At 51.6% G+C, this 280,633-nt stretch overlaps 10 protein-coding genes across 17 annotated transcripts in view; 5 read left to right on the top strand and 5 right to left on the bottom strand.

Moving 5' to 3' along the window:
- Positions 1–2,532, bottom strand: part of LOC102461429 (transcobalamin-1-like) — a 3,268-nt gene extending 736 nt beyond the window's left edge. The window contains exons 1-3 of the mRNA XM_075928494.1: positions 2,371–2,532; positions 959–1,121; positions 390–508 (exon numbers count right to left, since the gene is read on the bottom strand). Of these exons, the coding sequence (XP_075784609.1) occupies positions 390–508; positions 959–1,121; positions 2,371–2,467 (379 nt within the window). The 5' untranslated portion in view covers positions 2,468–2,532. The remainder of the gene's footprint in view (positions 1–389; positions 509–958; positions 1,122–2,370) is intronic.
- Positions 2,533–16,653: 14,121 nt separating this feature from the next.
- LOC112546555 (transcobalamin-1-like) lies at positions 16,654–21,341 on the bottom strand. The gene is made up of 4 exons (XM_075928495.1): positions 21,188–21,341; positions 18,370–18,532; positions 17,152–17,270; positions 16,654–16,937 (listed from the first exon to the last, which is right to left on the bottom strand). Exons 1-4 carry the CDS (start codon positions 21,261–21,263, stop codon positions 16,876–16,878), a joined length of 420 nt encoding a protein of 139 aa, XP_075784610.1. The 5' UTR covers positions 21,264–21,341; the 3' UTR covers positions 16,654–16,875.
- Positions 21,342–36,481: 15,140 nt separating this feature from the next.
- Positions 36,482–40,597, bottom strand: LOC112546543 (transcobalamin-1-like). The gene is made up of 4 exons (XM_025187083.2): positions 40,479–40,597; positions 37,899–38,061; positions 36,991–37,109; positions 36,482–36,767 (listed from the first exon to the last, which is right to left on the bottom strand). Exons 1-4 carry the CDS (start codon positions 40,552–40,554, stop codon positions 36,706–36,708), a joined length of 420 nt encoding a protein of 139 aa, XP_025042868.2. The 5' UTR covers positions 40,555–40,597; the 3' UTR covers positions 36,482–36,705.
- A 20,431-nt stretch (positions 40,598–61,028) lies between these two features.
- LOC106732399 (membrane-spanning 4-domains subfamily A member 4A-like) lies at positions 61,029–81,547 on the top strand. 3 transcript variants are annotated; one of them, XM_075928484.1, is made up of 8 exons: positions 61,029–61,502; positions 76,967–77,090; positions 77,343–77,453; positions 78,275–78,331; positions 78,918–79,073; positions 79,539–79,661; positions 80,004–80,086; positions 81,101–81,547. In XM_075928484.1, exons 2-8 carry the CDS (start codon positions 77,031–77,033, stop codon positions 81,156–81,158), a joined length of 648 nt encoding a protein of 215 aa, XP_075784599.1. In that variant the 5' UTR covers positions 61,029–61,502; positions 76,967–77,030; the 3' UTR covers positions 81,159–81,547. The 3 variants fall into 3 exon arrangements, with proteins under 3 accessions (XP_075784599.1, XP_075784598.1, XP_075784600.1); XM_075928483.1 differs by having other exon boundaries at positions 76,931–77,090; XM_075928485.1 differs by having other exon boundaries at positions 61,030–61,502; positions 76,931–77,090; positions 80,004–80,125.
- A 3,712-nt stretch (positions 81,548–85,259) lies between these two features.
- On the top strand, positions 85,260–98,987 carry LOC102448028 (B-lymphocyte antigen CD20). Its single transcript, XM_025187012.2, has 7 exons — positions 85,260–85,420; positions 91,056–91,208; positions 91,688–91,807; positions 92,352–92,414; positions 96,717–96,938; positions 97,332–97,406; positions 97,532–98,987. The coding sequence occupies exons 2-7, from the start codon at positions 91,104–91,106 to the stop codon at positions 97,679–97,681; spliced, it is 735 nt and encodes a 244-aa protein (XP_025042797.1). The 5' UTR covers positions 85,260–85,420; positions 91,056–91,103; the 3' UTR covers positions 97,682–98,987.
- An 11,507-nt stretch (positions 98,988–110,494) lies between these two features.
- LOC102461017 (membrane-spanning 4-domains subfamily A member 15-like) lies at positions 110,495–117,586 on the top strand. 2 transcript variants are annotated; one of them, XM_075928482.1, is made up of 7 exons: positions 110,534–110,749; positions 112,103–112,222; positions 114,338–114,394; positions 114,513–114,584; positions 115,389–115,520; positions 116,763–116,873; positions 117,184–117,586. In XM_075928482.1, the coding sequence occupies exons 1-7, from the start codon at positions 110,660–110,662 to the stop codon at positions 117,298–117,300; spliced, it is 699 nt and encodes a 232-aa protein (XP_075784597.1). In that variant the 5' UTR covers positions 110,534–110,659; the 3' UTR covers positions 117,301–117,586. The 2 variants fall into 2 exon arrangements, with proteins under 2 accessions (XP_075784596.1, XP_075784597.1); XM_075928481.1 differs by lacking the exon at positions 114,513–114,584 and having other exon boundaries at positions 110,495–110,749.
- A 17,047-nt stretch (positions 117,587–134,633) lies between these two features.
- Positions 134,634–147,018, top strand: LOC102447777 (membrane-spanning 4-domains subfamily A member 15-like). Its single transcript, XM_075926058.1, has 6 exons — positions 134,634–134,935; positions 136,041–136,160; positions 140,505–140,561; positions 141,689–141,814; positions 142,576–142,692; positions 146,610–147,018. The coding sequence occupies exons 1-6, from the start codon at positions 134,666–134,668 to the stop codon at positions 146,736–146,738; spliced, it is 819 nt and encodes a 272-aa protein (XP_075782173.1). The 5' UTR covers positions 134,634–134,665; the 3' UTR covers positions 146,739–147,018.
- A 5,445-nt stretch (positions 147,019–152,463) lies between these two features.
- Positions 152,464–155,543, bottom strand: FEN1 (flap structure-specific endonuclease 1). 2 transcript variants are annotated; one of them, XM_075928479.1, is made up of 2 exons: positions 155,396–155,543; positions 152,464–154,617 (listed from the first exon to the last, which is right to left on the bottom strand). In XM_075928479.1, the coding sequence occupies exon 2, from the start codon at positions 154,614–154,616 to the stop codon at positions 153,468–153,470; it is 1,149 nt and encodes a 382-aa protein (XP_075784594.1). In that variant the 5' UTR covers position 154,617; positions 155,396–155,543; the 3' UTR covers positions 152,464–153,467. The 2 variants fall into 2 exon arrangements, with proteins under 2 accessions (XP_075784594.1, XP_006110364.3); XM_006110302.4 differs by lacking the exon at positions 155,396–155,543 and adding an exon at positions 154,744–154,882.
- Positions 155,544–155,617: 74 nt separating this feature from the next.
- TMEM258 (transmembrane protein 258) lies at positions 155,618–157,886 on the top strand. The gene is made up of 4 exons (XM_075928480.1): positions 155,618–155,758; positions 156,037–156,146; positions 156,796–156,946; positions 157,730–157,886. The coding sequence occupies exons 1-3, from the start codon at positions 155,756–155,758 to the stop codon at positions 156,920–156,922; spliced, it is 240 nt and encodes a 79-aa protein (XP_075784595.1). The 5' UTR covers positions 155,618–155,755; the 3' UTR covers positions 156,923–156,946; positions 157,730–157,886.
- Positions 157,887–163,199: 5,313 nt separating this feature from the next.
- Positions 163,200–265,901, bottom strand: MYRF (myelin regulatory factor). 4 transcript variants are annotated; one of them, XM_075928474.1, is made up of 27 exons: positions 265,548–265,901; positions 226,395–226,482; positions 224,174–224,509; positions 220,951–221,012; positions 205,463–205,754; positions 204,271–204,443; positions 203,792–203,915; positions 191,133–191,328; positions 190,550–190,626; positions 189,995–190,105; positions 189,285–189,375; positions 188,525–188,590; positions 186,886–187,086; positions 185,614–185,722; positions 184,639–184,748; positions 182,458–182,618; positions 182,081–182,153; positions 181,622–181,710; positions 179,429–179,497; positions 174,225–174,310; positions 173,200–173,361; positions 171,907–172,200; positions 170,345–170,432; positions 169,801–169,875; positions 169,385–169,487; positions 167,658–167,732; positions 163,200–167,172 (listed from the first exon to the last, which is right to left on the bottom strand). In XM_075928474.1, exons 1-27 carry the CDS (start codon positions 265,591–265,593, stop codon positions 167,086–167,088), a joined length of 3,444 nt encoding a protein of 1,147 aa, XP_075784589.1. In that variant the 5' UTR covers positions 265,594–265,901; the 3' UTR covers positions 163,200–167,085. The 4 variants fall into 4 exon arrangements, with proteins under 4 accessions (XP_075784589.1, XP_075784590.1, XP_075784591.1 ...); XM_075928475.1 differs by lacking the exon at positions 265,548–265,901 and adding an exon at positions 258,287–258,422; XM_075928476.1 differs by lacking the exon at positions 188,525–188,590 and having other exon boundaries at positions 265,548–265,900.
- Positions 265,902–280,633: the final 14,732 nt, after the last annotated feature.

The raw sequence follows: 280,633 nt of genomic DNA, 5'->3' as shown, positions 1-280,633 counted from the left end.
GGCGGGGGGAGGCTCTGGGAGGGAGTTTGGGTGCAGAAAGGGACTCCAGGCTGGTGCAGGGGGTTGGGATGTGGGGGGGTCCTGATAGTGCTCACCGTGGCTCCCAGGAAGTACCTGCCAGATGCTTGAGGGTCCTAGGTTCTGGGAGGCTCTATCCGTGTGCTGTTCACACACCTACCGGCACTACCGCCGCAGCTCCCACTGGTCACGGTTCCTGGCAGAGCCGGCTTGTTTGTGCCACCGACCGGACTCTTAACGGCCTGGTTGGTTGAGCCACCAGGGTCCCTTTTTGGCCAGTCGTTCCGGCTGAAAGCTGGACAACCCTGACAATTCCTCCCGCTCCCCTTCATGTTGCCCCTCCCCATACCCGCTCTCTCCCACCAGCCCACCTAGTTTCAGCGGGACTCTGTTGCTCAGGAGCTGCCAGTAGGTGCGCTGGGTGTCGTTGGCCTGCAGGCCCCGCACGGAGGTGATGTACGCGCCCCACACGCTCAATGTGTACGTGAAGCTAGAGAGAGACAGAGAGAGTCCTGCCGGAGGCCTGGTTCCCACCGCCTCACAGCCCCACCCCAACCCTCACACCACAAGGGGGTGCGACCGAGGACAGGGGGATACTGAATTCCCTCCTCCCCCCCACCATTCGGGGCAGCACTGAGAAGCAGCTGAGTTGGCCTCAACCTGCGCTCTGAACTTTTCACCCCACAGAAACGTAGCTCCACTAAGTGATGTGGAGGAGCCAGCCTGCACCCCTCCTCCTCAGCCCCAACACTTTCACCCACCCCAGCAAGCTGCAGACTGTGGGAGCCATGCAAGGCAGGAGCAGCAGGGGCATGTTCCCCCTGTCCTCTCAGGGACTCCGCCGCTTTTTCCATTTCTGTTGCCCTGGGAGCCCCATGCAACCCACTAGCCTGCTCTCTGCTGCTGCCACCAGCGCCCAGTTACCAAGTTGAGCAGGTACCTGAATTTTCGGGAGTCAAGAGTTTGGGCGATGTCCATCACGTTGAAGAAGAAGGAGCCCTGAGGCAGGGTGACATAGATGGAGTCATTGAAGGATTTGTACACGCTGTCAGAAACCGTGTAGGTGACACCGATGCGGGAGAAGATGGCAGGTGGGGGAGCACCTTCAGGAATGGAGAAAGAAAGAGAGAGAGATTATCTGCGTGGGTAGGAGAGTGTGTGAAAAGTAGCGGCGGCTTATACCTTGCAGGGCATGCCAGCACTGTTCCCTAAAAGCGGAGTGTGTGGGTTGGCACCCAGGAGAGATTCAGGTGCCACCCAGCTGATCAGCAGTGCGCCCACAGGACCCACAGCTGGCAGCATGAGAGAGTGCACATAACATTTATTACATATGTGGATGGGGGAAAAAAATAGAGTTTGAAGTTGAAACATTTCAAAGTGATCCAAGGGGAACATTTTAATGAATCCAAATCGCGGGGTTGGGGTTAGGTTTTGGATTTTCAGTTCATGAACATTTGAGGTGTTTTTTTTAATGTTTTTGGCCTCATTTGGGACAGGAAACCTTTTTGAAAAGTAGGAAGTTCTCACGGGATTTGGAAACCACCCCCCTGCTGCCCAAAACTTGCTACGTGTGCTTCTATCAACCATCATATTTTTTGATGGCCCCATCACCATCCTTAATACCCAAATGAGGCAGGGCAGTGCGATTATCTATATCGTACAGATGGAAAACTGAGCCACAGAGCACAGCTGATCACAGAATCCTTCCCCCTCTTCCCCCACAACTCTGCAATCGGGATGCTCAGAGCAGTGGGTCTAAAATTAGCCATGCAAACATTTAGGCTTGTAGGAGAGAATGGGTTCTGAGACCCCACCCTCTCGACTGACTCCTCCTGCACTCATCCCTCCTTGGCATTGTAGCTATGCCAATATGCTCTGTTTCTACCCAAGGTAGATGGGGTTCAACCTGACCCAGCCAGTATCTCCAGTGCTGGCAAAGCCATAGGCTGCAGGCCAGCTATGTCCAACCCTGTTTCCGAGTTGGGAGGGGCATCTCTTTAAATCACCATGAGCTGAGCTAGGGTGAGACTCAGCAGGGGTAAGGGTTCCTCCCATCCTTAAAGTGATGCTCTCATTGCAGGGTCTGTCCCATGCTCCTGAGTGAGGGTGGGGGAGAAGGGAACAGGCAGGGGGCAGTGGAATGAGGAGTCCAGACTCCTGAGTTCACCGTCCAGCTGGGTCACCCACTTCTTCATGCCTCAGTTTCCCCATGCATAGGAGGAGCTTGGCAGAGGAAGGATTATCAACACCCTGCAGAGGGCCTGTCCCTTTCTGGGTTCTCTCCCTTCCCGCTGCCACCCAGAAGACACACCGCCCAGAGGAGGGGTAGATGGCACAGCCTCGTTGACTCACCACAGCCACGGCACAGCCCCCCAGAAGCAAGGAACAGGAGAAGGAGCCAAGCTAGTGTGATCACCAAAGACTTCATCCTCCCTCTGTCTGCAGTCATTCCCTGGCTGTGCTGGGACCTGGCATTTATCTACTGGAAGGCGTCAGGGACACGAGGGTGCTCTGTCTTCCTCTGCTGGCTTGCCTCATCCTGCTACTTCCTTCTAGCAGTTATTGAGTAATGTCCAGCAGTATGGGCAAATCTGTTCTCCAGAGACTGGTGTGATGTTGCACCCCATATTCTTCACAGAAATATGATAGAAATGTGGCATCATCAAGACATGCCTGTGATGGGTTGGGTTGCAGAGATCCCCTTGAGTAGCTAGTGGTAGTTCATACTACTGAACCCTCCTACCTATCCTCTGGGACACACCACCACCCTGACCTGCAGAGCCAGAAGCTTCGGTCTCCCCCCTGCAAAGGCACAGAGTTGGGGTCACCGCCCACAGCAGTGTGACACAGGTACTGAAAACATCTCAGCTCTGGGAAGATTCAGTCCCAAGGACTGAACACAGCACCCAGGTGCACCCCCCCCCCTCCCAGCATGGGATCAAAACCCACAGATAAATCCATCTTACTCTGCATACAATTTTTATGCAGAGTATCAAGCTTAAAAGTTTGCTCCCTGTATCAACAAAAGAGAGTTATGCACAGCTGTTGGTTCCCCCCTGCCTGGTGGTAATTATTTACACTGGATTTGATAAAATCATGTTTGTTGTTAATAATAAGTAGGATTTAAGTAGTTGCAAGTGATACTAGACAGATCAAAGTAAGTTACTAAGTTAAATAAAATAATACATGCCAGCTAAGCCTAATGCACTAAGATGTTACAAATCATACTCTCATATCCTGGTTCTTATTTCAGGTGAAGTCCTACTCAAGCCAGAGCTAATCCTTCTGACCTGGGTCCAGCAGTTCTTCCCCACTTCTGTCATTGGAGTTCTTTTATTTCCAGGGTGTGGGGGAGGTTTTTTTGTTTTGTTTGTTTTTTTTGGTATCCTGTTATGGAAGGGAGTAGTCTGTGAAGCCAGCTGAGGACCCTCATTGCTTGCTTCCCATTCCTTATATAGAATTTCCCCAGGGTAGGAAGCCTTTGTTCAGTTCCCCCTGCTGCCCTGGAGAAAAGCACAATATTCAAGTTGGATTCCAGCACCAGATGGCATTGGCACATGTCTTTGTAGGACCAACCATAATTCAGGTTTACAGAAAGATAAGATTATTCACAGATCATTGTCTTGAGTACTGGGCCATTAAGTTCCTTTAGTATTTCTAATGGCATTTGCTAGCACACCTAGCTCAATTAACAGGTTTAGACTTCATATTTCTAACTTCACATACAGGAATGATACTTGCACACAAATAAAATATATGCAGTCAGAGGATTACAAGATCTCCATGATAGGTTACATGCTCCATTTTGCATAAAGCATGCTTTAGTTATACATATTCATATTCAAAACAATATTTCCATAAAATATGGGGGATAATGTCATAATACTTTATGTAAGATGGGTCATGCAAGGTGTCACTGGAAAGGTTATGGTTTACTGACTCTGTTTTTCCAATTTGTATGCATGTATTTCTGTATCTGAAGTTAGGATTATCATCTATGGGTATGTCTTCACTTGCTCCCTATTTTGAAATAGGGATGCAAATGTAGTCTACCGAAATTGCAAATGAAGCTGAGATTTAAATATTCCAGGCTTCATTTCCATAATCGTGTTCGGGCGCTATTTCGAGTTAGCGCTATTTCGAATTAAGGGTTGTACAAGTAATAAGGGTTATTTCGAGAGAAGGGTTTTCTCTCAAAATAACCATGTCTACAGAGAGTCTCTTAATTCGAAATAGCGCTAACTCGAATTAGTGCCAGAACGCGATTATGGAAATGAAGTGCAGATATTTAAATCCCGGCTTCATTTGCAATTTCAGTACACTATATTTGCATCCCTATTTTGAAATAGGGAGTATGTGTAGACATACCCGAAATAACAGTTACAACTATGTGGGTGCGTATTTGGGAAACAGTAGGCAATAAGTCCAAAAGAGCCATTTAAGGACAATAGAATGTTGGAGATACTAATCTTTCACCACCCTGAGGAGCTTCCTGGGATATTGCTTTGACGCTACAGGCCACCTGATGTTCTCACTAGGTACAGAGTACTACCTTAGACACTGAAGGTATTTTTCCTCTGGAAACAAAGGGTGTCCTCTTAACTCTCCAACCTGGGCTGTCTTTCACAATGCTTTGCCAGTGACAATCAGCAAACCCCTCCAGACACTGTGATCACACAGCACAGCCACATGTAGCTAGTTTTCAGGAATACTTCCAGAACCTCTCATGAACCACACACAGAAGATCCTTAGCCAAATATTTCCTGCACTGTACCTCAGGCATATACATACTGTTTTGCACTGCTCAAGACGATCAGTGCAAATTAATTAATTAGTTCACCTCTTCAACAATGAAAAGTGGCATGGCCCATACAGACTCTGGTTTGCCCCTGAGGCATAGCGGGTAGGCTTGGGGATCACAGAGGCAGTAAAGAGGACGGCTAATACAACCCCCAGAAGGGTGGGTACAGCCAGAGGGCAGTGTCCCAAAGAGGATGCTGCTATCTGGAAGTGACATGGGTCCAGAACAGGAGTGTGGAGCACAGATGGGGGAGACACTAGCCCAAGGAGAAGGCGCCTTGCTGATGATCAAGCTCATTCCCTGGAGCAGCCAGCAGGAGGCGCCACAGTGGTGAGTCCCACCCTATGAGCTGCTTGCTGTGGGTGGCCCTCCAACTGTGCTCCAGGCGCCAGGCAGGGTTGGTGGGTGGGCAGAGACAGATCCCAGCTCCGCTGATCAAGTATTTCCTTAGAACTTTCTTCTGGGCAGGTAGAGCCAGGGGATTTCCTATTGGGAAGTTGTACTGAGCACCTGCTAGCAGGGGGCCTAGGAAGCTTCTCTTCTTCCTGGCACCTCTGGGAAACCCAAGTCTCTCTAGATCTGCTGGGCGTGGAAGCTGCCCATGTGTCGGTTTATGGCCATGAAACGCCTTCCCTCTGCAACTTCCGTACGACTTAAATAGCCACTGTCCTGATTTACACAGTGCAGCTGTTGCAGTGCTGGTACCAGTATATGAGAGAAACAAGGCGGGTTAGGCAACATCTCTTAGAGCCCATATGGTGCAATAAAACCTCACCCACCTTGTGTCGTAGACTCCTAGGGCTGGCAAAGACCTCAGGCTGTCAGTGAGTCCAGCCCCCTGCCCAAAGCAGGACCAACCCCAATGAAATCATCCCAACCAGGGCTTTGTCAAGCCAGGACTTAAAAATCTTTAGGGATGGAAATTTCCACTATCTGCATCTGATGAAGTGGGTCTTTGCCCATGAAAGCTTATGCACCAACACTTCGGTTAGTCTATAAGGTGCCACAGGACTCCTTGCCACTTTCAAGCCCTGGGTATAACTATCATCTTTGAAAAATCATGGAAGACAGGAGAGATTCCAGAAGACTGGAAAAGGGAATTGTTTAACTTCTGTGCCAGGAAAGATATTGAAGCAAGTAATTAAGGTATTAATCTGCAAACACCTGTAAGATAATAAGATGTTAGGTTACATCCAGCATGGATTTGTAAAGAACAAATCATGTCAAACCAATCTGATAGCTTCCTTTGATAGGATAACGGGTCTTGTGGGAGAAGCATTGAACATGATATACCTAGACTAGTGGTCTCCAACCTTTTTAACCACAAGATCACTTTTTCAATTTAAGGGCAATTTAAGATCTACCTCAAACCCAAACAGCACTGCAGTACTTCCTTCCCACTCCTTCTTTGAGGCACTGACCCTGCTCCACCTCTTCTCTGAGGCCTCCCCCTGATCACTCCATCCCTCTCTCTTCCCCCTTTCTCACTCATTTTTACCAGGCTGGGGTAGAGGATTGGGGTGCAGGCTCTGGTCTTCGGTCAAGAGGTTTGGAGTGCGGAAGGGGCTCCAGGCTAGACCAGGGTGGGGGATCGGGGCCCAGGCGGGGTTCAGGGTGCAAGCTCTGGGAAGGAGTTTGGGTGCAGGAAGATGCACATCTGGGGCAGGAGGTTGAGTGCGGGAAGGGGCTCAGGGCTGAGACAGAGGTTCAGGGATCAGGCTCTGGCTGGGCACCATTCAAAAGAGATGGCTTCCAGGTGGTGGAGCAGTGGGATTAAGGCAGGCTTACTCCTTCCCTGGCCCTACTCCACTCCTGAAAGCAGCTGATCATGTGCTTCCCCTCATCTACAGGCACTGAACCCACTGCTTCTACTAGCTACAGTTCCCCGTTATTGAGCAATGGGAGCTGCAGGAGCGGTGTCTGCAGGCAAGGACAGCCTGTGGAAACCCCCTGCTCTGTCTTTCTCAGGGGCTGCAGGGACGTGCCAGCCATGTCCAGGAGCAGCAGTGACCATGGGGATAATTACTCAGCCACAACAGGTTAGATATTTTAGAACCCACTACTCAAAGAATTATGTTTAAGGATAAGAAAGAAATGAAAACGATGAAATGCACAGACCAGCCAAACACCAAAAATAACCCACTTGGCAAGCAGTAAAAGAAGTAACAACAACCCCTCACGTGTTTGTTGGGTCGGGAGACGAGTGAAGGACAGTGTGGATTTGTGAGAAGGACAGAGACACACGCCACGTGTGAGCGACAGATTTGCATTGCCAAGTTCCCTCCATCCCCTTCTCTCTGTGGAGACAGAGTACAGAAGTGGAGGGAGGAGGGACACCCTGACATCAGTGCCCCCCCTTCTCCCTCCTACATCCTGCACAGCCAGAAGGAAATTCCCAGGGGGCAGCTTCAAGGCAGAGGACAGGAGCAGCATGAGAGTGGGAGGAGGGGCAACTGAAGTGCCAACAACTGAGAGCTTCCTGGCCAAATCAGTCAGGATCACCTGTCAGAAGCCCCGAGATCTACTGGTAGATCCCAAACTACTAGTTGGTGACCACTGACCTAGACTTTAGTAAGGCATTTGGTACGGTCTCGCATGCTCTTCTTATCAATAAGCTAGGTAAATACAACTTACACGGGTCTACTATAAGGTGGATGCATAACTAGCTAGATAACCATTATCAGAGAGTAGTTATTAACAGTTCTCAATCCTGCTCGAAGGGCATAGCAAGTGGGGTTCCACAGGGGTCTCTTTTAGGCCCAGTTCTGTTCAATATCTTCATCAACAATTTAGATATTGGCATCAAGAGCACGCTTATTAAGTGTGCGGATGATACAAAGCTGAGAGGGGTTGCAACCGCTTTGGAGGATAGGGTCATAATTCAAAATGATCTGGACAAACTGGAGAAATGGTCTGAGGTAAATAGGATGAAGTTTAAAAAGGACAAATGCAAAGTGCTCAACTTAGGAAGGAACAATCAGTTTCACATGCAGAATGGGAAGCGGCTGTCGCAGAAAGGGATCTAGGGGTCATAGTGGACCACAAGCTAAATATGAGTCAACAGTATGATGCTGTTGCAAAAAAAAGCAAATATGATTCCAGGATGCATGTGTTGTGAGCAAGATACAAGAAGTCATTCTTCTACTCTACTATGCACTGATTAGGCCTCAATTGGAGAATTGTGTCCAGTTCTGGGAACCACATTTCAAGAAATATGTAGAGAAATTGGAGAAAGTCCAGGGAAGAGCAACAAGAATGATTAAAGTCTAGAGAACATGACCTATGAAGGAAGGCTGAAAGCATTGGGCTTGTTTAGTTTGGAAAGGAGGAGACTGAGAGGGGCTGAGAAGGGACATGTTAGCAGTTTTCAAGTATCTAAATGGGTGTCACAAGGAGGAGGAAGAAAAAATGTTCCCCTTGGCTTTTGAAGATAGGATAAGAAGCAATGGGCTTCAATTGCAGCAAGGGAGGTTTAGGTTGGACATTAGAAAAAATGTCCTACTTGCCAGGGTGCTTAAACACCGGAATAAATTGCCCAGGGAGGTTGTAGAATCTCCATCTCTGGAGAGATTTAAGAGCAGGTTAGATAAATGTCTGTCAAGGATGGTCTAGGTGGTACTGGGTCCTCCTAAGAGGGCAGGGGACTGGACTCGATGACTCTCGAGGTCCTTTCCTGTTCTGGTATTCTGTGATTCTATGATAACACAAGGAACTCCGGGGAAAGTGCTCTGAGCCAAGATCACATCCAGAGAAAGGGAAAATTTGGGAGCATAAGTGATAAGGGGCCGAAACCAGGGGAAGAGATAGCAGTGGTATAGAGAAGTTTCCTGCGGTAGATATGTAGCCCCTGTCTGAATGGGACAGCGTGTTCTTTATACTTAATACAAATATTTATGATATGAATTTCAGAACTCATAAGCTTGTTGTAAGATGGCTTCTGTAATATCCTTTAATTAATTTATGATTTAATTAATTTAATTAATTTATGATTTTCTGACTATGATCATGCCATATGCTTGCATCAGTTGCATCCTTATGGCCTGCATCTCTGTAATTTCATACTTGCTGATTCCAGTTGCACCCACAGCTGACACTTCAGGTAGAACAATGAAAGAGGCAGCAGTGCCGGGGGCCCATCAGCAAGAGACAATGAACGATGTAAGAACTTAACCTTCCCAGGAACAGGTAGGTCAGCTGGTGAAGAATGGCTGCAGCCATCCAACTGACCATGCCACCTGACACTGGAACCCATCTTAAATTCTGTCATTTTCCATGACAAGCTGGGAGGGGATCAAACTGGGGAACAAAGAATTCTCCTTGGTGCAAACCCTGTTTAAGGGTAGGGAATGAAGTAATCCTGGTGGGCTGTTCTCCCCAGCCACCCCACCGCAATAATGGCTGGAAACTAAAGACCGAGATGGGGGAAGAAATTAGGCCCAGGCTGGAAGGGTGTCTGGAATGTGAAGATTATTAGAACCACGTTTACAGTGAGATCTTGCATGTTACTAGTTCCTTTAGTGTATTAAGTTTAGCTTGAGTCTTTATTTTGCTCATAAGAATGGCCATACTGGGTCAGACCAAAGGTCCATCCAGCTCTGCAGACAGTGGCCAATGCCAGATGCCCCTCTCGTCAGTGGGAAAGAAGCTATTTGCATATATATTTGCATGTCTATGCAACCGCACTTAAGATGCGGCCCTCGGCATGTGCTGTGAGTATCGTTGTGGCCCCCGGGGCTTCCCAAGTTGAGTAGCCTGCTCTAGACAGTGCTTGGTCCTGCCAGGAGGGCAGGGGACTGGACTTGATTACCTCTCAAATTCCCTTCCGGGTGGAGTATTTTATGATTCCGTGATTCTATTATTTGTAGTGAAATAACACCCCCTTCAGTCTCCAGGAGAGGCAGTATAAATTCACCAGGTTTTGCCCTACTAAGATGTTTCCAAAGTTCAGCGATCTATTCCAATCTTGACAAACTGCAAAGAAGTGTTAAAATTATCTTGATTTTTCTACAAGTATTTCAGTTGTTCTACTAAAGAGTTACCCTAAAAGTAAGATTATATATTACAATTTTAAATCTAACCGGTGTGACTTGACACAAACCAAGAGACATGCTAGAGCGGAGGGAGTCGAACGTCTCTTTAATTGTCCTTTGTCACACAGGAATTAGATACAGTGCTCCTTTTCGCTGATTTCTAAGGGTTGTCTACACTTGGTCCCTAGCCCAAACTAGGGATGCAAATGTAGCATACCAAAGTTGCTAATGAAATGTGGGATTTAAATATCCTGCGCTTGATTAGCATATTCGCGTCCGGTCGCCATTTTAAGAAGCCAGTAGCCTGAATTAACTCGCCGCATGTAGACGCGGTATTTCAATAGAAAATCCTTCCCTCGAATTAACTGTTACTCCTCATTGCACGAGGAGTAACAATTAATCCAAGGGAAGGGTTTTCTATCCGAATACTGTGTCTACACGCCGTGAGTTAATTTGGGCTACCAGCTTTTTAAAATGGTGACTGGATGCGAATATGCTAATCAAGCGCGGGATATTTAAATCCCGCGCTTCATTAGCAACTTCGGCATGCTACATTTGCATCCCTAGTTCGGACTAGGGACCAAGTATAGACATACCCTAAGTTATTACCTGCAAAGATGCCTAGAGTTTTCAGGAGCTGAAGCAGTCCCTGAAATCACAATAAAAGTGGCGCCGAAACTCAAACGGCCTCCCTGTGCAGCAGTACGGCTCTGGGTGGGTGCAGCTAAAATGCAGAAGCAGATCTGTGCACGTTGGTTTGTGAAATTGCTTCAGTAATGCTCGCCTTGCTCAGATGGACACAGGAGGTGGATGCTTGAGCTGGTCTAAGGCGGGACGTTACAGGCTTATGGGGAGGCATTGGGAGCTTTGCTTTCTACTCCCGGCTCCCCACGTACTTGCTGTGCCACCTGAGGAAGGGGCTCTCCTATGGGTGTCTCCAAACAGACAGAGGAAAGTCCCTTCCCAGTGGGGAATGACCAGTGGGGAATGACCTACTGCCTTCCTGGGGGGTGTCTAGGGGCTTCACTATTAGTGCTCACAGGAGATAAGACACTGAGGTGGAAGGTACTATTACATGGCATATCCCCTCTAGTAGGTGATCCATGGAGTCCGGCATCTGCTTGAGCTCCTAGCTAGGTGATGGATTCCTCTAGCTCTTGTGGTAACAGTGCCTGGTCCTGGAGCTAGGTTCAAGCCCTGCCGTTGGACCGAGCAGAGCTAAGGATGCTACAGCAGAGATGGACCCATTCCCCTCTCGCTGGAGCAGAGGTGCTGGAACTATTTTTCTAGTGGGGGGATGCTGTGAGCCATTGTACCCAAACTGTAAATCTGCAATATAATTGAGAGAGTCTGTGTGTCTGTCTGTCCATCCGTCTGTGAGTTTGTTTGTCCAGGAACTCCTCCTAAATGGGTATGTGCCAAAGCCACCTCATTTGGTAGGCAGCTCCCTCTTATCCTTGCTGAAAGCGCGGCCAGCGTTTGGTTGCATCACGACAATGGGATGCACCTGGAATGGGATTGTTTCGCATCAAACAGGAAGGGAGGGGTGTGATAGCAGGGACAGTTACACTCATGAATGACCACAGGGGGGCAGCGAGTGCCCCAGCCCCAGAGAACAGCCACTGGCCGGCAGCATGGCCACCACTGCCTCTAGGAGCAGCTGCCCACCATGCCCCGCGGCCCCTGCTGCCCTGGGCCAGCCCTGGTGAGAAGTCAGCAGGTGCACCCCCCTACCCCACCCTGGGCTGGCTCTGGACCCCGGCAATGCCGGGTAAGTCTTCTAGTCCTTTATATAATGGAAACCACTTTGAGCGGTGGCAGCCCTAGTTCCAGCGCCCATGCTCTGGAGTCTCGTTACTCCTCGCCTCCACGAGTGGCAGGGCTAGAGGGTGGTGGGGGTGAGACCTGGTGCTCTGACGTGTCTCACTGATGGCGTAGGCCCCCTGCTGGCTGGTCCCAGCTGCTATCTTCATGGGCTCTGGCTGGTCGGGCTCCCACACTGCTGGGTGGATGGAGCAGGTGCAGGCTGAGTAGCCGTGGGTGATACTGACCCTTGGCTCTGTTTGCTCTGCTCCTCCCTGGCACCATCTACTACAGAAATGTCCTCTGCTCCAGGCCCTCTGCCATGGGGGGCGTGAGCCGCGCCAGCGCCTTCTCCCTCCCCATCGACTGATTCTACCCCAGGTGAGCGAGCATCCTCCAGGCAGTGCTAGGGGCTGACCTGCCCCAGCCTGCTTCAAGGAACAGAGTCTTTGCCCAGTGCCTGGACTTGTTCATCTTCCCACTGAGGGGGGCCTTGGCATTGGCGGGCTGCCCCACTGAGTATTGCTTATGGCCTAGGAGTCAGAAGTTCTGGGCTGTGCTGCTGAGTATGGGCTGGTTTACGAGGTCTGGGTGGGGGGGGGGCAGACTATTTCCTCTGTCCACGTCCTGCGCTGTACAGTGATCATGTTTGCACAAGGCATGCCTTGTGGTGCCGCAATATTACCATGGCAAAGTGCACGGAGCAGGATTTTAGAGGCGAAAGGGATGTGAGAGCAGGGAGAGGAAGGGAGGGGTGTGAGAGAAGGGACAATTACACAAGCTGATATCATGACTAAAACTAGGCTTCCCACAAAAGTCTGGGGCGTGGCCAAAGCAGTTCCTGAAAAACAAAGGGCAAGCTGACACCTTAGCTAGCTCTCAGCAAAGCGGATGGGCCCTTACCTGCTAGGTGGGCATCTTTTGCGGGGGGGCTTATTTTGATGTGGTTTCAAAATATCTTATTTCGAAGTTTGGCACGGTCTACACAGTGCCAAATAAGGTGCTATTCCAAAACATCCCTCAACCCTCATGTGATGAGGTTTACAGGGACGTCGGACTAGCGAGCCTGTTATATTTCGATATAACGGGCTTGCTCTTAAGATGCGAAAGTGCTCCACTGTGTAGACGTAGCCAAAGACGTGTTTGTGGGCAGTCCGGGTTGGAAGCTACAGTAGCGCGGAGGGCACCCCAGTTTCAGGGCAGGAGCTGGCACAGATACTCCTCAGGCTGGACTATCCCCTGATAGCTCAGTCTGTTACAGCAAGGCTGAGTGTCAAGTCAAAAGCTGGGCAGCTCTTGGATCTGAACTGCTCCTGAAAAAAGGATCTTCAGCCGCTTAGCAGGCTTGTGGCCACTCCACCATTGCCCCAAATCCCCATGATTCTTGGTGTCCAGCCAGTGGGGGCTGGGTATGCAGACGGGGGGTCAGTCTCCCTTCTGATGAGCATGGCCTGGTTTCAATCCTCAGCCCCCCTGAGCTCCTCTTTCCCCCCAGGGACGCCAGGTCTCTGCATTCACTCACTGCACTGCTGGGCAGTGCACAGACTCACTGCCGTGAGGGTCTCCCTGAGTCTGCATACAGCCTGTCCCCTGCAGGAGAGGACTCATAGGGGATGTCTCGGAGCAAGCCCTTGGGTGCAGGGAAGCCCCCAGGGAGGAAGGTGTTGTGGTATCTGATGGGGAACCCACAGCACCCCACGTCCTGGCTGCAGCCAAACCAGGGGGCACTGCCAGGGCTCTGCAGGGCTCCGTGCTGCAGATCCAGCTGGTGGGCTGGTGCAACACAAGTGCAGAAGCAGATCTGTGGATGCTGGCTGGGGAAATCGCTTGGGTAACTCCTGTTGCGTTCGAAGGAGGAGGTGGTGCATGGGCTAATCTAAGGCAGGAAGTTACAGACTTAGAGCTGGGACTAGTATTGCCAGCAGATCCAGAGATGTCATCATTCCCCTTTATTCGGCTTTGGCGAGGCCGCATCTGGAGTATTGTGTCCAGTTCTGGGCCCCCCACTACAAAAAGGATATGGACGCATTGGAGAGGGTCCAGCGGAGGGCAACCAAAATGATTAGGGGGCTGGAGCATATGACTTATGAGGAGAGGCTGAGGGACTTGGGTCTGTTTAGTCTGCAGAAGCGAAGAGTGAGGGGGGATTTGATAGCAGCCTTCAACTTCCTGAAGGGAGGTTCCAAAGAGGATGGAGAGAGGCTGTTCTCAGTAGTGACAGATGGCAGAACAAGGAGCAATGGTCTCAAGTTGTGGTGGGAGAGGTCCAGGTTGGATATTAGGAAAAACTATTTCACTAGGAGGGTGGTGAAGCACTGGAATGAGTTACCTAGGGAAGTAGTGGAGTCTCTATCCCTAGAGGTGTTTAAGTCTCGGCTTGACAAAGCCCTGGCCGGGTTGATTTAGTTGGGATTGGTCCTGCCTAGAGCAGGGGGCTGGACTTGATGACCTTCTGAGGTCTCTTCCAGTTCTATGATTCTATGATTCTAGTAGTACCCAGAGCTGGCCATGTACTCATAAGAACAGCTATACTGAGTAAGACCAAAGGTCCATCTAGCCCAGTGTGTCTTCCCACAGTGGCTGAGGGAGGTAACGCAAGAGGTAATCCTCACATGATCCCTCCCCTGTCATCCATTTCCAGAGAAACAGAGGCTAGAGATACCATTCCTACCAATACTGGTTAATAACCACTGATGGACCTAACAGCTATGAATCTGTCTAGCTCTTTTTTGAATCCTGTTCAAGTCCTAGCCTTCACCACATCCTCTGGCAAGGAGTTCCACAGATTGACTATGCAGTGAGTGAAGAAAAACTTCCTTATGTTTGTTTTAAACCTGCTGCCTATTAATTTCATTTGGTGACCCCTAGTTCTTATATTGTACAAATAAATAAATAACTTTTCCTTATTCATTTTTCCACACCACTCATGATTTTACAGACCTCTATCATATCCCCCCTTAGTCTCCTCTTTTCTAAGATGAAAAGTCCAAATTTTTCTAATCTCTTTTCATATGGGACCCGTGCCAAACCCCTCATCATTTTTGTTGCCCTTTTCTGAACCTTCTCCAATGCCAAAATATCTTTTTTGAGATGAGGAGACCACATCTGTTTGCAGTATTCAAGATGTGGGCGTATCATGGTTTTATATAGAGGTAATAAGATATTCTCTGCCTTATTCTCTATCCCTTTTTAAATGATTCCTAACATTCTGTTTTGCTTTTTTGATTGCAGCTGCACACTGAGTGGATGTTTGCAGAGAACTATCCACAATGACTCCAAGATCGCTCTCTTGAGTAGTTGTAGCTAAATTAGTCCCTGTCATATTGTATGTATAGTCAGGATTATTTTTTTCAATGTGCATTACTTTACATTTCTCAGCATTAAATTTCATTTCCCATTTTGTTGCCCAATCACTTAGTTTTTAAAGCTCTTCTGTGTCTGCTTTGGTCTTAACTATCTTGAGCAGTTTGGTGTCATCTGCAAATGTTGCCACCTCCCTGTTTACCCCTTTCTCTAGATGATTTATACATAAAGGCTCCGTCTACACTGGCATGATTTTCCGAAAATGCTTTTAATGGAAAAGTTTTCCGTTAAAAGCATTTTCGGAAAAGCACGTCTAGATTGGCAGGATGCTTTTCCGCAAAAGCACTTTTTGCGGAAAAGCGTCCGTGGCCAATCTAGACGCGGTTTTCCACAAAAAAGCCCCGATTGCCATTTTCGCGATCAGGGCTTTTTTGTGGAAAACAGTACTGTGCTGTCTACACTGGCCCTTTTGCGCAAAAGTCTTTCAGAAAAAGACTTTTGCCCAAACGGGAGCAGCATAGTATTTCCGGAAAAGTACTGACAATCTTACAGGAGATCATCAGTGCTTTTCCAGAAATTCAAGCGGCCTGTGTAGACAGCTGGCAAGTTTTTCCAGAAAAGCGGCTGATTTTCTGGAAAAACTGGCCAGTCTAGACACAGCCAAATTGAGTAGGATGGGTCCCAGGACAGGCCTTTGGGGGACCTCTCTCCACTTTGTAAACTAACCATTGATTCCTACCCTTTGTGGGTATACTCGCTTTGTAGGGATACTTTCCGGCTCGCTGTGTCTCCATGGGAAGGGAAGCACATGGCCTGACCTACAGCATGACAGCCTCCTTTAACCCTGGTCCATGATCCTGGGGCCTCTATCACCTCTGTTTTTTTTCTGCAGGGCTCACTGGATATCCTTTCTCTGCAGGCCCAGGGCAGTTTTCAGGGCCAGCTGAGATGCCTCCCACCTGAACCCAGAAGCAGAAGACGCCATTGGTTCTTGTTGCTGACCTGAGGGGATTCAAATGTGGGTTCCTTGGCACTAAAGGCTGGGCCCACTCCCCTGCTAGGGCTAAACGTCTGTGCCCAGGTTGGCAGCTGTAGGAAAGTCCTCCCCCTCCCATGCAGATCAGCCACTGGGGGAGCGGGGCTTGGACCCAGCCTGGCACAGGGTGGGGGAGGCACGGAGCCGAGGCAGCGCTGCAGCGGGGGGTGCAGGCAGAAGGAGTTGTTAGCTGGGCTCTTAGCACCATTAGCCTCTGTTCCCAGCAGCAGCGCTCCCTCAAGGACCTGCCGCTAACCGTGCTACAGCTAGGGCCAGAGCAATTCCAGGCCTGGGATGGTGACTCCATGGTGAGCCCAGTGCCCCACTGGCCAGCCCCATAGAGTGAAGGGGGGCTCCAGGTGAGCTATGGGGTGGGGGTGGGGTGGCATTGCTCCGGCGCTGACCAGCCATGCTGCTGTTTTTCAGATGCAGGGTGCAGGCCGGGGCCCCTTTACCTGCATTCCTAGTTTCTCTGCCTCCAATAACTCTCCAACCAGCTTCAAGTCAACCCTCCTCTGGCCAGCTCCTAGGTCAACTCCGGGCCCCGCATCGCCCCAGGCCAGGAGGGTGGGATCAGCCCTTCAGCTGTCACTAACCCCTCCATGATCCCTCCCCAGGAGTCCCCCTTAGCGGCCGCGGGGAGAAAGTCAGACTTGCCGGGGTCCATGCAAGGGCTTTATTTTAGGCCTGAGGGACAGACACAGGCAGCATTTGGGAAACAGCCACAGGGACGTGATAGAAGCCCCAGCCTTCCCCAGAGCTGGCCCCCCCAAGCAGGAGATTCCCGCTCATGGGAGCAAGGGGCTGCTGAACCCGGCATCCATGCAGGGGAAAGGCCGGGACAAGCGGCACTTTCCTGAGCAGGCCGGCCGGCGCGCCGGAGCTTAGTACTTGGACAACCTGACCTCCAGCCTCTCACCGCGGGAGACGGCGTAGCACCCAGCGCCTGGAACGAGAGGAGAGGGAAGGGAGGCAAATGGGTAAGTGACCCCTCAGCCCCGGCCACCCAGCGCCATGACAACCCCACCTTGGGTCAGTCTGTGTCCCAGTTCTCAACCCCTCGTTCCCTGACACCTCTCACCCCCCCTTTCTTTCCCACCTCCCCACCCCCACGACCCCTCCTCCATCACATGCGCCCTGTTCTCTGCCAGCCGTCCCACCTAGTTTCAGCGGGACGTTGTTGCTCAGGAGCTGCCAGTAGGTGCGCTGGGCGTTATTGGCCTGCAGGCCCTGCACGGAGGTGATGTATGCGCCCCACACGCTCAGTGTGTACGTGAAGCTAGAGGGAGACAGAGAGAGAGGCCCTGGTTACCACTGACTCAGCTTCCCCCCCACCCCATAAGGGTTGCCAGGCATCATTTTCAACGGGCATGCCTGCTGAGAAAGGGACCCTGGTGTCTCTGGTTGGCCCTGCTCACTGGGTCATTGAACGTTTGGTTGATGGCTCAGCTGGGGGCTGGGGCTAAGGCCTGGGACTTTGAACTCCCTCCAGCCTCCCAACCACCTGCCCCAGCCCAGAATCCCTCTTGCTTCCCTGCCCCACCCCAGAATCCACCGACCCGCGCCCGACCCCCTCCCACGCCGCTCTCCACAGCCTTCACCCCATCCTGGAGCCCCCTCTGCACCTCAAACACCTCATCTCTGGCCCCACTCCGGAGCCCACCCCCCCAGAAAGAGATCACATCCCCTCCCACAGCCCAACCCCCTGCTCCAGCCCGGAGTCCCCTTCTGTTCCCCAAACTCCTGTTCCCCAACCCCACCCCAGAGCCCACACCCCCTTCTTCACACCGAACCCCAACCTCTCACCTAGAGCCCCTTCCTGTACCTCAAACACCTCATCCTCTGCCCCACTCCAGAGCCCACCCCCCCCAGAACGAGACCACATCCCCTCCCACACGGCAACCCCCTGTCTGGTGAAAGTGAGTGAGGGTGGGGGAGTGTGAGGGATGGAGAGAGGGGGATGGAGCGAGCAGGGGCAGCACCTCAAGGACGGGGCAGGGCAGGAGTGTTTGGTTTTGTGCATTTAGAAAGTGGGCGACTCTGTCCCCACACCGCACGGACGTGCAGCCCAGGACTCAGTGAGACTGAACCCCCCAGGCCATTGGGGGGAGGGGACACTGAGAAGTAGCCGATCTGGGCCCTGCCCTCAGCTCCAATTTTGCCATCCCATGGAGACGTCGTCTAGCTGAGTGATGCAGAGGAACCAGCCTTGATTCTCCCTCTTCAGCCCCTGGTAGTTTAACCTGCTGTAGGAGCCATTCAGGGTGAGGGTAGCAAGGTCACTCCCCGCCCTCCTCCCGTGGGAGACCTCCATTTGTTTCCATGTGTCTAGGAGCCCCATACAGCCATCTAGCCTGCTCTCTGTGCTGGGCACATACTTGAATTTGCTGGGGTTTTTATCCCGAGCGGCCTCCATCACATTGAAGAAGAAGGAGTTCTTGGGCACGGTGACACGGATGGAGTCTCTGAAGGTTTGGCTCACGCCATCGACAGCCGTGTAGGTGACAGTGATATTGGCTGAGTGGCAAGGGGTCAGAACACCTGTGTGGAGAGAGAGAGACGGTGACAAGCTCCAATTATACCTTGGAAGGGGTGAGTCTCTGACTACAGGAACCCCAGTCCCTTTGGGGCTCAAGGAAGACCCAGAGATCCTACCAGGAATGTGGTGGGGGCCCAGCAGTGCAAGGGGAGAACAAGAGGCAGACGCAAACCCAGGCTAAGCGTGGAATATCGCCGAGCCTCATTTGCATATCTAATGAGCCGCCATTTTTGCAGAAGAGGCACTTGCGCCAGAAGGAGCTGTCTACACTGCCCCTTCTTGCGCAAGAAAAACCCTCTTGTGCAATGCCGCTATGCTGATTATTTTCAGGAATAACAGTGTTGTACAAGAGGGCTTTTCTTGCGCAAGAAGGGGCAGTGTAGACAGCTCCTTCTAGTGCAAGAGCCTCTTCCACAAAATGGCGGCTCATTAGATATGCAAATGAGGCTCAGTGATATTCCACACTTAGCCTCGTTTGCATATCTCTGGCACAAGATCACACCAGTGTAGACATAGCCCCAGAGAGGAACTGGGTGATGGCCCTTTGGTCAGGAGGTTACTGGCTTTGAACCCAGGACCTCTGGATCTGTGGCTTGCTACTGCTTGAGCTAAAGGCCAAGGAGCAGTGATTTGGGAGCTAGAGCAGATCCCTATATTGCTAGGTCATCCAGCCACTGGTTGTTTAGAAACAAGAGTAAACCTGGTTAGGAATTTTTCAACTGAATGTTTTTCACCGAAAAATGAACTAAGGAGGAAGCCGTGTTGGGTGGGAAGAAACTCTTGCCGTGAAAAATTTGTGGTTAAAAAGCGTCCAAACTGGAAAGTTTTTCTCTTTTGAGTAGAATTGAGAAATTTTAGTAAATTTACCCAGAAAGAAAAGAGGGGAGAGTGTGAAGTTGAAGCATTTTGAAGTGATCCAGAGGAAATAAGTTGATTAACTCATCCTGTGGGTTTTGTTTTCTGGGATTTTTCCCTTCCTGGTTCAGGCACATTTGAGATTCTTGCCATTTTAGCTTCAGGCAGGACAGGAACATTTTTTTAAAATATAGAAAATCCTCATGTAACGGGAAAAATATTCATCCCTGCCCCAAGCGTGCCAGATGTGCCTCCACCCCATCCCCATGCTGAATTTTAGATGGCTCCACCACTGTGCTTAACAAGACCCTAATGAGGCAGGGCAGTTTTGTTGTCTACGTTGCCCAGATGGGGAAACAGAGACACAAAGAGACACAGGGCAGATCTGCACAGCACATGGGGGTTGGGGTGGGGGCAAACATAGCAGAGTGGACATTCAGGCTTGGACTAGAGACCCAGCTCCCTACCCCCATCCTTCTCTGGCATTGTCGCTAGCCTGAGAGGCTCTGCCCAGGCTGTTTACACCTGGCTAAATGGGGTGTGACTACAGTCCCTATGCTGGACCACGTCTCTAGTGCCCCAGGCTGGCATGGTCCCGTGCTGCTGGTCACCTGTGTCCTGGCCCTGTAACAGCTGCATCCTTGATCCCCGCTCTCTCTTCCCCTCCCCCTTTTCCTGAGTGCCATGTGTGACATTTCCCAGCCTGGGGATGAGCGGTAGGAGAGGTAGGAAGTGAGAGGCTGCTGTGGCCTAGATGGCTGGGGAAACAAGGATATTGTAGTCCAACCACTGACGAGGTGCAGAGAAGGGAAACTCCTCCTGAATCCCCAGCTGGACCAGATGGACCAGTTTCCAGGGCGTCACTCTGTTTGGGTGACAGCCACACTCCGTCACTGTGGGCGGCAGGGCGGGCGGGTGTAGCTGGTGCGTATGATGGGGAAAGACGCTAGCAGTGTCGGTGCAGTGGGAGTCGCTCTGCTAAACATTCCAGTGTGGATGGGAGGTACAGGGGGGTGAGATGAGAGCTAGGTAGGATGTGTATCCATGTACATATCCATCCTGTCAGGCAGGCTTAACTCTGTTGCCCAAAGCCACAAGGTGTCCCGGACTATTGAACATTTCAGTACTTTGGGGAACTGCCGTGGCCTGGGCACACAAAGTCACGCAGTACGAGGGAGCAGGAAGGGGTATTTTTAAGAAAGGGAGGGTCCCCCCCTCCGGTTGTATCCCCATCCCAGCTAGGGAGCAAACCTCTGAAAAAGAGCACCACACAGTTTAATGCTGGACCAATGGCCTCCCTTTTAAGCCATCAGCTACTTTGCATTTATCCGTGTGCTGGGTGGGGGGGGGGGGTGCATGTAGATATTCTGCACGGTCCCAGAGAAACAGGCTGTGCAGTGGGGCTTCGCAGCTGGGGGTGGGATCTTTTAAAATCACCATGAGCTAACCTGGGATGGGACTCGATGGGGTTCTGACCTTCATCGCCTCCACCCCTCAGGGATGCTATCAGTACGGGTCTGTCTCATGCTACCGAGCTGCGGTGGGGAAAAGGAAGCGGGAGGGGAACTCTATCCCCTGGAGCAGGCTCTGGGAGGGAGAGTCCAGACTCCAGGGTTAACCCCTCCACTGAATCACCACTGCCCCGTGCCTCAGTTTCCCCATGCACTTGAGGAGTTTGGCAGAGGAAGGATTAACAACACCTGCAAAGGGTCCACCCCTCTCTGGGTTCTCGCCCTTCCCGCTGCCACCCAGAAGCTACACCACCCAGGAGAGGGGTACGTGGCACAGGCCATTTGACTCACCACAGCCACGGCACAGCCCCCCAGAGGCGAGGTACAAGAGCAAGAGCCCGGCTAGTGGGATCACCAAAGACTTCATCCTTCCTCTGTCTGCAGTTGCTCCCTGGCTGTGCTGGGAACTGCCCTGGGACCTGGTATTTATCAGCTGGAAGGAGGTGACGAGACCAGGTTGCTCTGCCCTCTTCTGCTGGCTTGCCTCACCCTGCTGCTTCCCGGTAGGAGACACTGAGTAATTCCCAGAAGTGGGACTGGATTCATGCGGGGGTGTTAGGCGTTGCAGCCCAGGGCTAAGGATGGCCATGCAAAAAAGTCTCCAGGCTGCCAAAATTACCGACCTTTTGTGAGGGCCCCTTAGCCCAGGGCCCTGGACTGCAGCTACCAAAGCCCTTGTGTTTTGGCCATCCCTGGTGGGACGGGGAGGTAGCAGGAGTGCAGCTCTGCATGCTGCTGTCCCCCTGCCCTGGTGGGAAGTACTGGGAACTCCATCCACACATGTCCCTCACCTGTCACTGCAGCTCCCATTGGTCAGGAATCATGGCCAATGGGAGCCATGTGGGGCGGTGCCTGCAGGCGAGCACAGGGCAGCACACAGCCCAGGGCCTGTCCCACCAAAGCGAGCTGCCCAGGTAAAGCATCCTGCCAATGTAGACGCTCTTTTTCCGGAAATATTTATAACAAAAACTGTTCCATTTTAAGCATTTCCGGAAAATCATGCCAGCGTAGACGTAGCCGCAGAGTTTGGGAAATAGCAACAGAGACATGACTACAAGACACAGTGGTGCCCAGGGGCCTGTTCCACTGAGGGGAATATCTCCTGGATGGGAAGGAGGGAGCATGGGGGCTGCTGAACCCTCAAATCTCTTCCAGGGGAAAGGCCGGGACACACTGCATCTTCCTGAGCAAGATGATCAGTGAAAATTAATTAATTAGTTCAACACTTCATCAATGGAAAGTGGATTATACCCCAGTGTGGGAAGTTGGAACACAGAAATTCCCTTGGGGTTGTCCCTGATCATACTGCTGATGCCCATCTTCCTGCTCCGTGGGGCTTCCCCACCACAGGGCTGGAAGCTCTGGTTTCCCCTAGGCATGGTACAGAATTGGGGTTACCGCCCTTGCAGAGCAACTCAGACACTGGGCCAGTTCAGCTCTGGGAGGACTCAGGTATAAGGACTCAGCACCCAGGAAATCAATTCCTACAAGGGACCAAATCCCACACAAGTCCATCTTACCCTGTGAAAAAGTTGAACACAGAGAAAGCTCAGCAGGATGTGTTTATCAATGAAAGAGAGATATGCACAGTGGTTGTTTCGTCTCCCAGGTAACAATTATTTACACTGGGCTGATAATAAACAAAAGTGTTGTTATTAAGTACAGACAGTAGCATTTAAGTGGTTGCAAGAGAAAAGAGACAGATCAAAGTCAGTTTCTAAGTTAAAATAACAAAAATTCATTAGCTAGTCCTAATCCACTAAGAAATGTGTTATATGCAAATCCTTACCCATACCATTTGTTCTAAACATCTCTTTCACAGACCCCTAGCGTGGGCCCAATCCTTTCTCCTCTTCAGTCTTAGATGTTTCCAGGTGGTATTTAAAAATGTAAAATAAAAAAGGGGGGGGGAGGGTCTCTTGTCCTCTGGCAACTGCCCCTATTCTTTGTATGCACTCCCTCATTATAACCCTTTTGCCCAATGCAGGAATTCTCAGTGCTCAGATCAAACTTCTCTCACCTTGAGTAGAAAAGTACCAGATCTGAAGTGGGTTTCAGCATTAGGTGGCCCGACCACATCTCTTTCTAGGACCAACCACAGTTTGGGCTTTCAGGAATTATAAAACCATTCACAAATTGCTGACTTGAATGCCAAGCCATTAAGTTTCCAGAGGACCAGTAATGGCCTTTGTTAGCACGTTTATATTATAAACAGATCCACACTTCATATTTCTAACTTCACGTAGAAGAACGATACCTGTTCAAATTAGGTTATACACATTCAGCAGATTGGAAGATTAAAATTGATTTCTTACATGGGGTATTTTGTCTAAAGCATCTTTGAGTTATCCATCCTCCTATACCATTCTTTGTAAAGCATAGGAGTGGGGGTGTGACACCCCGCCTTTGCAAAACCTAAGCTGATACCAAGGACATCAGGCAAACTGTTACAGATTAAAATAATTTTTGACTACAAAAGATAGATTTTAGGTAATTATATGTGAAAGGCAAAAAGTCAGAGTTAGTTACCAGATAGGGTTGCCAGATGGTTGAACCAAAAATACCAACCCCCCCCCCCCCCGCCAAAAAAAACCAACCTTGTGACAAGGGCCAAGGAGGTGCAGGGGCCGCAGGGGAAGTGGTCCAGGGAATTAGAAAATGGAAGAGGCCAGGCTGGAGGCTGTACATGGTGGAGACAGTCCTGCAGCGGGAGGGAAGGGCACAGGGTGAGGGGGAGCATGCCGGACAGCGACGCATGCTGCAGGGGAGCTTGGCGATCCGGACACTGTATGCCACCGGCAGCAGCTCTGGGTGTCCCCACAAAGCAACAAGGGAGCCACTTAGGTGCTTAGGAAAGGTGCTAGCGCTGGGTGTCTGCAAGGGTGTCCTGGAAAGGGGGGGAAATGGCGGTGCTGTTTGTAGCCGGATCCCAATGAGTTTTCTGGGACATTTGTTGCCTTTATTGGAACACCAGGACAGAACCCTTAAATACTCCCAAATTTCCTCTTTCTTAAATGTGGGACTGTCCCAGAAAAAAGGATCATATGGTCACCGTACCTATATGTCTGCAGTGGCCCATTGCAACTCAGAAAGCCACCTGGCCACTAGAGATCTGTGTTCAGGTGGTGTGTAAGCTCCCCTGTTGGAGCTCTTAGCTACAGCACAGCTTTAGTTTGAAATGTAAGTTCTGCAGAGGAGGGTTGCCCTGGGACAAGGAGTCAGTATTTTGTTTACAGACAGAGGCAGGGTGATTAAGATAAAGGGATGGTGATTAAATTAGGGATCTGGGAGTCTAGCCTGTAAAACAGGAATCCCTGGGAAGGAAGGAATGGGTATAACTATCATCTTTGAAAAATCATGGAAGACAGGAGAGATTTCAGAAGACTGGAAAAGGGCAATTGTAGTGCCTATCTATAAAAAGGAAAACAAGAACAACCCAGGAAACTACAGACCAGTCAGTTTAACTTCTGTGCCAGGAAAGATAATGAAGCAAGTAATTAAGGAATTAATCTGCTAACACCTGGAAGATAATAAGGTGTTAAGTTACAGCCAGCATGTCAAACCAATCTGGTAGCATTCTTTGATAAGATAACGAGTCTTGTGGGAGAAGCATTGAACTTGGTATACCTAGACTAGTGGTCTCCAACCATTTTAACCACAAGATCACTTTTTCAATTTCAGTGCAATGTAAGATCTACCTCAAACCCAAACAGCCCTGCAGTACTTACTTCCCACCCCTTCTCTGAGGCCTCCCCCTGCTTACTTCATCCCCTTCTCTCCCCCATTCTCACTCACTTTCACCAGGCTAGGGTAGGCGATTGGGGTGCAGGCTCTGGTCTTCGGTCAAGGGGTTTGGAGTGTGGGAGGGGCTCCGGGCTCCAGGGTGAGGGATGGGGGTCCAGGTGGGGTTCAGGGTGCAAGCTCTGGGAAGGAGTTTGAGTGCAGGGAGATGCACGTCTGGGGCAGGAGGTGGGTGCAGGAGGAGGTTCAGGGCTGGGACAGGGGTTCAGGAAGCAGGCTCTGTCTGGGCACCGTTTAACTGAGACAGCTTGCGGGTGGTGGAGCAGTGGGGTTAAGGCAGGCTTACTCCTACCCTGGCCCTGCCCCACTCCTGAAAGCAGCTGTCATGTGCTTCCCCTCATCTACAGGCACTGAGCCCATTGCTTCTACTAGCTACTTTTATTGACCAATGGGAGATGCAGGAGCAGTGTCTACTCGCAAGGACAGCATGTAGAGATCCCCTGCTGTGTCTTTCTCAGGGGCTGCAGGGACGTGCCAGCCATGTCCAGGAGCAGCAGTTACCATGGGGATAATTACTCAGCCACGGATGGTTCAGCATTTTAGAACTCACTGCTCAAAGAATTACATTTAAGCGTAAGAGAAAAATGAAAACGATGAAATGCACAGACCAGCCAAACACCAAAAATAACCCACTTGGCAAGCAGTAAAAGAAGTAACAACAACCCCCCACGTGTGTGTTGGGTTGGGAGACGAGTGAAGGACAGTGTGGGTCTGTGAGAAGGACAGAGACACACGCCGTGTGTGAGCGACAGATTTGCATGGCCAAGTTCCCTCCATCCCCTTCTCTCTGTGTGGAGACAGGGTACAGAAGTGGGGGGAGGAGGGACACCCTGACATCAGCACACACACACACACACCCTTCTCCCTCCTACACCCTGCACAGCCAGCAGAAAACTCCCAGGAGGGCAGCTCCAAGGCAGAGGGCAGGAGCAGCATGACAGTGGGGGCAGGGGCAACTGAAGTGCCAACAATGGAGAGCTTCCTGGCCAAACCAGTCAGGATCACCTGTCAGAGGCTCCAAGATCTACTGGTAAATCCCGATCTACGGGTTGGTGACCACTGGTCTAGACTTTGGTAAGGCATTTGGTACGGTCTCGCATGATCTTCTTATCAATAAACTAGGTAAATACAACTTAGATGCGGCTACTACAAGGTGGGTGCATAACTGGGGCATAAGAGTAAGATGAGTGATAACCGTTCTCAGAGTAGTTATTAGCAGTTCACAATCCTTCTGGAAGGGCATGACAAGTGGGGTTCTGCAGGGGTAGGTCAGCCGGTGAAAAATGGCTACAGCCATCCAACTGACCATGTCACCTGACACTGGAACCCATCTTGAATTCTGACATTTTCCATGACAAGCTGAGAGGGGGTTAAACTAGGGAACAAAGGATTCTGCCTTCTGCAAATCCTGTTTAAGGGTAGGGAATGAAGTAATCCTGGTGGGCTGTTCTCCCCAGCCACCCCACCACAATAATGGCTGGAAACTAAAGACCGAGATGGGGGAAGGAATTAGGCCCAGGCTGGAAGGGTGACTGGAGAGTGAAGATTATTAGAACCACATTTACAGTGAGATCTTGCATGTAACAAGTTTCTTTAGTGTATTAAGCTTAGCTTGAGTCTTTATTTTACTCATAAGAACATAAGAGCGGCCAGCCTGGGTCAGACCAAAGGTCCATCCAGCTCAGTATCCTGTCTGCCGACAATGGCCAATGCCAGATGACCCAGAGGGAGAGAACACAACAGGTAATCATCACGTGATCCCTCTCCTGTTACCCATTTCCAGAGAGAAGCTATGGACACCATTCCTACCCATCCTGGCTAATAGCCATTGATGGACCTAACCTCCATGAATCTAGCTCTTTTTTTAATCCTGTTAAAGTCCTAGCCTTCACCACATCCTCTGGCAAGGAGTTCCACAGGTTGACTATGCAGTGAGTGAAGAAAAACTTCCTTATGCTTGTTTTAAACCTGCTGCCTATTAATTTCATTTGGTGACCCCTAGTTCTTATATTGTGGGAATAAGTAAATAACTTTTCCTTATTCACTTTTTCCACACAAGTCATGATTTTACAGACCTCTATCATATCCCCCCTTAGTCTCCTCTTTTCTAAGATGAAAAGTCCAAATTTTTTTAATCTCTCTTCATATGGGACCCGTGCCAAACCCCTCATCATTTTTGTTGCCCTTTTCTGAACCTTCTCCAATGCCAAAATATCTTTTTTGAGATGAGGAGACCACATCTGTTTGCAGTATTTAAGATGTGGGCATACCATGGTTTTATATAGAGGTAATAAGATATTCTCTGTCTTATTCTCTATCCCTTTTTAAATGATTCCTAACATTCTGTTTGCTTTTTTGATTGCAGCTGCACACTGAGTGGATGTTTGCAGAGAACTATCCACAATGACTCCAAGATCGCTCTCTTGAGTAGTTGTAGTTAAATTAGTCCCTGTCATGGGTCCCTGTCATGGGTTTGTGAAGAACAAGTCATGCCAAACTAATCTGATAGCTTTCTTTGATAGGATAACGAGCCTTGTGGATAAGGGAGAAGCAGTGGATGTCATATACCTAGACTTTAGTAAGGCATTTGATACGGTCTTGCATGATATTCTTATTGATAAACTAGGCAAATTAACTTAGATAGGGCCACGATAAGGTGGGTGCATAATTGGCTGGATAACCATAGTCAGAGAGTTGTTGTTAATGGTGCTAAATCCTGCTGGAAAGGGATAACAAGTGGAGTTCCGCAAGGGTCTGTTTTGGGACCCGTACTGTTCAATATCTTCAACGACGTAGATATTGGGATAGAGAGTACACTTATTAAGTTTGCAGATGATACCAAACTGGGTGGGGTTGCAACTTCTTTGGAGGATAGGGACATAATTCAAAATGACCTTAGCAAGTTAGAGAAATGGTCAGAGGTAAACAGGATGAAGTTTAATAAAAAGAAATGCAAAGTGCTCCACTTAGGAAGGAACAATCAGTTCCATACATACAAGATGGGAAGCGACTGTCTAGGAAGGAGCATGGCGGAAAGGGATCTAGGGGTCATAGTGGACCACAAGTTGAATATGAGTCAACAGTGTGATGCTGTTGCAAAAAATGCAAATATGATTCTAGGTTGTATCAACAGGTGTGTTGTAAGCAAAACTTGTGAAGTCATTCTGCTGCTCTACTCTGCACTAGTTAGGCCTCAGCTGGAATACTGTGTCCAGTTCTGGGCGCCACATTTCAAGAAAGATGTGGAGAAATTGGAAAGGGTACAGAGAAGAGCGACAAGAATGATTAAAGGTCTAGAGAACATGACCTATGAAGCCAGGCTTCATGAACTGGGCTTGTTTAGTTTGGAAAAAAGAAGATTAAGGGGGGACATGATAGCGGTTTTCAAATATCTAAAAGGGTGTCACAAGGAGGAAGGAGAAAATTTGTTCCTCTTGTTTTCTGAGGACAGGACAAGGAGTAATGGGCTTAAAGTGCAGCAAGGGAGGTTTAGATTGGACATTAGGAAAAAATTCCTAACTGTCTGGGTGGTCAAATATTGGAATAAATTGCCAAGGGAGGTGGTGGAATCTCCCTCTCTGGAGATATTTAAGAACAGGTTAGATAGACATCTGTCAGGGATGGTGTAGACGGAGCTTGGTCCTGTCTTGAGGGCGGGGGGCTGGACTCGATGACCTCTCGAGGTCCCTTCCAGTCCTAGTATTCTATGATTATATGATTCTGTAGGCGTGTGTAGCACTTTTCATTAGGGTGTGAATCCAAAGAATTTTTTTTAACAGTACTCTTTGATCCCCATTAGCCACACCCCCTGACTCTCATTAGCCACGTCTCTGGAGGTAACACTCTCGGGGCAAGATGGACACATGAGCAGAAGTAAAAGGTGTCATGTGACACCTCCCCCCCCCCAGGGACTTTTCCCACCATCCTCCTACCAACAGGGATTAGTTTGGCCCCCACCGCCCCCCCATGTAACTATCCTGCAATTGCATTAACCCAACGTGTGTGACATTAACTCAGGGGCAGAGAGGCTGGGGGAAGTGTTCCCTCTAAGAGTTTCCTCCCATGAGCAGAATGAATTTGTGCTGTGCACCAGTACTGAGTTCATGGGGCTTGTTTGGATGTGCCACTGTGGAACCCAAGTTATTAATAAATATCTTATAAACCTCTACCTTTTCCCTCTGCTGCCCTGTCTCCTCCCCTTGCTCCATCAGCTCCCCTGGTGCCTGCAACCCCCCAACCCCGCACCCTCCTCTGCTGTCCTGACTCCTGCCTTTCTCACTGCCCTCAGCCCTCCTGAGACCTGCCCCCCTCCACCAACCCTTCTCTCCCCCCATTCCCCTCATGCTCCTGTGCCCTAACACATGCCCTGCTCCATCCCTGCCTTCCTCATGCCCACCCCTTCTTTCAAGCCTTCCCCCAGCACCTTCCCCTTCCCCTGTAGTCCCCAGTGCCCTTACCCTCACCTCTTCCAGCATCACCCTGTCCCCCCTCCCACTGACACCTCCCATCCTTCCCTGTTCCTCATTGTCTCCACTTGGCCCCCTGGCATTTGTCTCTCCTGCACCCTGCCGCTTGGTGCCTTCCCCTTTCTTCTGCACTGCCCCCTCCCCTCAGCACAAGCCCCTTCCCCCTTCCACTCCCCTACCTTGCTTCTGCCTTCCAGTTTGCAGGGCTGGAGTCTGCGATCGGGCCCCAGAAGTCCCCACAGCCCTGACCCCAGCTGCTTCTGGGGCTCCAGACCACATGCCGGGCCTGAAGCTGGGCTGCGAGGTGCAAAGCTGGGCCGGACAGTTTTAAAGTCCCGGGCCATCATGTCACGCCATGCCAGGGTGTCTCCCCTCTCACCTGTTACATGGTGTTTATACATGTCACGTATGCGTTTCCTCAGTCGCACCGTGCCGTGGGGTTCCTGTACATGGCCAGTGCACGGCGCCAGGAAATTTAAAGTGTGGGGCAGCGGCAACCTGTCACAAATCCCCCTCCTCCTCCAGCAGCCACCAGCTGGCCCTTAGGAGGGTGGCTGTGACAGTCTGTCTGTCTCAGTATCCCCCTGTGCTCACAAGGGGGTCCCTCGTGACCTCAGTCTACTTCCCGCACACGCCCAATACCCTGTGAGTACACTAGTCCATACGGTCACAAGTGTCCTGTATGCCGCCGGTTGCCCCCAGTTTAGGATTAGCCTGGACTTTCACTCTCCCGTGGGGGAGGGACAGAGGGACCCGGGCCCTCCCTCTCCACCGGGTCCCAGCCTAGGGCACTAATGGGTAAGGGCTTGGCCGCCCTCACCTGGCTGATGGGGTTGCCTCCCCGAAACTCGTCAGCCCGTGGGGCCCAATACATCCCTGCCTTGGGCTGCTTCCTGTCCTTCCCCTTGTCCCAGGTGTTCCCCCTTCCATCCGGGGGACATACTGGCTCTGTCCGTCATCCGTGTCTGTCTCCAAGCGGCTGATCTCCACCTTCAGGGTCCCTGGAAGGGGGATTGTTCTCTGGTCGTCCCTCCACTTTCCTGTCCAGCCGCCGGAGCCTTTTTGAATCTGGCGGTCGCCGGCCATGATGTCATGACACCACGTCATGGCAGCATCCTGGCGTCTGCCAGCGTCCCACCCTCTGGCTTGTGCCCCGCTTCCTCGTGCCAGAGCTGCATGCAGGCAGCCCAGCGGCGAGAATCATGGCCCTTCCATCTCTCCGGCAGTGCTCCACTCCTCCACCCAGCCAGTGGATGGGGACATGCCGCCCAAAGTACGGGCTTCGGCCAGCCTGTCAAAACGGCCCACAGAGAAATTCCCGGTATCCCACTGGGCCAGTCCGCCCCTGCATTAGGGTGTGCCTGGGCACACCCAGTACACCCCGTGCACACACCTATGTATGATTCTGTGATAACACAGGGAACTCCAAGCCAATTGCTCTGAGCCAAGATTACATCCAAAGATAGAGGAAATTTGGGGGCATAACTAATAAGCCATGGGAAGAGATAGCAGTGGTATAGAGAAGTTTCCTGTGGTAGATATGTGGCCCCATTCTGAATGGGATACAGTGTTCCTTATACTTAATACAAATGTTTATGATATGACTGTCAGAACTCATAAGCTTGTTGCAAGATAGCTCCTGTGATATCCCTGGAAATTAATTTCTCATTTACTGATGATGATTATGCCATATGCTTGCATCATGTATGTAGATGAAGTTAGGCATATTGGCCTGCATATCTGTAATTTCATACTTGCTGATTCCAGTTGCACCCACAGCTGACACTTCAGGTAGAACAATGAAAGAGGCAACAGTGCTGGGGGCCCATCCGCAAGAGACAATGAACGATGTAAGAACTTAACCTTCCCAGGAACAGGTAGGTCAGCCAGTGAAGAATGGCTACAGACACCCAATTGACCATGTCACCTGACACTGGAACCCATCTTGAATTCTGGCATGTTCCATGACAAGCTGGGAGAGAGTCAAACTAGGGAATTAAGGATTCTGCCTGGTGCAAATCCTGTTTAAGAGTGGGAAATGAAGTAATCCTGGTGGCCAGTTCTCCCCCGCCATCCCACCACAATAATGGCTGGAAACTAAAGACTGAGATGGGGGAAGGAATTAGACCCAGGCTAAAAGGTTGACTGGCATGTGAAGATTATTGAACAACATTTACAGTGAGATCTTATGCGTAACTAGTTTCTTTAGTGTATTAAGCTTAGCTTGCATCTTTATTTTGTTCATAAAAACATAAGAATGGCTATACAGGGTCAGACCAAAGGTCTATCCAGCTCAGTATCCTGTCTGCCAAAAGTGGCCAATACCAGATGCCCCAGAGGGAGGGAACACAACAGGTAATCCTCACATGATCCTTCCCCTGTCACCCACTTCCAGAGAAACAGAGGCTAGGGTCACCATTCCTACCCATCCTGGCTAATTGCCATTGCTGGACCTGCTCACATACTTTGTTCTGTTTGCTGCCTCTTATGACCACTTAAATACCACCTTTTCATACTTAATACAATAACTTGTGTTTGGTACTAAATCCAGTGTGAGTAATTGCTACCAGTGGGAGCAAAGAGCCTGGGTGAAATGGGGTCAACTCACTGCTGCAGCACCTCCTACTGGCCACCCAGGGAATTAGCTCTGTCTGTTGGCATACACTGGCTTCTTTCTCACCCATCGTCACTCTGCTCTGCCGTTGTGGACCTATGTCCCTCCCTGGATTGGGGCGTCCTCTTGCATGGGCTCCCTCTGGCCTCTTTTTAATCCTCTCCCTGCTGGAGTGGGCTACAGCACCGCTACACGGTGCATATCTCTCTTTTCATTGAGAAAGAGGGTGAATGTCAGGTGCTTACACTGGACAAGTATCTATGCAGTGTAAGACAGATTTATCTAGGGTTCAGCTCCCAAAGTGCCTGTGTGGTTGAGTGCTGGGAAAAGGCCTCATGTTGTGCTGCTTTCAGTCTGTGTCTGCAACCGTGGGCTATGACCTTGTCCCTGCGTCTCAGCGGACGCATGCTGGAGAGCTAACCACAGCAAGACAGGGTGAGGGGGTGCCCAGATGTAACCGGCTCAATGGTGCCTCAGCATATCAAGTGACAGTCCCAAGAGTGTCCCCAACCCATCACACTGAGCATCTCACAAGGTCCACACTATTTCTCCTCAGAGCCCCTTGGTGAGGTAGAGCAATACAGGTAGTCCCCAAGTTACGCGGATCCAACTTATATTGGATCCGCAGTTACGAACGGGGATTTTCTCGCCCCGGAGGACTCGAGCGGCGGGACGCCTGGTCCCGCCACCCGCCTCCTCCGGGGCGAGAAAAGCTGCTCCCCGTCTCCCTGGTCTGCTGCGGGAGCCAGCAGACCAGGGAGATGGGGAGCAAAGTGGCGCAGGACCCGGGGCCGGACCCGCGGCCGCTTCCAGATCAGCTGGAAGCGCCACGGGTCGGGCCGGGTCCTGTGCGGCTTTGCTCAGCGTCTCCCTGGTCTGCAGACCAGGGAGACGCTGAGCAAAGCCGCGCAGGACCCGGGCCGGACCGCGGTGCTGATCTGGAAGCGCTGCGGTCCGGCCCAGGTCCTCCGCCGCTTTGCTCCGCATCTCCCTGGTCTGCTGGGGGGGGACACAGCTAGTGCCCCCCCCCCCCCCCCAGCAGACCAGGGAGATGTGGAGCAAAGCCCCGGGGCCTGTGGTAGAGCAGGTGGGGTGCTGCCGGTTGGTCCCGCAGCACCGCTCCTTGGCGCTACTGGACCAACCCGGCAGCACCCCAGCTGCTCAGCCCCAGGAGTCCTGATTCAGCCTGCTGATCAGTTTCAGCAGTGGCTGAATCAGGACACCTGGGGCAGAGCAGCTGGGGTGCTGCTGGGTTGGTCCAGTAGCGCTGAGGAGCGGCTGGACCAACCCAGCAGCACCCGAGCTGCTCTACCCCAGGCGTCCCCAAGTTAGCCGCTGCTGAAACTGACCAGCGGCTGACTACAGGAAGCCCGAGGCAGAGTTGCTCTGCCCCAGGCTTCCTGGAATCAGCTGCTGATCAGTTTCAGCAGCAGCTGACTTGGGGACGCCTGGGGTTCTTAAGTTGAATCTGTATGTAAGTCAGAACTGGTGTCCAGATTCAGCGGCTGAATCTGGATGCCAGTTCCGACTTACATACAGATTCGACTTAAGAACAAACCTACAGTCCCTATCTTGTACGTAACCCGGGGACTGCCTGTACTGTTATCCCCTGTCATAATCAGGAGTGCTGACCAGCACCTGGTGACTAAGGGGTAAACTCTAGCCTCCTGTATCTAGCCAGGTGTCCGGTGGTCAGCCAATGACAATGCAGGTAGGAATTTTAAACTGGAAGAGAGGGGTTTTTTTCTCTCTCTTCTGGGTTTGAGAGGCAGAGCAGTTTCTTCCAAGACTGAGGGAGATGGGAAACATTCCTCTCTCCAAGAACAGATTTCTTACAATGTGTAAGTAGGGAAAAGTTTAGATAGTCCATCAGGATTTGTTGTTTTTTTTGTTTGGGGATTTGGAAGCAATGTCTGAGCTGTTAATTGTGTTTTTTTTTCTTTGTAACTAAGTTTTTGCTTTACTATGCTTGCAACTGTAGATTTTTTTTGATAATAAGAGTTTGTTTCTTTTTTATGAATTGGTATTAGTTGATCTTTGTGTCTTGGAAGGCTTATAAATGTGTATCTGCATGTCTGACTGAGGGGTCAGCCAGTGGCAGACTGGCAACCAAAATAGGCCTGGGAAATGGATTGAGAATGGCCCTCCATATGATGTCACCCCTGCATGCCCCTCCCCATTTCCCTGTGTCCATGGCCCGCTCTGGGTTTTTTTGCTGCCCCACACAAAAAAATTTCTGGCCAACCCTCCTTTTTTTGTCCAGGGAGGATGTGCATGCAAATGCAGCTTGCACAGCTTGCTGGGGGTGTGCACAAAAATTCAGCTGCTTCCTGGGGGGTGGGGTGCACACTCCAGGGGGAGCCCAACCCCCAGGGCATTTTCATCTCCTAGGAGAGCGCCAGGGACTCCTCACGTGAGGACAATGGGAGGGCAGGTTCATCCACAGCAAGCCAGTTAAAGACTTCCAAAGCATGCAGCTGTTCACATCACCTAGTGCTGGAGTCCCGGTCCCACTCCTCACTCTGCAAAGGGATTTTATTATTAGAAGCCTTATAATCAGACTCCAACCCCAGCACATAAGCTGTCTAACTTTTGATGTCCATAGGCAAGAATCAGTTTCAATATACAATGAGAGAGTTCAAAGGGATTAAGAGAACTTTTGTTTGAACTCCCCAGCTCAACTGTCCAGAACAAGACAGGCACCAGACAACAAAACCCCACTAGCCTAGGACCTATTCCATGAGTGCAACCCTGTGCTTTTTCTTTCAGGGATGGACCAAACAGCCTCTGAAACAGGGTGGATTGATTTAAATAGCTTTGTTTTAAATCTCTAATTTTAAACCGGCAAGCAGAAAACTTTGGTTTAAATGAGCAATTAATCATTTAAATTATACTTTTAAAATATTTTCCTAAAGGACGGTTGGGTCTTATTGATTTGCAACCTTTAAAACATGTTGACTTACAACTAAATATAACCTTTATGCCAAATTTGGTGCTTCTATTTACTAACCAGGAGAATACACTTAGTACAGTACCAATTAAATAAATGCCCAAATAATTGTGTAACTTACATGTAATCAGATTCTTAATTTTTATATTTTTATTCTATTACAAAATGGTGTGTAACACGAACATTTAAGAGTCAGGTTTTACCCCATTTATTATTTGCTAAGTGGTGGCTACTTTTTTTAAAACATATGATTTCCATCTACTTCTGTCTGGATGGAAATTCTATTTAAAATAAACAAAACCAGCATTTCACTTTTGTATGAAATAAAACTACCTTAAATGTGAAGGACACATAACAAAAAAGTATCCAAACACATTTTGCATCTAAAATTAATTTATTAAACATAGGAAATATCCATAGTGAATTTAACAGTTCGATTCTAGTCATCATGTTCTTCAAGATATTAGAATGCTCTCATAACCAGCTTTTTACTGAGAGAAGAGAAAAACAAGTTTTTCTGCTTCATCAACTATCGGTTTTGCACTGTGAATGAACTAATCATTGAATCGAACTAGCTGAATAAACCAAAGTGATAAAAACATTCTCTCTTTACCTGCAGAAGAAACTACTGCTGATGTAAACACTGGTTCTGGGTGCTTACACAGCAACTTATACTATTGAACTGGTAGAATTTCTTTAAAAGTTGAGAGGAGACATGTTTTTTTAATTTTTTAATTTAATTCATAAGTTATTTAAATAGGTTACGAGAAATTTAGGCCATAACACTTTTAAATTTAATTTTAAAGGTATATTATTTAAAATAAAGCCTATTTAAATGGGATCACAATTCCAATTTTAATAAAGCTCTCCTGCCCCAGACAGGAAGGGACTTGGGGACATGGGCACTGGGAACACCAGAGTTCCCCTTCCTCAGACAAAGGGAGAGGGCGAATCACCTGGGTCCCAGGCAGGCGTGAGGTTGTCAGGACACAGCACATAGGGGTTCAGACCTAGGCAGGTGTTGGGGGGGAAGGGTTCAGGGTCCGAGAGTAGAGGGAGGAGGAGGGATTGTTTAGAGAGCCAGAGAGGAGATGGGGATCCAGGTGGGCAGCAGGGTCGGGGAGGTGGGGGGAAGAAGAGGAGATGGGGTCCTAGCAGGGTTGCAGTGGGCCAGGAGATGAGGTGCGAGGTTGCTGGGCAAAGGCTGAGCTGGGAGAGAAGAAGAAAAAGGGGGAAGTAGTGGGTGGGGGTCACGGGACAATGGGCAGAGGCGGGGGGGGACAACTGGGCAAGGAGGGGTTCACAGGCAGGGAAACTGCAGGGGAGAGAACACAGGTGGGGCGGAACCCATGGGTGGGAGGCGGGTGAGTGCCGCACAGCCACGGCTCTGGAGGGGATGGTGACTCCATGGTGAGCCCAGTACCCCATTGGCCAGCCCGATAGAGTGAAGGGGGGCTCCAGGTGAGCTATGGGGTGGGGGTGGGGTGGGGTTCCTCTCGCGCTGACCAGCCATGCTGCTGTTTTTCAGATGTAGGGTGCAGGCCGGGGCCCCTTTACCTGCATTCCTAGTGTCTCTGCCTCCAATAACTCTCCAACCAGCTTCAAGTCAACCCTCCTCTGGCCAGCTCCTAGGTCAACTCCGAACTCCCTACCACCCCTGGTGGGATCAGCCCTTCAGTTGTCACTAACCCCTCCTTGATCCCTCCCCAGGAGCCCCCCTTAGCGGCCGCGGGGAGAAAGTCAGACTTGCCGGGGTCCATGCAAGGGCTTTATTTTAGGCCTGAGGGACAGACACAGGCAGCATTTGGGAAACAGCCACAGAGACGTGATACAAGCCCCAGCCTTCCCCAGGGCCCATCCCACCAAGCCGGAGATTCCTGCTCAGGGGAGCAAGGAGCCTGCTGAACCCGGCATCCATGCAGGGGAAAGGCCGGGACAAGCGGCACTTTCCTGAGCAGGCTGTTCAGTGCGCAGGAGCTCAGTACTTGGAGAACCTGACCTCCAGCCTCTCACCGTGGGAGACGGCGTAGCACCCAGCGCCTGGAACGAGAGGAGAGGGAAGGGAGGCAAATGGGTAAGTGACCCCTCAGCCCTGGTCACCCAGCGCCATGACAACCCCACCCTGCGTCAGTCTGTGTCCCAGTTCTCAACCCCTCATTCCCTGACACCTCTCACCTCCCCATTCCTTCCCACCTCCCCACCCCCTCGACCCCTCCCTCCATCACATGCCGCCTTCCCCCCCGCTCTCTGCCAGCCGTCCCACCTAGTTTCAGCGGGACGTTGTCGCTCAGGAGCTGCCAGTAGGTGCTCTGGGTTTTACTGGCCTGCAGGCCCCGCACAGAGGTGATGTACGCACCCCACACGCTCAGTGTGTACGTGAAGCTAGAGGGAGACAGAGAGAGGCCCTGGTTACCGCTGACTCAGCTTCCCTCCCGCCCCATGAGGGTTGCCAGGCATCATTTTCGATGGGCACGCCTGCTGAGAAAGGGACCCTGGTGGCTCTGGTTGGCCCTGCTCACCGGGCCATTGAACGTTTGGTTGGTGGCTCAGCTGGGGGCTGAAGCTAAGGCCCGGGACTCTGAACTCCCTCCAGCCTCCCAACCACCTGCTCCACCCCAGAATCCACCGACCTGCGCTCCACCCCCTCCCACGCCGCTCTCCACAGCCTTCACCCCATCCTGGAGCCCCCTCTGAACCTCAAACACCTCATTCCCAGCCCCACCCAAGAACCCACCACCCTGCGCCCGACCCCCTCCCACTCTCCACAGCCTTCACCCCATCCTGGAGCCCCCTCTGAACCTCAAACACCTCATCCCCTGCCCGACCCTGAAGCCCACCCATCTCCCCAGAAAGAGACCATATCCCCTCCCACACGGCAACCCTCTGTCTGGTGAAAGTGAGTGAGGGTGGGGGAGCCTGAGGGATGGAGGGAGGGGGATGGGGCGAGCAGGGGCAGCTCCTCAAGGACGGGGCAGGGCAGGAGTGTTTGGTTTTGTGCATTTAGAAAGTGGGCGACTCTGTCCCCACACCGCACGGACGTGCAGCCCAGGACTCAGTGAGACTCAGCACTTCCCCCTCCCCCTTCCATGGGACCCCTCCATTTGTTTCCATGTCTTTTGCTCTAGCAGCCCCATACAACCATCTAGCCTGCTCTCTGTGCTGGGCACATACTTGAACTGGCTGGGGTTTTTATCCCGAGCGGCCTCCATCACATTGAAGAAGAAGGAGTTCTGGGGCACGGTGACATGGATGGAGTCTTTGAAGGTTTCGCTCACGCCATCGACAACCGTGTAGGTGACAGTGATATTGGCTGAGTGGCAGGTGGGCAGAGCACCTGTGTGGAGAGAGAGATGGTGACAAGCACCAATTATACCTTGGAAGGGGTGAGTCTCTGACTGCAGGAACCACAGTCCCTTTGGGGCTCAAGGAAGACCCAGAGATCCCACCAGGAATGCGGTGGGGGCCCAGGAGTGCAAGGGGAGAGCAAGAGGAAGAAGCAAAGTCAGAAAGAAACCAGGTCATAACCCCTTGGTCAGGTGGTTACTGGCTTTGAACCTAGGACCTCTGGATCTGTGGCTCGCTACTGCCTGAGCTAAGGACCAAGGAGCAGCTAGAGCAGCCCCCTATATCACTAAGTCATCCAGCCACTGGATGTTTAGCCACAGGACTAAACATACAGCTGGTATGGAATTTTTCAAATGAACATTTTTCACCAAAACATGCTGAGTCAGGAGGAAGCAGTGTTGGGTGGGAAGAAACTCCTGCCGTGAAAAATATGTGGTTGAAAAGCGTCCACATTGGAAAGTTTTTCTCTTTTGAGTAGAATTGAGAAATTTTAGTAAATTTACGCAGAAAGAAAAGAGGGGAGAGTGTGAAGTTGAAGCATTTTGAAGTGATCCAGAGGAAATACGTTGATTAACTCATCCTGTGGGTTTTGTTTTCTGGGATTTTTCCCTTCCCGGTTCAAGCACATTTGAGATTTTTGCCATTTTAACTTCAGGCAGGACAGGATTATTTTTTTAAATATAGAAAATCCTCATGGAACAGGAAAAATATTCGTCCCTGTGCCAACTTTGTTAGATGTGCCTCCACCCCATCTCCATGCTGAACTTTAGATGGCCCCACCACTGTGCTTAACAAGACCCTAATGAGGCAGAGCAGTTTTGTTGTCCACATTGCACAGATGGAGAAACGGAGACACAAAGAGACACAGGGCAGATCTGCACAGCACATGGGGGTTGGGGTGGGGGCAAACATAGCAGTGTGGACGTTCAGGCTTGGACTAGAGACTCTGCCCTCTGCCCCCATCCCTCCTTGGCATTTTCGCTAGCCTGAGAGTCTCTGCCCAGGCTGTTTACACCTGGCTAAATGGGGTGTGACTACAGTCCCTATGCTGGACCACATCTCTAGTGCCGCAGGCTGGCATGGTCCCGTGCTGCTGGTCACCTGTGTCCTGGCCCCGTAACAGCTGCATCCTTGATCCCCGCTCTCTCTTCCCCTCCCCCTTTTCCTGAGTGCCATGTGTGACATTTCCCAGCCTGGGGATGAGCAGTAGGAAAGGTAGGAAGTGAGAGGCTGCCGTGGCCTAGATGGCTGGGGAAACAAGGCTATTGTAGTCCAACCACTGACAAGGCACAGAAAAGGGAAACTCCTCCTGAATCCCCAGCTGAACCAGACGGACCAGCTTCCAGGGCATCGCACTGTCTGGGTGACAGCCACACTGCACCGTTGTTTATGTAAAATAGATCCTGTCAAACTAATATGATATCTTTTTTATTGGATTACTAGTTTGGTTGTTAAAGTTAATAGGGTTGATGTAATATACTTAGACTTCTTTAAGGCATTTGGCTGGGTGGCCCATGACGTTTTGCTTTAAAAAAAAACTAGACATGTAAAATAACATGGCAAGCACTAAATGGATTAAAAGCTGGCTAAATGATAGGTCTCACAATTCAATTATACATGAAATATCTGTGAGCAGGTGTGTTTCTAGAGGAATCCCATAGAGACTGATTCTTGCGTCTGCTAGTTAACAGTTTTTATTCAAGAAAACACTGATAACATTTATAGCTGACACACATATCAGGAAGGGGTAAATGAGGACAACAGCTGGCTCATATAGAGCAATCTGGATCACTTGGTAAACAGGGCACGAGCAAATAATGTGGATTTAAGAGGGCTAAATGAATTGTACACATCTGGGAATAAAGGGCGGAGGCCATACTTAGAGGATGAGGGACAGCATTCTGTAAAGCAGCAACTCTGAAGACAATTGTGGGTAATCAACTGAACTTTGCTCCCCGTCTTTGGCTGTGGCTAAAAGAACAAGTGTAGAGAGGTAGAACAGGGGAATCTTGAGGAGTGGAGAGATGATTTTACCTCTGCATGCGGCTCTGGTGATTGGACTACTACGTCCAGTTCTGATGTCCACAGCTCACGAGGGACGTTGATGAACTGGAGAGGGTTCCGAGAAGAGAACCCTGCCTTAAGCAACAGACTCAAGGTGCTCATTCTATTTAGCTTTCTAAAAGGGGAACTCTATCCCCTGGATCAGGCTCTGGGAGGGAGAATCCAGACTCCTGGGTTAACCCCTGCGCTGAATCACCACTGCCCCGTGCCTCAATTTCCCCATGCACCTGAAGAGCTCGGCAGAGGGAGGATTATCAACGCCCTGCGGAGGGCTTACTCCACTGCCACCCAGAAGCCACACCACCCAGGGGAGGGGTACGTGGCACAGGCCACTTGACTCACCACAGCCACCACACAGCCCCCCAGGGGCAAGGTACAAGAGCAGGAGCCCGGCTAGTGGGATCACCAAAGACTTCATCCTCCCTCCGTCTGCAGTCGCTCCCTGGCTGTGCTGGGACCTGGCTTGGGACCTGGTATTTATCAGCTGGAAGGAGGCGGAGGCACCAGGTTGCTCTGCCCTCTTCTGTTGGCATGCCTCACTATGCTACTTCCCGGTAGCAAACATTGAGTAATGCCCAGCAGCGGGACTGGATTCATGCAGGGGTCTTAGGGGTTGCAGCCCAGGGCTAAAAAGTCTCCAGGCCACCAGAAGTACAGACCTTTTGTGGGGGCCCCTTAGCCCAGGGCCCTGGACTGCAGCCACCAAAGACCTTATATTTTGGCCACCTGCATGCTGCTGTCCCCCTGCCCTGGTGGGAAGTACTGGGAACTCCATCCACACATGTCCCTCACCTGTCACTGCAGCTCCCATTGGACAGGAATCATGGCCAATGGGAGCCGCATGGGGCGGTGCCTGCAGGTGAGCACAGGGCCTGTGCCACCAAAGCAAGTTACCCCGGTAATTGCCCTGCACCCCAACTACCTGCTCCAGCCCTGAGCCCCTCTCACATCCTAAATCTTCCCCAGACTCTGCATCCCCCACCTCCTGCCCTGAGCCTGCTCCCACACGCCCAACCCTTTGTCTGGAGGAAACTAGGAAGTGACTTTTGTTTTGGGATCTGACTCTTCCCAGGTGTAGGCCCAGCAGTCTGGGGACTCTTCCCTTTGCTTTTTGAAAAAAAAGGAGCCAGGCTGCCATGGAAGAGTTTGATCCATTCCAGGAGCTCTTAGGCTGCAGCTACAGCCTTGCACTAAGAATCTTTGGGACTGGAAATAGCAGGCTGCTTCTGATTGCCCTTTGGCTGTACCCGTGGCTAGAAGCTACTCTGCATCCAGCACACAGAAGGAGACTAGAATCATCCCCTCCAGCTGCAAGATCTTCAAGGGCGTCCACGCAAACAAATGTATGGTACTGTGAGTTCTAGGAGTGCATGCTCTAGAGTATGATAAATGGTGGTAGTGCAAAGGCCAGATAGATAAGTTTCCTATTAATTCTGTGTTTGTTAATGGTATTCACTGGTAATCTGTTAAATCCTGTTTCTTTGCATTGTTAAGTAAAGGTTTTTCATTGTAATGTAATCTATTAGATGTATATGATTTGTAGCTGTTGTTCTGGAGTTAGATACAGATTATTGCTGGAATAATTTTATTCCTGGAGGCTCCCAAGGCACACCATTAAGTGTACACAGGGCCAGCCAGGTGGAGGCACTGCCATTGTATGTTCTTTATGAGCAAGCGACTGCAGCAAGGGGGTAGATAGGGATTTTACCCAACTAAACATCACCACTGGGGTACTAAGGATCTCCTTTTATGTTAAAACCATCAGGTGCCCAGGAACACCTATGAGCGTGACCTGCTCCTGAGTAACCCAAGGAGGAAAAGGGGGGTTACTTCCCTTCCTGGGTTCCCAAGTCAGTGAGTGCAGGTGGACCTGGCTGTAGGTTGGTGTAGTAAGATGAAGGCTTAAAACATACGCTCATGTAGCACAGGCCTGGTCTGAGGCCAGCTAACAACAGATAAAACATGGGGAACATAAAGCAAAGCTAAGTTGTGCTCAAGAAGTAGGCCCCTGCTCACAAAACTTGGCTCCAACAGGAGTGAGTATGTAAAACACTAACTGGTAATAAGCCCAGGTGTAGAACAGTCATGGGTACTGGTCATAAGTGGAAAGCACTTGGTACCAGCATCTCCTTCAAAAGGACCTTGGTACCCACACTCCCCACAGATACAGACCCAGGTTCAGAAAAAGTCTAAACTGACAGCATGGTGGATAGAGATGTTCTAACCAGATCATGAGGTGCAGGGCGACGGGGGGTACCTCATTAGAGGCAGAGGGCAGTAACCTGGCAATGTCAGCAGTGTAAGTTGTTAGTCCTGGTATATGAAGTGGTGTCTTGGGGGTCAGGCTTTGGATGATCTAGGGGGCAGCAGAAATGTCCCACTGATGGATTCATTCCATTGTTCTGAGGTACGTACGCGTAGTGGTTCGGTAGAGTCTACTGACAACTACTCCTGTACTTTGCTTAACAATAAACCTGACCGGGCGCCTTCGATCCTTATCTGGTTTGTGGTCTTCCGGGGCTCTTTTGGGGTCTGCTGTGGAGACTAAATGCACAAGTCCATACGGCTCACATCATGGAGCACACACACAAGCTGCCTTCTGGTTATCATCATCATCCACGGAGCCAGAGACCTGTGAGGACACCTCGGCAGTAAATGCTGACCCTGCTTGACTAACAACAGTTGGGACTGAGGGGCATGAGCAGAGCTGTAGTGGGGTGTTCAGGGCTGGGATAGCAGGGGTGTGGGGTTGTAGTTGGTGGGTATCAGTAGAACAGTGGGAGGGAAGGGACCTGGGCTAGGATTCCAGAGTATTGAGTTTGGGATTGAGGGGGCTCAGCAGAGCAGTGGGGATGGGACCGTGAGCTGGGATCCCCAGAGCTGAGCATGGAAGGGATCCCAGGGGGTAGGGTCAGGTCTGATGAGCACGGGGTATAGAATAGTAAGGGATGGGCAGTTCTGTGGACCACAAATCCACTTATTTAAACTGAAGTCCGGACTGCTTAGCATCTCTGAATGGCAAGCCCTAGGAGTTTCAAATTAGCCACCCACAACTAATGGGTGCTTGAAAAATTAGCCCTCGATCACCTCGTGCCTCAGTTTCCCATCAATCCAACGGAGGTGAGCATCCCTTCCTCTCTTACCACAGGTGGTGTGGGAAGTTAGTTCTTCCATCTGTGCACAGCACTAGGAGAGCCTTATTTAGGAGGTCTTTGCCTGCCGGTGAGGGTTTTCATCCCCATGCACTGATATGTGTGTGTGGGAGGGGCGGGGAGGGGAATACAGGGAAACAGTGGGCTGCCATTTTTCAAAAAACTGTCTTATCACAGAGGGGTTGTGAGCAGATATAACGTCTCCTAGGAAAATGAGTGGGTGTGGGAGCGTGGCAAGTTACCACCTCTGGGAGCTGACAACAAAGGCTGGGGGTATTGACAGGCTGGCTAACTAGATCCCTCCTGGTCCAAGCTGGCCCTGTCAAAGCTGCAGAGGGTGGGAGCCGTGTTCCCTGTAAGCTGGGCGCTTGAGCAGCCACTCAGGAGAGATTCCAGTGCCGCCCAGCTGATTAGCAGAGCGCCTACAGTTGGGTTTTTTGTTTCCACTGGTGGTGCACATTCACACCTACCTCAGTGCACAGAAAAAAATAATTCCACACATGGACGGAAAAGATTAGAGGGAACACTGGGTGGGAGTGGACCTGTGAATGATGCTGGTAATGGTGGAATGGCAGACACCTGTGTGCTGCTTCCCCAGGTATAAAACCGGCCAGTGGGGGCAGCTGCTCCTCATGAGGGAGAATAGGATGGGTGCTCCTGTAGGCTGGGCTTTGCTCCTCTTAGTCACTGGTGTGTGGGCTCAAAATGCTTCATGCAAAATCTGGAGGGCTAGGAGCAAACTGAGCTGTTTGCTCAGCTTGTCCTCCAGCTGTGGGACTTCCAGCTCTATGCTCACGGAAGGGTTGCTGTGGGGCAGAGCCAGGTCCTGCTGATCCTCTGACCTTAGTACTCTATGTCTGGAAAAACCGAGCCTGGTGCTTTCTGCTAAAAAGATTCTGGGCACCTGCTCAGTGGCTTATCTGCTGGCAGGCTGCCTACGCAGCTTCACTTCTTTGCAACCTGCCTGGGAAACCCCAGCCCCTGTACAGATGCTGTGTGTGGCAGTAGGTCTGCCTGCCAGCCTGTGGCTGTGATGCTCCCAGTGCAGCTTCCTTGCGGTTCAAAGGCCGATCTCCTGTTTCATAACCCGGGGGCGGGCGCTGCAGATTTAAGGCAGCTGTTTAGCAGAATGGTCTCCTGCCCACTGGGGCTGAAAGTTAGAGAAAGAGCTGTTGTGGTATCTCAGCACCTGTCTGTAGCTCACAGGGTTGGGGTGTGCAGTGAAAAAAACAACTAACCCTTCATCCCCATCTTTGACATTTTGTCCCAAGCAGGATGGGCGGGAATGGTTCTTGGGTTCACAGACCTGCCTTGTCTAAGGACACAACACTATGGGTTGTTTTTTTTTTTTGTTTGTTTGTTTTTTGTGGTAGGCTTCCTAAGGCTTAGTCACCATGAGACAAATCTTCGCTGTTGTCTAATTACTGCTCCTATCTGTTTCTAAGCCCAGATTTTCAAAGGCACTTAGGCACTTAGCAAGGTTTTTGAAAGCGGCTAGAAGGCTGGGTGCTTTGTAAACCCCTTGCTGCATCCTTGGGTGCCTAAAACCTTTGCAACTGTGACCCTAAGGCACTGGCCTGACCTCAAACAGGACATCCATAGGAAAAGTAGAACCGAGTTCTATCAGGTTGATCAGCTGGATAAGGGAGCTAGCCCCATATCTGTGCTGCATGCTTGGCAGGTGAGGGGAACAGGTATATGGGAGCAAAACCCAGTTCTTGCAGACTCTAGAAAATAGTCCCCAGAGGCTAGGCAGGATATGATGGCTGACAGCATGTAAAGCAGCATAGAGGTCAGGTAGGCTGGAGAATGGGCATCAGATGAGAGGCGATCACTTAACTGCCAAGGGGTGGCAGTTCTGTCTCAGGCTGGGTGGTAGAGCAAAAGTTACTGTGCAATTTCACATTGTAACCAAAAACCTTTATGTTCTGAGTTTGAGAAAATGGAGGAATCGGAAAGTGTCCTAAAGATCAAGGTAAGTGTTTATGCCTCATGTTCTTAGGGGTTCGGCTTTATCCAGGCCAATTCCAGAACAAGCCTCGTAATTTTGTCACAAGTTTCATAACTGTTTTCCTTAAAGCCTCAGCTCCTGGTGTCAAGTGGATCTGTGACTCCTCCCCCTGCCCCCCTTAGAAAATAAAGGCTGGCATCTAGTCCTTGTACCCATGGAGAACATTTCAAAATGTGACCCCAGTGCACCTAAAGGTTTGAAAAGCAAAAGGCAAATAAAAACGTCCGATCTATTTTTATATAATCTCCTGAATGTAAAGCCAAGGTCATGGCTTTTTTTTGGTGAGTCTGATTCATGATATTTGAACACTTGGGGCTGGCAATCCAGTAAAAGTGACTTGCAGGTGTCACTTTCACTCCTGTGAAAGATCTGTTTCTAGCCTATTATTTGTAGTGAGGTAATGAACACCCCTTAATCCCCAGGCAGCTACAGTATAAATTCACAGGGCCTTACTCTAGTAGGGTGCTTCCAAAGTTAAATGATCTGTTCCAAGCTTGGAGAATTGCAAAAAAGTGATAGAAAGTCATCCACGCTTTTCTACAAGTATTTTGATTGGTTGTATTCAAGTGTTTGTAACAAAGCAAGGAGATATTAAAATGCAAAATCTCACCAATATCCCTTCAGTGACTTGACGTAAGTTGTGAGAACATGTTTGTATTGGAGATCACTGGGCTTAAAAAGAGAATTAAATAAATGTTAAAATAAAAGTGTTTGACACAGTGCTCCTAACAACTAACTTATAAGTTACCTACCAAAAAAACACCCACCTAGCATTTTCAGGTGCCTAGATAACTTCTGGAATCATAATTAAAGTTGCCCCCCTAACATAATCTGAAATGGCACTTCCCTATTTAGCATTAAAGGTTCCTCAGGACTCATTGGAGTTTGTCTGTTTCAGACAAACTCCAGTCATCTGAAGAAGTGGGTTGTGCCCAGGAAAGCTCATGATCCCATCGACATGTTTTGTTAGTCTATAAAGTGCTACCAGACCATCTGTTGTTTTTTAATTTTATCTTAGTACTGTACGATCTGCTCTGTGTAGCACTCTGTCCCCCTCTACTGGTGGCTTGGCCAGCTAGAGCTTCTGTTGGCTTTGGCTTTGGCTAAGAGAAAGTAGAAGTTCCTGTGTTGAGAGTAAGAGGCCATGGTTCAGTCCCTTCCCATGTGCAGGGGCATTAGGGTTACATTAAGGCACAGAAAAAATTAGGGGAGGTGGACTTAAACTCCAAACTTAAAGGCTTCTTCATCCTAGCAAACAGACTCTAGCAAGATCCCGTAGATGGAAGCTGAAGCTAGACCAATTCAGCTTAGAAAGAAGATGCGATTTAAAAAAAATAAAGCTATGAAAGTGACTAGCCATGGGGATACCTTGCCCAGGGCTCCGGTGGAGACTCATTCGGTGGAGTCTTGTCTTTAAATCGAGACTGGAAGCTTTTCCTAAGGATGGGTGCAATTAAAAAAAAAAAGATGGAGAAATGTTGCCGCAGAGGGCAGGACAAGAGGCAGCAGTTCAAATGAAATCTGTGTTGGGGTCGATGAAATCTCTGGCAAAAACTACCCAGCTGTAAGAACAGGAGGACAATGGAATAAGCTGCCCAAGGAGCTTGTAGAATCTCCTTCCCTGGATGTTTTCAAACAAAGGCTGGATAGCCAGCTGTCTTCAGGGGCTTAGACACCACAGATCCTAAAGCTTGGCAGGGGGATGCATGAGAGGACTGTGACAGACCGGGCCGTGTCTGGGCACAGCTGAGGGCGTCCGCTCAGGGCGAATTGCTCAAATCCGGGGCTCCTTACAGCCCCCAGACTGGTGACCTCTCCAAATAGGCCACAAACCAGTCTCACAGAGCACTTCAGCTGCCTGCCTGAAGCCTCACGAGCAAAACCCCTCCGACATCCCAGCAATATCCGTGCCCCAGATGGCCCCGGGCCTCATACACAGGTGGGGGGGTCCTAGCACCCAATCCCACCTACCCCGAACAAGTTCTGTCCGGTTCCAAGAAACCAGCCATAGATCCCTGGTCAATTTACCCTCTGGATCTTACCCGCAAATCACGCTGGGCCAATCCTTTAGAATCTAAAACTAAAGGTTTATTATCACAAGAAAGAAAAGCATGAGAGTCAGGTTGTTAAAGAATAGTACGTTACATGCACCGAATCTCCCAGTCCTCGATGCAGGCTCTAGCAGAGATGTTACAGCTGCTGGTTTAAAAGTCCTTGTTGCACATCCTAGCATCAGGATGGGTTCACAGGTCTTCCGGGCTCTTCGATCCCTGCACTGCTGCCTCTGGGATGAAGTGCTGAGCTGAGAACAAAATGGCATTGACCACATGGCCTCTTTATACCTCCTTCCTGGCCTCTTCTTGTATGCAGCAGGTCACCTGGTCAGAGGCCAATCTCTGTGTTTCCTGCTGGCTGCTCTCAGGTGACAGCCCCCATTCTTTAGGTGTGTCCTTGGCCCATCAAGTGCCATTGTCCCACAGGGCCTGGCTAATCAGCCTGTCCATAGCAATGCTTAACCACATTCAGAGAAATATTCAACTTCCACACAGATTACAGATTCCTACCTATACACACAGACATTATACACTCACATAAATAGCGTACCTAAGGTCAGCAAACAATAAGCTCCCATTCAATACCCCACATGGCTCCCTTTTATAGCAATTTCTGGGGCCAACACCCCCACCTAGGGGTGCAGCAGCGATCTGGCTGCTTCCCTCCAATTCGGTAATGTGACAAGGATCCTTGCGGGGGGATCCCCGCCCAGTTCTGTGGTTCTATGATCTGCGCTAATTCAAACCGTAACAAATTCAGGGTGGTCCCGTGGCCTGTGCTAAGCAGGCAGTCAGCCTAGCTAATCACAGTGGTCCCTTCTGGCCTTGAAGTCTATCCTAGGTGGTACTTGCTGGCAGTGACGGTAGGAGTTGATGTCTTTCTCCTACACTGTTACCGCGGCAGTGAATTGTATGTGGGGCTGCCCCAACAATCCCACATTTTGAGGGTCCCTATAGGGGCTGCTCCAACCATCCTATGGATAGGGTGGTTAAGGTTGCCAGGTGTCTGGTATTCACCCGGACAGTCCGGTATTTTTGCCTCCTATCTGGTAAAAAAATTTCAGAAAATACCGGACACCTGAGATGTCCGGTATTTTCTGATTTTTCTTTCCCCCCCAGCCAGGAGGCAATAATGCTGGGCACCTAGCAATGCTACAAACACTCAGTGCCCAGCTTGCCCCGCCCCCAGCACCCCCAGACTCCTGCCCCCAGACCCCATGTTTACCTGGTTCCACAAGACTGTTGGTAGAAAATGGCTGCTGGCAAAAAGACCAAGGGGAAGCACTGCCACCCCTGGGTCTTAGTGCTCAACCTCTCCCTGTTCCTATCCCTACACTCACTCTTAAAGGGGACGTGCTGTTTTATTTTTTTTTAACAACTTTGGTCTGTCCCCCCCTTTTTTTTCAACAGAATTTTTTCCTAGTGTTTCTTTTTTTGGGGGGGGTAATTTTGGGTTCAACCATCTGGCAACCCTAAGGGTGGTCCCCATCATGATAGCAGCCACATGGTCTGTAGTAGTCTGGGGCAATACGTGGGGGCCTGGTGCAGGGTAGCAGTGGGGACTGGGCCCCTCCTCACTCCTGACTGCAATGGGAATCCATGGGAAGTGGAGCGACACAGCCGCCTGCTCTGCCCAGCTATCTCCTAGCTGGGTCGCTCCGCTTCACTGTGGCAGCGGGAAACAGTGCTCCGGTCACAGCCTGCTCCCCCCCCCCCCCAAGCAAATGGGGCTCAGGAGCATAGCAGGCTGGGGAAGCAGAGGGATCTGGCTGGGAGATGGCAGAGAGGAGCAGGCTGCTGTGTTGCTCCATTTCCCAGGGCTCCTGCCACAGGGAGTGCATAAACCCACCCCCACTGTGCCAGCCCCCGCAAGTAATCCTGCAGCTTGCATCTCTTGGAGGAGGGGACTTCAGGGAAGGGTGCAATGGAGCCAAGAGGGGGCAGAGCAGGGACTGGGCTGCTGGGTGGGGGGGGGGAAGGGATGTACTGGAGCAGAGCAGAGGTGAGACAGGACCTAGAGTGGAGGGTGTTGCCCTGGGCCATAGGGACTGCCCTGCCTCCAGCCCCACTCCAGGCTGATTGTTCTAGGATTGGGGGGTGGGTGTGAGGGAGGATAATGGCGGCAGGTGGGGAGGGGGGAAGGGAAGGTAACCATGCAGTAGCAGAACTCCTCCGAGATAAGCCTAGTTAATCAACAGACACTTGCAGCAGCTTCCCCCAGCTGGGTCCTCTGGAGGGGGCATGGGCTGGGACTGCAACAGGTGGGGAGGCCGCTTGGAAGGACACAGGGAAATGGCGCTGCCTATGGGGAAACCAGCCGGGGAGCTGAGGAGGCTGCCTGAAGCTGGAGTATTGGCCGGGCCGGGCGGCATGTTGTGAGGGGCGGACGCAGGAAATGGACCTGTGATGAAGCTGGCTGTGAGGGGCCCTGGGGCAAGGGCACAACCCCAGTCCCTGACCCCTCAGTAGATAATTATCCACCTCGCGATCAACCCAGGGCTCAAGGTGGTGTGTGGCGGGGGGGGGGGGGGTACCAGCTTTGACAGGGACACAGTGTGTGGGGTCAGCTGGGAGAGCTGGGGGGTGATGGAGATGTGGGGGGGGGGAGCTCTCCAGGAATGGCTGGTGGTTGTGAGACTCACCACAGAAGGGCCAAAGGGTGGTGGAGTGTGTGTGTGTGGGGGGGGAATTTCCCTGGCATGGCCATCTTGGTATGTCTCTTTCCCTGGTGGCCCTCCCTGACATGTTCTCATCTCCTCCAGAGCCACAGAGGCCATCGACCCCACCCCACACAGCCACTTAGACCCATCCCCTGGAGCCAACCAGCCCCACAGGCAGCTGTATCACTTGGCCCCAGATGGGCTGGCCCCCTTGGTTCCTGAGGCACAGCAACCTTCCCTGGGCTGGAAGGAAGCTGGCAGGCCCCTTCCCATCTCAGTCGGGGACGCTGGGACTGGGGAGGGCAGCGCGTGCCGGGTGGTGTTGAAAGCTCTTTCTGTGGTAACCATCCGGCAGCCCCACAGGGGGTTAGGACACTTCCTGGCAGGCCTCCAAGGAGACAAGGGGTGTTGGCTCTGCCTGGCGGGGGCGGGGGAGCAGCAGGAGAAACGGGCGGAAAGCCCGTTGTTAGCACCCACAGTGGGAGCCCACCTCGGTGACAGGACGGAGCAACCTGGGTGAGTGTGGGGAGAGATGTGGGTGAGGGGTCCCTCGGGAGGGCGGTGGGTGGGGTCAGGGCAGCGTTCCCTGTAAGCTGGGCACTTGTGCAGCTGCTCAGAGTCAAATGCCACCCAGCAGATTCGCAGAGCGCCCTCAGCTGGGTGTTGTGTTTCGACCAGTGGTGCACATTCGCATGTAACTCAGTGCACATAACAAATTTATCCTGCACATGGAGAGAGAGAGTGCACACATGGATGGAAAAGATTAGAGGGAACTTTGTTCAGGGGTTTGGGGCTGGATCACTGCAGGAAGAGGTGACTGGCCTGTGGAGGGCGAAGGATCCTTTGGGACAGGACCCCTGCCCTTCATTCCCCCTGGTCAGAGGAGCGTCTCATCCTGCAAGCCCTAAATCTCTGCCTGTCTCATGGTTTCCTCTACTTCCAACTTGTCTCCTAGGTAGAGACTGGCCTGTTGCCCCTCCCTTGGGGCTTCCCCCCACAGGGACCAGGCCGATAATCTTTGGGGTGACACTCTCAGGAGGGGGTTGCACGGGCTGGGGTGGGGGGGAATGGCTCTGCTCATATCCTTCTCAGATTGACGCTCCCCCATTACTCCCTTCGCAGGCTCGTTTGCAGGCCTCCGCCGGGGTTTGATTTGTGTCACCACACCCAGGGGCCGCCATGCCGGAGCTGGAATCCCCACTGCACAGCTTCCTTGGGGTGCAGCCCAGAATCCTCGGGGTGAGGCCTGGCCCAGAGAGAGACGGGGCTGGGAGCTTCCTTCCTGCATCTCCCCTTGGGCCTCCCTCCTGTTCCCGCCTCCCACAGCTGTGGCAGTGCCCCCAGATGTGGCTCTGTGGGCAATGAAGGTCCCGCTCCTTTGCCACACCCAGAAATCAGGGAAGTGCTCTGGGTCTCAGGGCCCTGTGCTGGCCCCTAGAACTACTTGGGCTCACTTTGGATGGGGCTTGAGCCTCAGAGTGGGAGGGAAGCAAATGCCCATGTGGTTTATCAGCAAACAGCCCTTCCCCCGGCCCTGATGCCGGGCTCAGCAAGGCTGGCTTGCGCTCTGGGCCATGCCAAGGGTTGGTATCCGACGGGCATCGTTAGCGACCGCCGTACTCCCAGACCCCTTGCCAATGGCTGCAGCGTCTCTCGTTGCCAGGCGATGCTAGTGGTGCTGGGGCTGCTGCAGGTGGCCTTCGGAACGCTCTTCGTCATCGACAACTGCACCTACACAGATGGTGTCGGCATCCACTTCTTCCCAGGAGTCCTGGTAAGAGGAGTCGTCGTCTGGGCTCCCCCATGGGCCCACCCATGCCCACCTCTGCCAGTGCCCCCTCAACCCTGACCTGCAGCCCCCTGGCTATCCCAGCTCTGGGCTCCCCACCCCCTCTACACACCTGTGACAGTGCCCCTCAATCCTCACCTACAGCTTAGAGCTGAATAACTTTCCCTCCCCCAAAGCCTGACAGTTTCTCCTTGTGCTCTGACTCCCTACAGTTGTTCTTGGCTGGCATCACTGCCATCGCAGCTGACAAAGCACCTAGCATGGCCCTGGTGAGTCCTGGTCCTCTCTGTCTCTTTCCATCTCTCTCTCTCCCCTCCCCGCTTTCCTTGGGGACCACGTTACCCATAGTTCTGCTCTCTCGCAGGCGAAGGCCAGTCTGGTGATCCAGATCATCGCTGCAGCTGTTGTCGTGGTGATCTGTTTCCTCTACCTGAGGGACCTGTTCTCCTATCTCAATTTTGACTGTGATCTCCAGGATTGCCGTGTGCATGACCAGATCCTGGTGAGATGTCCCGTCCCTCTCCTCCCCTGATCCCATGTCCAGCCCTGCCTTGTTTCGGGAGACAATCAGCTGTCTTCTGGGGGAGGGGGAAGGTGTATGATGCTGGGGGATTCAGATGCCATCATCTTTTGTGCCTGGGCTTCCATTCCACCCCCTTGGCTGCTATAACTCTGAAGGCCAGAGTCTGACCTACGTAGCATGGGTCAGAGAATGTCTTGTCTTAGGTTCTTCTATCACCCCTTAACCACTTTAATGTCTGGATCTTGGGAGGCAGAGCTGTGCTCTACTCTCCAGCTTACAGACGGAAAAGGCTAACGCTCATCACACCTAGATACTTGTCACAACCTGGACCTACGTGTCTGTCTATACGTCATGCAGGACATGGATGGCAGTCATGGCTTGTTAGACCATCCTTTTTTCCCCCAATAATTGACCATTACCCCGTGACTTTTGCCTAGCTGAACCCAATGCCCTGTGGTCTAATGGCAGCGTCTATCTTAGAGATCCAGTCTCAGTTTAAGGATTCCAGGGTATGTCTACACTACACTCCTAATTCGAACTAGGAGGGTAATGTAGGCATACCGCACTTGCAAATGAAGCCCGGGATTTGAATTTCCCGGGCTTCATTTGCATGAAGCCGGCCGGCGCCATTTTTAAATGCCGGCAGTTCGAACCCCGTGCCGCACGGCTACACGCGGCACGGAGTAGCTAGTTTGGATTAGGCTTCCTAATCCGAACTAGCTGTACTCCTCGTGGAATGAGGAGTACAGCTAGTTCGGATTAGGAAGCCTAATCCGAACTAGCTACTCCGTGCCGCGTGTAGCCGCGCGGCACGGGGTTCGAACTGCCGGCATTTAAAAATGGCGGCACCCGGCTTATGCAAATGAAGCCCGGGAAATTCAAATCCCGGGCTTCATTTGCAAGTGCGGTATGTCTACATTACCCCGCTAGTTCGAACTAGCGGGGTAGTGTAGACATACCCTGAATGATTATTAATATTTAATATTCTCATGGTGTAGAATTCCAATGGTGTACATTTTCCATGGTCCCCAGCATCACTGACAAGGGGGCTGGAGATAAAGTCCTTAGAAGGTATCCCCCTTCCACTGTTTGTAGGGATATAAGCGGTGATGTAGTTGTCTTCCTAGCTCTAGTTTCTATGCTGATCTACAGGGAATTGTTTGTAATTTTCTGTCCTTGGTCTCTTCTCTAGATCTATTGCACAGGCATGCGGGGCATTGCACTCTTCACGGCAACTCTGGGGTTGTGCTTCACTGTTTCTCTGGCAGTGTTTGGATGCAAAGCTGTCTGTTATCCAGACTCTGAAGACAATGTGGTAATTAAACAGCCGCTGCATAGGAGGGAAGGGGAAGAGAAACAAAATGAGAAAACGGGATCTTTATTTTTTTTTTTAATCACTATAACTCCTGACACACAGCTCCAGTTCCAGCTTTGTCTTGTTGATGGCAGGCTGCACCCTGCTTGGTACTCTACAGCACAGACACCTAGTGGCCGAGTAGTACACTGCACATAATCGATATTGCACAGACAGTGGACAGAAGAGGGAGAGAGGCCTGGGGTGAAGTTCCCAGTTACAGTGCCTTTTTCTAAGCAGGCCAATCAGGACAGATGGGTGCTAGGAGACAGCAGGATGGTGGCCTTGGGGGCTGGGGTTTCATTACTGCTATATGTGTGGATTGTTCAGCATGCTTCATTTCCTGTCTCTTCCAGCCCATTGTTGCCATGAGCTCTTACGAGGCCCAAGCAGATCCTGAGTGAGAGGGACCCCTTTCCTGCCACCAGCTGGAGTGACCTCACCAGATAGCTCCGCCTGAGAAATGCTGCTTCATTTGTGAGCAATAACCCACAGCAAGGGGCAAGGCCAAGTACCCAGGCAGTGCAGGATTCTGGGGATAGAGAGGGGATCACCAAGCAGCACAGCCAGGCAGACTTGCTCCTAGAAGACATTGGCAGGTCCCCTACTAACTTTTGTCCCCATGACCATTGCCACTGGCTTCTCCATGCAGCAGGCAAATGGCCTGGATTCTCCCGTGATCAATAAGGCTACATCTACATTGAGTTTTCTCGGCAAAAAATATGCTAATGAGGTACTCATTTGCATGAGTCACGATCTCATTTGCATATTTTCCGCCAATCCATTTCCACGCTAGGGTTTTTCCACAAAAACGAGCAGTGTGGATGTTCTCTTTTTGTGCAAAAAAACCCATTTATACCAGGACTGAATTTGCCCTGTTTTTGTCACCATGTCACATGATGTTGCATTGCCCCCCATGGGGGACCTGTTAATATAGAGCAGTGTTTCCCAATTGTATTTGGCCATGGAACCCTTTTAAACTCAAAAGAATTTTGTGGAACCCCTAATAACAGCAACTGGTTTGACAGCTGAAGCTTCGACTTTGTTCGAAACGATGCTAGTATATTTGCATTCAGTCACCTACGTGATCTGAGTGGGTACGGGGATTTATGGTGGTATATAACAGGTGATCGCACCACTGACTGCATATGCAGCACTGAGTAGTGACATGATCATCTCTGGCTAAGCTGGCATTACACAGGGACACTTATCATAGTAAAAACAATTGAAAATGGTTTTCAATAAAATTCATAACTGCTTTGGAAAAAATATTAATCACAAAATGTTATTGTAATGGAATTTTCTCGTGGAACCCTTATGTTCACTTTGCAGAACTCCAGGGTTCCACGGAACACCATTTGAGAAACAATGCTGCAAAGCATCACCATCAAAAGTGGTAATAGGGGTACCTAGGTGAGTCGCATCAGGGATAGACACAGGCATCTACCTGCTACTTGGCCTGGGTTATTGCTGATCTGCACTATCTCTTGCTTTCATTTAAAAACAAATTAAACAGTTCAGGAAACTCCGGCATTCCTTCTGTTTCTGGTGTACCAGGAAAACGATCTTCCACAGCTGCAGTGCCTCCCCTCCCAACAGAAGCCACACGAGTAATTTCAGAACGGCTCTATACAATAGAGCTAAGCAAACATTGGCATTTCCTAGGATGCTGACATTTTTTATGCTTGTTTCCATCCAAATTGGGACAAAATACTAATTCTTCCCTGAAAAAAGTTCTGAAAACTCAGAAATTTCTAAATTTTTTGCCATTTGCTGTTGAAACACTTTGAGATGCTGTAGTTCCTCTGTGGGAGTTATAGTGTGGGTGCATGTTGCCTTCATTCTTTATGGTCTTCATTCTCTGGCTAGACTACATTTCCCATCATGCAACTTGGTTTGAGGGAAGACTACGTTGCATCATGGGAGATGTAGTACCCAGCTACCTGACGTACTCCCTTCACATGCAAAACCAAAACCAGTGGCTAAGAATATGCTACAGTGGTTACCTCATTCAGGGAACCCATGAATTTTGCTATTGATTTGGACCTCATGGTCCTCCTTAACAGGACATCAGTTCACTTTGATCTGCCCCCATCCTCTTGGAAACAGGACTAAAGTGAACTAACCAACTGGTGATGTCCAGAAATAGATGCAGTTTTTGTTGTTGCCATGAGCATGGCATGATTTTAACATGCCGAAATTGTACCCATGGCAACGGCACATGACAGAGGCTCAGTTTTGCACACGAAAGTCAGGAAGTGACAGAGTCTTAGAGGGCAACCTCTCCAGGCAGGCAGCGTCTCTTCATCCGAACCACAGAAGCCAGATTCTGAGAGAGGACTTTGGCTGCTACCATGACCTACTTCTCTAATAAGAAGAAGCTTCAGAATCTGACATCTTTCTGCGCACCCACAAAGCCGCCCTGAGCACGACAAGAATCGACACTGACCGACAGCAGTGATGGATGCCGCACCACAGACTGCAGAATGGTTCTGCACGCTATGGCTGAGCAAACACTGGCATTTCCAGCCCTTGGGAGAGCTGCAATTGGCGCAGCCACCAGGGTAACAGATCTCCTGGGGCTGCTGGGCTGATCAGGATCCATTTTCCAAACTCTATACAAAGGGAAGGGGCATGAGCAACCTTGGCCTAGATTTTACCCTGCCCCTTGTGGCGAAGGGATGAAAACAGCTTTTGATCATCACTTTCCTGTATCATTCTGATCCTCTGAGGTTTGGCTCCGCGTGGTACCCAGTGTACATTAGAGCAGCTCTCACACTCCTCAGCTTGTGCGTTGCTTCCCTGCCCCTAGGAAGCTAAGAATATCCCATAAGGCCATCTTTGCCACATGCCCATCTCTCCTCTGAACTGCCTCTGTTTCAGTGGCTGGTGCCAATCCTTCAGACAGCTCTCTACCATGCAGACACAGGGGAGCTGGCTATAAAAAGTCTTCCCTGTTTCAGGGAGGGGTGGGGGAAATCTGGCTACAGGACCATCTCCCCCAGGGGAAGGGCCCAATGCAGAGTCTGAAAATGCTCCAAAACTTCCCTCCTCAGAAAATCTTTTACAGGTGTGAAGGGATCAATACCCCAGCTGGCCCTGAAAGAGTTAAGGGGCATGAGAGGCCCAGAGATCCAGCTGGCTGCCCCCGCTGGTCTCATTAAAGCTGATGCCCAGTTGGCACAGAAACTGCAATGTGGGGTGATCATCAAGGAAGGAAGCCCCGATCCAAAGGAGGCTGCTGGGGCAGAGGGAAGGAACGCGGCAATCCCTCTCTGGGATGAGGGAGAGTGGGAGAGCCGAGGGAGAAGGCTGGGGGAGAGTAGGGTAGCTTTGGGTTCCTTTTCTGAGTAGAAAGGAGTCTGGCAGTGAGGCTGCCAGACACAGCCTGTGGGGGTCAGCCCTGATAATAGGACAGGCTCTGAACTTCCAGGGAGAGAACCCAGGGACCTAGACAAGGCCAAGCCTAGGGCGGGCAGATGCAGCTTTACATTTGTACTTCCAGGGAAGGGGGGGGGGGGGAGGGAGTTCCTAAGAAAAACATGAACTTCAAGAGGCTGGGGGAGGGGGTTAGCAAAGGGGTTACTGTAGGACGAACACCAGGGAGGCATCAGCGAGGCGCTTGATGGACCAATCCTTGAGGGGGCGTTACAGGGCGAAGCTTTTTTTTGACAGCTCCGGACGTTAGAGAATAAGGACTTTGAGAGGGCATGAGGCCCAAAGCAAACTTACGGAGCAGCAGCATTATTTGCTGGACTTCCTGTTACCTAAAAAGACGTGGAAGTAAGATGTGGCCCGATAGAATTGTGAGAAGAGATGGGCCTCAGTGGGGGTATGTCTACACTGCCACCCTAGTTCGAACTAGGGAGGCTAATGTAGGCATTCGAACTTGCAAATGAAGCCCGGGATTTAAATATCCTGGGCTTCATTTGCATGTTCCCAGGCGGGCACCATTTTTAAATGCCTGTAGTTCGAACTACCTGCCCGCAGCTACACGCGGCATGGACTAGATCGTTCAAATTAAAGCTCCTAATTCGAACTACTGTTATTCCTCCTGCAAGGGTGCTAGAAACAGAAGAGCTGCTACATCGCGCCCACCCACGAGGGGGTGTCCCGGCTAGAAGTCAAATGTTCTACACCAGCCTAAGTGATGTTTGTCCAACAATCAATCCACCCTACCCCCAGTGGAGTTTGGACCTTCTCGAGCCAAAGGAGCCTACTAGGGATTGCTCTGTGGTAGCTGATTTTACAGGGAAAGTAACCAGCTAGCAGAGTGATGAATGGTAGCATAAAACTCTAAGACAGAATTATGATAGAGGATAATAGAATCTTCCTGGGGATTTAGTGGCATTGAATAAGGAATTCGTGTCATGAAAATGTGATGGCATTTTTGATGGTGTAGGGATGGAATTGGCAAATAAAAAGGGTGTAAGTTAGAGGTACAAATCAGATCTCACAATCCAGGAAGAGCTGGCAATAAAAGCACTGTCAGTCGAGGGGATAATAGTTATAGACAGATGATTCTAGCAGTATCTATGTCATGCCAAGAGTCCTAGACTGCTGTTCTATTGGAGGTAACCAATCACCACTCTTATTCTACAGATAATTTGCATACTATAGTTTCATCCATACAGAAACGCAACCAGCACACACAATAACCACAAACATGTCCAGCTGCTCACGGTAGCACACCCCTATCAGTCATCACCCACACAAATCTGCACAAGTCTTCTAGCACAACACAACCTGCACGCATATCAACACAACCAACACTCACAGTACACTTGAGTGGCATAGATGTGGGTCACCATGAGGGGAAAATAAGTGGAATTGCTATCTATTTCACAATCTCCCACCAGGAAAAGTTGATAGGAGGGCTTGGTTAGAATCACACACTTAGCAGGAGCATAGAAAGTATGATCACGGGAAGCAAGGAGGAGAAGGGAAGGAGCATATCCCAAATATAGAGAGAAATGTTTGCACCCAGCGTGAAGTGTGAAAGTAGAAAGAATTATACTGTAAGAGAAAGATGAATTGTGCTATAATAATTGAATAAGTTGAAGGAATACTGTTTGTCTCTGAACAGGAAGAAGAAAAGTATGTTAATGTTGTTTGTAGGTATGCAGATCAGAGTGCTAGCCAGGTGGGCCTGAGTTAATAGGAAAAGGAACATTAGGTATGAGGCAGAAAGCAATTGAGATAACCAGGGAGATATGGACAGGAGATTGCAGTGTGCTTGATGTGGAAATGAAGATACTTGACTAGCCTCACACTAATCATGTGAAGTTTTGCCCCTCTTTTAATCCTGTTAACTTGGCTTTCTTTTGACTATTAATCAAGGGCTACGTCTACACTGGCCCCTCTTCCGGAAGGGGCATGTAAATTTCACTAGTCGTCGTAGGGAAATCCGCGGGGGATTTAAATATCCCCCGCGGCATTTAAATAAAAATGTCCGCCGCTTTTTTCCGGCTTTTAAAAAAGCCGGAAAAGAGCGTCTAGACTGGCCCCGATCCTCCGGAAAAAGTGCCCTTTTCCGGAGGCTCTTATTCTTACTTCAAAGTAAGAATAAGAGCCTCCGGAAAAGGGCACTTTTTCCGGAGGATCGGGGCCAGTCTAGACGCTCTTTTCCGGCTTTTTTAAAAGCCGGAAAAAAGCGGCGGACATTTTTATTTAAATGCCGCGGGGGATATTTAAATCCCCCGCGGATTTCCCTACGACGACTAGTGAAATTTACATGCCCCTTCCGGAAGAGGGGCCAGTGTAGACGTAGCCAAGGAGTTTGAACCTTGTAGAGTATTCACATTTTTCTGGGTGAATTAGCAGAGCAGCTTTGCTAATAAACAGAGCGGTCTGACAAATCTGAGTGAGTCCTGTCTGACTTTGACAAAAGCCAACTGGGAAGAGGAATAAGCAATGAGACAGGGATGAGACTCACTGAGTCCTCAGTGTTGCAAGATTTCACAGTTTTTCAATGAGCCCGATCATGTGGAGAAAGTTACCACTGAAATCCCAAGGCTCTGTGATATGGAACCTGTGGATATCCCATGGTAGCCACGTGACAGCCACTTGCCAACCCTGAGGATGGAGTTCCCAGTAAACTCTGTGCCATCTCCATTGGGCCTCACAGGGCAGGAGTGAGGCTAAACACTTAGGCTACGTCTACACTGCAGGATTCTTGTGCAAAAACTGTTTTACACAAGAGTTCTTGTGCAAAAGCTCTTCCACAAGAGAGCGTCTACACTGCCATGTGCTTTTGTTCTAGAGATGTGCTTTTGCGCAAGAGCGTTCACGGCAGTGTGGATGCTCTCTTGCGCAAGAAAGCTCTGATGGCCATTTTAGCCATAGGGCTTTCTTGTGCAAGAAACCTCTGTTGCCTGTCTACACTGCCTTCTTGTGGAAGAGCTCTTGTGCAAGAGGGCTTATTCCTCATGGGGAAAGGAATAACTCTTGCGCAAAAAGCCCCGTTTTCCAGTGCTTTACTGTACATTTATTTGGGCAAGAACGCACATGCAGTGCCGACGCTCTGCAAGTTTTCTTGCATAGTTGTTCTTGCACAAAAAGCCTGCAGTAGACATAGCCTAACTATCAGTGGAAGTATGTAGCACACATATGAGTGGGGGTTATGCTCCTACAAAATCTGTGGCTGGAAAGGGCTTTACAGCAGAGCCCAGTGAATAATCGGGTTTTGGGGGGCAGGAGGCGGGTTTCTGAACCTATACCAAAATATTTGGGAAACAGGGAAAAATTTTAGTTGAACCACAATAAAAATAAATTTCAACATTTTTGCCAAACCACCGAATCAGGAAAACAAACCATTGAAGATACATCTACACTGCACACTTATTTCAGAATAAGCTATTCCTGAAAAAATATCCCAAAATAGCTCATTTAGAAATAGCATGTCTATACTACAGGGAAGCCTCGAAATTAGTCCAAGATAGACTCCCCTAATATGGACATGCTACCTCAGTTTAGAGCCCCAGGAAGTACTAGGGAGTAATTACTCTGAATGGCCATGGGAAGGAGCTATTTTGAGAGAGCGTCTACATTACAGATATCTCAAAATAGCTGTTTCAGAAGAGGGGTTATTCCTCGTGGAATGAGGTTCACAGAAGTTGGAATAGGCCATCCGTTATTTCAAAATAATGGAATTGCTGCAGACATCCAAAATAATGTCTGTTATTCCGAAATAACGCTGCTATGTAGACGCACCCTGAGAGTTGAATGGAAGGTTTCATACAACACATGTTGTTTCATCTTTGAGCTCTTATTTTGAAGAGATGTCTTAATTTTTAAAACAGGAAACCAGTTGTGTTTTAAATGAAAAGGTGTGGTGAATCACAAAGTTAGATTTTAAAAATGCCAGATTGAAACTTCCCTTTTTTTATTCAGAAGCTTTTAGGGGCCTTTCCTCCTCTGATTTGGAGAATTCAGCACAAATTCACCATATGTTTCAGTTGATCGGGAGCTGCATTTTTCACCAGGGAACATTTTACCTAGCTCTCCTTTCCAGGAGCAGAAAAGCTGTCTCTGTATGGGTCAAAGGCTGAAGGAAGTGTCTGGAAGGAAAAATGGGCCAGATACAGACTGTGGTTGGATGACACCCCAGGTTTCTGAGACGGGACTGATACACTAAGTATCTACAGCTCCCTGTGCAGGGATGGGGGTGAGGAAGCAGAGCAATTCTGATGTTGAAAGCCCCTTGCTTGCGGCAAGCGACCAGCAGCCCTGTAGGAGGTTGGGACACTTCCTGGAAAGCGTGTCCTGGCTGTGATGTAACTAGGAGGCTCGGATCAGTCTGGCAGAGGAGTGACACGGAGCTGGTGAGTAGCACTCACACTGAGAACCCAGGGCCCACACCTGTGCTGGAATAGCACAACACAGGTGAACGCCGGGAGGGAAATGCTGGTCCCAGATCCCCCAAGGTGGGGGAGGGGGCAATGGGGAGGGCCGTGGATGGGAGGAGGGGGTTGGGATTGGATCACTGAAGGAAGAGGTGGCTGGAGGTGACAGGCCTTCTGGGACAGAACAGGATCTCTGCCCTTCATTCCCTCTGGCCAGAGGAGTCTCCCACCCTGGGAACCTGAAATCTGTGTCTTTAACATGGCCTCTGCTCCTTTCAACTTGCCTCTTAGCTGAACACTCGGCCTCTTCCCCCTCCCTTGGGGCTGGCCCCACAGGGACCAGGCAGATCCTCCCAGGAGTGACACTTGGAAGGGGCTGACCAAGCTGAGGACAGAGAGAAAGAGAGAAAACAGATTAATTTAAAGGGGGAAAATACAGAGGGACAGAGAGGGTAGGAGAGTGAGAGAGAAGAGGCGAGGGAGGCAGACTCTTAATGGGGTCAAGACATGGAACTCTGTTAGCGGCCGGTGGGGGTGCTGCTGTCAGAAAACGGGTTGCACGGAGGTGGTGTAAGATCTCCACTTGCGTTCGGGTTGCTCGCTGGGTTGGCTACAGCCCATTTTCATGTATTCCTAGATTTACAGGGACTGTTAGGTCTTCTGATCTGACCCCCTCTGTGGCACAGGCCAGAGAACGTCACTCGGTTACACCTGTGTGGAGCTCAGTAACTTGTGTTTGGCTGAAGCCTCTTCCGGAACAGCCTTCAGGTCGGATTTGAAGCCAACAAGAGATGGAGAACCCACCATTTCCCTTGGTCACTTGTTCCAAGGGTTCTTTAACCTCACATTTAAAAATGTGTGCTTTGCGTCTACTTTGAATGTGCCCATCTTCAGCGTGCAGGCATTGGGTCTTTTTCTCTTTCTCCGTTGGGTTAAAGAGCCCATTGGTGTCTCATCGTTTATATCCTGTAAGGGCTGTTGTCAACTGGCTCTTCTGACATAAGACAGGACACTGGAGACTTTCAAAGTAACAGTGAACGCTTCCCTGAACTACCAGCTGAGCACTGTGTAGATCAGTATTGCTAGCCAGCCTCCAAGCACAAGCCCTGATAATGTTTCCCCCCCCCCCACAACAGTCGGCTCCCCTCCAAAGTTCCTACTATCATTATATCTGCCCTTGAAAAAAACCCCATTCCCTTTAACTTGAACAGAGTACACATAGTACCTACAATTCCAGTTAGCACCCAATCTCAACCCTTAAAGAAAGGGTGGGGAACCTAAGGCCTGGGGGCCCAATGCAGCCCCTGGCTTGCTTGGATCTAGCCCCTTGGTCTCAGAACTCTCCCACCCCAGCACTCGGGAGTCTGCGCTGGTGCTCCAGCCCTTCCACCATTCCATTGCGGGGCTGGAGCACACAAACACTATTGGTCTAGGCGCCTCTGGGTTCTGGTGTGCAAGGGGAATGTGGGGAGCGTCTTTCTCCGTCTCAATCAGGCGCCACATCAGTGAGGGGTTTTTTTTTCCTTCTCATTCGTGTGCAGCCCCCGATTGATTTTTCTGTGAGTCAGCGGTCCTCAACTCAAAAACGGTTCCCCCCCCTGCCTGAAAGAGTCTAGAACAGTTAGCCTCTGTAGCCTACTGCAGGGTACATCTACACTGCAATAAATGGAGCCCTGCAAACCCGTGGATATCCACTTGCTATCTGCGGAGGTAGATGTGAATAGCTGCAGCTCGCTTTTACAGCTAGTCTGCAAAATTCTGTATCCGTCCAGGGCTGTAACCATAAAAGACCCACAGCTGGCCCATGTCAGCTGACAGGCTTCCGGGGCTTGGGCTGCAGGGCTTTAAAATTGCAGTGTAAACCATGGGTGGGGGGGTTCCGTCACAGTTCTTATTTCCCTTTTTATAGATGGGCCCTACATTTGCCCTTTTCCAGTCTTCTGGAATCTCTCCTGTCTGAGGCCATGCAACCCTATGAGAGGGGTGGGGGTCAGAGCTTGGGCTAGCCGGAGCCTCAATGTCTATGCTGCAATTTTATAGCCCTACAACATGAATCCTGCAAGCCTGAGTCTGCTGATCTGGGCTCGGTGACTCCTTGCTCTGAGTTTTTATTGCAGTGTGGACATACCCTGGATCTAGCCGGTTTCCTTGCCACTCTGCCGTTCGCGGTAGTCACAGGAGTATCCGTGTCCCATTTTTCCTCTTCTATATTCAGACTGACCACTTGAGACTCGGTAGCCTGCATTGTCGGCATGTCTGAGCTGGATGTTGACACAGATTCTGTTTGCTCCATATGTTCATTCTCCTCCTACGCAATTCTTTCAATGTCCATCAAATCTTTTCTGCATCCTCAGTAGACAGCTTCTTCCTCTGTGTCAACAAGATAAGATCTTGGAGCAGTGCATTGGTCAATTGCCTTGGCAGGTTTATGGGCCCTTTCCCACAAATACAAACCATCGCTTCCTTTTTCCAGTGAGGATAATGGCTTTGCACTTTTGTCAAAATATAAGTCTCCTCTGATTGTCTCTCTAGTGCGTGTGTCTCCTTGTACAGGTCGAACCTCTGTGGCCTGGGACTCTCTGGTCTGGTAACATCTGTGGTCCAGCAGGACCATGGATGTTGCTGGACCAGAAAGCCCCAGTGTCAGAGGTTGCCAGTGGCTGGCCAGAATCTGTGGGGCTGCTGGAGCCCACAGGGCCAGTGGGGCATCAAAGCAGGAGGAGTCCAGCAGGGCAGCAAAGTTGGTGGGGCTGCTGGAGCCCAGCTGCTGGGAAGAGGAGCCCAGGTGGGAGCCTGGCACCCGCCCCCCACCTCCCTTGGTCTGGCAAACTCCCTTGTCCAGGACCGGTCAGGTCCCGAAGGTGCCGGACCAGGGAGGTCCATCCTGTACAACCTTGAGCTACTGTAACTTGGATGAAGTTGGCAATCTGGTCCTTAGATCCCTTTCCAAAAGGAGTAGAGCCAATGATCTGCAATCCTCCTTATTCCCTAGAGGTGTTAGTCCAACAGGCTAAGCTAGGGATCTGTTATCCTTGCTAGATTTTTTTTAAGATCCCTTTGTACGGTTTGACCTGCTCTCTGAGCCAGTCCATTCGATTGAGGGAACATCGGCCTTGATGTGTTATGAATGAAGTCCCAGCACTTTGTAAAACTTTTGTAAAGTCTCTGGAGCAAACTTGGGGTGCATTGTCACTAATGAGTTCTTCGGGGATGCCAGGCCTTGCAAACATAGACATGCAGCATCAGATGCACTTGTGGTCCTGAGGCAAGCAGCCTTCTGAGTATTTGAAATAACAATCAGCAAATAGGCCTGCCAAGCTAAGTTCCCTGTAAGCTGCATGACTGTGCAGCTGTTTAGTTAGCACCACGCAGACACCCAAGACACCCATGCAAGGTGGGAAGAAGGTCCAGTCAAGTACTAGCCTCCAGCCTGGTGGCCAGGGGAGGGGATCTTAGGAGAGAGGCTGCCATCATCCAAGTGGAAAAAAACCCACCCTTTCTTCTTGAACCCAGCAAAAAATCAGTTGGGAACTTCTTCCAGAGACTTGGGAACTTCTTCCATGCTCTTTTACCACAAGAGAGCTTAAAAAAGCCAAACAAACTATAATCTCTAATAGCTGACCTCTCAATCTTAGGCGTGCATACACAGACCTCTCTTTCAAAACACAATAATCAGATCATGCTCTTAAAAAAGGTGATTTTATTGACAAAACAAGAAGATATACTTGGTAAAGCATACTGGGGTGCTAAGTATTAAAGAGCAACTGAGAAAAAACAGATTAAAGTGCAGAGAATTTCTTCCCTGGAATTCGGCTTTAAAGTTACAGTGGGGGGAGGGAGAGCACATGGACCAAGCTCAGAGGAGTTTAACCTAACAACAACAAAAAAGAAAATAACCTGAAATAACCTGATTGCGTCTAATTAAACATTCCCTGTCTACTCATATATCCATACGTCCAAGGTCCCATCCAATTCTAGGCCTGATATTCTTTCTAGGCATGGTATTCCTGCCTGGTTAAATTCATCTTGTTCCCCCAGCTCCTGGTTTAAAACTCCCACAAAGAAAAGCAGCAAGCAGATTTCCTTTCCAATGAAACCTCAGAACTTTCTTCCCATTGGTTCTCCTGGCTCCCTGCCAACATTTCCTAGCTATCTGAGTTTAACCCTTTAGTTACTGAATGCTGGGATGTTTAGAAAAGGACAGCATGCCTCCCATCTATCACACACCATCACTGGGCTTACAGTACAAATGTTTACTGTCACCTTATCACCTGGGGTCCAGATGTTAGCAGTGAAATTAACACCTGCAGCATCCTATAAGCATTTCATAGAGTCTAAACATGACCCACATGCTTATGATCTTAGCATCTATTTTAACACCACTAGCACTCAAGTGAGCCAGACTGGTTTCCAGGTATGCATTGAGCAGTGCACATAAACTGGCACCTAGTTTGACAGCATCCCCGTGCCAAGTTCCTGCTGAGGTCTGTTCGGGACCTCCTGGTGTAGCATTTGTTCCTTTTGAGTTTTGTTCTCGAAGGTCCGGTATGTTTTGCAAGCATTTACCGTGTATTCAGTTTGATTACAGTTAGCATCTTGTGTGCTCCTTTTACGTAGCTCTGCTCACAGATGCTTCTTATTAATAATAGCCAAGGTGTCTTTTCTGAGACTTTGGTACTATGATTCAGTCATTTTTAAAGACATGTCCATTTTATATGACAAATGAGTACAGATATCCTCTGGCGGTACCAGTCTATTATCTGGCTCTCCTTGACAAATAGCTTGCAGAACATCCATGTGCCGTAGCTGCTTGAAGTTCCTTCAATTTCCATTCAGAAACCAGCACATAAAACATCATCTGATGTAATGTAACATCAGTTTCCTTTGCCCTTATTCCCCTTCATCATGCAACATGTATACTCTGGAGTCTGGATAAAGCATCAGCAACTACTAATTCTTTCCCCAGTCTGTATCCAATTTCTGTGTGCTATTTCTGGAGCATTAGCAACCATCTTTGAATCCTTGGTGGAGTACTACGCAAAGGTTTTCTGAAAATAGCCTCAAGATGCTTGCGGTCAGTTTCCACAGCTACTTATTTTCCCCATAGATAAACTGATGAAATCGAGTACAGCCAAATTCTATTGCCAACATTTTTCTTCTTCTGTGTGGGCACAGATCAGTTGTGTAGTTCTAAGCTTTAGAAGCACCATATAGCCCCTAATCTGGTGGAATTCGTATCCACTGACTTAGTAACTGGGTCTTGGACATTAAAATAGATCAGCCCAGAGGCCTTTGTAAGTGATTTTTTTCAAGCGTTCATGTGCCATCATATGCACTGGCATCAGGTGAACTTGACATCTTTTCCCAGCAGAGGTCTTCAAGAAGTTGCCACTCTTAGTTGACATGTTCGGGATAGAGTTCCCAAGATAAGTAACCATTCGGAGAAATCTTTGCGATTCCGCCTCGCAAGTTCAGTGACTGCAGCTATGATTTGAGTTGTCAGGCTTTTGACCTTTTGTCAAGGCATGCCCGAAATGTTTGCTCTCTGTCAGAGCCCATTTACACTGGCTCTTGTTCAGTCACAGATTCCTTTCAGGACACCTGCCTACAACTCCCCTGAGCCTGTCATCACATTCTTGCCCTGCATTTCCTCCCATCAATATGTTATTGATTGCACATTCAGCACCTTCCAGGCCTCCAGAGGCCTGATGGATCACTCTTTGCTCCACTTCAAGGGCTGAACAGATGCCAAAAGCAAGGCTAGCGAGCCTGTGCCTGCCAAATGGTGTGTTAAACAAACAGAATCTAAATCTTTTGTCATCCAGGTGTATTTGCCTATATCTGCCATGAGCCTCCAAGACAGCAAAACCTGCCCTTTTCGCTAACTTGCCTGTGATTTCTTCTACTGTAGGCAATTGAAATTGTTCCCTTTGTAGCACTTTATTCATCTCCCTTGGATCTAAATATGTTTTAATTTCATCTCAACTTGGCTTGACTTCAGTTACGATAGAATTGCCCCATTAGTAAGTGTGATGTGTCTAGTCACAGAGATCTCTTTGTGACAATCACTTGTGCTGAAAAAACACTGAGCCAACTTTCCTCCTTTCCTGGGTGCCCCCTTTACTCTGTCTTGTGGAGCCAGGCCCTCTGGCCTCCTCCAGCACTGACAGAGAGGTGGGGTCACAGCCCTCAGCAGAGTAATACAGACACTGAGATCAGATCAGCTCTGGAAAGACTCAGCTAAAGAGAATCTCCTCAGCACCCAGGTGCATAGCTCCAATGGGACCAGAACCCCAGATAAATCCATCTTGCTCCATATAAAGTCACATACAGAGCAAGCTCATACTCCCTACCTCTTTCTTATGTGTAGAGAGAGATGCACAGCTGCTTCCCCCCTACTTCCCCCGCGGGAACAATTGTTCACGCTGGGTTTATTAATAAACAAAAGGGATTTTATGAAGTGTTAAAGGTAGGATTTAAGTGGTTTTAAGTAACACCACACAGAGCAAAGTAAGTTACTAAGCAAAATAAAATAAAGCATGCCAGCTACGCCTAATTCACTAAGAAACTTGTTACCTTACCCTAACAATAGTTCTAGTCATCTTCTTTCACAGTCTGGAAAGCCTCCAGTCTGGTCCCAACCCTTCTTAATGTTCAATGCCAGTTGTTTCCAGTAGGTTTCTTAGGCTATGTCTACACAGCAGCGTTATTTCGGGATAACTTAGTCTGCATCTACATTACAAGCAGTAATTTTGACATAATGTCAAAATAATGTCGAGCTGAAGGACTTCTTACTCCAGCTCCTGTAACCCTCACTGTACGAGGAGTAAGGGAAGTCAGCAGAAGAGTGCTCTTTCTCGGACTTCCTGCTGTGTAGACAGTGCCAAAAGCCGAATTAAGCTATTTCGACTTACGCTACACACTTGACATAGCTCAAGTTGCGTAGCTTATTTCAGTCTTAGCCCTGCTGTGTAAATGTGCCTTTAGAGAGTAAACTGGGATGTTCTCAGGAATGGCAGCCCCGCCTCTGGGGGCTTCCCCCTTAAATAGGTTGTCCACAAGGTCTCCCCACTCCCTTTGTGTGAAAAACTACTAGATTGATGATGGTCTCTCATATCAGGTGACCTGAACACATGTTTTTGTGGGTATGCTGAGCCCTTCCTTTTGGGCTGCCCCACAGGAAAAATAAATCCATTTCTGCTAGACAATTCACTGTGAGTTAAGTTTTTCCAGTTACAGACTAACTCAGCTACCCCTGAAGCTTTTAACCCCATTTACAGATAATTGTCCTTATCAACAAGCCATCAACCTTCTGAAACACCCTTATGACCCTCACTTAGCATGTCTACATCAGTAGCACAGGTTAATACTTCATATTTCAACTTTCAAATACTGGAATGCTCCCTGCACACCGATGGAATAGACACACTCAGCAGATTCTGACTTTTCCAATGATACCTAACAAGAAGTATTTCTCATTAAGCATTTTCCAGTTATGTTATATTCATAAGCATATTTCCATTAAGAACAGGGAGTGCTACATCACAGGAGGTCCTTGTACTTTTGCTATTATTTCCAACTATTCCATGCAGTTCAAGTCTTTCTCTGCTTTGTCCCTCCGGGTCACCGGACCTTTATGAGGTGAATGAATTACTGCTGGTACTTATGAGATCATCTTTATGTTGTGCATACCTGGCAAGCACTCTAGGCCTTTAGATTCATCCTTGTATTCTTCAAATACATTCCCGTTACCGTTTGGTTCTTCCTTTACCATAGTGACTCTTTGTACTGAGTTTAAACTCGCCTGGAAGCCCAGTACAGCATGTGAGTCAAATTCCACCACCTGAAACTCCAGCAATTCACTGCCCCACTAAATATGTTATCAGCTGGATACTTGAGCTGGATACTTGAGCTGCAAAGTGATCGGGCCCCGGGGTGACTAGTGAAGGGAGACATGGGATGCCACTGGTCCTATGACTCTTCCTCAGCCCTGGGAAGTGCTGGGACAAACATCTTCCACCTCAAGCCCCAACTCTCCTCACCCTTGCTCTGCCCCCTCCCTTGCTCTTGTTCCAAGCTCTTCCTGCCTCTTCCTTGTGTTGCTCCCACTCCTCCTCTTCTCCCAACAGATGTGGCCTAGGGGATTAGTGGGCCGCAGCAGGGTTCTGTCCACCCCCTCCCTCCGCCCCACATTCACAAGCAGCAGTGGGAAGTAGAGCAACGTAACCCTGGCTCCCGCTGCTCCCCCAGATACATCACTCCACTTCCTGATGGTGAATGCTGAGACAGTCCTGTCCCCCCTCCCCCCCCCAAGAGAGCATAGCAAGCTAGGGACCCCTTGCTCTGCTTTTCTGCCGGTGAGTTGCGGGGGATGGATCCCTGCTGTGGGCAGTGCCGGCTGCTGGCCAACTGCTTGTCCCTCCCAGCCATGGTGGCCGGAGTGCATGTGTCCCACCTATGTGTCACCCCTGATTGGGCCCTTAAAGTGGGGTATAACTTGATGGACATCATCACCTGTGTCCTGCTGTGGTCAGATGTCTGGCTGCATGTGTTGTTCTGCGCACTGTACTGACTCCAGCCAGACAGCAGGCTCCAATCAGACTATCCAATAAACCCACAGACGGGGTTTGTAGCAAATGAGCTTGGTCGGGTTTATTGCCGACAAGGCATGGCGCCATGGCTCATCGGTTACAGGTCCACTAACCCATGTATGCCCATGACAAGGCACCAGGCGCCCCTCGGCCAGACAAACACACCCCGGTGAGACTCCACTTTATACATCAATACAAACAAGTTGCACACGGCCCCTCTAATGTAGCTAGCTGACGCAGCCAGTTACCACCCATCACCTTGTACATTTCTATCCATTATGCTGCCATCTCAGCCTTATCCCTAGGATGGGTCAGCCCTAGACCTGGAACTAGTGTTTTTGGGGTGCTGCTAAAGTAGTTTCCTTTATGCACAGGGTTTCCAATGAATGGCTCTCAGTATCCCTGCTATAAAAATTGTTTCAGCTCCCCTGGGGTCAGCATGTTCCTATTCTCTTTGTGTGAGTCTCCCGGTGACTCGCACGTCTGCAATATCAGCCCTGTTCTGTCCAGCTTCTGTGAGCAGGGCCTGTCTCTAGCTGGCAACCTGATTTTACTTGGCATCAGCAAAACTCTGAGCATCCTTTTTACCCAGGCCTCAGACCAAGCCTCTACTATAAGGGCTTATGTTCCAGGCCCTCTTCCTACTACACATGCTGTCAATTTTAAAACATAATGTTCATTGAGCAAATCCATGTTCCACCTGTCGTACCCAACGGCAGATCTTGTGAATGCTCAGCTGGCCCTGTGTGGACAAATGTCTGTTCCTTGTCAGAATAGTAGATTTTGGCAAAAGGATTGTGTTTGTCCCTTAAGAAGATAAGAACGGCCATACTGAGTCAGACCAAAGGCCCATCTAGCCCAGTATCCCGTCTGCCGACAGTGGCCAATGCCAGGTGCCCCAGAGGGAGTGAACAGAGCAGGGAATCACCATGTTTAAGAAGGATGAATTCAAACTGGAACAGGTACAAAGAAGGGCCACTAGGATGATCCGAGGAATGGAAAACCTGTTTTAGGAAAGGAGACTCAAGGAGCTTGGCTTGTTTACTTTAACCAAAAGAAGGCTGAGGGGGGACAGGATTGCACTTTTTAAATATATTAGAGGGATAAATACCAGGGAGGGAGAGGAATTATTTAAGTTTAATACCAATGTGGACACAAGAACAAATGGATATAAGCTGGCTAGTAGGAAGTTTAGACTTGAGATTAGACGAAGATTTCTAACCATTAGAGAAGTGAGGTTCTGGAACGGCCTTCCAAGGGAAGTAGTGGGGGCAAAAGATCTATCTGGTTTCAAGATTAAACTAGATGGGTTTATGAAGGGGATGGTTTGATGAGATAACATGATCTTGGTAACTAATTGACCATTCATTATCAGTGGGAAATAGGTCAATGGAGGGATGATAGGAGTTACTATAGAGAACTTTCTGGGTGTCTGGCTGATGAGTCTTGCCCACATGCTCAGGGTTCAGCTGATCGCCATATTTGGGGTCGGGAAGGAATTTTCCTCCAGGGTAGATTGGCAGAGGCCCTGGAGGTTTTTCGCCTTCCTTTGTAGCATGGGGTACAGATCACAGCTAGAGGATTCTCTGCATCTTGGGGTCTTCAAAGTATTTGAAGGCTCCAATATCTGAGATATAGGTGAGAGGATTATTCTAGGAGGGGTGGGTGAGATTTTGTGGCCTGCACTGTGCAGGAGGTCAGACTAGATGATCATAATGGTCCCTTCTGACCTTAAAGTCTATGAGTCTATGAGTCTATGTGATCCCTCCCCTGTCACCCATTTCCAGCCTCTGACAAACAGAAGCTAGGCTCACCATTCCTGCTCATCCTGGCTAATAAGTATTGATGGACCTCCTCCATGGATGTATCTAGTTCTTTTTTGAACCCTGTTAAAGTCCTGGCTTTCACAACATCCTCTGGCAAGGAGTTCCACAGGTTGACTGTGCAATGGGTGACGAAAAACTTCCTTTTGTTTTAAGCCTGCTGCCTGTTAAGTTCATTGGGTGACCCCAAGTTTTTGTGTAATGGGAACAAGTAAACAACTTTTCCTTATTCATTTTTTCCACCCCAGACATCTCTGGCATTCCTGCCCTTATATTAGACATCATGGCATCACTATAGCTGCATTTAGAAGAACCCTTTGTTCCCTCTGACGGCTTTTTTTCCATGGCTTACAATGGCAAGTCTAGGCACTTACTAAAATTGGACTTATGCTACGATGTTTGCACAGGTTTTTCCAGTTCACCCAGCCCATTCAATTGCTCTGCAGCCATTTAATCGGCACTGTGGACGTCCACAGCACATTCAAGGGTCCAACAATCTCACTGGCACAGAGTTTGCCATCTACCCCATGCCATAGAGGCTCTAATGAGCAAGTCACTCCGTTTTCTGCATTGGGAGGCTTTTCCTGCCAGTTTTACATCAGTCACATGTTGGCCTATGTAAATGTGGTTTACCAGAGCCTGAGGGTTCTTTATGCAGCCTGTGAGACATTTGGTGTCCCGTTGCCCATGCACCGGGTTGCCAAATTCTACTGGTTTTCACCCACGTCGTTTTTTTCTCTACCGGTGTGACTAAAGTGAGGGGTATGTGAAGTGAAAGCCGCAACACTGTGAAAGCCGCACACTCCCTCTGCATCCCCTCAAAGCGCTGCTACGGTGCAATCCATGCTCCCTGCAAATTGTACGTACGCTGGCACAGTGAGCAAAACTACCCTAGGCCGGGAGACCGTCTTGGTTACGACAGTCTTGCAGCCCACTGAGATCCACTCATGCAGCCCCCTCACTAGCCTCGCTTGCCCACCACTGGTCTATGTATTTTCTCCACCTGTCTGACTTCTAGCAAAAGCTGTGTGCCTATCACACAGGCTATTCCTGGGGAGTGGACAGTAGGCCTTAAACTTACCCTTTAAGACAGGGACATTTTTTTATTTGCTGAATCATCACATAGAAAAGCATTGAATGCTTTTCTCATTTCTTCACCTGCCACATTAAGAATTAATGCTCTTGGCAGCCACTCATTTTGTCTGTCCAGGGCCCTGGTCGTGCTGTACAGCTCACATCTTTGCTTCTGCTTTCTCCAATTTTCTGCTGCATTTCCTTCAAACGTTACATTTCCTGGAGGCTTTCCTGGGCCCATTGTTTTCCAGATTCATTCTCCAGTCTTACATTTTGTTTTTCTTCTGACACCATGTGATAGCTGTTGCCACTTGCTATTAGAACATCAGAAAAAATACCGGGGACTTTTTAGGGAACAGGAAACATTTTCCCCAGCTTGTGGCTGAGAAATGTACAGATAACATTGCTGGCATGGCTCCAAGTACAAGCAAAGTGCTTCTTCTGCGAAGGTCCCTACATAAGGATCCTGAAAAAACTCTGCCTCATCCAGGGAATGCATCCGCTTTTTCTGAATAGTTTTTGGAAAAGTGGGCATGTTCTTTCGGAAGCCCTGTATCCCTCATTTTATGAGGAATAAGGGCTCTTCCAAAAGAGGAGGGTTTTTTCCCACATTTGGCCCTGTGCAGACAAGCCAAATGTTGGAAAAGCCACTTCCAAGAAAAAAAAGGGGAAAAGGTACACACATTTTTCCAGAAGAAGATCAGAGTGTAGACATAGCCCTAGGTTGCTGAGTTGCTATTAGCAAGTCAGGCTCTTTGTACCATACATGGACTGGCTGCAGAGCCCCTCTCCCAGATAGATACACACCAGATGTGTTCTCTATAGGATCTTTTCATGAACTTCCAGGAGGAAAGTAACCATGGTCCCTGTGCCTTGGTCTACTCTAGGGCTACGTCTACACTGGCATGATTTTCCGGAAATGCTTAAAATGGAAAAGTTTTCTGTTATAAGCATTTTCGGAAAGAGCGCGTCTACATTGGCAGGATGCTTTTCCGGAAAAGCACTTTTTGCGGAAAAGCGTCCGTGCCAATGTAGACGCGCTTTTCCGCAAAAAAGCCCCAATCGTCATTTTCGCAATCGGGGCTTTTTTGTGGAAAAGAAATCTGGGCTGTCCACACTGGCCCTTTTCCGGAACAGTTTTCCGGAAAAGGACTTTTGCCCGAATGGGAGCAGCATAGTTTTTCCGGAAAAGCACTGATGATTTTACATTAGATTGTCAGTGCTTTTCCGGAAATTCAAGAGGCTTTTCCGGAAATTCAAGAGGAGGGTTTTTTCCCACATTTGGCCCTGTGCAGACAAGCCAAGTGTAGACAGCTGGCAAGTTATTCCGGAAAAGCAGCTGATTTTCCGGAATAAGTGGCCAGTGTAGACACAGCCTAGGGGTTTATTTCCCAATAGCCTCCCTTATTTCGAAATAATAAACAGCGCATCCACACTACTAAGCCCATTATTTCAAAATAACAAGCTGGTTAATTTGAAATCTGTACTCCTGCTTTTCTTGAGGAATAACGCTAATTTCCAAATAGTTGTTTCAAAACAGCTTTCAGGTGGATGCTCCAGTGCCGCTATTTCAAAATAGCTACTCCCTAAAGTAATTCAGACGAATTACTCCCCAGTGCTTCCTGGGGCTCTAAGTTGAGGTAGCACGTCCACATTAACGGAGCCTGCCTCAGACTAATTTTGAGGCTTCCCCATAGTGAGGACACACTATTTTGATTTTGTTATTTCAGGAGTTATTAAATCGATTTTAGTTATTTTGAAATAGTTTCTTAGTGTTAGACATGCCCTGTGGGAGCAGTGGAGGCCACTCAGTTAGGGTGAACTGAAAACAGAATGAGGCAGACACATCCCAAAAGCTGGTGGGTATTCCGATATTTAGATGTATCAAGCCAGCACAGAACCGTTTCGGTATTACCTCACTGGCTACTCAGAATTCCAAACAACACATTTCCCTTAAAGTGCCCAGACTCAGATCTCCATCCAGGTATTCAGGTCAAATATGTTGATGACCATTGAAAATCATATTTCACCATACAAAAGAAAAAGTTCTGATCCCAAAGGACCAGCCATGCACCCAAGTATAGCTTAGACCTTACCCAAATACATGCTTATAGCCAATTTTTACTATCTAAACTTAACATTTATTAAGAAAGAAAAGAGGGAGCGCATTGGTTAAAAGGTCAATATACACACAGACATGAGTTCCATTCTTGAGGTTCGGCTGTTGTTGAAAAGTCTCAGAGGAGTAACCGTGTTAGTCCGTAACTTTAAAAACAACAAGCAGTCCTGTGGCACCTTAGAGACAAACAAAAAAATACAGGATATAGTATCATGAGCTTTTGTGGGCAAAACCCACATCTTCAGATGAGATGATCTTGAGTGGACAAGCTCATGATACTATATATAGATATAGATATATTTGTTAGTCTCTAAGGCTATGTCTAGACTGCAAGCCTCTTTCGAAAGATACTTTCGGAAGAGCCTCTTTTGAAAGAGAGCGTCTAGACTGCACGCGGAACTTTCGAAAGAGCAAGCCGCTTTTTCTAAAGAAAGCACCCAGTGAGTCTGGATGCTCTCTTTCGAAGAAGCCCTATTTACATTCAAGAACGCCTTCTTTCGAAAGAAGCACTTTCGAAAGAAAGCGTTCTTCCTCGTGAAATGAGGTTTACCGCCGTCGAAAGAAAAGCCGCGTTCTTTCGATTTAATTTCAAAAGAACGTGGCTGCAGTCTAGACGCAGGTGAAGTTTTTTCGGAAAAAGGCTACTTTTCCCGAAAAAAACCCTGAGTCTGGACACAGCCTAAGGTGCCACAGAACTACTTGTTTTTATAGAATTGTTGGGCTTTGTAGCTGCAGATGGATCTTTTCAGATCAATCCAAAGTTACTAACTCAATGTCCATTATAAGTGTATGTCCTGGGATCTCATCTTCTGTGGCTTACAGCTTTTCCCAGGAGCACCCAAGCAGGTAGGAGGGATACGGGATCTTTCGGAAAAGGCTTTATTTTCCAAAAGATCCGCGTCTAGACTGGTGCTTTTTTCCGGCAAAACTGAGCCGAAAAAAAGCGGCAGCCATTTTTATGCTAATGAAGCGGGGGAGATTTAAATCCCCGCTTCATTAGCAATTGCGATACGTCTAATTTGCATCCCTTTTACGAAAAAAGGATGCAATCTAGACGTAGCCATACAGTTTACCACAACCTTCAACAAGACACATGACCAATAATGCTACTGCAATCAAGTTTCATTGTAAATGTCAATATTCCCTTCTGATCATGAATAAAAGCTATCGTGGCAAACAAGGAGCGTTCACATCACAAGACCTGAGCAAACACATTCCATTCTAATGCTCTAACAACACAAGTTTGCATTTCAAAGTTCCACTCTAACTTACTGTAACAGCCCAACAACTACTTACACATCTTCCTAACCAGCCTTTAAAGGTCAACCCGGGGTCGCTCAGGCCACGTCTTCACTAAACAGAAGATCACCGCTGCCGTGATTGATTTTCCGGAGTTTGATTTAGTGAATCTAGTTAAGCCTCACTAAATTGAACTCAGAGGGCGCTCTGGTCGGCAGCCAGTACTCCTGCTTCTCTGAGGAGTAAGGGAAGCTGACGGGAGTGTTTGCTCCTGTGGGCCTCCTACTGTAGGGACGGTGGGGAAACTCGAAACATGATACATCGACCCCAGCAACATAATTAATGTAGCTAGAGTTCTGTTTCTTGATTAGACCTTCCCCTTTAGTGTAGACCTGGTCTCAGCCTATAAGATGGTTAACCCTTGCTGGCCATGTGCCACCTTTTAATCAGCTGTCTAATATTTTAATCATATAACTTCACAAGTGGCTTCTGTGAAACTCAGGCATATTCCATGTGGCTGTGCCTAGTAGCTGACTGGTATAATGCAATTTGCCATTTCAGAGTGCCCCCATGACCCAGTTCCTGTTGCACCCACAGAATCATCTTCCCTGCTCCTGAGCCCGTGAGGAGTTTGGTCTCTATCAAGACACCGGGATCTGCCATGTCAGAAGAGGGGCCCTTGCTGCAGCGGTTCCTCCAGGGGCAGCCCAGAGTCATGGGGGTGAGCAGAGAGCGGGAGGGAGGCCGAGGACTGGAGAGTCTCTCTCTCATGGGCCTGTGTGCACACAAAAAGCTGGTTCTCCACTTCACAGCTCATCCCCTTGTTGCTCCAGCCTCACCCCCTCTGCCAGCCTTACCCCTCTGCACAGTCCTTGGGCCCTTGTGTCAGGCAGGCCCTGGGCCTGTTAGCCTGTGCCTGGACACAGCGCCTGTCTCTGCTGCATGCTGAGGGTGGGTTTGTTTCCATCGGCAGGCCCTCTTGCTGCTGGTGGGGCTGCTGCAGATGGCCTTCGGTGTCCTCTTGTCCATCGCCCCCTGCACCTATCGGGATGAGCTGCACGTCCACTTCTACTCAGCAGTGCTAGTGAGTAACCCGCCCCTTTCCTGCGCCTCCGGTCCCAGCTCAGCCAGGGCCTCTCTGGCTCAGGGCTGCCCTTACATGTTATGGGGCCCCACGCAATGGAGGGCCCCCTCAGCTTCTGCTGGGGTCCAGGCGCTTCCCCTTCCCCCACTTGTGGGTCCTGCTGGGAGCCTGGCTGCCTGGTGCTTCCCCCCTCCAATCTTCCCCATGCAGCTCCTGTCCGAGGCCTGGGGTTTCCCCAACCCCCAGCTGCACAGTTCCTGCCGGGAACCAGATGCTTTCCCCAGTGTTCCCCCCCTCCCCCGTGTGTTTCCTGCCAGGGACTTGGGGCTTCCCCCCACCTGCACTCAGCTCCTGCCAGGGGCTAGGACTTCACTCCTGCCCCCCCACCCCTCCCATCCCGCACTGCTTTCCTCATCCCCACCTGCAGCTTCCCAGGGCTCAAGGGGTTCCCTGGGGCCAGAGTGGAGCTGCAGAGGGTGGGGGCTCCTCTATGCCCCCACCCCAGTTCGGCAGCAGGGGGCCCTCTGCTGGCCAATAGGAGCCCGTGGGGGCAGGGAGAAGCCCTGAAGCAGGCATGCATTTCACCTATGCCTAGGGATGGCCCAACCCCCAGTTCCTTGCTCTCCCACCCCCGGGTTCCCTTCCTAGCCCCAGCCCTGCTGATGTCCCCCAACCCCCACCTACAGCCTTCCTGCAGTCCCAGCCGTGGGTCTCCCTGCCACGCCCACCTAATACCCCTTAGTCCTAACCTGCAGCCCCCTCCCCACCGCAGCTCTGCCGCTGCCCCTTATTACTCTCTCTCCTTCTCTCGTCCCCTCCAGTTGCTCTTGGCCGGCGTCATCACGCTGGTGGCAGACACAGCCCACAGCTTGGCCCTGGTGAGTAACCTCTTGATAAAGCCCATTTCAGGGCTGCCTCAGGGCTCGGTCACGCCTCTCCTCATTCCACTCCCTGGTAAAGCGACACCCCTCACGGGGACTGGCCTTGCGCTGAGGATTTCTCTCAGTGAGCAAGGTGCAGGGGAAGAGGATGAAGGCACTGGGAGGAGACGGGCCTGGACCAGCGGTTGAGGTGAACCCCATGGGTGGCGGTGTTCTGAGGGGCCGCTGGGGTACTCAAGGCTCGGCTGCATGAAGGGGAGTTGGTGCCACAGGCAGACCTGGGGACAGAGCCAGGTAGGGGGCAGTCCTAGGGAAGAGAAGGGGTGATCCTGGCCCCGCCCAAAGGAGAGGCAAGGCAGAGCCAGTTGGGAGGAAATGGTAAGTCAGGACAAGAAGGCTGAGCCCAGTAAGATGGATCCAGAGAGGGGCTGCTAGGGGGTGGTCATGGGGCAATTTGCCTCTGTACATGGGTAGGACTCTAGCAGGCAAGCCGGGGTTTCCGAGCTACAGCCGTTCCCAGCCCAGAAGAGTGGGCAGCCGTTCCTTCTCTTAGCCGCGACAACCAGCTCCCTTCCTCCCGCAGGTGAAAGCCTGCCTGGTCGTCTGCATCATCTGCACAGTGGTGGTGGGCATGATCAACCTGTTCTACCTGGTGGACTTGGTGTATGACCCCCGTAACCGGTACATCCAGTGCTCCTCCAGCAACAGGTTGCACTGCAGGCGGCTGTACCAACTCTCGGTGGGTGCCTGATGCCTCCTCCAAGGGCAGGAATGTGGCAGCCAGCTGGCTGAGATGGGAGCAGAGATGGGAGTTGGAGGAGGAGTTCTATCCCCTGAAGAACTCAGGCTCTTGCTTCATCTCTGTCCCCTCTGGAATTGTCCCCTGAGGTAGATGGGGGATTCATTAGTGTCTGAAATTCCTCTTCCTGTTGGAGGCTTCCTGAGGACAGGGGCTGTAGCCTTCACTGTCAGTTGGGTGGTTGGGCGGCTGCTCAGGATAAATTCAAATGCTGTCAAGCTGATGAGCAGAGTGCCCGCCGTTAGGCTGGTGTTTCTACTGGTGGTGCACATCCACACATGCCTCTGTGCACATAATCATATTTATTCCTCACGTGATGGAAAAAAATCTGTACGTGGATGGAAAAAATTAGAGGGAACATTGCCAGAGGCCTGTCAGTGATTCTCCATCTCCTCTGTTTCCCAGCACTATTGCACAGGCATGCGGGCCATCGTCCTGATCTTAACGTCCCTGGGGTTCTCCATTTCCATTTACCTGGCAGCCTTCGGGTGCAAAGCCGTGTGCCGCCAGAACTCTGCCGATGCTGTGGTAACTACCCTACTGCTACTGGGTGTGGGGCAGCGGGGGAGGGGGGGATTACAGAGAGCTGGGTAGGAGGGGGAAGGGATGGAAGGAAAAAGGGATGGACGCCAGGGAGAGGCGCAGATGTGACAGGAGCATGGGAAACAGACCGACAGTGGCTGTGTAGCAAAGAAAGGCAGATGGGAGCAGATCGGGTGTCCATGCCTGGTGCATGGATAAGGGCGGGAGATACCCAGATAACGAACAGGCTAGGCTAGGAAGCAGCTACCCATAGCTGGAGGGAGATGGGGCTGGGCTACCCCTGCTGAACCCTCACTGCTCAGCCCATCCCTTTATGTTTCTCTTCAGCCTGCTGCTGCCCCACCCAATCCGCCCACTTCCCAAGAGGCTGCCCCGGAGCCGGAGCCTGTGGCCTCAGAGGGACCCGCGGTGTGAGTGTCCTCCGGCGGAGGGACCGACAGCCTCCCTCAGTGAGCCACTATGCCCTGCCCCTCAGCGAGAGGCCTTCCTGTTTCACCCTCTGCCTTCCCTCCATCCGCCCCATCATGGAAAAGCCCCCACTAATGGCCATGGGGGGTGGCAGCTCACACGCCCCCTGCTGGGCCGCAGCAGCATCACGCCACCGCACAAGCTGTTCATGTCCCGGAGAGGACGGTCTGACAGGCCCTGCAGCCAGCCAACAGGAAGTGGGCTAGAGAGAGGCCGAGAGCCGGCGCTGGTGATGGGCTGCCTCAGCCAAGCTCATCCATTATATGGAATAGTTATATGAAGGCCCGTCCCGGAAATCTCTGCTTCCTGGAACCATAGATTCTCAGGGCAGGTTGGACCTCCCTGGTCTGGCACCCTTGGGACCTGATTGGTCATTTTGGGCCCCCCTGCTGCCAGTCCCATCCCTTGCCCTGCCCCCACATCAGCATCCTGGCTCCCCGCACAGCCCATCTGAGCCGCACGGCGGCTCCCACCCCCTCCTGCAGCCCAGGTGAGCCGTGCGCTGAGCTTCCAGGCTCTTACCCCCCCCCCCCCCACAAGCCCAGTTGGGCTGTGTCCCCCCCTCCCCCCATTGCCCGGTTCTCCACCTCCCACAGCATGTGGACTCTCTGATCCTGGGATATCTGTGGTCCTTCCAGCCCAGGGATGTTGCCAGCCCAGAGAGCTCCAGTTGATAGAGGTACAACCTGTACCACTGAATTATCTTCTCTGCTCTTCTGTATAACACAGATCAGCGCATGTTACTCAGTCACACCTGCACTGAGCCGGTAACTTGCGTTTGGCTGAAGCATCTTCCATGGAGGCATCCGTCTTAAGCCATCAGAGATGGAGAATCCATCCCTTCCTGTAGTAGTCTGTTAATCACCCCACCATTAGAAAATTGTGCCTCATTTAATTTGTCTGGCTTCAGCTGGTAGCCATTGGCTCTCCTTATGCCTTTCTCTGCTCAATTACAGAGCCCTGGTATTTGATCTTCCACAAGCAGTCTACCGGGGGCATCTCCTCCTGCTTTGAGGGGTGGGTGTATCAGCGAAGCTGCAGGCATGGATGGTATTATTGCTCCAAAGGGATGGCTTTGCGGCTGCTTGAAAGGTGCTGCTGTTCCCGCGGGATTGTGTCTTAATGTGTCGAATGGCCCCTGCTTTAGAAAATAAACAAACAGCCGAGTTTCCCCTTGTTCATGGTTGGGTTGGTTGGTCTGTCTTGGCGATGAGATTAACAGACCCACACAAGTCAGGAAAGGGTCAAAGGGAGCCCAATCAGCCCTGCCCCATGACACCGGGGCAGGTGTCAGGTTTGAGGGAAGAGCTACCAAGGGAGAACCCAGTTCCATGGCTGCCTGGCAGGGTGGGAGAGCTGATGTGAGAAGAGGGGGAGATGGCTATTCATTGTAGCCTGCCTGTGGGAAGAGAATTTTTTTTTTGGGGGGGAGGGTTTAGACGCAGTTTGGACTCTGATTGCCCTAGAAGTGGCAGAACATTGATGTGACGTTCATAGCTAGTGGGCTGCGTCGCCTCAGCCTGGAAGATGCTGGGTGGATCAGCTGGAATTTTGGGGGGAAATAGAGGCTGGGCCACTGTGGTGTGGGTCTAGGCTGTGCAGGTGTGCAGCAGTGTTCCCTCTCATTTTTTCCATCCAGGGACAGAATAAATTTTGTTATGTGCACCAAGATATGGGCAAATGTGCACCACCAGTCAGGGGAGCCAACAGCTTCTGTGGGTCCCTAGGCAAGGTGTGTGTGTGTGGAGCAGGGGCGGAATTGGCTCCACCCTCCCAAAAGGGGCAGAGCCTTGTGTGTTAGGGGCAGGACTGGAAACAACCAGCCCTCCGCACTGCCTGCCCCCCAGCCACAGAGCCGTATGGAATGGCGCTCCAGCAGCGATTTAAAGGGCCTGGGGGCTCTAGCAGTGGTGGCCGGGAGCCCCAGTCCCCTTTGAATCACAAGGCCCCAGCACCACTGCCACCTTTCAGACCCTGTCCTTGGGCCTGCCATCATGCTGCTGGCTCTGCGAATCAGCTGGCCGACATTTGAATCTCTCCTAGGTGGCTGCCCAAGTGCACAGCTTACAGGGAACTCTGGTGTGTAGCTGAGAACTAGCTGGCTTTTCGCTCATGCTTTGCAGGTTCAGTCCCACCCTGCCGATGACCAGGGTCTGTCGGCTTTACAAGTGGGGGCTTATCGGGGATGAACTGCTGGGAGGTCTCAGAAGCTTGGGACCTGCTCCTTCAGCTGAGGGAAATCTGTAATCCAGAGACCACTGAGAAGGGAGAGTGAAGTCTGCTCTACAGCCCTAGTTGAGAGGTAGCTGGCTTTTAGCTCATGTGGTAGAGACCCATGGCTTTAACCCCTGAGGTTACAGGTTCAATTCCTCTTGCCTGACAACCAGGGTCCATCAGCTCTACATATATATTTGGGAAGAAAACTCTAAGGCCTGGTCTACACTATAGCAGAGGGTTGAATTAAGAGTCCATGTATCTTAAATCATGTTTCCGAGCCATCCACACAATGGGAGGGTGACGGGAGCATCGGCTTTCCTTACTTCTCATGAGGAGCAGGAATCTTGGTGCTGATGGGGGTACGCTCTGAGTTCAATTTAGTGGGTCTTTACTAGTCCCACTAAATCAAACCCTGGAAGATCGATCATAGCAGTGTCAATCATCCACGTAGTGAAGATATGGCCTAAGTGATTATATAGCTTGGTAAATTCAATTATCTTATATGTGATTACATGACATCCTTCAAGGCAGGAAGAGGGCAAAAATGGAGCATGTAGACCTAAGAAAAGTCGAGGGGGGGGGGCAAACCAAGGTCTGGAGGAGTCTGCTGCCCTCCGTGCCCTGTCGTAAATGGCACTGCTTGACATCACATGTGGATTTGCTCCTCAGGGTAAGCTGACGTCCAGTAGATCAAGGGGAGGAGCAAGGCGCTTGCTGGAACATTATGTGTTTTATAACCGACACAATGTACAGTCAGTTCTGAGTTGTTGTCGCTTTTGCTCGTTTGCATTTTGATGTGGCGGAAACCACTGCAGCCAGCCACAAAACGCAGGGCTTTTTCGATTTGCAACGTGTATTCAGAGCCAGAAAACAATCATTTGACCTGATTTCTCATGACAAGGCCCGGGGTGGGCAGACCAGCCTGCATCTCTCCACAGGACACATGGGCTCTTACAGGGTTCAAGGCCAACTCTTCAGATAGCCCAGAGAGAAGTATCTCCCTGGGGAAGGGATTAAGTTATCTGAGTCTATGGCAAACCACTGCAAGGAGAGCACCAGGACCAACCTAAAGTCATCAAGCAAACCTACTGAAGCCACTGACTCCAATGGTGGCAGCTGGGGGACTGGCCCAGAGGCAATTGAAATCAATGGGTGTCAGTGCTTTATGCCTTTGAGGAGCGGAGCCTTTGGGCCAAATTTTCAAAGTGCTCTGCCTGCCCCCTGCTCTCTCCTTTATCCGCGGGAGCTGTAGGGAGCTCAGTACTTCTGAATATCCGGCTCTTACCCATACTTTCCATGGTGATTCCTACCCTACCTGCTATTCATTCACCTGGGTGTGGCTAGAGCTTGGCCCTGGTGCTATGGGAGGGGTCAGCTTAAGGCCGCAGGCGGAAATATGGTCAGAGGTTTCTGAGTGGGACTGACCACACATTAAAGCAAAGCCTCTTTACATGGGCCTTGCAGGGCGACTGTTCCTTTTAGCACTGCACGGGACCGTCCGTGGTCTCCATCGGTGGCATTTAGCTCTGGGGGATCCGTGGCTTGCAGTGAGGCCTACTACAATGCCTGGAGAATCACGGCTCTACAATCCACCCTCACAGACCTGGAATGCTGCTGCCTGGCCCGAGGACTGGTCTTGTGAGGGAGGGACCAGCCAGTAGGGAAACCTTTTGCGGGTGACACTGCTTAGAAATGTTCGTGGGCGTCTGCCCAGAAACTGGACAAGCAGCTCCCGCAGGCCAACCTGGACTCCAAGCGGCAGGGAAAGTCCAGAGGCTGGAGAAGGTGGCTGTTCAGAACAGGCACCGGGAAAGCCAGCAGCGGCGGCAGACACCAGGCCTACACAAGGCCTCATTGGACCCAGCAATCACACTCATCTCCCCACAGGCAGGTAATTTCCTCACCTAGGTCTTGTAACCCTCCCCCAGTCCACTGCTGCCCCGGCAACTGATGGATGGGCGAGGTCCCACCCTGCCCATCATGATGCAAGGACAACTTCCTCAGGCGCCACCAGCAGCAAGCTGAAAGCTGGCGGAACATGCAGCAACCCTACCCCTAGAGCCGGCTGGAAGGAGGGGAGCAGCGTTCTCCCCACACCTTCAGCAGCAGCCACTGCACTAAAGATGTCCTTGCTGGTAATGGTGGGATGAAAATGGCTCAAACCAAAGGGGAAGCAGACACAGACAAATTCAGGGACCCTACCTGCAATGATCCCAGGGTGTGTGTGTGTGTGTGTGTGTGTGACATAGAACAAATTCTGTGCTGGTGCCAATGGATGACAGAGAAGCAAGTGGTGTTCCCCCTCATTTATATACACTGAGGCCCAGCTCAATGTTCCCTCTAATTTTTTTCCACGCATGTGTGGAATAAATTTTGTGCGGTGCACTGAGGCACGTGTGGATGTGCACCACCAGCAAAAACACATGCTGCCAGCTGTGGGTGCTCTGCTAATCAGCATTGCAATCTCTCCTTGGTGACTGCTCAAGCACGCAGCTTACAGGGACAACTGGCCCAGCTCCTCAAAGGCATCAATGGGTTTTGAGAGTCTGAACGCCTTTGAGGGACTGAGCGAAAGAGTCAAACACCTGACCCATTGAACGCAAATGCAAAACTCCCATTCAGCTGTAATGGGACCTCGACTGTCCGCCAGGTACAGCCCTGGGGCAGAGAGATGCTCTGATCTTTGTTTGGCTGCCTCCCTCGGCCACACATTGTGGCATTAAATCATCTTTTCACTAAGTCTTGGTCCTTTTCTTTTGTGAAAAGTAAAATGAGATTAAGCAGGAAGTGAATGTTTTACTTTTGATCGTGCCCTCAAAAACCAGGTGACTGTGTAGCCCCAGCCTGGTTGGCTACAAGTGCTGAGAGGAGAAGCTGAAAAGAAAGGCAGATGAGTCATGTTTCCTTTGGAGGCTTCTTCCTTCTAGGTACCAGCCCCACTCACCTGTTTGTTTTCACTCAGACAAGGACTAAGAAGTGGCTTGTTGCTTCTCCGTTCAGACCTTGCCCGGCACTTCCCTGTAACGTGGAGAAGGCAGCGTTGGATGTCAAAGAGACAGGTATTCTGTTAATTTCATCTACTAGTTAGGAGCCACCAATAATTTCACAGTCTCCTACCCGCAAGAAGCTTGAATGAAAATGTGTTGGCTCAGGATGGATAAGAGACCAAGAGAGTCTCCTACATGCTCTGAGGAATGGATGAAATTGTTTTTTGACACTCCTGGGCAAATGAGTGGATGACAGTGTGTTCTGAAGCTATCGTGTTACCACAAACGGGTCAAATTACCCCCTCGTTGAGCAATGCCACTTGAACGAATGGGGTTGGAGGGCATGTGATGTAGCACACGTTTCGGGGTCAGATTCTGATTCTAGTGGCATGGGTTTAAATCTGGAGCGACTCTGTTTAAGTTACTCCTGGTTTACTCCAGCTAAAGGGAGATCAGAACCCAGTCCAGTGGCTCATAGTACAGTTCACTGCATCGATGGTGTAAGTGCTGTAGAAATGCCTAGTTAAGCATATTCCACGCGTGTCCTATAGCGGATGGCACAGTCCAGTTATTAGCACTTTCGTCTAGGACCGGGGACACCTAAGTTCTGTTTCCTGCTTTGCTCCGGATGTCTTGTGTGATGCTGGGCAAGTCACTGAGTATCTCTCTGCTTCAGTGCCCTGTCTGGACAATGGGGACACCAGCACCAGGGTTCCCTCTAAGATTTTCCATCCACCAGTGGAGTGAGCTTTGTCTTGTGCCCCAACAATGCCCTCGTTTGGAGGTGTGCCGCCGTGGCACCCACCCACGGGAGAATCCCCCTGCCAAAGGAGCAGCTCTGTGCTTCTCCTTCCTTGCAGCTCCAGGCACGGGGGCGTGAAGCTAAGGGCGGGGGTGGGATGGATCTATATCTCGTGCTTTGGCAATGGGGGGTGGGGAGCCCATAGTTCAACTTTCTAAAATGAGATTAAGCACTCAATATAGCAGATAATTGTTTCTCCTTTGCGCTGTTGTCTCAAGCCACTTTGCCCGCCTTAAATGAACAAGGCATCACTTCTGTGATGCTTTTGAGGCACAATGTCCCTGTGTTATAGACAGGGCAACTTAGGCTCGGAGGAGTCACTAAATTGCCTGAAGTCACACAGGAAGTCATCAGCAGAGCTGGGCAGAGATACAATCAAACTGCAATAGTCCTGCCTTCTCTCCTCCAGCTCACTACACACAGTACCTCCTACGCTTCAAGGCTGCAGTAACAGACACGGCTCAGCTCTTAGCTCCAGACTTGCTTACAGCGTGGCTTCTTGGGCAGGGATCCATTCATCCGGCATACACAGCAAGAGGGCTTCACATCCAGGATCTGTTCTCAATTCTGAGCATTTCGGGGTTTTTGGTACCTTTCCCTTCTCTGTTTTAATAATAATCCCTTCAACCCCAACCCTCGGTGGCAGCAACCCTCCCCCCACAGCTCCAAGCAGCAACCCTCCTGCCCGTGGCCCCAACCCCCAGCGGTAGCAACCCACCAGCCCACGGCTCCAACCCATGGGAGCAGCAACCCGCCCGCCACACATCGCCTCGGGTCCTGGCTGCCAAAGTAGCCTCCTACCCACTGCCCAAGCAGCTGCCTGTCTCCCACCACATTGCTGTGCAGCTCTGCTTCGGAGGTGGGCGGGGTAGAAATTTCTTCTACGCATGCACACAAGTGTGCAGCTTAGAGAGAACTACGAGCAGCACCCTCCTTGCCTCACAGAGGTGTAGGGAGACCCCAGATAGATGGTCTACCCTTATGCCACTTGGTGCATGGACGGCGGGTAACACAGGCAAGGGAAGGCACAGCCTTCCCAAAACTGTCTACGTGCCCGCCACTGGGGAGGGCTGGAGCTGCAGCATGGCAACCCTGCTCCCTGGCCACCGGGGAGGCTGGGGCCGGAGCTGTAGCTCTACAACCCCAGCCCTCCAGGTGGCCAGGAAGGATCAGGCTGGGGCTGGGCGGGGCTTGGATCCAGAGGCGGGGCCTCCAGCAGAAAGGGTGGAGCTGGGGCTTCCCCACCTGGGCTTTCACCTGCCACTCATGACTTGGTGACTGGAGAGGAGTTACCTAATGGTCCCAAGGACAAGCTCGCATGCTTTCTCGAGCACAGCGCCCTCCTGACTCTCAAGCCCAGCCGATTTCAGTGGGAACAAGGAGCGAGCTGGGAGTGAGCGTGTTACGTTGGCAAGTCACACTCTGTGGAGCTGGGCGCGGCGGCCTTTGTTACTCCACATTGCTCCATCTGTGCTTCCCCCAGAAGCAAAGCGCCCTGCCCCTGAACAATGCATGCCCTGAAAGTGCCGATGTTTCCCTTTCCGAGGCACGAGTGGGGAGCGAGGCAGAGATGAACGTGGGCGCTTGTCTCTGCAGCTCTGGGGAATGCGAGATGCAGCATGGCAGCAGGGTTGATTTCCTGTGTGCTGTGTAAACTCACTCTCCTGCCTCTTTTCTTCTGTGGATCTTGATGAGTTTCCCCTTCCGCATGCCGTGTGGCAGGAGTTCTTACTGTCTGTGCCCTGCCCCACTCCTTCAGGCACCACGGATACTGAAATTGCTCTGGGAGGCAGTGCATATCTTTTCCCATGGGAACTTGGCCTGTGTCTACACTGGGAAGGGTTGGCCACAAAGTGCTGTTGACATGCAAAACTGCCAAAAGCAAAAACCGGTCAAACCAGTTTGTCTGCTTCCCATTGTTGACATTTCATGGCCACATTGCTGGGACCTTGTTGACAGACAGAGCAAAGCACTGTGGGTGAGTGTCCCACAGGGCAGTGTTGTGGGAAGGCAGAGCTGATCCCTGAGCTTCTTGGGATTCCCTCATAGCTCTGTGAGCTCTCCATGCTGAGGAATGTCAAAGCAGCACAGCTGTCTCTCCAGCCATCCCCCTACAGCAGCAGCTATCTGCCACTGTGTTCTTAACAGGGCAGAACAGAAGCACTCCAATGATTTGCTCTTTGTTTGTTTCCCAAATGGAGCAGCTCACTCAACTGTCAAATACATCTTGGAGCTTTGAAAAGGGAGGGGCACAAGTGTGCAGTGCAGCAGAGATCACAAAACACTGAGCAGAGCCACCAGGGCAGGCACTGTGAGATACTGGAGGAAGTCAGTATTTCCCACAAAACAAACAGCAGAGTCCACACTGGCTCTTTGTCAACAATAAAGGGAGGGGAAAAGACAAAAGTCTTGTTCAGGGGTGGAAGGTTTTTGTCGCCAAAACTGGGGATTTTTCCCACAAAAGTTGCATTATGGTGTAAACACTCTCACTCTTTTGTTGCCAAAAGGCAGTTTTTGGTGACAAAACATGCCAGTGTAAACAAGGCCTCAGTCAGCAGAGGACACCACTGGTCAGATGACCACCACCTGTCTCCCTCACCCATATCAGCTTGCTCCGTTTACTGGAATGGGGCGATGGCCGAATAAGGATTTTTTCAGTCCCTTCTTCCTTTATTATGTAATCTCAACTTTTTACAATACTTCATCGCCTCTCCTGACCAGAGAGAACAGTACATTCTCCTAAGGCAGATAAGAACAAAGAAATACCATTGACTGCTTCCTCTCCGTTCGTGCTGAATGCTGCTCAGGAAGGAAAACATCTCTACACTTAGCAAGCTGTGGTGATGCTGTGGTCGAAAACAACCAGCTCCAGATGGAACAAAGATATCAGGGGTGGCTTGTGAAAGGCGGGGGAAAGTACTTGTAAAATGAACGCAGCCCAGGTGCAAAGACTAGCCATGAGTTCTACCCACACAGAGGAGAGAGGACTGCGTGTGGGCAGATAATAAACAAGGACCGACCTGACTCTCCTCTTGCATTCGTGTTACCCTGACTTCATCTGGATTGATTCTGGTTTGTGCCCATGTAAATGAGAGAAGGCCGGCCCCTCTTCCCCGTGGAGCTACTCTGGTGGGCTTCACGCAAGCTTCAGCACCCTCCAGTCTAATCCTGCCCCTGGTGTTGTCGTTTACACCACTGCAAAATGAAGGCAAAGCGGGCGGCGTGCACGGCAGAACGGCGCCTGTTTCCCACTCAGTTTGCAGGGGTGTGGATGGCGACCCAAAGGGCAGGGCTGTGGGGAGGCAGGTCTAAATCCACAAAAATATTTAGGTAGTCAGGAGACTAAACAGTTCTTTGTGGATCTGGGCCTGAGTTCTTGTCACAGGGGGTGCTGGCTCTTTAAGGGGGCTGGGGCTCAGCTGCACCTGGGTCAGGCTTAGCCCACCTCGCCAGGTGAAAGGAACATGTCCTGGGGTCGTGTGATGGTAGCATGTGATTCAGCCGCAGGCCTACTGAGCACAGACAGGAGAGACTCTTGCTTTTGGGGCCTGGGCAGACTTGCAGGAGATCAATGGGGAGCAAGGAAGAGGAGCGCGAGGCCAGTGTTTCTCAACCAGTGGTACGAGTACCCTTAGGAGTACTCGAGAGGAGTCAGGGGAGGGGTACGTCAACACAACTGAAATTTGGAGAAAACTGAATTTTTGTTGTACGTTTTACCGTGCTTTATTATTTTTGTACTTTTTACACCCCAAAATTTCATCGTCTGCCTGGCTATGATTAAGCTGTTTAAACAAACGTGCTGCAATAGTAGAAAAAAATTGTGTGCATCTGAAAACTGTAGGTACTGGGGGTACTTATACTTTTTTTAAAGGGGTACTTTATTTAAAAAAAAAAAAAAAAAAAAGGTTGATCTGGGCCACCCAGAAGGAAATGCCTGGCCGGAGCGATCACCGCATGGGGCGGGGGCAAAACTTCTAAGTGGGAATGAGATGCCACAGGGTGGGGGGGAGGGGAGGGAGGGATGCAATGGACCAGTGAGCCTAGTTTTGAGTTCAGCCGTTGTTTTATTCGATGACTGAGAAAGGGAGCATAATTCAAATGCCCCAGCGGTGGGGGTTTGACTGAAGAGTGGGGAAAGTGAGGCAATGGAAGGACCTGCCCATTGGTGAGGTGGGCGGCAGACCCCATCACCGGCCTCCTTAGACACGCACCCACTTCCCACGCCTGCCTTTCAGTGTCCATTCTTGGGTGCTAGGCATCCGGGCTTCTGATGTCAGCGACTTCAGCTGAGGCTCGGGCCCTGGAGATAGGGAAAACTGAAGATCAGCTTTGAAAAGTCTTGACCCGAACGACGGAGCAAGAAGAAAACTAGCCATAGGCACATAAAGCCACGTGGCTCAATGGGATCCTCCCCTCCCCCCTCCCCCACTCTCCCAGCCCGCTTGCTGTCACTCAGTGCAAACGTGCTCCGTGGGCAGCCACTGCTTATCAGGGCCAGGTTCTGCTCTCCATCACACCAGCTGAAATCCTGGGGACAGGGGGTGGCACTGGCGTCACTAGCAACCAGCCGTCAGAAAGTGACTCTGGATTTACATGGGGGCCGTCAAGCTCAGAATCTGTTCCTAGATGGAGTTCACATTGAGTGTCAATAGAGAAAGAAACCCTTACGCTGAACGGGTAGCTGGAGAGAGGGCCCTACAGGGTGGTAACTCTATGGTTCCTCTGCAGAGCGGTGGGGCGTGAGGAAGCTATGGAGATATGCCCTTCCTGTGTGCTACAGAGCATCCCTGTGCCCCAGCTGGCAAGAGGATTGGGATAGCCCACGCCAAGTCAACATGATGTCACAGTGACATCAGCAGAGATGTGGCTGCTCATCAGTGAAACTCACTTGATCTTTCCCCCTAGATAAACTGCGTCTCCACCGTGTCGTTCGCCAGCGGCCGTTGATACACCATGGCCTTTCCCGGGACTGCGGCCAACAACGTGACCCTGCTCCTCCCCCCGTACAATGCTGATGACACTCAGAAGAAATTCCCAAGAAAGAATGAGGCCCTCGGGGTAAATCTGATGCTTTCTCAAACCTGCATGCCTGGGAGGTGGGGGCCACCCCCTTCACGGTGGAGGAACGTCTGGTGCTCCCTGAGAGGCCGCCAAACCTCATGCGCACCACCACCCCATGGGCCAAATGAGGACCAACGTTGTTGGGACCATATCCTAGTAAGAGGGTGGGCACAAAATGGCCTTGAGGAGAGAGGGAACTGGGGTTGGTCTTCACAGGCTAATGCTAGGCACCCACACATGGCCTGGGGAAGAGACCATTCAAACGAGACAAGTACACTGCATAAGGTGGTGGTGGATTTCATGGTGAGTCTTCCAAAAGCCTCTAGGACAATTCATTCTGCCACACTTCCAGTTTCGCAGAGAGCGTGGGAAAGTCCCATGGATTAGCATGCAATGCTTGGGGCACTTTCTGAGGTGGGTACGTGCTTCTCATTCGGAGAACGTTACTGACCGCACTGGTTGTTCTCCTCCTGCAGGCCATACAGATCATCGTCGCCCTCATACACCTGGGCCTAGGGGGCATCATGTTCTTCGCCTCAAAAGAGTCTGTCCCCCTGTGCATGGCTTCCTGGTACCCGTTCTGGGGAGCAGGACTGGTAAGTGGACTACATGGAATGATTATTGCAGAAACACAGGGGTGGCTCTCTGGAGGTGAGATTTTTCTAGGGGGCCAGATCAGCACACGAAGCCTCCTCCCCCCACCCAGCACCCAGAGCAGAGAACCACAGGGAGGAGTCAGCCACTTAACTTGCTGTGAGGCTGCTCTGAAGGAGCTGGCTGCTGTGAGTCTGCGGGTCCCAGCGGCCAGAGCAGGTGGCCCGTGGCCCAGCTCCAGTGGCTTGGCAGGCTGGATCGAACCTACAGACTGTATCTTTCCCACCCTGTCTCTAAAGTGAAGCACGTCAGCAGGGAAAGAGACATGTTAGCTCAGCCCAGGGTACTCTAATAGGGCTAGTTTGTCACAGGACGGGTATAGTCAATGAGATGGACAGATGAGATGCTGTGAATGGGGGAGAGGGTTGGTGGGTGTGGATGGATGGAATGTTCAGACGTATGAATGGACTGGGGAGAGAGCTCTTTATCTCAAATTGTAAAGTGTCCCTGGATTTCATTAACAAGCATGTTCTCTTCTCTTCACAGTTCATCATCTCTGGGTCCCTCTCAGCTGCAGCTGCAACTGCAACAAATATCACGGAAGGTCTGGTGAGTTATGAAGTTTCCTGTTATTGAGAGATACTTGGAGTTAAACACTAAGGGCAGAAATCAGAGCTCTTGTCTGTCAAGGACACCCTCTGGGATATGGTATCCCATGGGAAGGAGCAAGTGATGGTGAAGCTCAGGACTGAATGAATTCCTCTCAGGATTGAATGAATATGGACTGCTGCAGGAGTACATGGGGGTTTCAACATGAGTCCATATAAAATATGCATTACATGTAGCATCTGTTAGCAGTCAAAAGCTGGAAGATGCCACAGTTAAGGTTGCCCACACAACCTTAACAGTGCCCCTTGGTGTATCTGCTTTATTACAGTCGTTTGTTTTCTGTGCATGACCCAGTCTGATTTCAGAGCATGGGTTGGATGGAACTCAGTGAATGAGCAGCTCCACCAACTTTTCCATGAGGGGACCTCCTGCTGCATTCACTAAATACCATCTAAACTGCCTGGTGAATACAGCAGGGTGTGACAGGATATATCATCCCTCAGAGACCTGGGATGATCAGATGTGTGGCTGAATGAGAGTCATTGGACTCAGGGCTGGGAAGACAAGGATTAATGGCCAGAGATCAGTGTGCTGGAGTTCATTAGCCTCCTACATGCCCAGCCAACAGCAGTTATATAAAGGCAGCTGCTGGTCTGAGGACGATGATACATCTGGCCCTGGTGCAAGACGTTCTGTTTGTTTCCATTTGGGACTTGGAAGGAAGTCAGTGAACTGAGATGAAGGCTGTTTCCTCCTGAAGCTGAGCAGGCTGTGTTTTGCTTTGGATCTTCATCCCAAACCAGCCAGGTGAAAACCAGGACTTGTAACCACTAGGCCAAATGAACCTAAACTTTGGTCTAAGTCTGTGGAAAAGCTTCTGGACTGATATTTTAAATACACCTCCTCCCTCAAAAACCCCCTCTCAGCTTAGGAACAAGGAAGATAACACTGGAAGGAACCTCCTGGGTAATCAAGTCCAGGCTTCTGACACTGTAGGAAGTGTCATTCCCATCACAGAATCCGACACACAAATATACCAGGCACCATCTTAAAACTAATTGAGTTTTTAGACCCCACCCCATTCCTGCTTTTGTGAGACCCTTGCTTCTTAGGTGACTTGAAATCCTTTGTCTCGTTTCCAGCCAACATTTATTCACAGCCTGTTTATCCTCGCTCCTTATTGTGCCAACATTGGTGGTGGAAACTCCATCGTTAGAGGTTTTAAGGCCTGGCTGGGATGATTTAGTTGCTATGGGCATGGGGTGAATTCCATAACTTCCTGAGAACTCTTCCAACCCTGATCTTCCATGATTCTATGAACATTGTCTTTTAGGTGAAATAGCTCATTTCCATGCTTGGTGTTTATTCTGGTGTATTTATAGGGAGCAATCCGATCCCCTCCCCCCACCCCAACTATTTGTTTGAGGATCCCTCATGTACTCTGCCTAAAGTCATTTGCAGAATTAATCTTCTCTTTAAAAGCAGAGGGCCCAGGGAATGTGGAAATTAACTTGCCTGTGGAGGCATCGATCTTATCATGCAGGACCAAGAAGCGGGTTTATGCCATGTTTTCTCTAAGGAAGGGGAAGCCTCCTCAGGAGAGTTGGGAATGGCAACCGTCATGACCACCCACAACTAGGGTCTCCTATAGGCATACTATTGGCATTCTTAAGGGTGTGTCCAGGTGGAGAGTGCATAGCAAGCTGGGGTGTAAATCTTCACTGTTGCGATGAAGGCCTCAGGATCCTGCCACACCCCATCCCAGACAGGAGCAGAAGAAAGGTCCTCCAAGTGGCCTAGAGTGACTGAAGGGGAAGCAACCAATCAGATGGCAGCAGTTCTGTATGAAAAGGAGCAGTAGCAGCAGAATCAGTTAGGGTATGTCTACACAGCAAAGTTATTTTGAAATAACAGCCGTTATTTCAAAATAACTTTCCTAGCATCTACACAAGCCAACTGCTATTTTGAAATTAATTCAAACTAGCGGAGGGCTTATTTTGAAATCGGTAAACTTCGTTCCATGAGGAATAGCGCCAATTTCAAAATTGCTATTTTGAAATAAGCGCTGTGTAGACACTTATTTCAAACTAGGGGGCCTCCAGCCATTCCCAGGGTGTCCTGCTGGCCACCCTGGTCACAAGGTAACTTCTGACCTGATACCCTGCCGGAACCAGTTCTGGCCGGCCTTCAATGCGATTCAGCGTCCAATCAGTGTGGACGCGCTATTTCGAAATAGCAAAAAGCTATTTTTGCTAAATAGCAAAAAGCTATTTTGAAATGCATTTTGTGTGTAGACGTGTTATTTTGAAATAAGATATTTCAAAATAACTATTTCGAAATTAGATATTTCGAAATAATGCTGTAGTGTAGACATACCCTCTGTTGGTGCTTGGAATTGGAAGAGGGAGACAACAGTGTTCCTGGCTGGCCAAAGAGCAGCAGGACCATGGACAGTTCACTGTGCTCAGGGACTGTGTGGGAAGGGATAAGAAGTTGCTCCTGGGCTGGCTGATAAGCAAGGACTGAGTCCAAGGAGGGCTGCAGGAAGACAGCATCTCCAGGGAGGAAGCTCCATATCAGGAGGTAAAGATTGCACACCCTGGAAGGATTTGTTCTGTTCCACCTACTGACAGTGTGTGTGACTCAGCTGAAGGGCTGAATGTCTGAAAAATCACCTAAGAAACCATTGATGGGAGGGGGTGCACTTGTGAGGAAGAGGTGCCGACCCTGTTACAGGCACACTAGTGTACTATCCTCTGACTGCTTATGTGACCCTTGCTGCCACACACTACAAGTTCCCTAGTGCATGGCAGCAGGGTTCCCGTGAATGGTTCATGCCTGGCACATGAAGGAGCAGTAGATTTACATCTCAACAGCTGACATGTTAAGTCTCCATTCTAGACAAACCCTGAGATGTGGGGTAGCCTGTAGCTCCTCACTTTCCATAGTACTAAAAGACCACAGAGAGGAGATTCTCTGTAGAGCAAAGCAAAAATGTTTTGGCTGCAACTTTCTGGGGGGCAAACAATGCAGATTTTTTTTCAAGAGTGCCATGTTTTACCACTGTTTTTTTTCAAGAGTGTCATAGCTGGTTTAGAAAATAAACAAAACAAAACAAGCCCCCTTACAGTGTTGATGTTTTATACATGGTTTGATGTGTCCACATCATATTTCCTTTGAATTTTATGTTTAAACATTGAAAAAAATGTTAAAATGTGCTGTTGTAATGTTTGATTTAACTCAATGTTTTGTTTGCTGAAAATTTTTTGTTTCAATCTGCTGCCAAAAATGGTTCTATTTTTGAAAACTGCCAGTGAACTAAAAAAAAATCCATTATTCACACAGCTCTAATCCTAGGATACTATATAAAATTGCCCAGGAGAACAGCCGTATCCAGGTGTGATTAGCACACTTAACTTCACCATTTCCTGACTTCTCTGTCCTTCAATTAGCAGTTTAATGTTCATTTATTTTCAACACCCAAGGTAAGATGTATTTTTCCCCACTCTTTTAGTAATTAAAAAGTTGCAGGACTATTTTTGTTCACATTCGCCCTGCTTCCCTTCCCCCAAAGTTCACTACTAGGCTTAAAACAGATATGGAAAATGGCAGCCTAGAAAATGAAAAGTTTGACGAAGTTCCAAATAACTGAAAAAAGCCTTTCACACTTAGCCTTAACTATAGAGTGTTGCTAATCACCCTACAAGGTGAACCTCTCTCCTGTGGTACCTTCGTGACCTCACAGATGCCAAACCAGAGAATTTGCTGGACAATGGTCAACATTGTCTAGCAGCATTACCAGAAGTTTCACTACTTACTGGGCTCTGAGAAGACGGTTGGGTAAATTAGAGCTAAATAACAGCACAGAACACTGAAAGCCAGGACTGGTGGCTGTAAACAAACTTTATGGGACTGCGGGAAAGTTGGCTACACCCATGTTAAGTGGATATCCAGCTAACTAAAATCATGCTGGGCCATGGATTTTGCTGGACTAGAGAGGGCCAGAATAGAGAGGTTCAACCTGTATTAAAAGGGAGTTCTTCTTTGCCATGGGGGCAGGGGACTGGACTTGATGACCTCTCGAGGTCCCTTCCAGTCCTAGTATTCTATGATTCTATATGTGTGTTTTGTTGTTTTCTATGCATGGAGGGATGAAGCTACAGGGGACAGAGGCAGAAGAAGTCTAATGTAGCAAATATGAGTTGCTGTGCTTTATATGCACACAACTCAAAACTCAGTGGCTAGCTGCCTGGAGCAGTAATATGACTGTCCTCACTTATGCCCTCTGCGTGTCTCTTTCAGGAGGCGGGCAGCAATTTGTTGAACGTCTTCAGCTTCCTTGGCTCACTGGCTGGAGGAATAATGTTGGGAATTGATTTGATTAGCATTTCTATTCTCAACAAGTATAAAATTTCCATCCCGATGTTGGATAAAATCCGCTTGTTCAACTTCGTTCTCCCACTTCACTGTGAAGAAAGCCCCATCCCATGGGATTACTGTCAGAGCATTGGGTTTTACAAGACGGTAAGTGCCGAGGTCCCACAAGGTGCTATGCATTCTGGGTCCCCTGAGCTGGTGAGGGCTCAGAATCTAAGGAGGGCCCACACTTGAGTGTAGAGAATATTGGAATCTTTGCAACTCTCTTCAAACATTACAGACGGTTCAAGTCTCGTTTTATGCAAACTGATAAGGTGGTTGTTGTTGTTTTCCCCACCCAGACCCTTGGGTTACTTTCTCTGTGGGCTAAATTCTGCTCTTGGTTATAGTGGTGTAACTCCCCTGAAGCCAATGGCATTGATGTCCGCAGAATTCACTCTGTGTTTACACGGGGGTAGTTGACACCTGGTTTTGACCTGATCAGTCCCTAGCTGATTACCTTACTAATAGCCTCTCTCTGTGTTTGGTGACGTGGCATAGGGAATCCTGGCCTTGATGCTGATCTTCTCCATAATCCAGAGCATCGTCTCAAAAGCTTCTGTCTCCTCCAACTCGGTGAGGACTTAGTATCTTGAGTCAACGCCTGTACTGGGGTGGGGGTTCTTGACTGAGGAAGTGGACAGAGAGGGAAATGGTGGCAAGGAGACCCGCCGTGTGGTGATTTTTGTCTTTTCTTCCAGGATGAGTCTATGTCACAGGATTACAAGGCAGAGCAAGCGTTTCCCTTGATGTCATCTCCACCACCCCAATTCAGCAATGGAACCGGGGCTCCACAACCGTGGTCAATCACCAACATCCAAGGACAAACCCTCAGCAGCTCTCATGGGTAAAAGCCTAGCACCTGAATCTCTCCCTCCCACTGCGATAAGACGCCTTTCTCTCTCTGGTACAGGAATCGCCTGCTTTCACAGTACGCAGAATGGAAGATGGGCAACGGTAACTCCCTAGCTTTATCCGTCCTCTTGGAAAACGCCTCCTGAATGACTCTTATGCCAGCTTCTTCAATAAGGTGTTGAAAAGGGATGACAGTTGGTCCTTTCAGTCTCGCTTGATCTGAGTGGGGGTGGCGGGAATATCTCCCCAATGGGATGGGTTTCCCAGAAACGCTGGAACCAACTGCAACTCCGTGCATGGTGATAAGATGCTGTGTTTCCCTGAAGGAGCACGGAGAACAGAAGAGACCTAGTAGAGCCACTGCAGTTTCTATTGATAAACTTTTTTTTCTTGCTTCCAAATTTCACCTTGTTAGGCTGAATTTTTCCAAGCCCTGGTTTCTGTTTCTAGGTGCACATGGCATTTGAAGGTGAAATCTCAGCTGCATCTGAGAATAAATTGTGACAAGTATGTGACATTCCCTAATTATACAATCATTCTCATGCTGCTCTTAAGAATGATTTTCTTGCCAAAATGGGTAGCAGTACAAAGATGTTACAAAGAAATTTCCTAGAAAAATAACCTCCATTCAGAAGAAGAGCCCATGGGAGTTCTGGGGGAGATCAGCATGAATTTGGCAACAAAGAGTTAAATAATGCTAAAAATTCTTCCAAGTATCTTAGTTACCAAAAAGCCAGGAAATTCAGTGCTCAGGTTAAATTGACAAGAAACCCAACGTTAGAAAATCTGGAAAGTAACTATTAAAGAACTCACGCAACCTCGAGTCTGGCTTCTTAGGGGCAGTTTGTGGTGCCTTTACTCTAGCATGAAGAGCTGGCTGAGCAATTGACTCTTTCTGTTTGGTGGCTGAGCTGAAATACTTGACAAGCTTTTGTTTTCAGGTCCATATAAAATGACTTTTTTGGAGGGGGGTTCATCTCAGCAAGAAACCAAAGTCACCCTCCCGCCCAACAAAAACTTGATCAAACTAAACATTTGTTCAACCCAAAATATTTTGTTTGGGGTATCTTACCCTATGATTTATTTTAGTTAAACTTTGCTGAATTTCGAAATGAAATGCTGACACTTTTAACTTTGTGATTATCCCCACAATATTTTCAGTCACCATTATTTGCCAGTTTCAACCTGAATTCACTATCCATTTCAGTAACCCTTTAGTTGCTTTTCTTTGGTGAATTAACTGTATACAGGAAAAATGTCACCCAGCTCCACTAAATAGTCATCTTGGTTCCAGTAGAAAAACTCACTACTTGTGTAAGCATTTACATGTGTGCCACAACCTTGATTCAAGAGATCCAGGCCTCTAAGGCTATGTCTACATAGCAGTGTTGTTTCGGAATAACGTTAGTTATTTCGAAATACCACCTACAAGCAGTTATTTCAACATAATGTCAAAATAATGTCAAGCTGGAGGACTTCCTACTCTGACTTCTATAACCCTCATTGTATGAGGAGTAAGGGAAGTTGAAGGAAGAGTGCTCTACCTCGGACTTCCTGCAGTGTAGACAGTGCCAAAAGCTGAAAGAAGCTATTTCGACTTAAGCTACGCAATTGACGTAGCTCAAGTTGTGCAGCTAATTTTGGCTTTAGCCCTGCTGTGTAGACAGATGTTCCCTAAAGGTGCGTCTACACAACACTGTGACTCGAAATAAGATATGCAATTTGAGCTACGCAAATTGCGTATCTTATTCTGATCCTGTTTCAAAATAGCTTATTTCGTCATTTGGCGCTGTCTACACCGTGCCAAATTTTGAAATAATATGCTATTCCAAAACGTTCCTTACTCCTCATAGAATGAGGCTTACTGGGACGTCGGAATAGTGAGCCTGAAATAACAGGCTTGCTGTGAAGATGCGGGATAGCTATTTTGGGATGCTCCGGTATCCCAAAATAGCTTTGCAACGTAGACGTAGCCTGACTGTCCCTTCCTTGTTCCTTTTCTTTGTGAATTCTTTTTTCAAAGGCACCCAAGAGAGTTATGTACCAACTGCCTTCAGCCCATATGAAAACCCCAGCCTTTATAGCAAGGTTATATGGCCTGCTTTTGTATCCAGGACTCAACAAAGCCTGCAGCTTTGCTAACTGCTTAAATTTGTACAGGTGGAAAGGGAGAAAAGTGCTCCATGGAGAATTGGTCTCGAATTGGAGTTTCATGCGTGCACTATAAACACACTAGCTCTGTGTTTAATGATGCCAGCTGGCACATGGAATTATAATGCCCAGTCCTGTGAGCAGCTGGGGCACTTTGGACGACAGGGCCTTTAAAGAGGAGTAGGGGGTGATCAGAATCGGCATGTTATTTGTCTAATAAAGAATTTGCCAAACCCAGCTTTTGTTTTTCTGTGGCATGTGAATGGCCTTTATGAAAGTGAGACTCAGCACCACAACGGCACCATTAAAAGTACAGGGAAGCATTCCGGACTTGGTCATCTAATGTGCTGAGGGGGAGGGGGTTCAACTCCTGGTTCTGCCCCAGGCTCTTCCCCTGTCTCTTTCCACCTGTTCTACCTCCCTCCCCCGAGTGCTCCGTGACCTTGCTCCTGCACACCCAGAACAGCTGACCATGGGATGGAAGGGGAGGTGATGATCCGCATGGCCTGCTGGCAGGGAGGAGGTACTGGGGGAGGGGGAAAGCTGGTAGATGCTCAGCCTCTACACTTTTCCCCAAGCACCCACGGACTCCGTGCCTGCAACTCGGTAGCCTGAGCCAGTTAAAGGACACAAATGACCATCTAGAGCTGTCCTGCCCCCTGGTTATAAACCTACACTGCAATCTAAGCCTGCAGCCAGCAGGATCTGAGTCAGCTGGCCTGTGTCAGGGAACACTGGGCTTGAGTGTCTACACTGTACCCTACATTAAGAGATCTCTAACCTGTGCTTGACCCTTGGTCAGACTGAGTCAAAGTAACCATCTCCCAGAGTCCGGAGCAGCCCCATGTGATCTCTGGCTGCTTTAGCCCCCGGACTATGGTGCACTATGGGAAAACATAACTGCCTGGCCTGCATGATGCCAGGAAGCAGCTCGCTTTGCAAAAGGCTCGATCGGTTCACAGGGCATCACAAATCCAGGCAGCTCATAGTATAAAACTATGGTACGCCCACATCTTGAATATTGCGTACAGATGTAGTCGCCTCATCTCAAAAAAGATATATTGGCATTGGAAAAGGTTCCAAGAAGGGCAACAAAAATGATGAGAGGTATGGCACGGGTCCCATATAAAGAGAGATTAAAATGACTTGGACTTTTCAGCTTAGAAAAACGACTACGTGGGGATATGATAGAGGTCTATAAAATCATGACTGATGTGGAAAAAGTGAATAAGGAAAAGTTATGTATTTGTTCCCACAATATAAGATCTAGGGGTCACCAAATGAAATTAATAGGCAGCAGGTTTAAAACAAACAAAAGGAAGTTTTTTTTCCACTGAGCCCTCAGTCAACCTGTGGAACTCCTTGCCAGAGGATGTGGTGAAGACAAGGTTTTTAACAGGGTTCAAAAAAGAGCTAGATAAATTCATGGAGGTTAGGTCCATCAATGGCTATTAGCCAGGATGGGTAGGAATGGTGTCCCTAGCCTGTTTGTCTGGAAATGGATGATAGGGGAGGATTGCCTGTTGTGTTACCTCCCTCTGGGGCATCTGGCATTGGCCACTGCCAGAAGACAGGATACTAGGCTAGATGGACCTGGGGGCTGTGTCTAGACAGGCCACTTTTTACATCAAAATGGCCGCCACGCTGTGCCGATCAGCTGTTTGGCAGCATAGTGCGGTAGTCTGGACGCTTCGCCGTCGAAGCCCTTGTTGACCACCCCGTTATGCCTCGTGGAATGAGGTTTATTGGGGCGGTTGACAAGGGCTTCCCTTGTCGACCATGGAATGTCCAGACTATGGTGCTGTGCCGCCAAACAGCTGATCAGCACAGTGCAGCAGCCATTTTGATGTAAATGAAGCGGCGATTATTTAAATCACTGCTTCATTTCCCTATGTCTAGAAATCTAATCTACATGGCTCCGTCGACAGAGCCATGTAGTCTAGACATACCGACGACGACGGAGCAATGTAGTTAAGACGTACCTAAGAAAAACTTCCTAACTGTCAGAGTAGTTAAACACTGGAATAAATTGCCTAGGAAGGTTGTGGAAACTCCATCACTGGAGATATTTAAGAGCAGGTAGGACAGACATCTATCAGGGATGACCTAGATGACGGTTGATTCATGAGGGTAGGGGACTGGACTTTATGACTTCTCAAGATCCCTTCCAGTTCTAGGTTCTATGAGTCTATGATTGTCTAGCAGCATTACCAACACTTCCATTGCTTCCTGGACTCTTAGGCTACGTCTACACTGCAGGCTTCTTGAGCAAGAACTGTTTTGCGGAAGAGTTCTTGTGCAAAATGTCTTCCACAAGACATTGATTTTTGCCGTGTTCTCCTCCTGTAGACCATCCAGAAGTAAATAGGAAAATGGTCCCACTATGGGGGGAACTTTCCAGCCCTCAGCAGATTGACTAGCAGAAGGATCTGAGTCATAGAATTCTAGGGTTGGAAGAGACCTCAGGAGGTCATCAAGTCCAACCTGCTGCCCAAAGCAGGATCAACCACAACTAAATCCTTTGTCAAGCCAGGATTTAAAACCTCCTAGGGTTGGAGATTCTACCACTTCCCTAGGTAACCCATTCCAGTGCTTCACCACCCTCCTAGTGAAATAGTTTTTCCTAATATCCAACCTAGAGCTCCCCCACCTCAACTTGAGACCATTGCTCCTCATTCTGTCATCTATCACCACTGAGAACAGTCTCTCTCCATCCTCTTTGGAACCCCCCTTCAGGGAGTTGAAGGCTGCTCTCAAATCCCCCCCTCACTCTTCTCTCCTGGAGACTAAATAAGCCCAAATCCCTCAGCCTCTCTTCTTAAGTGATGTGTTCCAGCCCCCTCATCATTGTTGTTGCCCTCTGCTGGACTTTCCCCAGTGCATTCATATCCTTTCTGTAAGGGAAAAGGGAAAGCCTTTACTCAGATGCTGCTTGGCTTGAGGACTTCTTTTCCATTCCTGCTTGTGGCAGCAGCCTCACAATTTCAAACAAAGCTGGGACCCAGACTCTGGGGTGCTTGTCTCCTGGTCTTATTGTGGGCACTTAAGACAGGGTGTGATGGGGCATCTGCCCTGCACTGGCCCTTTAAGGGTTGAAACCCAGCCCTGGGAGAAGGCTGAGAGAGTGGAGTCTGCAGCTGAGGCAGATAGACAATTAGGGCCCAGCTGGGGCTGTATAAATAAGGGCTCCTGGAGGGCAGAGAAAGACTCATTCTTGCTGTAGCTAGGGAGCAGGAGGGATCTGGTTGCCAGGGAGGTTGGAGGCTTCCTAAGACAGGGCAGAGCTGGGTAGGGTTTCCAGGTGTCTGGTATTGACCTGGACAGTCCAGTATTTTTGCCTCCTGTCTTGTAAAAAGTTTCAGAAAATACCGGACACCTAAAATGTCTGGTATTTTCTGATTTTTTTTTTCCCTGCCAGGAGACAAAAATATCAGACACCTGGCAACCCTACACACACTGCCCTGCCCCCGGGCCCCCCCCACTTACCTGGTTCTGCAGAGGTGCTGTCTTCTGGCTCAGATCAGGAAAACAAGATGGCCACTAGCAAAAATGCTCAAAGGCTTTTCTTTTAATGCTGTTTAATTTTTTTATTTTTTTTATTTTTTTGCTTAATAACTCTAGGTTCTTTTTTTTTTTTTTTTTTTTTTTTTGCTCAACGGCTTTGGTCTCCCCCTTTTTTTTTCCTCAGCAGAGTGTTTTTTTTTGGGGGGGGGGGAATGTGTGTCAGTATTTTTAGTTAAACCATCTGGCAACCCTAGAGCTGGGGATCTCTGGCCTGACCTCACAGCAAGGCCTGAGGGTACTAAGCCTGCAGGGAAGCAGCCAGGCTAGGCAAAGGCAGCAGGCCCACACCCCCTTGCCAATGCTGAGTGGCCATTTCAGACTGTAGTTTGCCCCTGAGCAGGGGCTAGATGACGACTGGCAGTGGGTCATTGAGGCAAGGAGGGTATAGGGGAAATGGGTGATCCCTGGGAGTGAAGGACCCCAGAGTGCAGGGGCACTGACCTAGGCTGTCTGCAGAGCGCTGTGCAAGGGATGTTGGCGTCCAAGTAGACAGGCCCCATGTAGGTGACATGGGGCAGCCAAAGAGGGGAAAGCCACCCCCAGCGCATGGCTCGGAGTCAGGGCTAATGCACAGTTCTCTTCCACTCCCGCTCTGGCTGCCAGGCCAGGACACCATAGCCCCATTCTGCAGGGACAGTCTGAGGAAGAAAGCAAAATGCAGGACAATGTAGCACTTTAAAGACTAACAAGATGGTTTAAGGGCACCGTGGCCAGGAAGGGACCAGCAGATGACCTGCACCAGAGCCTGGGATACCAACCAGCAGAGGGCGCTCTGAGGCAGGTATGCCGATTCCTGGAACCACCAGTGGGAAGCACCGTGAGGGTGAGTACCCGCCCTGTGACACAGGGGCTAAGGTGTCCCCACTCTGGGATGCTTGATCTGCCCTGGATGCCTCTCTATCACACTGATCGTGATCTATTGTTCAAAGCAAATACAATTTATTAAACAGAAATTAATAAATAATGAGAGAGGTGAAAGGAATTAAGTAACCATGGGGACACCGCAAACAGCTGCCTCTGGAATACAGGAAAAGTTTACAGTGTGTTCCTCACACATCCCATGCCTCCTTCCCAGGTAGACATTTGCACTGAGCCATAGTAAGACACATGCTGTATTGTTTGTCTGTACTCAAGGTAGCAAGTGATCCAGATCTCTCTGAACCAGTAACATGTCCCCTCCATTTGGGCCGTCTGCAAACTTTATCCGTGATGATTTTAGGTTTTTCTTTCAGGCCATGGATAAAAATGGGATGTAGCATAGGGCCAAGAATGGATCCTGTGGGACCCCACAGGAAACACACCTGTTTGATGATGATTCCCCATTTACAACTATGGTTTGAGACCTATCATTTGCCAGATTTTAATCCATGTAATGTGTGCCATATTAATTTCATATCCTTCTAGCTTTATAATCAAAATGTCATGTGGTACCAGGTCAAATGCCGTATGGGAATCTATGTATATTCCATCAACCCTATTACTTTTAACAATCAAACTTGTAATTTCATTATAAAATCAGATTAGTTTGACAGGAGCTTCTTGAAATAGCCCCATGTTGATTTTTGTTAATTATACTGCCTAAATATTAATTCTTTATTTAATTAAATCCTCTTCAACCACTCCATTATTTTGTATGGTATTGATACGAGGCTGACAGGTTTATAAGTATTTGGGTCATCCCATTTTTCAATTTTTTTATATGGGTAAAACACTAGCATTCAGTTTTCGGGAACTTCCCCAGTGCTGCAGGACTTACTGCAAATTAATAATAATTGTCCAGTAAGCCCCTCAGCCAGCTCTCTTAAAACTCTTCCATGCAAGTTATAGGGAGCTGCTGATTTTAAATGTCTAACTTTAGTAGTTGCATTGTAACACCCGCCAGAGAGCTGAGTGGAATGGGATAGTGTTATCATCCCCATATGATACTATCATCTGTTTATTCTCCAAATATGGGACAGAAATATTTATTCAGCACGTCTGTTCCTCCTATTCTCTGCCTGTGGCACGCAATAGCATGGTGTCCAAAGGGCTGTTATAGTTTGGCCTCATTGGAGTTGGCGTGTGGGTGATATTATTGGCCGGTGGTGTACAGGAGGTCAGCGTGGATGACCTGGTGGTCTTTTCTGGTCTTAAACTCCAAGACTCTATGACATTAATCAGCTGTTCTCCAACTGGAGATCAGGACCACAAAGTGAGTCATGACCTCACTTTAATGAGGGTAGCCAGGACTGGTGTTAGACTTGCTGAGGCCCAGTGCTAAAGTTGGAGCCCCACTTCCCTAAGCCACAGTCCAAGTCCCAGGAGATGAAGCCGAAGCCCAGGACTTCAGCCCTGCATGGCAAGGCTCAACTTTACAGGAACTGATTTCTCCTGCCTGCAGCCATGGGGCTTGGGTGGGCTTAGGCTTCAGTCCTTCCTGAAGTCACGTAGTAACTTTTGCTGTCATAAGGGAGACATGGTGCAATGAGGTTTGAGAACCCCTGACACAGATGGACATTTTGCAATAGATGGAGTGTGAGCTGCAGCAATTCGGTTAAGCTTACCTCAGCATTTCCAAGAGAGAATCTTTTATTTTCAGTATCTCAGAGCACTCCAAATCTTTAATCTTCCAGCCTGACGTTTCGAAACCCTGATCTGTGTCCAGAGAGCCAAAACTGGCTTCGCCGGAGAAAACAAACCCCCAAATAAACAGCATTCATTACGCATTCTCTTTTGTGAACTTATTCTGGAGTGCTCCGGCATGGGAGGGAGAGGGAGCTGACATCTGTCAGCGAAACAGTTCACAGATTCCGGTGCAAAGTGGCTTTGATTTAGCTGAATCATACAGAGTTGAAAAGCGTAATTCGTGCAGATGCGGGAGTTGTTTCTAGCAGCATGTGTGCTGCTTGGCAGCCCTTTCTTAAAGCCCTAAAGGGAGGGGGCTGCATATATATATTGCTGATTTAGGACTGCAGCAAAATCCTTTGAGCTCTGCTTCCATTCAATGTGCCCTTGAGGAATCATTGGCATTCAGTAAAGGAGACAAGGGCTTCTCAGGCCCTAACTCATGCACCCAAGCAAGGAGGCAGTGTGTCTTGCTGGACAGACTAGTGGCCTGGTACACAGGAAACCTGAGCTCTAATACTGAGCAACCTCAGGCAAGTCATGTCACCTCCCAGTGCCTTAAATTCCCCAGATGCTAATCTCCTTTGTAAAGGGCTTTGAGATCCCTGGGGTAAAACAAACTAGGTATTGTTAATGAGAGCCAAATTCTAATCACAAGTATGACTCATGGTGTATCACCTATTCCAGGTCTCCCCTCTTAGTGAGTGGACACAGTGAATCCTGGGAGTGGCTGTCTGTGGTGCATCATGGGAGATGTAGTTCTGCTGGGGAGCCTGGCACATGGAGGAGATTGGGGACATAAGGAAACTGAACTACAACTCCCAGGAAGCAGCACAGCAGAAGATTTTAATCAGAAGATTTAAGCAAAAGATTTCAGTCTTGGGGGATATTTCCAAAAATTTTGGATAAAAAAATTGAAATTTTCTAGAAAAGCACACTCTTTTCATGAACAGTTTAGTTTAACCAAAAATCCAATTTACCGTTGAGAGAAAGCGAAATTTTCAACCGACCCTGCTAAGAAGCATGTTTTAATGCACATGGGCAATTCCATTGATGTCAGAATACCGCAGAAAAATGGGCTAACAATTAAACGAGTTTGAAATGGAAAATGAGTTTAAAGTAGCTGAAAGGCCACTAAAAAACAGCCTGAAATCTCCAGTCCTTCTCCTGACGTGCTGCCAGCTGCCTCTTTTCCTTTGCTTCTTACCCCATTATGGATCCTTCCCTCTCACCCACCCATTACATGTTTGCAATAGTAACTCCCAATGGTGTTTGCCTTGCTGAGGGCACGTTTTCACTACCTTCTGGCTGCTGAGTGCACTCTGAGATGCGTAGGTGGAGTTGACAGGATAGCATCAGCTGTCGGTGGTGAAGCTACCATGCTAAGTACATCTAAGCACATTATTCATGTAGCTGAAGTTGCGTAACAGATTGACAGCCGCGGCGGTGTAGACTAGGCTTCAGCCAGATGCGTTATTGTAGCTGATAAATGAACATTTTCAGCAGCCTACTAGGCCCATGTGTTGGAGGAATGGATTTGGAGGGTGATCTACATCAAGGTACCCCCTCCCCCACCTCCATTTTTAAAGGTGTCCGGATCCTGAGGTTTTTAGGAATCATGTTGTAAGTTCCAGTTAAAATGTCAAAGTGGATCTTAAGCAAGGTTCTCGCTAAGCCACAGGGTAGCATGGCCCCACAGCTGCTTAATGAACCCCACCCAGCCAGGGGCTGAGGGCTCTGCACACAAAGCTGCCTGGCTGGGGATACTGGCTGGGACAGACTCGCTGCTCTGTCCTCAGCGGGGAGCTGCTGCTGTAGCTGAGGGAGAAGTGCTCCTCTCCCAGGGAGGAAACACAGATGGTGGCATAGCTGGAGGGCTGAGTCATGACGAGGAGGCTGTGGTACTTGGACTAAGGCAGGTCTGCCCTGGAGTAGACAATGGGAGAGGCACCACAAGGAGCAGACTCAACAGCTGGCATAACTCATCCCTGTAACAAAGAGCAGGAGATGCTGCTGTGATGGAGACCCAGTCACGCCCACCTGGAGGGATAATGAGAGACAAGCAAGATTCCACTCTGATAACTTACAATGAAGGTGCCAAGGTGCAAGAACCCTGCCCCATATGGAGAACAACTCTCTCATGCTAGCAGTCACAGCCTTCCTAAAGAACAAGTACTTCAGGCCTGGGAAGATCTGGGCAATCTGCCAGGAGAGAAGCCGATAAGGATGGTGCTTGGCGGGACAGCTGTACAGCTGAGTCCAGCTCCCTGTTTGCATATTATTTCGGTCTGTTGCTTTTCAGTTGCTCCTTGTCCTCTTTAGAACGGCCCTACTCTCAGAGCTGACCCATCTCCCTCTGCCCTCAGTCTTTTTTTCTCAAGACCAAGCAATTGTTCTCCATGTCCACTGATGGCAGGACAAGAAGTAATGGTCTTAACATGCACCAAGAGAGATTGAGGTTGGATAGTAGGAATTCATTCTACATGTCAGAATAGCAACACACTGGAAAGGAGGTTGTGGAATTCTCATCAGCGGAGGTTTGTGAGAACAGATTAGACCCTGATATTGGGAAATCACGTGGGTTATCAGCTGCTACTTTGTCTTAACTATTTGGCTATGTCTACACTGCAGGCTTTTTGCGCAAGAACAATTGTTCTTGCACAAAAACTTACAGAGCGTCTACACTGCACGCGCGTTCTTGCGCAAGTAAATTTACAGGACAGTGTCAGAAAACAGGGCTTTTTCTGGAAGAGTTATTCCTCTCCCCATGAGGAATAAGCCCTCTTGCACAAGAGCTCTTCCACAAGAAGACAGTGTAGACAGGCAACATGAATTTCTTGTGCGAGAAATCCTATGGCTAAAATGGCCATCAGAGCTTTCTTGCACAAGAGAGCATCCACACTGCCATGGATGCTCTTGAGCAAAAGCACATCTCTTGCGCAAAAGCACATGGCAGTGTGGACTCGCTCTTGTGGAAGACCTTTTGCACGAGAACTCTTGCGCAAAACAGTTCTTGCTCAAGAAGCCTTTGTGTATAAAAGAGACTGTCACTTTAAGAGCAAGTGCTCATGGGATTTCTCTAGTGGGTATAAAAAATTTGACTGGAGAACAAGGTTGGATAGTCAGCAGGGAGAGCGCTCTAGTAGTGCTGCTGTTGTGTATTTTACCCTTTACAGGGAAACAGAATGTACATATTCTCCACTGAGACCAGAGCAGATGGCTGGAGTCTAGCTCCGTTTTTGCTCTTGGCAGTATATTGTTTTGGTTTACAATTAGCCCCCATTCAAATATTACATTTCTGATCCCTGGGAGTTCTCATGAGCCAGATCTAACCACCATGAGTGTCATGCTATTGTCAACTTGTGCAGAGGGGTGAGCTCCATGACTCCCCATCTCATGGGGTAATGTCAACAGAAAGGCCCAGGATGGACCAAACTTGAAACATCCCCCTTCCCTCTCAGTGTCCTGTGGTGGACACTTTCCTCTTTAGTCATTAGGTCCAAACCCTCATCCTTTGTGTTGGACTGGGGAAGCAGGAGTTTGCCCAGAAACTATCCCAGTATCAATTCCTCCGTCGTTGGTCAGGTCACCCTCTTCCCCCAAAGGCCATGGCTGATTCTTGAGTGTGATTAGAACGTGGTGGTCAACATTTTCTGTTCTGAGAAAAATGCAGATTTGGTGACAAACACTTTGGGGGATTTGTGTAGGTTTTGCCAAATTGTGTCGGTCAGAGGTGGGGAAAAAAACCCAATCCACACCTAAACCACGATCTGAAAAATCAAAAGGATTTGCTGTTTCCGTTCCGGGGGTCTGTGCTTTTGTGATGAAATCACTCCAGCCTGTCTGAAAATGGCTGGCATCAAAATGCACCATTCTGTGGAGCAGCTGTGCAGGGAGAAAAGCGGAGGGGAACGCTGGCACCAGGCCGGGAGAGGGGAGTTTCGGGGCCGGGCTGGGTGCTGCTCCAAAGGGGATCCCAGCTGGAAAAGCAAAGGCCCCCCAGGGGCCAGGGATAGAATAGACCAAGCTCTAGGAGCAGGGCAGAGTGAGCCTTGTCAACAGTGTGCTGAGGCCGTGGGTCACAGCCCTGGAGAGGCAGGGGGGGCAGATCAGCCTTCCCAGAGGAAAGGGAGAGGGATTGGGGGGATCCAGGAGCAGCAGAGATTTCTCCCCGGCCTCTGAAGCCGGCCCCAGGCTCCAGCCGAGGTGTTGCACAAACCCCTAGGCAGTTCCCACCATCCCGCTTCTGCCCCATCACTGGGCCTGGGGCCTTTCTGGCCCCGCATCAGCCCCTTTCGGGCCCCTTTTTGGCAGGTGCCAGCGCCTCGCTGTCTGGCTTGAACTGCGGGGCAGCCCCCCTGCCGCTCGCCCCCCCCCCCCCCCTGCAGCTGGGGCTGCTAGTGAATGGAACCCCCCCCCCCCCTCCTCCCCAGCCCCACATGCCTCCCCCTGCCTCCGGGGCTCTGTGAGCTCATCCTCCGCCGCAGCCAATGGGAGCGCCCCGGCTCCTTCCCAGCGAGCCGCGCCGAGGCTGGGCAGCCGGCCGGCGCGCGTGGCCCGGGCTCAGGCAGGCGTGCGGGCGGCTGGGGGCTGATGCAGCGTCGGGTCCCGCCGCGCACCCCGCAGGGCTGGGAGCGAGCACCCCGGGCGCGCCCATGTCGGGCGAGGGGACCATCCGGCTGGGGAGACGCGCCGTGATGTACCGGGCGGAGACGGTCCCCAAGGGGAAGAACCGAGTGATGGGGGTGAGTGGGGCAGGGCGGGGGGCTGCTTGGGGCGGGGGCTGGCAGGGCCGGAGCGGGCACCTCCCCCCGCTCCACGGCTGCACCATGCGGGTTGGGGTCGTAGCGCCTCCCCCCGGCTGCAAATGCCTCAGCCAAAGCCCCCCTGGCGCTGCCCCCCTGCCCTGGCTGCTCCCCCTGGAGAGGCCTCTGTGGCAAGGTGACCCCCACGCCGGACTGAGCAGGGGCCCCGGTTTTATGGGGACTGCCCCGATCTTCGGGGCTTTGTCTTAATAGGGGCCCGATTCCCCCCCATCCGATGTTTCACACTTGCTCTGCGGTTCCCTGCTCCACGCTCCGGGGCCGGATTCTCCAGCTGGCAGAGCCAGCAGCGGCCTGGGAGGGAGGGGCTGGCAGACGTGGGCTGACACCTGTTCTAGCTGGTGCCCGCCTCTCCCCGGGGTGCAAGTCAGAGGCGAGTCCCACCTGAGGACACTCGGCTCTACTTTGGCTACCACCTCCAGCCCTGCTCCCTCACTCTGCTTGGGAGGGCGGAGGCTGGCAGCCCCCCAGAGCTACCCCTTCACCCGGGCCTCCTCTCACCTGCCAGGAGCCCCACAGAGCCAGGCCCAGTGAGGCAAAGCACAGGGAAGATTTGCAGGCCTTTTCTCTCGCTGGCAGAGGCTGCGTTTGCTGCAGAGCTCAAAGCTTTTTGCAGGGCTCGCTACTGGCTGGGCAAGGAGCAGTGCCCAATGGGAAGGGAGCCAGCCATGCATGGGGGGGAAACGATGGCGGGAGATGGCCCTCCCCCGTCAGTCCCCGAGTATCACAGAAGGAGAAGGAATCCAGCCCTTGCACTGTCTTGCCTTGCAAGCCTTTCATGATGGTCTTCCCAGACACCACTGAGGCCACCAGAACTCATCATGCAGCAATTCCAACCATCTCCCTTCTCTTGTTCTCCCCTGGCTGTGGCCTGGAGCCCTGAGGTCCATGTGACTAGGAACCGGCTACTCTTCAGTGCTAAGCACAGCTTGGCTGGGTGGAAGAGCTGCAGCAGGCCATGCCACGGCTCTGCCTCAGCTTCTCCATCTCTCAAACAGGGAGATTAGGGAAGGGTTAAGCTGATCTTTGGGTCTCCGACCCCTGCTTGAGCCAACGGTGGGTTTTGGATTCTCAGCGTTCACAGCTAAAAAGCATGAGCTACTCGGTGGCAAGCTGCCACAGTGCCTTCCGTGGCTGAATGACGGCCCCTACCGTATGTGGCATTTGCACAGACTGTGCTTTCAAAATACAGAGCTACAGGCCACCCCTCTGTAATGTCTGCAGTGTGGTGGTGGGGCGAGTGGGACCCATGGTATTGCTGTGATCCTTCTCCAGACCATCCAAATCATGAATGGCTTCATGCACATTGGCTTCGGGATTGTCCTGACGACTATCACCAACGTTTACACCTCTGTCTTTGTGATGGGAGAGATCCCGTTCCTGGGAGGCGTGTCTGTGAGTAACATCAATGGAATTGAATGAATCCAGGCTGGGCTGGCTTCCAATGGCCCTCCCATGCTCTCAACCTCTCCACCCACTTCAAAATGGCTTCTCATGGCCATCCCATGCTCTCAACCTCTCCACCCATGTCAAAATGGCTTCCCATGGCCCTCCCATGCTCTCAACCTCTCCACCCACTTCAAAATGGCTGTCCATGGCCATCCCATGCTTTCCCCTCTCCATCCTCCTTCAAAATGGCTTCCCATGGCCATCCCCATGTTCTTTCCTCTCCTCTCTCCTCGAGTTGGTTTTCCATGGCCATCCTACGTTCTCCCCTTTCCACCCAGCTCAGACTGGCATCCTGAGATCAGCCCATTTTTCTCCCCGCTCTGCCCACCTAGGACGGGGTTTGTATGACTGTCCCATGGCCAAGCCAGAAGGGCGTGTCCCCCACTTGCAATGGTTTTTCACGGCACATACAGGGGATTGTGATGCTGACAAATTAGATGCATTATGATGATGATTTATGTTGCAGTGTATCCAGTGGCCTTACTCCTGGACCAGAACTCCATGGTGCTAAGTTCTGTGCAGACGCTAAGCAAAAAGATGGTCCTGACCAGATCCCCAGGGGCATATAGGGACTTAATTCACTGATTTCAATAGGAGTTGGGTAACTCCATACCTTGGAGGGTCCAGGCCTTAGTGGCCTACTTGTCTTTCAGCCAGGCAGCAGAGACTTCTGATTGCTGGAGTCCAGAGAGGTAACTGCTTTCTGGCAGGAACAGACTCTTTCCTGAGCTTCTCATCCTGTTTGCTCTCGCAGGGGGAAGGGTTCCATGCTCCTGCCTCTTTTCCATCAGACTGGTCCCCCTAAGGGATCAGAATTTATCCCAAAGTGTGAAGAGACCCACAGCTTAGTAAGATGAGGCTATGAAGAAAGGCTAATGCAGTTCCAGGATGCATTGGGCAAGGTATTTCCAGTAGAGACAGGGAAGTGTTAATACCATTATACAAGGCACTAGTGAGACTGCATCTGGAACACTGTGTGCAGTTCTGGTCTTCTGTGTGCAAGAGCGATGAATTCAAACTGGCACAAGTGCCGAGAAGGGCTACCAGGATGATCTGAGGAATGGAAAACCTCCCTTCTGAGAGGCGGCTCGAAGAGCTTGGCTTGTTTGGCCCAACCGAAGGTTGTGATTGCTCTCTCTAAATACAGCAGAGGGCTAAATAGCAGGAGGAGTTAAGTTAAGCACTCAGAAGTGGACATAAGAACAAAGGGATATAAACGGGCCACCTACAACTTTAGGCTTGAGATTAAATGAAGGTTTTTAACCCTCTGAGAAGTTTTGGGGCAGTCTTCCAAGGGGAGCAGTGGGGGCTAAAAGGCTAACAGGACTGTAAGACTATCGAGGCTGAGCTTGTTAAGTTTAAGGAGAGGATGATATGGTGAGACTGCCTACCATGGCATGTAGCAGCGACTGCGACTGCTAGCAGCAAATATCTCCAGTAGCTGAGGTTGAGGCACTAGCTGGGGAGGCCTCTGAGTAACAAAATTCTGTCCCAGTGTCTAGCTGGTGGGTCTTGCCCATGTGCTCAGGGTGTAACTGATCGCCATATTTGGGATTGGAAAGGAATTTTCCATGGGGTCGGATTGGCAGAAACTCTGGTAGTGGTGTGTGAGTGTTGCCTTACCCAAAAGCATGGGGCTTTTACATGTTTAAACTAGTGTAAATGGATTCTCTGTCATTTTAAGTCTTTACAGCATCTTTTGAGGATGTCAGTAACTCAGGCAGAGGCTGTGGACCCTCACGTGGATGAATGAGGGTCTGTGGTCTGTGATGTGGAGGAGGCCTGACTAGAAGATCATGATGGTCCCTTCTGACCTTAAGGTCTATGAGGCCTTGAGACAGGAATGGCCGTCTACACTGTATTATACTGTTCTGCCACTAGGCAGCGCTGTGTGTGTTGTACCTTACCCTCCCAGAAGCCGCTCCTAACTGCATTGAAGGATTTTACAGTGTGCACCTCTGTTGTGTGCAATGAACCACTGCAGCCAGGCCATGTAGCAGCCCTGCAACCAGGCATGTACACGGCGCACCTGACAACGATCATTTCCCCTTCCCTATACAGTTCATCATTTCCGGATGCCTCTCTATCGGAGCTGAGAAGAGCCCGACCGAGTGTGCGGTAAGTCCTAGCACTTCTGCCCCTTCAGAGGCTTTAGTTTAACTCCACTGGAAGGGGGATGGAAGCAGAATACTAGCCACCTTGTGAACACAAAGACTGAATTCCTCCCTTCCTCCAGGAGGTGTGGTTTCTGGTGAGGGGAGAAGAAACTTTCCAGGGCAGGTGTGGAGTTCACATGAAGAATCTGATGGTAATTCAGGGCATCCCCTAATAGCACATGGTGGGATTTTGCTCTCCATTAAAATTCAGGGAGTGGAGAAGGATATTATGTTGCAGTCAAGCAGGTAGGTTTGTCCAAAGAGCCGAAAAGCCCTCCCTGTCAGCATTGAGATGTTTGTCTGAATGGGGAAACCCATCGCCTCAGACATTCCTAAGAGAGGAACACAACAGGGAGATAGATGCAGAGAGGCCAATGAGTTCTATGTAGGCTTGTAACCTTTGTCCACCAATAACAGTTCTCCGTTGCTGCCCTGTTATGGGGATCAGTAACCAAATCACGGAACAACTTCATGAGATCCAGCCGCACACCCAAAGTTCGCATGGTCCTCCAAACTAGAGGAACATAGAAACTGCCTCGCTGGATCAGATCCAAGGTCCATCTAGCCCAGACCTCTGTGTCTGACCTGTCCCTGTTGGACGTTCCTACCCATAGATAGCTGATGGATGGTTGTTCTGTAGCAAGAGAGTTTATACCCAATCTGAATGATATTTAATCCTGTCTAATGTGGCTGTCTCATTGTCCAGATCTTACTAAGCTCTTTGGTCTGCAAGATTCCAGGCTGGGAGGGATCGTCTCATATGCTTCCCATTCCAGGTCAACCCACAGGAGTGCTTTGGGTTTCCAGTATGTGGATTTTCACCTCCTGGATCCAGACAAAGCCAGGAGACACGGATCCATGGTTTCAGATTAGAGTTCCTTCCAAGATTCCAGCTGGTTATTCATTCCATCCACCCCTCTAGCAATATTTCTTCTTTCTCTGTGTGTATCCTCCAGGTGAAAGGAAGCCAGACCATGAATGTCATCAGTGCCATCTTTGCATTACTCGGGATAGTGGCTTTTATAATAGACCTGAACATAAATGGACTGTACCACTCCAACTTTGACTACTACAACTACCTAGTGATGGTAAGATCCCGCGGGCAGCTAGATGCCTAGTCACAGATCATTGGTGTGGAAGGAGCAATTTGAGGAGATCTGGTGCTACCCTAACAGGGATGTAGAGGGAGGAGGATCTAGCCTTCTGTGTAGCAATGGTGACAGTGGCAAGTGGCTCAGATGCTAAGGCAAAGACCATAGCGCAGGTTACATTAGCTGGGGTGAGCATTTCGTGGGGGACCCCCTTTTCAGACAAAATGTGCTGCTTTTGTCTGCATTGAAATGTATAAAACAGCAGTATCCATGTTTTGTTTAGGGGGTGGAAATTGGGAAAAAGCAGTTCTGAAAATGTTGAAATGTCCCATTTCAGTATGTACAGAACAGGATGTTTTGAGATGATTATGTTAAAATGAATGTCATCGTTTGGCGTGTATGGATAGATAGATAGAGGATATGGGAATAGATAGATAGACAGGTTGTATGTGGATGGATGGATGGATGGATGGATGGATGGATGGATGGATGGATCAATCAATAGAGGGTATGGGGGTGGATGGATAGATATAAACAAATATAGAAAGGTTAAAATTTGAATGAAAGTGTTTTGTTAAGTCCAGATCCTAAACTGCCCTCCCTGAATCTTCACACAGCATCAGCAAAACTCAAGTCCTTGTCGTGTACTGAGCAAGGCGTAAACCTGAAATAGATTTCCCTGGAGAAGGGATGGTGCTGCTTCTTTGTTAGCTCTGAAGTCTAAGGCAAGAATGAGAAGAGGTTGGGTCCAAGACATTAGAGATGCTAAATAATATGGGTTGACGATTTGGAGAGTGACAAGGTGGTTAAGGTAATATCTTCTCTTGGACCAACACCTGTTAGTCTGAAACAGAACACTTGAACGTGTGTCTCTTTCACCAACAGAAGTTGGTCCAATAAAAGATTTTGCCTCACCCAAATCCTGGGGTTCACACCAGGACAAATCCACAGCTGGTGCAAATCAAACCTGATTTATGCCAGTGATGAATCTGACCTATAGTTTGCAGCAGCCTGGCAGATAGAAAAGCCTGGGCCCCCTGGAATGGATTCTTGGTGCACCCCTTTGGACAAGAAGAAGAAGTGGAACTGGATTTTTATGTCTCCAGGAATGTGCTGGGAGATGACGGGGGGGGGCAGCCCGGGACTGATGAGGGAGGGAGTGATACATAGTACACAGCCCTGGTAGAAGGTTATGTGATGTTAATGGCTCTGCTGTTGTGGTGTTCTGTTATCGAGCAGGCGGGGAACGGGATCTCCATTGTGCTGCTGATCTTCACCATCCTGGAGTTCTGCATCGCAGTGGCCACTGCACTCTTTTGGTGCCGGGCAACCCGTGTCAACTCCAATGAGGTGAGCATTCCGATCCCCCCGCCTGGAAAGCCCGGTGAGAGACTTGCTTCTATGTAACCCCCATCCCTGTTGAGTGGAGCATGTCTCGGGGAGGCATTCGCAGGTTTGGCCAACAGGATGCAGATGATAAGAGGAAGATGGCGGTGGGTGCAGAGGTGGTACAGAACCAGGTGATGCAGGCGAGCAGGATGTGGTCCATGGAATCACTGGAGAGATGCCCACGCACCTAAGTGGTCACTGGCTCAGCTCCTTACAGAGCTTGTAGATGATGATATTGGTGCCAATGGAGGCTGCTTTCCCTGTTTTCTAGGCCATGCTTATTGTGCCCAACACCATCAGGGCAGACCTCCTGGTGCCCACAGCAGAGTTGCCTCATCCGCCAACGTACAACGATGCGGTCTATGATCCGAAGGACCAGTCTGAATAGGACCAAGTAGGACCAAGAAGGAACCTGAGGAGAAGCCGGCCCCAGAGCAGAAGCAGCTGCTCCTCCTTTTCCGAGGAGCAAATTCTGGCCCCCTGCCTGCATGACAGATTTTCTTCCATTACTGCCAAAGTTCGCCCCGCTCCTGGACTCTGTCTTGAGTTCCAAGGGAGCCGCTCTCCCCTTCTTCCAAGACAGGCTCAGCCCTGCGTGTTGCCCACAGAGGAGACTTTTAAAGCATGTTCCCTGGTCTCCTCTACCTGGGACCAAGAGGTAACATCTAACCCGCGCCCTGTAGGCTGCATGGGGAATTGGTCAATGAGTCTGCGAAAGGGGCAGCCCATCAGGCGTGCATGAAGGCCCCTTGGGCAGAGCGGTCTGAGAGCAGACTAGCAGCCAGAGCAAAACACCGGGCAGGAGAATCTCCAAGCAAACATGACAGTCACCTGCGTAGCTAGCCATGCTCTCCCAGGCCCCCGTTCAATCCTGCATCAGCACAGAACTCAGCACACGAACTGGGAGTGGCAGCTTGCACTCCTGACCCTCATCCACTTGGAACAGCCTGGAGGGATGCTCTAGCTTGCCCCTGACTGCCCCAGTCCCCGTGGTCCTTGTGGCTGCATGGGGAAATATTCAGCATGCCGGACTGCCTGGCCACACAGCCTGGAAAGCCCTGATCCAGGGGTCTGCTGCACTGGGGAAACAGTCGGGGGTGTTGCTGCTTTGCACCTCTTCGGAATAGCGTAGCCTGTGTACAATGGCTGCAGAATGACTATGTCCCCTCTCTCCCCATCACTGGATTTTGCCCCAGGCAGGGACCCAGCCAGGCCCTCACAGCGGGTGGGTAAAGGACGCAGACTTAGCAACTGACAGCCGGGTATGTGGTGCAAACTGAGGCCTAGTTCTGAGGAGGTACGGTCAGGTAACAAAAATCCCACTATGGTAGGCCTCAGCTCATATAACACACCTCCTCTAGGGGTTGGCAAAGGAGCCTCGGCCGTAACAAAAATATTCCCATTTCCTGGTTCTTCCGCAGGCAGAAGATTGGAGAGCCCTGTCTAGACTGAGGGACCAGGCAAATATGGCTGCCACAAGAAAGAGGCTATTGGTTTATAACCAGTCTCTCTCTCCTTATGGTGCAGCCAGTCCCCAGACAGATGGGCAAGCCTTTTTTCTCCTCTGAAGTGTGACTACATTATTTTTCTCTAATTGCTTATTGACTTCTTTTGAGAAGAGCCTTTTTGGCCAAAAGGTGGGTGGGAAAGTGGGAGAGTCTCCCATTGGCTGGTATAGACCTTGTATCAGGTCCTTTAAGAGCGATCATGGGGAATTTCTTCCAGATATAAAAAGCCTATCTGGAAATCAGGGATCCTTAGCGTGAGGTGACCTTTATAGAAGCCATCCTTTGGCTATGTCTACACTGCAATAGAAGACCTACAGCACTGCCACAGCTGGCCTGGCTCAACTGACTAGGCTTGAGCCTCAGGGCAATACAGCTGCAGTGTGGATATTCATGCTGGAGCCTGGCCTTTGAGACCTTATAAAGAGGGAGAATCTCGGAGCCCGGTCTCCATTTCAGGTCTGAACGTCTACACTGCAGTTTCACAGCCCTCTGAGCCCTTGTCAGCTGTTCAATGCTCTAAGGCTTTGTCTACATTGCAGGGTTTTTGCACAAGAAGCTTTTTGTGGAAGAGATCTTCCGCAAAAACTTCTTGCGTAAAAGCGCGTCCACACCTCAAAAGCGATGTGCTTTGGCAGAAGAGAGCGTCCATACTGCACGGACACTCTTGTGCAAGAAAGTTCTGATGGCCATTCACAGAATGGCATCCGTGCACTTGTGCTTTTTCCGATAGGCTCTTTTTACACGAGAAACCCCTCTTGAGCATCCACACACACCTTTTTGCGCAAGAACTCTTGCACAAAAAGGAGTTATTTCTGTAGAAAGAGGCATACCTACACCACAAAAAGCCCTCTGTTCTGCTGTTCTACTGTAAATTTTCCTGTGCAAAAATGCACTTGAGATGTGGACGCTCCGTGGGTTTTTGTGCAAAAACAATGGTTTTTGCACAAAAACCCAGTAGTGTAGACATAACCTAAGACTCAGTGCTAGTGGGAGGGGAGGGAGAGAGGCGTTTATCACAGTGTAGACATACCCTTGTAGTTGTACATTTGGTAACTGATAGGAACATGTAAGATATATTGAGACTTGCCTAAATGTCCTGCATCTGGATCAATCTTTTTATGTTTGGTTGTGTTTCTGGTTGGTTTTATTTGACTTTTTAAATAAACCAACTGTTTAAAACTTGAAATCCTGATATCTGGGTATTCTCTGCTTTCTTGGAGCGAGATACACCCTTGGAGCCAGTCTCTCTCTAGAGCTTAGAGCTGGGTGAAAAATGGATGTTTATATTTGTTGACAATTTCAAAAAAGTTGAGAAAAAATGTGTTTGGGGTCAAACCACAAGCAAGAATGTTCAAAGTTATCAGCAAATCACACAGATAAAAAAAATATATATTTAGGGATGAAAACAAAGTTTTTTGTTTTGACAAAACGGAACTTTCATTTAGATTTTGACTATTTTTAGGTTTTTTTAACAAAATAAAAAGATTTTAAATGAAAAATTGCTTTGAGCCTATATATTGAAAGGTTACACTTAGAAAACATCCAAACAATTTGACTTTTTTCAGGAATTTGGGGTGGGAGGAATTTACCCTGAAATAAACCAAGTGGCAACATTCACATGAACTCAACATATTTTTGTGTCACCAAATCTGCATTCGTCACCCAAAAACAGTTTAGCGTGACAAGTTTCACCCAACTCTAGCAGAGAGCCAAGGGTTGAATGGCTGAGAGAAAGCCAATGTCTTCCTCCCCTCTGGAATGCATCATTACTTCTATTATCCCAAATCTGGTGCCAGTATTGACTGGACAAAGCAGGCAGTGGTCCTTGGTACAATCTACCTTTTGGGATAGCTATGCCCTAGGATTTTGCAGTCTGGTATCCAGCTGTGCCAGCCTTTCTGGACTGTCTCTCACAAGAATCACGCAACTCGGAGGACAACGGAGAAACGCCTCTCAGGTGAGCATGAGCAGTAGGTCCAAACCCAAGGCCCTGCCCCACCCTTTCCATAACCTCCCATCCTGTGGAGTCAAGCCGTGCCCCTACCCCAGGTTACTGCCCCAAGGCCCAGCAGATGGCATGGCCCTACCCTTCCCAGGCAGCCAGAGCACATGGGGTTGCCACGTCGCAGCCCTCCCAGTGGGCAGCAAACAGTGTAGGCAGTTGTGGGAAGGCAATTGCCTACATTCCCCGCCACCCACGAAGGTGAGCACTGGAGGTAAGTATTGTACGACCAGCGTATTCACTGAGATGAAGGTGTTTGTGACAGGGTGCACCTGGCTTTAAGGGCTCTCTACAGGGGGCCCCAGAGCCCTGGTACACCCTGCCTCAGGGAGCAGCGAAGGAATGACGCAGCTCCTGCAAGCCTGTCTGGAGCAGCCATCTTGGAAACTACCGTGACCTGGTCTTCCAAGAGCTACTGACAGCCGGTCAGAGCCCAGCAACCTCAGGTAAAAGGAGCTGCCGGCCCTTTGCAGGGCGGTCCTGGCTGGGAGCAGAGGAGCTGTACTTCTCTCTGGCTGCAGCCTGAGGATTGGCCAAGATTTATTTGCGGCTGCACTTGCACAGCCGGGTTAGCAGGGAGAGCGGGATCAGAACAGAAGGGGCCAGGGGAGCCATGGGCCCCATCACGGGAGAGAGATGGGGAGGAGGGGCAGAGAGGTGTGAGCGAGGGAGGGGGGCAGGGTCTTGAGGGGAAGAGGCAGCGTGGAGGGTAGGGCCTCAGGAAAAGGAGCATTGGGGGAAAAGGCAGGGACGGTGCAGGAGCACCCACCTCCGCCTCTTCCATGCCTCCTTCCCCTGATCCTTGTGCCTGAGCAAAGGGTGAGGATAGGGGGGCCAGATGGGAAGAGGCCCAAGGAAATACAGGCTGACCGCCCGTCGACCCCAGGGCAGCAATTGTGCCAGATTTCCCCCAGTGCCACTCCATGCATGCCCACAGCTCAGCCTCTTGCAGGTGGGGGAGGGAGGTCGAGGTGGGCCTGTCTCCACAGCAGCCCGGAGTCCTTCCGTGGCTCTTACTGTGGCTCAGCTCCACTTTCTGGCCTGGCCAGCGGGGGGGCTAAGAGGAAAAGGAACTGGGGCAGGCTTAGAAAGGGAAGCGGGGCTCCGCCTACACCCCACGTTTGCCTTTTGAGGAGGTGTTCACTCCAGGGCAGGAGCAGCCACGAACGGAATGTGGCTGATGTTGATCAGATCCCTGGGTTAGGATCTGGAGTAGAGGGCAGGCCTGGGTTCCCAACCAGTGAAGTGGGGCGAACCCCAAAGAAGTGGGGCACAAGCCTGACCTAAGCCCCCAAAATGGGACCGGATTTGCCTGGAAACCTGAATAAAGGGCTGAATATAAAGGGCCCAGCGCCAGGGCTGAAGACTTGAGGGAGGGCAGGTAACGTATTGACTGGACTCTTTGCCACCTGGTAAGGGGTTCATAATGCCAGGGTGACTTGACCTGAGGGCTGAGCCACCGAAATCCCAGCAGGGTGACCGAGCCTGTGCCAGGAGCGAGGCACGGACTGCAGCCCTGCCCCCAGCCCTAAAAACATCCGCAAGGGAGGCGAGCCCCCCCTACAGCATTAAAATGGAGATCAAGGATCCATCAGAGGGTGGGCTGCTATTTATAGAAACTCAGGCGCAGCGTCTCAGCTGATGCAAATGGCTGCAGCTCCTTTGACTTCAAAGGAGCTGGGCTGATTTCCACCGGCGGAGGATCTGACCTTTGAGCTGCTCGGGTTCACTAGGAAGAAGAGGAATCCTGGTAGCACCGGCCTCCTGCAAATGCCCCCAGGGATTTCTGCTGCACCAGCCCCGAATGCCCCAGAGCTCCAGTTGCAATCAGCAGAGCCGAGCCACTACAATAAACCCACAGCAGCAAGTCGGCACTTGAAAGCGAGCGGTGCAGTTACATAAGGGACTAGATTTAGGGCAACATATGTACACTGGGATAGTAAACAACTTTCATGTTGGCATGATTATGTCACCGACGTTCCTAGAAAAACAAACTGCAACACCTGGGATTACTCCTCACAGAGGAAGGAACTCCTCTGGGCAAGTCTAGCCTTTAGGAATAATAAATACCTATTGCTCTTTATCAGCACTAAAGCAGGCCAGTATCATTACTCTTCTTTCACAGCCGGGGAAACTGAGGCACAGCAAAGGACAGTGAAGGGCCCAGCAGCAGGGCAGAGCTGAGAGAAGAATAAAGGTTTCCTGAAATCCCGATCTAGTGCTCTGCCCACAAGATCACAGCTGAGATTTTTGAAAGTGCCTGGTGATTTTGGGTGCTCTTATGACAGCTTGTAAAGGAGACTGATTTTCCAAGGGTGATAAGCTTCGGGGACACACAGAGCATCTATAAGGTAGGCCGCATATCACAGCATAAGGCAAGGTGGAGCAGATGGTTTAGCATAAGTAATTAGTGCCAGTTAGAAGGGACCATTCAAGGCAGAGCGGCCAGATATCACCTCTGCAGTCATAGGACAAAAAGGGATGAGGTGGGCAGTGTTCCCTGTAAGCTGAGCACTAGGGCAGCCACCCAGGAGAGATTGAAATCCCACTCAGTTTATTAGCAGAGTGCCCACAGCCAGCAGCATGTGCTTCTACTGGTGGTGCACATCAGCACATGCCTTGGTGCACATAACATTTATTCTGCACATGGATGAAAACATCAGAGGGAACATTGGTTACAGGTTGCTGTAATGAGCCTTAAATCCACTTTCAGAGGGATAGCCACATTAATCGGTGTCAGCAAAAACAACGAGGAGTCCTGTGGTGCCTTAAAGACTAGCAAATGCAGTTGAGCATAAGCATGGGTGGTGGGTTAAAGGCCTGGGTTGGGGAGGCAAACCCCAGCCTCGCCCCTTCCATGCCCACTGGAGCCCAGCCCCCATTGTGGCCACTGTCCCCATCCTGCCCCTCCACCCAGTCTCCTCCATTATGGTGCTGCCCACCCCCACCAAAGGCTATTGCATTATGCCCCCTCCCCCCAGCACCAGAGAGCTGCACAGCTCCAGGTCTGCCTTCCCAGAGCACTGGGCAGCCCTGGCTTCCCCCTCTCCCCACCCCGGAGCAGCCTGTCCTGCTGCGTGCGATGGAAGGAAGCGATTCATGGCTCCAGTGTGCTCTCTGCGGGAGTGGGTCTGCTACAGGAAGCCGGCATGGTCAGCCGGGAAGATGCTGTGTGAACTGTCCAAAGAGGAATTTCAAAAATCCCTGGGCCCTTAAACAGAGGAGGGAGCATGTGCCTGTGCATGGCAGCAAATTTCAAACTGCAGACAGGAGCAGTCATTGATGGGCATGGTGGGATACATCCTGGAGGACAACTGAAGCAAACACACTGTGTACACTGCAGGTACGGCTAGACTACAAGTTTTTGTCGGAAAAGGGTACACAAAAAGCACTCTGCATTTTGCGTACTTTTTTCCAATTCTTTTGTCGGAAGAGGCTTTTCCGACATTTGGCCCATCTAGACTAACCCAAATGTCAGAGAAAAAACCCTCTTTTGGAAGCCCCCTTCTTCCTTGTAGAATGAGGAATACAGGGGCTTCCGAAAGAGCGCATTTGCTCTTCCACAAATAAAAGCGGAAGAGCAAACAAGTTCCCTGGATGTGGCAGAATGTTTTCGGGATACCTCCGGCACCCTGACAAAACTCTGCAGTCTGGCTGTACCCCAACACTGCAGTGTTCTAACTACATCGCAAAGAGCTCTATGCCACTCAGGGAAGGGGTATTATTTTGCTGGCATAGCAGGGGAGTTAAGTCAGCTGGAGAAGCATTGTTGTGTGTGCACTTCCACTGTTTTGTCTACAGATGTTGGCCTTTGGCGAGAAAATGGTGAAGTGTAGACAAGGCCTAAGTCCCAGCTCCAGGGACTTCACTTCACTTCACTTCACTTCACTTCACTTCTCTGTCTTAATTTACCCTACTGCCTCGTCTCTGAAAGCAGCAGTGGTGCACAAGTATATGTGAGGGAAGAATTTTATGCCAGGGGGTGGTGTAGCTAACAGGAAAAAATGGCTTTCAGCATCTTATATTACTGGCAAAAGAGATGCACAAGCCAGGGCAGCTCACAGCCACCCCTGTGCAAGGTGCAGAGCAGGAGGGGGCTTTTTTGACACCTGGTCTCTCTCATAAAGGACTAGAAGATTTACCCAGTGTTCCTCGGGTCCATCACTCAAATAAGTTTTGTTTTCCTTCATTTAAATCACTGCTTTGGGGCGGGGCTGGGGAGGAGGGGTTCAGTAGGCAGGCTGCCCTGGGGAGAGAGAACAACTCCAGCCTTCTCTCAGTGTAGCACCTTGGGTCCAGGTGAGACGCACCTGTCCATGGTAGGGATGCAAGAGAGTAATCGATTTGCCTAAGCTTCTTCGATCGACTATTTGCATTTCACTCCCTCCCCCCGCTGCCTCTTTATCAGAGGTAGCAAGGGGAGGGCAAGCAGGTGCCAGTGCGGGGGGGAGCCAGATTAAAAGCTGGTACTCCCTCAGGACTCTCCGCACACACACACAGCCCCTCCTCTCCCCTCCCTGCCCCCCGCTGCTGCAGCATAGGGAGCAAGGCAGGGGAGGTTGCTCTGGCAGCAGCCCCTCTCCGTAGGGGGGTCCCAGCAGGGAGTTGGGACCCCCCACAGACAGGGGCTGCTACTGGCTAGGCAGGCAGCCCGGCTCAGTCCCAGCCGGTGCTGGGACCAAACTCCGCTGCAGCTCTGCAATTGAAAAGGTAGTAGGAGCCGGGCAGCCTGGCTCCCAGCTTCCACTGCCTTTTAAATTGCAGAGCCGCAGCGGAGATTGGTCCCTGAACTGACGCGAGTAGGGCTGCCCTGCCTGCCTGGACCCTACTAAATTTAGGAGCCAGGCAGGCAGCCCAGTTCAGTCCCTGCTCATGCCAGGTTGGGTACCAAACTGTGCTGCATCTCTGCAATTAAAAAGGCAGTAGGCGCTGGGGCGGGGGAGGGGGATTGTCTGTCTGGCTTCTACTGCCTTTTAAATTGCAGAGCCGTAGCGGAGTTTGGTCCTGGCCCAAGAGGGGACTGAGCTGGCTGCCTTCCCCTATCAAGTAGCTGATAAAAATTCTATCAACTACTTGATTACTAAAATAAACTAATTTTAACATCCCTAGTCCATGGTCACTGCAGCAGGCACAGCCTGGGGAAGGGTGCATGCCCTCTGGTTCGGGCACAGACAGAAGCGGACAGAAACACAGACAAACTCCCTGACATATATAATAAATAGCCATCTCTCCACCTCTGCCCCCTGCTGGCCCAAAGGAGTTATAGCTGTCCCAGTCCTCATCTCTGACCCCCTTGCTGCCCCCCTGTGGTCATTCTACAGTATGACTGTCCCACCTACCAGACCCCTCTGTTTCCATTTTATGTGCAACAGTCCCATTCCAAACACATCCCATTGTCCTGGCACCGACCTTGCTTTAAATTATCATAAGAGGAAACTGCCTACCAAATTTCACGGTCCTAGCTTTTACCATGTAAGAGGAGTTCTTGAACAAACAGACTCACAGACATAGTGACAGACACACGTTTCTAAAATACACAGTAAGATGCTTGCTCAGTGATGAATAGATGGGCTAAGCAAGTTAGAAACATCAGTAGTATATGACTGGTTAGCAGTACAGGTGGGTATAAGCCTAGACTGTATCACAATTGATTGTGCCGTTTTTTTGTAGCTGTGTTGGTCCTAGGATGCCAGAGAGACAGAGAGACTGAGGTAATATTGTTTAGTGGGAAGTTGGTCCAATAAAAGACATGATCTCACTCACTTTGTCTCTCTGATAATTGATTAATCATTTAGAAAGACATCTATCAACTACTTATAAACTATTTATACCTGGAACCTTAGTATAAAGGATGAACCATTAATCCTTTGCAAGCTAATTGATTGCTGATCACTCGCCCAGAGAAGCAGTCAAGCTCAAATGACTCGCCGCACATCGTCAATCAGAGAGGATACTTGCCGGCTGTATGGCTGCGCAGAGTCATTACCTGGCCACAGCGTGCTGAGGACAATTATTTAAACAGGGAGTTAGGCCGTCTCCCAGGTCTTTGCAAAGGCATTCAGGATATTGCAGCGGATCTCCTGGGGGCTGCTGTGATGTGAGCTCCCCAGGGAACAAGGCAGAGCGGCAGAAAGGAATAAAGAGGAATGCAGTGACCTGGCACTAAGTAACAAGCCTTGTGTGTGAAGATGGGGAACTTCCCGTGAGGTTCTGCTGTTGCCTGGAGGGAGATCAGGCCTGGCTCAGCAGGGTGCCTGGCAAAAGTGCATTATTATAACGTGTTGTGTTACTAACACTGGCAGCCCTGGAGAAGAGATGCTACCTTACAGGAGAGGGTGCAAACGGAGCTGTTCTAAATGAGCTGTCTCTGGACTCACATGCCCACCTGCCTGGTAAAGGCACTGCCCCTAGGAACTCTGTGCCCTACATCAGCCAACCCTTCCCACCCTCCCATTCCAGAACAGCAGTTTGGCTGGGCCAGCTGATTTAGAGCTTGTGCCAAAGCCCAGTGAAGTCTGTGGAAAGCTTTCTGCTGATCTCAGTGTGCCACGACGCAAGCCCTTACGTAGCACATGCACGAGGGGGTTCCAGAAAGCCCTGTAATCCCTCTTTGCTTCCCGTGGCAGAAAGGTTTAATAGCATTGTCCTGATTTCCCCTCTGACCTTCAGGCTGAAGGGGCTTCCTGAGGCATAGAGGCTACAAAACTTGCCTTATAGTTGAAGGGCCAAAATCAAACTTGTTGAGCCCCCCCCCCCCCCCCCCCCAAAAAAGAAAACTTGAGTAGCCAAACAAAAAAACAACTGCCCCTTTAAGAACTACAGCGCCGCATCTTGAGCAGGCTTTGGTGAGGAGCTGAGCTGCCCCAGGAAAATAGGTGCTAGTATGCATGGGGGACATCCCATTCCCTTTCTGTGGGCTGGGAAAACAGGTGACGGTACGCCGTTCTGGGCAGGACCATCACAAAAAAAGCACTGTTAGTAATTATTGGATAACAGCAGGCTGATAAAGAAGTCAGCAAGAATACTTGTAAAGGAAAGGCATGTTACAAGATATACTGTGCCAGCCCCACGGGGGTAGGAAAATGTTCTTTTGTCTTTCAGAACATCAGAAAGAGTTGGTACCAGCTGAAGAGCAACTGAAAAAAAACATGGTTTTACTGTCATGACATAAAAAATTGTGTTTTGTGTTCTGTGTTCATGTCCAAGTTTGTCTTGTCTTGTGGTACATGTATTGCTAGCATTGTTGTTTTAAAGGAAAGGATTGTATATTTTTTTTTAAAGGAAAGGATATTCTAAGTAAAGCAGAAATGTGAGCTAGGGAAAAACAAAGAAATAAACGGGAGCTACGTCTAGACTGCAAGCTTCTTTCGAAAAAGAGTGTCTAGACTACAACCAGTACTTTCGAAAAAGCAAGCTGCTTTTTCGAAAGAGAGCACCCAGACAGTCTGGATGCTGTCTTTCGAAAAAGCACAGTTTGCATTACATAGCGCCTTTTTTTCGAAAGCACTTTAGAAAAAAGATGTTCTTCCTCATAAAACGAGGTTTTTTGTGGTCAAAAAAACTGCCGCATTCTTTTGATTTACTTTCGAAAGAACGCGGCAGCAGTCTAGACGCAGGGGAAGGTTTTTCAAAAAAGGCTACTTTTTTTAGACACACCCAAACTGTTCAGTGAGAGAGGAAAAAAGGATTGGGCCCAGACAAACAGCAACTCTTAAGAAGACTTAGTGGGAGTGGTGAAAAAAAAAGGTGCAGGCAAATGTTTGTAACTGACAGCAGTTTACTGTGGTAATTGTTTAAGCTCGTTGAATACGAACAATGTCTCCACAGGGAAACAAGGAGAAGGACTGAAGGGTGACCATGAGATGGTTCCTGCTGCCGCTCCTGCTGCCCCTGTGGTGTAAGGTGAAGGATGTAAGGAGTGTGCTGTGTGAAAGGGAGGACTGGGAATGGGTTACTAACCCCCCTCCACCAGTCTTGCTCCGCTTTAACTGCTGCACTAAAGAAATGCTTTGCTTTTGCAGGACACGCGCATTAACCATTAAAAAGGCCTGGCCAGAGGTAAAGGTAGAACTACGAATAGGGCATGGGCAGGTGGAACGTAAGTAAATTCAGATAAAATCATACACGGACTTTTATGTAAACAGGGAGACTAGTAACATCACAAAACAGCCGACTGCCCAGTTACCCGTTGGTGCCAAATACCAGAAATTATGGAATTTGGGGGGGGCCTTTGGAAGCAAATATGGAATTTCATAGGTTCCCCACTCAGAATGAGAGACACTATTAAACCATGTTGTGGCCCTCTCAGAGGGACAGCGTCTACAATTAATACAACCAGCATCCAAATTACCTTTAAAGGGGGACAACTGTGAACTAATAATCAAGGGAGACTCAAGATCCTGGGTTACCCCTTGTTTAAACACAACTACTTAGCTTCCTGCAATAATACAGGCATCAAAAGAAACCCGCAGGCCTCTGTGCTGGAACTTGTGTGGGACTTTGAAGGGAAAAAACCCAGTACTAATGCCAGGTTATGTGCCAATTATTCCGGCCCGGTGCCTGTGGAAGTCAGGCCTGTCGACTCCTGGTGGGGCCTACCACTTAAGGCACAAACCAAAGTAACCCCAGAAGCTTGGCAGACATTTGTCAAACGATGGCCCAGACTAGAATGTCCACGGCTGATAATTAATCAAGTTATCAGAGAAAGGTGGAGCCACCTGACTGTGTGTCATGCCCTGTGCAAACCTCTGTCCCAGAGCCAAGACTGGTAATGATAGGACTGACTCTACCAGTCCTCACCTCAGTAGTATTCCACACCTACAAGGTCAAGGTGCATATTCCTTTAGAGGAAATAAATCAACAATGTGAAAGGGTCAGGCCTCAGATGGGTAAAAACATGACGAGCCTGACGAACCAAATGGGAGAAAGTTTAACAAGGCAGAAATGGGGATTAACAGATACTATGGCAGGATGGTTCGGCACAGGTAATTCTGTTGGCAACTCCTGTGCCATAGCACTCCAAACTGAAAAAAGAAACCGAATTGAATCGAGGCTGGCAGACACCATAATAGCTAATGCCCGGGGAGCATTAGATACTGGTAAAGCAAGCCAGCTGATCCTAGACAGCTTAAAGGACCTGTCAAACTCTGTATCCACCTCACTGGACATAACAAAATACCTGGGTCAAAAATTAACCAGTTTGTTACTAAAGATAAAGGAGTTGGAGGAAAATTGTCGGAGAGCAGGACAAACGATGGCCATTACCACACAGGGAATCGTAACCGACCTCCAGGATGGCCGGGTCCTCCTGGCCCTCATGGAAGTAGTAGGGCCCCATCTCCTCAATACCCCTCTCTGGGAGTGAGGACACATAGAATCAATGAGGGCCCAGAGACCAGTGTGAACAGGTCATAGCATATTTTTTAATCTTTTAGTGCCTTGGGCATTGTTCACTTGCACCAAGCTAGAATGGTAACCTCCCTGCCAGTGTGGAGAAGGGGTCATGTCACTAAAACAGAAAGCATCACGTACTCCGAGGTTGCCAGGAAAGTGTTGTGCACCCATTCTGATAGAGAAATGTTGTGTACATGCCCATATAATATTCTAACAAATCTATCTAGGTTTGAGATGACTGTCACCGAGAAACTGGTGCATACAGAGCTGGTCCAGATAAACAGTACCTACTGGTGTGTGACTGCCCAGAACCACTCCATGGAGTTAAATGGAAAGCCCTGTCCGTCGACACACCCATCCATGTGCATGACGGTCCCTCAGAGGACAACTCTGACTGTTGGCAGGATGCGGCTCTACCGTACTCCACCAATGACGGTGAACCCAATGTGGGATCCAGAATGGCACTACGGCAGTAAGTATCTAGAGGAAGGTCTTCGGCCCCTGCAGGCGAAGATCGAGGAGTCGGTAGCTGAGGACCAGAGACACATTGGGGCAGGCCATCTGAGGTACGCTCAGATAGGTGAGACCGTGGACCAAGCCAATGCCAAATATTCAAAGGCACTGAATCAGGCGGTGGAAGTTAAAACGATGATTATGGGCAATGCCATCTCAGGGGACAAAATCACATGGGGATGGATCTAGGTGCTATTCTGCCAAATTATGTGGGGAGTGTCCATTCTGACATTCCTGCTGGTGTTGGTGCTTTACCCAGCGCGTCCGAAGTAAGCTAAAAATGCTAAAATTGTTGTATTTGACCAGGCGGGTTAGGGAACCTTAGGATCAAGAGGAGGGACCGAAGGGCCAAAATCTCAATAATACGTATGTAAGATCTTGACCACTGTTTCTGTTAAGAATCTTTCACAAATGCCCAAACTGGATGGGCCTGGTCTGAGGCCTGAGGCCTAGCTAACAACGGACAATACACGGCTAAAAGGGAACAGAGATAAGCAGAAGACAGGCCTTGTTTATACAACTAGACATGAAACAAGTTGAGATAGCAGAACCCCAGGTGCAGGGCAGTAATTGGGGGCTTTATTGTGAGTTATAGACACACAACACTTAGAGGGTATGTCTACACTGCCACCCTAGTTCGAACTAGGGTGGCTAATGTAGGCAATCGAAGTTGCAAATGAAGCCTGGGATTTAAATATCCCGGGCTTCATTTGCATCTTGCTGGGCGCTGCCATTTTTAAATCCCTGTTAGTGCGGACTCCGTGCCCGCGGCTACACGCGGCTCGGAGTAGGTAGTTCGAATTACGGTTTCTAATTCGAACTACCGTTACTCCTCGTGGAGTACATGGAACACTAACGGAGTCCGCACTAACGGGAATTTAAAAATGGTGGCGCCCAGCAAGATGCAAATGAAGCCCGGGATATTTAAATCCCGGGCTTCATTTGCAACTTCGATTGCCTACATTAGCCACCCTAGTTCGAACTAGGGTGACAGTGTAGACATGCCCTGAGAGTGGTCTCGAACATCTGCCTCCCAAGTTGAAGAGGAGATAGCAGTGTATCCTCCCTACATACCAGCCAGCATTCGGGGAGGGGAGACGGCCAGCACGCCAGCATGAGTAATGATATCCGTCCCTTACAGATGCCAATCCAGTCCAAAGGAGTGCATTGATAAATATATACAGCTGCCAATGCTGGGTACTGTTTACTGTTCTCTTTGTTTTAAGACCATAGAGGAATATACCTGTGAGCAAACCTGTCTCGGAGATGCCACCCATCATTTCTATGGACCTGAAATCAGGATTTAATCTACTTACTGCACAATGACACTTGAGCCATAATACTTGTTTTTTAGCATACATGTAAACCTGAGCCATGGGTGGAGCAATGATGTAATCTTTTAGACTATTGGCTTATTTTGCTCATTATGTCTTGCTGCTAGAACCTATCTAGGGATTCGGGAACTCCCACCCCATCGCTTCTCTCCGCCCATTGGCACCCTATATAATCTATAGTAATCCATTGTTTGGCAGTCTCACTGAGCCTAACAAGCAACGTGACATTCTGCCAGTGCTGTGCATAATAAGCCCTTTTGCTTGAATCTTTACGGTGTCATAGAATCATAGAATCATAGAATAATAGGACTGGAAGGGACCTCGAGAGGTCATCGAGTCCAGCCCCCCGCCCTCAAGGCAGGACCAAGCTCCGTCTACACCATCCCTGTTCCTTCAATGGTGATGAACTTAAGGAGCTCCATCTAGTTAGTTTAACAAAGAGGGGGTAAAAGGGTGAGCTTATCATAGAATATAATGGTGGTTCCCAAACTGTGGGATGTGACCCAATGCTCCCATTAATCTTTCCAGCCACATGTGGAATAAATTTTATTATGTGCACCAAGGTATGTGAATATGCACCACCCGTAGGAACACAAAACCTAATTGTGGGCACTCTGCTAATCAGATGGGCAGCCTTGGCATCTCTCCTGAGTGGCTGCACAAGTGCACAGCTCACAGGGGACACTGGTGTAGCCCCAAATTGGATCACCCCATCTACAGATGGAGTAGCAACCCTCTCACGTGTGTTGTGGAGGTCATTTGTACAGCAAAATGGTTTCCACCATCCAGCGTAACCTCATACTTTGAGTCGCACTGTGCAGAGGATGCCATTTTGCTCTTCAAAATGGTGTCATCCTCCATGTTCTGGCAGGAAATAATTCAATTACAATTGGGGTTGTCCTGACAAAAAGTTTGAGAACTGCTGGCCTAGGAGTATGTAGATGGGGAACAAATATTTCATAATGGGTTCTTCAATCTAGCAAAGGAAGGTGTAGTGTGATCCAAGAGCTGGCAGTTGAAGCTAGGCACAGTCCGACTATAAACAATGTGTCATTGTTTAACGGTGAAGGTAATTAACCACTGGTACAACTTACCAGTGGTTATGGTGGATTCTCCCTCCTTGACAGCTTTTAAATCCAGAGAGGCTGTTTTTCTAACAGATCTGCTCTAGGAATTATTAAGGCAGTACTACGGTGGCCTCTGTTGTACAGGAGATCAAACAAATTGGTCACACTAGTCTCTCCCGTCCCTGGAGTCTGTGACTCTAAGCATTGTCGAATTGATTTGTAGGCAGTATTGCAAAGGAAGAATTTAGGAGAGGACAAGGAGGTGGCTTTGAGGACCTTTCTAGAGGGCTCTTTCTGAAGGGCAGCTTTGTAGTGGGTGTGAAGATCCTTGGAAGGAAAAAGTTTAAATGGATGATGAAGGTTGGGCTGAGCAGAGGTGGGAGTCAGCTATTGATAAACAGGAAAAGGAAGGGTTCCAGTTTACTCAGTAGTGCTGCTGGTGATCAATGGGGAGTGTTGGTGGGCACCGATGTTCTGAGCCAGAAGGGATGGTGACAAGGGAAAGGCATAGGTGAGACCATATGGGTGTGTCTAGACTACATGCCTCCTTCGACGGAGGCATGTAGATTAGCCAGATCGGAAGAGGGAAATGAAGCCGCGATTAAAATAATCGCGGCTTCATTTAAATTTAAATGGCTGCCCCGATCTGCCGATCAGCTGTTTGTCGGCAGATCGGGGCAGTCTGGACGCGATGCGCCGACAAAGAAGCCTTTCTTCATCGGCACAGGTAAGCCTCGTGAAACCAGGTTTACCTGTGCCGATGAAGAAAGGCTTCTTTGTCGGCGCATCGCGTCCAGACTGCCCCGATCTGCCGACAAACAGCTGATCGGCAGATCGGGGCAGCCATTTAAATTTAAATGAAGCCGCGATTATTTTAATCGCGGCTTCATTTCCCTCTTCCGATCTGGCTAATCTACATGCCTCCGTCGAAGGAGGCATGTAGTCTAGACACACCCTATGAGAGGATGAGGGGAGGAATCAGGACTTTGAATCCTGCCCTGTCAGTCACACTCAGCCCCTCCTCCTCCTGGGCCCTGTTTTACTGCAGGACTCCAAAGTCTGACTCTAATAAAATCACCATTTGCATGAGCTGTAAGAATTTCCTGGTGAGACTTGGAATCGCCCACGGCTAGACAGAGGAGAGCAGCTGCGGTAACAGAGTAAGTGCATCGTCAAACACTCTCCTTGGGTGACCGTTAACATTGAGGATTGGTGGCCCTATAGGAGAAGGCATCGCCCTGAACACTCTGAGAACTTTGTTCAGGCAATGGAGAGCATCTTTGATTATCCTAATCAAGACAATACCGAAGAGGCTGCTCTCCATGCCCTTTGGCAGGATCTCAGGTCTCTCACCAAATGTGCAGAGGAATTTAAATGTCTGGCTTTGGCGATTCAGGGCATGCCATGAGACCCTTTCAGGATTCTTGGAGGAAAATGAGGTCAGAATTCAAAGGGCAGCAGATCCAATTACTTGGTAAGTGGGAGGGAGAGCAGAAAGGGGAAATCTGTGGCTTTATGTAGCGTGCTCCTGTGAGAACAAGTGGCACCTGCTGGACCATGAGAAAATGTTCATACGGAAGAGTGGAGCAGTGACACAATTTGCTTGCGCGGATACAGGGTTTCATGCCTCAGTTGCTCTCCACAATGTGGCACTACCCAGTGAGTAAACGAGGCAGGGGTCAGAGGTTGGAAAGGGGTTGATATCACTGACTAATAACAGCTTGATCGGGGATGAGCCGCTGGGGCTGCCACCTTCCCACAACACCCCCACGCAAAGGGACAAAGTACTCTGGACCAGGAAGTGAAACTGAAATGGGACAAAAGGTGGTTGCACAGGCTTGAGAGAATAGAATCTGGGGTTTAAAAAAAAAAAAAAAAAAAAAAAAAAAAAGCTTAATCTGGGTCAATCGTTCTTTTCTGCAGCATCTTCGCCATCATGGCAGCACCAGGAAGCATGGCCAATGGGGTGCTTGTGTTCATGCCCCCAAACAGCGCTGGCATCCTCCAACAAGGCCAGGGGGTCTCTGGAGCCATTTCCCAGACTCCTCAGGTGATGCAATACGGGCCTCAGCAGTTCAGAGTCATGGACCCTGGGAACCAACTGCTTGGGTCAATATACCCCGGGAGTCCAGGTGAACAGGTCGCACAGCTGAGGAAAGCAGGGATGATGGAGAGATTCCTCAAAGCACAGCCCAAGACCCTGGGGGTAAGTGTCGTCTTTGCTCTTGGTGCGTGAGGATGAGTCATTTCAATAGCAAAAGGCCTAAACCGGTCAGTGAATGACAGAGCATGAGCAAACTCCAGACACTGCCTTTTTCCTTCTTACTTTGACCAACTGCTGTAAGGGAAGGTTGCCAAGAAGCCAGCACCACCAGGTGACACTGCACCTCACGGACTCAAATAGATCTGATGTCTTTTTGACACTTGCATTGCTTTGGGAAAGGGAGGAAGAGAAAACACCCCGAGTTCCACAGAATCCTCCTAGCTACCCAAGCAGGGAGAAATGAGGCTTAGTCGAGCAAAGGAGAAATAGGGGGGAAAGGATTGTAAACCATCTGTTTCTGTAACTAAATGAATTAAACAGCCCCAAGGGGGCATCTTGGGGAGGAAGGGACTGCTATTCAGCAGGTGTAAATCAGTGTAGCTTCAGCAATTTCAGCTGAACTTGGATTCACTTACAAATTTGACACTGTCAACCTGGGCTTGAATAAAGATATTAATTGGTTAACACACTACAAAGCCAATTTCCTCTGCCTTTGACATTTGCATTTTCATATCAAAAGCTATGAATAGGACACATCCAGCCTATATATTTAAGTTCATCAACATGGATCCTACTGTTGACAGGTAATTGTTTTTGCTGTTATATAAATCTTGGACTATTATTTCTACTCCAACTTATCTGATGAAGTGGGTTTTACCCGCGAAAGCTCATGGGTAAAACCCATATATGTTTCTAGATGCCACAGAACTACTCATTGTTTCCAACTGGAAAGTCTAACCCCTAAAAGAGAATGGGGGTACAGGGTACCCCAACTACAATTCCCATAAAGGAAAGCACTGACTCAGGTAGACTCTGTTCACTGTTAACCAAACCTAAATGAAACATTTCAAGTCAGTGTGACAAAGTGGAATGAAATGTTTCAACATTTCCAACCTGAAATTTTCAGATTTCAGCTGTATTAAGATTAGAATTTCCCATAGGATGGAAGTTCCAATTTCCAATCAGCTTTGCTCAGAACATGGTGCCTTGCTTCTCCACAAGATGGAAAGAAATTGGCTCCTCTTACTGTCCCGTTCTCTTCCCACAGGCCATCCAGATCCTGACTGGGCTGATGCTCATTGGCTTTGGTGGTGTTGCTGCAGTTTTCATTTACCACTACGCTTCCATCTCTGTCATTGGAGGGTATCCCTTCTGGGGAGGACTTTTTGTGAGTAGAATAAATGGAAGCATGTCAACATGGCTATATAATAATTGTCTATCATTAATGGTTTACCCATCGATGAGCTTTGTAGTGATCTTGATAGATAGATAGATAGATAGATAGATAGATAGATAGATAGATAGATAGATAGATAGATAGATAGATAGATAGATAGATAGATAGATAGATAGATAGATAGATAGATAGATGGCAAGACGAACACCTTCGGGATCTTAATGTACTTTCCAAACATAAGTGAGCTAAGCCACATAAAACAATAGTGAGTTAGATATTATTATCCCCATTTTACAGATGGGGAACCTAAGGCAGCAAGGGACTAATAGAGTCATCCCAGATAATGCAGATGAATTGTGGCAGGAGTGAATAGAGAATCCAGATTTCCTGATTCCTCCTTATTTACTTCAAACTTTCTGTATCAAAAGACAATGCAGACTATAGCTACCATCGATAAGTAACAGATACTTAGTAGCTCTCAATATAATAACATAAGAACACCCATACTGGGTCAGATCAAAAGTCCATCTAGCCCATTAGCCTGTCTGCCAACAATGGCCAGCTTGTCCTGAGGGAGGGAACACAACAGGTAATCCTCATGTGATACCTCTCCTGTCATCCATTTCCAGACAAACAGAGGCTAGAGACACCATTCCTACCCATCCTGGCTAATAGCCATTGATGGACCTAACTGCCATGAATTTATCTAGCTCTTTTTTGAACCCTGTTAAAATTCTAGTCTTCACCACATCCTCTAGCAAGGAGTTCCACAGGTTGACTGTGTGCTGAGTGAAGAAAAACTTCTTTTTGTTTGTTTTAAACCGGCTGCCTATTAATTTCATTTGGTGACCCCTAGTTCTTAAATTGTGGGAATAAATAAATAACTTTTCCTTATTCACTTTTCCACACAAGTCATGATTTTATAGACCTCTATCATATCCCCTCTTAGTATCCTCTTTTCTAAGCTGAAAAGTCCAAGTCTTTTTAATCTCTCTTCATATGGGACCCGTTCTAAACCCCTATTCATTTTTGTTGCCTTTTTCTGAACCTTTTCTAATGCCAATATATCTTTTTTGAGATGAGGAGACCACTTCTGTTTGCAGTATTCAAGATGTGGGCATACCATGGTTTTATATAGAGGCAATAAGATATTCTCTGACTTATTCTCTGTCCATTTTTTAATGATTCCTAATATTCTGTTTGCTTTTTTGACTGCCACTGCACATCGAGTGGATGTTTTCAGAGAACTATCCACAATGACTCCAAAGTCTTTCTCTCAAGTAGTTGTAGTGAAATTAATCCCCATCATATTGTATGTATAGTTGGGATTATTTTTCCCAATGTGCATTACTTTACATTTATCAACATTAAATTTAATTTGCCATTTTGTTGTGTTTTCAGATTTGCCCATCACTCTGGGGAATTTGCCCATCACTCATTTATTAGGTTACTCTTATGGGGCTGGGGGGAGGGGGGGAGTTAATAATTCTATCAGTGTGCTGCTTGTGCTACTTGTGCTCTCATCTGCAGCTGAATTCTGCCTGCTGCCAATTCCCCTCCCAATGGAGCAATCCTGCAGGAACTGTGTTCTTCCCACCTTAGAAACACATGGACACTCACACCCACTAACAGAGCATGTCTGAGAGGACTGGTTAATCAGCACTCACAAGCTGACCCCTTATATGTTCCTGGACTCAGGAGGCTGGGTTTAACAGCAATGCCACGCTGTACCCTCATGTGCCTTTGGACTCAGTGGACTGGATTTAACAGCACTTTTAAGATGCCATCCTCATATGACCCCTCTTTCCCCCCCCCCCCCCCCCATTCAGCACCTCCCTATCCCCACTCTCAAACCACAATCATTCTTCTGGTAAACCACACAATGAGCAAACCCCACAGGATTTTTGGGCACTACAGGGATCTTTACCTTAGGTACAAGAAGCATTGTTGCAGAGTTAATGCGGAAGCCAAAACAACACCCCCGAGAAAGAGTGAGTAAGAGAGAAAAGAAAGAGAAGCAACCAGCTTAACAATGAAAGTTATTTATTTCTGGGTAGTGAGATATATATATATATATATATATATATATATATGGAGCCAAACACACAAAACAATTACAAGAACCGTTACAATATTAAATCTAAATTGAAATTGATTACGAATGTTAGAGCTAGCAACTCTAACATTAGTTAGAGCTAATACAACTGATTACAATAAGGCAGGGTCAGGAGGCTATGCCTAGAGAGAGATGGGAGGAAAGAGAGAGAGAGATCTCACCACTCTGTGGAGCTTGCACTGATCGGGGTTCCCAGATGGTGATGGTAGCTGGGGGTCCAGAGGGCAGGAGGCAAGCAGAGCCGAGCCCTCAGCATGATCAGGCAGGAGATGACGAAGTCTCAATGGACTTGATGCTAAGTTTACATCCAGGCATCAGAACAGTTTTTCCTGAGCAAGGGCAGGTGTTTTTGTAGGGACAGGACAATGGTTCAAGGAGAACACTGGATTTGCTTATGGGTAAACAGAGGCGAGACAATAGAGACTGATCATGCCTGGCTTGAAAGAGCTCACAATGCAACTAAGCAGCTTCCGTATTTTGGATATCAATAGGATCCATTACTAGAATTGGTCTGATAATGACTAGTTTGGGGGTGAGCAGGCCTGGGTTCATTAGCATCTGGAGCAGAGATTTCCCATCAGGCAGTACTTTTCTGCTTTCGGTATCCCATAGTTCAGTGCGGTTCCTGCATTGGAAGAGCTGTTCTCCATTCTGTATGCTAATGGAGAAGCCTCTCTGTTCTACTTCAATGCAGATGAGGTTGGGGTGTATCCTTAATTCTTGTCTGGAGTGGTTTAGCTGTGTCTTCTCCTGCCTTTTTGTTACTTTGTCTTTGATTCAAGCAGAGGCCTGGGAGAGGGGGATTATTTTCCATGAGTATCATTCCCTGGCTCCCCAAAATCACAGGGCTGGCAGGTGGCCATGCTCTGGTTCCCCAAGAACACAGAGCAGGTAGGTAACAGTTGTCCAGTCACATAGGTTGGTGAGATCTTTTTGAAGCTCTTCATAGTCTGCTTTGATCTTAACTATCTTGAGCAGTTTGGTGTCATCTGCAAATTTTGCCACCTTCCTGTTTACCCCTTTCTCTAGATCATTTATAAGTAAGTCAAATAAGACAGGACAGACCCTTGGGGGACCCCAGTAGTTACCTCTTTCCATTCGGAAAACTTACCATTTATTCCTACCCTTTGTTTCTTGTTCCTTAACCAGTTATCAGTCCTTGAGAGGACCTTCCCTCTTAACCCATGACAACTTACTCTACCAACAGCTACTCACACAGGGGAAGAGGCGCAGCATATGGTCACTGCAGGATACTGCAGCAGATGTCTGTCCATGGGGATATGGGAGAACATTGGTCCATCCAAACTGGCTCAACTCAGTCTGCTGCCACATTTGCTGCTGTCCCTTGATAGATCTTCGGCCCGTCTCATTTGCTGAGGCATTTCCTCCCCTTGCTCAGCAGATCGTTAGTTTGCTATCCTGCATCATGCAGTGCCCTGGACCCGGCTTCCAAAAACCTTCCCCACATGCCACTTCACTCCCTCATAAAACCCACCCATGGGTGCTTGAAAGACAGGTGCCTTCCACCAGTAATGTCCTCTCAAATCTTTTCCAGCAGTGAGTGGATTATTTCCACCTATGTGAAGAATAAATTTTATGTGCACCTAGGCATGTGTGAATGTGCACCACCAATCGAAACACAAAACCTCGCTGTGGGCACTCTGCTAATCAGATGGGTGGCATTTGAATGTTTCCTGAGCTGCACAAGTGCACTGCTTACCGGGAACACTGGCCACCAGCCACACTCACTATCCCAGCTACCCCACATCACCTGTTCTACCTGAGGTTTAAGGGTTATTTCGAGGGAAGGGTTTTCTCTCGAAATAACTCCGGGTTTTGTTTTGTTTTTTGCAAAATAGCGCCATTATGTGATTATGCAAATGAAGTGCAGGATATTTAAATCCCCGCTTTATTTGCAATTCTGGGTGTCTACATTTGCATTCTTCCCTTGAAGGAGGAATGCAGTGTAGACATACCCTCAATGATTGCCTGTTCTGTTCATTTCCTCTGGGGTACCTGGCATTAGCTACTGTCAGGAGACAGAGCACTGGGCTAGATTAATCTTTGGTTTTACACAGTATGGCCATTCTTATGTATTTAGGTATAGCTATTATAACTGGAAGTGTCATTCTTTGCCCTTGTTCTCCCCACATACAGTCTGTCTCTGAGAAGCAATCTTTCTTGTAAGTGTGAATGATGGTTTTCTCTTCCCTGGGCAGTTTGTCATTTCTGGATCCCTCTCGGTTGCAGCTGAGAAGCATCACAAACCCTGTCTGGTGAGTCTCTAGGGAGAGTTTCCTCCTTTTTCCTAACCTGGGGGATTATTAGAGTTTAGCTCTGCTTCACCTAGAGCACTATCCAGGAAGCTGGTTGATGGGAAGGAGCAGAGAACTTGTTCATCAAGAACACTGAGAAGAAATGTTGGAGAGGGAGAAGGTGGGTGAAGTAGTAATAATCATGGAGTTATTTTTCCCTATCAAATAAAATTGTGACACGCTAAAACTGTCATTTAAAATCTAATGGATGTCAGTGGGAATCTGAATAAATCTGAAAAGCTTTGCCTCAGAAGAGCATTAAATAATTGCTAAAAACCCACAGTTACGTTCTGCCCAAAACATGTAAGTGTAGGAGCATTTCCAGAACATAAAGGTGGGCTGCTTCTTATTTTAACCAACCTGGCTTTCCACCCACTGTGACAGATTCAGGCTGGTGGGATGCAGAAGAGTCAGGGGCAGATATACTGGCCACGGAATAAGCCAGCAAAGAGTCAGTTAAGACAATTAGGCTAAGTAAGACACCCGAGGCCAATTTATTTGGAGTCAATTGAGACCTTTGGGCCAATTAAGACACCTGAAATCAATTAAGGACTTGCTAGTTCTGTGTAAGGACTCCCCTCTCCTGAATCAGGAGAGCTCGGAGGAGCGAGAGGGGAGGAGTGTTATCACAGGACTGGGGAGTACCAAGAAAGAAAACCTGAGGTAAGGTTGAATGGGGCTATATGTATATAAGCCGGGAGCCATGGAGAAGTGGCCCAGTGAATCGTAGCAGCTCTGGTGGTCGCCATGGTCACTGGGGCTGGAACTTGTAGTAGAGGGTAGGCCTGGGTTCCCCTCAGCCCCTGATTCACTAGAGACACCCCCTGAGAGGGGAGACAGGCTCCTGTTGGACAAGAGGCTGAACTGTTCCTGTTAAGCCTGAAGGGGCAACAGAGACCTACCCCCTTGCTGGCCTATGATGGAAGTGGGTCAGTTGGCTGTGACCCTGGCCTCTAGAGAGAGAGGGTAGAGGGTTAGAGTGAGCCTCTGAGGCAAGCGCCATCCATGTGGAAGTGTGGGACCCCCTGAGACAAGGTAGTAGCTTTGTCACACGACTCCCATCCTGACCTTCCGCACATCTCTTTCAGGTGAGAGGAAGTCTGGCAATGAATATCATTAGTGCCATCTTCTCAGCCATTGGGATCCTTATTTTGATAGCGGAGCTGATTGTTAATGAGACACCATATGACTACTACGGGAAATATGAGTTGTTGGTAAGTGGCCAGACTCGGCCATGGAACTGTACGTCTGGAAGGAACTGTACGTCCAGGTCGTCCAACACAGAGGCTAGGTTAAGTCTACCTGGACCATCCCCCTAACAGATGTGTTTAAAATGGCAGGGGACCGGGAATTGTCCCAGGCCTTTTACCCCAGGGCAGGAACTAGCCATGTGTTCAGTTCTAGACTTCCTGACTTGCTTCTGCTTGATTAAACCCAGTGTCAAAACCCCCGTCCCTGTCAGATTATGCAGAGACCATGTTTTTCTTCTGTGTTATACAGCACCATGCACAACTGGATTCAGTTCCATAACTGGAGTTCCAGGTGCTATCCCCATGGAAATTAAAGCAAGGGTAGGGTTTGATCCAAATGTGTGTTGCACTTTGTTGTACCCCACTTTGTGCAGATGGGGCACTGAGGGAGAGGGGTGGGAAGTCCGGTGGCAGAGTTCAGAATTGAAGCCAACTCTTCTGAGTTGTAGTCCAATACGATTCAGTAGACCATAATACTTCCTCTAAACCCAGGCTGTATAGTCCTCCATCTTCATACATGGCTGCATCTCCGGAGCTCAGATCCCTAGATGCAGGAGAAAACAGAATCCGTTGATCTTCTGGAAGAGGTGCGGCTCCATGCCTCACAATTATCCAGGATGCTAAATAGCTTGAGGGGCAGAATTCTGTGTGTCTGGGAGGGAAGAAGAACTGGGAGTGGATTTCTGCACCCCCAGAACTGGATTTCCCATTGTGTCACCTACCAGTGGAGTGCTGCAAAGGGGACCAGTGTCATGCTGCTCCTGTTGACGATCTTGGAGTTTTCCATCACCATCATAACTTCGCACTACGCATGCCAAGCCATCTGCTACAACCCTGACACTGTGAGTCTTTTCACTCTCAAGTGCAATGTGGATCAGAGCTTGTGTTAAAAGGAGGCACCTGTTGTACTTCCTCAGACCTGCTGAGGACCAAACCCAGACAGAGGGTGGGATGGAGCAGTATTGCTTTTGGGGTTCTTTATTGGTACAGAGTCTTAAGAGTCAAGTGATACTCACACACATACATCACATTCATGCTGGCAGTTTGAAGGCAGGCTGCAAGTGCAGTGTAGACTAAGAACATAAGAATGGCCGTACTGGGTCAGACCAAAGGTCCATCTAGCCCAGTATCCTGTCTGCCAACAGTAGCCAGAACCAGGTGCCCCAGAGGGGGTGGACCGAAGAGAATGATCAAGTGATTTGTCTCGTGCTATCCATCTCCAGCCTCTGACAAAGAGAGGCCAAGGACACCATTTCTATCCCCTTACTAATAGCCTTTTATGGACCTAACCGCCATGAAATTATCTAGCTTCTCTTTAAACTCTGTTATAGTCCTAGCCTTCACACCCTCCTCTAGCAAGGAGTTCCACAGGTTGACTACGCACTGTGTGAAGAACAACTTTCTTTTATTAGTTTTAAACCTGCTACCCATTAATTTCATTTGGTGTCCTCTAGTTCTATTATGGGAACTAATAAATAATTTTTCTTTATTCATCCTCTCCACATCACTCATGACTACTTTTGATTTTGCTGGTGGATGGAGTGCTAGCCCAGCATCAGCTTCCTGGAGCCTTGACCATGATGTTCCTTAGGAGATCCCTTCGGATCTGCAGGAGGCTTTGCTTTTTCTGGGCCGGTCCCAGGTTTCTGCTGTGATGTTACGTTTTGTCAGAAAGAGACTTTTCTAGCCACTTCTCAGTTAATTTATCTACTTGCAGGGTCTTTGTTTGCCTTAAAAGTCACAGATCCTAAACTGAGGTATTCTTCATTCACACCTCACATACATATTCATAAACAACATGGTTTCTAGGCAAAATTGGGCTTCATGGCCTTGAGGACAAGAAATTGCATTGTACTAAAGATTACATACCAAAAACATGATAAATAGCTTAACATAAACTATAACTAAGAAAGCCAAGGTCAGGGAAGAAGGGAAAGGCAGAGGAGTATGTCGCTAGCTAGATGCCAGTGGAAAGGAGGGGGGGGGGGTCGTGTCCGATAGGAGTGTATCTAAGGAAGGGCCTGGATGTGTATTGGGGGGTATTGATGGAGGAAATGACAGCCCCTGATGTGGGCTGGTTGATAATGTTATCAAAGAACTTTTGATGGGGCATTGGGGTTTCAATGATATGACCGTTTTAGCAGAAAGCCTCTGCTTTTTTCTCTAGAAAATGTTCTTATTTCGCCAAAACACTGAACACCCGAACAACAAACTCTTTAAATTCATGGTGCCTCATGGCAGCTGTAATTCAGCTACCATGTGCTCCCATTTTCCTCTGAGCTGCATTCTTTACCTGGACTACATCTCCCATGATTCAGCATAGACAGGAGCTCATGTGATGCATTTCCTTCACTGACAAGAAGTAGTCCTACCAGTGACCATGGCCCTTACAAAACAATAGATGTATAAGGCACCCAAAATACAACTTCTAGGCAGCACCATCGCTCTTTGTTGAATCAAAAAATGTTGGCAGTTGATAAATTTGACATTTTGTGGCAGAGCAAATTGTCCCTTTCTGGCTCTCTTTACCCTAATTCACCACAGTCCACGTCAATTAATCTTTCACGGGAGGAGGAAGTAATCTGTTTTCACTGCCACCACATAGCCCTTCATTGTCAGGGTTTTAATATCCGTGGGGGGGGGGGGGGGGGGGCAGGAGTAAGTGGCTACAGAAAACTAACTGGGCCAGACCCGGAGCTGCAATCCCACCCTTTTGTGCTCCTGAAAATCACTGGATGTCTCAGCAGAGAATTCCCTTGACATGGAATTCCCTCCTGGTACAGCCAGCTCTCACTCTGCTGGTGGAGGGGATGTACAGAGACCCTTGTGCTCTAGAAATAACTGACTAGTGGCCAACTCCTTGGCTGTAGCCACTGCCTCAGTGTTTTAGAGCAGCTGCCTGGGGCAAGCAGAGAACCAGCTATGAAATTATGATGCTGCAAACTCCCCTCCCAAAAGCTACAGCTGTGGACATTCCCCCAGGGACAATGTTTCTTGCCAGACAGGAAAATAAACGACAACTGGAAACTACTTGTTTGGGGTACAGCTTACAGCTGGGATGACTAACTCCCAAAGGCTGGCTGTCTCCCATGCAGCAGTTCTCCTGGCCCTTCCTTTGCGAGTTGGGAGTAGGTAATTTCACACACAGGCTAATGTTTTTTCAGACTGTTGAAAATGGTGTTAACTTTTTATGGAAAAAACTCCTGTTTTTTTGTCTAATTTTTTCAACAGATATTTTTGAGTCTCCCTCCCTCCTCCCCAGCAGCAATTAAAATACCAAAATATTTCAACAAACCCAGAAGATTGCAATTTGGAAATGCTGCTGTGGTGCCTGATGGGAGATGTAGTTTGAACGCCTCGTGTTGCCATTTTCCTTTGGGGTGTGTCTAGACTACAGGGTTTTGTCAACAAAAGTGGACTTTTGTTGACAAAACTGCCAGTGTCTATACTACCGCCAAGTTCTGTTGACATAACATCGACAGAACTCGGCACTTTTGTTGACAGCGGTAAACCTCATTCTACGAGGAATAACACCTTTTGTCGACAGAGTTCTGTCGATAGAAGGCATTATTGCACCTACACTGTCCTTTGCGTCCACACTTTCATGTTGACGAAGTGGCTTGCTTTGTCGACAGAACTGGATGCAGTCTAGATGCTCTTTGTCGACAGATGCTTTGTCGACAGAACTGGATGCAGTCTAGATGCTCTTTGTCGACAGATGCTTTGTCAACAGTATCTGTCAACAAAGCCTCTGTCGACAAAAGCCTGTAGTCTAGACGTACCCTTGTAGCCAGGCTCCTAGAACCTCATCCCCCCTCTTAGTGAGGGGAGGTTCTTGCATCTTAGGAGTCACTGGTGCATTGTGGGAAATGTATTCTACCCTATGAGCTTAATCCATCATAAAGAATGGGGGCACCAGGCAACCAAACTGCATCTCCCATGAAGCACTGCAGCAGCATCTCCAAATAAAATATTTTTGGCTTTGGGGCATTCACTTTTTGTTTCCCCCAGAAAACAGAATGTGTTTCATGACTAAATTCACTGAGTTGAACAAAAGCTTGGGATTTGGAGGTGGGGGAGGGTTCTTTGAAAATCAGCTTTTTGACAGGAAAATTTCAAGCAGCCCTAACAGGGACCCTCTGTGGCATAGTGAAACCTAGCACATTAACCCTTTTAAGTGCCTCCCAGCAAACCTGCTGCAGTCAGGACCCCAAAATGCTTCTAGTGTCCATATCCAAAATGTTGTCACTAGACAACACCAGGGTCATGTCACCAGGGTCATGTTCTGTGACACTTGCGATCCATGCACCTCCACAGGGAGAGTCTGACGGATAGCAAATGGGTGGCACAGGTCACAGTGATGGGGGCAGAAGTTTATCCCTGGTGCAATGCCATCGCTGCAGGAGATTTGCACCCAGGTTGTACCTGCCCTGGTTATAAGAACTAGATCAGCTGTTCCCAACCTTTTCCAGATGGGGACCATTTTGACAATTCAGGAAGACTTGGTGACCCAAAGCAATTAAAAAACAGGGGGAGGAGGGAGAGCAGAGCCACCTGGTGAAACACTTGGCGACCCATATTTGGGTCCTGACCCATAGGTTGGGAAACACTGAACTAGAGGGATGAGGAAGACGATGGATTTAGTGCTGAAAAATGTGTTGTGGTGGGATGAGCAAGGAGGGCTGAGATGTGATGAGGCACATGATGGTGCAAGACTGGAGAGGGTGCAGAAGATGATGGTTGGGCTTTTGTTTTGCAGGCCATATTGTACAGGCCCTATGTTGCCAATGCAAATCTGGCGGTTCCCTCTGCACAAATTCCCCTTCCACCACCATACACCAATCAGGCTTACGACCCCAAAGAAGAGACCGAGCGAAGGGCCTCCTGAGGAAGTCCTGCGAGGGACTGTGCCAGCGGCAGCTTCTCTGAGAAGTAAAACCCAGCCCCGTCTTGCACGGTGGATCTCATTCCGTTTCGGAGTGCCGTTCTAGAACCCAGCTCTGTCACTCACTGCACCGTGATCTCATTGGTCACCTTCTCCCTGGCTCTGCGCCATTCGGTGCATTTCATCGCATAGGGTGAATGACTCCCCTGCACGATCCAGCCTCCAAAGGCTTTGGCCCTGAATGTTTCCCCTGCAGGTGCCTTCAATAAAGCTTCTAAACAGATCCGGAGTTGGTTGTTTGAAAGCTCTTGTTCGCAGGTGCATGCGGCATCGAGCCGAGGATGGGTGTGTGCACGCCCACATGTAACCCTAACCGTACGCATGTTGTGGAGCAGAGAGTCTCTCTTCACTCATGCCAAACAGCACGGAGATGACTCTTGCAGCTTGGGTAAGGCCCCAGCTCCGTTTACACACTTTCTTTTTTGGAATCTTGGAGGATGCACTGAGATGTAGGACAGGAGGCAAGGGACATGGGCCTCATGGGCATTCCCCTCCACTCTCACCTGGAGCTGGGGAACGGCAGAGCTGTGTCTGCCTACAAGGGGAATAACCCCAAACGCAGATGCAGGTAAGTGCTGTCTGCAAAGTGTTTCTTTAAGAAGAAAAGGTAAAGGGGTGAGTGGATCACAGTCTACAACAGGCGGGGGCAATCGTTTTCGAGAGGGGAGCACTCCAAGAATTTGGTAAGTGGTTAGGAGCTGCACAGAGGTACATACGCTGACTCTAGCTGCTGGCTGCTTGGAGCAATATGTGGGGCTGCAGCAGCCAGGAAACCTGCCGAAGAGTCCCACTGGGCCATTGTGGGTCAGAGCCAAACGTATGGTGGGCTGGATCCAGCCTGCAGGTTGTCTTTTTCCCATCCCTGGTCCATAAATACCTACAGGAAGAATAAAAATGTCAGTTCAGGGCTAACAAGAACCAGTGGCTGGAAGTTGAAGCTAGATAAAGTCAAACTAGATATAAAGCACAATTTTTAACAGTGGGAGTTAAGCATGAAAGAAAGTTCTGAATTTGACACTTTACAAATTAGCTTATATTTGACACTTTACGAATGGGCCTTAACAAAGATGCTAATTACCTTATCCATTACAAAGATAGCTTCCCTACTTATCACCCCTGATTAGCCATTCATTGACTCATAAATAGCTATTCTCTCCCTCCCTGCCCCTCACCCCAACTTCTGTACTAAATCTGATTTGTCAGTTTAATAACGTGTTCACTTTTTTCACTGTATTCCTTTGGTATATATGGTCATGCCAATTCTCTTCCAAAATATGATCTGAGGAAGTGGGTGTGGCCCACAAAAGCTCATCACCTCTTAAACCATCTTGTTAGTCTTTAAAGTGCATCATAGTTTTTCCTTTTGATCAGACTAACACGGCTGCCCCTCTATTACTCTCTCTTAACAAGGTACTTGCAGGATAATCCTCTGGCCGAAAGTGGCCTCCAGCGGTCATTGGAAGTAGTGCATAGTGTGTGCTTACAGATACAGGTGGGAATATAACATGCAGTAACACATGCCCACTGGAAGCTCTTTCCCAGTGCTTCCCAAGAGGCCAGCGAGCTAGTAAGAGATGCTTTTCATGTGTTTCTGTAGTGCACAAATAACAGGAAGAGAGGAATTGTGAAAAAAATAATAGATGAGAAAATACTTCATAACAAATAGCTCATGTGATACATTCATCCTCTGCTCAGGTAACATGAAATTTACCACTAAGTACAGAGCCAGAACAAGGCCACTTCAACTGGGTTCCTTGTAGCAGCATTTGAGAGTCAACATACAGGTGACGAGGAGTCCTGTGGCACCTTATACACTAACAGATTTATTGAAGCATAAGCTTTCGTGGGCAAGGACCCACTTCATCTGATGCAGTCTTTCCCGGGTCTTTGCCCACGAAGGTTTATGCTCCAATACATCTGTTAGTCTATAAGGTGACACAGGACGCCTCGTCACTTTTGCAGATTCAGACTAACACGGCTACCCCTCTGATACTTGACATACAGGTGGTGCCGATGAGACCTTTGCGGGGGGAGGAGGGGCTGGTTTCATTCTAAGACTTGTTTCATTCTGTGGCACAATGAGCATTACGAGGGGGTTCTGGATGTGAGCAAGTTGTTCAGTTGTGAAAAATTATTGCGAATTTTGCCACGCAGTGTAAAATCACTCTTGCAGGTATCGTTGCCACCTCTGATTGAGTGTGACGTGCTCAGATGCAGTGTGGGTGAGGTGTCCTAGCTGTAGACTGTATTCTCTCCCCCACCCCCAGCCAGCTGGAGCTTCCCCATCCTCAGTCCAGTAGGGCTTTTTCCCTCCCCCAATCCGGTGCTTCTAGAGAGGCTCCATTCTCTGAGGTGTGACGGTAGAGCCTTAAAATACGAGTGGATATATGACAACCACCACCTTGACCGACACACCATGAACTGAAGTGACAACGGTCTGACCTCTCTGTGGATTAGTCCTGGTACTGCTCAGGTCCTTAACTCAATTCACTTTTGTTTTCCTTCATTTCAGTCATTGCTCTGGCGTGGGGCTGGGTAGGAGGGGTTCCGTGTGCAGAGAAGACCGCCCCAGACCTCCCTTAGCCCAGTAGCTTAGGGCCAAGTGAGAAAGGATGCTCCATGGCTGCTGCAGCTCCAGTGGGGCACAGCTGAGGGAGGGGTGCATGTCCCCCAGCTGGGGCAAGTCCAGGCTTATCTGCCCCCTGCACTCTCCAGCTAGAGTGAGGAATTGAGCAAACTGAACTTTCCCCTGCCTCCTTGACAAAAGGGGAACAGCCAGCAAACTTCTAGTATAAATTGGGAGGGGAGCTGCAGCCTTCCCCCACCCTCCCTAAAGGGGATCTGGGGGCTGGGAGATTCGAGTTTGGAGCAGTCCTGGACAGGGGACTTTGCTTTAAGTTATGATGAGCAGAAGCAGCATACCAATGGTGGTCCTAGTTTTTACAACTTAGGAGGAGTTCTTGAACATATGGACGGACGGACAGACAGATTCACTTACTCAGAAAAACTCTCTCAAATACATAGTAAATTCATATCATAATATTTTCATAACACACATGGAATATTACATCACATGTAGCTCTTCTAATCCTCCCCTACTTCATTCTTTTATGACTCACACTCCCTTGTCCGTATTAAACTAGCAACAGAACAGGAGATTGTTAAGGGAAAACACCAAACATTTACACAAACATATCTCAGGTTCAAGGTAGCATGAACATAAAGGATCAAGGTATCAACAGATGCATATGTAAGCTATTCTTTAACTGCCCATACAGCAAGCCTCGTTGTGATTATAAGAGGCATTAGAAATGTTAATTTCTAAAAATAAATTTGACATAAATGTTATTAAAACATGCTGGGGGGGGGGATTCACATGACTGTAATGTTGTACGTTTTGGATTCATGCTATTTTCTAAACATAGTCTGGGCAGGAGGGGCAGCAGGTGGCTCTCGGATTCAACGATATCATGACCTGATTTAGAGTAACTGACAGTTCAGTACCACAGGAGCTGGAATACTCCCGGATCAATGCGCAAAGTGACAAATCACAACACAGCATGCAGGTAACAATCTGTTTAAGACCATCGGGTCAGAGAAGAGAAGAGCATGAAGAACTCGAGCCCTAACTGTAAAGTATAGCAAGCAAAACTGTTTCATTATGGGGATTTCAACTTGGGGGACTCATACTGCTCTTAGTAAAAATTGCTTGGAGTTTCTAAAAATGATAGATGATAACTGTCTAACGCAGGGATGGACAATCATTTTTAATAGGGGGGGCGCTAAAAGATTTGGTAACTGGTCATGGCCCACACTTCTATGGGGGGTGCAGGATCTGGACAGAGGTGAGTGCAGAAGGAAGCTTGAGGGGAGGGGACTGAGGTGCAGGAGAGAGTGTGGGGTCTGAGAGGGAGTTTGGGTGAAGGAGGGGGTTGTAATTTGGGGCAGGGTCCAGGAGAGGGTATGGTGCAAGAGAGGATTCTGGCCTGGGGGAGGGGTATAGGAAGAGTTGCAGAGATGTAGCAAGGGGGGGCAGTTGTCCCTGGGTGCCATGCTAGGGGGGTGCCGGGCTGAGGCATGCATAGCAGTGAGCCGGGAGCACCTGGAGGACTATGTGCCAGTTCCCTGTATGAACTGCAATCAAGCTGAGGCAGCTGGGCGGGAGGACAGGAGCAGCCGCTTTAAAGGTATGGTTACCTTACCCCTCCCTTCCATGGCTCTGTGGGAGAGGGATTTGGTTGGGGGTGCTTGGTTCTGAGGAAGGGGTGGGTGCATTAGGCTGGGATACTTGGCTCTGGGTGAGGGGTGGATGTATTGGGATGGGGGTGCCTGGCTCTGGGGGAGGAGTGGGTGCATTGTGGGTACTTATATATATATTTTTTAAAAAAGGTACTTCATAAGAAAGGAAAAAACTTAAAAAACAATAGCCTACTAGCACTTTAAAGACTAACAAAACATGTAGATGGTATCGAGCTTTCGTGGGCTAAAACCACTTCCACTCACGAAAGCTCATGGTACCATCTACATGTTTTGTTAGTCTTTAAAGTGCTACCAGACTATTTGTTGTTTTTTTAAGTTTTTCCTGTTACAAACTAATTCGGCTACCCCTCTGAAGCTTATAAAAAAGGTTGAGAAACGCTGCTCTATACCATTCCTTTTGGCCTCCCTGTTTCCTTTCTCCTTTGGCGAGTTGGGCAGGCAGGAGTTTTGGTAAAAATATATCAGACATGCACACAGTGCCCGCTCTACCTCAGCTGGTGCTAGATAATCAGAGCCTCAACTCTGAAGGAGTTGGCATTAATGATGTGATAGATCACCCCACGTTTTGTTGCAGATTTTCCAAAGAAAATGCTGGTGTTTTCTATAGGTCACCCACATCTCCCAGTCCTAGCAGAGACTTGGGATTAACATGGCTTTCTCAACTAAAGTCTTATACGTGTTCGGACTTTGTGATTGTGAACACCTGGGCTGTGTCTAGACTGCATCTCTTTTCCGTAAAAGGGATGCAAATCAGACATATCGCAATTGCAAATGAAGCGGGGATTTAAATCCCCCCCGCTTCATTAGCATAAAAATGGCTGCCACTTTTTTCCGGCTCGGAGCTTTGCCGGAAAAAAGCCCCAGTCTAGATGTGGTTCTTTCGGAAAATAAAGACTTTTCCGAAAGATCCCTTATCCCTCTTAAAATAAGCCATTTATGAATGGGGAAAAATGAATCTCAGAGAATGTAACTTGTATAAAACCCACACCAAATTACCTACTGAGCAAGGACTGAAAATTCAGATCTCCTTATGCCCAAGGCCCATGCTGAATCTGCACTCTTGCACATGAGTGGACCAATTCGTCGGTCTCTCTTTTCCCATTGTAATGATATGGAAAATGAGATGCTACCACACAAGAGAAAAATTCATGTTTGTACAGCACTTTTAGAATGGAAAATACAAATAGCATTAGGCAGCCTGTACAGCTTAGAGAAAGCAGACAGAAAGGTTTCAGGGAAAGACGTTGATCTTCCTATCTCTTTCCCATTCCAGTCTGCTAAATTTCTGCTAAAATGAAAGCAGCTTGTGGAAAGGACTGGGACAATGTCAAGGTTTTTCTCACCTTGCATTATTCCTCTACTTTTTCTTTGGAATGGGCTATGGTCAAGAAGTCATTTCAAATATGAATTAACTGAACAGTTTTCCATTTTTAGGTTTATTTATATTTTTATTCAAAAATAAACAGAAATAAAACAGTGACAAATGTTAAGCCTAAGGAATAACAATTCCTTCGCAACTCCTGGTTTACACATTGGAACCAAACCAGGGCAGGACTGGGGTCTCGAGTGGAACCAAAATAATCTGCATCAGAGGGCTAAACTTCAAGAATTACTTTTTGTAGGGGGAAAGAGTGTTTCCCTCCACCATTAAATAGCTCTATAAATAGGGTCTAAAAATCCAAGAGGATTTTAAATGTCTATGTTTTCTCTTTGTCAATCACTTAATTACCAATTTAATACATACGGACAAGTAAAGAAAGACCATAGAGAATCCCCATTAAAATATGAAATTTCTTTCTTTCTGTAGCACTCTCCTCCATCTGCCACATTTGGATTTTGTGCATTTCTTCCCCACTTTCTGCTTCCATCTCCATTCCTTCCATGTTCTTTTTGAGCAGATTTCTTTGTCCATTTGGCTGACACGCTCCTTTTCAGTATCTGGGTTTGGCTCTCATTATAGCTAGAAAGCAACACTCCTTCAGTCAGAGAAGACTGCTTCAGAATAACACAAGGTGTTGCCCATGCACGCTTGCTGCAGCACCCCCCCAATTCTTATGGGCCTTGGATAAAGTAAGCCTAAAGCTGATGAACACGGTCAATGGATTGCAAGTGCAGCTCCCTCATGCCTGCGTTTGTCAATCTCTCCCATTCCTCCTAATTGCCCCACCCTTCCACTATTTTGTCCCTCTCCTCCCTCCCTGTTGTGCCTATACTGCTTCTGCACTACAAGACTGCCCTCTGGTTCTCGGACAAGGAAGCACTCTATGGAGGAGCAGAAGCAGCACAGACACCATTGTGCCCCACAGGGTATAACTCAGAGCAGTGCAGGAAGAATACAGGATCTTCTACCAAATTTAAACCCCTACGGGATCTGGGAGTGGAAGAGAACTAGGACAGTTCTAGAAGGTCTGGTTATTTCCCCCTTTTGAACTTTGCTGCTGCTGTACTATTGCCCTTTGCTTTCTTCTTGGCTGAGCCCTTGGGCTGTGGCTCCTTACGCTTGGCTGAGGTGATGGAGCCAGTCACCTTGAAGAAGTCATCCAGCCGGCCCTGAGTGCTACCTTGGCGGCTCTTGCTTAGCCTCTTGATCCCATTGCGGATCCGTTCTTCATTGAATTGCTTCTCCCCGCACATAAAAAGGACAAGCCCATCCTCATCTGGCTCGCTCCACTTCAGCTCCACTGCCTCAGGGTCCACTACCTCAGGCTCCAGGAAGAGCTGCTGGGCCTCCTTGTGCAGCCAGTTCTCAGGCAGGGGGTACTTCTTGGTGTCTATCTGCTGCACAATCTTTTCAATGGTCTTATGCTGCTTGATGAGTTCCACAGCACGCTTGGGCCCAATGCCACGTATGCTCTCGCAATAGTCACAGCCCAGAAGGATGCACAGGTCCACAAACTGTTCCCAAGTTAAATCCAAATCCTGAAGGATGCGGTTCAGGTGGAATTCCTGGATAGGCAGCTTCTTGGCCTCACTGGCCGTGAGGTGCCGCATCAGCACAGGGCTGCCAAATGTCAGGCAGTCCATATCTTCAGTGGCAGCGGCATAGACCTTGCCAGCCTTCACTAAAGTGGCACAACTGGCTTCAGCCTCACCTGGCGCCTCCACATATGGGATACCCATCAGGGTCAGCAGCTTCTTGCATTCATCATTGTGCTGCTTGGTCACTTTGACTAGCCTCTTGCTGAATTTCTCCACATTGTCTTCTTCCCCTGCCTCTTGGGCCTCCTGGAGCTGCTTCTCTGCCTCAGCCCGGCGCTCAGTCCGCTTGGCCAGCTCACCCGACTTCAGCTGGGGGGGCTTGCCATCAAAGACGTAGACTGGTTTGATGCCATTCTCCACCATACGAATGGTGCGGTAGAACATGCCCATCAGGTGGCTGGTGGTCTCACCTTCCTCGTTCTGCAGCATGTCTGCTCCCTGCCGCACCGCAATCAGGAACTGATAGATGCTCATGGAGGCATCAATGGCCACCTTCCGGCCAAAATAACTCTTGATATCATTCTCTCGTATGGCACCAGGCGCCACATCTGCAATCAGCTTGGCCAGGCCGTGGATTCCCATCCTAGTCCCAAGAAAAAGGAAAATGATGCCAGGAGAGGCCCCAAAGCACAACATAGGGAAGAGGCAACATGAACCAGAGCTCAATGGGGAAAAAACCCTTCAGGAGGTAGGGGGAACAGCCACACACCTCAGTGCCCTAAGATGTAACGTCCACCCCAAGGAGCTCTGCAACATCCGACAAAGCACACATGCCACCCATTTCCTGCAGACAGCCCAACCCCTCCCCATGGGGCAGTGCCCCCTCCACACTGCCCAGCCCCCTTCACCCCCCCCCCCAGGACAGCGCCCCCTTCACCCTCCCAGAGCAGGGCCCCCTCCACACCGCCTAGCCCCCTTCACCCCCCCAGGACAGCGCCCCCTCCACACCGCCCAGCCCCCTTCACCCCCCCCCAGGGCAGCGCCCCCTCCACACTGCCCAGCCCCCTTCACCCCCCCCCAGGGCAGCGCCCCCTCCACACTGCCCAGCCCCCTTCACCCCCCCCCAGGGCAGCGCCCCCTTTATCCTCCCAGAGCAGCGCCCCCTCCACACCGCCCAGCCCCCTTCACCCCCCCCAGGGCAGCGCCCCCTCCACACCGCCCAGCCCCCTTCACCCCCCCAGGGCAGCGCCCCCTTCACCCCCCCCAGGGCAGCGCCCCCTTTATCCTCCCAGAGCAGCGCCCCCTCCACACCGCCCAGCCCCCTTCACCCCCCCCCGGGGCAGCGCCCCCTCCACCCCGGGCAGCCCCCTTCACCGCCCCCCAGGGCAGCCTCCATGTGCCCGGGGGGAGGGGCGGGTTACCTGTCTGGGCCGGGTCACTGGTCACTGGGTCCCGCGCGCCGTTCTGAGAACGCGCCCCGGCCGCTCTTCCCGCCTTCCGAATTCGCGCGCGGGTGGCGCCCGGCGAGCGGAGCCACGCGCGCAGCCTGCTGGGAAGCGTAGTCCCGCGCTGCGGCGCCGCGGCAGGGAGAGCGCGGGACGGAGCGGCGCGCGGACTACAACTCCCAGGCGGGGGGGGGGGGAGGGGGAGAAGAGACGCGCTCCCTCCTCCCTTTCCCCCTCTGCTCCGGAAAGCGCGCGGCCTCCCTTTCCGCTTCCGGAGCGGCGGAACCCGGCGGCTGAAGACGTGTCCTTCCGCGGCCGTCAGGGGAGTGCGGCGCGATGGTGAGACGCGGGCGCGAGGCCGGGCCCGGAACGGACAGAAACCGTCACGTTCGCCCCTCCCCCCCCCCCCCTCGAGCTGCGAGCTAGGGCCCCGCCCCCCACTCAAGCCGAGACCCTGGGGTTCCCCTGGTGCCTGTGTTTCCCTCATGGAGCTGGGCCCCGCGGCTGTCTCTCTCTCCCCTCCCCCCCACACACACACTCTGCCCTAGGCGGGGCGGGGGTGGGGGCTGCAGCTTCTCTGTGGCGCTGGCGTCTCACTGCCCCTTCTCCCCTGCCAGGAGCTCGAGGCCATGAGCCGATACACCAGCCCGGTGAACCCGGCCGTGTTCCCGCACCTCACCGTGGTGCTGCTGGCCATTGGCATGTTCTTCACCGCCTGGTTCTTCGTGTATCCACCCGCCCGGGAAGGGCCAACCATCCGTGGCTGGGGGCCCTCGGGGGCCACTCGCAGCGGAGGCTGGACTGAAAGCCCTTTGCAGCGAAGTGGGAATAACTCTGCTGGGAGTTTTGAGGCTCCCCAAGAAGCACAAGGGGCAGGTTATTGTGGGGCGGGTCAGCTGGAAGCAGAGGGGACGTAACCCCGGTCTTGCATTGCCTGAGGCTGGACAGAGTGGGGCGGGGAGGCACTGTGGTTGAACTGGTTTGCAGGAGGAGGTCAGCAGTGGGTTTATCTAGACTGGGCGTAGAGGGAGAGATTATGCTGAGAGGCCACAAGAGTGGGCGAGAGCAAGAAGGAACCATAACTTGAGGATGTGTTAGAATCAGGCTTGGTGTGAACTTACCTAATAACCTGCTTCTTGATAATATTCTCTGACAGCACTTGGCGTTGAGGTTGAAGTGGTAAAGGCTGCCCTGCTGGTGCTCTTGAAACCACAGAAATAGTCTCTGAAGGGATTTTTTATTGTGTAGTAAACTTACATGACAATAATATTATCTCCTTACCCAGACCCCTTTGTTTCATTTCAACCCAGTTAGAGTGTGGTATTATAAGCCCTCCGGTATGTCTCTTTGCTTATTGCTTTAACTAGCTTTCTCAGTTATGAAGTGACTTCCACCAAGTACACACGGGACATCTACAAGGAACTGCTTATCTCCCTAGTGGCTTCGCTTTTCATGGGCTTTGGAGTTCTCTTCTTGCTGTTGTGGGTCGGTATCTATGTGTGACACGAAACCAGGGAACTGCTCTAGGTAAGACCTGTAGAATCAAAACATTGCTAGGCAGCATGTCCTCAGTTACAGACTCAGCTAAAGCTAACAGCTGCAAGCGGTTGATACAGGCTAGTTTGATAAGGGCTAATTATGTGTTTGTAGCTATCTCCCCTTTTCCAGACAAAACCACACCTTGAAGTAGTGAATTTGTCCAGAAACCTCCCTTGGGGGATCAGTGTTGGGGTACAGGGCAGTGGATAGAGATAGTAAGACATGGTGGCATAGCATATCTATTTGTGAAATAGCTGCTGCTGGTTAATTCTCCAGCAGTGTAACAGGGACAGCAGCTGTCATGGAGGTAGAGCTCTGCTTATTGCCCGGCAGATGTGGAGCTGCTTATCATTTCCCTCTGTGTGGACTGTGTGCTAAGGCAGCTTAGCAGGGCACACACATCATCCCACTAATCATGTGCATTTGAGGGATCGCTTTTAATTTTATTATTAACTGGGATTTCCACAGTCTTCTGGCAAATAGTGAATAAAAAAAATGAATCTGGAATGATTGAGGCTAAGGAATTGAATTTCTGTCTCATTGCCTGTTTCACACACTTTGGCGCTGCACCAGTAAAGCATTCCACTCACTCATCTGTTGCTGGGTCAGACGATAGGTCTGACAAAGATGACCTCCATTTTTGAGCTGGGTGTGGAGTTCACTGAGTGTTAGTCTCACCCCCACCTAATGCCATGGGAAGCAGTTATAGTTGTAGCAGCAGTTTGGTTTTTGGGAAGGCTCTCTTCCAACTTCCTGCCTCTGTCATTTCAGATTCCAAGTGGAAGGCCTCACAGAAGCTCCTCCTTTTTCTATTTTTGTACTTTAAGGCTATGGCCCATCGCAGATGCAGACTGTGTGTCCTGCCAAGTGATTGCAGCCCAGTGCATCGCCTCAAGCCTGAATAAAACTGGTTCTGTGATGTAGCAAACTTTGGGGTCCTATTTTGTGTTTTGGGGGCTCTTTAACTGACTTCTAGACCTGCTCTGATCCCAGCACAAGATCAGCATCCCCGGATAGATCCTCTGTTGGGTTCAGAAATAGAATGGCTCTTTAGAGGCTCCAGCAGACATATTGAGAGAAATTGAGTATAGCCCTGAAGGTGGTCCACTTCCCGCTGCAGTGGGAGATTGGGCTAGTTTCTGATTGTCTCTTATAGATGTGAACTATAAGAAAAGCTGCACTGTAACTGGCCATCCACTTACAAGGAGCACAAGCACTCCAATGATAAAGGAATTTTTTTTTATTCGAAAGAATACTGAATTAGGTGTTAATTTAATAGTGGATATATGCTCTGCAGAAGACGGCTGCTTTCTCTAGTAGTCAGCTGGGACTTGATTATAATATTCCATCTATGTGATCCTGGATAATAGAGCTAGTACAGGAGAAGTGTGAAGTAAAAGTGATGCTTGCTGACCTGATTCTATTGTACGAGTTTGGTGAAATGAAGAAATTATGTTCACAAATAAACTCTCGGCTAGAATTAAGTGGCCAAATTAATAACTGGTGCAAGTCAGTCATGTTGCAGCCGGGGTTTGGTTCTTTTGCAGGAAATAAGTAACTCATTTAAATCATTGGGCCCCAGAGATGAATATGGCCTAAGGCTGGGAATAGGGGTGTAAATATATATATACAAATATTAACTGTGTAACCAGTACAAATTCTATTGGTTACATAGTGATCTGTGGGGCTCAGCAGGCTCGAAGTTGGGAGGGAGGAGAAGGAGGGAAGTTTTGGCCTTAGGTCAGAAGATGCTACAGAGTTCATTATAATCTGCCATTCACCTTTACATGTTGACATATTATAAAGGCAGGACCCAACCCTTTGTGACATCAGTAGACATAGGGCTGCTGTCCCAGGCAATGTCAGGGGATAATTATCTCCACAGCCAGCCCACCAGCCCAGCTTTGGAAGTTTCAGGCTGCAAGAGTCGTGCTGTAGAATGGCCACCTGAAATCTTTCCCTGCTGCCAGAAACCAACATATGCTGTCACACCACCAGTATTGTTTAAACAACACTTATAGGGTGCATCTAGACTGGCAAGATGTCTAAACTTGCCAGCTGTCTACACTGGCCGCTTGAATTTGCGCAAGAGCACTGACTTTGTAATGTACAAAATCAGTGCTTCTTGCTCAAATACTTTCACGCTCCTGCTCGGGAAAAAGCCCTCTTGAGCAAGAATACTTGCTCAAGAGGGCCAGTGTAGACAGGGAAGAACTGTTTTGTGCAAAAAAGCCCCGATGGCTAAAATGGCGATTGGGGCTTTCTTGTGCAAAATCATGTCTAGACTGGCCACAGATGCTTTTGCGCAAAAGCATCCGTGCCAATCTAGACGCGCTTTTGCGGAAATACTTTTAACGGAAAAACTTTTCAGTTAAAAGTATTTCTGCAAAATCATGCCAGTCTAGATGCAGCCATAAAGTTTCCCATTTTCTCCAGCTTTCTAATTTTAGGAATAGCAGTAGCCCAGTTTGTCCCACTTGCCTGAGAGAGTCTTTTCTTTGCCAACAATGGGCTTTGGGTGAGGTTACCGGGTAGGGCCATATGGGCGGTTACACACAAATGCTGATTCTTCTATGAACGTCCTGATCTTACCAACTCCAGGATTATATTTTTCTAGGACCTTTTTCCAAGAACACCTTTTGAGGAGTTGCTATTCCTTTATGTGTGCAGGTAGAAGCAACTGCAGCCCTCTGACATTTTATAACTGTGTCTCTATTGTGCTTATCTTCTGTTCTTCTAACTGGTAAGTCATCTTAACTCCTTTTACTTATTCTGTAATATTTCTGGGCCCTGGTTTGAGTTTTTTTAGAATAACCTTCCTTATTTCAAAATAATAAGCAGAGCACCCTGTTGTTACCACGCCTGTTGTTTCAGGCTATATATAACGGGCTGGTTATTTGGAAATCTGTACTCCTGCTTTCCTTGGGGAATAAGGCTTATTTTGAAATAGCATTAGTGTGGACGCTCTGCTGCTGCTATATTGAAATAACTACTCAGAGTAATTTGAAGTAATTACTCCCCATTGCTTCCTGGGGCTTTAAGTAGAGGTAGCACATCCATAATAATGGAACCTGCCTTAGTCTAATTTTGAGGCTCCCCCATAGCATGGACATGCTGTTTCAATTTTGTTATTTTGGGTGTTATTTTGAATTTAGTTATTTCAAAATAATTTCCTAGAGTAGACCTGCTCTGAGTGCGGCAGAGTCTCACAAACTCTATGTCTAGTGTCTCAATTCCTTCCAACTTAATCCTGTATTTTTATAATGATTTGTACAGACCCTTCAATGCACATAAACCCAAACCAAGCCGAACAATTTGTAACCCAAAATTCATTATAGATTCATGCTGCTAACATCCATTACTTAATTATACTCTATATGACAGCCTGAAGGACAACCATAGCACAAGAGAAGCGAGCACTCCGTAAAGCCAGAGTTGCAAAAGCTGCAACAGTGGTGCCCACACGTCTGCCCGACATGTGGCAGAACATTCCGTGCCCGTATCGGCCTTATCAGCCATTTGCGGACACACCGTGGACAGTCCATAACCCGTTAGATGTCAAGGTCCTCTTCGAATACGATGGACCAACAACACTACTCTATATAATGACTTAAGGGATTTATTTTAAAGTTTGCTACCTCAGCTGCTTTTCAGCCATCATTAATGTCCCCTCACATGCTTCATTTGTTAATTAATGCACATACTTTGTCTAATACTGCTTTCCAATTTGACAAACTTTTAAATGTGCATCTTAACCCCTGGATTTAGCATTAACTCATGAAAGATCAAGTTACTACACCATCTGAATGGTTAATTAGAAAGATCTCCAAACTGATCAACCCAAGCATAATCTTGAGCTCATGTAGCCACTATGCTGGCCCTGTAAATAATAGAAGCCACTTCAAGCCAGTGTGTGCTGCACCCTCAGCACCCTTAATTCCTGCAATTATAACTTTTTCTAATTTAGGGTTATTTGACTACAAAAAGGGTTCCCAAATGTTTTTAAACTGCTATGTATCTGACTGAAAATAGTTCTTAAAGCAAGATTCCTTGTCAGTATTTGAAACCCCTATGTTGGAGCATTAGGACATTAAAAGTGAAATGAATAAAGTTGTAGAACTGATTTTTTCTCCCCCAGAGTCTACACTTACATAAATGAAGAAAGTAAAGCACAGTGGCCATGCTGCAATAGCAGTGCTGCAGAATAGAAAATGTGTCTCTTTTCCTGCTGTGAAGAAACAAGCCTGAGCTGCCACCACCAAAAATAGTTTAAATTACATTTAAAAGTTTGCTGGTTTTTTTCAACTCTAATTTTGTAGTGAATGGTAATACCCCAGTATGACCATTTATTCTACCATTTAGACTCACTTGGTGGGAATCTTTACTTTGCCAACAATGGGCTTTGGGTCTGGTCTGTAGCCCATGACACAGAAAAAACAATTCCTCTGTGAATGCCTGGATTTTACCAAATCTCCCCAGAATGGGGTTGCACCTTTCTAAGGTCACCTTACCAGATATTTTTTGAGGAGCTGCATCTCTCCATTGCTATCCTCAGGCAGGCAGTTTGCAGCTTTCTGCTGTATCTCTTTCTCCTCTTCCAGCTGGTACATATTGTTCTCCTGTTATACTTACTGTTTAACATTTCTGAGGGTGGCAGAACCTTTCAAATGTGAGTACAATCAGCGAATTTCACGGAGTGATGTTTACTCTATTAAATCCTTTACAGCAAGATACTAGAAACCTTACAACTTAATCCTTTGTATTTATAATAACTATTTACATAAACTCTTCAGTGAACATAAACCTAAGCCAGTTGGAACAATTTGTAAGATTCAGCTGCCAAAACATCTAGCATACTCTAGATAGTGATTCTCTTTAAAGATAGACTTTAGTGTTTAATAAAAAAGTGTAAGTGACTGTGTGGACATAGTTTCCCCTGAGCTGTACAACCATGCAGCTTCCCATTAAGCCCAGCACAGGAGCGAATAATCCTGCACAATGGTTCAGGGTTGCAGCAGGGAGCTATATCCTCTCCCTCAGCCCTGCAGCTGGTAATAGGGAGCCCTTCCCCACTGGCCCCAGAATGGAAATGCCTTGGTAAGCTTGAGTCCCTATTCCCTGGTGAACTGTGGCCATTTTATTGCCCCCACCCCTGATCTAACCAATTCCCATATGGTGCTGCAGGCCAAGGACTCTGCCTGTAGTACCAAATTGGCACTGCCCTGGGGAGATGTGCCTAAGGCAGGCAGCAGTGTGAGGAGGTGGGGCTAGAGTTCCTGGAGGGAGACATCAGAGGAACTCAGTCACCATCCTCCTGCTTGGTCTCCTCTGCCTGCAGCACCAAATGCGCACTCAAGGGGAAGGCTTTGAGTTGAAAACCAGTACAACAAAGAAGAGCAACTTAGACAATTTAACAATAACATTTAGGGTTAGCAGCAGTAGCCTGTAAAATTGCTCTAGGTTCAGGGATAGAGACTGGAGTTCCTGCCAGTACAGTGTGCCCTAGCCATGCCCTCTGCAACCCAGTACTGAGTATTATCACCTGAGCTTTGTCTCATTGTGTGCTCCTGGGATAGTCAATGATTTATTGCCCTGCCTAGAGAAGGACAACTCCTGTCTACCTACCTTGCAGGTATGGTGTAACATTGCCTGTACACAGCTCTGAAAAGTGAGAGCCCATGAATACAAAGCATGTGTTGCACTCACTGTGCCAACAGTGCATCAGTTCACATTCTGAGACTTTTCATGATGTATAAAACTAAATCAGTAGCTTCATCTGTTTTTCAGATGGCATACAGCAAGACAATCCCTTGGCTCCACATGCTAGTCTCTGTCAATGCTGGAGTGTAAGTGGAAGGCTCCATTCTACCGGTCCTTAAGTAAAGTTTAAAATGCAATCTAAAGTAAGGATGTAAAATCTTGTTTCATTGGTTAACCAATTAAAGGGGGAATGGGCTGGACTGCCCCTCTTTTGCCACAGACAGGGGCTGCTCCAGCCCCCATCAATTAACTGGACCTGGCAAGCATAACCCCAATCCACAGTCACGAGCCTGGACACAGCTTGGAATCTGATTTGCCCACACCAGAGGCTCTTAGGTAACTGATGCTGTCTGGAAGAAACCTGGGGCATTTGCTGTTTCTGGTCTCAGGGCCCAGTTGTTTATAAATAGTTCCTTTCACACAACTGCATTTAAGAAATTAGTATTTTTCCATGGGTGGAGGAAAGCAGCGGGAGCCAAACTTGGATACAAAGCAGTATTTATATATTTATTTATATAGGTATATTTACCTCTGGCATAAAACAAAGTCTAAATAAGCCAAAAAAGTGGAGGAGTCCTGAGACCCAGCACCCCCCACATTTAGCAAAATATAAATACATATCAGAAAGAAAGGAGGGAAGCAGTGCTAAGCCCCCCGGAGCAAATAAAAACCAAGAAATCATTAATATCTGCTCAGAAGGCAGCTCTACAAACTGGCTGGCAATATACACTGATTAAAGCTGTGACAGCAACATTTAAACCAAACAAATTAGTGCTTTATTTTTCCTTAATCATAGCAGTGGTGTTCAGTCTTTATTTACAGGCTTTAAGCTTTAGAAGTAGGGCCAAAGAGATGTGAATTTGCTTTTGAAACAAACTCTCTCCCAAACAGCTGAAATTTAGAAAATGACTGTGTTCACGCTAGTCAGCTCTTCTGCTTAGAATGTCTAGAGAGTTGAAGCTTCAGGTTCCAGATGCAGAGAGAAAGGGGAAGCTGGAAACACTGGCTCAGAGCTCTCTCCGTCTCATGCAGGGAAAAGCCTACCTTAACCTTTGCTACTATTTTGGGAAGGGGAGGTGGGTAGAGCAGAGACTTAGAAAGTGGTCCCTGGAAGCAGCTCAGTAGCCTGGTTGTGTTCTTGGGTTCTGCTGCCATCATGTGGCCATTTCACTCCCTACTGTGAACATTTGGTTCCTGTCTTAGAGGTTCCATTGTGGTTGGGCCGACATGATCTATGTGTGGAGTATTCTGAGAGTACATGCTGACTCTAATCCTACTGTAGCTTGTAGGTAGAACCACTGCCATCTTGCTTTAAAATCATTGTAAATGCAGGACAGGCCTCTGGACTTTAATTATTCTCTTCCTTTTTGGTAAGGGAGATGAACTCACTACTGAGAAACTAACCAGCCATCTTCAAAGCCCACAGCATGTGTTTGTTGTGCTGGGGAGTTGGCAAGAAAAGGAACTAGGTGTGACTACAGATATTAAAGACTGGTTGTAGGCAGCAGCAGCGACCCTGATCTATGCTTTAGGCATCACACCGATACCTGAAATGCTATACATCTTACTTAGGGCTGTAACTTACAAGCCACCATTATAAAGCTCCAGTGATGTGAAAGGCAACTTGGAAAACCCACAACTGCCACCAGTAAGTTTGGGTGGTGGGCAAAAGGGATTTGTGTGGTGGTGGTAGTTGCAGGCAAGCAGAAAGTGATTTCAGCCTGGGGCTAAGGCCAACTCTGCTAAAGTAAAGCACTGGCCGTGAATTCAGCCTATTAAACACACAAGAAGAAAATATTGAGTAGGCCTTCTCATGCTCTCTCTCATGTGATCAGTTCCAGCAAAAGGGGTGAGCTCACTTGCTGACCAGCATTTGCCAGATTGGAGCCAGTGATTGCCACATGAAGGACAAAAGCTGCCACTAAAATAATTTCCCAGCTTTAAAGCTAAAGCTAAGTCCAGAGCAATTGAGGGCAGGTACTATAAAAAACACCCTCCACAAAGAGCAGCGGAGGAGGATTTCCTTGGAAATTGCTGGCAGGAATGCAGAGTCCTACTAAGACCAGAGCTGTGGCTGCTTTGCACTCAGGACCCACCAGTCTTCTGTCCTCCCCTATTGATTGGCTGGTGGAGCAGCAATCTCCACTCTATCACTGGGCATTCAATGCTCGTTCTCTGGGGCAAGTTAGTAATCTAGCTGCTTATTACTAACACAGTTACGTGTGCTCTGCTAATAAGCACAGACTGGGAACTGTAGGCCAGGCCTAAAACCATACAGTCTAATAAAGAAACTAAGCCTTAGAGAAATCATGTCTCTAGTTCCCATAGAGATAACCTAGAGTTGCAGTGTATCACTCACAAAATAACCAGGGAGAAAAGCATAGGCCCCTAGTGGCTTTACAGGAGCCATCTATATTCAACTAAAAATTCATTCCTCGCTGTTTTGCTGGGAGCAATAGTGCCAGCTGCTGGGGAGTTATGGTAAGCGCAACCATACATTCCTTGAAGCTGGGGCATGCATAGATCCTTGGAGCCCTGCAAATCCAGATAGCCCTGGCTCATTTTTGCAGATACGGATACAAAATGTTGTAGCCATGCCGGGCTCTGTAAATCCTGCTGTGCTGTCTAAAGACAGCCACTGATGTCTGGAATCCAGTAATCTTTGTACGTGTATCCAGTACCAGCAAGAAGAGAGTCAAAGGCCCTGCCACAGCTGTCCAGCCTATTTGGCAAAAGCTGCCTACATCAGGTGATGGATGGCACTTGGTGAAGGGAAAACATTTATGCCTCTCAAGCCAGCTGTGAGATTTGGTTCAGCATTGCTGAGTGATCCCTCCCATAGCTGTTTTGCTTACTTCTCTGTCTGCCCTTCCCTTTCCCCAGATACTGCTACCACTTTCAGTCCTGGGACACAGGTTCAGACTGCAGGAATGCAGAAGTTTCCTCCCCTGTCACTGAAAGGTGCTGGGGCAGGCTGGGAGAAAAACCCACGTACAAGTGCTGCCACAGTCTGACATGTCCTAGCTCCCCCAGCACCAGTCTAGGTATCAGGCTTCAGGCTGGGGCTCAGACTCGCCCCCTTTGGTTTCCTATGTAAGACACAAGTAGATCAGTGAGGATAGAATTAAGAGGCCTGTTTTTATACTGCTTTGAAAATTCAGTAGTTTAGCAAGTTAAAATCTTGTAACAGTAACACACCCATAACGCATTCAACAACTTACCCAGGGGCAGTAAGAGCCAGGCCTTGAGTCACCTGCCCCCTCCCCTTCTAGGGGAAATCCATAGGGTGCCACTGTGCCTGGCCAAGACCCAGTGGGGACAGAGCTGCATGCACCAAGAGGTGCTATGAAATCAGTCACCTGAGTCTTCTGCAACCCCACTCCCATTCTGCAATGCAGTCCGTAGTGAGGCTTCCTTTGGCACTCCTGATCAGAAACAGGGCAGGGTGAGTCTGGCCTTCAGGGATGTTCTGTAGGGCTGGCCTCTAGACTCACAGAGACAGCCCCACCCTGACCATGGCATTAGGCGGTATAGCAACAAACTGGCCCCTGGGGTAGGTGTATTTGGTAGGTGCCTCTACTCCTGAGATGCCTCTTTCCCCCCCCCCCCCCCCCATTTCCTAAGGATAGGGGGAATCGAGGGCAAGCCCTTGCCAACAGCCAGGCCTGAGGTGACCAGGAGTTTGGTGAGGTTCTTAAGTTCATCTGTTCAGGCCTGGTCTGCGTGGAGTGTAGGAAACTCGGCAGGGAGGAGAGGGGTTCTCTCTGGCTGTCCATGTGGAGCATCCCAGGGTCGCCAGGAATCCTATAGAGCAGGGATGCAGGAAAATGGCCAGTGGCCAACTAGAAGGAACAGCAACTCCAGTGTGTGACTTCCAGTATGTCCGGGCAGAGCCCTCCTTCCCAGACAGAATTCCAGTGTGTCAGCCTTGACAAGAGCTCCAGTCTTGACAGGACATTCCAGTGTTGCCGAGAGCTGCTGCATTGCCAAGTCTGTCCAGGGGCGATCCAGTGTAACACTTTCCAATCCAGTGTAGTGGAGGGAGAAGGGTGCCAGTGTCCCCAGCAGGGAAGGAGATGCACAGAGTTGCTCAGGGCACCGCAGGATTCAGGGCGACAGTGTTCGTTTGGCATGTCCAGTAGAGCCCTGGCGCTGGTTATGTTGCTCCTGGCAGAGGTCCTATGTTCCTTGTGATGCACTTCAGTGTCCATATCATCCCCAGGACAGAACCAAAGTGGCTCAGAGCCCTGAGGGGGAGGCAGGAGCAGAAGGGGACTTGGAGGTTTACGAGGAAGGCGTGTGGCAATCTGATGGGTTCACTAGTCCCCTTCCTCTCTCCTGGCAAAGGGCACTGGTGCTGCCAGGACTCACTCACAGAGCCAGTAAAACTGGAAATAATAGTCAGTAAAGAGGTGTCCCATGTACTCCGGGGTGGTACTACAGTTGGCTTGTCCCTGTGGGGGAGAGAGAGAGAGAGAGCTGTCACGAGAAACCTTTGCAGATGGAGCAGGGGGCAGCTGCTGTCCCACGTGTGTGCTTCACGAACTGGATTTGCATATGGCCTCCATCACCTCCCCAGCATTTAAAACCAGAAACAGTCTCAGCCTGTAGGAGTAAAGAGGCTCCAGCGTTCCCCGGCCAACACCTGTCCCAGCATTGGGGTGACTTGGAAAGTCCTGGCCACTCACCCCAACTAACCCGCCAACATGCTCACCCAAGTAGAAGGGGAGTAAACCACAATCTACACAGGGAGGGAGAGCACAGCACTCAAATTCTCACAGGCCCCCTCCCTCTTGGGGAGCGATAGGGATGTGGCCATGGAGCCCGATCCCTGGGAGGGGTTCGGTGTCAGGACTGCCCCACTGATCTTGGTTCCATCTCTCCTCTCCGCTCTGCCCTGGGGGTTGAGGGCAGAGGACACAGCACGTCTCATACTCACAGGCTGGCCTACTCGGAAGTGGTAGGTGAACTCCCGGAAAGACAGCAACACCAGGGGCCAACGGTGTGTCCTTTCCTGAGGGAGAAGAGGGTAACATGGGGGTAAGGGAGGAGACGGAGAACCCATTACTACTAGGTGTTAGGTCATTCAGCCCTGGCCTGCTCCACACAGAAGGCTTCTGAGGCTCTATCCTGCGAAGCTGAGAAGGGACTGAAGTCCTGTGTCTGTTGGGGGCCACAGGGCTGGATGCTGGAGCTGGAGGGAACCCCAGCTCCTGATGAGGCACCAGGGGAAATGTATGCAGAGAGAGAGCTGCCCCGAGAATGAAGGTAGCTGTGGCTGCAGCCATCGTGTCACCAGGGAGGATAAGGAGATGGGTGAGGGTGGGTTTTGAAGAGTGTAAGCCTCGAGCTGCAAACCCTGGTTATAAACTTCTGGGGGATCTGAAGCTTAATTACAAGAACAGCGCTGAGAACAATTCAGGAGCCAGTGCGGCCTGCTACCCTGAACCACCACCTGGCAGGGAACAGCTGATGCCAACTGAAGGTGTGGCCCGCCGACAGGCTGGTGCGAGCAGAGCTGCTGGGGACCCGGAGGTGGCTGGCACTGGGGGAACAGATGGCGGCAGTAAGAAAGTTTTAGCACCCAGGCAGCTGGAGTCTCTGGAAGGGCGGCGGCAGGATGTGGTGGGCAAAGGGGAGCTGCTAATACGAACCCAGTGCACATGGGCCTAGGCAGAGGGGTCGAGGAAGAAGAGAAAAGGGTATTTCATAGGAACAGAGTAAATCAAAATAATTGACAGAGCCCCTGAAAATAGGGGAGCAGGGTGGGTCTTGCTGAGGAATTGGGTCTGTCGTACCACAGAGTACCAAATCCATAGGCTTGCATCAGAGACAAGGAGGCATCAGAGGCCTGGAGGAATCTGAAGCCCCTGTGAGGTCTCGTAAGGAAGGCAGAGACATCCCAGCCACCTGCATCAGGACCAGCGGCCAGGAGGGTCAGAATCTCCTCTCCCAGAACAGTCTACCTGGAGCCCCGTGAAGGAAGGCAGCTCAGGCTGCATGTCCTTTGAGAGATGGGCCGATGCACTCCACCACAGAGGCAGCCACCCCCCTCCTGTTGGCTACCTTGGGGAGACCTTTCCAGGGAAGCTCGGTGAATCTAGCAGCTTCTAGATCTACAGAGAACTCCAGAAATAAGGGCGCTGGGGATTAGTGCCATGGTGTTCAACCAGTTCTTAAGCAGTAGTCACTGTAGTGGCTACTGTTATAGTGAACTAGCCACATTATTCTGAAAATGTAAATAGTCTTATGAGCCAACTAGCCACACTCAACCAGCCAAATAGCCGCATGTTGGACACCAGGGGATTAGTGTCTCCTTCTGCCTTCCCTCCAGGAGCAGCTTTGCACAGGCACCGAGGCTCATGGCTCCAGCTAGGCTGTGTCCTAACAGGAAGTCGGACAACAAAGGTGGCAGCCCCAAGGAGTGTGGGGGCGGTGAGGGGAGCGGATTCCGTTTCCGGTAGCCCAGCAGTCAGTGCTCCATGTGTTGCCAGCCGGGTGTCTCCCTTCTCAGACCTAGTCTGCACCACACCCTGCTTGCTCTGCATGACAACTGGTTTGTCCCTAGCCCCCATGTTGCTCCTCAGGAAGCCAGGCAGCTTGGGGTGCCAGGGACCTTGATGACAAACGGCAGGGGATCTGGAGGACGGCCCGGCGGTGCCCTACCTGGGTGGCTGTGGAATTGGCGGAGCTGTCCATGCTCACTGTGTTCTCACAGGGGGCACGGGACTCAAGGCCACAGAGGTGGATGGACACAGCAGAGGCGGCACTGGAGAGAGGAGGGAGAGTTCTGGTTAGCATCAGGAAAGCAGCCCGGCCACACAAACAGGCCCCTGCGCCGTTCACACACCATCCAGTCACCCCATAACTGCATATTGCCCCTTGCAAGCTACTCAGCCTGCTTCTTCCCAGCCCGCTCCTCCCTTCTCACCATTCCCCCAACCCCACTCCCCCCCCGAGTTTGCTTCTCCTCCTCACACCCCGCTCTTTCCCTCTCACTGTCACCCCGATAAACACTTCACACCCCCACCCACTGTAGCCCTGGTCTCCGATGCCAGCGGCAGACAAGCGTTTTCACTCACTTCATCTCCAGGGTGAGGTTGGTGTTCACTGCTGTTGAGGGGCTGATGGGGATGCGGTAGGTGACGTTCCCTCTCCTGTGGGCACAGACAGAGAACTCGATACCTCTGACAGAGCCGTCTGTGCGACAGGCACTGGGTTCCCTGCCCCACCACGGCTCTGCAGCTTCTTTGGGGGGCAGCAGAAGACAGAGCTCGGGTAATTTGGCTCGGGGCACACCCATTCATCGCCAGCACACAGGTTCCCACGCAGCCTGTCACACAGAGGATCCAGGAGGAACCTCTAGCAGCAGCTACAACCGTGGCCCTACGCCATTAAGTGGCCCAGACTCGTTAGTAGCATGTACAATATGAGCCGGTGGGTCTCCCAGTCCAGTTCCCGCCGGGTCAGGCGAGCACATCACACACACAGCTGCAGCCACGGGAATGGAGAGGGAGCCAGGGGTGGCCCGGGCAGGCTGTGGTCGGTTAGTTGGGCAGCATGGGGGAAGCCAGAACGGCTTCAGGCTCCAGGAGCGGTGATGGCCGGGCCCTGCCTCCGACTCACCTGCATGCGTCGCTGGCTGCACAGTACTGCGGAGTGATGGCCAGGTCGTTCTCCACAAACCGTATGGAGCGGAGCAGAGTGTCCGGCCCTGCAGCGGGGAGAGAGGTTGCTGCAAAAGTGGAAACAGCCAGAACTCCCGAGCTTGGTGAGTCAGAGGGGCTGGAGTTGGGCGTTCTCCAGTCCCTGGGGCGATCCCTTCCCCAAAGCCCCTCTGTTGTCTGCAGGCTGCCTGCTAATCCCCTGGCGAGTTCTCCCCTGGGCAGGGTTAGGCCTCAGCCCACTAGATCTCCCTGCCAGACAGTACTTCCTGCTGCTCAGCCTTAGAGCTAAGGCCCCGGGTTTCACATACACAGCTTCCCCCCTGCGGTGTCCCTGCAGACAGCAGCAACTCCAATGGCAGCGGGGGCACTCAGCCCCCTGGTCATAAAGTCACTCACTTTGGGTGCCTAGATGTGTATTTAGGAGCATAGCTTCAGACTGGGGGAGGATGCGGATCTTGCTGACTCAGGCTGGGATTTCCAAGCAGTCTAAGGGATTTAGGTGCCTGAAATTCTCCTAACTCTCCCCTTGGCCCGCTGGGACGTGGAAGTGACAGTCTCTGTGCTAGGCACATGCAGCGCTCTTAGCCTCACCATCGCTGCACCTTCCAACATGGGGGTTCCCTGCCCCCTCTCAGTGTGTTTGCCCTAGGCACCCCGTTGAGTTTACAGACAGCGCTACTTGACAGCTCCCTCCCCTCCCTGGGCCCAGGTAGCGCTGATCGCCCCCGGTTACAGCTGCTTGGCCTCCACTGTGTGAGAGAGGGCCACATCTGGGACAGTAACTCTCCCTCTCACAGACACAGGCTGCTGAAGAGGGTCCCTTAATGCCAAGCCAGTTCTGGGAGCAGCCATGTTGGGCTCTGGCACCATCCTGGGCCATCTATGCAGCATTTCTCACCCATTTACTTGCTTTGGCTTGGCAAAAAGAGCAGGCTGGGGGCCAAGTGCCTGGGTGGGAGCCGTGGGCAACTGGGCACATGGGGGTAGAATATGGGTGACACCCTTTGCGAGCCAGGGAGCCCAAGACCCACGGGCAGAGGGCCCAGGCGGAGCACAGAGTTTTAAAGGGATCCGCTGGGTTGATATTGGCATACAGCTGATCGAAGCGCGGTCTCTACTGAAAGCCAGCAGCTACTGGCCATGACAGCCATGGTGAAACGTACGCAGCGGCAACGATACAGAGTCGGATACCGACAGCAAAAACGATGTTCTCTAGTTCTGAGCGCTAAGGCCGTTCACCCGGTGGTGACTGACCTCAGAGCTGTTCCTTTCAGGCAGGAATTCATGGAGGCCTAGGAGATCCCAGGGCAGTGTGCTGGCACAGCCACTGCGTGAGGGTCACAGGACTGCCCACGTACAGGGAAAGATGGGGGTCCGGATTTGGCTGCAGTGGGGAGGAGGGGACGCGGGCTGCACTCCGGGTATGGCCCAGCATGTGCGGCGGGACGGGCTGCACACCCACTGAAGGGCATTCCAGGCCTGTAGCGCTGCCGGCAGGGAGAGGCTGAGGGGCCCACTTACCATCCTGCCCAGTGCCCGTGAGGCCGGGCTGCTGGCTGGCCGGCTGGGGGATGCTGCGCTGCTGCCGGGCCTGCCCCAGCGGGAAGCTGTTGCGTGCCAGCGAGAGGTTGGAGCTGTATTTGGATTTGCTCTGGAGGTGGGTGAAGGGGGAGGAGGGGCTGGCGTTGGGGCTGCCGAAGCCCTGCGACTGTGCCGGGGTCTTTGGCCACTTGGCATGGGAGGTCACCTTCCCCATCAGGCCCCTGGATTTGGCTTTGATGGTCATCACCGGCAGGAGGGACGTGTGGAGCTGGTCTGGGGCGGAAGGCAAAAGGGGGATCAGAGGGGAGAGACACAAAGCGAGGCAGACAGAGCCACTCTGCTCCAGCCACTGGGGTGAGCGCTCAGCCTCTGGGCGGGGGGAGCGGGAACACACCTGCTCCCTCTTGAGGAGACTCGGCCAGCAGGAGTGAGGCCTGGAGCTCAGGACACAGACTGTCTCTAATGGGCCTCCGCAGGCCTGATCCAGCCTGCCGACCGGGTGGATCCGGCCTGTGGCTCCCTCCCGCCCCCAGGCCAATCGAGACCTGGGGAAGGGCGAGCATGCAACGACTCCCTTTCCCTCCTCCCTCCCCCACCAAGGGCACGCAGTGGCTAGAGAGAAATGCAGGAAGTTTTAAAACAGCCGGGGGTTCTCTCTAGCTGCTGTGCAGGGCGGGGCAGGGGGTGACAGACTTTGCACACCCCCCCACCCCCAGGCCCTGATTAGCTTGGGGACGGGAGGGGTGTGCGAGGTCTCCTCCGGTTGTGGCGCCTAGAGGGAACCACCAGCTGATTCTCTCTAGGCGCTGGCGATGGAGAGAGAAGATGTCACGTGCTCCCCCACTTCCAGGCCAATCAGGGTCTGTGGGAGGGGAGCAGAAGAAGTCTCCTGGCCCCGGCCCTTCCACCCAAGGCCCCTTTGAAAGTGGCCCCCTTTCAAAAACTACTGCCCACCCCTGCTCTAAGCCCTCCCCAACACTATGGGGAGCCTGCACGTGGCATCGGGGCTGTATTTGCCAGCAGAGAGTCTGCTGCCCCCGAGGAGTTTCAATCACTTATCGCGCGTGCGTGACCATTGCTGGGTGTGAACCAGCATCACTTCCAGCTTTCCCAGGCCTCTGGGGCCAGCCGTGGGGGGCTCCACTCCTAAAGCAGCCGGCATGGAGGCAGACAAAGCTCACAGGCAGGGTCACACCTAGGCTAGGCGTGGGCCATGTACAGCGAGGATGTTTGCTCCGAGTCTCGGCATGTCCCAGGTGGGCGGGTGCTTACCTGTCCGGTTGGGGGCAGGTGTGGGGCTTCTCTCAGAGTCAGCAGCGGCAGAGGCATTGGTGGGAGCGGCAGAGCAGCACACGGAGAAACATGGAGGGTGCAGACACACAGCTACGCTACGGCCAGGCAAGCCATGGGCAGAGACTGGCCCATGCACTGTCACTGCAAGACAGACACCAAGGAGACATGCTGTGTGTTAGCACCAGAGCTATGGGACAGCTCAGCAGCACCAGGACAGCCCCTGGGAATCTCGACACGGCCCCACCCCCACTGCTCTCTCTCAGCTCCTGGGAACAGCCCCCTCCCACTCTGCAGACATGGCTGCATCCCCTACCGTAGCAAAGTTTCTGGGTACCACATGACCTCTACGGTTGTACATCACAGCCGCAGAGAGCTGCCAGCAGTGTTTGCAGTAGGGATGGAATAGTATAGTCAATTAACCGATTAACCAATAAGCAAAAGCATACAGGTTAATGCTATAGACTACATGCATTCCCTCCCTCCCTCCCGCCCCCAAATAAACTTTTTAGCAGGCTGATCAGCAGCCAGACTCATTCCTGGCTTGTGCCAGGTCTGGGGTTTACCCCTGCTGCGGCTCCTCATTTCAAGTGTACTAGGAGCTAGGCTGGCAGGTAGCCCGGCTCAGTTCTGGCTCGTGCCGGGTCCGGGAGCACAGACACACACACCCCGGATAGGAGGTGCTGCCACCCTGCACACAGAAGTGTGTGGGCGGTGACAGGCAGCCAGTCCACGAGGGGAGTTAGTTTTTAAACTGGCTTCTCTTGTGGACCAGCTCTTGCTGGCACCCCGCAAGGAGTAGCAGTGGGTTCCTCGGGAGTGAGGCCGGAGCACGCTGGCTGCTGCCCTGCCCCGGGGACTATAGAATAGTCGACTAACCGATAAGAATTCACGAGGTTACTCAACTATTCAATTAACCCCTATTTAAGATCCCTAGTTTGCAGTGGCTTGGCCGAGCAGAAGCCTGGCCTCCACCCCCCGCTGCAGCCTGCAGAGCTGGTACCTACCAGGGAGAGGGGAGGTGCCACCACTAGGTCTGTCTGACGAAGCCGTGGATGAAACAAACTGAGTCTTATCAAAGTTCTGATTTAATCTGAAATGCAGGAAACGTGCGTCAGAGCCTCTCCCATAGGAAACCCAAGCAGGGAAGGAAGAAGGAACTGACGGAGGGCCGTAGGCAGAGCAGACATGGAGAGAAAGCAGAAGCTGGGAGGTGGGAGAGGGGCTGAGTGGGGACACAGAGAAGGAAGAAGGGGAGATTAGTGAATGGGAGCAGGACAGGAAATGGGGGAGAGGGACAGGCTGGGGAAGCAAATTGTTGGCAGAGACCAAGCAGAGCTAGGAACACGGGTTGTCAGGCCAGCTCGAAGCTAGGATCCTGCAGCTGGCATGGACCAGCTCTTGCTGCATCAGAAGAAATTCGAAGAAGCTTCTTAGCCAGTAATGAAATGACCTGCCCCCGGCCAAGTTTCTTTTTGTCCCCATCAGCTAGAGGTTGGTTTGTGGCCTGCAGCATGAAGCTTTACATCCTGCCTGAAGGATCTCTTGGCGCGGCCGAACATACGCAGAGGGTGTCCTTACCCAGTTACATGTCTAAGCCCTTTCTGAACCCAGCAGCCCTGGGTCTCATTCATCTCTGTGCCCGTGGGTTTCCTACGGGCTGTGTGTAAAGGGTTTGCTTTTATCAGATTCAAATGTGTGGCCTTACTCTGTTCTTGCATGTCCCTTTACTCTAGCATTACAAGAGGGGGAAGAGAAGTCCCTGGTCTCTCCCTCCCAGGCCTTACTGCATAATCCTTTCAGCTCTCGCTCATCTCGTAAGGAAATCTCTCCATGTCTCCATCATCTCCACCGCTCCTCTCTGGAACTTGGCTCTGTTTGGCTAGCCCCTCTTTGAAGCACAGGGACCGCAGCCAATCACAAGAGGTCAAGTGAATGTGGCTCCTTCATGATCTAACCGCAGGCGACCGTATTGTCAGGATTTTTCTCCATTCCCTTCCTCTGGTACCTTCACTTGCTGACCATGGCTACTGCTTCTTGGAGCTGACTGCCCAGCTATCTTTCCTGAACGGTCACACGTAGAGCTGAGAAAGGCCCTGGCATAGTTCATATTATTCCCTTCCATGTGCGCTACTTCACCCAGTTCAGCACAGCGTCTGCCGCTCGTTGAGGTGGGCTAACTACGTCGGCGAAGGAGCGCTCTCCCTGATCTGTTAAACCAGCACTCCTGCATCAATCACAATGGTGCTAACTTAGCGCAGCAGCAAAGACAAGCCCAGACTTCCATCAGCCATGGCATGGCTGATTCACCAAGCTCCTCACGGTCTCATGTCACCTAAACAACGCTGGGTCCTCTGCAAGTTTTGCTCCCTTCTTCAGGTCACTAATGAACCTGAATGAAAACAATACCAGCTCCAATCTGGATTCTTGGATATTGATGAAGCATTTATTCCTAAGCTTTATTGTCTGTTGTTTAGCCAGTTCCTAATTAGAAGAGGGCTTTATTTGCATCCCGGGATTCCTTCCTTGCTGTGATACCCTCCAGGGAAGAGCTAGGCCAAGAGTTTTTCAGATAAATTACGCCGCCTAGCAATTCGTTGCCCACTATTTTGTTGATGCGATCGAAGGGACTGGCGAGGCACGAATTTCCTTTCTGGAAGCTGTGCTGGTCTGAGCATTCATGGTTTGCTTTATCACTCGTTTTGAACTCATAGTTTATTCTATAGAAGTGGGGCTCGCTAGGCTGTCTTAAAGCTAAGGACAACCACTGCTGCAGGAGCTCAGAGGGCACATTATGGTTGGCAGCTCGGCCCCTTCTGCTCTGGCTGGCTCGCTGGGCTCTCTAATGTATCCGTGTGTCCCAGCACCTCCTCTGGGGCCACCTCATTCTTGTCAGGGCAGCTTCCCTTCATATGACCAGAGAGTGAGGGGGCAGGGTGCTGCCCTTGCCTGCAGACGCTGCTCCTGCGGCTCCCATTGAGCAGTGATGGAGAACTGTGGCCAGTGGAGGCTGTGGGGTCGGGCCCACACCTGCTGTGGTGGACGTGCATGTAACAGAGCTGTTGAGGGACCGATTCAGACACACTTGCTCGCTGTGAGCAGAACCTGACTGCAGAGCTGGCAGGAAGGCACGGTGGCTCTACTCAGCATGAGAACAGATGGCAGAGCCCTACCTTTGCCCCCTCCACACATGCTCCCTTTGCTCCTTGATAATCCAGCCAACCTAACGAGCCTCTTGCTATTTTCCAGCCTCTGATCTACTTACAAATGTTTTTGTTTTTTCTTTGATTTGAATCTTCCTTTGGCTACTTGCTCTTGAAATTCTTAGCACACACCCCCTTCCCATCTTACACATTGCCTGCTAGTATCCAGGCACCTTCCCACTGGTTTCACTAGGGTAAGAGCCCCATAGTCAGAACAGCCATTTGACTCGGCCATGCTGGTTTCCCCCTTGCCTTCCTGTTTTGTTTAGGAGCGTCTGTGCTTTCTGTAACGCAGACAGAGGAGAAAGAAAAAGAGGTGGCGGAGAAGAGAGGTAGCACTCAATCCAATGAAAGAGAAGTAACGTACCGTGGGCACAGAGCAACCGGGACCCCAGGACCCCTGTGCCGAAAAAGGGCCAGGAAACAGGCAGTGGGCACAGCCAAAGAGCTACAGGGCACCAGGGAGAGGGAGGAGGAGAGAGCAAGAAAGAGGGAGATAAACAGAAATGAAAAGACAGAGGAAAGGAGAGAAGGGGACAGAAACATACAGGAATGAAAATGGGTTGGGATGGAGAGGTACACGGGGCAGACGGGAGATGGCCAGGAATGGGAAGGAGAGAGGGAAAGAGAGAGATCAGTTACTCAGCAATGCAAGTGCCAATAACGACTTGAGGCTGCAAAGACCCTGTCTGCTGCGGAAGCAAAGTGGGCAGGAAATCCGGGTGGGCCACTGTGTTCACAGTCTCTCCTCAGGCCTTAGGCCACTCTCCTCAGAGGCCTGATCTCCACTGGCACAAACTGGCCTAGCTCCACTGAGGTCAGCAGAGCGAAGCTAGTTCTTCGCCACACGTCCAACTACTCCAAACACAGAGGGTTACACAGGTGCCACAAAGACACTTTTCTAGCCAGACCTCGGCACCTTGTTTTTTCTTCCCGTTTCTCCTATTTTGCTTGAGGCAGCTAAAACAGAGAAGGCCTCGCTCAGGCCTCTGCCCACTGATCTTGGCATGAACCAGGGAATGTGCTTTGGCTGGACTCTGCAGAATCTGCCAGCCAGCCAAGGAGCTGCTAATGATCAATGTTGTTGTTACGGATTTCCCACCCTCCCCACCCCCGCCTCAGTGGCCAAACCCAACCTGCCATTCCTCAGGCAGCTACCGAAAGGCTGTTGGGATAAAGCTGCAAGTCGGATATCACGGAAAAACAGGCTGCGGCTATGGAAAAGGCCTGCTGGGTCTCATCAAATCCATTTCAGGGGCCTCAAGTGACAGGCCTTTCGCCACTCTCCTGGGGGCTGGTCCCTAGCCAAGCACAGCTCGCAGTCAGGGGAGCTTTTCTGGCATAGATGTCGCTTTTACGCGCAGAGCTGTAGCCATGCCAGTCGCAAGGTACTGGAGAGGTGGGGGGAGGTAATGTCATTTATTGGACCAACATCAGCTGGGGAGAGAGACAAGCTTGCACCTTAACACACTTAAAACCACCTTCGCCAAAACAAGGACACGCCACCAGAAATGTAAATTGCATCATGAAACAGGCCACCTAAGTACCCCCCGAGAACATGCGTAGGAACAGAAATAAACCCCCATCTGACACCACCCCCAACACAAGCTGCTACCTACCAGCCTGCACTGGAACCCTTGGGGGTAATATCGACCAACTACAACCCGTATGCAATGGGGATCCCCTCCTGAAAACATTCTTTCATGAACCCCCTCTTCTGGCCTTCAAATAACCCAGAGCTCATTGTCAGAAGCCAGCTCCTCACAGACCAGGATGCACCCTGCCAAAGCAGCACCAGACCTTGTCACCACAGCAGATGCAAAACCTGCAGATGTCTTTCCCCTGCTACAGTGACCAGCCCCCCCACAACACACCTGTCAAGGCCCATGGATCCTACACACGCCTATCACGACATGCATGTGCCCCGCCCAGTGCACTAAACGCCCCAGGATCAGCTACATGGGTCAAACCAGACAGGCACGATGCTCGTGAATGAGCAGAGACACAGAACGGCCTCTCAGCGGTGGGTGAGCACATCACGCAGCAAGCGCTCCACAGCGGACCTCTCCAGCCTCATTCTCCACTTTCAAAAGACGAGCCTGGGAACTTAAGTTCACATCTCTGCTAGACACTAAAAACCAGGGACTGACGAGAGACCTTGGGCATGGCTTATTAGAACGCCCTGTAACTCATCGGCCCCCTCTTTTCGTCCTAGGACTGCAGGCACGTTCACGGGCCGCTGCACCTGGAATTCTCCCTCCCAATGCATACTGCTTATGCTAAACAATCTGTGCCACCTTGCTTTTTGCTGTGAGGCTGGGAATACCTTTCCCAGCCCTGCAGAAGAGTTTCATGTGGCTGGAAACATAAGAGCGGCCACACTGGGCCAGACCAAAGCTCCACCTAGCCCAGTGTCCTGTCTGCTGACAGTGGACAATGCCAGATGCCCCAGAGGGAGTCAACAGAATAGGGAATCATCAAGCAATCCCCCCTCTGTCGCCCATTCCCGGCTTCTCACAAACAGAGGCTAGGGACCCCATCCATTGATGGATCTATCCTCCATGAATCTATCTAGCTCTTTTTTTAAAACCTGTTAAAGTCCTGGCCTTCACAACATCCTCTGGCAAGGAGTTCCACAGGTTGACGGTGCATTGCATGAAGAAGTACTTCCTTTTGTTTGCTTTAAGCCTGCTACCTATTAATATTAAAGCTTGTCTCTCTCTCCAACCTCACCCTCCTGGTATCTTTATAGATGTATCTTGGTTAGTTCCACCCTCTGTTTCCAGTTATGAGTTAAAAGACAGACACTGTAGCCCCACTTCCCCTCGATTGACATGTCTGGGCAAAGCCCCATTGGTCCTTTACTCTCCCTGCACAGACCTATCCCTCCAGCCCTGTTCTGGTCCTGTCTGCTCCTCTCTGCATTCCCTCCCGTCCCTCCCGTCTGTCAAGGGGACAATGGAGCCATGACACATGCTGGAGGACGTGCGTGTGGGGAGGACACGTACCCATCAATATCCACGAGGTCCTCCTCGTTGCGCAAGCTCAGCACGTAGAGCGTGGACATGGACACCACACTGGGAAGGAGAGAGAGAGACGATCACATGCCGGGGATAAGTATCTGCTAGGGCAGGAGGAAGGCGATTCTCCCGCTGCAGCACCACCAGTGGCTGTCTCAATGGTCCAAGCCGCCACTCCCTCCCTAACCCAGTAATGCTTCCAGGCTGACTTTTGTTGGCTGGGGTGGTTGCCACGAGAGATCCCCCACTCTGAGCAGGCAACAGGCCAGCTCTGTTTGGGCAGGGGCACAGGGGCTGATGGAGGAGAGGACAGGAACAGGGATAGTTACAGGGCCCAGCACAGAGAGAGGCCTGGAGACGAGCAGGAGAAGGAAACGCGGGAGTGGGAGGTGCTGGTGGCACAGCAGAGCCTTGAAGGTGAAGCCCGGGGCCGAGTGCAGCCCCAGTAAGCAGGCATGGCTCCTCCGGATATGGATAAGGGTTGTGCTCACTTATTCCAGGAACCGTGCCCCTGAGGCAGGCTGGAGCAGTGCTCCAAAGGGGGACACCCAGCGTGGCTGGCAAGGAAGATGCCTGTAGTGGAGCCAGCGAACGCCCTATCCCCTAGGGCATGCTGGAACCTGCCCCACCACCTTACTTTCTGAGTGCCCTTTATCCCGCCTGTCCCTGGGGGGGGGGGGAGGGAGGACTAGAGCCTGCCACCCTGCCCACCCCAGGTGAATGCCCTATCCCCTAGGCCACGCTGGAACCCACCCCACCACACCACACCACACCACCTTACTTTCAGGGCACCCTTTATCCCGCCTCTCCCTTGCTGGGAGGGGGGGCACGGTACTAGAACCAGCGAGCAGGAGGGTGCGGTGGTGGCAGAGAGAGACCAGAGGGCTGCAAAGGGCTGGGTTTGGAGAGGCTGGGGTGGGGAGCTTTCCCCCAGCAAGAGGCAGTGTTGTGTGGCTGAGGCCCTGCTGTGGATCCGAGCATGGTCAGGCTTGCACAGTCCCTGCCTGCAGTGAGAGCACTGCAGCAAGTGCCACAGGCGTGCAGCACGGCCCTGCTTTACATCCTCTGTGTGCCACCGCCACACTCCGGGGGATTTAGGCAAGAGATTCCCTTGTTTCTGGGGATGCCCCTGCTCCTTTCCCAGCTCTGCAGCAGGCTCCTTGGGTGCCCATGGCCAGCACTTCCCTCTCTGTGCTGGAGGGCCCCACCTGACCGGACTTGCCCAGCACTGGCATTCCTGACCCATTGCAAAGCCCCAGCTAAAAGCTACAAGTCACTTGCGAGATACAACGATTCCCGCCATTATCCAGCCAACGGCAAGGGGCAGAGCAGGCGGCGGTTTGCAGAGGAGCACAGACACTGGCACACAGCTGCAGGGTGCTGGGGGAAGGCCATGCAGAGCGGGAGATGGGCTGCAAGGCAGCAGGTGGCTGACGGCAACAGAAGGCCATGTGTCAAGGAACCATCCATGGGCAGGGCGTAGCCGCAGGAGCCCCTGCACAGTGCAGGGGCACTTGTTCTTCTCTTACTTGCTCTCCCACTTGGGGCATCTTGCCACAAACTCATCCAAGAAAACGTGATATGTTTAAACTAGGACAGACAGAGCCACCCTGCGGCGCCTCCTCAGGGGGAGGGGAGATCTCCCCAGGCTAGACCCCCTCCTGTGCCATGGGGCATTGGAGGAGTGTGGGGGGGATCTCCCCAGGCTAGGCCCCTGCTGTGTCATGGGGCATTGAGGGGGGCGAGAGGGATCTCCCGAGGCTAGGCCCCTGCTGTGCCATGGGGCATGCAGGGGAGTGAGGGGGATCTCCCCAGGCTAGGCCCCTGCTGTGTCATGGGGCATTCAGGGGAGTGAGGAGGATCTCCCCAGGCTAGGCCCCTGCTGTGCCATGGGGAATTGAGGGGGGCGAGAGGGATCTCCCGAGGCTAGGCCCCTGCTGTGCCATGGGGCATTCAGGGGAGTGAGGGGGATCTCCCCAGGCTAGGCCCCTGCTGTGCCATGGGGCATTCAGGGGGGCGAGAAGGATCTCCCCAGGCTAGGCCCCTGCTGTGCCATGGGGCATTGAGGGGGGAGAGGGAGATCTCCCCAGGCTAGGCCCCTGCTGTGCCATGGGGCAGCAGGGGGTGGAATCTCTCAGTGCTGAGGGCAGAGAGCAGGCACAGGCCTGTGCTGTCGCTCACCTGAACGCCATGACGACGACCAGGGCGATGATGGTGCCTTGCAGGAAGCGCTGGCTGATGCAAGCTTGTTCTGTGACAACAGCCGGGGACTGGAGGAGAAACGCAGGGGAATCAACTGCCTGCCTCAGGCGGGGCGCACTGCATTTTATTCCACGCTGCCCTGGCGCCGCTGCCCTGGAGGCCATTCCTGATGCATCCCACAACGCCCTTTGGTGGCCACTGACACCACGGCAGGATGGCTCATCCACAAGGCACTAGCTAACCCCGCTGCAAGAGGCAGGACGGCCGCCGGGCTACGGGTGGAGGAGAAGAGGCAGCAGGACGACACAGGCAGCCCTGGCCCAACATAGGCCTCACTCACGTATGCCCCAGTGCCCAGGCTCTGCTCTGCTGCCCCAGACACCCGGCCCCCGCGTCATGCCCCACAGCGCTTCACAAAAGCCCCGCTCTCCCCCGTACCTTGCTGGCCATTTTGGGCGGCCTCTTTTTGTGGGGCACACTTCCTGCGCGGCTGAACTGACTTCCTGTTTGGCTGTAAGGAGAGAAGAGAAGATGAGGCGGGAAGCCCCTCCGGGAGCCCCCTGGGTGGCAGGTTATGCACCTGTCTCAGTAACTGCAGGCAGAGAGCTTCAAGCACCACGGCAGGGTAATGGGCCTGTCACCCGGCTGTTCAGAGCGATGCCAGAGAAGGCCCAAAGGGGTGAAAGGCGCCAGGGCGGGATGGGACTCTCCCTGTGTTGCCCCCCCATGCGGCTGACTGGTGAACAGGCCTGCGGTGGAACGTTCCTTTCTGCTCCCTGGCCCCGTGGTTGGAGCGGGCGGGCGGAGGCCTGTACCTGAATGCCCCGGAGCTAACCGTTGACTTCATGCTGTCCAGTCGCTTCAGCTTAGCCAGCTTGTGACTCCACCTCTCCAGCTCGTCGATGCGGGTCTCCAGGTTGTCGGTCAGCTTGCAGAGCTCCTTCACCGCCCCCACGTTCTCCATGAAGATCCGCTCCTGCCAGGGGCCACATGGTTCGGCATGAGCCCTCTCGGGGCGCAGCGGGACAGCCACACACAGACCTGCCTGGCCTCCTCCTAATCAGCTGTCCCCTGGCGCCACTCCAAACCTGCCCTACCCCAGTGGAAAGGTCACGGTGTTTCACTTAGCACGCCGGAGAGGGAAAAGCAAAAGAGGAAGCAGACCCAACTGCGCGTGGCCATCAGGACCCTGAGATTTACACAGGGTTTTTAACGCTCTTACTTCAGTTGGTGCCAAATCTGGCTCCAGGAGGGTCACTCGGGCACCAGTGGCCCTTGGCAACTTCGTCAATCAAGCAAAGCTTGATACGCCAAGAGAACGAACACCCTGCCAACCGCAACCTGTCCAGTACCCCCCGGCGCTCCAGTCCTGAGCCCCACGGCTCACAACTGCAGCGCTGTCCCGTGGGCAGGGAGAGAGGTGCTGTAAGGCATCGCTGCCATCTCCCCAAACCCTTTTCCCCATTTCTTCTCCCCAGCGAGTCCTGACACGATCCCTGCCCGAGCCCAGTAGGAAACTGGCTGATCTATGGGCCTGCTCCTTGCTTGGGGCCTCTGGATCCCACAGGTAATTCATAGTAAAAGGCAGGTCTCAGCTCAAAACCAACAGGGCAAATTCTCTCTGGCAACCAAGCCGGTAGCCAGCACTGATTGTCCAGCTCCTTGCGAGACACCCCACAAAAAACAAGCCGGGCCTCCCCTCCCCCACACTTCGCCTCAGCATCTGCTTGCATGTTGCTATGGCGGCAGCCCGCCTGGTCATCTAACTGCAGCGGGGAATTGACCCTCAGCCAGGAAGGAACAGAGCCCCCAAGGTCAACCCTGTTCGTTCCCACTGTGGTCTACAGGGGAATCAACCAAACCCAACAGTCGGCCACACGAAAGGCAGCTGGCAGGCCTAGTGAGATCAGCATGGCCACTGGGTTTCTCTCCCCTGCCAGCGGAGATCCTCTCCCATGGCGCCAGTGCTGAGATCTGAGGGACAGCAAGGTGCTCTAACCTGTCTCTCCATAACCTCCTCTGTCATCTGAACCAGAATGGGAAGATCAGATACAGAGCCCTAATTTGGCAAGTGACATTTTTTGGGGGGGATGGTGCAAAGGTCTCACAACAGCCTGCCTAAGGGAGGCCAGGAATCTGCCCTCCCTCGAGGAACTGCTGTCAGCGTCTGCCAACACTGGGCTCAGGTCTTTCCCAGTGGCCCTCACCAGCCAGCAAGGACACAACCTCAGACTCCAGGCTGCAAAGTGACCTTGCACCAGTGTTCAGCGGGGGGAGGGATAGCTCAGTGGTTCGAGCATTGGCCTGCTAAATCCAGGGTTGTGAGTTCAATCCTTAGGGAGGCCATTTGGGGCAAAAAATTGTCAGGGATGGTACTTGGTCCTGCTGTGAAGGCAGGGGACTGGACTCAATGACTGTCCCTTCCAGTTCTAGGCAATAGGCAATCTCCATTAATTTAAACACATCTGGCTGAAACTCCAGCAGGAGAGACTTGGTCTAAAACCAGGGGGAGAACCTTTTTGGGGCTAGGGGCCGCTGACCCACAGAAAAATCAATTGGGGGCCATACACAAGTAAGACAACAAAAAACACCCCCCTCTCTGATATGGTCCTCGACGGAGAAGGACACACTGCACATATCCCTCCCACACCAGAGCTTGGGGGGGCCAGTCTAGTAGATTTTGTGTGCTCCAGCCCCATGTGTAGGGCAGTATGGAGGAGGGGGCTGGAGTGCCAGTACAGACTCCACAATGATATGGGGAGCTCTGAGCCTTGGGGGCCAAATGCAGGTCCCCGGGCCTGAGGTTCTCCACCCTGGTCTAAAAGGGCTGATCAGAGACACTTCCCCAGGTGTCAAATGTTGACTGCTGCATCTTCATCTTGGTGAAGGGGGAAAAGAAAAAAAAAAACCTCACCAGAATTCACCATCTTCCCCCCTCCCTTATAATCACAAGTTCCTACTCGTCTCCCATCTGCTCTGCGGAGGGCACCACTGACCTTATTCACCACCAGGAAGTTCTCGATGGTTTTCCCATTGGCAAAGACCATGTCCCCCGTGTCTTTCACTGCCTCTGGAAGAATCTCCTTCACTTCTTGAGCAATGACACCTGCATGGAAACCGCGGCACCAATCACCCTGGATCTGGCCCCCGGACGCCTCCCTCAATCGCTGACTCTTTCTCATGAGTCACTTGGCTGCTGACATGAGCCCTGCGCTCTAGGCAGCGAGTCACAGGAAAGCAGAGTTGCCAAGGCCTAGCGTGCAGGGGCTTTCATTTCCTGAAAGGCCCGTGCGCAGCCAGAATGTAACCTCAGTCCAAAGCCAAAGAAAAACAGCTGGGAAAGGGACATCTGGATAAAAAGAGATTCCTCAGACTGATTCTTTGTATTCCATACGGTCGCCAAGAAGGCTAACGGCATATTGGGTTGCATTAGCAGGAACACTGCCAATGGATCGAGGGAAGTGATGATTCCCCTTTATCTGGCTCTGGTGAGGCCACATATGGAGTAGTGTGTCCAGTTCTGGGCTCCCCACTATAGAAGGGACGTTGGAGAGGGTCCAGCGGAGAGCAACAAAAATGATGAGGGGGCTGGAGCACATGACTTATAAGGAGAGGCTGAGGGAGTTGGGCTTATTTAGTCTACAGAAGAGAGGAGTGAGGGGGGATTTGATAGCAGCCTTCAACTCCGTGAAAAGGGGGTTCCAAAGAGGATGGAGAGAGGCTGTTCTCAGTGGTGACAGAAGGCAGAATGAGGAGCAGTGGTCTCAAGTTACAGTGGGGGAGATCTAGCTTGGATATTACGAAAAACTATTTCACCAGGAGGGTGGTGAAGCACTGGGATGGGTTCCCTAGGGAGGTGGTGGCAGCAGGGGGAGCGGTGAGTTATGACTAAGGAGCAATGGTAGTTTGCAGCCCATCTCCCCTCTAAGTAGCAGACAACTGTGAGGATGGAGCCCGTGCAGGGACCGTACCTGTCTCAGACGTGCTTTCAATGCCCACAGTGGCGGCGAACTCTGGCTTGTAGTTATAGTGCACCAGCCGCATGCGGGAGATCCTCTTCAGCTGCTCTGTGGTGTCCACCTGGAGCCAGGCAAAGACATGAGATCTAGAAGCAGGACGCTGCTCTTTAAGAGCCCAAGAACCCTGCCCCAGGGAGATAAGAGCAATGCTCCAAGAGCTCTCGTCAGTGTCCACAGCAGCAGTCCCATAGAGACCAGACCCAGCATGAGAACATCCACCTCACCAGACTCATCGTCTGCTGGAAACAGTCTGCTAACCAGTCACAGCCGGGGTTAAATCCAAGATTAAAATCCACAGTTCAAACTAGGACCAGGCCAAATGACTCAAGAAAAGGGAGAGCGCCCCCATCACACCCCTACACACCCCACAAGAAGGGGCAAAGACAGCTCTTAGGTTATGTCTACACTGCAGAATTTTTGCGCAAAAACCCATGGAGCGTCCATACCTCAAGCGCGTTTTTGTGCACGAGTATTTACAGTAGAACGGCAGAACAGAGGACTTTTTGTGGTGTAGGTATACCTCCTTCTACAAGGAATAACTCCTTTTTGCACAAGAGTTCTTGCACAAAAAGGCATGTGTGGACGCTCAACAGGAGTTTCTTGCGCAAAAAGAGCCTATCGGAAAAAGCACAGGTGTTCTGATGGCCATTCAATGGCCAGCAGAGCTTTCTTGCGCAAGAGTGTCCATGGAGTGTGGACACTCTCTTGCGCAAAAGCACATTGCTTTTGTGATGCACTTTTCAGGTGTGGATGCACTTTTGCAAAAGATCTCTTCCGCAAAAAGCTTCTTGCGCAAAAACCCTGCAGTGTAGACAAAGCCTCAGAGATTTGAAGACCTCACTGCACCTAGTAACATTTGATCTTTCTGAAAGGGATTATCCACATCAGGTAAATTAACAACCCACCAGAGTCTCCCCCCAAGCTCTGACTGGCTCTCAGAGGAGGTTGGATAAAGTCTGGCTTGACGTCTTTGGTGATTTTCATATTTGTGATTCTGCATCTTCTGCTTCCAGCTACAAGAAAAGCTGAAATTCCATGAAACAGGCCATGCCTGAGAGAGAAGCTGTCCTGGCCTCACAGGATTTCTGGCCTGTGGGGCTTTCCAGCTCAGCTGTTAATATGGAATATGTTCACTTGAACACGTGAACTTTTCGGGGCCTCTCCAGAGCTGTCACCCTTCTCAGACTGGTTTCCTATGCCCTGCCAGACTCCCCCAGCTCTCACCTCCTGGATGTCGTCTTTCGCCCGGATGTCTGACGGGTGCATCAACGATCCCATGACCTTCACGTTGCCGTGGACCACCAGGGCTTCATCAGGGCGGTCTGTGTTGATGCCCACTCGGCCATGGTGGAAGACGGTGTCGGGGAGCTGCGCCCGCTGCCAGAGCACGTCGCTGTCGCTCTCAAACTGACCCGGGTTCGAGGCCTGTGGAGAGCCAAGAGGGCAGCGACTGAAAAGCATCCAGAGCAGCAGCAGAGATGTCTCAAAGGCCAAGAGAGGAGGGGCCGGAGCTGCTTCCCAGACACAGCGTGAGCGCGGGTGGCTTCAAGGGAATCCTAAGCAGGGTCCGCCCCCCTCCCCGACTCATCCCCCTGAAATATGCACTGCAGGGCCAAGATGCCTGCACACAGAGATGACACCCCTATGCGAGGAGACGCACTGGTGCTATCATGGCTGCCTGCCACAGTTCAGGGCAGCCATGTTCTAGTCACTGGCGTGAGAGGGAAACATGGTAAATAGGCTTAAAGAGCAGCAAAGGAGCCTGAGTCCAAAACACAAGGGAGGGGGGCTGGCCCCGTTCCAAGCCCAGGGCAGGCTGGGAAGGGCAAGGAGGCCGTGGAGCCTGCAACGTCAGGGCATAAAACCCGTCAGCTCCAAGCCTCAGTGCTCAGGTCAGCTGGTGCAGGCTCATGGGGTGGTAAAGTTACAGGGTAGACATTCGGGTTTAGGCTGGCACCCGGGCTCTGAGACCTTCTCCCATCATGGGGTCTTGGAGCATGAGCCAGAACGTCCGCACCGTGTTTTGGTAGCCCCGCCACCCAGGCCGGGCTGTGTATTGCAACGCAGACACCTGAAGAGGCCCTGCCTGGACTCTGAGGGAAAAGCTCCAGTGCAGGTACCCAAGTTGTCACCAGGCGGTGCCGGCGCAGCTTGAAAGCCAGCAGGACCAGCTCCACAGGAGGACGGTAGGGGAGCAACCCTGAATGCCCTCTCTCCCCCGCCCAGGGCGCGCTGGGGCTGTGACGCAGAGCTTGGCAGCGGGATGAAGCAGCGCAGCGAAATCAGACAGAGGAGCGGGAGAGGGGTTCTGCGTGGGCCGAGGCAGGGGGAGGAGTTGGCACCCAGAGCCTGCGGCAACAAAGCCCTGCCTGCACTTCGTGAGGAGACAGCCCTGCGGCGGGGTCTTCTCTACCCTCCAGCCCCATCTCTGACCGAGGCGCGCTCAGCAGGCACCAGCCGATAGAAGCAGCATCTGCGGCCGCACCTTTCCTCTCCCGTTTCCCGAGCCTTTTGCTCCCCGAGCACTAGGAACTGTGCTGACTCTCCCTGCCCCCAAAGGAGGCCCACACAGACTCACCGCCCCACAGGCCAGCGCCCCAGAGCAGGGGGCTGCCAGAAAAAGGCCATGCCAACTCTCCCTCCCCGGAGCAAAGGTCACTCTGTCTCCAGCAAGGCGAGTCTGAGGGAGGGTCTCTCTGTCTCATGGAGCTGCTGGTCTGTATCTTATCTCCGCACTGGCTACACCAGGGCTGCAGCGACGCCCAGTGCAGGGCGCTGAGTCTGTGTGGTTCAGGCGGTCTGCTTTTCCCTCAGCTCTGTGGTGGAGCCCCCCGGAGACTGCACAGACTCATCACGTACTTACTTGTCTGCAGACTCCGGGGTCCCCGTCCGCCCTCTGTTTGTGTTTTACCCCCGAACTGGCCCTTTGCTAGAGGAAACGGACAAAGCACTTAAAAGGCAGCAGGGCGGAGACAGCCAAGCACAATGTCACAGCCCGACTCTCGACGCTTCCTGCTCCTGAGCCGCCGTGTGGGGCCAGAGCCAGCCCCTGCCCCAGAGCTGCGTTCCTCAGCCCCCTACACTCCTGTTCCCCATGGGGGACCAGAGCTCTACTAGCTAAACGCTGGGAGAACCTGTCAGGGGAATCCAGTCTCCTTCCTGCCTGGCCTTGCCGCCAGCTTTCTGCACTTCTGCCCATGGCCTGTCTCCCTTGGGCCCCTAGAAAATTCAGCCAGGGCACCCAGTGAAGATCTGCAGGCCTCACTGGTCCCTTGCTCCCTGCTGCTCCTACCCAGACGACACGTCCCCAGCCTTGCACTCCCCTCCTGGGGAACGTGCAGCCTTCTCTGTGTCTCTGTGCTGGGTTCCTGCAGGAACGCCCGGGCTGCCTTCTTCATGACGGGTGGGTGGGGCGGGAAGCGGCATCCCAGAAAGCCAGGCAGAGAACAGGGGGGAAGGGCAGCAGGAGTCTTGAAGAGCCAGGCAGAGGGTTGGTGGGGGGGACTGAAAAGCCAGGAGAAGGGGGCAAAGAGCCCCAAACAGTCAAGCAAAGGGCAGTGGGGGCCCCTAAGAGCTGGAGGGAAGATAGGCAAATGTGTGTGTGGGGGGGGGGGGAGACTTACTCTGACAATGATGCGCTCGGAGATGTGGGCAGCCAGGGTGTAAGTCTGGTTCTGGGCATGGGCCTGCAGGGCCACCACAAGCATGAAGTACCTGCAAAGGACAGTCACTCACAAGGGGCATCTGCAGCAGGAGAGGTGCGCACCTGGGGGTGGGGGGCTTGGCAGAGATTGCCTCCCCCCCCCCCAGACGGGGAGTCCCCACACCACAGCAGGCACAGCTGATTCCTAACTCCCCCCCCAGACAGGGGGACCCCCCTCTCACGGGCGCTGTCTGATCCAGCCAGCACGCGGGTCTCTCGACATCTGCTGCCCCCGTGTCTGCACAGACTCCACCCCGGAGGGGACGGCCCAGGCTGGGGTCCTGTCGGGGCTCACAAGCTCAGCGGGGCTGGGCTCAGCTCGCTACTGGGCGCCGAGGTGGCAAAAGAAACCCAGCTAACCCCGGCGACTGGGGTGTGCTCTTCCCTCGGTGTCGGTACCGAGACACCTCAGCACGGTGCCAGGGCACTGCTGGAGCCCAGGGGCAGCCTTCAGGCAGGCTCCAAAGCCACGGCCGCTTCAGCCAGGCCTGCTCCAACCCCCCTTCTGTTCTGCCCATCGAGGCAGGGGTGCTTCCCTCTGGCAGGGCAGCTCCCCAGCAGCCTGCTCCCCCGATCGGCCTCAGCAAGCCCCACGCACGCAGCCCCAGTGGGACCCGCGCCGCTCCGTACCTCTGGTCAGGGTTGGGCTTGCCCTTCTTCCTCATGTTATTGGCCGTGGTCTCGCTGAAGTGCAGCCGTCCCACCGTGACCTTGGTGACCTGCTCCGGAGGCAGGTTGACCCTGGAGGGGGAAGCAGAGGGGCACCTCAGGACACGGCTGGAAAGAAGGCCGCAGGGAGAACGGCCGTTTCCCCTCGGGGGTGGGAGGAGGGGCTAGAGCAGCCCCCCCAGCAGGACTCATCTAGGGAACTGCCTCCTATTCCTTGCTGCAAGGGGGGCTGCCAAGAACGCCTCAGATCAGGCTCCATGAGCAACAGGGACCCACCACGGGGTCAGTGAGCTCTGGGCACGGAGGGCAGGGGAGTCATTGGTTTGGGAAGAAGACAGAGACCGCATGCTTTAAATACACGACCATTCGGAGCCCTGCATGCCAGCACCCCATGGGGCCCCCTCTCTGCCCTCCATCCTCGGGGGGGGGGGGGCCTCATCTCAGGGTCCCTCAATCTCCCCCCCCTTTGGTGGCTCTCCTGTGACAGGGTCCCCCCCTTCCCGGGCCAGTACTCACGTGACAGGGTTGAAGGGCCGTTTGCTGCGATCGGACTGCGACTGCTCTATGTTGATGGATTGGTTCAAGGCCTCCAGCTGAAGGGAGAGATCCCGGCACATTGCAGAGAGTGAGAAAGTGCAGCTTGCCCCTCTCAGCCCCTTTCCCTGAGCGAGGGGCGCTCCATCCAACCACCTACCCAAAGTATATCGATGGTGCCCATCACCCTGGCCTCTGGGCACCTATAACTATCCCTCCCCCCAGAGAATTTCCCTCCCTGGTTTACTTTGTCCACTCGCCGTTGCCAGCACCTCCCCTCCTGTTCTCCGGCCGCAAGAGTTTTCTCTGCACCAGCAGGGCCAGCTGGCCTCATCCCTGCTCCTTACACATGGATTCCAGCATGCAGGCAACACAGACACCTCCCCTGCCAGCCTGCCCAGGGCAGCCGGGCTCAGACCCTTCCTTTAGGCAGCGTCCTGGTCATGCAACACTTGTGACTCTCACACACATTGGCGCCACTCGCTGACCTACGCACGCTCACCCACAAACAGCATGCAGCGGGAAAAGGCTCGTCAAGGCCTCCCCCTCCCTGTCCCGGACTTGCCTTCACGCCATGCAGCTTCAGGTAGAAGCAGTCGAGCGGCTTCAGGCCCTCGGGGGTCTTCACGTACTTGGGATCGCCGATCATGCCAATGTAGACCGTGACCTGGAAATGATTCTTCTTCTGGCACACAAAGGCGTCGTCGCCCACCGAGAAGTTGAACCCTTTGTCCGCGTCCACCCGGTACGTGGGCAGGGGGCTGAGCACCGAGGGAGGGAGAAAAGGCAGCAGGCGTTAGACCGAAGGGCATACAACCTATCGATATCTCCAGCAGGGTCTGGTCATTTATTGGGGGGGGGGGGGGACGGAGGCAGCATAAACCACAGCACTTCTCATTAATGATCACACAGGCCAGCTCTCCTCCTGCTTATGAGCAAAGAGCACCCCCCACCCCTCCCGTGGCAGCTCCGGGAATTGCTAGTGTGGGAAAGTAACAATGGGGAAGTCTTGCATGTGATTTCAGGTGTCCTTCACTGAAGCGCAGTAGCTGGGAACAGGCCCGCCTCTGTGTGGATCACCGGCAGGCGCTCTGCTTCGTGGGCGAGAAGTGACGCAAAGACCCTCTTGGCCCACTTCTGGTTCCCAATGTCATGTAGCCCAGGACCCCAGTGTGCTTAAGAAGACCGTGCCCCGGCGAGTTCTTCAAACACTGCGCCCAGCTGCTCTGCGCAGCCCGTTAGAGCATCAGAGGATCCCACATCCCACGGAAGCTGCAAGGGGGATTTCAGGCTGGCGGGACTTTTCCAGATTGAAAGGGAACGATGTTCTGGGACTGGCGAGTCGCTCCAGACGCCAGGGTCGCGCCCAGCTTTTATACAAGGTGCCAGAGACTCTTGTGTGACAGCCAGGCATCCTGGCCCATCACAACCCCCCCCACCTCGCGCCACATGACTGGTGAGACGTGGTGGAGGTACCTTGCTGGTTGCTATGCTGGGCAGTGGGTTGTGGGTGACCTCCACTGGCTGCTGGCTGCAGCACGGCCCAGCAGGGAAGGGGATGAGTCATTATGCAAGGGGGCTTTGAACCTGTCTGACCAGTTATCTCCCAGGGAGCGGAACAATGGGAAGAAGGGGAGTGGAGCCCTGGCTGGCGGCAGGGCTGGAGGTGAGTTAGTTAGGTTTCTGGCTGGTATCATGAAGGAAGCAGCCTAGGCAACAGGCTGGGATTTAGGGGCCCCCCATCTCAAGGGGGGCTGAGGCATCCTAGGCCTGCCCTAGAACCAGATTACATCTGTGCTGTGCTGTATCCTGGAGAAGCAATAAACTCCCTCTATTGTACTGGCTGTGGAGACTGTCTGTGTCACTACGGGGGTGCAGGAGGCGGGGGACCCCGACGCGCCACCACAACTGGCGCACTGATTTCAGAGATTCAGAGGGAAGAGAGCTCTACATTGAGCTGCCCCTGCCTTGTCCTTGGAGGTCTCCCATCCACTCACCCGCCAGGTCCAGCCCCGCTTAATGTCTGGGATCTGAGTTCTGCGTCTTGGGATATGGGCAGGTGCTGGGGAATCGGGCTGATCTAGGAAGTCTCCCAGGTTTGGGGGGGGGGCACTGGACATTCTCTGGGGATCTCTCTCCTCAACATGATCTTTCAGAGAGACTCCTGAGATCCCTTATCAGGTTCTGTTCCCCAAGTGACCCATCCTGCCCTGGCCGCCAGGCTGTGCCTGCCACGCACAGCCGGATTCCTGGGCAAATCAGAACCACCTGCTGCCACGTCCAGCTCCCACTAGGGCACGTCCCAGCGGGGAGGGGAAACTTGGGCTACAGAGAAGAAACATGCACCAGCTGGGGAGGTTTAATCTGTATCTCCTTAATGGGCCGGTTACCATGGGAACAGCGAAAATATGTGGCCTTCGCACCAAGTCCCCCTTTCTCCCACCTCCCAAGATCCCTGGCCTACACTCTGGGGGGGGGGGTGAGGAGGCACGGCCTGCCTGGCACAGTTGGGAAAGGGAACATCCTCACATCAGTCACTTGATCAGTGTCAACTGGGAGACCAAATTCCCCCCCCCCCCCCTTCCCCTCTCCCGCCGCCTCGATTTTCAAATCACAGGGAACGTTGTTGGGTTTTTTTATTTTTGAAAATCTGCATCCGATAGCGGGGGTCAGGGCGTATCCTTCCACCAGAGCAGCCACCACACCGCCTTCCCTCCTTCCTGGTCGTCATTTTTAGGAAAAAGAAACCATGAACGCCAGAGCACCGAAGGCTCCGCGCGGCGGCGAACAGTGACAGGGAGGAATGAAAGACCACTGACAAAGATTCACGGCTCCATCAGACAAGGAGACCAGACAGACGTTGTAGGCAGGAGTAAACGCTGGGAGAATCACTCTTTTTTATACAGGCAGCTTCCCTCAGGCCTAGTCAATTCAGTGCTGTACAATTGCCAGCCTGACCTAAAATAGCCCCTTTCCTGCAGTCAAAAGGCAATTCATTCCCCTGAACACCCACAAGAGACAACTAATCCAGGGCAAGCCGCTTTTGTTCCCTGGAAGATGGGGTATTTTCACGAAGAGGAACTGAACGGATGAAATGTGGTCCAAGACATTCTCCAACATGATGATCTTAAGCCTTAACACTGTAATGTGACCCGCAAAGACTACAGATCATTTCGAAAGCATGTGGCTCATGCCTGGATGACAGAAGACACGCAGGCACACACTTATTCAAAGTGTAACACAAGGGTCTTTTGCACAGGCTCTGTATGCATACGTCTACACTAGCTCGTTAGTTCGAGCTAGGTAGGGTAATGAGGGCAAGCGGAGTTGCAATGAAGCCCAGGATTTAAATATCCCGGGCTTCATTTGCATGTTCCCGGGCACCGCCATTTTTAAATCCCCCTTAGTCCGAACTCCGTGCCCGCGGCACGGAGTAGGCAGTTCGAATTAAAGATCCTAATTCGAACTACCGTTACTCCTCATTCCAGTTCGGACTAAAGGGGATTTTAAAATGGCGGTGCCTGGGAACATGCAAATGAAGCCCAGGATATTTAAATCCCGGGCTTCATTTGCAACTCCACTTGCCCTCATTAGCCTACCTAGCTCGAACTAACAAGCTAGTGTAGATGTACCCTATCATAGCACGGCATCTGTATGGGTTGCACGTCCACCCAGCTGAGAAGACTCATAGTTTTCACTTATTTTATGATGACCCCTCTTAACACTCCCATTTCACAGATAGGGAAGCGAGGTACAGAGGATGGGTGACTGACTTATGGTCACAGCGTAACAGGGTTGGGATTGGACACCGAGTGTCCCGACTCCCTGTCCTAAACTCTTGACACAGCCACAGGGTCCTACAGACCACACGGCCTTCTGAGAAGGGTCCTGCCATTGAGTGCCAAGCACGTGCAGCTTCAGGGCTCCTGGCAAGTAACCAGTGCCACCCTCAGCTCCCGATGTGCGCTCTCCGACAGACTCATCGCTGCCTCCTGAATGACGGGTAATGGCCTGGTCTCCCACCAGCCAGTCAAGACTCTCAACTGAACTCCAGCGACACACTCTGGGGCAGAACAACCGTAAAACGAAGCGTCACCCGGCCCCACCTTATTCCAAAGTTTATCCGCCCACCAGTTCTCACTCCAGCTGCTTCTCACTGTCCCGGTTCTCCACACAAATCACGTCGCCTCAGTGGTTTACCACTGTTTGCCAGCAGAAACACCCCGGCCATGGGCTGTATTTTGTGTGTGCCCCAGTGGTGAATGGGTTAAGGTGGAATGGTATCTTCCTGGCGAGTAAAGCCGGAACAGCTCCATGAGTAACCATTTATTTCTTCCTTGGGGCCGCAGAGGGACCCCCGGCTGCCTGCGATGTGACCCAAACAAAAACCAGACGATGGAAGCGGAGAGCGCTACCTTAGCCCGAAAGAATGAGAGGAATTTCCCTCTCTCCCGCTTGCCCCTTCCTCACGGTGTTACAGCGTCATTTCTGCCTTCGCTTTCTTCCCACTAAAAGACCCCCCGCTGATCTTGCTGGCTCCTTTCTCACAGCAACGTGCCAACTGCCATCACGGATCAGACCGAGTCCTGCCCAGCCCAGCAGCCTGTCTGGGACAGTGGCAGGCGTTAGATGCTTCAGGGCAGCGGTGGGTCGCGGCTGTGTTCCTGAGGGGTCGCAGCACCATGCCAGCCGCCATTTTGTTTTCCTGTCTCAGCACCTGACAGGGCAGAGGCAGCAGACCGTCTCTCTTCTTCCTCGAGCTTTTTCATGGGGTCCGTGTCTTGCTGCTGGGCATTCTCTTTGGTCCCTCAGAGCTCTGGTCCCTGTGCCTACCATACACAAACGCCCACAGACCCTCCCTCCCCTAACAACCACTCTCCCCCCGACACACACATCCCCGCTTCACACAGAAACACAGTTCTCCCACTCACACCCAACACTCCCACGGCATCTCCTCCAGCAAGTGCTCAGTCTCCTCCACTCATCACCCCTTCGCTCCCACCCTCAACCTCACTGCCTCGGAGTGGACAGCGCCAGCCGCAGTTGCAAGAGAGCGAGGAGGCAGGGGAGGGGCTCACAGAACCAACAGGAGCCTCCCCGCTGTGTTCTGGTTAATGTCCATTTGGGCTGATGGCAGCTCAACACACACACACAGACCCTGGAGGATCCCTCTTCCTGCCTCCCAGAACACACTGCCCAGCTGGACACAATTCCCCCGACTTCCATCCCTCAGCACGCCAACTAAGCAGAGCTTTCTGATTGGCCGTGAGTGATGTTATTCCCATGAGCAACAATGCTCCGCCAACATCCAAGGCCGAAGGTGGACATTCCACGTCAGAGCTTCTGAAGTCAGAAGGACCATTCCAATCATCCAGCCCCCCTCCTGCCTCACACAGGCCGGAGAGCCTCACACTCAGCAAGCCCCACATCTAGCCTGTCATCCCTGGCTGAGGTCTGTGAGAAAGAGACAGCCGATCGTGATTTAAAAATTTCACACCATGGGGAATCCACCATCTTGCTAAAGTGTTCCAATAGGTATTTACCCGCACTTAAAATACCCATTCTGTAACAGCAAAACCACCCCCCGAAGCCTTGTTTTTCCAGGGGTTCACTGTCTCTAGCCTCATGCCAGAGGGGTGCTGTATCCCTTAGAAACTACCTCCCACAAGTCTGAACGCCCCTCTATCCACTCCGCTTTGGTGTCACCAACGCCCAGAATCAGCCCTATGAAGCATCAGCCTACAGAATTCCAGCACCAGACATTTCTTGGGTTTTCAGTGTGTCCTCTAGAAGATGGTTCCATCCTTGCTGGATGTTTGTTGCCAATTTTGCATTGGGAGATACACAACCTTGGGAGCCAGGCCCCACTATGGAGAGTGAGAATGAAGACTCTTCGTTAACTTGCTGATTGGCCTCGTTTCAATCAATCAAAACTCAGGCTGCTGTCAAAGCCACACTATTTCTTTTCCAGTGAGAGCGGGAAAGTCAGAGGGCAAATTCCCGGGAACAGGAGGTCTAGGGTCAACTGGCTTGTTTTAGCCAAAAGGCCTCCGCTGAGGAAAAGTAGATTAACGCCGGTTTCAGATGCTCGGGATTGGAGAAGTGGTGATTTCTCCTACTGCTGAGTGAAGGTGAAAGGTTCGGAACTGCCCAGAGCCAGTGTCCAACATGAGACTCAACAAGCTACAAAGAGAACTCAGCCACGCTGAAGATTAAGAGAGGAGGAAAGGAGAAGGGGGGTAAGAGACAGTACGGAGAAAGGAGGACATAGAAAATATTTATCTGCATTTATGGCTGTTGGGGGCCAGAGGCAGAAAGGAGGTCATTACAAACCATCTGGTTCTTTCCTTTTCCATATGTGTTCCCCCATATCTGTCCTCCCTTCTCTTGCTCTGTGCCCATCCTCTACGCACAAGAGTTATGTGTCTGAGGACCCCAATCCACTCCCATTTGTCCCATGTCCATCAAACTCTTTCTGGTTTACTCCTCTCCCAGAGCACAAATCCCAGGCTAAGGGACTGGAATCTGCGCACCTGGACCTTCAGCCAACCTCCGCAGCCTGAATTAAGTCACACCGCATCCATGCCACACCTACTCCACTAACCCCACCACAGAGATCTGCTCAAACTAGGGATGCAAGACTGTAGCCGTTTAAAAGGTTAACCAATAAGCATCAGTTTATCAGTTACTGTTATGGTTACACACCAGTTCCCGTCCCTGCTCCCAGGCAGCTGGCTGCTGCCCCATGCTGCTGGCTCTGTATCAGAGACCGCAGTGTGGGGTGGCAGCCAGCTCCCTGGGAGCAGGGCCGGCATAAGCTGGCTCCCGGCACGCACCGGCTCCCCGCTGCTGGCCCTGCTCCCAGGGAGCCGGCTGTGCTACGGGCTCTGCAATACAAGCTTTTTAACAGTTACATTATTAACCATTTTTTACATCTCCCTAGCTCAAACCACGCCACCCGCCCACAGACTCGCAATACACAGAGCAACCATCAAGATCTTCGGTGATCAGTGACCAACTAGGATTTATCCAAGTCTATACTGCTGTTGGGGGCTCACTTCCAACACACCATCCAGCCAAGAGGCACACGGGGCCATCCACCTAAGACACATCACCTAGCAGTGGGGACTCTACAGCCTAGAGCCCAAGCCAAGCTCCAAGCAAGGAGCTCCAGCTGACTCCACAAGATGGAGGCCTGGGGGACACCAACTGGAAAAATGGGAGGGAAAACTGGAGGAACACACCAGCACTGCTTCCTGGCCAGAGTAAAGATGCACTAACCTCCACATGAAAGGGGTTCTGTTCAGCTCTGCCATGCCCGTCACACTGTAAATAAAGGGTGGAGAGGGAAGGCGAACAGGCCCTCTGGGATCCCTCAACTTGCCCTGTCAGAGAGATAAATTGCCCCTTTTCTCCAGAGTAAATGAACTAACTGCCTTGTGCCAGAACCTGCTCAGCTTTGTTGTTGGAAACCAGCTAACCCTTCCGAAGGTTCACTGGCTTCCATACCACAAGGTGGTGTGACAGGCCAAGATTAAATATGTAAATCTATCAACAGTAAAATACATCAGACACTGGCCCATCCCAGCCAACTCAGGGACATGGGCCCTTCAAGTTGAGAGACACACTTCTCAAGCACCTCCCCACATTCAGGACACTGGTCTGGCCTACCCATTCCTCCCAAATCAGGGACACTTGGCTTTTTCCAATACGCTCCATTAAAATGGGAGATGCGACCTTCGCCGTTTGTCTCCTGTCCATCCCCAGCCCTTTATGCTAGCCTCCCTAAACGAAAGCAAACTTGACTCCTTAAAAAGGGAGCAGTGGCCTTTTAAACAGAGCACAGTAATTGAGACGTCTAAGGATACATCCTCACTGTGATAAAAGACCAGCAGTATGGTCACTGCTGGCCCAGGTCAGCTGATTTGGGCTTGCAGAGGGCTCAGGGTGTGGGCTATAAAATTGCAGTGTAGCATTCTGACTTGGGCTGGAGCATGTGAGGGGGGAGGGCATCAGAGCCAGTATTCCCTGTAAGCTGGGCTCTTGTGCCACTGCTCAGGAGAGATTCAAATGCTGCCTAGGACACACCCATGGCTAAGTGTTCGTTGCTACTGGTGGTGCATGTTCGCACCTGCCTCGGTGTGCTTAAAAATGTTATTCCGCACATGGATGGAAAAAAATCCGCTCATGGATAGAAAAGTTATGTGGAAGCATTGCTGCAAGCCCAGGCACCCACTTGCATGCAACTGTATAGCTCTGCAAGCCTGCTTCAGTGGACCTGGGCTCTGATACTTGGAGCCCCGATTTGATTGTTGCACCGATACAATTTGCTTTAATCCTCCCATAAAAGGGCTCTGTCCCGCTGGGCAGCATCATCCAATTGACGACGATGCAGCTTTGCCTGGAGGGATCTGCAGGCTAACAGATGCCATGTTCATCTCAAAATCCACCTGAAGCTGCAGAGCTGTCTAGTCTCAGCTAAGGAGGTCAGTGATTACCAGTTACCCTGTGGCCCGGCTCAGCCAGAGCAGCTGTCTGCGGTGCAGCCCGGCCCGGCCCGAACAGCCGCCCACATGCACGTTTCAGTGGTTAACTGATTAAATGTAACGTTTAGCTGGTTAACTGATTAAACGGGATTTTCCATCCCTACTCTCAGCCCAGCAGAACACCAATATCCCGTCCCGCAACAGAGCTGGCCCTGCCTCACCGAGCTCCACCTGTCATGCAGACAAGGCAATGCCCAACTGACGTCTCCTTCCAAGAGGCACCGCAGCTCACAGGACGGGAGCAGCAGCAAAGAGAAACACCAGAAGAACCAGCCCAGAGACTACAGCCAGGGAAGCAACCGAACGGCTTCTGGCAGAGGATTCCCCCACCCCCAAGCTGCTACCTAGTTCACAAAAGCCACCAGATGCCCAGCATTGCTGGCTTCTATCTCACGCTATAAAGCAGAGTTAATTGCGCATCGGGATAAAACAGTCCTGGCTTGGAGCTGGAGCAAGCCTGATCGCAGGATGGTGGCTCTAGTCAAAATCCAAGGCTTGACGCCTTTTCAAGGAAGAAGCGTGGGGCCAGTTCTTCCACCAGCAGGTCCCCTAAGGAAAAGCAGCTGCACTTCCCATCTTGCAGCAGATGGGGTCATCAGCTGAAATCAGTCAGGGGAAGTTCTCTTGGGAAGAGCTTTGGCAAGCGCCTGCCAAGCAGCGACGCAGGGGAAGGACCCCCACAGATTACAGCCACATCCCGACTCTCCTGCCAGCCAGGTGAGACGTCCGGATGCAACCCAGCCCATTTTCCTGTCGTGTGACGTGGCGGAGAGAGCCCATCGCTAAAGGTCTGCTGCTCCTTGGTGCCACTGCCACTGGCTACTCTGTTCAACTCTCCGACACAGAATTCAGCCTTAAAAATGCCTTAACCAAAGGGGAAGACACGCCCGTTCGTTCCAATGAGAATGTATTTGGTGGTTTGTCCTGAGCACTGTTCAGCAGATGGACTAAGTATGGGAAGGCAGATCAGACCAGAGTCTGACCACAGCCCCTTACCTCAGTTTTCTCCATGCAGGCCTCACAACCAGACCAGCAGGCATGGGCGTCAGGTGAAAGCCCAGCTGGGGAAGGCAGGACCGAACCCCGTCCCTTACACCTGAGGCCCCGCCCTTGGAGCCAAGCCCCGCCCACCCCAGCCCGATCCTGCCTGGCCACGTGGAGAGCTGGGGCTATCGTGATGCTCCCAGGCACACACTCCCCAGCAGCTGGGGAACGCCGCACTACCTCACTGTGGCCCCATACTTCCTCCCTGGCCCCCGGGCACCCAGGCTGCTGAGCTGGGCCTACCCTCCCCGGGGGCGGTGGAAGGCCGCTCCAGCCCAGCCACAGCCAGGTGTGTGGGCCTCCCCCACAATTAACTGGTTAACCAATTAACGGGATTTTACATCGCTAGTGCCAACAGGCCCAAGCGTGATGGTCTTTGGGACACAGCGTGAGACCCGTCTCGTCTGCTGCCTTCCACGAGATGTGAGGTAGAGCAGGCTGGTCAGTCGTTTGGTGCGTGCCCGGGGACGGCGGGGGGAGCGAGGGAAGTGTCGTCCGGTTGTGGCTTTGCCTGATAAGCTCACAGTGCCATGTTAAACACTGTCCAGAGGCCCAGCCAGCTGGATACCTTTTATCAGCTTAAAAAGAAAGGAATACAGCAAGTTCTGACTCATTCAGGACTTTGCGAGGCGCAGGGGGGAAATCTACTGAAGAGCCTCATCTCTTCATCCCGCTGGCGGAGCCTGGGTCACCACCTGTCCCAGAAGGAACAACCGGGCTGGCTTCCTCGGAAGCAGGGGCAGAAAGCACAGAGGCCCCCGGCTTGTCAGAGAAAGCCTGAGAAAGACTGCAGCAGGGCTGGGAGCCGGCAGCAGCTCGAACCATTGAGAAGAGCAGCACCAAGCCGGAGGTGGAATCCTCATGCACATGGTGGAGGTGTGTGCCGGGGAGAGCTGCCTTTGACAGCCCAGGCACCCATATACTCTGAGAGACTCAGCTCCCTCACCCCCCTGTCAATGTTGCATTTACCACACCTGGCGAAGTGAGGTATGGGGGTGGGGGCTGGTGAGGAATACAGCCCAGGGCTGAGAGCCTGAGGGGTTTCCAGTGGGATATGAAAAAACGCTTCCTGCGGGACTGTGTTCTCTTCCCACTCTCCCCTGCTAGACCCCCACTTCAAGGGCAAGATCTTGATCCTACAACTCGGCTCCCGGGGGCCAAGATTGGATCTGAAACCCCCCTGGCTTCTTCTGGAGAATGAAGTCCCTAGTCCAGAACCAGTCCTACACCTGCCCTAGAAGAACCATGTGGAGAACCCACCTCTCTGCTGCATTTCTCCTTGGTTTGGACCAAAGCATCTCGACTTCCCCCCATAGCTAGCTCTGGAGCGGAAACACATGCAGCTCCTGGAGCAGGGGCGGGAAATAGTTTTTGAAGGGGGGGCACTTCAGAAATTTGTGAAGTGGCCATGGGCTGCCCTGGAAGGGGAGGGACCTGGAGCGGAAGCAGCGTGGCCAGGAGACTTCTCCTGCTCCCCCTGCCCACAGACCCTGATTGGCCTGGGGAAGGGGGAGCACATGAAGTCTTTGCCCCCCCAGCGCGTAGAGACTTGCCAGCTGTTTTGAACAGATGGGGATTCCCTTTAGGCACCAGGGCAGGAGAAGACTTTACGGGTTCCCCCTGCCCCCAGGCCAATCAGGGCCAAGGAGCAGGGGAGCAAGTGAAATCTTTGCCCCCCCCATCCCCGCCCTGTCAGGGGCGTACAGTGGTTAGAAAGAACACAGGCTGTTTAAAGCAGCTGGTAGTTCCCGCTGGTGCTGCGCAACCCTGGCAGGGGGAAGGGACTTTGCACACTCCCCAGGTCTCGATTGGTCTGGGGGTGAGGGAGTGGAAGGGCAGCCGAGAGCCGGATCCACCCCACGAGGCCGTCTTGCCCCCGCGTCCGAGAGCCTTCCAGAGGTACAAGTCATTGTCACACTGCTGCAGCGGGCTCCCCGCTGGGGTTTTCCAGACGGCCGGGCTGACAGAAGGCTCACGTCTGCCTCAGAAAGATCGACTCTCCCTCCACTCCGCGAGGCCTGGCAGTGGAGGCCGGCTGGGCCTGCTCCATTTCTGTGGCCCCCTCTAGCTGCCCAGGTGCCTCTGGCCCAAACAGGTGTGTCCTTCTAGAGGCAGGCAGCTCTGCACAACAGGAAGGCCGGTCTTGTCGCTGAGCCTTGCAGTCCATGTAGATGGATCCTGTTCCCAGATCTCTGCCACAAGCTCATCCAGTGGCCTGGGGCAAGTGGTCCCATCCTCTCTCTGTGGGTCACTTTCCCCAGCTGTACTGTCAGGCTAGAGAGGCTAAATTCTCTGAGCGCCTCAGATGGAAGGCTCCGGAGGTAGGCAGAGCGTTACGCCCAGCGAGGACTTGGAAACGGCTGGCCACAGGCCACCTACTCTGCCATGTGAGGCAGCCTCCCTAAGTCACTCCCCTCCTCTGCTCCTGGGGCCTGCCGGGAGCCCTTGGCCTTTCCTCTGGACGTGGTCTTGACAAAGCCTGATCATTATCTTGCTGTAGTTGATATCCCCCGCAACAAAGCTCCTCCCCTGCACCCCAAAATAGAGCCCAGAGCAGAGACGCGCTGTGTGGAAACTGAGGGGGAGGAAGGGGAGTTTACGGGACTCGCCGTTCCTGGAATCCAGACGGCTGCTTGCCAGTTTTCAGTCACCTTTCCGGAATGTGGGGAGGATTCGCAGCAATTTCTTCCCGAACATTCATCTTTCTTGCCCTGGGAGCTGAGCACACTTGTTCCCTTCACCCCGCCCGTCCTTCCACCTCAGCCTCCCCAGCCTTTCCCTCCACCTCACAGCATTTCTCCTCAGCCTCCGCTGCAGCCCCTACCTCTCTGCCCTCTCCCCCAGACTCCTGACCTTTCCCCTTGTCTCTCTCTGGGTAAGTCTACATGGGGAGGGGGGAGGCACAATTTCCTGCTTGGGCAGACATCCCCATGCTAGCTCTCACCCAGCTGGTGCACTCCACGTAGCAGCAGCACAGCCATGGCTCTGCAAGTGGCCAGCCACCCTGACTATGAGCCAAGGTACGTACTTAGTCAGCTCGCTCCTCCTGCACCGCTGCAGTGGCGCTTGTGCTTTCAGTGCGCTGGCTGGATCAGCGCAAGCGCGGGTAGGCCTGCCCGATTCCATCTCCCGTGCAGACTGACCCTCTGTCTTCCTCGCCCCCTGCCTGCGTCCCTTCCTTCTGTCACCACGCCCGGCTCTCTCCAAGCCTGCGGGCAGTGGGAGCCATCCGCCCACCTCCCCACACCTGCCCCCCCAGGGGCGCTCTTGGTGAGCCACATCTAATGTCTTCAGAGGAGAGTTAATGATCCATGTGAAAAGCCAGGGTGGCGGGTGAGCCAGGGGCAGAGGCCCCTCTGGTCCAAAGAGACCTTAGGCAGGCTGGGTTTGGTATCACAGACTCCTGCGAATATAAAGCAATGGCAGGCTCTCCAGCCAGACCTGCCTTGGGTGGTACAATCAGCCCGTCACACACAGCCCTGTTCCTGGGGCTGGCCAGCACTTCACGTTTGCGGAGAGCGGACTTGTCCCTGTGCATGTTACAATGCAGACACCCCCCACGCGGAGGGCAAAGGGCTCCGGTGGGGTAGACGCAAGTGGGGCTGTATCTCCCGGGGACCGGCCAGGTACTCACAGTTCCTTGTAGCTGGCATCGTAGAGAGTCACCCACTTGTTCTGCTGATGTGGCTGCCACTTTATAGCCTGGTAGTTGGGGTCCAGGTAGGAGCCGTTCAAGCTGTCGTTGTCTTGGATCAGCCCTGCAGCCATGGGGAAACAGCCACCAAAATCGTTTTCCGGAGGCTCCTGACCAGGCAAGAGCTCCCCCTGCTGGTACAAGGGAGATACTTCCTCTCTGCACTTCTCAGCCTGGGGCCCAGATCCTGCGCTACCAAGGCATCATGTGTCCCAACTCAGGGCAAGAGCGTCCACCCACCACACCTCCAGCTCCGGGAGCGCCTCTCTCCTTCGCTTATCTGAGGAGACACGCCCATTTTCTGAGTCTGTCCTGCAGGTTCCTCTCCCAGCCCCCCACCTAGGGAGAGCCCCACTGCAGGTTCCAGGGAGCTGCCTGGATGTGGGAATGTAGGGGGAGCAGGGACGAAGACCACATACCTGGTGAGAGTGCCCCCTGCTGGTGCCAGGGAGGCGTTTGGACTCGGTCAGGGTTGAGTGGCACAGAGCCCATACCCGGCTCCTGCTTTATCATCCCGTTGAGCATCTGTGCATTGAGAGTGTTGGGGGGCGACTCTGAGTGTTTCCTCTTCTTGGCTGGGTGCACTGGGAGGCTGCAGGGACCAAACCAGGAGCAATGAGGCAGCAGGCAGGAAAGCGAGGCAGCTGCTCCATCTCCTCCCCCAAGGGAAAGGCGAGCGAGGGAGCGAGCGAGGGGCGGAAGGGCCCAAGTCGCAGGAAGAGGAAGGGCTCAAGCGAGGACAAAAGTGAGGTTCAAACGTTTAAAAATTAAAGGCTGTGAGCTCCTGCCAGTGTCTCTGTCTCCCCCACAGCGCCATGCCCCACTGGATCCCTCTCCTGCTGTGCGCCACCCGACCCCCGACCGCCACGCCCCACCGCTGCCCCGTTCCCCACTGTGCCCCCTTACCGCTGTGCGCCACCCGACCCCCACGCCCCACCGCTGCCCCGTTCCCCACTGTGCCCCCTTACCGCTGTGCGCCGCCCGACCCCCGACCGCCACGCCCCACCGCTGCCCCGTTCCCCACTGTGCCCCCTTACCGCTGTGCGCCGCCCGACCCCCGACCGCCACGCCCCACCGCTCCCCCGTTCCTCACTGTGTCCCCTTACCGCTGTGCGCCGCCCGACCCCCGACCGCCACGCCCCACCGCTCCCCCGTTCCCCACTGTGTCCCCTTACCGCTGTGCGCCACCCGACCCCCGACCGCCACGCCCCACCGCTCCCTCCTTCCCCACGCCTACACCTCCTCCATTCCCCATCCAGCGCCCTTCCTACACGTTCTGCATCTACCCCCTCCATTCCCCGCCTCACCCTCAATATAAGGCACCCACCATCCTCCCCTGTCTCCCCACCGTGCCATGGCATCAGAAGGCCAGAGGCTCATGTTCCCTGCCCAGGTACAACGCCCCTCCACACCCTGCTCTCACTCCTCACGTAGGGCGTTCACCAGCTTAGCACACTCCCCCAGGCTCAGCACAACCGACTAACGCACCCGCGTCCCCCGCATGACTCCCCTCTGCAGGCTCTTCACTTGGCAACAGCCCCACAGCAGGGAGACGCCCCAGGACCCCAACACCCCCCCTCCAGCCTCGCTGTCCCTCCCCCGTGCGCTTACTCTGCTCCATGCTGCTGCAGGAGCTGGTGAAGCATCTGCGACTGCTGGGCATGGTGGAGATCGCCCGGGGACATGCCCTGCCCCATAGCATACGGCGGCATGAGCGGCTCAGCCTTCATGTACATGTCCCGCTGCATGCTGGGATAGTGGGGGTTGTGCTGCGGCTGGTGGGGATGCGGCGGAGGCGGTGGGGGGCCCTGCAGGTGGGGAGGTGGAGGAGGGTGTTCCAGCCGAGAAGGTGGGGTCATGTGGCACATGTTCTCGGGGGTCATGGTCCGCAGGAGGTGAGGATCTTCAAAGAAAAACAGAACAGGTTGGTTAGACCCATGCGCAAGGCTAAATACCGCCTGTCCTGAGTCCATCCCATATGAAGGGAGATTAAAAAGATGTGGACTTTTCAGCTTAGAAAAGAGGAGACTAAGGGAGGATATGATAGAGGTCTATAAAATCATGACTGGTGAGGAAAAAGTGAATAAGGAAAAGTTATTTACTTGTTCCCACCATAGAAGAACTAGAGGTCATTAAATGAAATTAATAGGCAGCAGGTTTAAAACAAACAAAAGGAATTTTTTCTTCCCTCAGTGCACAGTCAACCTGTGGAACTCCTTGCCAGAGGAGGTGGTGAAGACAAGTACTTTAACAGGGTTCAAAAAAAGAATTAGATACATTCATGGAGGTTAGGTCCATCAATGGCTATTAGCCAGGATGGGTAGGAATGGTGTCCCTAGCCTGTGTGTGTCTGGAAATGGGTGACAGAGGAGGGATCACATGAGGATTACCTGTCGTGTTCCCTCCCTCTGGGGTACCTGGCATTGGCCACTGTCTGCAGACAGGATACTGGGCTAGATGGACCTTTAGTTTGACCCAGTATGGCTGCTCTTATGCCTCTCCAGCCCCAGGGGAGCCCGAATACCCCTGCCAGATTCTCCTCTAGCACCCTCCTTTATCCTCCTAGTCCCCTCACTCAGTCCCCCCAAATAGTGTCCCCTTTGGGGGAACCTGAAATATAGTAACCTTCGCTTCATTCCAGCTCATCTTCTGTTGCTCACCCTGCCCCCGCCTGTCCCCGTACCAGCTCCTGGGCCCCTCATCCACCTCCCCTAACTGAGCCTGCTCCGGTGTGGGTCACTGTGCAGGCAGTTCTGGGCCCAGACTTCTTGCCCATCTCCTGCTGCTTGGGAGGCCCAGTCGGCCGACGGGGCTAGCTGGGGATTCCCAGTTTGTGAGGAGAGTTCCAGCTACTTTCCCTTGACAAATGCAGCGGCATCGTGAGGCTTTGGGCCCTGCGATTGACACAGGAGGAGCTGAGGGAGCTGGCTGAAGGAGAATGCCCCACACCCACAGTTAGCACGGCTCCCGAAGCAGCCGAAGGCCTCGCACATCCAGCCTCGGCAGCGCACAACAGGAGGCCGACACCCCATTGTGGTGCAAACTGCGCCATCAGGATGCTCCGAGTTCACGCTCCTCAGCACACCCTGGTCCGGCGGGGCAATGGAGTTAGTATTTAGCTGTACTGCTGTAGCATCAGGACTTGGGGCCGCAGTCTGCCCCCACAGCACACTGCAGACCCCACTTCAGTTGTGAGAAGGACCCACCTTTCCCTGGTGACTTTGTGCCTCTCACTTGGCTCGGAACTGCAAGCCCCAGGGCAAACAATGCCGAGAGCGCGAGAGTGGTTAACACGGAGGATCGTCTATTATAACACAAGCACCTCAGCCAGGGTGCTCCAGAGATGCTGTCCTGCCAGGGGAGCTGGTAAGCAAGCAAAGGATCTTGAAAGGGACTGCAGCTTTATAGAAAGGCAGCTCCTTCAGAGATCACTGCCGTCGCTGGAGAGGGAGGCGCACTAGAACCCGATGGCTGAGTGGCTAGGGTTGCCAGGTGTCCGGCATTCACCCAGACCGTCCAGCATTCACCCAGACCGTCCAGCATTCACCCAGACCATCCGGTATTTTCACCTCCTGTCCGGTAAAAAAATTCAGAGAATACCGAACACCTAAAATGTCTGGTAGTTTCTGATTTTTTCCCTGGCCAAGAGGCAAAAATGCCGGGCACCTGGCAACCCTATAAACACTCAACGCCCAGCCTCCTCCCCGCCCAGCTCCCTGACCCCAGCCCCCATGCTTACCTGGTTCTGCAAGGCTGCCAGCACGAAATGGCTGCAGACCAAGCAGAAGCAATGCTTCCCCTGGGTCTTAGTGCTCAACCTCTCCATTGTCCCTATCTCTGCACTCACTCTTAAAGGAGACATGCTTTTTTTTTTTGTGTGCTCAACAACTTTGGTGTTCCCCCTCTTCCCCCCCCCCCACAGAATTTTTTCCCAGTGGGGTTTTTTTGGGGGGGGGGTAGAGGGTTTGGTATTTTTGTTTCAACCATCTGGCAACCCTAAGAGCGGGAGAAGAGGGAGGCTGGAAGGCCCAGGGACCCCAGATACTTGGAAAGGTCTGTCAGAGACCCAAAGGGTTCTCGGAGCAGCGAGGACACTGGGAGGGAGGGATTTGCAGGCTGGCTTTGTTATGTCTCTAGAGACCCGTATGTATCTCGTGCTGCCTATGAGAAAAGCAGGTGGGCGCTTGGACACTCCTTTGCAGTGTCTATGTGGTATCTGCTTACGCCATCATGAGGCCCTCGAAGAGGGCAGCAGAGCATCAGAAGGTCCAGTGCATTGGGGGAACATGGGGAGCATACAGCAGCTACTGGGGAGGCTTGGATGAGCCAGCATTAATTCTAGGGGCTCTACAATTGGACTGTGTGGTCCCCGCTGCCAAAGGGGTGTCGGACAGGGACTCTGCCCCTGCAGCATGTGCCTACAAGTCCAAAACTGGGAGTCAGGGTGTCTAAAGTCTGCCCAGAACCAGCAAGCTAATTGCAGCCTGGTGGGCATCCAGCCGGGAGAGTTGTAACAGCCCCATTGTGCTAGGCACTGTGCACGTCTAGAGCCTCTCCCCAAAGAGCTAACAACAAGAGATGAACAGCAGAAGGCCACACCAGTCACAGTGAGACACCTGCAAACAACCGGATAAGTGTGGTCCCAGCATACCTCAGCAATGGGCAACTGAGGCTAGTGAGTGGGACATGCAAGGGGCCTTCCGTCATCTCAGCAGGTTGCAAGGTGGCTGGAACCAGGATGGTCTCCCAGGACAGGGCAGTTTTGCTCACTTTGCCTGCGTATCTAGAATTTGCCAACTGAACCACACACGGCTCTCGGTGAATGTGTCCATCGGGCTGCACCTCTCTTCACGTGCCCCTGGCTACGTGAATGTCACTTTAGTAACACCGGCTGGAAGAAAACTACACAGATGGAAACCAGCGGAATCTGGCAACCCCGCGTTCGGGCAGCAGTAAATAAAATGTCTTGGGGGCGGCACACAGAGGCAGGGAAATGCTGATGTCTCCATGCTACAGCTGGGGAACTGAGGCGCAGAGAGGCTATAATATAAGGGGCTGCCCCACAGGATGTCGGGTCAGAGCAGGGAACCGAACCGGAATCTCTCCAGTCCTAGGCTAGTCACTTGAATCACTGGACAATCCTCTCTCAGGTCCTGTATCAGCAAAGCCAGCAACAACCTGCACCCTCACTCCCAGATCACGCTGCTCATTGCCCCTTCGGCCTGCAGCCATGAGCTACCGGCCTGCCCCAGTGCTCCCCCGCCCCGCCCGGACAGAGCCTACTCCCTCCAGTCAGTGCCCCCACCACAGGCACCTCGGCCAGCCACAACGCATTCCAGGACTGTGTTTCACCTGCACTTTGTGGCTGTACTCTCCTTCCTACTCAAGTCAATGGGAGCTTTCCCCTGGCTTGCTATGGGGTGCCCCTCTCTGGGCTTCTGTGGAGGGGAGCTGCAGGTGGGGGCTGACTGGAGAAAGGTAACAAAAGAACGACCTGGCCCAGTCTGACTGCCGCCTGTTGGAAATCTCACCGTTGCAAAACCGGAGCAGTATTTTTGTGTTTGCATTCAAGTCACTAACAAACTTTTTTTTTTTTTTTAATTTTTAAACACAGAGAGGACTTTGATCCTTGCATTTCAATAAGCCACACGGGAAATTCAAATACTCGCTCCAACGCCCCACGTCTACGTGTGGGATCAGATATTGAAATCAAGCCGCTATCTGGGTTTATTTGACTGAGTTGCCATCAAAGTACTTGTTTAACATGTGGCGTCCGGTGAGTGTATGCAAACTAACTGTCCCCACCACAGGGCCTGATCCAGCAACACATGCCATGCCAGCAGAGGAACCCTGTGCCCACATGGAATCCTGGAACAATCCAGGCCTTACACCTTACTGCAAACACTCACTATGCAGCTGGCTACATACCAATGCCAGCAGTTTCACTGAAGTCAATGGGACTATGCACAGAGGTGGTAGTACTTGTTCCTCTCCCTATCAGAAAGAAGGGCCTAGCTTGGCTTCAAACTGCCAGCTAGACAGAACCTAAGCCAAATGTCTCCCAGTGCAATACCTTGAGGAAAAAGGCCCAAGGAAAGGTGGAAGTTTCTAACATGAAGCCACTTTGAAGGTCTCTGAGGCTACATCTACACTGCCGGCTTTGCCAGCAGAGCTTATGCAAATGAAACACAGATTAGTATATCACCAGGCTTTATTTGCATCATTTATGCAAGCTATTTTTGCTCAAAAACAAGTAGTGTGGATGTTTTCTTTTTGCACAAAACCCCCTTTTTCCACAAGATCCTTATGCTCCAAAAAAGGAGGTATACCGATCTTGCACAAAAAGAAAACGTCCACAGTACTTGTTTTTGCACAAAAACCCCTTGTGCAAAAATGGCTCGCATAAATTATGCAAATGAAGCACGGTAATATGATAATCCATGCTTCATTTGCATAGGCTCTCATGACAAACGCAGCAGTGTAGACGTAGCCTGAGAGCAAAGCAGAAGTACTGGAAACAGCTGTGAGCTGGTGAAATCCATTCTTTTCTCACACATCAAGTTCCGGAGACACCAGCTCCACCCTGCAAAGCAAAAATCACATGGGAACGGAGGAAAGACCCTTTTAGTCCCAAAGCGTCATTTTTTTATGCCAGAAAATAGTGAATGCCTGGAATGCCTAGGAACTAAAATCCATCTACATTGGATTTGTACCCCAGATACAATGTTGGGGTCAGGGTTTTGGTTGGCGCTCATCTCTATAATGACTCTGGTTATCACATCTCTGATATGATTCTAGGCAACAATAAGACTTGCCTATTAAGGAGCAGCACGACACACGTCAGCTTGGGGTTAAGGCAGCATTGCCAACTCTGCGACACTGCAAGTCAAGTGATATTTGATGTTCTTCTTAAACAGTGTCCCGTGAACACGTGAGAGTCGCAGCTTTCATTGTAAACAAAAGGTAAGTTTCTGGGTCTAGCGGTTGTAGAGAAATGTTTGAAAACACGAATACCGCAGGCTCAAACTCCAGAAGGGTACATATAAAGATCACAATATTTCATATTTTAAAAGCCTCGTGATAGTTAAGGCAATCTCAAGATTTTGGTGAGGGAAGGAGGAAATCGTGCAAGCTGTTTGAAAACTTGGGGCTGGCACCATAGAAACCAGCTTCCCATTGCTGCCAACGTCTCCCCTTCTGCCTCTGCCCCTGTTGCCAAAAAACAACTCATCCACCTGAAGTTTCACATGCCTCAGACCAGCACAGGGCAGTGGATTTTTTGAAACATCTGGGGTAAGTTACATTGGGCAGTACAGTGTCAGGTGTCTGTACAACTGGGGGGGTGCGCACAGATTCTGGCATGCCCCTGTTCTCTGGCACAAGCAGAGGCCACTTCTGGACTTACAGAACTGAACACAAAGTGTTATTACTCACTCTGTCCCTTCCAGAAATTCTGAGTGGCTACAAGGCCCTGGTTCAAGAAACTACCTACCAGCATCGATGCCGGCTACATCCCTAGGCTACATCCCTAGGCTAACGGCACACTGGAGTGCATTAGGAGGAACATTGCCAGCAGATCTAGGGAAGTGATAATGCCTCTCTATTCACACTGGTGAGGCCATGCCTGGAAGATTGCATCTAATTCTGGGCCCTCCATTACAGAAGGGAAGTGGATGCATTGGAGAGAGTCCAGCGGAGGGCAACTAAAATAATTAGGGGGCTGGAGCACACGAACTACGAGGAGAGGCTAAAAGATTTGGGCTTATTTAGTCTACAGGAGAGAAGAGTTGGTGTGGGGCGGGGAGGATTTGGTAGCAGCCTTCAACTACCTGAAGGGGGGTCCAAAGAGGACGGAGAGAGGCTGGTCTCAGTGGTGACAGATGGCAGAATGAGGAGCAATGGTCTCAAGTTGTAGTGGAGGAGGTCTAGGTTGGATTTTAGGAAAAACTATGTCACTAGGAGGGTGGTGAAGCACTGGGATGGGTTACCTAGCGGGGTGGTGGAATCTCCATCCCTGGAGATTTTTAAGTCCTGGCTTGACAAAGCCCTGGCTGGGATGACTGAGTTGGGGCTGGTCCTGCTTTGGGCAGGGGGCTGGACTCAATGGCCTTCTGAGGTCTCTTCCAGTCCCAGGATTCTATTTCAAGCCTACCTTTGTGGGGGCAGGGGGCTTATCGAGAAGGGGGTGGCCAGGAAAATCTGGAAACAATGCTCTTGGTTTCCCTGCTAACCGAGGGAACCCTCACCACACAACCCCCCTGAGCAACAGACATGTGAGGATGCTGGAGCCGCAGTGAGCCGTGGCTGTAGCATCAATTACGTGAATGACAGGCATCACTTTATAATCATACTGGAACATAGTGATGCCTGTGCTTTTCTGTGACAGAGGCTTGAAGGAAGATGACCCTAAGCAGCACAAACTGTACAAAATGGAGACAATGTGCACTAATTGCTGGAAATGACCAAAGAATATGGTTAGGGACTGTCATCATTAGTGGGAGAGAGGGGAAGATGGGAAGAGACATGTCCACCTTTTGTCACAGAAGTTTGCAGGTGAATGTTATTGCTGGTATCTTGAGTTGTTCCCTGGATTCCTAGGTTCATCTGTGGCAGGAAAACTGCAGCTATTTCTTAGACAGGACTTCGCTACAATTCCCAGCGCCTTGCTTATTTCCAGAATGGATTGTTGCTACGGGGCTCCCACAAAAGACCACCTGAGAACAACCCTCACCCTCTCTTTGCAGCACAAAGCAACTCATTGAATTAAATGATAGAAACTGGCCCTTGGATACGCCTCCTGCAGGCAGATTTAAACTCCTTCATTACGAGATGGTGCAAGTGGAAAAACAGAGGAAGAACTAAAAGAATCGACACTGGCATTAACACCAAGTGTTCAAACATGAGAAATGGCCTGTTAATGGCTACAATCATATACACAGGCAAACCTGCATTCCTGCTTCATTCTCGTCCTTCTGCGTCTGAGAAGAAAACCAAACAATACGGTATCCAAGTTGGTGAGGATGCTATGCAAGGCCAGAGGACCACATGTGACCAGGAATGCTTTGCCATGTGCTCCATGAAAATAAACCAATAATGATGCTACAACCGCTCAGGTACAGACACGGAGAGCTCAGCACACTAATTAAACCTCTTTGGGGGAATAAATAACACCTAAAGCACAGAGTGGAAGGTCAGATATTGTCCTACACCTGTCAGAAGCCTCACAGCTGGTTGACTGGGAACAGGTGCTGGAAGGTCTCAGCTCCCCTGTGATTCTTGGCAGAAGGCACAGAATCCCACAGGTCAGGTGTCTGCTGGTGGAAATCCAGGAAGTTCCTCTGACTTCAGTGGTGCTCCACCAACTTACGCCATCTCAGGACCTCTCCCTGGGTTACGTTTTCCACCAACTGTTATCGCTGGCTACAGCTGAGGAAGAGCAGAATTTAGATCAAAATATCTCATGGCCATTTGCACGAGGGACTCTACAGAGAGGCACTAGGCACCCAAAAGTAACTGAATTGGGCTTGAGGGTTCAGGAAAATCTAGCTTGATCCAAAGCCACATTAGGGCAACACTAAGAAGCATTTCAGATATTTAGCTACCGTGACACATCCCAGACACAAAGGTTCATCGGTCAAGCCCGGAACAGAAAAAGAAGGCTTGAAACACAGAGGTATGGGAGGGCAGTGTGGCCTAGCAGATATAGCACTGGATGGAGAATCAGGAGACCTGAATTCTATGCCCAGCTCGGCCCCTGGCCTGTTGGGTAACCTTAGGCAACTCACTTTGGTTCTCTGTGCCTCGATTTCCCCATTTGTAAAATGGGGATGATAATGCTGACCAGCTTTGTACACCACTGCAAGATCTGCTGACAAAAAGGGCCAGGTAAGAGCCAGGCATTCTTGCTTATTATTAAGAGAGGGAACATCACGTGGAGTCCCTTCGTTCCCTGTTTAGTATATTTAAAGCTGAAGAATCAGATCTCTCCCCCACATCTATGTGCACAAAGGAGACTGCACTGCACTTCATTGTGTCAACATAGCAGGAGCACGTAGATGCAGAGTAATGGAAGGAATGGAGAATATTATCCATTTTGAAAAGACCTGCAAATGCCAGTCAACCAGCATGGCACGCGCGGAGCAGGCTTTTAGCAAATTCAGATAGGTTTGGGTCAAGGCTTCATAAAAAGCCGGGTGCTGAGAAAGAAAGGCCCTGGGTAAAAGCGTATCCGGAGCTACAGGCAAGCGGAAGGGGGTGGCAGGTTCACCTGGCTGGCAGACTGGGAGTGGGGGGATGCTATAGTCTCCTGACAGACCTGCAGGCCTTCCATCTGGACAAAAGCCTGCCCGTACGTGTGAAGACCTAAACATGCTTATGAGGCGAATCACACACTCGGTGTTTGGCGCTTCACTTCTCCATAAAACCTCCATGGGGTTTCCTGGGGCTTTCCAGGCGGAGAGTTGGGAATGATTTTGCTTTCATGGAAGACACACAGACACACACCCAGACAACTGGGTTTTCCAGGCTGGAGGGAGTCACCCCAAACCCTGCTTACAGGCCCTGACTTCCCGCCTCATTACGCCACTCTCACGGCTGAGTGTGGCTGAGGCCCTCGAGCGACCAGGCCCTAGACGTCCACGCCTGACAGACGCTTGTCACGCTCTCGGCTCAAACATCGTCTCTCCCCGCAAGCCAACAAAACCCAAATCTATTGACACAGACACAGGGCAAGCCTCGTCCACTTACACAGGCTTCTGCCTAACACAGGAGCAGGGGACATTTGCGGAACCGGGTACATCAGGCTGTGATTTCAGATCTCTCATGGGGAGGATGGGAGAGGACTGTAGCTCTCCCTGCACAAGGGAATGACTGGAACCCGGCACCTGGCACTGGGACATGGAGAAGGGGGGCAGTTTGCCTGTGTGTCAAAGGTGGACAGAGGTTGCCTTCCCCCACGGAGAACAAAGATGATGATCTGGGACACAGGGACATGGCAGGCAGGTACCAGAAGCAGCTGGCCCACCCTTCTGCTATGGGCTGTGGGTAACATAGGCAAGGGAAAGCATTGACTTTCCAAAAATACCCATGCTCCCTGGCTGCCCAGAAGGGCTGGCCCTCCATCTGGCCAGAAAGGGTCTGGCTGCAGGGCTGGGCTCCATGGAAGGTGGGGGGAGGTAGCTGCAGGGGAGGGGCCTTAGGCAGAAGGGGCGGGGCTTGCCTTCCCTGGGCCTTCACCCACGCCCTCTGCACATGGAACCTGCACATGGGCAGCCTAAGGATTCACTTACAGCGAGATTAGGGGACTCTTCCATGACACCAGCAGAAGCAGCAAAGCACTGGCTATCCACAAACCACGTGGAAACAGTGGCAGGTACAAGATGCACGTGAGGCAGAAGGGTACCGCCCTGGTGGGGCTCGCTCAGAGAGGAGAGACAGGAAAGGAGGGCTCTAGCTGTGACATGGAAAGAGTTGCTAGCAGTCCCAGGATCTGCAGTGAACAGTCTGTGCTAGAGATCAGGGTGAGATTTGCAAGCCCATTTGAGACATGCCTGTCCCACCCCCCTCCCCACAAAAAAACCCTCCCCATACTGCCGCTGTGCACCCAGGAGGGGGATGGAGATTGCTCACAAGAGCTAAACAGGCTGCGTTTGACTACAGCTAGTCCTAACTAGTGTTCTCTGTAAGCTGGGTACTTGTGCGGCCGCTCAGGAGAGAGTCCAATGCTGTCCAGTAGGGATGTAAAGGTTAACCTTAGCAAGTGTTGCTTATGGGTAACGGGTTAACCGGCAGCCCACCAGGGCCACCATGCTGCAGGCCAGGGACTGCTCCAAGGTTGTGGTTAAACCTCGCGTTTAACCGGCTAACATGTTAAACAATAATTAATGTCCCTACTGCTCAGCTGATTAGCAGAGCTCCCACAGCTAGGTTTGTGTTTCTACTGGTGGTGCACATTCACACATGCATTGGTGCACATAAACTTTATTCTGCACTTGGATGGAAAAAATCCTCACATGGATGGAAAGATTAGAGGGAACATTGGTTCAAGCCCCTCTCAACCCCTAACATTAGCGGGAATGTGGCCTGAGCCCCAGCTGGCTCCGTGGTGGCAGAATGGAGCCAAGTCCAGACAACTTGCAATGGGGAAAAACCAGGCCTGGGAACAGGTCAGGCCCTTTGAATGGCACTGCCTGACAAGCCCAAAACTTTCTTAGACAGGAATCAGCGGGGCCTGGCAAAACTGAATGAGCTGCCCAGCACCCTTCCATGGAGAAAGAGCCTGAGAAGGGAGCTCGTGTGTCACCACATTGGACCCTTTTCCTTCCGATGGGTTTTCGTAGCAGCGTGAGCATGCCATGGGAGATCAGTGCCTTCCAGCCAGGCTGCACACAAGGGGTCTCTGCAGCAGCAGCATGTGTGGCTACATCAGAGGCTTGGGCCATTCCCCTGCCACCGCCCCAGAGGGGAGGAAGAAGAGAACAATCAGAAGGTCACAAACTTTCCCATGCTTTGGCCACTTCCTAAAACCAAGCTTCAATCGGGGACCAGGCGCCTGGCAGCCCACACCCCAAAACCACAGGAGCGGAAAAGGGACAGTGGGACTGGAATAAGAGACAAGGGGATATGGAACTTACTGCCATAGGATGGGTGGGAAGACTGGTTACACCCCATTCCACAATACAGGTGCACTGTTTATTGCCCCTTTATTGGATGCAGCGTTTTACTGGGGTTGGGTCCGAATCTCCCCTTGTTGCCGTCCTGACACCCAGCCCCGCCTGGCTCCAATCTTGCCAGGTTGCTCTGGTGCCCATCCTTACTGAGCTGACACTGGTGAAATACCTGACAAAGAACAACATGACCCAGCTGAGCATGGTGCAGAGAGGAGCTTGGTGGTTTTCAGCCCAGCTGACAAAGCCTCTGGAAATCCCACAAGAGCCCTGGGCTGGATCAGCACTTGGAGACAGTCGGATGTTTCCTGCGTGTGTGAGAAGCTCTCTGGAAGGACTCAGAGGAGCACAGCTTCACAGCTGGGGCGGGGGGAGGGGGGAGAAGGAGGGAGCAATCGTACCACTGACAAAGCACTATAGGAGGAATATGGAGCCAGTTACGGTGTATGTGCTATTCCAGCCATACCCCAGGAGAGAAGAACCTCTAGGCTCCATTGTGGTTGCTGCTAGTCCTGGAACCAAAAAGCATTTTTGACTTAGGCCAAGTCTACGCTATAAAAGAAAGTCAACCTAAGATGAGCAGCTCCCGCTATGAGAATAATGCAGCTGGAGTCGATGCACCTCATGTCAAATTTCTGAGGCATCCCTAATGCTGAAGGTCAATAGGAAAAACTCTCCCATTAACTTCCCTCATTCCTTGCAACCTCGTAGAATATTGGGGTCGATGAGGCCACCATCAGCGGTTGATTTAGCAGGCCCTTACTAGACCCGCTAAATCAAACCCCACAAGATCGATCTCCAGAGCATTGATCTCAGTGTTAGTGTAGACTTGGCCTAAATCCTAAGTGGAGCACAAGATCTGGTGCAAAAGATGAATATAGCAGTACTTTTTGGTAACAGTACCATAGTTATTTAAATTTAACATCCTTATGGGGGGAGAACACAGTAATATTTAACTTTAAAAGAGGGAACTGCACAAGACTGATTAAGCTAGTTAGATGGACATTAAAAAGAGCGGTCATAAGGGTCGAATGCCTGCTAGCAGCATGTAGACTACTTAAACATGCCATGATAGAGGCTCAGATTAGAAGTTTATTCCCAAATAAAGCAAAAAAAAAAAAAGGATAGTAGCAGGACCAAAAGAATCCTGCCATGGCTAAACAGAAGAGTAATGGAGACAATTAGAGGCAAAAAGGGATCTTAAAATTTGTAAGTCAAATCCTAATGAGAAAAATAGGAAGGAGCACAAATACTGGCAAGTAAAATGTAGAAGTATAATACAGCAGGCCAAGAAAGGACTTGAGAAGCAATTTGCTCAAGATGCAAAAATGAACAGTAACATTTTTTTTATGTACACTAGTTGCACAAAGCACAACAAAGGTGTTAAAAAGCATTCCAGGAAGATATTGCAGAAAATTCTTTGCATCGGGCTTCACTAGAGAGGATGTTGGGGGCTATCCACATCACAGCTATTCTTTTTGGGAAACAAATCTGAAGTACTGTCCCAAATTGATGTTTCAGTAGAAGAGATTTTTGAACAGATTGATAAATTCAATAGTAATAAGTCAAAAGCTTCAGAGGGGTAGCCAAGTTAGTCTGTAAAAGGAAAAACTTAAAAAACAACAAATAGTCTAGTAGCACCTTAAAGACTAACACAATCATGTAGATGGTGTCATTAATAAGAAGTCACCAAGGCCAGATGGTATTCACCCTGGAATTCTGAAGGGTCTCAAATACGAAATCGCAGCTCTGCAGTATGTAACCTAGAATTACACTGAAATCAGCCTCTATACTAGATGCCTCAAAGTTAGCTAATGTCATGTCCATTTTTACAAAAGGCTCCAGAGGGGATCTAGGCAATTACAGACTGGTGATCCTTCCTTCAGTACTGGGTAAATTTGGTCAAAATGACAGTAAAGAGACAGAATTATCAAACACACAAGTGAATACAACATGTTGGGGGAAAAGTCTAAACAAATGTTGTAAAGGGAACCTATCTATGAGAATTCTTTGAAGGCGTCAGCAAACACGTGGACAAGGGTGATCCAGTGGCTATAATGAACCCAGATTTTTTGTAAACTTTTGACAAGCTTCCTCCCAAAGGGTCTTAAGCAAATTAAGCAGCTAGGAGAAAAGAGGGAAGATCCTCTCATGGACCAGAATTGGTTGAAAGATTGGAAACAAAGGATAGGAACAGTCAGATTTCACAATGAAGCCAGGAGACTATCTAGTAAGGTCTCCCAAGGATCTGTAGGAGAACTGTGCTGTTCAACATATTCATTAATGACCGGAAACGGGTGTGAACGGTGAAGTGGCAAAGTACGTGGACCACACAAAATTAAATCCAAAGCTGCCTCAAAAGGATCTCACACAACTAGGTGACTGAGCAATAAAACGGCAGATGAAATTCAATGCTGATGAGTGCAAAGTAATGCACACTGGAAAAACATAATCCAACTATACATATAAAAAGGTGAGTTCTAAATTAGTTGTTACCACCCCAGAAAAAGATCTTGGCGTCACTGTGAACATTTCTCTCAACATTTCTGCTGTTTGCACAACAGTAGTCAGCAAACCCTCACAATACGCTAGGAACTATTAGGAAAGGGATAGAAAATAAAAAAAAGACAATATCATAAAGCCACAATATAAATCCACGGTGTAGCTACACTTTAAATACTGTGTCCAGTTCTAGTTCAGAAAAGGTTCAAAAAAGATCCACAAAGATGGTCAAGGATATGGAATAGCTTTCACATGAAGAGAAACTAAGAGGAACGAGGGCAGTCCAGCTTAGGAAAGAGATGACTGAAGGGGGACACAAGCGAGGTCTGTAAACCCATGAATGGTATGGAAAAAAAATGAACACTACTCTTTTGTACCACAAAACAAAAACTGGGGGTCACCCAATGAAATTAACAGGCAGCAGGTCTGACATCAACAAGAGGAAGTACTTTTCCCACATGACCCGCAACTGACCAGCAGAACTGTGGCCCAGGGACGTTGTGAGGACTGTAACGGGCTCCAAAAAGCACTAGAAACATTCACAGTGGATAAGACCACCCGAGACTATTAGCCAAAATGGTGAGGGAGACAACTTCACACTCAAAGCAATCCTAAACTTCTAACAGAAGCTAGGAGCGAAAGACCAGGCTGAACCACTGCCCTGTAATGTACATTCCCCATGAAGCTCTAGTATGGGCCACTGTCTAAAACAAGATGGGCCATAGCCTGATCCCAGGTGGCAGCCCTTCTGTTCTTATCCTCTGCGTCTCAAGGGAACAGTGCTCTCTAGTTTTCAAACGCTTCACCCCACAGCAGAGGACGAGGTCAAGTCAGTTACTAAGACACGCCCCAAATCCAGGCTCAGGAGTCTTGCTGAAGGCCCAGTCCATGCCAAATCCAGGGTAAAACAAGTGAGATTTCCCCCCCCTAAGGAAAAAGAAAAAAGAGCCGATCGAGAGGAGCTCTCAGTAGCTGCCTCTTCTGCTCGCATGAGGCGAAGGTGCTGCTGCTCCAGCAAGGAGAGAAATCTGCCGTCCCTGCAGCAAGTAGCCCGGCCTCTTTGTTATATTTAAGGAAGGGCCAGGAGGAATTCCAGGGATTTTTTTAGTAAGATAAACAGAACTCTTGACCTCTTCCATAGAGAAAAGAGAAGGAGCCGTTCCCAGCCTGGACTAGGCTGCAGCCTGGGAAAAATGGGTGCCACTGAGGGGGAGGTGGGGAAGCTGGCATGACCCCTCCCTCTCCAACCATCTTCCACCCAGACACTCCGAGTGCTGCCATCAAGACACGGAGAACGTCACCATTGAGGACCCAACGATATCCACCCACTTCCCCTTCCCCCCCACACTCACATACCAAGCCAAATGGGGCAGAATGGCGCTGACGCCGCCGTCTAGGGGGAAACAATAATCTTTGGGAGGGGCCCCAAGTTTCCCTCACACGGATGCAGAAGGGAGGCAGAGAGGTGCCCCCGTCGGACTGGCAGAACGCCACAGAGGGCAGGAGAAGGATCAGCAAGCACTTACCGCAAAACGGAGAGTTCATTAGTGTCTCCGCAAGTTGGGTTTCATTTCCAGGAGGTGCGCTTGCGCCCTGGCTCTTGGTTTCACACCCCTGCCGTGGATGCTAGCACACGGGGGCTGGCAGACTCCATTTCACACCCTGCCTGGGTCCGAGTCTCTCTCTTCCTCGCTGCATGTGCGCGGATCCGCACCTCCACCCCCTCTCCTGTTCTCTTGCACTCCCTCCCTTTCAAAGACCAGCCGGAGAACAATAGGTGAAAGTCTAGGGATATTTACTAACTGATAATCTCTCCACGTATTGCAGCCGTCTGTTTTCCCCGTCTGATAAAGATTTCAGAGCCAACCACTTTCATAAAACAAAGAGGGGGGAGGCTGGGAAGTTTGGGCTTTTTTTTTTTTAAGCACTTACCATTCACCTGCTGGGGGGAGTAAGCTTCTGATCCAGAGTCCGGGGGAGAGTCGGGTAAAGTGCTGGAGAGCAATGGAGAAAGAGAAGAGAAGGTCACGCCAGAGCAGCTTCCAGCAAAACGGAGCCGTTCACTTTGCTCCCTGGGACTTCCAGACGCCAGGGTAAAGCCCATTCAAACACCACCATGGCTAACCCCGCGGCCCACAGTGACTCCTGCTGGCAGAGGCTGACACCCATACCCATACCCTCTCTCCTGCCCCATCTTTACAGCCCTCCCTACTATTAATAGAGGTTGGGACTGAAATAGCCATGAGTTGCCGCACAGACAGTTCTGCACTGGTTCCCTACAGCCGCAGCTCCCAGCCAAATCCTCCACCCACCATTACCTACATAGCCACAGCCTGGGACAGGAGTAGCCCATCCAGCCTCCCTTGACGGGACAGGCATTTCATTCCACAGCCAGTCCCCTCACCTGCTAATCAGAGCTTCTCTTTCCAGCCCGGGTCCAGTTAAAGGAAGTGTCCAGGCCCCAGAAAAGGCTCATTGATTTCACCCCTGAATAAACAGGAGAGCCAGTTCCTCTGGATTGACACCGGCAGCATGGAGGGCAGGATCTGGCCCTAACTCGGCGAAAGGGAACCCAATAGGAACAAGAAACTCCATTGGCCTGAAGCAGCCCACCATGTGCAGGAATAAAAGGGTCAACAAGAAACTTCCTGTGGGCAGAGGGGGCAGTTGGGGAGTGATCTGGGGAGTCTCTGTCTAATTATTTTGCCGTACCCCATGAGGCTAAACACAGGCCCCATGCACTGGGTCACTTCACTCCTTTAAACACCACACACAGACAAATCCACCTGGAGCTTTTCAGCATTCCCAGACCTTCATGAAAAGCTAAACCTCTCCTCCCCAGCCACCTTCGGAGACAGCCTGGGAAAACAGACCAGCCGAGGAGCGCGCCCTTGAGGTCAAAAGACTTGGTCTCCGTCAGAAGTTCCAGAGAACGTCCTGGATAAACAAATCTAGCACCAGAGACCCAGCTGATCTTACAGGCCTGGGTGCCGAAATGCAGGCTTGGGGGCAGATGTAAGCGGGCTCAGAGTGCGTTGACGCAACAGGGATTGACACCAGCATAACCCTGTAGCATAGCGAGGGAAGGGATTTTTCCGTCACTGTAGGAACATCGTCTCCAGGAACAACAGTCAGAACCTCGGCAGGAGCGTTCTTCCCTCCACCTTGCTGCATCTAGGCCGAGGGTTCAGTCGGCATAGCGACAGTGCTCCCAGGTCTGGATTTTCCGCACTCGTGACGAATGCGGCTGCCCAGACTTAAATGTTAAGTGCAGACCGAGCCGAACACACCTTTGGGGCAGGGTGCAAGGGAAAGACTATTGCAGGGAGGTAATGGATTCAGGAGGTCGGGCCAAAATGCGGTCGCGGCCCACCCCTGAGACCGGCTCTGTTGGCGGCCCCGGGCGACCATCCAACTCGCTCGCCCTTTGGTCGCCAAGGCACCTCAGGACCCAATTCAGCGACTTGGGCCTTTTGTCACCGCAATCCCCTCAAAGCAAAGGGACCAGCTAGGGAAGGGAGCTGTTCACCTCTACGACACTGGCTCCACTGGGGGACTGGGTGACTCAAAGGGGTACAAGTCAAAGCCACCGTTGGCTCCATCAGCCTCGTTGACCCTCTGCACAGAGGGCAAAGACAGAAGGGGTCCACGCTGGACTGAAGCCGTCTGCAAGGTAAGCCCCAAACATGACTGAGGGCCTTTGTCAGGCTCATGTGTACGCAGCAAGGGAAGCCTCAGTGCCAATCCCCACACTGGGACCCGAAGGGGAATAAACGCCATCCATGATTTTCTTTACCCCCACCTTCGTCAAGAGGATCTTTCCAAGTTCCTCCAGCAGGCCAAAGCCAAGCCACTGGCCACAGAGGAATTACACCAGGTTTTAATTTGGCCCTGAGCCTTCTCAACTCCATGTTGGTGTCACTAGACAGCATGAGGTGGAGGAGAACACGAGAGCGTCACAGGTGTGCACAAACCTGAGACACCGGCTAGGCCTTGGCCTGCGCACTTGAGATGGCTGCAAAAGGAATCCAGCCAGGCCACCTGGGCCAGTGGTGGTAGGTGGGGGAGCTCTCCAGGATGGGTCAGGTACCTGTGCAGCAAGTGGTTGATACCAGGCTGCCAGGTGGCCGTACTGAGGGAGGGAGCATGGCTCTGTCGATTTCCATCGACATCTGACATCTCCCTCTGCAAGTGGTGAAGAAAGGGTCTCTCCCTTGAAGCAGCGGTGGCTCCTCCCAATGGGACAGTGATTACAGCTGCCAGGAATTAAATCCCGCCTCTGGGATTTAACACATTCTCCCACGGCGAGAGCTGCCTCTACCCACCCCTCACTCTCTGGGCAATCCCAACCACCAAGACAGCCTCAGCCCCATTCCCACCCAGGACCTGCACTGCAGCCGTTGGGTTGGGCCCACTGGCGGGACTTGGGAAGATCCCCATGAACAAGGCGGGCTATAGAAAATCATGGGTTCATTCCCATCCAGCCCACTGAATAGCAGCTGGAGGGTGATGCCTTTGAATCCCTAATAACCTCAGCTTCAGTCACACCGGAGAACTGCAAGTGTCTCCCAGTCCGTTTGAATCAGCCAGCCCTCAAGCCGGACCAGGAATTGCAGCATCTTCCTGGGTGCACATGGTCCAGCCTCAGAGATGCAGAAATTCCAGTTCTCCTCCTCCATGCAGGAGGCGAGCCTAGAATCCAGTACAAGTGCAGATCCAGTTCAGGGTCTACGCCCTTCCTACACAGAGGGTGAGCTACCAAATACCAGCCCCAAGTAGTTAGGACACCAGACTCCATGTCTCTCTTTCCAAGTCAGCTGCCACCTTTCACCCAGGAGAGCCCAACAGCCCCTGGAATGAAGATTTTCTCAGGCCGAAATGGATTTCAAATGTGTCTCTGTTCCTGCCTGAGATGCTAAAAGATTCTCCCATCATGCACTGCTCCTGCTCTGCATGCCATGAACCTCTTTGGTCTTTGTTTTAATGCCATTTGCGCTCCTACAGCTATTTCACCTTGCCCCATGCAGATCATGAAGGCCACAGCCAACGCTCTCAAACACCAGCACCCCTCGAATCAATGTTTAGCCACCTTAACGCTTGTGGGACAAACACAGCAGCCTTCTCCACCCCTCCTCCCTGCCTCAGCTGCACCTACCCAGGTGCATAGGAGGCCTTGGGCTCCGATTTGATTGGAGGGACCACGTTACTCAGGCAGTGGCCGCCGAGGTACCCCTTGGGCACCACCATGCCATTGTTGTTATTGCAGTTGAGGTGAGCGCTGTAGCTGGGTCCACAAGGGTTGGCCAAGAGAGGACCATGACGGCCGGGGCCTTGGCTGCCTGGGGCACAGAGATGGAGGGCACCACCGGAAGCGGGGTTGGTCACATGAGCGGCGTTGGAGATGGAGCTGGCAACGGGGGCGCCGACGGCGGCAGAGCCGGAAGGCTGGGTGTGCGCGTAGCTGGATGAGGGAGGGATGTCGGGGAAGCAGCTGTGGGAGAGAAGTCGAGAACCTCAGAAGGGTAACTGCGCCTTTCGGCTGCCCCGCAGCCCGCCTGCCCCCAGTCGCACACCCGCCCCCGGGAAGGAGGCACCTCAGCCCGACGACACCAGCAAAACTGCACCCTTGGGCTCAGGCAAGGAGCAGGAAGACTAGGATCCAGCTCCTGCTAGCAGGGGGAAGGAGGGAGGCAGAAGGTAACCACTCAGGACAAGGGAATCTAACCTTGGACCTTCAAAGGCCCAGGACCTCCGCTCCAGGACTCCTGGGGAAAGTGGCAGCTATAGCAACGCACCTCCCCTCAAACCCCAGGCTGTGGCATTTATTCAGGCCCCACAACACCACCTGGGTCTTCCCCAGAGGGTTCCCAAGCCAAGCCGGGCCAAACGCAACTCTGTTTCCTTCACCAGATGTGCCGAGAGCACCCCGCTGCAGGCTGCACTCGGCTCAGTGTCACACACACCAGCTGGGAACCTCTCAGCGTGCCGGTGCTCCACGGCCAGCACCAACGGGGTCTATCGCCTCCCTGCTGGGGGGGGTGCCCTCCCGCCGCACTGCGTAGTCAGTGTCCCCCAGCTTGGGCAGGGAGCGCATCCTGCAGCTATTAGGGAAACACGTCACTTTCCAACACCCTCCTTGCAGGGGAACTCACTGCATTTTGTTCCCAGAATGATGCCCCAGTAGCTGTTCTGTCAGCACAGGGAGCATTCGTTTGAGCTCCCTTGTGCCAGCCGTTTCCAGTCCTATCCAAAGGCAGCAGAGGATGCTCCAAGGAGTTAAAGCAGCAGTGGGCAATAACTGGCCATGAACTGGATATAATTTACCAGGATTAAGGGGGGAGAAGGGGAATATGATAGAAGTCTATAAAATCATGATGGGTGTGGAAAAAGTGAATAAGGAAAAGTTATTTACTTGTTCCCACAATATAAGAACTAGGGGTCACCAAATGAAATTAATAGGCAGCAGGTTTAAAACAAACAAAAGGAGGTTTTTCTTCACTCAGCTCACAGTCAACCTGTGGAACTCCTTGCCAGAGGATGTGGTGAAGACTAGGACTTTAACAGGGTTCAAAAAAGAGCTAGATAGATTCATGGAGGTTAGGTCCATCAATGGCTATTCCCCAGGATGGGTAGGAATGGTGTCCCTAGCTTCTCTCTGGAAATGGGTAACAGGAGAGGGATCACATGAGGATTACCTGTTCCATTCCCTCCCTGTGGAGCATCTGGTATTGGCCACTGTTTGCAGACAGGTTACTGGGCTAGATGGCCCTTTGGTCTGACCCAGTATGGCCATTCTTATGAACCCCTGGTGGGCCACTGTCACTATATTTACCTGGACCTCCATTGGATGGGCAATTGCAGCTCCCATTGGCCACGGATCGCCATTCCTGGCCAATGGGAGCTGCGGGAAGTGGTATTCCAGTCCAGACCTCTTCCTGCAGCTCCCATTGGCTGAGAATAGTTATCCGCGGCAACAGGGGCTACAAGCGCCCATACCTGCAGAGGCGTAGGTAAATACAGCGGTGGTAGCCTGCCGGGGCTAAGCCTGGTGAACTGTTGCTGTCATATTGCCTGTCCCGGAGTTAAATGATTCTTCCCTGATCCTCGTCAGGAGGAAGGAAAGTAGAAAGGGGGAAGCAGGAACAAAAAGAAGGGAGCTTGGGGAACAGAAGGAGGGGCCAAAACTGACGACGGTAGCACAAAGGAACTGGTAGGGGCTCTGAGAAAGACAGCGAGAAGAGGCAGGGAAGCTATTTCCGAACAAGCCATTGCACCCCTGGAAAGGAGAATTCAGCTTCCCCCCAGGAAATCAGCCACTAGCTCTGCTCCCCATCGGCAGCCCCCACCACGGGGCTGCCTACAAACACAGGACTTACATTTCTGGCGAGTCTTCCTTGCTGATGTACTCTTCCAGAATGCTGGTGTCGATGTTGGAAGGTTCCAGGGCACCATTAATGTCATGGCCTGCAGGAGAGAGGGCGAGAGCCCTGAGAAAAGGGACTGACAGCTCCTCCTACAGCCCCGGGCCCGGCTGTCCAAGGAGGAGAGACTGAGCCACTGACCCTCATGCACATCAGCAGCTCATGCTAAATTGTACTGACTGCAGGGCCCCTGGTGGGGCCGGGCCTGGCTGCTTGGGCGAGGGTCGCCGGGTGTCTGGTATTGAACTGGACAGTCCGGTATTTTCGCCTCCTGTCTGGTAAAAAAATTCAGAAAATATCAGACACCTAAAATGTCCGGTAGTTTCTGATTTTTTTCCCAGCCAGGAGGAAAACATCCCAGGTGCTTACCTGGCTCCGCAGGGGAGCTGTCCCGCCCGGTGCAGGGAAACAACATGGCAGGCAGCTGCCAGCAGCCTGTTAGGACCAAAGAGCCTCAAAAGCAAAGTGTTTCTTAAAGGGGCCACGCTTTCCCCCCCCCCCCCCCATAACAACCCTTGGGGTCCTTTTTTCCTTTTTTTCCCCTTCAACAACTTTGGTCTCCCCCCCCCTTTTTTTCCCCCTCAACAGAATTTATCCCAGTGGTTTTTTTTGGGGGGGGGGGGAGTCCGATATTTTTTGTTAAACCATCTCGCAACCCTAGCTTGGGCTGTTGAGCCCTCTGCTCCAAGCCTCCTGAGAAATGCGGATGGCAGCACCTGGCAGTAATGTGGGCCTTGTTAGCATGAACTGCAGGAGTCACCGGGGCACTGGAACCATTTGGGTAGTGGGGGTGCTGAGAGCCACACTGTAAACCCTGTATATCAGGAGTGGGGAACCTAAGGCCCAGGGGCTGGATGTGACCCCTGGCTTGCCTGGATCTGACCCCCAAGGCTCAGGGCTCCCCCCACCAGCATTTGGGAGCCTGTGTCAGCCCTCATTTCCCCCGCGCGCCCCCCCCCCACACACACACACACAACGTTCCCCTGTGGGGGTGGAGCACACAAAATCTACAGGTTGGACCTCCCTGGTCCAGCACCCTCAGGACCTGACTGGTCTTGGATGAGGGATTTTTATGAACCAGGGGAGGTCATTTCAGCCCCCCACCATCCCCCATCTCCACCAGGCTTCCTGGCTCTTCCCACAGCCCAGCTGAGCCGTGCACCAGCTCCTAGCCTCTCCCCAGCCCAGATGAGCCCCACAATGGCTCCCTGCCCCTCCCCCATAGCCCGGATGAGCCACGCACCAGTTTCCCCCCCCTCCCACAGCCCAGCTGAGCCGCATGCTGGCTCCCGTCCCCCCACCCTCCTACAGCATGGTGGGAATTTCTGATCCTAGAACATCCGGGGTCATGCCGGACCACGGATGTTGCTGGACCAGAGAATCCCAGATTTTAGAGGTGCAACCTGTGCCCCCCCCCAGGCTCTGGTGTGGGAGGAGAATGTGGGGACTGTCTTTCTGCTTCTCAGTCAGGGGCCACGTCCGTGACGGTTTGTTTTTTGTGCTTCTCACTTGTGTGCGGCCCCCGACCGATTCTTCTGTGGGTCAGCAGCCCCTGACCTAAAAAGGTTCCCACCCCAATGTATATGATGGAAACCACTCCAGCCAGGGGTTGCAGTAACTCCTCAGCACCTCTGGGAGCCACTGGCTTGCCTGGGCCACCTGCCCCAGTGGAAGAACAGCTCTGTGTGGGCTGCAGGAGCCCGTGGCTGGCCTGAACGCTAGTGCCCTGCAGCAGGGCCGTGCCACATGGGCTCTGTGGGTGGATTTGGGAGTCTGCTTTCATTCCCTCCCCATTGCACCCTTGCCTTGGTTTTGCAGAATTTGCTGAAATTTCTCCGCTGCTGCCATGCGAGATCTCAGCTCCCCTCCCACGGCCGCCTCCCACTCCTGCCAGGGCAGCACTAGATTTTCTTCCCCATTCCCCTAAAGGGCCCCCCCCAACTACCCCGTTCTGTGGAAGCCAGGCTGGGGTTCAGCCAGAGAAGTGCTTTCTTTATCTGCCTCGCTGGAGTAGGAGTGTGCGGCCCGCTGGGGCCTACGCCAGCCCCCAGCGCAAAAGACACTGCCAAGAAAAGGGAAGAGCAGCCCCAGCCCTCTTCCCGGAGCTGGGCTCGCAGAAACAGCCCCTCCGGAACGGCCCGATCCCTTGTCCAGCAGACGCGCCCGCGCGCACACCCTAGCAAAGACCACCCGCCCCCTCCCCACGCCGCACTGCGGGGAAAGGTTAGCCAACGAACCGCAAACGTGAACCAGAGGGGCTTCAGCCAATCAGATCTTTCCCCTGCGAAAATCCCTTTCATACCAAGACAAGCAAATCGGCAGAAATAAATCCAGCTAGGAATTTTGCCAAGCCAACGGGGCTGGGGTGGGGGTGGGGGGTGGGGAATCTTTTCCTTGGTAACCCAGGCCTGGGTAGGGATTCCATTGTAACACACCTAACCCTTTGTGTACCGCACACTTCAGCAGCGGGTCCCAGGGAAAGGGGGGCTGCGTAGCCACAAAAGCAAGCATCCAGCTTAACACATCGCACCTGGAGGCCCCAGCTCCCTCAGCCTCCAGGCCAGGATCCCTCAGAAAAGCAACAGGCAGGACAACTGGGTGCAGTGATGAACAGGCATTTTCACAGAGGGGACGGGGGGGAGGTGCACAGGGACGTTGGGCTTGGCCTCCCCCCCCCCCCATCCCATTCATGGCGGAAGGATCTGCCCCCTCATCCTGCTTCGAGACGGGCACCATGCCGGTTGGAACAGCAAAGCAGCGGGTGCTTTGTGGTTCTGGCGCCCCTCGAACGGACAGCGTTGGCTGGAGCAGCGCCGGCAGGTGCGGGAATGCTTCGCCCAGCGGCTTTTCCTCTACCAGACCCAGAGCAAAACATCCTCCCCTTTCCCTCATGCTCCGCTCCCGAGTGCTCCCTCACACCACTCTGGGCCTGCCCACAGCACCCCGCCACTCCAGCCCTGCTCCTCTCTCCTGCCCGGGTGCATCCCAGCCCTGCCCCGCCAAGGTTTGCGACTGCTTCTCAGGCCATAGCTCTCCGCTCCCCTACTCTCCAGGGCCAGTTCTCTCTTGGGCCAAGACTTTCCGTCATGCAGCCCCATGGGCTGACGTGCCACCCAGAGAGCCCTAGCCACACAAGCCAGGGTTTGACTCTCCACAAGCCAACGCACGAGTCCCTCTCCCAGCCCCACCCACAGGCGACCCTGAGGGGAGCTCTCTAGGTTGCAGGTTTCAGCAGGTCCCTTCCCAGGTCAAAGTTCTAAGACGCAGGAGAAAACTCCCGCTTGGAGGGCTCACATGCATCCCTCGGGGAGGGACGGCCGCCATGCTGTAGTCTAGCCTCCCCGGCCTGGCTGGTCTCTCAGCTCGCACCTTCCCAGCCACCTTGCCTGCAGGGTCACCTTCGCAAAAACCCAAGCCAAGGGTGCGTGCGATAAGGCGCGTCAGCTGAACGGCTCTGGGGCTACAACAGAACTGATAACGGCTGCGGGGTGGGTGGGGAGGGGCAGTGCTTTACCTACTAGCAATAAATCCAAGGAAGGACCTCTCTCAGCAAGAGGCTGGAGGCCTTTGAGCCCACCGCAAAAGGGACGGCGAGCAGCTGGGCTCTGAAGCCGGACACTCCCTGTCCCCAGCTGACAGCTGGCACAGTTCTTTGCAGAGCCAGTCCCCACATCCCACCATTTCTGATCCCTCCTGGCCAGTGCTGCGAATCTCCTCCCCTCCATCTTCAGCCCTTCTTCTGGTCCTCTGAGTGCCCCTGTTCATCTCTGTGGGGCAGAAAGTATCTCTGGAATGTCTTAAGAGCATCTCGCTGCCTGAAAACGGCTGTTCAGTAGGGACTGTTACCAAAAGCCAGCTTAGGTGATTAATCAAAAGCTAATACCTCTCTTTCGAGTCACGAGCTCCGAACGACGTTCACACAGTGCCCCTCCTCCCCTCGCAACGGGGGATTAAAAGGGAGCAGGGAAGCCACAGAAAATGGACCTGCGAAGCTGAACGCCCCAAAAGGAGACAGAACCACCCATCTCGAAGTCCCAGTCAAAGGGAGAGGGAGCAGCGCGCAGCAGCAACCGGTCAATGAGCTCAGATTCCCGTTGCTCAAAAGAGAAGCGCTACCTCCAACAAACACCATCCATAACTCTCAGCCGCACACACCCACGCTCCATAGACCACTCCAGAGTCCCCCCGCCACACACCGTTCCAGAGGCTGCAGCGCAAACCCTGCGGCCTCCCCAAGCGTCTCCAAAACTCAGTGACCCAAATTCTGCCTTCAGCCACCGTGCAGTGAACCTGCAGCGACGCTGCCGACCTCAGCAGAGTTGCCTTGCGCCTCCCATGTTAACATGAAAGCAGAATTTAACTCATCCCTGAGCCATTTCAAAAGCTTCCCGCTTCCACACCCTTCTGGGACTCCCGCCCTTTCGTAATCCTTTGCAGTCACTCTTCCCGCCAGACTCCCCAGCCTTCAGCTTGTGCTGCTGGGTCGTGCTCTGACCCAGATACCCAACGCCTCCCCAGAATGCTCACTGGCACTGCCTCCCTTTACACCCTCCCAAAGCCTCCCTCCACGCTCCAGAATACCCCTGGAGGCTCCATGGAGTCCCCCCCGCCCCGTTCCCTCCCCAAGGGGCTGGAAGACAGTGTGGGGAGCCACACAGGCACCGTTCGCTTGGGAAGGATGGGACGGCGTTGGTTCCTCACCGGAGGAGTCGGGAGCTGGGAGCGCAGAGGCCCCTGTACGTGGGAGAATGTCAGGAATCCCACTGTTTGGACTGGTTTTCTCTGCCTTCCCCAGACTTCCCCACTCGATCAGCTTCCGAACGGAGCCTGCAGCGCCCTGCCCACCTCCTTTGTGTTTTCAGCTCGCAGCTCATCTCTAGGCACCGCGAGGCTCCCAGGCACCCGATCAGCACGCCACAGGCACCTGCTTGTGCCACCCGGCTCTGGGGACCCCGAAGGGATCCTGGGGACCCTCACGCACGTCTCAGCTCCCCGGATCCTGTGTGAAGCGAGCGCCTGAGGACTGTGGTGTTTTGCTGCTCGCTGAAAGGGTTAACAGCGCCCTTCCCCTTCCAGTCATTGTATTTACGGGTCTTGGAGATTAAACCCAGAATTCACCTCGAGTGATAGGCTGATAAGTTTATGGTATTTCTATTTATAACAGTCCCTCCCCCGTCTATACTTGCTCTGCTGCCTGTCTTCTAATCACCCATAATCCTTCCCAGGTCACCAGAGGGGTGGGAGGTAGGAGAGCAACTGACAGAGAGCAGCATCCTGGGATGCCTTAATGAGAACCAGATGCGAGCGCTTGGAGAGGATGACAAGGTCAACCATTTTAATGGGCTGCTGCATTTCAGCGCGGGGAACGAGTGAGCACGAGCAGAGCTCCCCAGGGCGGGAACTACAAAGAGAGGATGCCAGGCCAACAAGGGGCCGCAGGCATCCTGGGGGCAACGCCGCCCCACGCCAGCGTGGGCTGAATTCCGCTCTTGGTTACGCTGCTGTCTCAGAGCAGAATCCGGCCTTTGAGGTCCCATTGCTGAGCTGTGGAAACCAAGGAGCAGAGACCCACTTTGGGTGGCGTTAAGAACTGACCCGACTCACTGGCCAACCCAGAGCCGGACCCTGAACAAACCTTCCCAAAGCGTCCATGCAGGTTGGCCTTCTCCCCAACTGCTTGCTGGTGTTTAGGGGGCCCCCGCCCCATGCGCTACCGGCGCCAGCGCGGTGAGGTGCCAAGGGCCGGGAGTGAGGCTAGCCGCAGGGACGGCCCCTGACATGCCATTGCCAGCGGGCTCCTGCGAACATGCACAATAGGTTGTGAAATCAGCCTGCTGAGCTGTAGCATCCGCACATTCCCAGCGCCGGGCTCCACTGGCAGCCCCCCGCTGTTTACACTTCCCGCCCTGCTGATTGGCCGGGGGCCTGGCTGTGAGTCTGAAGAATCTACTGGAGAGATTTCTAACCAAACACAGCCTAAGCCTGAGGAGCTGGGGGCTTGTGGGGGGGCGGGGGAGCAGCTATGCTCCAGCTCCTCTTCCTCATCCTCTGCCACCCTGGGCATCCCTCCTTCCAACCAGGCTAAGCCCCAGTGGGCCCGACTGCCACAGCAAAGGCTTGTCCCACACACAGGCCCTCCCTTAAGGACACCAGAAACACATATGTTCGAACAGCTCCAATACCCCCCAATGCATCCCCACCAAGTGAGATGGGGGAGACAGGGATGAGAGGCAGCATCGGGGACCAATTCAGTTTTGCCCACTACGGACACGGGACACCCAGGGAGTCGGGGGCGGCACCGATGCCCTGCTCCCCCTGAAAGCTCATGCCCGAATAAATCTGAGAGTTTCTAAGGTGCCAGGAAACTCCAGGGATTTTTTGAAGATACAGATGGACACGGCTCCCGTCTGGGACTTCTGTCCCGCCTGTGACATGAGACACATGGGCCTCAGATGAGGGCCCTACCAGTTGGCTCAGGAGACCAACCCAGCCAAATCTGCTAAGGGGACAGACAGACTAAAATAGACACAGACAGACACACTCTCAACTCTGTGCAGTGCTACAGGGTCCAGCCCCTTTCCCTGGGACCTTTGGGGGTTTGATCAGTCGCCTGCCCTCCTTCCCAGCCACAACCCACGCCTCCCCCCCGCCCCTCCCCAAGATATGCAGTCCAGCATTCCTCGTTAATTATGCCCTTTACTACCTGACTGTAACATTAACCAGTCACTCCCAGGAGAGGTGACTCCTGTAACCAGAGCAGGAGGCAAAGCTGAACCCCTCCTTCCCCAAATGCTTCGGAGACCACCCCGGAGCAAGACCCCCTCTGCCCTAGGAAGGAGCCCGGCTGCTCCCTACACACTCCGAGCCTCAATACAGGAGTGAGGAGGGCAGCCCAGCGGAGCAAGAACTTGCCTCACTGGTGACCTGAGCTCCCACCACCTCAAACACACACAAAGCATGAACTCCTGGGTCACTTTCACCTGGGACTTGCCCTTAGCTGCCCCTGCAGGACAATCTGCTTCCCAGGATTGCAGGGATTTCCTGCAATAATTCCCCCAGAAACAAAAGGGCCAGACCCATGGCTGGTGGAAACTGATGTAACTTCAGGGACGTGAACTGCTTCCAAGTCCACAGAGCTACTCGGATTCACACCAGCGGAGGGGCTGGCATTGCTTCAGGGCCCAAAGCGCCCCCACAGAACCAGAACCACAAGCCCAAGCCCATCTCTAGAAGCCTGCCTTCTGTTTTGTCCCCTAGGCATCACATTCTGCACAGCCTGCCACAGAGATGGGCCTCTCTTCCCCCAGGGTGCGGAGCCACACTGCTCTTCCTCTGGTCTCGCTGCAAGGTAGGAAGCTCCAGCCTTATCTTGGGAGGGGGGGTGTCTGAGGTGCACCCCACAGGAGCACCCATCAGACCCCAGGCCAAAGGCACCTCCAAGCCCCCTGCCCTTGTTTCATTTTGCAAAGGGGCAAGTGAACAGACTTGAAAGTCTCATTCAAAGCCACAACAGCCTGACGGCAGAGAGGCCGACGCGCCTCCTCGTACTGTCCAACTTCCCCGGAGCGCCTCTGTCCCAGGACATGCTGGGCCACAAGCGGATCCCCGCCTCGTGGGAAGCAGCACTTCCCCACGTGCAGTCCTGGGGAATCAAACACACACAACAGGATCAGAACCTGGCCCTTGGCAAACGGGGGTAGACACGGGCATCCCTCCACCCACCGCAGATGGAGCGGCCGGTAGCGTCTGCTTTAGCAAGCAGGCTGGGAAGCTCAGAGGTTCCTGCCTCCAGAGAAAGCTACGGGAGCAGAGGAGGGAGATTTTCGGGACTAGATGCACAAAAGGATCATCAATGGCCACAAATTCCTCATCTCACAGACAGAGGGGAACCTCTCGGGCAGCGCAGCACAGCGTCCCCTAGAGCCGGGCAGCAGAGCACCCCAATGACACCTCTCCCGGCACCGAGCTACTGCACTGAATCACGCCCACCTTCTCCTACCTGCACGACAGCGCACTCCCTCTAAAAGTGACAGAACCAGCCCCACCATCAGCCGCCCTAGTGTGGGGCCCGCTGAATCACCAGCAGCCCCTTGCACTGTGCACGTGCCCTCGCCTCCAAAACAGTCCCCCCCGTCCCCGGGGGAACGTAACTTAACATTTCTTACAGATACCGTCCTATTGCAACCCGGGGCCCGCCAGCTCTCGAAATAGCTCCCCACTGGCTTTTGCCGCAGCTCAGCCGGCTCTTGCCGGAGCCGCACTCCAGGGAGCACCCGCGTACTTTCACCCCCTCCAGCCACCACGCACTCCTGACTCACCAGCACAACACGCACGCCCCAGCAGCATGCAGCACCCAGCTTACAATGCCAGCCCTGCCCCGCCCCCACCTAGCGCCGAACCACCAACGTCCCCCGCGGCAACACGCAGGAACGAACCCTCGACCCCACCGCCCACTGCAACGCAGCAGGAGTGAGCCGTCGCCTGCTGCCCCCAGCCCCGTGCATCACTTCCTCCTCACTGTCGCCCCCCACTGCACATGCCCCCTGCCTCACTGACGGGTCTCCAAGGCAAGCGTTTCCCTAGCGCCTCCCAGGACCGCATCCTGCCATATCCCGGTGTTCCCCACCAGCTTCCCATGCCAACCTGGCCCGACTTAGCTTGCGCTCTGGCAATCACAGGGCCTCCTCCCTTTTTAAGCACAAGATCACTTTTTGAATTTAAGTCAGGCCAGAATCTACCTCAAGCCTAAATGCCCCTGCCCTGTCCCTTCTCCAAGGCCCCACCCCATTGCCGAGGTCCCGCCCTCCTCACTCTGTGAAGACAGGGGACAGAGTAACATCAGTGCCCCCTGCCTCTGTCTCCCCCACGCTGTACAACAAGCAGGCGGCTCCCAGGCGGCTGGCTCTGGGCAGGAGCAGCAGGGCAGTGCAGGAAGGGGCAACTGAAGTGCCAATGCTGGATTATCCCCCAGCCAAACCAGCCAGGATCACGTGTCAGAGGCTCCAAGATCTTCCGGTAGATCCCGATCTGCTGGTGGGTGACCACTGCTCTACACACTGAGAAGGCAACTTTCTCTCAGCGATTCCTGGTGTTTCGTTTTGCTTGGCATGGTGGCTTGCCGGCCTCCTGCCAGTCTCACCTCCTTGCCATCCCCTCCCACCAGGTGCTGCGTGGCTGTTCCTAGCGCTCTGGACAGCAGGTGAGCTAAGCCAGCCTGCACTGAGGTGAGCTGGCTTCCCCCGGGCCTTTGGAAAAACAGGGGGTGTCGTGAGGCATTTCCCCACATCACAGTACTGGGAGCTGCCCACTCCTTCACGGGGCTATGAAGCTGTGCAGCTGGAGGGCACAAGGCACAGTGAGTGGAGATGGGCAGCCATGCAGAAGAAATGCCCCAACCAAGCCCTTCTCCTGGAATCTCCCCTCTCCCTGTTCCTGGCCACTTCTCCTCCTCCTCCCGCCCCTGCACGGTCTTCCCTCTCCCGCTTCCCCCCGCCTCTCTTCCCATCCCTTCTCCTCCTCCTGTTATATCCTACTGCCTCCTCTCCACCTCCCTGCCGCTCCCCCAGGCCTCGTCCTCCATTCCACTGGCCTACCCCTTCCTCCATCCAGCCTCTCCACCCTTCTCCTAGCCTCCCCTCTGCCAGCTGTGAGCATTGGCATGGATGGAGCCATTGTCCTCCGGGCACGGGGAGGGAGGAGGAGGGGGAAGGTGTGAGGGGAGACACAGTGGAGCGTTTGTGCATGTCCATGCTGCTCCCCCTCCACCGCCGCCGTCAATGGGCTGCTTGTCAATTCATGCGCTAAAATGGCGGAAATCGCAGCTCACACACAAGTGCTGCCATTTGGCGGTGGCAAAGGCGCCTGCTCGGGAGGGCACATTGGCCTGTTTGTGCGGAACCCCGGTTTCGCTGCCACGGAGAAAACGGCCGGTCCTCCCTCGGGGGGCTATTGGGGAGGGGGTAGGCCAGCAGGGCAAGAACAGGGAGCATTCCCCTCACTGGAACCCGGCTCACTTTCCTGACCACATCATACCCAGCGCGGCGCCAATGCCAACGTAGCCGCCGTATCACACCAGCCCACAATCGGGCACCCCCAGGAGGTGCACTGATGAGTCAAGTTGTGGGGGGGTGGGTGTGCTGCCCCCTGAAACAGCTGGGAAAAAACCTGAGGTGAAATGTCAGTGTGCCAGGGGGTCCTCAAGAGAGGCTCCACCTCACCATCTACCCACAGGCAATAGTCCTGAGAGGATCCAGGGCCTCTCTTCTCTCCCTCTGTCCAGAGGGTGGGATCTTGGTGCAGAAGCCACCAATGGGCCACGTGCTGCTTTGAGACGCTCCCGCAGCACGCGGGAAGGCGTTCACCCCTCAGACGCCACCACACACCCGCTCCCCTAAGACACTCGGCCTCCCACACGTACTCTCCTCACATGGGCTCAGGCTCACTGACATCAATGCGGGACCCAGATAAAACAATCAGCGGGGCTCCTGCCCCTACCCTTTGGCTGGAGCCAGAAATACCCCTGCCGAGGGAAGTGCCGAGCACCCTCCCGCACCAGCCAGAGGATCCCTGGCCATGAGCCGGACACAGCCCGGTCCCATCCCTGCCCAGAGGTGCCCCAGGCCAGCCACAGCTGCATCTCCTCTCCCTTCCCCAGACCCAACCCGCTATGGGGCAAAGCCTCTCCCAAATATGCGTCTGGCATGCCCTATGCAGTTCCGGGCTGGCTGAGCCGGGAATAGGGCACCCAGCCACCCCGGAACCTGCACAGGCCATCGGGTTTTAAAAATCATAGATGTCATGATTTCAGCTATGTCAGTCGGACATTTCAGTGCTGTAATTGTCAGGATTCCGGACCAAAAGGTGTTGTGTATCTGTGTTGGGGGGGGCGTGGTGTTTCTTCTGCGCTGCCTTTAGAGCTGGGTAGCCAGACAGCGGGAGCTGCTGGTTGGGATCCCAGCTCTAAGGGCAGAGCCGCTGCCAGCAGCAGCGCAGGAAGATGGCATGGCGTGGTACTGCCACCCTGACTTCTGTGCTGCCACCTGCTGAGCTAGGTCCTCAGTCAGCAGCCGCCACTCTCCATCTGTCCGGCTCTGAAGGCAGCAGCACAGAAGTAAGAGCAACATGAATGTGGTATTACCACCCTGGCAGGCCCTGCCTTCTGAGATGGGCACCTGGCCAATAGCCATCTCTCCCAGTTGCCCAGCCCTGAATGCACCACAGAAATGAGGGTGGCAATACCACAGCCCCAGAAAATAACCATGTGACCCCCCCTCCTGCAACTCCCTTTTGGGCCAGGACCCCCAATTTAAGAAACTCTGATCTCACCCCATGAAATCTGCATAATGCAGGGTGAGAGCACACAAAAGACCAGACTTCACACTTCGTGACACATTTTTCATGGCCATGACTTTGGTAGAGCCCCACAAGTAATTTTTGCTTGTAAATTGTCCATTATGTACTCTGACCTTCACAGAACAGAGAAGGGAAACAGCTCCTGCATTGGTGATATTAAAATGTAAATAGATATTAGACAGATAATGCAGATCCGATAGGACAGTGCTAAATTCATTCTCTGACCTCCTGGTGCATTTTACGTTTCACTTCACAGAAGTGAGTCATCGGGATGGATTTAAATGAAGAGAGGAAGATGCTACCAGCATGGCATGAGGGCACTGTGTGCACAAGGGGCAGGAAGGAAATAGGCACACATCAAAATGGGGTAGAGGGTAATACTGGGCTTGGTTAAGTGGAAGGCTTTGGCCAGTAAGCAAGAGAAGAATTATCCAGAGCCTTGAAGCTAAGGAAAACATGTCAACTCAATGCAAGAAGCAGCTAGTAATGGGGTTCAAACAGGGGAATGATGCAGTCAGAGAAGCAGATGAGCAAGGTCACAGCAACCTTCTCAATAAGCTCAGAGCGCAGGGCACAGAACAACTGAGGAACAACAGAGTAGGTGAGAAATGCCCCGGGCATAGAAGAAGGGTCTTTGTTTTTAAGGCGCAGGACAGAGCGATGCTCTACAAGGAGAGCTGGCAAGACAAGTGGAGAGGAACAGAGGTTCTGAATCTGGATGGCATGAAGGGGAGCAAAACTACCAGGAGAGAGAGAGAGAAGAGAGGACCCAGGGGAAAGATCAGTCCTGTGTTAGCTGCGTGGAGTACAAATTGGTGGGAGCCACGAGGAGTAACGGTAGTTCAAATTCGGATCTCTAATTCGAACTACCTACTCCATGCCACGTGTAGCCGCGGGCACGGAGTTCGGACTAAGGGGGATTTAAAAATGGCTGCGCCCGGGAACATGCAAATGAAGCTCAGGATATTTAAATCCCGGCCTTCATTTGCAACTCCAGTTGCCCTAATTTCCCTACCTAGCTCGAACTAACGAGCTAGCGTAGACGTACCCTGACTGAGGAGAAAGACACTCCTCACGCTCCCCTCCCACACCAGAGCCTGGGGGGCCCAGGCTAGTAGATTTTGTGTGCTCCAGCCCCACAGGGAGGCAGCGGAGGGCTGGGAAGCTTTGAGCCTCAGGGGCCAGATCCAGGCAAGCCAGAGGCCGTGTCTGGCTCATGGGCCTTAGGTTTTCCAGCCCTGGTGTAGAGACAGGGATGCAGGCAGGAGAGTGGGGATCACAGGAAACTGGGAAAGCTACCTGGGAGAGGAGTGACTGGGTTATTCCCTCTCTGCATGAGAGGCTGGGCTCAGGGAAAGCCACCTTTGGACAGCTCCCCTTTTTTTTTAAATTATATCCCCATTGTCTCCCACTCCTTGGCTGGGCACAGTCCAGCCACCTCCCCACATCAGCTGCCATGTTCCAAGTACCACAGAATTTTCCTTCCCCGGTCCCTTAATTGTGCCTTACAGGGGCCTCGCCCTCAAGGACCCTGTGGTTTCGAGCTCCAGGAATGGCTGTCCCTCAAAGGAGGGAAGGGAAGAGACTTATTGTACTCCTTTCCACAGGCACAATGTACGCACACAGACTGTCAGGCCAGGTACCTGCCGGCACACCCATTCAACATACTCCCCTTCACAAAGATAATGTTAGTACATAAGAACGGCCATACCAGGTCAGACCAAAGGTCCATCTAGCCTAGCATCCTGTCTGCTGACAGAGGCCAATGCCAGGTGCCCCAGAGGGAGAAAACACAACAACGAATCCTCACATGACCCCTCCCGTGTCATCCATTTCCAGACAAACAGGCTCTGAACACCATTCCTACCCATCCTGGCTAATAGCCATTGATGGACCTAACCTCCATGAATCTATCCAGCTCTTTTTTGAACCCAGATCATCCTAGCACCGCAGCTGAGGAAAGCTCTCACAGTTCATTGTCAGCACATGGCTGCACAAAACAATATTCATTTTTCCCCTTAACTCTGCCCACCGCCTTTTCTAGAATTTCCTGTTCAGCTATTTCTAGTCTGGCTTCCTCAGCAAGTGTCTCGTAAAACCAGTGTCAGCCAATCTCTGATCCTCTGGAGACCACAAATGTATGCCACTCTCTTCGGGAGCAACACTCACTTTCCCCAGGACAGCCAGGCAGGGGGCAGTAAGAATTGCTGTAGCCAGATGGAAAGGGAAATCCATCAGGGTGGAAGTATCCCAGTGACAACACATTTAAACTTGGCACCGGAAAAGGCAAAATAAAAGCCCGCGGGGAATATGCAGTGAAAAATAGATCAACCGTCTGGTTTTGCATGAGTAGCACTAGGGATGTAAGCAACTAAGCTTATTGGATAGTCGACACGCTAGCCAACTAGTCGCTTCCCCCCCTTGCTGCTGCTATCACAAAGAGGCAGCAAGGGCGGGGGAAGAAAGGAGTGGTGCTGGATGCAGCCTGCTTAAAATCTGGTTCCTCCAGCTCCATGGGATGGGGTAGAGGCGCAGCTGCGGCGTTCCAATTTTGAAATATTCAAGAGTCCCCACTGGGGCTCTTGTACATTTCAACGGCAGAACACCATATTAGTCCTTATCGACTAATCAAATAATCGATGGAAATCCCACCGACTATTCGATTAGTTAATCAAAATTTAACTTCCCTAAGTAGCACTGAGGGGGGCACACTGGGGCTAGGATGGGGAGAACCTCTGGGAACCCGCAATAAGGCTGGGGACTGGGAAATAATTTAAGAGAGAAGAAGGGTGAGAAGAAGCACAGACAGCAATCCCATCACACAAATAGGGCCTGACCCCACTCCCTTGAAAGCCACTGGAGTCACACTGCTCCCCTGGTTCAGAGCAGAGATGCAAGGGAGGATAGAACCCTTCACTGCTGGATCAACTGTTCAAAAATCCAGCTCACGGCAAAGTAAACCACCACCTGCTGGCAGGCCAGAGGCTGCCGTGACATACATTCAGGGGTTTCAATCCAGATCCTCATGGTCACCCTCCACAGCCAGCATGGAATGGCCATCTTGCTGGCTGACTCAGGGGGGTCTGAATGGACCATGGGGGGTGAGCTCTACTCTCATGTTTGGAGAGGAGGCAACAGGGAGGAGTGTCTCCCACACTATCCCTCCCCTGCAGCTTGTCCAGCTCCTTTCGCCAGTCGCTTCATGTTTTTAGCATTTATTTTAAGTCCTCGAGGGGGAGGGCGGTAAATGTTTGAGCCAGTTGCTCAGCTTTGCTGGCCGCCTATGCAATGCTAACCAAGAGTTGGGCGCCAGGAGGGGAGTGGGAAGGAAGGGAAATGACACAAGCAGCATGAATCATTCACTCATTAGACCTAACGAGCTATTCGATCAGTCCCTTTGTCCCATTGAGGGCGGAGCAGGGTTGGGCAGAGCAATTTCATTTTCCACGGTTCCGTGCAGTCTAGCTTCAAAATGTCCCAAGTGTCGGGGCTTCTCCCACTTCCGCAGAGAGACCCGTGTGCAGCCTACGATAGCTCACTGTCAGGGTGCTACTCCTGATATCCCATCTGAGCAATCCCTTCCCCAGTTCCATCCCCTGCTCCTACTGAGGCCCCTCTACTAAATAGTCCTTCTCCCTCCTGGTGGTTTGCACCCTTCATATTCAATGCACGGGGCTGATACCCTGAACCACCCAAGAAGCAGAGAAATCGGTAGCTCTACTAGCCTACATTTCTGCTGATCAACAAAGGGTCATGAGAAGAACAGAACCGTCTTATGTTTTCATGTACATTTGTGCTGATCAACATCAGGCCATTTATCGTCTTTTATCTAAACCCCTTTAGTCCTAATAAATCAAACTTTCCAGTCTCCGGTCCTTTCTGTGACTCTTCGCCATGAGTTATCAACGGGACTTTGGGATTATTGAAAGTATTACCCTTATCCCCGTGCTGCCAGATTCCTCCTAATTAAATACCATCAGCAACACTCCCTAATAAGAGCTCTCACTTTCCAGCTCAGCAACAAAGGCACTAAATAGGAACAGAGCAGATACTGGCCTCTGTGAAGTCCCCTCTCAATGCCTCCTTTTATTATGATCCATTAATATATGGTATAGCCAGGAGCAATTGGTACCCCTGTGGACTCAAATAGCTGATGCATCATTCAGAGAAGAAATCCCTCCCCGCAACACACGATAGTCCAGTCAACACCAAGAAAACCTTCCCTGGACATGTCAGTTCTACCCAACCACCATCCCGCATCAAACCTTCCATGCCTGAGCAAAGCTCAAAGGAGCTAGTCACGGACCAAGCACAAGCCTATCGAACTGACGCTAATATTCCAAACCCAGCACAATCTGGATTCAGGCCAGGGCATGGAACTGAAACCACTTTAGGGGCACTGATGGATGGTCTCCTCCCGTCAACAGATGGAGGGCAGGCATCCATTCCTATCACTCCCATGCTGGACTTTTCTGCAGCATTAGACCTGTTAACCAGAAGACACGGGTGTCTCCCCTGAGTCTAGTGGCAAGAGTGTGAGGGAATGCACTAAAATAGGAAGAGTTCTTGGAGGAACACACCCAAGAAGAAGGGATGGAAAACTGCACTCCCAGTCACTCCCTCTTTGGTGGAGTCTGTGATGGGGTGCTTACCCCCCACTTGCCCAGAAAGAGTTCATGCTGAGAAAGAGAATGGGGCTGATTAACCCAGCAAGCCACAGCAGAGGGGAATCAGGTGTCCACGCAACCCCCTGACTGAGGGAGGGACCCAGGCTGGGGAGGAGTGAGCTGGGCTGGGACTGCAAACACAGGCAACAGGAAGCAAAAAGGGGGCTGCTGGGAAAGTCTGCAGTTACTGCCTGGGAGAAGGGAGGTCCAGGGACAGAAAACCCCCCGGTTATTACCTGGGAGAGGAGCATTAGGAAGCTGGCAATGCCAGAGAGAGAGGAGTGCTGGATGGCAGGAGAGGGCTCAGGGAAAGGCTGTAGGATCTAGACGAGAACAGAACTTGGCTGGTCAAGGAGAGACAGTGATGCTGTGCTCCTGCAGGGAGGGACACCAGAGTCACCAGAAGACGGTGCCATGCTGGCAGTGAGGAGGTGGACCCCCATCACAGAATCCCACAAGCTCGCTTCTCTCTCTGGTCCTTTGCAAGTCACAAGGTGAAGTGGTCAGACAGCCCAGACAACTGCCAGGGCGGTGCAGCCAGTACGCCGCTCTCCCTAGCCTTCACCCCCTATGGCGACACCGAGAGAGCCCAGGGCGTGGAGGAGATCAGCTTGTGGGTGCAGAGCCACTGGCTGAATCTGAGCAAGGCAGCGGAGAGGCTGGCTGAAGAGATTGCAGCCATAGGGTAGCTGGCCTCCATGGGTTAAAGAAACACAGCCACAAGTGTTCAGTCTGCAATCCGAGGGCTACTCTTGGATTCTTCGCGGATGCTGACTCTCCTGTAGACGTATCCTACACTTTCAGCCATCCCCACAGGGCTAGGAGACTGTCCCGTCCTGCCAGACCATGACCAAGCCTCCGTTATCCAGGCCTGGATCACCTCTCCGCCGAACTACAGCAACGCCATGTCTCTGGGCACGAAACCATCAGCGCTTGTGAAACTTCAGTTAGCATAGAACACCGCATTGCATCTCCTCAGCAACACAGGCTCCTGTGAACACACCACACCTTCCCTCTGCCCTCCACACGGGCTTCCCATACAACGTCGAGTCAAGTGCATGGACTTGGTCCTTTATCTCCAATGTGCACCTGGGGCCGGGACCAGATGGCGTAAAGCTGAGGGGTGGAGACTGTGGTTGACAACTTTCTTTCTCTGGCACAATGGAATTCTCCACCCAAAGGGCAGAATTCAAGCGTGCAAGGAGCCACAACATTCCCTGGGGCTGGCCCATGGTGGTGGAATGAACGACAACCCTCACCACCTTTTGCACCACGTGCAAGGCACAATTCTTTCACCTTGCCTTATCTGACAACACAGCAAGAGGTGCATTTGAAAAAGCTGCACTACCAATACAAAGCACCCCGCTACACACACTTCTCCCCCGAGGAGACAAGAAGAGGACAAACACCGTGGCAGATGTTAAGTCACATTGCTTAATGCACCGCGGGGGAATACTCAGATGCTGTGGTGACAAACATACTATACAAATACAGAGAGAACAGACTAGAGAATTGTGACTCCCCGTTACTCTTGATCCACAATCCATCAGCCCCAGGCAAGAAGCTAGAAAGGGAACAGGAAGATCATTTCCGTACTTCAGGCAGGAGATTACTGGAACCTACTCTAGAGATTATCAGCCTCCCCAGGGTGTTAAAAGATTCCAGCAATGTTTGGGAACCATTTATGGAAGCCAGGAATGAAAGGGGACATAACAGGGGAGTAGTAAGGTTGGGGGGAATGGTCTATTTGTAGGAAGATGAGCTTAGCAGAGAACTGACCAGAGTCTCCAGTAGTAGAGCCACATTTTCCTTCAGTTCTAGCATGTTTGTTCTCCTTCCCTCATTTCTACCCACTCCTCTGTGCCTCCTGGGAGGGGGGGAAGGGGAAGAGAAGCTAACCTACTGTAACCTCAGAGGTCTATACTTGCACTTGGCCTCACCAGACCAATGAGACTACAAGACCTATAAAAACAACAAAACAAAGTACTGTCATCCAACAGCCATTAACCTTCCCTTCTATAAAGCTAAATAGAATGAGCACCTTGAGTGTTGCTTAAGGCAGGGTTCTCTTCTCGGAACCCTCTCCAGTTCATCATGAGCTGTGGACATCAGAAGTGGACGTGGTAGTCCAGTCACCAGAGCCGCATGCAGAGGTAAAATAATCTCTCCGCTCCTCAAGATTCCCCTGTTCTACCTGGAAGGGTCACACTTGCTCTTTTGGCCACAGCCAAAGATGGGGAGCATAGTTCAGTTGATTACCCACAATTGTCTTCAGAGTGGCTGCTTTACAGGACGCTGTCCCCCACCCTCTAAGTATGGCCTCCGCCCTTTGTTCCCAGATGTGTACAATTCATTTAGCCCTCTTAAATGCACATTATCCGCTCGTGCCCTGTTTACCAAGTGATCCAGATTGCTCTATATCAGCCAACCGTTGTCCTCATTTACCCCTCCCTGATTTGTGTGTAAGCTATAAATTTTATCAGTGTTTTCTTGAATAAAAAAATGTGAACTAGCAGAAGCAAGAATCAATCTCTATGGGATTCCACTAGAAACACACCTGCTCACGGATATTTCATTCATAATTACATTGTGAGACCTATCATTTAGCCAGCTTTTAATCCGTTTAGTGCTTGCCATGTTATTTTACATCAGTCTAGGTTTTTTTTTAATCAAAACGTCATGGGGTACCCAGCCAACTGCCTTAAAGAAGTCTAAGTATATTACATCAACTCTATTAACGTTATCAACCAAACAAGTAATCCAATAAAAAAGATATCATATTAGTTTGACAGGATCTATTTTACATAAACCCATGTTGATTGGCATTAAATGACCCTCCTTTAAATCTTTATTAATCAAGTCCCATATCAACCCTCCATTAAGTAACCTGAGATCGATGTCAGACTGACAGGTCCATAATTGCCTGGGTCATTCCATTTACCCTTTTCAATATTGGCACCAGATTAGCTTTCTTCCCGTCTTCTGGAACATGCCCAGTGTTACTGAAAAATCAACATTGACGGGCCAGTGAGCTTCTCAGCCAGCTCTTCTAAATTCCTGGATGCAAGTTCTCTGGACCTGCCGATTGTAAAACGAGACATGATCTCAATATCCTTGGAGCCAGATGACAAACATCTGGCAGACTGGTGACATGAGGGCTAAGAGCTTTTAAGCAGTCTTGTGCACGCCCTTAGGACCTAGCCAATCTTCATACAGGGAGGCAGGACAGAATTTTCCCCCAGGTCATACTGGACGTGACCTGGGGGGGGGGTTGACATACGCTGTGGCATGGCGTGTGCGTCACCGGCCGAGGTGAACTGGGTGTATCTCACTTAGTCAATTCCCTGCCATTGCTGAGGCCTCAGGCACTAGTGCATCTCAGCCCCTCCTATTCTTCACCTATGGCGCATGAGAATTTAGTTATCTGTGGGTTGTACTACTTGGGCCTCTGGTCAGTTGTTGGGTTTAGCATGTGGGTGCTCGGTGGTGTTGGTGGCTTATGACAGACTAGCTAGCTAATCTAGTGGCCCATTCTGGCTTGAAACTCTAAGGCTGGGTCTACACTAGACCCAGCAGCTCGGTTTATGGTACAACAACTCCAGTTACATAGAATACGTAATGGGGTCGACTTACACTCCCATTGGCTTCCCTTATTCCTGGCAAAAGCAGGAGTACCGAACGTCCGGGGTGCTATCTGAGATCAATTTAGCGAGCCTTAACTAGACTCATTAAATCAAACACCGGAAGATCGATCATGGCAATGTCAATCTCCCGCAGAGCGAAGACATGGTCTAAGAGGCTCTCACATAAACCTTCGTGCTCTGATCAGCTTTCCAATGGGTGGCACATGCCCTAAAATAGAACCATTTAGGAAAACTCAACTTGGTTCAGGAAACCAAGTTTCCCCAACCTTCAGAGGCCACTTGCTAACACTCCCACTCTCTACTCCCTTTGATGAACCCACAGTCCATTATCCAAACCCACCTCTCCTTCATTCTCCAGCCCAACCGCCCTCCTTTGCTCTCCCAATACTAATGCAATCTTCAAACCCCTCTCCCATTTCCACCTGAAACCTCCCCACATCACTGAGGCATCTCTGAATCCAGAAGGTTCTTTCTCCTGGGCTTTCACTGCAGACAAGTTACACCCCAAAGCAGCCTTCTTAGAGTTGGTGGGTTCATGCTCTCTGGCTCTTCAAGTTCACATGCTACACCTGGTCCCTTACAGAGACTTTTCTCCACTGCCTATGAAACCTGTCCTCTTCAAAAATCTACCCCATTCAAAGCTACCGTTTCTCTCTTCCAAAGGCTCATGAGGTGCGTTGGGATCTTCCAAAGAAGCATTCCCCCAATCTTAGGTCTCCTGGTCTTTTCTGTGCGTGTCAGTGGTGGGTAATGTCCCCTGGCTCCTGTGATTTAGCGCTGCTTGAGAAGACAAGCTTAATTGCTTTGTCCAGCCCTTTCCCAAGATCCCAGGTAAGCTGCCTGGAAAATAATAGATGGAGGAAAGACACAGCGAGTTCACAGGTTCAAATTTCCCTTTGCCCCACTGCACCTCACTAGGTAATATACATGGAGGTTAATTTCCACCTTTCCCACCAGAATTTGAAACTTGCCAGGGAAGTGAGCAGAAATCTATTCTTCTGGAAGGACAAATGACAGGAGGAACATATTTAAATGACAACACTGCTGTCCATGGTGCTAGGCGCGTAACTCCTCTAGAAGCTATGCCCGGCCTGCACTCTCTCGCTACACCCACTGTGCCGTGTGAGAGGCAAGCATAGCCTCTCAGTGGTTTTCACAACAACAATCCATTCTTAACCAGACGGCACTTCTCTCTGGGGACGTGTGCCAATCAACTACACCCCACCCAAACCAGCAGGGTTTTCCTCTTCTATTCACCAGTTACCCCAATAACCCGTTTTCAGAGCTCTGATCCATACAGCACAGGCACCCTCGAAACCTCCCCTACCCATCACAGGTGAAAAATAACTTCCTAGATCACAGACACCTTCTTAATTATTTCTATTAGGCTAGTACCTAAAGACCTCAGCTAAGATCCAAAACCTGCTGTGATATGCGCTGTTCAAACATCGAGTGAGAAGGTCCCTGCCCCAAAGACCTAGCCGCTTTCATCAACAAGACAAAAGTCAAAAAAAGTGTGCCAGATAGGTAAAGTGACTTGACCAAGGTCACAAAGTAAGTCAGTGGCAGAGCCAAGAATAGGTCTCCTGGGTGCCAGTTTACTCAACCGCCTGTGCCTTCCTCTTTGAGATATATTTCAGAGCACATGGGGTGCAGGTAAGAAGGGGCTGAGGCTGACAAGATCAAAGACCCTACTTACACAAAATCTCTTCTAGGAAATATGACTGGGCGGGAATGAGGAGCCCCATTGCTAACTGAGCTGTCTATGCTCTGATGGAAATGTTATCACTGGCTAGTTTGAGAGAAATATATAACTGGTAATCTGCACTAATCACCTTGGCTGTGTCTACACTACATGCCTCTGTCGGCAGAGGCATGTAGATTAGGGTTGTAGGCAAAGGTAAATGAAGCCGCGATTTAAATGATCGCGGCTTCATTTACATTTACATGGCTGCCGCGCTGAGCCGACAAACAGCTGATCAGCTGTTTGTCGGCTCGCCGCTAGTCTGGACGTTCCCCCTGTCGACATCAAAGCCCTTTGTCGGCAGCCCGTTATTCCTCGTGGAATGAGGTTTACCGGGGCTGCCGACAAAGGGCTTTGATGTCGACAGGGGGAACGTCCAGACTAGCGGCGAGCCGACAAACAGCTGATCAGCTGTTTGTCGGCTCAGCGCGGCAGCCATGTAAATGTAAATGAAGCCGCGATCATTTAAATCGCGGCTTCATTTACCTTTGCTGAATAAACAAATCTACATGCCTCTGCCGACAGAGGCATGTAGTGTAGACGTACCCCTTGTGACTTCTCCACCTTCCCCCAAGCTCCAGTATGGGGCTCCTGTCCCACCCAGCCATGCCACTGTGGGTTCCGTCCCAGAAGCTCTCACAAAAAGAACGGTCACAATTTCAGTGGGACACCAAACCTCTGAGGACTCTGTAGTGCCCGATTCAGAAGGAGACAGGTCTTCTCTGTGAAGGCCCTAGTATGATGATGTACTATTTTGCAGATAAGCCCTCAAACCACACTCACACATGATCAAAAACCTCATGGTTCTTTTAGCAGGAACATGGGTATTAGCCTCAATGTCATGGATAAATTCCAATTGCATGAATTTCTCCCCCCCCCCCCCCCCCTTACATGTTAGCTGGCTATTGTATTATCAAGGCCAGCGTTACACTGGAGGGTCAAATGATTTAATGGTCTTTTTTGGAGGGCTTAATCTATGAAACTTTTCAACTTCTTTGTTTAAAGGCGGCACACTTTCAAGATACATAAACCACACACAGTAGAATTTGGCTAAAAAAATCACTCCCGCTACAGAATTTTGTGAATCTGCAGGGAGGGAGGAGAGGTACGTAAAGGGGATATGCACTCACAAACTGGGCTTTGTTTAACTATTTTTTGGTAGTGTAGCTAAATTTTGATTATTTGTGATACTCTCTAGGTAAGGGCATAAAGATAGAGGGGAAGGTTGGTCTTGTCAAGGCATCTGTCTAGCACCCAGGAGTTCTAGGTTCAATTCTGACCTCTGCTGTTGACTCCCTTGGTAAGTCACTACATCTTTCGGAGCCTTTGTTCCCCAACCATAAAGCGGAAATGATCATCTTTCTTTTCCTCCCCACTTCTCCACAGGGCTGGCAATAAATACGTTGTTACCCAAGAAGGAAAACATTTTCAGAACTCCCTTCCCACCACCCCTCAAAACAGCAATGGCAAAAAAAAAAAGCCCCTTAGGGATCTGACAACCCTGAATGTGACAATTTGGTACCTGCATGTGTTGACGCCCAAAAAGGCCATCCCAATGGCCAGTTCTGTTTCTCCAGCATGTCTATATGGACTTAAGCACTTCAGGGCAGGAATGTCTCTTACTGTGTGTTTGTCTAGGACCTAGCACAATGAGTCCCTGCTCTCAGCTGCAGCTTCTGGTGACCATCACACACAAATAACAGTAAGGAGTAACCCCTTGGTAACATGAGACTTCGCAACAGCTCTGGGATACTAGACCTTTCATGGAGAAGTGTACCCAGAGCTCTCAGCCAATCCAGAGGAATTGGGAATTAGTGGCATGGGAATTAATGAGATTCCTGTAAAAGCAACAAAGACTCTTATAGCATCGGAGAGACTTAGATTTATTAGGGCAGAAGCTTTTGTGGGTAAAACCCACTTCATCAGAAGAATAGGAGGGGAAGCTACAGAAGCAGGGGTCTATATAAGGAAGAAGTTGCTTGTGTTAATGAAGTTAATCAAGCCAGGGTGGAAGTGGGTTGCTTACAGCATTTGGGTGGACACGTGAATATCCAGAGAGGGGAAATTTGCCTTTGTAATGAGTTAATCAGCTGAGATCCTTATTCAATCCTAAACTGATCGTGTTGAATTTGCAAATGAATTTGCAAATGAATTTCAGTTCAGCTGCCTCCCTTTGTAACCGGATTTTGAAATTCTTTCGTAGAAGGAGGACTGTTTTCAAATCCATTACTGACTGTCCAGGGTTCTTGTGTCTTTCGAAAAATGACCTGACCCATGTGGCCAACAGCCCAATTCAAAAGGAAAGAACTTTTACCAGGCTAAGAACCCAATCCTTCAAAGCCACCAGAGTAACATTTCCTCCTGCGAGTAATTTACAGCACTGGACCCTAACTTCCTTTGCTCTCCCTCATGCTCTTGGTTGAGCAGCTGGACTTTGCTCAGCCTGCAAAACAAAACAAGCTGAATCGGTTCCACTTTCTAGCGTCAGTCAGTTCCTACTATCTGGTTAACAGGCACCAGCTCAGTGCTGTTGTGGCTGGCATTCCAGCACACACAGAGAATACACCGTTCTTGTTTCATGTAAAAAAAAACTACAAAGAAAACTTCCCAGTCTGTCTTATGGGTCAGATCCCCAGGGGTGCAAATCAAGGTGGCTCTCTTGCTTTCAAGGGAGTCCTGCCACAGTTCACATCAGTGGCAGGAGCAGTCCATAATTCTTAGTCTAAACTGATTCCTAAACCACATGGTTATGGTCCAAGAATAGCAACAACAGGAGTTCTAGCAAACACAGGGTGTTTCTCCCACTAAGCGACAAGCAGTGAGATTGACCATGTCTGGACAACTCTAGCACTGCTACCACTGACAATTCCCAGTGCAGATGCGCCTAAAACGACTGTCTACTTGTCATCTTATAACATTCCTTGGGATTATTAGAACCACTGTGCCTGAAATACGATCCCCTCCCACCCCCAACCCCAGCACAAGAAACAATGGGTATAAATTGCAGCAAGGGAGGGTTAGATTGGACATTAGGAAGAACTTCCTTCCTGCCAGGGTGGCTAAGCACTGGGATAAATTACCTAGGGAGGTTGTGGAATCTTCATCACTGGAGATATTTAAGAGCAGGTTGGACAAACACCTGTCAGGGATGACCTAGAACAGGGGTGGCCAAAAGGGCCTCTGCGGGGTGAATCCAGCCCACCAAGCGGGTTGATCTGGCCCGCAAAGGCCCTGCCACTCCCCTGTCCCCAGGCCAATTAGGATCTGGGGATAGGAGGAAATGGCAGGGCAGGAGACTTTATCCTGGCTGGCCTGGGGGCAGAAGGGGGAGCATGCAAAGTCTCCTCCCACTGCCAGGGGGAATCTCTGGGGCAGGGGAGGCAAAGACTTCACGTTCTCCCCCACCCCAGTCATGGTCTGTGGGTGCGGACGCAGGGAAGTATCCTGACCCCGCCCCTTCCACCTGAGGCCCCGCCCCTTCTGGTGCGGCCCGGGACCACTTCAAAAATTTGTGAAGTGGCCCTGCTGTACAAAATTATTGCCCACCCCTGAGCTAGACGGTGCTTGGTCCTGCCGTAAGGGCAGGGGACTGCACTTGATGACCTCTCGAGGTCCCTTCCAGTTCTGTGATTCTACGTGTGCCCATACGTGGAACTTCCCCAGGCAAATCAGCACATCTCCCCCTTGACTCCTGGGCAGATCACATCCCCCCAGCAGCAACACCTCATCTAGCTCAAGCTTTTCACCTTGGCCTTCTAAGCTCTCCACAGCTAGGTCTCTCCCCACCTTGTTTCTTTCTGTGCCCCGCCGCACACCCAGGGCTTCACCAACAGAACCCGCCTCCATGGCCCATCTATTGCATCCTACTCTTCTCTGTGCCTCTCCCCACACCATTCCTCCCCCTGGGACCCACCAAGCCTCCCCACTCTCCCTGCATTTCAGAACTTCACCTCTCCCCACAGTGTCCACAGGTGTAGAACAAGCACAGAAAAAACTCACACACGCCCACACACAGAGCAGGCCTAGAGTTTCCCAAAGGGTCTCACCAGCGGTTTAACCTGTAGACTGCTCCTTGGGGTAAGGACTGCCTTGCTCTTTGCAGTGCCAAAGACATTGGCATGCAATAAATAACGAGGCACCACTAGAGGCCCCGATTCAGCACACAGCATTTAAGCACATGCTTCATGAAGGTTTAATTCCCTCTGCAGCCAAAGCCACGTGCAACAGGGCTCCCCCACACACACCAGAGCACCCCCCCTCCTCCCCTCCAGAGCTAATACAGGCAGGCCATGCCCCACGCTGCCTTACAGTGCCTGGTGCCAGCCACGTTGCCCATCTCCTCCACACGTCAACCTCTCGCAGGACAGAGACGTCCTACTCAGAGGCCAGGCCAAGCCTGGCATTCAGGCACAGCTCGATAGTTTAGGAGCAACCACCAGGGGATCCCTCTGAAGACAGGCAATTCTCAAAGCACCTCATGAAGATAGGGACAAGGCAGCAGGTCTCCCTCCCCACACCGGGGCTCCATTCTCCAGGCTGCCCACCCAAGAGCTGCCTGCTCCGCTCCCCAGATCCTCTGGCCCTGTTCCAAGGCCCCATTTTCCAGACCCCTCCCTCCTCTTCAATGCCGGGGTCCCCGTTTCAGGCAATTCTTTATGCCTTCTGCGACGTCTCTCCTGCAGCCCTCAGCTCGGGACTTCTGCAGGATGGGTCTCAACCACCCAGACCCCCTTTTCCTACAGGCCCTGCTCCTGCTGAGCTTTTTCTCATGGGGACCTCTCTGAAGCATCAACCCTCTTCTTCCCAGGCTTAGCCCGGCCTGACAAAGCAGGTTCCTCCCCTAGGCACCTGCATGTGAACGGTCTACTTGGCTGGGCTCCCCAGCTCCGGGCAATTCTCTCCAACAGCTCTCCGCTGTTCTCTCCGCACCGCCCCGTGCAGCCCTTTCCAGCCGTCTCTCACCACATTCCCAGTTGTCCTTTCTTCTTCCCTACTCTCATCTACTGCCCGGGTCAATAGAGAGAGCAGGCATCCTCCACCTGGCCTCGCCGGGAGGCAACTAACCAGTCACAGGTGAATGAAACCCCTTCCCTCTCACAGGGACCGGTCAGCTTGTGGCAGGGCATAAGCACACATGTAAGGGCTTGGTTTTATCAGTGCCAAACACAGGCATCTTTCCAAAAAGACCAATGAACAATCTGATTAACTGCTGTCCTGTTGCCGCTGGTTGGCTGATTTGTATTTTATAAAGACACATCAACAAATTAAAAATAACGTATCTAGAGAATATTACTAACACCGCCTACGATTATTAAAACTAAGCCATTACTAACGATTTTGTTTCTTTTCATTATTTGCATAAAAGTTGGAAGTTGCATTATTTGAAAGTTTTTCTTCACTCAGTACATGGTCGACCTGTGGAACTCCTTGCCAGAGGATGTGGTAAAGACTAGGACTTAAACAGGGTTCAAAAAAGAGCTAGATAGATTCATGGAGGTCAGGTCCATCAATGGCTATTAGCCAGGATGGGTAGGAATGGTGTCCCTGGCCTCTGTTTGTCTGGAAATGGGTGACAGGAGAGGGATCACGTGAGGATTCCCTTCTGTGTTCCCTCCCTCTGGGGCATCTGGCATTGGCCACTGTTGGCAGACAGGACACTGGGCTGGATTGAATCTTTGGTCTGACCCATTCTGGCCAGTCTTATGTTCTTAAAACAGTAGCACTTAGAGGCTGCAGTTGAGGTCGGTGCCCTATTGTGCAGGGTGTTGTACAAACACAGAGTAAGAAACCAACCCAAACAGCTGACAAGACAGACAGTGGTCAGGAGAGGAAGAAACTTCCCGTCACCCCTGAACCAAGACTGACAAAGGAGCCTCCAGGACAAGATTCCTCGCTCTCATTCACTGGGGGTATTTAACTCCCTTGGGTTCTTTTGGAAGACCCAGGACAGTGGCTTTTCCCCTTGGCCATGCTGCCTCTGCAGCTTCTCTCCCCCCTCCATCGTGGTATGTTTGCTCTGCCACATCACGTCAATGGACACGTCCACTCTCACGCACTAGCCCAAGTGCAGCGGGAGGGTGGCAGCCTGGGATTGAGGGGGAGGTTTAAATCTCAACAAAACTGTTTCCACTGGTGTTTTGAGAATCTAAGATTTTTTTTTTAAGGCCAAAAGGAACCACGGAGCTTGGGGAGCCCATAGTTTGGACAGCATGCACCTGCCAACATGCCTTGAGCCGCCCCCCACGTTGCTCCTGAGGCACTTGGCAGAGAACTGTGGTAGAGGAATGGAATGAAACCCTCTGCCTGCCCCAGTGAAGTGGAAAGTCACAAGGGGCACGGAGAGAGACAAGGAGGCAGCCAAGGGGGTGGGAGAGAGGATGGGGAAGAGGGATGGATGGATGGAGGCCGATAGAGAAAGGGGGCACTGCTTGGTGGAGGGTTACACAAGGAGAAGCTATTGGCTCATGTTCCCCTACTCAACCGCTGGAGTTTATGCCTCCCCCATAAGACACAGAACTGACCCAGCGACCCAGCCCATGTTTCTAGCCACACACGTGGCTAGAGGAGCAAGCCACCTCCCCGCCCCTGGCGCCAGGCGAGCGCCCAGCCCTCACTCGCTCTCCCACACCCACTTGCCATTTGTGCTCTGCAGCTGGGGCCGGCCGCATGCTGGGGGCCTGAAGTCCTGCCCCAGGGATCTCTCTCCTGCCATTGGAGGTAACCGCATCCTAACAGGCAAAGTTCAGCGAGATAAGTGCCCCGCTCAAGGTGTCAAGTGACACTCCAAGCCCTCCGCAGACTCCCCCTTCACCGTGGCATGTGACAGGGGCAACTCCTGCTCCACCAGGGACCCCACGGCTCCCCCTGTCATGGCCTACCCATTCAGTCAGCACTGGGCAGCCAGCAGGGGGTAGCCCAGCGAACAGAGGGGAGGCTTCCCGGGGGGCAAGCCAATGAGTCCCCTCCAGCAGGGAGCCCTGCATGGACAGGGAAGAGGGTAGAGAAGCCACCTTTATAATAACATGTGTCCGTAACCCTGCTAGGAGCACCCCTTAGCCTCCGGCCCACTCCCGCGGCCTCTGCACTGCCCTTATCCCATGGGCTGTTCATGCCCCCGCTGTTTATCTCCATGGGGAAGAGAGAGGAAGGCTGTGTTTGCCCAGCTCGGTCTCCCATGCAGGATGCTGCCCAGAGATGACTAGTGCTAGGAGCTGGCCCATGGGAGTGGCACCCAATGGGGGATTACAGGCGGGGCCCAACCAGCCCTGTGTCGGGCTCCTGGTGGTGTCTCCAGAGAGCAGCTCCCCGTGTCCTGGCAGCGCACACACGGAGTTAATCATTGCTCAGACCCAGTGCGCTCGGAGGGGTTCTTATCAGAGAGCGCAAAGTCCAAGGGCAGGGCCCAGTCAATCAAGAGCAGGGAGTTACCCAGCATGCCCCGCAAGGCAGCCACCTCCCCCACCACCCCCTGCTTTCCGCCCTGGATGCCTGACAAATGGATAGCGCGCTGGGCGTTTCCAGTGGGATCCACCCCCAGGTCATCCGTTGGGTTGCCAGATGGATTCAATAAAAATACCAGATATACTTGATGTGACATCACAATCGACATGACATCTTATTTAGAAAATACTGGACATTGATATTTTCTCATTTCTATTTTCCCAATTTGTTTCCCGAACAAAAAGCTCAAATACTGGACTGTCTGGTTTTGAACCAGACACCTGGCAACCCTAGTCACCCGAGCTATGGCCCACAAGGGGGCTGACCCAGGGTCCTTCAGCCAGATAGGAGACGGGCAGTACAGAGGAAGGGATGCACCAGTTACAAGTCCATAGAGAGTCTATTATCCCATCTAGGGGCAAGTGGCCCTGCAGACACAGGGTCAGCCCCAGCTGGGTGTATCAGCCCTGGCCTCGCCGGGATGGCAGTAAGGCCATGTAGCTCAAGCCCAGAACTGGTAGTCTAGGAGAGCCCCATGTCTCTCTCTCTCTTTCCAAGGCATCTGTGGTCTGCAATTCCAGGTGAGCGATCTGGTGTGAAAGAGGAGACCGGGGCAGAAGGAAGCAGAGGAGAGGAGCCAGCCCTGAGAGCCTCCAAGAAGGAGCCAATACTGGCCTACGTTAGGTTAGTCACAGAGACTTCTCATCATGCACAGACCAGACCCAGGGGTGTAGGAGCCCTGGAGTTACACTCAGAAGGCACCTGGGCCCAGAGCCTTGGCAACCACCCTGCTTGCATCCCCCCCAGCCAGTAGCAAACACCGACTGCACCCAAGCCAGACGAAAAAGCGGCCTCCAAGCCACATGCATGAGGGTAGGTGCAGCCATCAGGACCGAAAGAGGGGGCTTGGGGGCTGCCGGCAGGGCACTGAGCCTGACCCGCCATGCTGGTTCCAACCCGTCTCAGCTCAGCGACGTGACGCCAAGGGGTTCCCACACGGTGCTTTTACCGGCGCGATGAGCCACACAGCCTCCGCCTGTCCCCAAACTGCCTGTGTCGCAAAACCCACCTCGCTGGCAGCCGTGCTGTTGACAGCTGGAGCAGAGAAAGCCAAATGCCGACGGGGGCCGATGGCCCAAACTAACCTCCTGCTCCCTTCAGGCCTGAGCCCTCTCGGACACACCCGGCAAGGGGCACCGCGGGATGGAAGTTCCTGCCCCGGTTCTGACTTCATTCTTCAGGACGGCTGGCCACAAAGCCCTCTCAGAGGCACCGTGAGAGAGAGGCGCCGGCACAGCCACATGGCGAGCTGGCGCCGAGGAGCGGACCACACGTGGCCTCCCTGCTCCTCTTCCCGGGTGGAGAGCGAGCACACTGAAGCGGCTGCTTGACTCCGACTCCCCTCAGCTGCTGGCCCCTCTCAGTGGGCATCTATCTGCACGCTCCCCCTCTCTGCCGGGTGACAGGTCGCGTGGGTCCCCCGCGCTGGCCGAATCACATTTCCCGAGCCCAGGCAAAGCCGGGATGAGCAGCTTCCCATTCCAACTAGGTCACGCAGCCCTGGCAAAGCCTCCGCTTCCCACCCGCCGCCGGGTAAGAGAGCTCTCCCTAGGGACGGGCTGCGGGCACCCTCGGAGCAAAAGGTGCAGCGCAGCTTCCTCGCAGCATTCGCCCAGCCTTGGCAATGCTGATCAGGGCACCTCCGCTCTCCAGGGATGTCTCAGTGGGTCCAGCAGCACCTCAGCTCCGTTCAGCCCCGGCCCTCCTGCCTCACCTGGCCCCGAGATGCAACTCACAAGGCAGGGCCTGCTCCTTTCCCCTCACAGCCTAGAGAGGGTCCCAGCCGTGCCCAGGGGAACAGCCCCAAGGGACGCAACCCAGCCATGCTCGCCCCAACCAGCATCCCAGCCACTCCTAACTGGTCCCCCTCCCCCAGCCATTTGCTGGCAGAACCCTTCTGCAACCAGCCACCCCACCCCTGGAGGAGCCCGTCCCTCTAGCAGCCTCCGCCACTGATGCCAGGCCCACGCAGGCTACACTTGCACTGCTGGCGGCCACCACCTTCAGCCGCCAGCTGGGGCCTTCTCCAGCCAGCTCTCCCAGCTGCCCATGCCAGGCACAACTTAGGGCAAAGAATCTCAGACTCTGGCCACCCCGATTCCATGTGGTTCTTTCTGAATCTCTGCACCCACAGCAACCCCGACCCTTCATCATCCCCCCCAGATCTACTGTCCTCACCACACCCCCCTCCAGCTCTGCCTGCCTCCCCCTCTCATGTTCTCAGCCCCATGGCAAGCGGAGCCCCTGGGACACGGGTGGGGCCGTGGGCTGCACCTGGGGGCGCGCTGCCAGAACCTGCGACCCTCGCTCAGGGAGCCGGTTGTTCTGTGTTGGGCTCACACCTGGTAGCCGGCGGTGGCTAGGGATGTGAAGGTTTAACCGGTTAACAGGTGAGGTTTCCTGGTTAAGGTTAATCAGTGGGGCTGGAGCAGCTCCCTGCCTGGCACGGGCAGGGGGCTGCTTCAGCTCCACCGGGGGCCCGCTGCGAACAGGAGCTGCTCCAGCTTACAGTCAGGAGTGGGAGGGGGTTCCAGCCCAGCAGCTTGGGGGGGGCGCACTCCAGCTCACCTCCCTCCCCCCCCCTTCAATCAGTTAACTGGTTAAACAGTGTGTGTAACCAACCAATTGGACAATATGTTTAACCGGTGATTTTCCATCCCTAGTTCCTTCCATCCTGGAAGCCGTCTCCGTCCACCTTCCCAAGACGGGACACAGGGCTGCTGTCTCTCCCTGTCCCCGGGACCAAGGCTGCATTCGGTGGGTGCTGGGTCCCTCCCTCGCCCATGCATCGCGCCTGGAAAGAGCCTTGGCTCACCCGTGGCTGCAGACTGCCTGCCCTCTGGGATCCACATGGAGCCCCCCGGCTGACAGAGGGGCGAGGGAAGGGGGAGCAGGCAGGCAGGCTCAGCAGTGGAAAGGCTACGGGGCCCCGACAGTTACCTGCTCGGATCCAGCGCATCCTGAGGGCGGCGACAGCAGGCGTCACGCTCCGGCCTCCCCGCTCGCCCCCTCGGTCATCCCGCCGCCTCGCTCCGCGCGTGTGGACCCTCGCGCGGCTGCCGGCCGGATTTTCTATTCTCTCTGCGAGGGTGGGGGGGAGGAGAGGAGGCCGGGAGGCTGCCACCTCTGCACAGCGCCTCACTCTATCAGGCACCCTCTGGGATTTGGGCCTGCGGGGGGATTACTGAAGGGCCGGTCATGTGTTTGAGCTGTACCAGCTTCCCCAGGGCTGCTCTGTCGCAGGCTAACTCTGCTCCACGCAATTCTCCACACAAAGCCGCTTAGCCTCCTGCCTGCAGCAAGCAGCAAGCACCTAGCAAGATGGCCGCCCTGGGGGGGGCCACACAGGCAGGGCAGAGCCTGGACCCCAGCCCTGCAGCGGAGGTTTCAGCTCTCCCGGGGGGCAGCAAGGGGCTCTCTGTCTTCACTCACAGGCCAGAGCACCTACATCTCCCCTCGGCCATGGCAAGTCCCCCTCCTGCCACGCTCACTGTCTGTACCCCACCTGGGGGAGGCGGGATTCCCCTGAGGAAAGCTTCCCTCAGAAATGGCAGCGGGGGGAGGTCTCAGAGGAACCTGCGGCAAAGGCTGAGGGGCACCGGCACAGCTGAGCCAGCAGGCCCTGAGGAACGAGCTAGGCCCAGAGTTTAGAGCAACGAGATCCGAGCTGGCTGCTGGAGGAGCCATCTTCCCAATGAGACACCACGCTGAGGCTCTCATCTCTCGTGGTTGGGGAGACCCGCACAAGAGGCGGGGTGCTGGCCCTCAGTTCAGGACAAATTTCAATTCAATGAGCTATGGCACCAGGGGTCAGTTCTTGACCTGACCCACACTCATGGGAAGCGCTGGCGTGTGTGCCCACAGCTGCCACGTTCCACCCCAGAGGTGGCTGCATTTCGGTGGTGGTGGAAGCGGCCTCTATGAAATACACTAAAATCTAAAGTCCTTTGGGAGCCAGGGGGATGGGAGGTGCTACAGAGATGCATGCTCCCTACAGCCCTTCCCCTGCTCCTGTCTCCCCTCCCCCCGCGCACCATGCCACTTCCTCCCGGGGGAAAATGCTGCATCCTCACTCCCATTCCCACAGACACTTTTCCTTTGCCTGCCATGCACAGGGCGGTGGGGAGGGTCTCAGAGGCTGGGGCGCTCTGAGGCTGTGGGGACAGTTAAACGCACAAGGTCAAGGATTCAGCCTATGGCAGGTTCACGGCACTACTTGAACATCGCCTCTGTCCTCCGCGCAGCACCCCTGCCTAGACGTCCAGCCCCCAGCTGCCATCCACGTAAGCACGGCCACACTGGGTCAGACCCAAGGTCCATCTAGCCCAGTGTCCCGGATTCCGACTGGCCAATGTCAGGTGCCCCAAAAGGAGTGAACAGCGCAGGGAACCGTCAAGGGATCGCTCCCCTGTCGCCCATTCCCAGCGTCTGGCAGACAGAGGCTAGACCTGCAGTCCTCTTGCCCCCTTTGCTCCTATTATGACGACTCATTTGTGCTGGTTCTTGTCACAGGAGGCTCTTGGATGCCCCATTTGTATCCCATCCTAGCCCCCCACTCGCACCCCTGCAGCACCTGAGGAGTTCCTCAGATCAGCTTCTCTGTTCCTTGGGACCCCCCTCCCAGTGAGGCAGGAACCTAAAACGATTGCTTGTCTCGAGAGGCCTCCCACAGGCTCACTAACAAGCCAGACCTTCAGCAGGCATAAATCAGCCAAGCTCCAATCACTGGAGTGGGGGCGGGGGGCTTTGCCCCAGCGGAGGATCTGGCAGACGAGGGCAGTTCTGCGCCACTTTTATTCAAAGGCGAACTCTGAGCAACAACTGATTTTTGCTCCTCCTCCGAGCACTTGCTTATCGTTCCCCTGCATTGTCCAGCCTGCATTTAAAAGTGAAGGGGGGAGGCACTCAGGGGTGTGAAAAATCCACACCCCTGAGCTCCGCAGCAAGGCCGACCTAACCCCTAGGGTAGACACAGCTAGATCAACAGACGAATTGTTCCGTTAACCTAGCTACCCATGCAGCGAGGTAGATTACCCACAGTGATGGAAAAGGCAGCATCTCCTCTATGTTCAACAGCGGCGTAGCTGCAGTGGGGTAGCCGTGCGGCTGCAGGGGTTAGAGCGTAGACATGGCCACACACCAACAACAGGAGAGGGAGTGGGTTAGACCAAAGAGTCAGCAGTTCTGGGTTCAATTCCCTTCTCTTCCCTCATTTGACCTGGGGCACGGTACGTCACCACTCTGTGCCTCAGTTTCCCCACCTGCAAAACAAGGGACGACAGTGCGGAGCTGCCTTGCAGGGGGCTGCATTCCCTAACAACATCAGAAGAGCAAGCTGTGATCCAAGCACCAGAGAAGAGCACTGTGTCAGCCCCAGCAATGCACACTTACTGACACGCTCACTCCCTGGCTGATAAACATGGATTCACACTCACAGCTGAGAGATTCCTGTGACCCTTCAGGCAGTGACCAAATTCAGCAGTGGACCAGTGGCAGCCCTCATGCAAACAGGAATGTTAAATTGCGTTTAATTGAGTAACCCTGTAGCCATTGAAAATGCCAGCGGTTACACGTGGGGAGCGAGGGGCAGGCGGCTCCCCACGAGTACGTGAACTGATGAGCGCCAGCTCATCGTGAACCATGTACCAAGTTACACGTTCACATCCCTAGCGCAAACACAACCTCTCTGCGTACACACACAGAATCACTACCTGCAAAGGTACTGTACCCCGCACTAACACCCCACAAAAAGATTTAACAGGCCAGCCCTTAGAAAGCTGCCAAGCCACCCATCCACCCCCGTCCTGCTTGTTCTTCCTTTTAAAGCCGCTCGGCACATCTTTCCCGATGTACATTCTTTAACTACCTCTTATCTCGTAAATTAGCCGAGAGAGAGGGATCCCAAATAGCTGAACTCTGTCGTAACTGTTTCCCTCGTGTGTGTGTGTGTGTGAGGCAGGGAGGAAGGTAGGGTTTCTAGCAGGGTGCCAGCCAAGGGTCAGGCTTTTTATACTCCCAACCTTCCCTTTGATACAAAATACAAATGCTCTTGGTAAACACTGAGCACTGTGGAGAGAGACCAAACGTAAAGTCCTTTACCTTCCCTACCAGTTTCCACCATCCCACTCTCTGCTGCCGGCAGTTCTGCTGGGTGGTAATGAAATGGGCTGCAGCAAACCCTAAGATAAAGTCAGACCCAAAGAGCTACGTCCTTTTGGACTAAGGATAGGCAAATGCTTGTCCAGAGAACCTTCAGAGCCCACACGACCAAAACCAGCCTTCCCCCACATCTTCCTCCCATCAGCAAAGCCTGCACCCAAACCTTCCCGAGATGCTTTCAAAGACTCACTCCATCCAAAATCTCCTTGCCCCTATCGAATCACAGAGCAAGGCACAAAACATTTCTATCCTCTTTTTAACTCCTTCATCTCCAAGCCCCGTGCCAGCAAGCGAACTCCTACAGAAGAGAGACGGTCAACTCCAGTCTGACTGAAACCAGGAAACGTCTCCCTGAAATGAAGTCCCCATCTCCTGAGATTTTTCAGAGCCAAAGGGAACCAGAATCAAGCCTCACTCCTCACCATCCAGGCCCAAAGTTGGGGACCTGGGATCTAAGGATGCTCACTCACAAAGGAATGGCTGCTAGGCAAAATGCAAACTGAAGGGCACTGCTGTGATCTAGGAAAAGCTTTCTAACCCAATGCCATCTCCACATCAGCCTAAACATGGAAAAATAACTCTTTCCCCATGCAAAGTTTCAACAATCCTCTACCGCAGGCCTTTGCTATGAACAGGTGTGGAAATAGGAGGCAGCAATATCTAGCAGACTGAATATGAGGAAGGGGTGTGAACGATTAACCAGTTACTCGGTAAGTATCACCCTTACTGTGTGACACTTACAAGGTACTGGTTAATTGGTGCCCAGGAACCACCAGAGCCACTGCCAGTGTCTGCCCTAGCACTGGGATCCCACTTAGTCAGTTAACCAGTTAAATGGTAGGTTAACCTAATGTTTAACCAGTTAACTTATTAATTGGTATTTTACATCCTTGCTATGAAGCTAGCGACTGGGATCTCGTGGGTTTTAATCCTACCTGTTTCCCCAAGGGTTGCAAGGATTAATTAGTTAACCCTTACAGCACCTCGAAAATATCAAGTGCTTAAAGGATTATTCGTAAATATGTTGGACGTGCCAACAGTAGCCTCAAATCTGGTGAGACCCACTTTATAGTGAAGTAGAATGGACTCCCTGAATGATTTCAGCATGTCGCAATGTGCAGAAAGAAATTCCTGTTACCGTGAAATCTCTCCACTTAGGAGGAGAGTGATCTGGAGAAAGAAAAAAAAATGAATTCACCCTAAGAGGAGAAGGCTTGATTCAAACATGCAGCTCTCCCCGGGGGCAGAGGGGGGACGACAAGAATACTCAGTTTAAAGAAGTTACTATGTGGCTATGAATCGGTCCTACTAATGGAGTTTATCCTTAGAAATGAACACACTTCCAGAAGGTTGGGAAGAAATAAAGCATGTTTGTTCACCTGCTCTGAGATCCCAGATCAAATCTGACTCCTTGCTGGAAATCTAACAAAATAAGACACCACCCTTCAACTCCTCCTAGCTGAGGATCATTTTGACTATTCACACCTTCAAAACACCCTGGATGGCTGGCATGTGTGAGAGAGAAAAAATCTCTCTCATCACGTGGAAAGTGATCCTTTGTGCTAAAGCTACTTCCTCCGTTCCTCTCGTCCTCACCTACCACAGTGTAACAGACACTGATTCACACAACAGCACAGGACAAGGTGCCCAGGGGAAACACACTGTCATGTTGCCAGCTGCCGTGTGAACTAAGAGCTATAATAAGTTACACAACTTGCAGAGGTGGAAAAATGTCCCACAGCCCCCGGTTATCCTCACTTTCCATTGTCACAGGGGAAAGCAGGGGGAAAAGATTTTTAGTATTCAACCAAAAATAAATCAGATGGTTCCCAAAACTCTGCAACACACAAAACACACACAAACCCTCAAAATAACAAGAAAAAGGCAACCAAAGGTCACTGCCTCTAAACATTACATGGCACAGAACAAGTGGGGCAGCCAAGGAGCTAGGAGACTGCTATTTAGTGAGGATTCACCTGGACTGGGCCATTGGGAACCATGTCTAAACTAGAACCCAGCTAAAACCAGAGGCTGACTAGGGAGCAGTCTGGTGCATGTAAGAGCCTCTGGAGCAAGGCTTCCTGCCTGGTTAATCCTGTTCCACATGGGTCTTAGGGTCAGGATGAGAAAAAACAAGAGAATCTTTCCTATTGAGGAAAAGAGAGAGAGAGAGAGAAAGACGCTAGGGAAACAAAGGGAAAGATTTCACAGAACCCAGAACAGGAGAAACAGAAAGAGCAGCAGCCTTGTTCAGTCCAAAGCATTAGCTAACGCCCCTTCCATGGACCGGGCCTTCATTCCCCTATGATCTCAGTTGCTTCCTTGACAAACAAGCTCACTGGCATTTCCACATATGGTCCCCATCTCCTGTACTCCACATTCATACAGTATCAGCAAAGCTATACACCCCAAACATAGAGGAAGTGAATCTCAACAAAAAGACCAGAAGGGGTGTCAGACTCTGGCCTTGATCAGGGTACGAATCTGGACCTCAAGTCAAGTAGAGATTATACCGTCACCAGCAAGAAATGCTCCCGGGACCTGCTGTAAAAAGAGAACCTGATGAGGATGATCCTTCCTATTTTTCTTTTTGCCACCGGCTCTTTGCGCTGGATGCTGAGTGCAGATTCTGCACACCTGAACCGTTAGGCAGGTCCAGAGAAGAGGGCTCTCAGGGGAACACATAAGGAAGGGAAAAGACAATCTCCTGCAGAGAGACACAGAGTAAGAGAGAAAGCACTAACAAAACAGAAACACAGAGGGACGGAACAAAGAGAGATGTACAGACAGGGCAGTGAGGAGAAACAGTGAGAGAAAAAGAGGAATTAAAACAAAGGGCCGAAATGGCAGCAGGCTCCCACAGCTACATAACTCTCATTCCACTGAGTGATGCTTCATGCAACAGTTTAGTTTTCCTAACTGCCCAGGTATTACACAGTGGCTGCATTCTGCCCTTGGCCTGTGTCCAGAGCCCAGCAGAAGGGGTCTGATGCTCCTCTAGTGCCAATATTACACCGCCATAATGCCTCGAGCCTCACTCCTGATTCACACTGGCGGGAAGGGGAGAATACGAGCTGAGGTCTTCGGCAGATTGAGTGGAATCCGTGGCTCTGGTTGTGTCACCCTGGCCTACAGAAGCTCATTAGAAAGGTCATTTGGCCCCCGGCACAGAATGTTGTTGTAGGTCAGGAGAGGAGCTAGATACCAAACCGCAGCATTAACAGTTCTGACGGGACAAGGAGCAGTCCTGTAACACCTGGCGCGCTAATATATGTGCGTCTGTATGTACGTTTTGCCCACGAAAGCCCACGATACTATACATATTTGTTACTCTCGAAGGTGTCACCGGACTGCTTGTTTCTAAAGTTACAGACTAACATGGTTACCCCTCAGACTTTTAAACATACAAAGTTCTGTAGGGAAACCATTTCCAATGGGACAGAGCCAGCAGGGCAGGGAATCTGGGCAGATGTCCTTGGTGAGGGAGCAGAGGGATCTGTGTTGCTCGCCTTGGGGGGGATGGAGAGGTCCTCGGTCAAGGTGCCAGATCTCCACGGTGCACGGGGACTGGTGTGGAGGCCTTTGGTGCGGGGCAGGGGACTGCCGAGGCTGCGCCGTGCGCTGCTAAGGTGAAGGCTACGCGGGTGGCAAGCGCGGGCAGCCAGTGTCTCCAGCCTGGCAGTGGGGGTGACAGCCTGACCCCGTTCTGAGGTGAGGCGGAGGCGGGAGGGTGGCCTTGTTCAGACGCAGGGCTGTGCCCACCGGGCCACGGGCAGAGCCGGCGCCTACACCCTGGTGTGAGGGGGGCAAGCGCCAGCCAGCGGGCTTGGCTCCCCACTGGGGACGGGCCCCGGGGCCACCTCTGTGCCCAGGTCCCTGGAGGGGGGGGGACGAGGAGACCGGCCCGCGCCAGGTCCCTGCTGCAGTGGGTCTGTTCCCGGCCCAGGTGTGGGACCAGTGGGGACCCGGCGCTGCCCCGGGAGAGGCGCTGGCCGGGGAGCGGGGCGGCTGGGGGGTGCCGGGCTGCCCCCCGCGCTCTCACCTTCGAAGAAGCGCTGCAGAGCCTCCGTCTCGTCCACCACCTCCATGGCTGGGCCATGCACCGGGCCGCCGGGCTAGCGGCCGAGCATCCCCCCGGGCCCGCAGAGGGGACGCCCCGGGGCTCGGGCCGCGCGGCGCCGGCGGGGACCGGCCCCCGAGCGCTCCCGGCTGCCCCGCTCCGCCGCCCCGACAGCCCCGGCCGAGCGCGCCCCTGCGCGGAGCTCTCAGCCCCCGCGGGGTGTCGGCCCCGTCCGGCCCCGTCCGCTGCCCATCGGCCTCCGAGCCACCGCAGCAGCCCTGACACTCCGCTGGGGCGGCTGGCTCCGGGGCGCCCTGCCCGCGGCGCGGCTCCTCCCTGCCTCCGGCCCCGCCGCCCCGCCTCCCGCCCGGCCCCTCTGCCGGCCGCCGCGGGCAGTGCAAGCGCCCCGCCGCGGGGACCCCCTCCAGGGCTCGCCCCGCAGCGGCACCCGCGGGCTGGGACCCTCCTCCCCCACTCGGGGGAAGTTCCCGAAGTCCGCACCCCTCTCCCCAGCGAGGGTGACTCGCAGCGACCCCATCCCGCTTTGTTAGCGCTGGCTGCTTTGTATAGGCTCACTCACAAGCGCTGCTTTGCGAGCGGCCTGGCCCTTGCTCAGGGCTGAGCTAAGCAGGGTGCTTCCTTCAGGGCAGGAGCTGCTCAGGGTAGGGCCACTCTCAAAGCCGAGCCTGCCCCCGCTGCTTCATCCTGGTAGAGTTGCCAGGGGAGTCAGGCCTCAACGTGCACCTTTGGGATTGGAGGAACACGTGGCTGCCTACACTGATGTGTTAGGGCAGGGGCCTGGGGTGGGAGCCACTGACAAATAACCCTGCCCACGTGTTTTGGGATGAGAACCTGAGCTAGTTGGCAAAGAGATCTGAGAAAGCCCAGTCAGACCTTTGCCCTGATGGCCCAGCTCCACCTCCAGACAGAACATCTGTCCCATTCAGAAATGCCCCTCTACACCTCTTCCATACAAACTGCTCACCCCTCCACCACCCTGAGGCTATGTCTAGACTGCAGGCTTCTTTCGAAAGATGCTCTTTCGAAAGCATCTTTCGAAAGAGCATCTTTCGAAAGATCGCGTCTAGACTGCACGCGGATCTTTCAAAAGAAAAATCCGCTTTTTCGAAAGAGAGCACCCAGCGAGTCTGGATGCTCTCTTTCGAAGACGGCCTCTTTACATTGAAGAACGCCTTCCTTCGAAAGAGGAACTTTCGAAGGAAGGCGTTCTTCCTCGTGAAACGAGGTTTACCGCCATCGAAAGAAAAGCCGCGTTCTTTCGAAATAATTTCGAAAGAACGCGGCTTGAGTCTGGACGCAGGGGAAGTTTTTTCGGGAAAAGGCTACTTTTCCCGAAAAAACCCCTGAGTCTGGACACGGCCTGAGAGACAGCATGCTAGGGCCCCCCTTTCCTCTTGGACCCACTGAACACTCAACTCCCACTCCTAGGGCCAAGACCAAGGGGGAAAGAAAGTAACACTCATTCCTTGACACCCGCCTCATTAGCATCATCATTTTTGCCAATCACAACTTAAATTTAAGCAACAGGAGGCCGAAAAGGAATGGCCTGAGCCCTCGGCACATGCCCTCAGTCTTAAAACCTGACATCTTTCTTTCAATGGGGGAGGGAGGGCACATTTGTGTTTTCTTCCCCCAGATGTGTCCACAATCAATAATAATGCCTCAAAAAACATAACAGTATAGTAGCTAAATGAAGTTACAGTTATGTGGCCACAGTTAACCAAAGGCAGAGCCCCTGCCAGCGGAAGACTGTGGGCCCATTATCTTGTGGGTAGATAAAGCACACAATGAGGTTTTGTCCAGCCCCACAAACCAATTCAGAAGGGAAGATTCTCTTATATATATAAATATATTTTTCTCTCACACACAGCTGTGCAGTGACCAATTCTTCTCTGGGCAGTGGGGAGGGGGCTGAGGCTTGGGGATAGTAATAGGTCTATTCTTTCGGGGTTGGAAAGCAAGAGCTCAACAGCCTTTTTTCATCTCTCTCTCTCTCTTTCCATTAAGACAATTGTTATTCTCCATTACATCCCAGTCCCCCCCCCACACACACATACTCCCCCTGCCCACAGACACAAGCTGTGTGCACCCGGGGAGGAAGCAAAACAGTTCTCTATGGAGGCTGACATTAGCCATGGACCTGAATCAGAACCCAGATCCAAACGTTCCTCCCAAAATTGGATCTGGATGTGACAACAGGTTCCCCAAGCACAGTGACAGATGGGAAATAAATACATTCATTAGAATTGGTCCTGGCCAATCAAGAGCTGGTTCTGTATGCCATGAGGTTTAAGGGTGTCTGCATTTCAAGACTTCCCTGAACCTCATGGTACACAGAACCAGCTCTTGATTGGACAGGACCAGTTCTAATGAATTTATTTCCCTCTCTGGAAATAAAGAAGAGCCTGGAAATTTGGGCTGCTGTTTGGTAGCTTAAGGCCAGATCGGACCACCCTCTCTCACAGTGAGTAGCTACGTATTTCTTAAGTAGCACAGATACATCCAGACTAAGTTGCTATTCAATGTGAGTACATGTGGCTGGAGCTAGCCTTTCACAAGCAAGTGCCTCACACACTTCTCTGGCAGTTTTGTCACTTTTCACTCTTCTTATTCTTCTTTTTGTGGGTGGGTTAGCTGGTTTGGTCTTAGTTTCTATAAAATTCCAAAGGGCTGTCAAGGACTTTACCCCCGCCAGCTCCCTGCCCTGCCAATGGAACTCCATTTCTGCCCAGCAGGTAAACCCCTCTCCCAAGATGAGAGGGAAATTTGGTCTCCCCGTTCATTCAGGCCCTGCACTTTTTACCACTCTCTTTTGGGGCTCCAGGACAAGAAGAGAATATAGGCCAAGGTGTTCAGATACAGTCATTCGATGGGGCAGAATTTGCACCTTTGAAAAACTGCCCCTTGGTGTATGTGTTGATGTGGATAGTTCTTTGAAAATATCTGCAGCAGCCAAAAAAAAAATTAAAAATAACAGAATGCTAGGAACCACTAAGACAGAGATAACAGCACAGGAAATATAATAATGCCACTATATAAATCTATGCGACACCCACAGCTTGAATACTGCATGCAGGTCTGGTAGCCCCATCTCAAAAAAGAGGTATTAGAATTGGGGGGGGGGGAGGAATTAAGAGCTTGAAACAGCTCCCGTATGAGAAGAGATTCTTCAGTTTGGAAAAGCATTGATCAAAAGGGGATATGATAAAGGTCTATAAAACCATGATCAGTGTAGAGAAGGTGAAAGAGTTATTTACTCCTTGCCATAACACATGAACTAGGGGTCACCCCATTAAATGAGTTGGCGGCAGGTTTAAAACACACCATCCCAGGGCACGGTGTGAAGCCCAAAACTATAACAGGGAATTAGAATAGATCCCCCAGCAGCAATTAGCCAAGATGGTCAGGGACACAGCCCGAGTGCCAGAAGCTGGACGATAGGGAACGGATCACTCAATAATTGCCTTGTTCTCCTCCTCCCACTGAAGTACCTGGTATTCACCACGGTCGGACGATGGGATACGGGGCTAGATGGATCGTTGGTCTGACCCTGCATGGCCATTCTTACAGTCTTATTTACCTAGATCTGGGCTTCACGCCCCTCCCTTTCAACCCAGCCAAAGGACCCAGACTCTAGGCTAGATCCTCGGCGGGTGGAAATCAGTGTAGCTAACTGCATCCCAGGGGACAATGCTGAATGCCACCAGCTGACAAGCTGCCCCATCCTGAACGGAGCCCTAGGTCTAGAAGCCAGACAAGCATGTAGGGTGGCATTTTCCAAAGAGATCCGGATTGGCCAAACGCTGCTTCTCATGTAGACACCACCCTCATTGAAACCAGTGCCCACCCCCCAGACCACTGACATCAACAGAAGCACAGCTAGGCCCACTGGCGATGGGCGAGGGGAGTTGCAGGGGGCATGTCCCCTGCAAATGCTGTGGGTAAGAGGGGTAGGGATCAGAGCCTCTGGGCAGCCTGAGACATATGAGGGGAGGGGCTGATGCCCATAGGAGGGATCGGTTCCTCCCCACATTCACCGATAGCCATGGGGCGGGGGTGATGCAGAGCAAACCGGCTCTGGCTGCTGGCACATCTCTCAGGAGACCCAGACCATCCCCCGCACTCACCAGCAAGAAGCAGAGCCATGTTGCTCCATTTCCCTCTGTAGCTTGACCCCAGCTGTGACCATGCCAGCAAAGGTCCTTCACTCGCTGCCGTGGTAGACCGACCAGGGAAGCGTCATGGCAGGAGTTCCATTTTGGGCCGTCTGCATTCGGCCAAGCGGGCGTCCGAAGCCTCAGACCCGGGTTGGAGCGCTCATCGGCGCAGCCTGCAGACACCAGGTGTGGGGTGACCTCCATATAAAGAGACAGGCCTCCATATATATGCCAAGGAGCTCAGGGCAGTGCAGGGTCTTCCTGTCTCACCTCACGGACCACTCGGCCACAATGTCCTACATCAACAGGCAGAGAGGGGCTCACTCCCCAGGGCTCTGCCCGGACTTCTGCATCCTCCATAACATCCGTTTGGAGGTGCATCACCTTCCAGGGGTCAGGAAAGCCATCACCAACCAGCTCTTCTTACCACCCCGGGGTGGTTTCCATTTGCTTCCAGGAGGACTGGTTTGCCACTTGGCAGAACAGGAAATGCCAAAGTTTCTGCTCCAGGTGAGGTCTAGAGAAAGGGTCCCTCTCAGACGCCTTTCTCCTTCCCCGGATGGGAGGGTTTTTCCTACACTTTTCCTCCAATTCCCCTCATGGGCAAGGTCCTGCAGAACGGGGCTCAACGAATCATCCTTAGGAACATACGAACAGCCATACTAGGTTGGACCAAAAGTCTGCACCAGCATCATTTCGGAACTCTGATGCACCTTGCGCTGCTTCCATAGCTCCTGCTGATTCGACTGGACTTGCTGTTCCAGTGGCGTGGCCACCTTCTGCTCCCCAACCTAGTGTCTCTCCATTTCACTGGGCTGCTTCATGGCTGAACTGGGAGGAGCAATCCCGCTTGCAGAGGGTACCACAAGTTCTCCGGGAAAGCCGACAATCAGGCAGACATACACGGCGAAGTGGACTAAGTTCTCTCTCTGTGGGCCACACAGAAAGGGGTTTCCCCTGCTGAAGCCCCTTTACCAACTATTTTGGTCTACCTCCTCCAGCTGAAGCATCGGGGCCTGGCACATGCTTCAGTCAAGGTTCTCCCCATTATGTAGAAATAACCTCATGCAGTGTCGACATGGATTATGTTATTTCGGAATAATGTCAGTCATTCCAAAAGAACGCTGCTGGGTAGACGTACCCTCAGTGAAGAGGGAAACTGAATTGTCCTCTTGTCCTAGGTGAGGGGCCTTTGAAGGAAGACAAGGAGAAAGAGCTGTGTGCAGGGGATTTAGCTAAAGATGTAATGAACTGAATTCTTGGAATAAGGACCCTGCAGGATAGGTGTGAGGCTTGCAAGTTGTCAGTGCCCAACACTGCCCGAGCCAGGGGTGACTGGTAAAGAAGAACATGTGGGGACACCGGCCATATGACTGCCCCCCATATGCCTCCTCCCCACATCACACAGGGAGACTGAGATAACACCCCCTCTACCCAGCCGTGGGGTGCCTGGAAGGGGAGTATACTGACGCCAGCCCTTGATGGAGAGGGCGCAGCCTGAGTCTGGCATGGTGGCATCACGTAGGTGCCATGTGACCCAGGACATGAAGACAGACCTTGGCAGTGGTTGGTGGGGCCATAGACACCGCTGTGATGAGATCTGCCGCTGCGAGGAACCTTTCCCACTCCAAGGAGGCTGGAAGGGTGTAAATGGTTGGAAAATAAAAGGGAAGGAGCCAGGGAACTGAGTGATACATCGTCCTTCAGAGCCCCCTCAAAGGGAACATTTGCCCACTGGTTTGGCACAGGAGGAACTGGAATGAGGAAGCGGCTGGAATTGTTTACTTGGCCTCCCCGTCTAGCTCTTCAATTTCCCCTGAGCCGGCTGCTGATGGGAATGGCATCCCTGGGACTGACGGGGCTGCAGCTTGGATTTTTGTTCCTCATGGGCCCAGGGATGTACAAGTCCAGCGTTTTAGGGAAGTACGAGAGTCTTTTATCCCGTGACTTGGTGCTCAGCAAACAGGGCGAGCCCGTCCAAGAGGGGGGTCTTGAATTGATTGCAGCGCCTCCACGGAGAGTCCCTAGGGGAGCAGCCAAGACACCCTGTCCACGGAGATCCCAAATGCCACAGTATAGGCCACAGAGTTCGCCACGTCAGAAGCCGCCTGAAGCACAGCTCTGGCTACGGAGGCTTCCTTGCAGCTGAGGGCCTGAAATTCCTTCCTGGGAGCCTCAGGCAAGGCAGACTCAAACTTGAGCATTGCCTGCCACATGCTCAGGTGGGCTATCAGGGCTTGGTGGTTGGCCACGTGGACCTGAAGGCTGGAGGAGGAATGAAATATATGTCCAAACAGATCAAGCCTTTTAAGAGTCTTTATCCCTGGGGGTTGCAGCTGTTTGGCCCTGGTGCTCTTGGTGGCTCCACCACCATAAGAACGGCCATACTAGGTCAGATAAAAGGTCCATCTAGCCCAGTGTCCTGTCTTCCGACAGTGGCCAATGCCAGATGCCCCACAGCCCTGGTCTACACTAGGACTTTATTTCAAAATACCCCCTCCCCCCAGGTTGAATTTACAAATAGCGTGTCCATACTACCAGCCCCGTTATTTCAAAGCCACGGGCACCGGAATTCCAAATCTGTACTCCTGCTTTTCCTCAGGAGTCACGCTCATTCCCAAATAGTTATTTTGAAATAGTGGTAGACTGGACGCTCCGGTGCTGCTATTTTGAAATAATTACTTCCTAGAGTAATTCGAATTCATTACTCCCCAGAGCTTCTGGGGGCTCTACATCCGAGGCAGCACGTCCACGTGAATGGGAGCCTGCCTCGGGCTAATTTCGAGGCTTCCCTGTAGTGTGGACAAATCGGGAGTTATTAAGTCGAATTTAGTAATTTTGAAATAGTTTCCTAGTGTAGACACGGCCAGAGGGAGTGAACAGAAGAGGCGATCATCAAGAGAGCTCTCCCCTCCCACCCATTCCTAGCTTATGACAAACAGAGGCTAGGGACCCCACTCCCTGCCCATCTTGGCTAATAGCCATTGATGGACCTAACCTCCATGGATTTATCTAGCTCTTTTTTGAACCCTGTTACAGGAACTGAGAGGAGAGGAAGCCCAGCAGCAGCCTGTATAGCACGGCATGTGCACGCCACTCTAGGGGGCGCTGGAGCCAGTTCAGAAAAACTTCTGGCACAGGTGCATGTGGGGAACACACACCCCTAAGTTTAATGGACGTGAGCAAACATTAGATGAAGAAACTACAGACCCACAGTGTGTACTGTCCAGCCTCCTCGAGAAATGCCACAGCCCAGCAGTGCGCACCGCACACCCTCGAGAAAGGCCACCGCCCGGCAGTGCGCACCGCACACCCTCGAGAAAGGCCACCGCCCGGCAGTGCGCACCGCACACCCTCGAAAAAACGCCACCGCCCGGCAGTGCGCACCGCACACCCTCGAGAAACGCCACCGCCCGGCAGTGCGCACCGCACACCCTCGAGAAACGCCTCAGCCCGGCAGTGCGCACCGCACGCCCTCGAGAAACGCCACCGCCCGGCAGTGCGCACCGCACGCCCTCGAGAAACGCCACCGCCCGGCAGTGCGCACTGCACAGCTCCCATACACATCTTTCCAGCAACAGTGTGCAGTGCCCCCTACCACTACCAGAACACACAGGTATGTCCCCCGACACCGTTATGAGCCACCCTGCCTACTACACACAGGGAGGAGATTTTAAGAATGACAAAAGGCCCTTGAGAGTGTCCTGTTAACTACTGGAGCCGTAACAGAGAGTAACTCTTAACCCCTGGCTAAGTGTCCTTCTGCTCAGTAGCTTCTGAGTGTGCCTACAGCCTGTACCCTGGAAATGCTGGTTTCTGGTGACTGCTCTCCAGTGTTAGCATAAGGCCAGTGACTTAGAAATAATTCATGGAATAATTTGGTGACTTTGGGCAATCATATCAACCTCGCCAGGTATTTGTACAGAGCTTATCGTGATGGTCTCTGGGAACCCAACAGTTGTGTTTATCAGTGCATTATATGATCCTCATCATCACCAATTTGTGGGGAGCATCTCGCAGTCACAAATGGATTTTGCCCTTAAGCTAGAGTGGTGTTATCCCTCCAGGGACAATTGGGGAACTAAGGCAAAGGATTGATGAAGTGATATCCCAGCTTTGCACAGAAAGGAGACCTGGTTTTAATGCCACAGACTGAGTCCCAGTTCTGTGCCAGCTTCAGTCTTACTCGTGTTTTTACCCACATTCACTCTTCTCCCAGCATTTCCTGAAACAGGCGAGCTGTTCGTTCCCTCACTCACCTTCTCCTACATCATGGATATTTATATTCCAGAATTGCCCACGGGCCTTGATCACGGCCCCTGGTCTGAAGAGGAACTGCTGCTGCTTCTGGCTCTCTCTGGATCTGATGAAAGGTAGGAGATGGGTTGTGCTTTAGCAAAGCTTTTGATACAGTCTCCCATAGTCTTCTTGCCAGCAAGTTAGGGGAGTACGAATTGGATACTTCATGACGGTTAGGTCCATCAATGGCTATTAGCTGGGCTGGGTAGGAATGGTGTCCCTAGCCTCTGTTTGTCAGACTGGGAATGGGCGACAGGGGAGGGATCATGTGATTCCCTCTTGTGTTCACTCCCTCTGGGGCATCTGGCCGCTGTCGGCAAACAGGACACTGGGCTAGGTGGAGCTTTGGTCTGACTCAGTGTGGCCATTCCTGCATTCTTGTATTATGGATAAATGGACTGTAAGGTGGACAGAAAGCTGGCTAGATCATGAGGCCCAATGGGCAGTGCTCAACGGCTCTATGGCTGGTTGGCAGCTGGTGTCAGACGAGGTGCCCCAAGGGTCGGTTCTAGGGCCGGTTTTGTTCAACATCTTCATTTATGACCTGGGTGAGGGGATGGTTTGCACCCTCAGCAAGTCTGCAGATGACACTAAGCTAGGGGGAGAGGTAGACACTCTGGAGGGGAAAGGATAGGGTCCAGAGTGACCTGGACAAATTGGAGGATTGAGCCAAAAGAAATCTGATGAGGTTCAATAAGGACAAGTGCAGAGTCCTTCACTTGGGGTGGAAGAATCCCAAGCATTGTTACAGGCTGGGGACCAGTTGGCTGGGCAGCAGTTTGGCAGAAACAGACCTATGGATTACAGTGGATGAGAAGCTGGATATGAGTCTACAGTGTGCCCTTGTAGCCAAGAAGGCTAGTGGCATATTAGGACGCATTAAGAGCATTGCCAACAGAGCTAAGGAAATTATTATTCTCCTTTATTTGGCACTGGTGAGGCCACATCTGGAGTAGTGCATTCAATTCCGGGGGGCCCCCATTACAGAAAGAACATGGATGCATTGGAGAAAGTCCAGCGGAAGGCAACACAAATAACTTATGAGGAGAGGTGAGGGATTTGGGCTTATTTCATCTATAGAAGCGAAGAGCGAGGGGGGATTTGATAGCAGCCTTCAACTTCCTGAAGGGGGTTCCAAAGAGGATGGAGAGAGGCTGGTCTCAGTGGTGACAGATGGCAGAATGAGGAGCAATGGTCTCAAGTTGCCGTGGGGGAGGTCTAGGTTGGATATTAGCAAAACACTATTTCCCTAGGAGGATGGTGAAGTGCTGGGAGGGGTTCCCTAGGGAGGGGTGGAATCTCCATCCCTAGAGGTGTTTAAGGCCAGACTCAACAAAGCCCAGGCTGGGATGGTTTAGTTGGGGTTGGCCCTGCTTTGGGCAGGGGGCTGGACTTGATGACGTCCTGAGGGCTCTTCCAGCCCTAGGATCCTATGAGTCCTGCAGAGGGTGAGGGATATGCCCAGATTTAGCCGCTGTGGAAAGGAGGAAGAACAGTTGTGTCCAGAACAAGCCACGACTCTCCCTTGCATAGGGGCTAGTGTGTGATTAACAAACGAGCTCTTGGAGATTTTGAACCTTGTGAAATTAAACAGTGCTGCTTTAATCCATCACGGTAACTTAGAAAGTACTCTCTGTGAGGATCCAATAATGGGATCAGAAAGTAGGGTCAGCCCAGTGGGTGCCTCTCTTTGCTCTTCGCCAGAGCCTCCTTCATGGCATGTTGTCTGCTCTTTTTCACCCTCCGGTTGTTTTCCTCCATCGTGCTCTCTCGTGCAGACTGCGTCCTTCTCCATCATCCTTCTCCCTCCCTCTCTCACATACACACGCTCCCTTCCTCATTTCCTCTAGGTCACGTTGTCTGTAAACACTGCTCCCTCTATGTCGGGCACATTGATTCTGAGTGCCAGCCAGGAAAGGGGGGGGGATTACTCACCCAAGGTGTGGGTGCTGTTCCCTTCAGCTCTGAATCTCAAAGTCCAGCAGTACAACCAAAAATAATTCAACAGCACCCAGTGAACGGCCAGGACTTTCCGACAGAGCTAGAGCATCCAAGCCCTGGGGCCCATTTCCTCTCTCTGTCTTGGCACCAAATCCGGACAGGAGCCTCATTGCCCATAGAGTAGCTAAAGGGGATCCCTTTGGGTACCAGGCTGTTGAGGTACCACGACCTCAAGGTGGGGTGCCCTAACCTAGAACAGCAGCCTATGGGGTGTGCCGGCCTATTTCCAGCTGAAAGGGGTCGGCAAGGCCAGAGGAGTCGGAGTCACTAAGCCAAGCAGTACGGATGTGGGTAAGGGACCCCAGAGGCACCTGGCATCTCTTGCTGGTGAACAAGGCGTGAGGGTCGCGGTGGTCCTGTCTGTGCGCTGGGAGCAAGGGGCGTGGCGACCGTGCCAGTGACCCACTCATGACTGTCTACGTGACGGGTCTGTGTGCAGGGCTGACCCAGAGCGGAGCCAGACCAGCGCTGTGCTCACCCGTCAGCAGGCTGCAGGCGGAACAGAGTTCCCCCTTGTCAGGTGACTAATCGGGTGGTTTCGGGGAAAGCTGTTGAAAGCAGCAGGACTGCGCCTCACTGGGTGGGGCTCCGCTCCCCGCCCCACCCCCATAGGAGCTGCCTGGGCCCCAGCCATTGTGTCTTCCCCGTGTCCTTTTATTTTCAGCTCCCTCCTCCATTGCTCCAACAATCCCCGTGCAGCAGTCTGCTGACAGTGCCACCAGCACTTATGGCCCTCTCCCAAGGCCCACGGGGGACAGAGACTGGCCCCCCTCCCTCGAGACCTCCACGTTACTCAACTCAGCAAGCCCTGGTCCCCTCTCTTCCTTCTTAGCTGCCTTGGGCTGATGGGGCAATGGGCCCTTTAGACCAGCCAGGTTGATTGTCTAATTACCCCCCCCTCAACTTTTTCCAGGGGAACCAATTGACATGGGAGTGATCAGAGAGCAGAAGCGCCCTGTGACGCTGCAGCTTGACCTATGTTGTGTGGCGCACTCGGGGTGGGTAAGAAAGGCTGATCGGGTGTTGGACGGGCCCTGCGGTTATCTCTTGCGAGGACGTTGCTGTGGTCTATTGAGAGTGTGGGGGCCTGTTTAACATGATAGGCACAGACAGAATCTGGACCAAGTCATGGGAAAGACTCCCATGAACCAAACCGGGCGTTGGCATTGTCCGCACCTGCTTATGCCCTGGACTCTGACGTGTGTCCCGGGATCAGCCTCGGCTCTGTATTAGTGATGGGTTTGATGGGAATGCTCTAGGAACGGAGTGACTGAAAAAGCTGGTACAACACCAACAGCCTGACTGTGGAGCAGCACAGACCCCAGAGCAGACCCACCAGGTGATCTCTTTGCCCTGACACCGGCACCCATTCAAGGTCTCAGCCTTGACAATCAGAACCTCCCACTAAGTCCTCACGACTGAAGATATTGCCTTGGCGTCTGCAGCCAGGACAGCTCGTCAGACCGTTGCCTGGCACAGGGGAGCCCCGGGAGTGCAGAAGAGGCAGCGTTCCCAGGCGCTGGGCTGGAGTAGGGAACTCACCCCAGCAAGAGCAAAGCATGAGCGTGAACTCACCCACTTCCACACGCACGTGCAAAAGTGCGCCTGGAGGGGGGCTACCCCGTCAGACCCCGGCAACTAGCACATTCTAAAACCCTGAGGCAGGTGAGGCCACTTCAGTGCGCGCAGGAGGCAGCCCAAGCTGAAGACGTGGGCACGTCCAACATGCCTCAGAACGTGCTAGTCAGCGCGCAGGAGCGATCCCCTTCCAAAACACACCTTGGATCCCAATCACAACAAGCCCTTCAGCTCACCCCTTGAGAGGGGCTCGCCCCTACGAACAGGCGTGTTCCACACCCATGAACACTTAGGGCCGCCTCGAGCAGTGACACTCAGACCTGGGTGGTTCAGGAGCCAAACTCGCCACCCGCATGACCCACAAGAGCCACGGCAGTGTGAATTCACTTCTGATTTGCCACACCGGTGTATACAGAAAGCTCAGCCAACAACTGTTTAGCAATAAGAGGCGGGAGAAGGACAAATGAAGGGATGGGCTCGCCCCTGCAAGAGCGGCTGCCATTTTGGAAGTCTTGCAAGTTCATTCCAGTCAGCCGTTAGGTGTGTTGGGGGCCACAGGAAGGGCCTGGGGCCTCAGTGTGGAGGAGCAATGATGAATTATTCTAGTCCCAGAGCCTTCTTGCCCCTTTCACTGGAAATACCACTTCCTGGGTGGGGTCCGTACGGTAGCAGACAGTAATTATGTCGTGAATAATACCAGGCACTTCCTATTTGTCACCATTAATCTGCGCCAGTGTGCTACCCGGAGCCTCTGTTCCAAGACCCACACTCAGCCTCCCCCCCCCAAGTTATCTTACAGCCCCACGGGACCCTAAACTGCTGCTCCTGCATCTCCGTCCTGTAGCCACCCCCCTCAGACTAGCCCCCCTTCAGGGACACTTCCCCACAGCCCCAGCACGAGGGACAGGCTCCGATGTGCAGCCTTCCTTTATTTCTTTTAAATCAATGGCATCATTTTTGCCATTTCGGGGCCAGGCCTTTGTGGTTAATGAGTAACCAATGGGCGATTGATCGGCGCAGTTCCCTTGCTGAGAAGAGATAACAGAATAAGCCCGATTCTGCTTCCGTCTCAGCCAGCGCGGGACGGGGGTTCCAGGGAGGGGAGTGAGATCTAACCAGCGAGGTGCCCTACACCGATGGCCTTTCACTCGCAGCACACGGGCGCTCCACATCCCCACAGACCACCCCGGGGGAAAGACCCAAGTATGCCTGCCTGTCCCATCCGTGCTAGAGACATTCACCCGTGTGCCGAGTCAGGTGTGGGTCATTGAGAGGCTCACACGTGGGCGTGTGTTTTCAGATGGCACGTCCACATGGGCCCTCTGTCATGGAGGGTGAAGAGCGATGCTGATGACTTTATGGCAACAAGCCATTCCGAGTGCTGAGGGACACTGTCCCTGGCTTGGATTACTACTGGCACCAAAGGCAAATGTCCGGGGGGTCCATCGCTGTGGTCGCTAAGGGTGTCTGGGGACTGCTGGTGAATGGAGTGAGTCTGTTCTCCTTCGGTGATTGGAGTGAGGCTACACACCAAACCGGGCGACGAGAGGGATGCGATTTGCACTGTGATCTCAAGACAAATGCTGCTCATTGGGAGGTGGGGGGGTCCCGAGTTTCATTAAGGGGCTGGGGTGAAGGCTGAAGAGATACTGTGGAGTCCCAGTTTGCCTGGCGCCCGAGGGAGAGGCAGCTCAAGCAAGCAGGGTTTTGTTTAGGTGGCCGCACAACTTCCATTATAAAATGGCAGGGTTCTGCACAGCTGGCCAGGCACTCCCATAATAACCACACTCGCTGACAGAGGGAAGAATTGCAGCAGTGTTTGAGGCCAAGAGATGCTATAACAGAGAGATAAAAGCTATCAGGCAACCGGAGAGAGACCCACACAGAGAGAGAGAGAGACATGGGGGCAGGGAGGAAGAGAACTAAATCCAACTTGGTTTAATTTTATAAGGCTGCCTGGCGAGTCTCATCGGAGTGCCCACGAGGGGAGAGACCCATGGAGAAGGCCATGCAGAGAGCGTCTTGAAGGGCAGAAATGATATGAACAGAAAGATAATGAGAAAGACCAAGGAATATGGCAAGAGAGGAGTGTGCTCTAAGCTGACCAGATGTCCCGATTTTATTAGCACAGTCCTGATACCTGGGGCTTTGTCTGACATAGGTGCCTGTCCCCCGCCCCTGACACACACACACACCCCAACCCAGTTGTCCAGACTTGCGGTCTGGTCGCCCCTGGGGGGAGAACTTGTGCAGTGACTGCAGCTCGTACCCTTTGGCCGGTGTGAGCTCCTGTTGCCCCGTGATGCGAGGCGGGTGCTTATGCTTAACGTTCATGAGTCCCACAAATGGAAGAGATTCCTCAGGGATCCTCTTGTCCAGCCCTTAGCACAGGTTCATTCTGCGGGACCCGCAGGCTCCTCAGCAGTTGACGGGCTGTGACAGCGCCGTGGGAGAGGCACACAGACTTGGAGTGAAAATGAATGGAGCTGCCTTGCGGGCACCAGCGGGGAGCTCTCATGAGGCGGTGGGTTATGGGTGGCTTTTTTCCCCTCTCTCCATTGCGTGGAGATGGGCTGTTCCCACGGGGCAGGATGAAGATAACCTGGGACGGCCCTTACATCAACTGTGCTGTAATCATTGCTAACTAGACTGTGTGAAAGCCAACAAGGCCAATGACCTAGGAGCGACTGACACTGTCCCCTGTGCTGCTCCAACACTTCCTCCTGCCGGTTCCCACACAGTCCTAGTGACAGAAGGGTGGCCAGGCCAACCCCTGTAAGACCAACAAACGGGACCTCCTTAGGACAGCCCAGTTACAGAAAGCAGGCTAAGAGTCCATACGCTTCAATGCGGACCTGGCCCCTGCATCCCCAATCCAACCCCTCTGTCTCTGGGATGTCGTTTCACCCATCTTCCCTCCCTTTCTTCATTTCCAATAGAAGCCCTCCCATGCCAATAGAGTGAGACAATGTAGCTAGCGCTCCTCTACCTTGGCCCTTAACGGTGTGCTAT

This window comes from Pelodiscus sinensis, chromosome 4 (genome assembly GCF_049634645.1).
Source record: "Pelodiscus sinensis isolate JC-2024 chromosome 4, ASM4963464v1, whole genome shotgun sequence".
NCBI lineage: Eukaryota > Metazoa > Chordata > Testudines > Trionychidae > Pelodiscus > Pelodiscus sinensis.
The sequence above is the reverse complement of the archived record's forward strand: the minus strand, read 5'-3'. Positions and strand labels throughout refer to the sequence as shown.

What these genes read in the sequence shown, in the direction of transcription:
- LOC112546555 (XM_075928495.1), bottom strand. Translation starts at nt 21,263, where the DNA reads ATGAAGTCTTTGGTGATCCCACTAGCCGGGCTCTTGCTCTTGTACCTC. An exon ending in GGGGCTGTGCCGTGGCTGTG is followed by an intron (nt 18,533 to 21,187) that starts GTGAGTCAAATG and finishes CTCTCCACACAG; the next exon opens with GTGTTCTGACCCCTTGCCAC. An exon ending in CAACGTCCCGCTGAAACTAG is followed by an intron (nt 16,938 to 17,151) that starts GTGGGACGGCTG and finishes CTCTCGTTCCAG; the next exon opens with GCGCTGGGTGCTACGCCGTC.
- LOC112546543 (XM_025187083.2), bottom strand. Translation starts at nt 40,554, where the DNA reads ATGAAGTCTTTGGTGATCCCACTAGCCGGGCTCCTGCTCTTGTACCTT. An exon ending in GGGGCTGTGTGGTGGCTGTG is followed by an intron (nt 38,062 to 40,478) that starts GTGAGTCAAGTG and finishes CTCTCCACACAG; the next exon opens with GTGCTCTGCCCACCTGCCAC. An exon ending in AAAAACCCCAGCCAGTTCAA is followed by an intron (nt 37,110 to 37,898) that starts GTATGTGCCCAG and finishes GTCTCCCTCTAG; the next exon opens with CTTCACGTACACACTGAGCG.
- LOC106732399 (XM_075928484.1), top strand. Translation starts at nt 77,031, where the DNA reads ATGTCAGAAGAGGGGCCCTTGCTGCAGCGGTTCCTCCAGGGGCAGCCC. An exon ending in ACTTCTACTCAGCAGTGCTA is followed by an intron (nt 77,454 to 78,274) that starts GTGAGTAACCCG and finishes CGTCCCCTCCAG; the next exon opens with TTGCTCTTGGCCGGCGTCAT. An exon ending in GGCGGCTGTACCAACTCTCG is followed by an intron (nt 79,074 to 79,538) that starts GTGGGTGCCTGA and finishes TCTGTTTCCCAG; the next exon opens with CACTATTGCACAGGCATGCG.
- LOC102448028 (XM_025187012.2), top strand. Translation starts at nt 91,104, where the DNA reads ATGGCCTTTCCCGGGACTGCGGCCAACAACGTGACCCTGCTCCTCCCC. An exon ending in GCATTGGGTTTTACAAGACG is followed by an intron (nt 96,939 to 97,331) that starts GTAAGTGCCGAG and finishes GACGTGGCATAG; the next exon opens with GGAATCCTGGCCTTGATGCT. An exon ending in CTTCTGTCTCCTCCAACTCG is followed by an intron (nt 97,407 to 97,531) that starts GTGAGGACTTAG and finishes CTTTTCTTCCAG; the next exon opens with GATGAGTCTATGTCACAGGA.
- LOC102461017 (XM_075928481.1), top strand. Translation starts at nt 110,495, where the DNA reads ATGGGAGCGCCCCGGCTCCTTCCCAGCGAGCCGCGCCGAGGCTGGGCA. An exon ending in CGTTCCTGGGAGGCGTGTCT is followed by an intron (nt 112,223 to 114,337) that starts GTGAGTAACATC and finishes TTCCCTATACAG; the next exon opens with TTCATCATTTCCGGATGCCT. An exon ending in CCCGTGTCAACTCCAATGAG is followed by an intron (nt 116,874 to 117,183) that starts GTGAGCATTCCG and finishes CCTGTTTTCTAG; the next exon opens with GCCATGCTTATTGTGCCCAA.
- LOC102447777 (XM_075926058.1), top strand. Translation starts at nt 134,666, where the DNA reads ATGGCAGCACCAGGAAGCATGGCCAATGGGGTGCTTGTGTTCATGCCC. An exon ending in CCTTCTGGGGAGGACTTTTT is followed by an intron (nt 136,161 to 140,504) that starts GTGAGTAGAATA and finishes TTCCCTGGGCAG; the next exon opens with TTTGTCATTTCTGGATCCCT. An exon ending in AGCATCACAAACCCTGTCTG is followed by an intron (nt 140,562 to 141,688) that starts GTGAGTCTCTAG and finishes CATCTCTTTCAG; the next exon opens with GTGAGAGGAAGTCTGGCAAT.
- FEN1 (XM_006110302.4), bottom strand. Translation starts at nt 154,844, where the DNA reads ATGGGGAGGGGTTGGGCTGTCTGCAGGAAATGGGTGGCATGTGTGCTT. An exon ending in TTACATCTTAGGGCACTGAG is followed by an intron (nt 154,618 to 154,743) that starts GTGTGTGGCTGT and finishes TCTTGGGACTAG; the next exon opens with GATGGGAATCCACGGCCTGG.
- TMEM258 (XM_075928480.1), top strand. An exon ending in TTCACCGCCTGGTTCTTCGT is followed by an intron (nt 156,147 to 156,795) that starts GTATCCACCCGC and finishes TAGCTTTCTCAG; the next exon opens with TTATGAAGTGACTTCCACCA.
- MYRF (XM_075928474.1), bottom strand. Translation starts at nt 265,593, where the DNA reads ATGGAGGTGGTGGACGAGACGGAGGCTCTGCAGCGCTTCTTCGAAG. An exon ending in GCAGGGGGCACTCTCACCAG is followed by an intron (nt 203,916 to 204,270) that starts GTATGTGGTCTT and finishes CCATGGCTGCAG; the next exon opens with GGCTGATCCAAGACAACGAC. An exon ending in ACTTCCTGGTGGTGAATAAG is followed by an intron (nt 182,619 to 184,638) that starts GTCAGTGGTGCC and finishes GGCCCCTGGCAG; the next exon opens with GAGCGGATCTTCATGGAGAA.